The sequence below is a fragment of the Mytilus trossulus genome, chromosome 14 (assembly GCF_036588685.1).
Source record: "Mytilus trossulus isolate FHL-02 chromosome 14, PNRI_Mtr1.1.1.hap1, whole genome shotgun sequence".
NCBI lineage: Eukaryota > Metazoa > Mollusca > Bivalvia > Mytilida > Mytilidae > Mytilus > Mytilus trossulus.
In genome coordinates, this window is record NC_086386.1 from 80,473,910 (window position 1) to 80,757,636 (window position 283,727).

At 32.0% G+C, this 283,727-nt stretch overlaps 6 protein-coding genes and 1 long non-coding RNA gene across 13 annotated transcripts; 2 read left to right on the forward strand and 5 right to left on the reverse strand.

The window, feature by feature from the left end:
• Positions 1 to 19,536: 19,536 nt before the first annotated feature.
• On the reverse strand, positions 19,537 to 24,328 carry LOC134697111 (uncharacterized). Its single transcript, XR_010103070.1, has 3 exons — positions 24,191 to 24,328; positions 23,233 to 23,350; positions 19,537 to 19,620 (listed from the first exon to the last, which is right to left on the reverse strand). It is a non-coding gene; the product is annotated as an uncharacterized LOC134697111 (long non-coding RNA).
• A 16,831-nt stretch (positions 24,329 to 41,159) lies between these two features.
• On the forward strand, positions 41,160 to 54,207 carry LOC134697260 (protein Shroom4-like). The gene is made up of 2 exons (XM_063559424.1): positions 41,160 to 41,462; positions 54,055 to 54,207. Exons 1-2 carry the CDS (start codon positions 41,295 to 41,297, stop codon positions 54,205 to 54,207), a joined length of 321 nt encoding a protein of 106 aa, XP_063415494.1. The 5' UTR covers positions 41,160 to 41,294.
• Positions 54,208 to 65,575: 11,368 nt separating this feature from the next.
• On the forward strand, positions 65,576 to 172,636 carry LOC134697259 (serine/arginine repetitive matrix protein 2-like). 7 transcript variants are annotated; one of them, XM_063559417.1, is made up of 11 exons: positions 65,576 to 66,078; positions 98,260 to 98,436; positions 134,609 to 138,377; positions 139,137 to 139,180; positions 141,351 to 141,419; positions 160,421 to 161,206; positions 165,011 to 166,327; positions 168,599 to 168,740; positions 169,349 to 169,450; positions 170,008 to 170,181; positions 170,770 to 172,636. In XM_063559417.1, the coding sequence occupies exons 1-11, from the start codon at positions 65,591 to 65,593 to the stop codon at positions 171,025 to 171,027; spliced, it is 7,326 nt and encodes a 2,441-aa protein (XP_063415487.1). In that variant the 5' UTR covers positions 65,576 to 65,590; the 3' UTR covers positions 171,028 to 172,636. The 7 variants fall into 7 exon arrangements, with proteins under 7 accessions (XP_063415487.1, XP_063415488.1, XP_063415489.1 ...); XM_063559419.1 differs by lacking the exon at positions 65,576 to 66,078 and adding an exon at positions 69,080 to 69,138; XM_063559421.1 differs by lacking the exon at positions 65,576 to 66,078 and adding an exon at positions 69,111 to 69,215.
• A 10,414-nt stretch (positions 172,637 to 183,050) lies between these two features.
• Positions 183,051 to 203,907, reverse strand: LOC134698117 (acid-sensing ion channel 2-like). The gene is made up of 9 exons (XM_063560406.1): positions 203,627 to 203,907; positions 202,355 to 202,916; positions 198,101 to 198,199; positions 194,408 to 194,588; positions 193,517 to 193,585; positions 188,864 to 189,014; positions 187,662 to 187,753; positions 186,097 to 186,167; positions 183,051 to 183,128 (listed from the first exon to the last, which is right to left on the reverse strand). Exons 1-9 carry the CDS (start codon positions 203,905 to 203,907, stop codon positions 183,051 to 183,053), a joined length of 1,584 nt encoding a protein of 527 aa, XP_063416476.1.
• Positions 203,908 to 209,295: 5,388 nt separating this feature from the next.
• LOC134698118 (acid-sensing ion channel 1A-like) lies at positions 209,296 to 227,129 on the reverse strand. Its single transcript, XM_063560407.1, has 8 exons — positions 226,855 to 227,129; positions 225,040 to 225,601; positions 218,622 to 218,720; positions 216,367 to 216,547; positions 215,143 to 215,199; positions 213,883 to 214,033; positions 211,766 to 211,857; positions 209,296 to 209,755 (listed from the first exon to the last, which is right to left on the reverse strand). The coding sequence occupies exons 1-8, from the start codon at positions 227,127 to 227,129 to the stop codon at positions 209,586 to 209,588; spliced, it is 1,587 nt and encodes a 528-aa protein (XP_063416477.1). The 3' UTR covers positions 209,296 to 209,585.
• An 11,751-nt stretch (positions 227,130 to 238,880) lies between these two features.
• Positions 238,881 to 254,870, reverse strand: LOC134698119 (acid-sensing ion channel 1A-like). Its single transcript, XM_063560409.1, has 8 exons — positions 254,579 to 254,870; positions 249,504 to 250,044; positions 247,734 to 247,832; positions 247,121 to 247,301; positions 246,059 to 246,115; positions 242,809 to 242,965; positions 241,505 to 241,596; positions 238,881 to 239,026 (listed from the first exon to the last, which is right to left on the reverse strand). Exons 1-8 carry the CDS (start codon positions 254,704 to 254,706, stop codon positions 238,881 to 238,883), a joined length of 1,401 nt encoding a protein of 466 aa, XP_063416479.1. The 5' UTR covers positions 254,707 to 254,870.
• Positions 254,871 to 261,777: 6,907 nt separating this feature from the next.
• Positions 261,778 to 264,682, reverse strand: LOC134698120 (tripartite motif-containing protein 46-like). The gene is made up of 2 exons (XM_063560410.1): positions 264,597 to 264,682; positions 261,778 to 262,550 (listed from the first exon to the last, which is right to left on the reverse strand). The coding sequence occupies exons 1-2, from the start codon at positions 264,607 to 264,609 to the stop codon at positions 261,778 to 261,780; spliced, it is 786 nt and encodes a 261-aa protein (XP_063416480.1). The 5' UTR covers positions 264,610 to 264,682.
• Between the last annotated feature and the right edge of the window lie 19,045 nt (positions 264,683 to 283,727).

A 283,727-nucleotide genomic window follows, 5' to 3' on the forward strand; every position in this document is an offset into this window, starting at 1 on the left:
GATGTAAATCACAGATTCATAGGTAAATCACAGATTCAAGATGTAAATCACAGATTCATAGGTAAATCACAGATTCATAGGTAAATCACAGATTCATAGGTAAATCATAGATTCATAGGTTAATCACAAATTCAATAGTTTAATAATAAAAATTGAACAAAACACACACCATAACCTCCCACTATTTAGTAGAGGATGATAACAATTTATTTAACTATGAAAATACCAAAAGTTTGAAAAGCAAAAAATATCTATAATATACATAAAATTATGAAAGAGCATGAAAAACCAAAGGGTCTAATTTGAACGACAAAACCTACAATAGAAAAAATGACACTTCCTATATAACTAGTTAAATTTCGAACTTCCGAATCATTTTCTCGTCAGGAACGCTCAAAGAAAAACATTTGAAAGCCACGGATTATAAGACCGAAATCGCGTTTAAACTTTATAAACAAAACTTTTTTTTAAAGGTACCCAAAACTGCCAAATTCAGTTAGTTGTCTGAAGGAATTTGAGTACTATATATAGAGAGTATGATATACATTATCAGAATTCTAAATTATATCAATTACCATGTGGTAAACATTGAATTATTTAATGCCTAAAAAGGCGCAAACAAGGGTCGACCGTGCAAGTGCTGTATAACCAGTCAAGGTCGTTATAAACAGTGACATCCCATTAGTCCGACAGCCCATTACTCCGAGAGCCCATTATTCCGACAGCCCATTACTCCGACAGCCCACTATTCCGACAGCCTATTACTCCGACAGCCCATTATTCCGACAATGCATCTGTCTTGTGTTTTTGGGAAAATTTTCTGTAAAAAGACCAACTCTGTTCTCTTTAATATTTGGGGTTGTCCGTTTTGATTCCAATCATTCTTTCCATGCGGTCTCATATATTGGAGTTGAAACACATGCTTGTTTCAACTGCTCAGTCCTTACCCTCGACGCAGGCGACACAGACGACGACATCATACCATTATACGATCCCTAAAAAAAGGTTTTGCGGTCGTATTAAGACAAATATGACGGACAAGAACATTTCGGCAACTTCTTCTTAAATAGTCATGAGGAAAAGTGATATCGGCGGGGTCAGTGACTGTATATAAATTGTCTAATTGTAAACCTTAGTACATTATGTTTTTTATGGCAAACTTGACACTTATTTTTCATTTAAAGATTGTGTTCAAGAAGAAAAATATTTAGATATCATTCATTTTAAGATGTTAATTAAGAATCCGTGCTCACCCATTACATTGAGAATTGAAAATGTCACATACTAAAAAAATCGTATTGTACAAATGATAAAGTTGAGGATGAGCGTCATTTTTCAATTGAATGCTCACTTCATTCCCCATCCAAATTTTCTTAAGCTATAAGTATTTATCTAATTTTCTATTTTATATGTACTAAAAATATTCCATTTTTCTATAATTTCGATTAAAATTTGACAAAATCTGAGTTCACCTGGTCGAATGCCCCAAATAAACATTCCCTGATTGGATGAAGTACTGTGGCGTCGATGTAAGCACACGCTAAAATTTTCGTTCGAACATTTGTGTTAACATCTTGAACTTCGACCCTGGATTCACAAGACCCGAGCGTAACCCTCCTCGTAAAAATCCGGTGACCACAATACGCATGGATCTGTCATTGAAATAAAGAAATATCCGATTATACATGTTAAACACGTGCTCAAGACCCATGCTTTTTGTGATTTGATTACTATATAAGGTGACAATCGGTAAAACTCGGCTTCAAAACAAGACATTTAATGAGCAGCCATATTTGTAAAATCATAACAAACAGAGAGAAAAAAAATTGACGATTATATGATATATTTGCGAAAATAATGATAAAATCGTGCACAGAGAACTAAGTTTATGATGTATACATTCATTGGTTCAAGAATTGGACAAACATTATTTTTCACCACTCACTCGTTTCATATGACTTTAACTTAATTAAGTGAAATGTGTATATAATGCTTATTAAGTTCAATTTCTGGCAGCTTCACTTTTACAGTTCTTTATTTATGTACCTTTATAACATAAATGCTAGCGGGGGCATCATCATGACTGTATGACATTTTATTTTTTAATACTTTATGATGTATTAAAATGAGTGGTTGAATAATTATTGTTGCAAACTCCATTAGAAATTTGATTTGAGATCATTTTATACGACCGCAAAAAATTGGAAACGTTTTTGGTTGTATATTCACGGTGGGTATGGTTGTCCTGCGAGAGAACGTACTGTGCTGGTGATTCGGTCCTGACGGGTGCTGGTGATCAATGAAAAAAATGTAAACAAAGACGAAAATGATGATTTTTGACGTTTTCACTCATAAAAAATGGAAGAAAACAGTTGAGATTTTTCAATTTCGTTTCTTATGGGTTCATATATAAACCATTAAAAAATTGACCCTCTAAACTGTTTCAGTAAGCGAAAAATGCTCATTTTCAGAAAATCTCGAACTGAAAAAAATAAAACAAAAATGCTCATTGAGTCCGCTTTCTATACCGCAATCCCCACGACAAAACAATTTTGTGAAAAAAACATTGCAATTTATTAAAATATTGATATAAGTACCTAATTTGCTTCTTCGAACCCCCACCCGGCTTGTTTTTGTAGGAGCCTGTGTTGTCTAAAAATGGTCGATTACAGACAGCCGAGTACGCATTTTCTAGGCGTGTTATTGTTGATTGTTATAGTCCTGAAAACGGATAGATGGAAACAAAAATGTTTGATATATCTGGCTTTAGATTCAGTTTTTTTAAATATCAATTAAGGCTACATTATAATATATTAATTCTATGAATTCACAATATAAAAAAATGCAGGAAAAAAAATGAATGAAGTGAAATATCTTAGTAAGGAGTCATTACTACAGAGATGTGTGTTTGACACACAAAACTTAAAAGGTTAGTGATATTTCCAATTATAGAATAAAAGTGTATTTTAGTTGGGTATTTTTTCCATTTACTAATTTTCAATTATAATCAAGGCACATTTTATTTTTATTCATGAAAAATATTTAAATATAGAAAAGAAGGACACATTGTTCACTTCCTCCCCCGTAATTCTTTATCAACAATATTTATTTTGAAATGAAAAAGCTAGGAAATCTTAATTTTGTTAGTGTTCTCTAGGTCATCTCGTCTTCATTCTCTGACATATTCTAGCCAGCCCTTTCATAAAATAGTGATTTTTTTAGTGTTCTATCGAACTTTCGAAGAAAAAAAATACCTGATAACCGTTTAGACAAAAAAAAATATGTTGGAAAAATCTAACAGCAAGTGATTCTTAACAGCTATAAGATACATTTTTCTTTTACAATACAACTTTTAAATCTTACGGGAAACTATTCCAAGCTTTCACTGTAACCTCGCTCTAACTTATCCCCATCCCTCCCCAACCTAAACCCCCACCCCCCAAAAAACACCAAACAAACAAACCCGCAATACTATTGTCATTCTTATAGTCAGCACTCAATTGTTCACATACAAATGTATTTTAAGCTGCTAAAGACATGATTCAAACGCTCAGAAAGTCCTTTGTTCTATATTTTTGCTCTCCATTTTTATGTAAAACCTTTTACATTTTTATTTTATGGGTTATTGTTAAAGGTCGTACGATGACGTATGGTTGTTAACACATACTTCCTTTGGTTTCTAATGGAAATTTGTTCATTGACAACAAACATACCACATCATCTACTTTATATAAGTATTGTATAAACTACAACGTATTTTGGCGATCTTGCAAAATGATACGGTAATCCCGAAAATCGTAAACATATTTTCTTATCTTAAAAGGGGGCAAGAAGGGTTCCATTAACAGGCCAATAAATAAGATTACAGTTAATTTAAAAAAAAATTAGAAAAATAGGGGTATCTTTTCTCTCATAATAACAGTAAACAGATTCACAACAATGTCAATTTCAAGAAAGCAGACAACAGCTAATCAGTCAATAACAGTACAGCATCAATGATCTTAAATATATGTCAGTTTTAACTAAAATATAAAAGCACAGAACCAGGACCGTTTTTCTTATCACCAGCACAGCGTCAGGACAATTCCGTTTAACGAACTTGCACGACTTTTGCAATATAATATTGTTGTAATATACTTTGCATGGTACTTATGACACATCAGAGAAAAATTAAGCAACAAAACAGTCGTTTTATTGCCGTTCTGATACAATGTAAACAAACCCACCAGCACAGAATCAGGACCCACCAGCACCCGTCAGGACCAAATCACCAGCACAGTACGTTCTCTCGCAGGACAACCATACCCACCGTGATATTGGTATTACATTGGCGTCATTGTCTTTGTCCGAAGACATTTGGTTTTCGCACTCTAACTTAATTAAAAGTAAATAGAAATATATGAAATTTAGACACAAGGTTTATGACCATGAAAGGAAGACTGGGATTGATTTTGGGTGTTTTGGTCTCAACAGTTTAGGAATAAGTTCCAAAATTTTTGCTCTTTTACTTAAATATTAGTAAACAGAAATCTATGATATTTTAACATATGGTCTATGGCCATAGCAAGAAATATCTAATTGTGCAATAGCAAGGAATTATCAATTGCACAGTACTGCCAATAGCCAGAAATATTCAATTTCACAGTATTGTCCCGTTTTCAAATTGGTCTACATTGAGATCCTAAGGATCAAAAATTGAACTTTGTTTCATTTCAACAAAAATTGAATATATGGGTTCTTCAATATGCTGAATCTAACCATGTATTTAGATATTTTTAATATTTGGGCCTGGTTATCAAATTGATCCACATGGAGGTCTAAAGATTAAACATTATTTGATTTCATCAAAAATTGAATTCTTAGGGTTCTATGATATGCTGAATTTAACCATGTATTTAGATTTTGGATATTGTACCAAAATAGGCAAATGTCCAATTAAAAATGTTTGAGTTGAAGTTCTTAGACCACATCCATTCTGTGTCAGAAACCTATGTTGTGTCAACTATTTAATCACAATTCAAATTCAGAGCTGTATCAAGCTTAAATGTTGTGTCCATACTTGCCGTATCAAGCTTAAATGTTGTGTCCATACTTGCCGTATCAAGCTTAAATGTTGTGTCCATACTTGCCCCAACTGTTCAGGGTTCAACCTCTGCGGTCGTATAAAGCTGCTCCCTGTGGAGCATCTGGTTTGAATAAGAGAAAGTGGAGGTGAAAAAAATGGGGGACAGGGTTTGGGGAATTTTTCTCTTTTCAGATTTCAGAAATTAAAAAAGAAAATTACTTCAAGTGTGTTTTTTTTAAGGATTAATATTCAACAGCTTGGTGAATTGCACATAAGATTTTTTTTTATTTTAAGTGCATAAGACCACATTCATTCTGTGTCAGAAACCTAAGCAGTGTCAACTATTTAACCACAATCCAAATTCAGAGCTGTATCCAGCTTGAATGTTGTGTCCATACTAGCCCCAACCTTTCAGGGTTCGACCTCTGCATTCGTATAAAGCTGTGCCCTGCAGAGTATCAGTTCCATTCATTTGTTATTTCTTAATTTTTGTGAATTAACATTGTTACAGTTAATATTAATTACTACACTTTCATACCACAACACATATTGTATTGGTACATGTATCACTTATATTTCTATCTATATAAAAAAAAACTAGAGGCTCTCAAGAGCCTGTATCGCTCACCTGATTCTACTTGGGTTTTTGAAATCATATAAAAAAATATAAAATTTGGCTAAAAGTGACAACACAACCTCATTTATAAGGAAAGGAACATGTTTAATTTCATTCAAAATTCCCCAACTGGCGGCCATCTTGGATGACAGATCGGCTACAAAGTAACAACACTTGATCAGCACCTCATAAGGAACATTCATGCCATGTTTGGTTTTATTTTATTCAGTGGTTCTCTAAAAGAAGTCATGTGTATGCATTTCCCATGGGGTCCTATGTTAAACTAAGTCCCCTGCTGGCGGCCATCTTGGATGATGGATCGGCTACAAAGTAACAACACTTGGTCAGCATCTCATAAGGAACATTCATGCCATGTTTGGTTTCATTCCATTCAGTGGTTCTCTAAAAGAAGTCATTTGTATGCATTTCCCATAGAGTCCTATGTTAAACTAAGTCCCCTGCTGGCGGCCATCTTGGATGATGGATCGGCTACAAAGTAACAACACATGGTCAGCTCCTCATAAGGAACATTCATGCCATGTTTGGTTTTATTCCATTCAGTGGTTCTCTAAAAGAAGTCATTTGTATGCATTTCCCATAGGGTCCTATGTTAAACTAAGTCCCCCGCTGGCGGCCATCTTGGATGATGGATCGGCTACAAAGTAACAACACTTGGTCAGCACCCCATAAGGAACACTCATGCTATGGTTGGTTTTATTCCATTGAGTGGTTCTCTAAAAGAAGTCATTAGTATGCATTTCCCGTAGGGTCCTATGTTAAACTAAGTCCCCGGCTGGCGGCCATCTTGGATGATGGATCAGCATCAAAGTAACAGCACTTGGTCAGCACCCCATAAGGAACATTCATGCTATGTTTGGTTTCATTCCATTCAGTGGTTCTCTAGAAGAAGTCATGTGTATGCATTTCCCATAGGGTCCTATGTTAAACTAAGTCCCCCGCTGGCGGCCATCTTGGATGATGGATCAGCTACAAAGTAACAACACTTGGTCAGCACCTCATAAGGAACATTCATGCAATGTTTGGTTTCATTCCATTCAGTGGTTCTCTAACAGAAGTCATTTGTATGCATTTCCCATAGGGTCCTATGTTAAACTAAGTCCCCCGCTGGCGGCCATCTTGGATGATGGATCGGCTACAAAGTAACAACACTTGGTCAGCACCTCATAAGGAACATTCATGCCAAGTTTGGTTCCATTCCATTCAGTGGTTCTCTAGAAGAAGTTCAAAATGTAAATTGTTAACGACGTCGACGACGACGCCGGACGACGGACGACGGACGCCAAGTGGTGAGAAAAGCTCACTTGGCCCTTCGGGCCAGGTGAGCTGAAAAGGAGAAAGGAATAATTTTGCAATAACTTTTGAATGCTATAGTTTTTTTTAGGTATTTAGACATATTAAGAATTATTAAGTAGATGTTGATGACATCTGCTTGACAAGCTTCAAATTCTATCAGATTACTTTTGGAGCATGCTCACAAAGGTTTTTTTTGTGAAATCATTTTCATATTGGTCAAAATGTGTCTTTGCTTGACCAGCTTTGGAGGAGATATAATTAAAGAATTGATATAAATCAGCACAGAGGTTTACTTACTATCTCATTTAGCCCCAATAATCATGTCAGGCATAAGCCATTGTCACTACTTAAAAACCAATAAATGTATTCTAATCTGAGGAACCAACTCGACATTTAAAAAAAATAATTTACAAATGATACTGACGATCCACCACAAAGTAATATAAATATAACTTTACCAATAGTAAGCAAATACATATAAAAAAGATGTGGTATGATTGCCAATGAGACAATTCTCCAAAAGAGACCAAATCGACACACAAATTAACAACTACATGTCACTGTACGGCCATAAACAATGAGCAAAGCCCATACCGCCTAATCAGCTATCAAAGGCCCCGAAATGACAACAACCACTGAGTTACAGGCTTCTTATATCATGTTCTCAAATCTAGATATCATCTCCCATTTAGAAAAAAAAACATGTGAAAAAATGAACCTATTATGTGTTGCTCTCCCAGTTACAAAATATATCCAAAACCTAAGATGTAGAACATGTTCTATCATAAGACAGTCAAACATCCAAACATCCACACTCATCTGTGTCCACACTTGTTTCAATTGTAAAATAAATTTCACAGCTTTGTGAGAGGGATTGAACTTTTAGAGAAGAATTTAGCGTCATGATATTAACAACAGAATTTGATTTTGAAAACCATAAGACATGTCACAATTTGTAAAAGTAAACCATTTTAGGTCAAAGTCTTGCCTTCAACACAGAGCCTTGGCTCACACTATAAAGACCCCCATAATGGCTAGTGTAAAACCATTCAAACAGGAAAACCAACGGTCCAATCTATATAAAAAACGATAAATGTGAAACACAAATGAACCACAATAAAACAAACAACGAACAATGAACATCAGGTGCCTGACTATAGACCAATGCAAACAAATGCAGCAGGTTGAAATGTTTAAATTATATATATAGGCGCTTCAAAATACAGGTCAATTTAGATTTTATCACAATAACTGTTCAAGAGTTGCAGCTTGCCTTTGAAGGTGGTATTTCTTTGATTTCTTGCTGATAGTAATAGTCCCATTTGACCCAATCCTTTGCATTTGTACACAAATTGTGACTTGGATATATATAGAATTGTCTCATTGGCACTCATACCACATCTTATTATTCATATAAAATTGAGAAAGGAAATGGTGAATATGTCAAAGCGACAACCACCCGACCATAGAGCAGACAACAGCCTATTTACTACAACTTCTACCCCTAAAATATTTAGACTAAAACAATCCAAAAAATACATTTATAATTCTTATAATCCAGACAGCTTGTCAAGACTCAGGGTTTAATGAGTTACCTATACAAGGTCTAAATTAGTGTTGTCAACGGTTAACCGGTTAACCGGTTAACCGGTCGAACGACCGAATACCGAATACCAAAAACGCTAACCGGTTAACCGGAGTTTTTTCAATTTTGTTAGATTTGATATAAATTTATCTTGAAATCATCAAATAGTTATGTTTTATTTAAAAATTGTCATTGTGGTAATTAATTTGACAGATGAATTGTCCAGGTTATTGATTGCTATTGTTAATCCTAAAAACATAAAATTAATTAGAGCTCGGTCAAGATCTTAAAGAAACATGATTAGTATACATGTTTTTTCAACAGTAACTTAAAATTAGTAATGCGATTGAATTTTACTAATTGCTTCATTATTTCGTTGTTGATCTAATATTCAATTTGTGTACACCTTCATCTAAATGTGCAACCTATGTAGTGCAAGACTTAGTCTTAACTTAAACGAACTACTAACTCAATATGCCGAATCCAAATAAAGTTTTACTTACTCAAAACTTGTGAAATGCAAACCAATGTGAATGTGCTCAATGTATACGTGATAGCACGAGTAACATGCTTAAAGAAACAAGCAAACAAAGCATAGAAACAGGTCGTACGGTGACCTATTGTTGTTAATTTCTGTGTCATTTTGATCTCTTGTGGATTATTGTCTCATTGGCAATCATAGTACCACATATTCTTTTTATAATCATTTATTTCAAATTGAAACACTCCACATTATTTTCGGAGACAAGAAGAGAAAAGGAAAGAATAATCGGTTTAAGAAATATTCAATTCTACGAGATCAAGAAGTTTTTTTTTATTTTTCAATCTTTAGTTGGTACAAACTCTCCGTGTTGAAGGCCGTACTTTAGCCTATAATGGTTTACTTTTTAAATTATTATTTGGATGGAGAGTTGTCTCATTGGCACTCACACCACATCTTCCTATATCTATCTATAATAGTTGATACCGTGTAATTGATAATAAAAAGTCAAACTTCGCCAAAAATCATAACAGGCAAGCTTTAAATGATATCAAAGAACAAACTTCCATTCTAAAAGCGTAAATTTATGACTTGGATGAAAGGTTGTCAAATTGACACTCATACCACAACTTATATCTTTGTGTAGGGTACTATTGATAAGGCTTTCAAAAACCAACTTAATCTACCGGTTAACCGGTTAATCGGTCGAACGATTATCCGAGTAACCGGTTATGCAAAAGTGTACGATTTGACAACACTAGTCTAAATATAACTAAAACACATGTATAATTTTGCTGACAGCCTGTCGAATGTGATAGACAGTGTTTTTAATTTTTATCTCAAATAATTTCCAGCAGTATGCACATTTTACAAATATTAAACATATACAATGTAATAAATAACAATGTATCAAAAGTGTATTAGTTTATATTTCTGAATTTTTACCCTTCATAGATAGCCAAGGCCGTCCAGGAAAAATCATAACTCATTATTTACCAGTATATGTATGAATGGAAACCTGTATCCATTGCTAATGCTGAAGCCTATCTCAGGACCATACCGTTAATTAGGAAATCAGCAAACTATGTTGAAAGACAGCTAGAAAGTGAAGTGCTTGAAACAAAAACAATATAGCTTAACACAAAATTTGACTTCCGGATTGGTCAACTTCGTCATGCCTTATGAATATTTATGAAAATGAACCATTACAATATACCCCACTTTACTATATAAACCACATGAAAAGTCAATTATGAAATCAGTAAACATGAATACAAATCAGCATATAAAGCATATATACATGAAGGAAATCAGAAAAATTATAATTGATGAAATGCTAAGACTTGTATGCTATGATATTTAAAAATAAGCTTTTACCAAATAATGACAAAATCTCTATCATTACAATTCTGCTGGCCAGGAACAGCCAGCTAACACAATTGAACTTAGTCAAATTAACTTCCTTAAAAAATGAATTAGTTTTCTCATTTGAATTGTTTTACATTGTCCTATTGGGGCCCATTATAGCTGACTATGCGGTATGGGCTATGCTGTATGATGACCTATAGTGGTTAATGTCTGTCATTTTGGTCTTTTATGGATAGTTGTCTCATTGGCAATCATACCACATCTTTTTTATATATTGTATAGTTGGAAAAAATTGGAAACCTGTGTCAAAAACCCATTACTGTAAAGCATGTCTCTAGAAGTATATTCTAGACCGTGGAAAAGATGCATAATTATTTAAAACAAAGACAACTGATCATATGAAAAAATATAAATTAAAGCAAAACATATATTACATATATATATATATTTAAAATATGAAAAAATTAAAATATGAAAAAATAAAATTAATGTGACACTACCATTGATGGATAGAAAGCAAAGGTTATCAAAATATGTTAAGAAGATCCAAAAAAATTATCATTTTTCTTTCGCCATTTGTCTTTTTCACTTCGTTTTCAAAGAATTAATTAAACCTAGTCGGGTGAAAATAATGAATGTATGATTTAAACTATGAACTTGTCATTACAAAACTAAATTCAAAGAACAAAACATTTCATTATCCAAAATTGACACCAAAAAACGTCTAATTTTACATTATAATGTTATATATACGGCCTCTGATTATATGGGTTACTTATGTATTGAACGTATCGAGTTAAAAGGATATGTTAATAAAGTTGCAAAGTTTTCAAAATAAAATAATGTAGAAATAGAAATGTTATTGTTTACACACGGTGAAGATGTTATATATTCCTTGTACTGTTACTTGTGTTATCAGATTGAGCTTAAAAACATCTGATCCTGGATTCCAGATTATTACTATTTTGACCCCTCTACCATGGTATATTGAACCCCATAGACAGACTGTAGACCTCTCATGTCAAAAATTCTAGCTGTTCCAACTTCTTTACCTAGTAATAATATTTCAAAAAAGTACCGTAGTTTGTAAGTATTCAACATGCTAGAAAAAATATTTTGAATATTTTACTTTTCCATGGTATTTTGACCCCCCCCCTTTTTGGGGTATATTGAACCCCTTCTATAGACCTTTCATTTCAAAATACAGCTATTCTAACTCTTTAACAAAGTAATAATACTCCAAATTAGTAGTTTGTATTTATTTAACATGATGGAAAATATATCATGAAAATGTTACTTTGCCTTGGTATTTTGACACCCCTATCATGGTAATATTAAACCCTCATGTAATTTTTTTTACCTATTCTAACTCCTGTACGTAGTAATAATATTTCAATAAGTAGTTTGTTTGTATTTAACATTGCTGGTAAAGATGTTTTGAAAATTTTACTTTACCATGGTATTTTATGTTGTGTAAACCAATTCACAAATAAAAAACTTTCAAAAGATTTCAAGTAAGGATTATTAAGCAATGATAAGAAAAATATTTATTCCAAATAAAGGGCCCATGGAGAGCAAAGTAACTTATTACAATGATTTTTATAATTATAATTGTGATCGAGTTGTTTTTCATAATGAAAGATTAAAATCTATATACTTGTTATTTTTCAATCGTCATTACCTTGTTAGCAAGCAGATACCCAGAAACACTTTTGATTGAGAGATTGTAGTTTGCTTTACGCCGAATTCAGAGGCGGATTTAAAGGGGGCCCCCCTTTTTGGGAAAAAATTTGGTTGCTTATATAGGGAATCACTGATGCGTGACTGAGGTGGGCCCCCACTTATGAAAATTCCTGGATCCGCCACTGGAATTAGCACAGAAAGGCTATATCGTGGCAAGAAACACTTTTCAAGAAGCCGGCGATTTGGATAGTTTTTTCCTACAATTATTTATTTAATTCAAAATGCAAATTATTTGTTTTTTCCGATTTTTAAATTTCCAAAGCAAATTATATATTGATCCAAAATGTTAGTGTTTACCATAAATAATTTTGAAAATGTAAGAAATTAAAAAAGGCCATTTTGTGCAGATTCAAATTTCAAAACAGCAATATTCTCATAACAGCTTCTTTCAATCTTATTGACTGTGCAAATATCAAATATGTATCATTTCAGAATTACATTGTAAAATACACACCATATGCAGAACACAGAAAAAAACCAAAGAACAGTTAAAACAAACAGAAGATCAAACCAAACACTACTGCAAGCTTATACACCATTAAGAACATGCACAGCAACTGATGTTAAATGTTAGTTAAGACGCAGCGCTCAAAGAACAATGCATTTCTGAAATGATGAGTTGATATTTGCTTTGTCTACATCAAAACATTCAAGATAAAGATTAAGGTTCTGCTCATAAACTTTAAATGCATTTAACAAAGATGGACTTCACCAGCAAATGAACCTGCATGTACTTTTCTAAAAATCCATTTTCACTAACAATGACAAAAAGTTAAAAAAATATTTTTCAAAATATCTGTCCATCATTGGATCAATTGCTAGAGGATAGTAAAGCCCTTTAACAGTTTCAACAATCATTTTCAGCTACAGTTAGTGTCAAATTGGTTAAAATTTAACTGATTGGTCAAAATATCCTTAATGTGATTCATCAGGTCTCAAATCATTATTGTTACCGTCATTTTTGGTCACTCTTATGTAAATTAATTTACCACTGGCAGATTCAGGGAATGGATGAAGGAACGTACGCACCCCTTCGCTAATATATATTGCATAAAATCATGGAAAAGAAATATTGCCTCACTTCATTTAGCAACATTATTTCAGTGTTATGAAATTAAGCCAACCTTTCAAAAATTCTGGATCATCCCCTGTTAACATCTTAAAAAGGTAGACATTCAACCCTCAGTCAGCCCTGGGGTTAATCTGAGCAACCACCATTAGCATATTCATCCAGATATTTTTCAAACTATCAGAATAATGGCTTTGAATATTAACTGGTAGTATAAAAAAAAACTTTAAATAAATAGCAGTGGCGTATAAAGAACCTTTTCTAGGGAAGGGGAGGGCTACTCCAGTCAGGCTTCAGTGATTCCCTATGTTATAAAAAAAACAACCCAAATGTATTATAAGAACTTATTTCAGAAATTAATGTGGGAATTTTCAAATTTACAGACCTAAAAAAAAAAATATTTATAAATTACTGGATTATATTTTGATCTTTATATAATGTAAATATATATTCGGACTAAAGATATGAAATTAAAATAATCTGAACCCACTATATTTCTTTCCATATAATATCTAAATTTACACACAAGAATAAACTGATTATTATAAAATACTGGAACAAGAATGTGTCCATAATACATGGGTGCCCCAATCGCACTATCATTTTCTATGTTCAGTAGCCAAATAATAAATAAATAGTAGGTTTATCTTAATATGCCTAGGAGAAAAGAAAACATCTGTATAATAAGATGGGAGACAACTCATGTTGTTTGTACAATATTGATATAATTAGTTTATATAAAAACATTTTATACTATTGCAGCATTCAATAAATAGCCAAATAATCACAAAATTTATCCAATGTGGAAAATGTTTGAAAATTAGTTACATTAAGAGAAAAATACATCTATGTATACAAGTACCTTATTATAACAGGGGAGACAACTCGTGTTGTTTGTACAAAATTGATATAATTAGTTTATATAAAAAACATTATATACTATTGCAGCATTTAATAAATTTTATCCAATGTGGAAAATGTTTGAAAATTAGTTAAATTTAGTTTGTCATGCATGTGATGATAGATAAAATAAAAAATAATCATATAAGAATTGCACATACTACTCAGAATATTCAATTTAAACCAACAACCCAAGTAAGATTTAAATCATATTGCAATTGCTAACTAATTTTGTTTCCAATATAAACTTATTTATGGCCAATATAAATAGTCCTAAATAACTGCCCATTAACCCCTACTTCTCTATTCAGAATTTGATTACATATAGTTTTAAATGTTATCTATGAAAATCTTATAATAAAATTCTCGTTATATTTTCATCATTTTTTAAACAAAAAAGGTGTCAATGTTAAATGTATGAAAAATCAAGAGAGAATTATTTTCCACCAAAACAAAGCACTCTGACCCTTCATTTTTTTCTAATCTTTTAGTTTTTCTTATTTATATCTTATCAATTTATAACAGTTTTTAAAAATGCTTGTTATTTTAGTTTAAACATATTTATTTAAAGTGGATTGGGAAACAAGTAATTGTAACTTATATTAACCCCTTTCCACTTTGAGGGTGCAAGTGCTGCCTTGTAGCCGTATTAGCCTGCTCTTTTTTGAAATATAAAAGGGTGTCTTTTACATGCAAGAGATATGGCTCTCCTCTTAACATGGGTCAGCCATTTATCTTCCCCTTCTGATGGACTATCATCGTTTCCTAAAGACCATACTCGCAAATGGTGTCAAGGGAGAGACGAAATTTCAATCCAGAAACAGAGTAGTTAACCTCCTTAAGAAACTTATCATTATTTCTTCTTTTTGACTAAAAACATTAAAACAAAACATTTATTTCTATTTAAAAGATAGAAATGGAGTTGAATTGATTTTGAATTTGCTATAATTCATTTTTAAAATGCAAGTCGCTCATTTTAAAATGCAACTAAAATATATTGAATTAAAGGTGGTGTTTGTATCCTATTTTATTTTTATACACATTTAATTTGTTCACATGAGATATAATATTTCAATTTAATATTAATAAATAACAAACAAATATAATTCCACAACCAAAAAATCAACAATAACTTAACTTTGACAACTATAACAGCTAGTATTGCTACCATATTGTGGTTAACTAATTCCTAGAATAATTACAGGCAACTTGTCTTCTATGTTTTGGATAGATAATGTGTATACATTCATCTATAAAATAAATGAAATCCAAAATATAAATTGCAAAATTTCAATCAAAATAAGACCAATCCCTCCACAGGAACAGTACCCTAAAACTTTGAGAGAAAACCTCAGGAGAAAACCCACTACACTAATGTATCTTTTCCCTCCCTCTCCTTATCCTTCTTCTCCTTTTCTAATATTCTTTCTATCCCACTCTATATCCTTTCTGTCCCACTTAATATTCTTTCTATCTCACTCTAATATTGTTTCTCTCCATCTCTATATTCTTGGTCCCTTTATTTTTTTTCCATCTCACTCCATATTCTTTTTGTCCCACTCTAATATTGTTTCTCTCCATCTCTATATCTTTTCTGTCCCACTCTCTATTCTTTGTCCCTCTATATTCTTTCTATCTCCATTTAATATTGTTTCTCCTCATCTCTATATCCTTTCTGTCCCCCTCTATATTCTTTGTCCCTCTATATTCTTTCTATCTCCATTTAATATTGTTTCTCTCCCTCTCTATATCCTTTCTGTCCCCCTCTATATTCTCTGTCCCTCTATATTCTTTCTATCTCCATTTAATATTGTTTCTCCTCATCTCTATATCCTTTCTGTCCCCCTCTATATTCTTTGTCCCTCTATATTCTTTCTATCTCCATTTAATATTGTTTCTCTCCCTCTCTATATCCTTTCTGTTCCCCTCTCTAAATTCCATCTTTCTCTTCCTTAACTACCTATTTAAGAAGTACCAACTGTTAGCTTTCCCTAGCTTAGTGTTGGTACTTAGAAAGGAAAGTACATTCTATATTCAGATACTGCCAGTGGAGGAATGGATAATTTTTCCGATCAACTATGTTTTTTTGTGTCCATCAATAATTTCAATATAAAGATGTTGCCACTAATTTGTTTGAACAGAAAATTGCACAAGAGAATCTTATCCATATTATGACAAAATTGATAGGCTGGTAGACTTCTGTTACATCAAGGTGACAAGCTGGCAAACTTCTGTTACTTCAGGGTGACAAGCTGGTAGACTTCTGTAACTTCTAGGTGACAGACTGGCAGACTTCTGTAACTTCTATGTGACAGGCTGGCAGACTTCTGTAACCTCTAGGTGACAGGCTGTCAGACTTCTGTAACTTCTAGGTGACAGGCTGGCAGACTTCTGTTACATCAAGGTGACAGGCTGGCAGACTTTTGTAACTCTAGATGACAGGCTGACAGACTTCTGTAACTTCTAGGTGACAAGCTGGCAGACTTCTGTAACTTTTAGGTGACAGGCTGGCAGACTTCTGTAACTTCTAGGTGACAGGCTGGCAGACTTCTGTAACTTGTAGGTGACAGGCTGGCAGACTTCTGTTACATCAAAGTGACAGGCTGCCAGACTTCTGTTACATCAAAGTGACAGGCTGGCAGACTTCTGTTACATCAAAGTGACAGGCTGGCAGACTTCTGTTACACCAAAGTGACAGGCTGGCAGACTTCTGTAACTTGTAGGTGACAGGCTGGCAGACTTCTGTTACATCAAAGTGACAGGCTGCCAGACTTCTGTTACATCAAATTGACAGGCTGCCAGACTTCTGTTACATCAAAGTGACAGACTGGCAGACTTCTGTTACATCAAAGTGACAGGCTGGCAGACTTCTGTAACTTGTAGGTGACAGGCTGGCAGACTTCTGTTACATCAAAGTGACAGGCTGGCAGACTTCTGTAACTTGTAGGTGACAGGCTGGCAGACTTTTGTTACATCAAAGTGACAGGCTGCCAGACTTCTGTTACATCAAAGTGACAGGCTGGCAGATTTCTGTTACATCAAAGTGACAGGCTGGCAGACTTCTGTTAAATCAAAGTGACAGGCTGGCAGACTTCTGTTACATCAAAGTGACAGGCTGGCAGACTTCTGTTACATCAAAGTGACAGGCTGGCAGACTTCTGTTACATCAAAGTGACAGGCTGCCAGACTTCTGTTACATCAAAGTGACAGGCTGCCAGACTTCTGTTACATCAAAGTGACAGGCTGCCAGACTTCTGTTACATCAAAGTGATAGGCTGCCAGACTTCTGTTACATCAAAGTGACAGGCTGCCAGACTTCTGTTACATCAAAGTGACAGGCTGGCAGATTTCTGTTACAAAGTGACAGGCTGGCAGACTTCTGTTAAATCAAAGTGACAGGCTGGCAGATTTCTGTTACATCAAAGTGACAGGCTTGCAGACTTCTGTTACATCAAAGTGACAGGCTGCCAGACTTCTGTTACATCAAAGTGACAGGCTGGCAGACTTCTGTTACATCAAAGTGACAGGCTGCCAGACTTCTGTTACATCAAAGTGACAGGCTGCCAGACTTCTGTTACATCAAAGTGACAGGCTGCCAGACTTCTGTTACATCAAGATGACAGGCTGGCAGACTTCTGTTACATCAAGGTGACAGGCTGGTGAAATAAATACAAATTCAATTCATTAGTTGTCTGTGTCGGCCCTGTAAAAAATCCAAATAATATTTATTATATTTCTGTGTGAGACTGTCTATCCATCAAGTCCTCAAAGAAGCCCTTCATAAGCTCTTAGGTAGATTGCTTATACTGCTGCAGGATACGTAGTGGAACTATTATACTACCCCGTCCGTGACACCAAAAACGGAGCCACTCTTCAAAGTGTATGACTTACAAGACAATTCTCTTGGTCCATTCTGAAATAAATACAAATTCAATGTATTAGTTGTCTGTTTTGGCCCTGTAAAAAATACAAAATTGATGTATTAGTGCAACACGTTGGACAGAGTTTTACTGCCTGGTCGGAAGAAGACCAAAGTGACCATATTTCTATTCCCCAGTCACCCTTGGGGAAATTGAGGGGGAGAGGGAGTAGGGGTATTGCTGATATAAACTTTTGATACCAACTGCATACAACTTGCAATAAATGTAGGTTGAAAGCATTCAAAGTGCAATTTTTCAAATAATTGATTTCCAACATAACAGCATGTCTTTTAAACTAGTTCAGTAATTTTGAAATTTTCCAATATAAACTCATAAAAATTCCTCTCATCTTCTGATTGTAAAGAAACTTCTGCATGTCCAAGTTTGGTAAAAATCAAGGTTGGTTAACGAAAGTTTAAAAATAAAATTTCAAAAATTTTAACCACAGAGTGAATATTTGTGGACACCGCCAACACTGACATAATGTAGGATCGATATGTTTTGCTTTTTTGACAAAAGTAGAAGGCATGACAAAAATCACATCTCTATACATGAAAGTTAAAGGTTAAGGTACACAGATATATTTTTTCTGAGACTTAAAATCCCTTGTGGATGATGAATAAATTACAGGCTGGCAGACTTCTGGTTTTTCAAGGTAACAGGCTGGCAGACTTCTGTAACTTGTAGGTGACAGGCTGGCATACTTCTGTAACTTCTAGGTGACAGGCTGGCAGACTTCTGTAACTTGTAGGTGACAGGCTGGCAGACTTCTGTAACTTCTAGGTGACAGGCTGGCAGACTTCTGTAACTTCTAGGTGACAGGCTGCCAGACTTCTGTAACTTCTAGGTGACAGGCTGGCAGACTTCTGTAACTTCTAGGTGACAGGCTGGCAGACTTCTGTAACTTCTAGGTGACAGGCTGCCAGACTTCTGTTACATCAAGGTGACAGGCTGCCAGACTTCTGTTACATCAAGGTGACAGGCTGCCAGACTTCTGTTACATCAAGGTGACAGGCTGGCAGACTTCTGTAACTTCTAGGTGACAGGCTGGCAGACTTCTGTAACTTCTAGGTGACAGGCTGGCAGACTTTTGTTACATCAAAGTGACAGGCTGCCAGACTTCTGTTACATCAAAGTGACAGGCTGGCAGATTTCTGTTACATCAAAGTGACAGGCTGGCAGACTTCTGTTAAATCAAAGTGACAGGCTGGCAGACTTCTGTTACATCAAAGTGACAGGCTGGCAGACTTCTGTTACATCAAAGTGACAGGCTGCCAGACTTCTGTTACATCAAAGTGACAGGCTAGCAGACTTCTGTTACATCAAAGTGACAGGCTGCCAGACTTCTGTTACATCAAAGTGACAGGCTGCCAGACTTCTGTTACATCAAAGTGACAGGCTGCCAGACTTCTGTTACATCAAAGTGACAGGCTGCCAGACTTCTGTTACATCAAAGTGACAGGCTGCCAGACTTCTGTTACATCAAAGTGACAGGCTGCCAGACTTCTGTTACATCAAAGTGACAGGCTGGCAGACTTCTGTAACTTCTAGGTGACAGGCTACAAAATACAAAATTGAATATTTGCGGACACCGCCAACGATGACTGAATGTAGGATCGCTTTGTCTTGCTTTTTTGACAAAAGTCGAAGGCATGACAAAAATCACATCTCTATATACATGAAGTTCAAGGTTAAGGTAAATAGATATATTTTTTTGAGAATTAGGTTCCTGTGTGGATGATGAATAAATTACAGGGAATTCAACCTCACTGTAATTACTATCATATTGTTACATAATCATTTGTTATCATTATACTCTGGTTTGTTGTTATCATATTACAATGTACATTGATATTGGTATTACAGTTATATATAGATTCTACCACTGCATTGAGTGTAATACGTTATTTATCCACTCGAGACAGTTAAATTTTCAAATTTAAAACGCGACGCTCGCTTGCCAGAGCGTTTTAAATATTTAAAATTTAACTGTTGAGAGTGGATTAATATCGTACTACACGAGATTTGGTAGTGGAATCTGTTTCTCTAATGATTTTCTAACATTATGCAGGCAAACTTATTCCTTCTTTACAAATAATCTGCAAAAAGATGTGTTCTTTCTATGTGACATCATTAGGCATGGTTGCCTTTTTTCATGCCTTCACAATAGGAAATTCAGAGGAAAGAAAGATAATTCGAAGTCATTATTGGATTTTGACCAATGAAGTACTGAGATCAAACGAACCACAAGTTGATTTTTTTTTTTATACAATGGGTGCAGAAAGGGATAAATTGACAAAAATTAGAGAAAGATATACATACAATCTTAATTCATTTGTATATCATTCTATTCTACTATTCTTATGCTATGCTAGTGCATGGTGGACATGCACTTCTGTAATAATTATTTTTCTAATAGATTGGATTGAAGTAGCTATTTTATATTTTCCTGCATTTGTTGCAAAACATTCTTGAAAAATTCTTCTGCATGTTTTAACACAAATTCTCTGTTTTCTTAATTTGTTATTGATATATATATATTTCTCACGACAAAATTAACATCTGCATATAATTTATATATATTCTAAAAATTTGTTTCAGGAATTTTTATTGATGAAATTGGTATATAGCAAGCAATAAGGTACTTTATTTTGCACTCAATAATATCCGTGTAATTATACAAAACATCTGTTATCAGTCAAAATTAAAAGTCACATGGTAAGAAATGTCTGTGGCAACATAACACTGGAATTCCCTTATGATCATCAGCTGAAAAAATTGAGAGTTGTCTTTCTTGGTCACATTTAATCAAGTTAAAAAAAGAAAATTCAAAATGGTTTGAATAGAAAACTAGGAGATGTTTTTTTTTCATCTAGAGTTTCTCTGTTACTTACTTTGCAGTTTTTGAAGTTTAATTTTCATCATGTCCACTCATGCAGTTCTAATTTAAGCCTGTTCAATCTAAATTTTCAACACAATTTATTCAATATATAAAAATAACACTTTGGGGATTGAAATTAAGGATGATTTGTGTAAATTTGATCAGCACGATTGAGATACCTTACATTCTATTAATCATTTCAATTAAAAATAGAGTTAGAAAAGGAGTACTTCAATCACCATATTTTGACAAATATTCAGAACATAAGTGAAATTTCTCAACATACTATAATACACTAGAGCAGTGTGCCAATACAACACCAATACATAACTTACTTCCCCTCACCCAGCCCATCCATCCAAGTCCCTGGACTTCCCTCTCTCTCTCTGTCATCTTTTATCAAGCCCAAATTTTGCGAGCTGCGGTTTTCTCCCCCTTCTCAATCAAACCTCCCTCGATATCAGTCCCTGACTTTCCCCAACACCTCCCTTCTTTCCCCAAGTCCCAGGATAAGAAGAAATCTGCTGTATTGTAGGACAAGGGGACAAAGAAAGAGAATAAATGAAAGATATAACATCAGCAAGCCAGCATAGCTTTACATGTTATGTTGTCAATGCAGTGCTAATGGTTGTGTATGGTTGCTGTGATTGCATGCTGAGTGTGTCAGGTTAAATAATGTTATACTGACTTGCCATTGTTAATCTCTATATTTTTGTAAAACTTTTTAGAATGAGCAAGTTTTGTATTCATGTTGTATTCACATTATAACATGGAATTCAATTTACATTCAGTAATTAATAGGCCAAACATAATTGCTTAATATGAAAAAGAAATTGTTCCTTCAACCAGTAAAAAAAAAAATCTAAATTCTAAAATATAATTGTTGGGTGAAGTAGAATTTTTAATTGACAGAAGGTAAGAAGATCTTCGACAATTAATGGTACATTGTACTTAATATTTACGGTATGCATTTTTTTTAAAAGTATTTGAAGACTTTTTGCTACTTTTTGAACTACTGTTATTTCAAACACAGAAAATTGGGAACATTTAAAAAAAAAAATGAAGATTGTTTTCATTTCTGTTTTTTATCTAAACTGAAATGTCTATAAATTTGTTTGCTGTCTTTATATTTTAATTGACAGGAGAGGAAGAATAAATAATCATTTAAAGCAATTAACATTTCTAATAATTTGTCTTAATGTTAAAACTATATATATATGCTTATTTTAAGAATCACAAGTTTAAATTTTGGACTGCATAGTTTACCATCCACAGAAAGATATTTTAAAACCACTTTTTTTTTTTTAAATTGTAAAAGGGGGATAAACCTTTGAAGAAATGTTGGGTTATTTTAAGCTTTGAAAAAAAAATGTACATGCAGTTAAATTGAATCTTTTAAAGTGTTCAGTTAGTTAATAGTTTAGAATAGGAATGAGTGGCCATTGATATCTTTATATTATTATTTTAACCTAAAGTGGAGAGAATATTTTATTTCTTCGTTCTAACCATTAATTTTTCTTATTTGTTGAGAACTAATGATAAATAAATATTTTTAACTGAAGCAAGTTTAAAAAGTCATTTAACAGGTAATGGATTTAAGATACAATTGACCTTTAACCTGTGCTTGCTCTAATGAAGAGTAATGTGGCATTCTGAAATAAGGCCAATCTAATATTTGACCCTGCATATAAGTATTTTTATAATCATTCTACAAAAGATGCAACATTGACCTTGACTTTTGACTTTGACCTGGAAAATCCAATTTGACCATATTAAGCATAAGTTTTATCATTCATTGTTATGTTGACCTTTACCTTAATCGACCTTAAAACTTCAATCTTTAATCTGTTTAAACAAGTTAATAGACAACTTTTGAGTTTGTCCATCACTGTAAAAAAAACTCATCAATTATGCGTGCCTCTATGACGTCATATACCAGATAGAGGGGATTGCCTGTATCCCTGCACTAATAAATTACATCAAGCGTCTTAGCAACCATCATTGTGCAGGATAAACTAGAAATAATATTAGTTCGGTAGGAACTTGATCACTATTCCCTAATGACAGCAGTGCTGATTGTCAATTATAAGAATTCAATTTGCCAAATAATTCGTGCAAAATAGCATCATTGTTTTCCAACCAATTGCTCCAACATTGGAACAGAAGTGAGGATGCCCCTAAACACACGAAATATGTTCACTAAAACCAAAGTTTATGATGGAAATGCATCAAACTCAAAAGTTGTCCATTGGACTTTAAAAAGATGATTGTAAAATATAATACAACTTACCATGGAGAAACTTTCTTTGAAGTCTTTATTTACCTTCAGCTACATGTAGTACTACCACATAATTTTCTGTGTTATGTTGATATTTACTGTGTATTCTCTTTGAATTCACTAGTTGAGCCTGAAAAACATTTAAAAAACATTTAAAAAACATTAGAGGATATAATTTTGATCATGCAATCAAACTAGGTTAAGATGTGATATGTCTTTAAAATATCCCAAAACTTTTGCACTATAAATTTAGTCTTTGTATAAGCATCATATATATTATATTCTTGTCACTGTATGAGCATCATATACATTCTTGACAAGAATATATATGATGCTCATACAAAGACTCAGAGGAAAACAATTGTAAATAGATCTAAATGAAACAATTGTAAATAGATCTAAATGAAACAATCGTATCTGCAATTTAAATGCAGATCATCCAACTAATGCAAAAATTCATGAGAAAGTCTGAATATAAAAAAAAGTGAATATAATTTAATAGTTGTGAACTATCATTACAAATGTACTTTAATGCATATCCCCCCCCCCCCCAACCCCATCTTTACCCTTCAAAAGAACTATCCCAGAAGTTGTTGATTGAATATAATCTGTCTATTTCCAAAATATTCATGTGAATTTATAAAGACATGTGCTAATTTTCTAATTTACTATGGGATTTGCTCACTGTTAAAGTCGGTATGCTGACCTATTGATGTTACTTTTTGTGTCATTTGATCTCTTGTTGTGAATTGTCTCAATAGCACATCTTTTTTTTATATACACAACCTCTAGCAATAAAATAAAGAATATATATCTTCAAAGAAGTGAATTTTCTTTTTTTTCTTTTCAAGAATAAAATATGCCTCCATGAAGAAAATGATTACAGAAGAAACAGTTATCTGAAAATGTTAAGAAATAAATGAAATATTTTCTTCATAATCATAATATCAATGTTACATCCTGTTTTTACCATTTTTCTAGAAGTATATGAAGTCCCAGGATATAAGTCTCAAAGGTTCTTCAAACATGATGTAGCAAATCATTGTAAGTTGCCTCTCTAAAAAGCAATACACTAGCTATCATATCCATACAGCTTGTCAGGAGTCTTTCAAAAACAGCAGTGCATCTGCTAGCAGTATTTATATATAAGTTCTTTCAGTGGTTGATCTACTAATAGAAATGATTTAAGATATAATGCATACATAGAATAAAAAGCTGCGCTTTAGCACATGATACACCCGTTGCTCTAAAAGACAGGCGTATAAGTTATTGTCCCAAAATTGGAAAATCCCCCCTTTTTTAAGCATAAAAATTCACAACACGGAAATGTAAAATCTGAAATTTATAAAAATTGAAAGGGAGCTTACATCAATAGATATAAACAATTCACCAAAGTTTCATGGACATTGGTGAAAGCCTTTTTGAGTTATTGTCCGAAGTGTGGACAACGGTATACCATAATACATCCCGTCTAAAAGACGACGGGTGTATAAAACCTACAATCAAATCTACAATATTAAAATAACAGGGTCCTATTTGTTTGCCGACACAGGGTAAAAACCACAAATCAAAGAATTCAACTTTAAATATAACTAATATGGCACAATGATGTTGATTTAAAGTTACACCATAACCGGCCCTTTTGTTTTTCATATAATTGAAAATACCAATAAATTACAAGTTCAAGTCAAATCTGATACGGAAACCAATAGTATTTGTCACCTGCTACCTATTACTTATATGTATGTTCCATATCTGTAAAGCACACCACTGAACGTCGAATGTAATCTAAACGGGTCATTATCACACCAAAACTTTGTCTCTATACAGGGTTGACACTACTAAATTCAATCATTGTCACAATGTATCTGGTTGTAGTATTCAATCAGTTTAAGGCTAAACAAAAATAAGGGAAAAAAATCAATCAAATATTCCTCTCAATACTATCTTTTGATTGTAAGAAGCTTCCGTCCAAGTTGTCCAAGTTTGGTAAAAATCACGGATAGTTATGAATTTAATAAATGTTTGAAAAAAATAACTGCAGACTGTATGTAATATTAACCAGAAGAAAAACTTAAGTCCATTTATAAGTAAAATATGGATAAACAGTTGCAAAATTTGAACAAAATTTCCTTATATACTAGCTAGCTTTTGATTATAAACAGTCAATGTCCAAGTTTAGTACAAATCCAGAATAGTAAAAAAAAGTTATTAAAACTTTTTATGAAAAATTTAACCACAGACTGAATGTATGGTATCCTGGCAGAAAAACAAGTTCCATTTATAAATAAAATACAGAAAAAAATGGGTTTTTTTTCACAAAATTTACTTCTGGATACTCTCTAATCATCATAAACAAGCTTCTGTCCAAGTTTGGTACAAATCCAGGATAGTTTAAGAAAGATATTAAAAATTCAAAAACTTTAACCACATTATTATTAAGTGAATATTTGTGGATGCCGCTGACAACGGAATGTAGAATCGCTATGTCTTGCTTTTTCTACTAAAATCAAAGGCTCGACAAAAATCCAGACTTATAATAAGGGGTGGTACAATTTCCAATTTGTTAGCAGATATGAAAAAACTGATTTAAAGAATTCAACTTTGTAAATAACTTGTATAGGACATTATGATGTTGATTGAATATAAAAGCACTCCAGGCCCTTTTGTTTTCCAAATAATCAATAAGTTACAGGGCAAAAGGTTCAAACAAAGATTTTGAAAGCAGAGAAAACCTTGCCTCTTTAATATGATCCACATGGCTTTATTATATGACAATACCAATACATGTCTTACTGAACAGCTGCACCATGAGGGCATGATACGCCCTTCTTGTGTGAGAAGTTTTATGCAATAATCATATTAAATAGTTTCTAAGAAATGGCGCCACATGTGAAAAAAACTAATTTCTACAAAAAACTCAATAACTCTAAAATAAAATTTTGAATCATCACCAAAAAATATACAGATATTCAGATTTATATAATTAAGAAGTGTGTATAGGTTGCATTTCTGTAAATATTGACAATGCAATTTCCCATAGGAACTCCTTTTACGGCTAAAACTGTACCACTTTTACTATGAAGTTTTGAAAAAAATCTTATCCTACAATTGAAAGTTTATTTGCACTACAATTTTTTTATAGGGCTGTGCGGCATATTTTTTAATGTTTATATGCCCTGAACTTCTAGTTTTAACTAACACTTATTTTCTTAACTACTCCTACCTCAAATGAAAGGTTACCACAGATTTAAATGTAAACAATATGCACATGTTTATTTACTGGTAACATTCCCAAGTTATGTGGTTGTGAGATGGAACACAAGAGAGTATAATCAGGGGCGGATCCAGAATTTCTATTAGGGGGGGGGGTGTAAAGTCAAATGTTCGACGAGCTGAGCGAGGCAATTTTTTTTTCAAGGTACTATAATTATCGAACTTATTGAAATAGTCTTCTAGAGAGTGTGCAATGTAGATATATTTTTACAAGCAATACGTTGCGAGAAAGATTTTGTGGTAAAATTACCTAGAAATTATTTAAGTTTCAAGCTTTAAGGGAGCTACCATCTGATTTTTATGGGGGGGGGGGGGGGGATGAAATTTAAAAAAAAATAGGCAGGACAGGAGTTTTGAGTAAAAAAAAAAGGCAGGATGAGACACTTGCAAAAAATAAAAGTCAGGACGACAATTTAGGTAAAAATAGTCAGGATAAACTAAAAAAAAAAAAGGCAGGACCGAACAGAGTGAAAAATAAAAAGGCAGGACAGAGATTACAGTTAAAAAAAAATGCAGGACAAAATTTTTCATCCTAGCCCCCCCATAAAAATCAAATGGTAGCTCCCTAACAGCATAAATCCACGCGTCATTCTACAATTACCATATAATAAACAAACAATCTGTGAGCTTCTATTCATTGACCCTATTGCTCACCTGACCAATATTAGATTTTGAAAACAAAAGTTTCTACTCTTGCCAGCGATTTTTCATATTTTCGGAGGCCGTGGCAATTTAAACCTTTTATATACATTTTTTACTGCAAACAACTAAAATCAGAATGAGATCCTTACGAAGATATCTTTATTTTCATGAGATTCTATGTAATACGGGAGTACGAGTTTGGGCCTTGACCGTTTATGCATTCTTTGGCAAACTTTACAGGTTGCAAGTGAGAAACATATATTGATACAGAGGTATTAAATAATGATACAAATTAATAAACTAACCTTTTGCATGAACCAGTATTTCTATCTTTCATTAAGAAAGAATCTAACATGGACTGTTTTCTTGGCCGTGCAATGATGAAATAACCAACCAACTACAGTCACAGTTGTAATACTTTAACTGCTAAAATCCTATGATATTTATATTTCATTTGATTTATTATATGTTTGTGTTATAGTAGTCTCAGCATTGAAGTATACAATATTGATAGAACTTAAATAAATCGTAGGTAAGTTTTGTAAGATTTGTAATCATGCTTATCCTGTTAAACTGACTGTTTTATTTACTTTGAATGTTAAAAAGATGGAATGGTCTCGTGTGATTCATAAAAAGTTGAAGACAACCCATGCTTTGCAAATTTTATAGGGGGGGGGGGCGCCAGCCCGCCAAGCCCCCGCCTAAATCCGCCCCTGGGGAATGGTTACTGCTCACCGATGATACCCCCGTCGCAAGTGGATAATATTAATAGTGTAAAAATATGCAAGTGTTCGGTAAACAGGAAGTTGTCGAGTGATGAATCTGAAAACGCATCACACAGTATAGCTGACTTATATAAATCCTGAAACCAAATTTCAGAAATCCTTGTATTGTAGTTCCTGAGAAAAATGTGACGAAAATTTTCAACTTGGCTATCATGGGTAAAATCATACAAGTGTTCAGAAAATAGGAAGTCGATGAATGATGAATCTGAAAATGCATCACACGGTATGGCTGACATATATATAAATGTTGATACCAAATTACAGAAAGGATGGATGTGTAGTTCCTGAGAAAAGTGTGACGAAAGTTTCATGGGACAGACTGACAGACAGAGGTAAAACAGTATACCCCCCTTTTTTGAAAGCGGGGGTATAAATATGGACCAAATCAAGTACACCTTTTAGGGAGCGCTTGACTTTAGTGACTCCGCATGAGGTATTTTGGAATTTACAGGTTGGTTAGATATTTGTGTAAAAAATAAGCACTAGCACATCATAAAAAAGCAAGTGAGTAATCTATGTTTCAAATTTTATAACAAAAATCTCTGTATTAAAGGCTTGTGGATATTTTTTTCTATAAAAATCCTGGTATAATTTTTCCATAAAGTACTCATTTTCTATTAAATGAAATGAATCAGTGAATCAATAATAATGCTTTGCATTAAGTTTCCCCTTGGTGTATGTACAAAATGGCCTATTTCTATTATTCATTATATCTATAGCTTTGATACAATTGAAGTTTGAAAAATTCGTACAAAAATGGCTACAGAAATGGTAAATTAAGGTTCACGTGGACCCTATGGCTAAAATGGCCGTGTTTTCACCTCAAAATTTGCTCTGAGTACAGGTAAACCTGTGCATCTGGACAAGTTTTAAGGCATAGCATGCCCTAGATAAATAGAATTCAAATGCATTGTATGATTTAGAAAATTCATAAATTAACTGGATTTTGCCGTGCACTTTTTTTCGTTTCTGCAGAAGATGATAAAATAAACAAACACTTGAGTTTACCTTGATATGGTCCACTCAGGCACACAGTTTAAATAACCAATTATTGTCAGGTATCTATGAGGGTCTGGATGGGGGGGTCTGTTATTCTGTAAACATTTAATTTTCACCCCTTTTTTCTCTAATCTTTAAAAAATTAACCCCTTTTTTCTTTAATCTTCCAAAAATTAACCCTTTTATTCTCTAATCTTCTATTTTTTGGCCCGTTATTCTCTAATCTTCATTTTTTAAGGGCGTTATTCTTTAATCATTTAACCCCATCCAAACCCTCATCTATTGTCCATCTAATGTCCATGTCAATTAAAAAAGCTCACTTTAATTTTTACCTGAGGGGAAGTTCTCAAACCTGTTTCCCAACTTAAGTTTATTTTGGCACCTTCTGGAAAAATGAAAAAAAGTGCACTGCAAAATCCTGGTAAGTTTTTATTTTTCTAAAACATAAAACATACTTAAAATTCATTTATCTAGGGCATGCTATGCCTGAATTTTTTTACAGATGCGCAGGTTTGTCTGTACTCTAGAGTAAATTTTGAGGTGAAAATACGGCCATTTTAGCCATAGGGTCCACATGAACCTTAATAAAACCTCGCTAACAAAAAGTGGATTTTTTTTATGCATTATATTTTTCATATACTTTGATATTTCGTTGGAAAGCTCTTCATGGAGATATAGAATTATACTTATAAAATACCTAAATTTTCCACTGGTGTTTGTGTCCACAGCTCAACTCTTTAAATTTGTTTAGCACACCTTGCCTAAGGGTGCCGCGTTTTGTTATATATAAGTAGATCACATGACCAGAGAACAGAGGTCCGGACTTAATTTTTAACTTCGCTATAAATTGAAGATTTTTATTTCCCTGGTTAATTTGAATAAAAAAAAAGAAGAAAAGAAAATATAGTTACAATGTATAATCAATGTGTATAAATTATTAATCATTAAAAAACACAAACGTTTTCTCCAATCGCCAATGACCTTGAACTTTGTTGGCTATTTTGTGGATTCGTCCGAATCAGTTATGAGGGTGGCAAGGGGGGTCCCAATAACAGCAAAACAGCAAATTGATTTGACTTATAACAGATAACTAGGAATTAGAATAGACAATAACAGATAACAGTGAATGAAATATTAAAATAAGTCGGGTCCTTGACAAATCCAGTATTTCTTATTACGGGTACAAGTGTGGACACAGATGAGTGTGGATAGTATGTTTGGATGTTTAACAGTGTCTTATGACAAAAAGAGTTCTATGTTTTTCCTATATGGTGTTAAAAACTGTGTTGCACGGTGACAACCGATCTGAGCATTAGGAGTGTTATTTATTTGATATTTTTTTATGTTCAATACAGACATGGGGAGACAGTAATTACATTAGTTACCAAATGATTATGATAGAATATGTTCTACATCTTTGGTTTTGGATACATTTTGTAGCTAGCTGGGAGAGCAACACATAATAGGTGAATTTTTTTCACGTGTTTTTTTTTCTAAATGGGAGATGAGAACATGATATAAGGAGCCTGTGACTCAGTGGTTGTCGTTTATTTATGTGTTACATATTAGTTTTTTGTTTATTTTTATAATATAAATAAGGCCATAAGTTTTCTCGATTGAATTGTTTTGTTTTATCAGAGACATATATACACAAAATACTTAAAACTAACAATGGTTATGTAAGAGAGAAAAGTACATGTGCTTATCCTGACTGTAAAATGGATAAAAAAGCAAATAAATATCTTGTGTTCAACTTCATTAGTCTTATTTATGTTAACAAAATTTACATAGTTTTTACAAGAAACCATACATGTAGATGTATAACAATATGATGTAGTATGATTGCTAATGAGACAAGGATTTACATGTATGACTATCATTAGAAGGCCACTCTATTCACAAATTCCTTCCTCTTCATGGAAAGTAACATATGTAATTGTTTACATAAAATGACAAAATGTGTAGGAAAAGAAGCAAGAAATGTTCACTCCACTTCTGTACACTAGTCGCTTACATTGGTCACCATCTATGTTTGTTTCAGTCCTTTAAAAAAATGTCAATGGTGCTTATTTATATTTATCTGTTGTGCTGTGTTGTTTCAGTTTTACATGTCCTCCTTCTGTGATCACTATTTCACCTCTCCTGTTTTGAAAAAATGTTTATGCTAATATTTTCTGCAATAAGTTGAAAAGGCACAGATGCTATGACTAAACAGAAATGTGAGGTATATGTGTCAATGAGACAACAACCCAACGACAACAATATTCTTTGCACATTTATGAATGTTTAAAAATTCTTGTGAAGGTCAAAAGCACATAACGTGTACTTATATTATATCCATGACCTGGTACATGTATGTACCTATTGATGCATTCCGTCCTAACTGACACAAGTTGTGGGAAGAGACCAAGCAGTTGATATGCTTATAAAAATCTGATATTAAAATGAATTCCTGTATAACAAATTCAGGGAATGAGACTTTTATTTAAAACATGAGATATTTGTGGTTAAGGTTTAAACAGAAGCAGCAGATGTCAAGGGGCAAATCAAAAAGTACAAGGTCGTGTAACACAGAGGAAAAAAATAACAAATGAAATGAAAATAACTGCACAGAAAATTACCTTGAACAAATATAAACCCACAAAAGATCAGATAAAACTTGTGCACAATTTTAAATCTTTCTAATTTCAAACTCAAGATTCACTGTGTATATATGTCTCTGGAAAGAGTAAAGATAAGAATGTTGAAATACTCCTGGCTCCAGTGGTTTATGAAACAAAACATTAAAATTCTACAGTTGAGCAGGAACATATATATTAACGTAAGATATATATACTGTTCCCAGAGTTGAGCAGAGCATTTTACTGTACATATTGTTTTTAATCAAAGTCTGTGACATTAAGTCTTTAAAAAAATACAAATAATGACGGATTCATATTCTGCAATATTTCATGGCGACAACACTATAATGTACGTTCATTGAGGAAATTTACGCAAATGTTCCATAAATAATTTTATTTTAGGTCAATCGACAATTAAACATTATAATTAAATTAAAACAGATATAAATTCAGTTTCTCACGAGACAAAATTCGGCCACAAAATTCTACTGGCTACATAATTTGTATATATGACCAGAGACATATAATGTCTCTGATATGACAAAATTGCCTCATTTCCTTTTTTGACATGTTAAAAGACTCTTTTTGTTTTCCTGATTGAATATACACTATAGTATTGCCGAGTGCTTCTGTTAAAATAAAGTTCTGGTCATGGTTAAAATAGTATGTCAGAATTTGTTAATCTTTAAAAAACAATTGCCAAGTAATAATCCATTTAGAACTATTGCAAAGATATATGCCGTACCGAAAATTTTCTTGTAATAACAATTGAGCATTACCAGATTTGAAATTTTAATTATGAAATGCATATCATATAACAATATTTTTATCAATAAATGCTGAAAGATAAATATAACATTCAAGTATTTTTTATTAGAAAAGAAATTATAATGAATATGATCTGATATAATTTCTTGATTATCTATCGAGGTTATTCATCCCCGACTTGATTGCGGTCACCTTGATTGCATGTTCTAAATTTTATCGACGAGAATCTCATTCTGGGCCGCGATCTTTAACGGGATTTCACGGAGTTGTCAATCTCTCTGTATATATGTCTCTGGTTTTATATTGTCATTTCTGGGCCTTTTATAGCTGATTAGGCAGTATTGGCTTTGCTCATTGTTTATGGCCGTACAGTGACATGTAGTTGTAAATTTCTGTGTCGATTTGGTCTCTTGTGGAGAATTGTATCATTGGCAATCATACCACATCTTTTTTTTATACGTATTTGCTTACTATTGGTATGGTTCTATTTATATTACTTTGTGGTGGATCGTCAGTATCATTAGTATTTTTTTTGTTAAAATGTAGAATTTATTCCTCAGATTAGAATAAATTTATTGGTTTTAAGTAATGACAATGGCTTATGTCTGACATGCTTATTGGGGCTAAATGGGATAGGAAGTAAACCTATGTGCTGATTTATATCAATTCTTTATATCTCCTGGTCGAAGCCGTGACAAATTTTGAACAATATGAAAATTATTTCACCAAAAGAACTTTTGTCAGCATGCTTCAAAGACTCATAACTGCTCCAAAAGTAATCTGATAGAAGTTGAAGCATGTCAAGCAGATATCATCACCATCTACTTAATAAGTCTTAATATGTCTAAATACCTAAAAAGCTATTTAGTATTCAAAAGGTATTGCAAAATTATTCCTTTTTATTTTTTGTTTTGTTATATGGATACAAATATAGGTGATACATGTACCAATACAAAATTTGTTGTGGTATGAAAGTGTAGTAATTAGCATTTACTGTAACAGTGTTAATTCACACAAATTAAGAAATATCAAATGAATGGAACAGATACTCCGCTGGGTGCTGCTTTATACGACTGCAGAGGTCGAAACCTGAACGGTTGGGGCTAGTATGGACACAACATTCAAGCTGGATACAGCTCTGAATTTGGATTGTGGTTAAATAGTTGACACAACATAGGTTTCTGACACAGAATGAATGTGGTCTAAGAACCTGAACTTAAAATTTTTAAATTGGACGTCTACCTATTTTGGTCCAATATCCAAAATCTAAATACATGGTTAAATTCAGCATATCATAGAACCCTAAGAATTCAATTTTTGATGAAATCAAATAATGTTTAATTTTAGACCCTTTAGACCTCCATGTGGACCAATTTGATAACCGGGTCCAAATATTAAAAATCTAAATACACGGTTAGATTCAGCATATTGAAGAACCCCATATATTCAATTTTTGTTGAAATGAAACAAAGTTCAATTTTTTACCCTTTGGATCTTAATAAGGTAGACCAATTTGAAAACGGGACAATACTGAGCAATTGGATATTTCTGGCTATTGGCAATACTGTGCAATTGAAAATTTCTTGCTATTGCGCAATAATGTGCAATTAGATATTTCTTGCTATTGTGCAATACTGTGCAATTAAAAATTTCTTGCTATTGCACAATACTGTGCAATTTGCGATTTCTTGCTATTGTGCAATACTGTGCAATTGAACATTTCTTGCTATTGAACAATACTGAGCAATTGAAGATTTCTTGCTATTTCAGAATACTGTTCAATTGAAAATTTCTTGCTATTGCACAATACTTAGTATAATAATTTTTGACCCCGATTTGGACCAACTTGAAAACTGGGCCCATAATCAAAAATCTGAGTACATGTTAAGACTCGCCATATCAAAGAACCCCAATAATTCAATTTTTGTTAAAATCAAGCTAATTTTAATTTTGGACCCTTTGGACCTTAATGTAGACCAATTTGAAAACAGGACCAAAAATCAAGAATCTGAACACGGTTAGAAGAAACACAATTATTCATTTTTTTGATGAGATCAAACAAAGTTTAATTTTGGCCCCTTATTCCTTGGGACCAAAACTCCCAAAATCAATCAAAACCTTCCTTTTGTGGTCATAAACCTTTATAGATTTCTATTAACTTATACTAAAGTTATTGTTCAAAAACAAAGAAAAATGCTTATTTGGGACCTGTTTTTGACCCCTAAATCCTACACTGTTGGGACTAAAATTACCAAAGTCTATCCTAACCCTCCTTATGTGGCCATAGACCTTATGTTTAAATATCATAGATTTCTGTTTACTAATACTTAAGTTATAGAGCAAAAACCAAGAACAATGCTAATTTTGTCCCTTATTCCTAAACTGTTGAGACCAAAATACCCAAAATCAATCCCAGCCTTTCATGGTCATAAACCTTGTGTCAAAATTTCATATATTTTAAAGTATATACAAGTCATATGATTTTTTTTTCTGAGGCAAGTGCATGTGTAGATAGCTGATTACTAAATGATTATGGTTGTAAAAAAAATAGTGACAGTGATTTTAACCTGAAGTCAAAAACTACAATTTCGACATAATGTGGCGTATTTGAGTTTTTATCCAAAAATGTTAAAGAATAACACTTTAAACCAAAACCAAACTTTATGTTTGGCATAAACCTTAAAAACTGAATATTTATTTTGATACAAATTTATTCAGTTTAGTAAACTGCGTCAGTCAGTGTAATTAGAATATTGATAATGTTGAAGTTCATAACTATACATACTTCATTAGCATTTGAACATTTATACTTTATAAGACATATTAAAAGATGGAGATAATAATTAGACAATATACGTATAGTGTCTTGAAATATGAAATTTATTTGTATGAGGCTTAGAAACGGGAAAATGCGAGGTTCTACCGAGCATTTTCCCGTTTCGTGCCGAATACAAATAAATTTCATATTTCAAGACACTATACGTATATTGTTTTTATACTGAAATCGAAAAAAAAAATGAAAAATGAAAAAAACATGTAACAAAAATTGTTAAAAAAAAGTGTTTGGAATTTCCCTCTTGAGGTACCATTTTGGGGTATTTCCCTATGAGCGTAGTCCAGGTGGTAAAACATTGGCGTATTAAGGAATTAGAAAGGGAAAATGAACTTAATTAATAACATTTGATAAACATGATATATAAATAACCAATTTGAAGACATAAAACTTTAAATTGAAAAAAGTTTGACCATTGTTACTTTACGTTGTTATGGTCGTGACGTGATGTTGTTGATGAAATACAATAAGGAGGCGGGGCTTATAGGTCAGTTGGGGTCATTGACGTATAAAGCTAACGTTTATACGTATAGCTTTATCTGTACAGTAAACTAGCTGATTGCAGTATAATTATATTTATTTGTTAGGATCGGATTGCCATGTGGTCCCGTGGTAGCATGCTCGCCTCGAGTGCAGGAGGTCGTGGTCCTTTCCCGTCAAGGTCAAAGAAAAACATTAATTTTCTTTGATTGTTTCTCCGTTGCGCTCTCGCTTTAAATGAATAATAGAGCACTGACTAGTCGCCTCGAAGTCAAAATAATGATGAGCATCGTAATTCGTCTAATAGTTTGTTTCCTCGATATATGGAAAAGATGTACCAAAGCGGTATACAGAATCTTTCAATTACAGAAGCCGATGAGTTTAAAAGGGTATTGCTGCAAAATTGTTGTGTGTTTGCTGACCCTGATGGAGAAACTGGACATATATATATTGTTGGGAATGCATTAAATCATACCGGAGAAACATATACCAATCAAAGAACTGTAGGACCATTCTTTGGATAAATCATTGGGACCGCTGAACATTTTTTTATGAATAAAACATTGGAACTGCCTGACAATTCTGAGAAAAAAATATTGGAAACACCAGACAATTCTTCAAAATAAAACATTGGAAACACTTGGAAATTATTTATATAAAACATTGAATACAAAGTTCGTCACAGCTAATGTTGGTGATTTGAGTGTAAAGTTAGGAACTGCTGTTATAACTTTATTATGCATATTGAAGTAATATACAACATTGACTTGAGTTAAACTATATTGTGTTTTTTTTTTTATATATATGTAACTCTAGTGAGTAGCCTAGTTTTGTTTAATACGACATTGAAATAGGAATTTCAATTGCTAGTTGGGGGGATTGTAGCGATTTTAGTTTGACTGTATAATTTATTATTATGTAAGATGTCTTTCTTTTATATTCGTTTGGGTCAAATTACATTTCTACAGGGCAATGCCCAGTATTTTTATTCATTTGAACGGTTTCTTTATCATTTAAATTCACCGCCCGGTATCTTAAGAACCGCCCGGTACCCCATCTTTGGAACCGTCGGGGTACCGTCCGGTAACCCCATCTTTAAAACTGTCAGGGTACCGCACGGTAGCCAATCTTTAGAACCGTTGAGGTACCGCCCGGTACCCCATCTTTGGAACCGTCGAGGTACCGCCTGTAAATATGTTTATAAGGGGATGCGAGAGAGATCAGTGAGTAATAAAAAGAGGAGAATATATATAGAGTGGAGATTGTAAGCTAGAAGTGTTGGAGTAATATTGTGTTAGTGAATTGGGATTATTGTTCAACTGTTTTATTATGTCAAACTGATATACATTTAACAGATTACATAGTGATTTGATTTGAAACTTTGTGTAGTGGTTTGTTTTCTTTGTGCCATTTGAATATGGATTTTACGTAATTTACGCTACCAAAATAACACTTCGACAAACACGAATCCATACAAAAACGACAACTCTACAATACGTTCTATTGTTTAAAATTGAGAATAGAAATGGGGAATGTGTCAAAGAGACAACAACCCGACCATAGAAAAAAACCACAACAGCAGAAGGTCACCAACATGTCTTCAATGCAGCGAGAAATTCCCGCACCCCGAGGCGTCCTTCAGCTGGCCCCTAAACAAATATATACTATTTCGGTGATAATGAACGCCATACTAATTTCCAAATTGTACACAAGAAACTAAAATTAAAAAAATACATGACTAACAAAGGCCAAAGGCTCCCGACTTGGGACAGGCGCAAAAATGCGGCGAGGTTAAACTATTGTTTGTCTGTTTATCTTTTTCATTTTAGCCAGTCGTTGTCAGTTTATTTTCGATATATGAGTTTGACTGTCCCTCTGGTACATGTATCTTTCGTCCCTCTTTTACAGGATATTTTATATTCACAGCAGTAACAAACTTGGATTTTATCACCTGTGTTTTTTTTTTTAGCTATGCCGGCCATGTTAGTTTGCCGAGCAGGTACCGGGCATGATTTTTAAACTATAACCTGAATCAAGATTGTGGCCAAGTTCGATGAGAGTTAGCTCAGTAGTTTCAAACATAGGAAAAGATTCTTGTAAGATGTTATTCAGAAACTCAAAACATTCGTAATTTCGTTTTAAAAGTCGTCTGAAATATTGGCTATAGATGTTAATTTATTTGTAGATCTTCTAGCGCTCTTCTGGATTTGCCATCTTCAGGAACCGTATCAAACCCGAATATTTGAAATCAAGAAAGAATTCATAAACAGTCTACAAACTATATTTCAAATAGGATAGCACATCCTCATTTTTACGGAAATGTTGTTAACCGTGCCCGGAAATTTAGAAATGATCCATGTAAACTTGTCGCTTCTTTAAAATAAACTTATTCTAAAAGGTTACCTATTTAACACTGTAATAAGATCATTGAATATTGTTTTTATTGGTATAAATATTGATTTTGTTATCAGTAAATTAAAAGCTTACTAAATATTACTAGTATGTTATATACATATACATATTCATGGATCTATAATCTGTCGATACCTGTAACTTGGCATTGCACAAGGTCACGTATTTCTCTGGCTGTTTATGACGTCTTTACACTAAATCCATTGGATGTTTGATGTGTACGGACTGATAGTAAGTCTTAGATGCATGATTTTTTTTATTAGTTGTTAGTGGCTTTGAACTAGCTGTCAGATAACTGATAACTCTCAGATCTGTTCAATGTGTCTTTTTGTGTCGGGATGTATAAGTACCCGGCCACGTCAACTTGTATTTTTATCCATCTGATGAGGTTAGGGGAGGGTTGGGATCCTGCTAACATGTTTAACCCCGCCACATTATTTATGTGCCTGTCCAAAGTCAGGGGCCTGTAAATTCAGTGGTTGTCGTTTGTTTATGTGTTACATATTTGTTTTTCGTTCATTTTTTTTTACATAAATAAGGCAGTTAGTTTTCTCGTTTGAATTGTTTTACATTGTCTTATCGAGGCCTTTTATAGCTCACTATGCGGTATGGGCTTTGCTCATTGTTGAAGGCCGTACGGTGGCCTATAGTTGTTAATGTCTGTGTCATTTTGGTCTTTTGTGGATAGTTGTCTCATTGGCAATCATACCGCATCTTCTTTTTTATATACACATAAAAAGGAGGTACACTAATTTCTGGAGCCGACTTTCACATTACATTGAACAGCAGACTGATACTATAAGCCCATGCAGGGTATACCATCCACTTCAGAAGATGAAGCCTTTGAAGGCGAAGCGATGGTGCATGTAACCCACATTGCAGGCACTTGTCTCGGATTTTTTTCCCCTATATACCTTGTTATATTAAGGAATTTAGGGGGAAAAAATCTGAGACAAGTGCCTTTGATGTAACCTATTGATTTAAGAATTCAAGAAACAGCCAAACAAGAAATCTTAAAGTGACATGCATGCAAACGGGAGACCTAAAGTTTAACCGAATTGGTAAAATATGGAGTACAATTGCATGATACAAATAACACCTATAAAAAAACACCTGTTATGTATTCTTAGTCCAATACATTGCCAATTTATTATTAGGATTTTTTTCATGTTATGGTGTCCCTGAGAAGGAGGGGATACTTCTTTTTCTTTTTTCAGTGTCCTCTTTCATTTTTGTTTTTATTTTTAAAAAGTGTTGAGTCACTTGAGTGGGCTAGCAACAGAACCACTGGGCATACAAAACACCGACACCGGCAATAATCGGAAGCAGGGGCGGATCCATCCATTTTAAATAGGGTGGGTTCCAACCCAGGACAAAAAGGGGGGTTTCCAACTATATGTCCCCATTCAAATGCATCATTGATCGTCCGAAAAAGGGGGCGTCCCAACCTCCGGCACCCCATTGTATCCGCCACTGGAAAGTAACGTGATTCAAACCATGAACAGCCACCAATTTCATCGAACGAATTGTGCACAGGAAGAGTAACAAAGATTCATGCAGGAACTTAAGAAAAAAAGATGTAAGCAGTATCCTTTAACTTTGCTATATAGATAATGTTCTCTCCAAATTATTCCATATTTGGTGACCATGACGTTGCACGCATCTATCCACTGATCTTCAGATAGAGGATACAACAGACACAGTTAAGTCTGCATCTTGACTTGCACCTATAAAGTGACAATGAAGGTCGGTTGAAATCAAAACTTTACTACAGAAGAGATGATTTTAGCTCCCAATTGTGAACTTTCCATTTCTATGTAGCAACATTTTACTACAGAAGAGATGATTTTAGCTCCCCAATTGTGAACTTTCCATTTCTATGTAGCAACATTTTACTACAGAAGAGATGATTTTAGCTCCCCAATTGTGAACTTTCCATTTCTATGTAGCAACATTTTACTACAGAAGAGATGATTTTAGCTCCCAATTGTGAACTTTCCATTTCTATGTAGCAACATTTTACCGAGTAGATGTCTCCCATATTCACAGGCTTGTATTTTCTATATCATGACTTCCTCTGCTGCCTTCATAAGAAAGCTATCAACTTGACTATGAGTTTCAAACGGTAAAGTTGAAATCATCCCTTCGTTAATTTTACGGATGCCATCACACAGGTTATAGAGTCAATTGTAACATAATGAGGAAATTGAGACGAGTTGGTTGACCGTTTTGAAATATCCGTTACACAGATGAAAGCCGATATATTCCTTATGTCGTAACTACAATCCCGTCCCATTTTTACGGATGGGTCATACCAAATTAGACTTATTACGTCCGGGTTTGTGCATACTAACATGAGCTACACTACGGGTGTTACGTGTTATGCAGCATATGCATACACGTACAGGGCACCTGAGATCACACCAGATTTTGATGGGTTTCGTGTTGCTTAGTCCAGTTTTCTATGTTGTGTTTTGTGCATGTTCTAATTTTTGTCTGGTGGTATTTTTTCTTACCTTTTCAAAGCCATGGCTTTGTCGTGTTGTTTTCGATCTCGATTAGTTTAAATGTTCTCTTGAAGTATCATCTTTTGCGTTCGTTTTTGTAACAACTAAAACAACTAACTTTTTAAATGAGAGAGAAATAAAATAATATTGAAAAGAAGAATAATTATACATTTGAAAGCTATTTCAAGTAGGGGCCAACTTGATTTGATATTTTGTGCGGTGTAGTAGAGGGATGCGGAGAGCTGAGTTTTTGCTTTATCGCCAGGCGTCTGCTTGTGCTTTTGTCAGTTAATGGCCAAACAAATTGAGTGTACTAAAAAAATAAGAAAAATTAAAGGACTAAAAAACGGAAGCTTAGGTCGACTAGTATGTAAAATCAATCGTAACCAAAAAAATGCTGAACTGCTTATTAAAGTTCACATTTTTTTAAAGATACAGTTGTAGGGGTTTTATAACTTTTAAATCTTTATAAATTTCTGAACAAATCTGTGCTTTTAAAGACTTTAAACTGAAACCCCCCAAAAAAACAAATACTATGTCGACAAAAAAGACAAGAGAGTGCGTTAAATCCCGAGGTACATCATCAGTGTTCTTACCTGTTCATTTCGTTCCGAATGGTTACAGGTGAACTGGCACGCGATATCAGACGAACGTCCGGTGAAAATGTTTACAGTTTCTAACCGTTAGACAGTTAGAGATGATATATTCACGTTATTTTTAATTTTTTGGAAAAGTTTAGAATTATAGTGCCATGTCATCTGCGGACGATGAGTCCGAAAGCGGAGATGAGTTTACATTGTGGGACATCAGAAATAATTTGGATACAGAACCTTTTGAAGTTATTCTAAAAGGGGGGAGTCCGTGGGGATTCACCATAACAGGAGGGGCCGAGGTCAGGTCCCCGATACAGATATCAGAGGTGAGACTATTTAGGTTCTTTTCCTACTTTTTCAAACTTTAATGAAGAATCAAATGAATTTAATGTCCAGACCGATAAAAGTTTATATTGACATTTGAAGATAGAAGGGGGTCTATACGAGATACATAGACTATACAGGTAAGAATCTTGATTGTATAGTAATTGTTCAGGTAATAATTACACTTCAAAAGACCTATGATGTAATGTTACTTCAATCTGGCCACAGGGAAATAGCTGACAAGAAAATTAGAGCTTAATTTAAAGTAATGTGTGTTATTTCATTACTAAGTATTTTAAATCTTAGCTAATTATTTTTTGTAAATTTCTTTTTGAACAATCAGCAGTTTTTCTTGAGGCCTGTCCTCCTAATTTACTTTCCACCATAAAATATAAGGAAAGTAAAGAATAGCAAAATGTTAATACATTCAGACCATAACTTTAATTATAAAAAATGGGACCACTGGCTACCTTTATATTGTGCATTAAAAAGATTATAAAACACATATATATATATTATATAGTAATATTTTAAATTTGATTTAATCAAATATTGAGTCTTTATATACTGTAGATTCAGAAAATATTGCGTGCATTTATTATTGGTTGTCATTTGAGAGTGAAATGCGATTTTAACTTTTACAATTTTGAGAAAAATTCTGTTTAATTCAAATAAAATATTTCAAAATGCGAGTTTAAATTATTGTGTTCAAAAGATTCTTGCATTTTTCGCAATAATAAAAACCTAATGTAATGATCTCTGAATTTACAGTACTTTTTTTTGTTGGAATTAGATAATTAATTTTTGTTTTCGCCATGTTCACAGTATCTATTTCTAACATTGCATCTTAGCAGCAGATCTAGAAATTTTAATAAGGGGGGGGGGGGGGTGCACGCTACTCCCTAAATTGGCCTATGCATGTGCCTCTGACAGTTTTATGTATATAAAGCTAATATGCTTTATTGATCAGAAACCTCAAATATGTGGAGATACCTTGAAAACATCATTTCATACTTAGGGACCACATCAAAAGATCGATGTAGGATAAAAAACTTAAATCAAATAGTTTGGGGGTGGGGGTCAACATTGCTGCAAGTTTTGTTAATTCAAAATCGATTTAACATATATCCCTATTGGTCAATCAATTTTTCCCAAATAAAGTTAAGAAGGGGGGGGGGGGGGGGGTCAGTGAAAAAACTATGTGAATTAAGTTTTTTATCCTTCATTGAACTTTTGATGTCGTCCCTAAAGGGGTGACAAGTTGCTCTGGCTAAAAATTTCCCTTATATATTTGTATTGTTACTTTTACCAGAGACATAATTTAATTTTTTTGAGATAAAGTAGATTTTTATGAAATAACATACCAGTACCTGCTGTTTTATTCAGCTTTAACTTCAACTTGTCTGCAACTTGCAAGGTTCAGTTCTTAGTAGCTATTATAGTCTATAAATCATAGAAAAATAAAACTCAGGTGTTTTCTTTTCAAGAAATGAACGAAGGTAACAAATGTACAAATGTATACATCTGTAAACAAAATTTGGTCAACTTTCAATGATCAATATTTGCATATTGCCTTTTTTTTATTAAGTTTTAGGAATATTTCCAATACTACAAAAACTGTACCACGAAAAAAGACAAAAATAGGGTAAATCAGTAGAATAAATTTTTGTACAAATTTATTTTTGGAATTGCACAAAACTAGGTCTCCATCCAACACTCTGTATGAGATATTAGTCTTTATTATTGGAGTTATTGCCCTTTAAAGACCATTTTTATATTTAATGCGTTTCCCTTGGTTTGTGACCTGGATTTGTTTTTTACCTTTTGATTTATGAGTTTTGAACATCCGTATACTACTGTTGCCTTTATTTCTACTGTTTCCCAAACTATTTAATAATAATTATTTCTTTAAAGTTTGGAATCAGAATATGTTTGAGGATTAACCCTTAACCTGTTCAGCTTAAATGGTTGCACTCTAAACAGAATATATATATTTCTTTTTTAATGATAAAAATTATGTAAAAATTGAAAAGAGAATTAAGTACAGTAAAACATAAAAAAAAAAAACGGATTTAGATAATATTTAATAATATATTTTATAGAATATATGCATTCATTGCACACTTGTTTGATATGGTCCGTTGCTGTCAGTAGGAGTGCATGCAAAAATTCTATCACAATTCAGTTAATTAAATCTGAATCAAACATTTTTGTAGAAGGTAAAATTGCTCGATCATGCTAATCATTGTAATGAATGTTTATTTTGTAACACTTCAAGTATCATAGGAAATGACATCCTATTTATAGAAATATTTAATATTACTTTGAATAATTATTTAAGAATAAAATATTAAAGAGTGTTGATTTTGTATGAATTTTAATCTTTTCAAGTCAACTGAAATGAAGGGATGTACTTCAATGGCGCACATAATTACTTGGGTTGAAATAAGTTCAGATAATAGTCTTTTTGAGTTTTTTTTTAATTTAAAATTTATTCTTAAACTTCTAAAAGGATTGGCCATTTTATAAGCAAAGACTAATTCAGTATATCTGACTAAATTTAAATGTCATAAATGGTAATAGTAAATATTTTAAATTAAATTTTACATGAAAAAAAATAGTTCTTTTAAATTTCTGGGAAGATTGACCATTTTACAAGCTAATTGTTTCAGTCTATTTCTGAAGTATTTTGACTTTTACCACAATGCTAGAAATTTTTAGCTTGAGGTACATTATTTATACAATGTACTCTTAATTTTCATGTGTGAAATTTCGTCTATAATGTTTATTGTAATAATTTAAGGTTCGTGACCAAGATATGTGTGAAAACAACTGTTATAAATCTGTCCTAGATAGTTCATTTATCTTTTGTATAATAGTTCGTCTTTTGTGTATGGTGACAAATTTTAGCGGAAATGTTTTCATACTTCAAGCTGTTTTCTCAAGGTTGATTTATTTTGTTTAATTTTGGCTTATTTCTTTATAAAAAAGTTGTCATATAGATACCTCAAGGCTTGTCATTGAAATTTGGTACTCATAGTCTTAATTCATATATATATGAATATACTTGGCTGAAATACAAAGTGTTCATGAGTTTTATCCAGCTTAAAAACATATTTAACACCAACAAACAAATGGTTAAGGGAATCTGAACAGGAATGGTAGTACCATTATATAATTTATTTTGTTTCTTGGTGTTGGTGATCATCATTGTCAAAAGGGGTACATTTAAATAAATCAATGAAAATAATTTAAATATGTTACTAAGGAGTTTAAGGATTTAATGTACCCTTGTGTTGATTCAATGCTAAACAATGCTAAACAAGCCTTAGAAGAAAATGTGAACCGGTAGCAATAAACAGAAGCTGATTAAAGGAACTTTTAGTGATAAATACATGGTCTGATCCAGCTGTTTTAAAAAGGGGGGTCCCCAACACAGGATAGAAGGGGGGGGGGGTCGACTATATGTCCCCATTCAAATGCATTGATCGGCTAAAAAAGGGGTGGTTTCAACCCCTGGATCCGCCAATGATATACATGTACATAAACATTTAACAGACCCCCCCTTTTTTTGCTCCAAATCTTGGATCGACACCTAATAAATTCTACTTAACTGAGAGATCTAAAGGTAATACAAGGCAATTAATCAATGCCTAAATCCTTAAATGTCCAGTAGGCAATTTTTAATTTCAAGTCTGGATTATCCCGTCCCATACAGGGGGTGAAAGATTCTGAGCACTGGAATGTTCACTATGATATACCCCTCCTGTTTTATGGACCAATCTTATATTGTATTGTCATCTTTGACCAAACAAGAGAAACAATGTTTATTATCCATAAATTAGCACTTTTACCAGTAGGTGTTTTGGCATTAAGAATTTAAATGATAAATAGCTATAAATCAACTGAATTCTTTAACATACATTTAGGGGAATTATTGCTTTTATTTAGATGTTAATTTATGTGCAGTGTCAAATTATATGCATATATTTAAATTGTAATACCAGACCATTGTACATCCTCAGTACCAGACTTGTATAGTCTTAGAATAGTCTAAAAACTGGACCATTGTAGACCCTCTTTCTACCTTTTAATGCCTTTAAACATTTATGTAAATGCTTAAAAAATTATATATTAAATTTCACTGCAGTTAAGAGATTTTTCTATTGTTTGAAAATGTCACTAAAAGAAGGATAATTGTTGGTTAACTGGGCTATAAAAATAATTCTTTGTTAACATAGAAAAATAACTGAATTTTAAAATAGGACTTAAAACTTCCTTAAGATAGTTTGAGGTGTTATTAACTCCGCACTGCTAACTGCTGATTTAGACTCAACACATAATACGGAAAATTATAAAAGCTTTTGAAATTTAATTATAATGCAGTACTACTGGTAAACATATCTATTCTCCCCCCATGTATTTTTTTAAAAAGATAAACGCATGTTATAATGATAGCTTGTCAAAGAAATCATAATTGTGAAATTTAATATAATTAATGTCAGAAATTTGAGAAGTCACTGATAAATAAGTAAATTTAAATAAATGTTGACATGCAGGAGACTTTAAGTTTTAGGGGTTGATCCGTTTGAGGATCTGAGCCGTTTGAGGGGCTGAGCAGGTTGGGGTGATGAGCAGTTCATGGGCTGAAAAGGTTAGAGGGTGTTCAAGATGTTTTCGGATGCAGCATGCTTCATAGCTGTACCAGTTTTTGGGGTTGAGAAGTTTGATCGAGGGAATAAACAGTTAAGGGTGTTTTTGTTAAAAGTATTTTTTTATGAAGTTGAATTCCAATCAACTTGAAACTTAGTACACATGTTCCTTATGATATGATCCTTCTAATTTTAATGCCAAATTAGACATTTTTTCCTATTTTCACGGTCCACTGAACATAGAAAATGATCGTTTGGATGGGGCATCGATCATGTTCTTTAAACACATTCTTGTTAATAATGACTTAATATTTCCTTCGTGATGTTTTGGTGGGGTACATTTTATAATTCTTCAGTCTTACTGAGTTCTATGTGTTTTTTTTATGGACTGCTGTTTGACTTTTTTTTCAATTATCTTTTATTCTTCAACTTTGACTGTCTTAGAACTGTTCTTTGGTTGGGTTGTTGTCTCTTTGACACATTCTCCATTTCCATTCTCTTTTTATATATCTTGAAGTTTGTTATTCTTTTGATATCTTTCGACTTTTTTATAAGTGTGTTTGGACATATCTTCTGATAACATTAAAAGCACAAGATTCGCACCTAAATTCCCAGATAAACAGAAGTTGTCTCATGAAATCCATGAAATTTGTACAAAATCTTAAGAATGAAACCGACTTATTTTTATTGTAGCAAATTACAATGGGTGATGCTAATGGAACAGGAATGATAGAAATATTTATCTAGGGTTCCTTTTATATGTTCATGGGCTTAAATAGGCTAATTAATGCTAAATTTGTGATGTTTTCATGTACTTGTATGTATTTTTCAGATATGTATCACTGCTTATATTAACTTTTGACTTCTATGTAAATATATACTACAAAAAGCCTTTGTCAGCACATTTAAGCTTAAATGACGTCTAGGTAATCTATAAATAGACTAGCACAATATGATATTGAAATGATACATACAAACTTGAAAATGACTAAGGTTGCATCATGTGCAAGAAATCTAACCAAATGTCAACATCTTATGTCAAACTTGCATACGTGACAGGATACAAATACATGATAATATATGCTCCAGTTGTGTAATATATGTGTAAACTGACAGAAATTTGAAAAAAATGATTGAACAAGCTTGTTTTTAAATATGATCATAGACACTGGACTAAATTGATTGAAATGTGTCACAAATATAAAAGTAAAACAAGACTTTGTTAATTTATGCGTCATTGTCATTTTGTTTAGTTCTTTTGTTACCTATTCTGATATCTGACTGGGATTTCTCTTTAACTGAGTTTTACTGTGCATTTTTTGCCGCGTGTGTTTTTTCTGCATTACCAAAGGGGATGGTATGGGATCTCAAAAACATGTTCAAACCTGCTGCCTTTTTGTGCCAGTCAGGAGCCTCTGCCGCCTTTGTTAGTTTTGTATGATATTTCATTTAAGTTTCTTTGATATATTTCGGATTTGAGTATAAAGTCTATTATCACTGAACTAGTACACATTTTAGTTTATTTGGGGACAGCTGAAAAAACGCCTCTGGGTGAGGGATTTTATCGCTATATTGAAGACCCATTGCATGGTGGCCTTTTACTGTTTTCTGCTCTTTGGTGGGGTTGTTGTCTCTTTGACACATTCCCCATTTCTATTCTCAATTTTATTTCATTAAAACTTCTTTATATACCCCCTTCATCTAGACTGAAATTGTATCCTGAAAACCCTTCCAGAGCACTGAGAGGTAATAACCACCTATTGATTGTGAGTACTTACCCTTCCAGAGCACTTAGAGATAATAACCGTCTATTGATTGTGAGTACTAACCCTTCCAGAGCACTTAGAGATAATAACCGTCTATTGATTGTGAGTACTAACCCTTCCAGAGCACTTAGAGATAATAACCGTCTATTGATTGTGAGTACTTACCCTTCCAGAGCACTTAGAGATTATAATCGTCTATTGATTGTGAGTACTTACCCTTCCAGAGCACTTAGAGACAATAACCACCTATTGATTGTGAGTAATTACCCTTCCAGAGCACTTAGAGATAATAACCACCTATTGATTGTGAGTACTTACCCTTCCAGAGCACTTAGAGATAATAACCACCTATTGATTGTGAGTAATTACCCTTCCAGAGCACTTAGAGATAATAACCGCCTATTGATTGTGAGTACTTACCCTTCCAGAGCAATTAGAGATAATAACGGCCTATTGATTGTGAGTACTTACCCTTCCAGAGCACTTAGAGATAATAACAGCCTATTGATTGTGAGTACTTACCCTTCCAGAGTACTTAGAGATAATAACAGCCTATTGATTGTGAGTACTTACCCTTCCAGAGCACTTAGAGATAAAAACCGTCTATTGATTGTGAGTACTTACCCTTCCAGAGCACTTAGAGATAATAACGGCCTATTGATTGTGAGTACTTACCCTTCCAGAGCACTTAGAGATAATAACGGCCTATTGATTGTGAGTACTTACCCTTCCAGAGCACTTGGAGATAATAACGGCCTATTGATTGTGAGTACTTACCCTTCCAGAGCACTTAGAGATAATAACGGCCTATTGATTGTGAGTACTTACCCTTCCAGAGCACTTAGAGATAATAACAGCCTATTGATTTTGAGTACTTACCCTTCCAGAGTACTTAGAGATAATAACAGCCTATTGATTGTGAGTACTTACCCTTCCAAAGCACTTAGAGATAAAAACCGTCTATTGATTGTGAGTACTTACCCTTCCAGAGCACTTAGAGATAATAACGGCCTATTGATTGTGAGTACTTACCCTTCCAGAGCACTTAGAGATAATAACGGCCTATTGATTGTGAGTACTTACCCTTCCAGAGCACTTAGAGATAATAACGGCCTATTGATTGTGAGTACTTATCCTTCCAGAACACTTAGAGATAATAACAGCCTATTGATTGGGTTCTAATGTTAAATTGAGGTTGTGTTGGGGTTTTGCTGCAGGTGTTTGTCTATTGGTTGTTTTTTTAGCTCACCTGGCCCGAATGAGCTTTTCCGATCACTTGGTGTCCGTCGTCCTTTGTTGTCCGTCGTCTGTCGTCGTTGTTAACTTTTACAAAAATCTTCTCCTCTCAAACTATTGGGCCAAATTTACCCAAACTTGGCCACAATCATCATTGGGGTATCTAGTTTAAAAATGTGTCCAATGACCTGGTCAACCAACCAAGGTGGCCGCCACAGCTAAAAATAGAACATAGGGGTAAAATGCAGTTTTTGGCCTATAACTCAAAAACCAAAGCATTTTGAGCAAATCTGACATGGGGGGGGGGGGGGGGGGGGAGGAGGGGGGGGGGGGGTAAATTGTTCATCAAGTCAAGATCTATCTGCCCTGAAATTTTCAGATGAATCAGACAACTGGTTGTTGGGTTGCTGCCCCTGAATTGATAATTTTAAGGAAATTTTGCTGTTTTGGGTTATTATTTTGAATATTATTATAGATAGCGATAAACTGTAAACAACAATATTGTTCAGCAAAGTAAGAATTACAAATAAGTCAACCTGACCGAAATGGTCAGTTGACCCCTTAAGGATTTATTGCCCTTTATAGTCAATTATTAACCATTTTTCGTAAATCTTAGTAATCTTTTACAAAAATCTTCTCCTCTGAAACAACTGGGACAAATTTATCAAAACTCGGCCACAATCATCTTTGGGGTATCTAGTTTAAAAAATGTGTGGCGTGACCCGGCCAACCAACCAAGGTGGCCACTTCCTCTAAACATAGAACATAGGGGTAAAATGCAGTTTTTGGCCTATAACTCAAAAACCAAAGCATTTTGAGCAAATCTGACATGGGGGTTAATTTCTTCATCAGGTCAAGATCTATCTGCCCTGAAATTTTCAGATGAAATGGACAACTGGTTGTTGGGTTGCTGCCCCTGAATTGATAATTTTAAGGGAATTTCGCTGTTTTTGGTTATTATCTTGAATATTATTATAGATGGAGATAAACTGTAAACAGTAATAATGTTCAGCAAAGTAAGATTTACAAATAAGTCAACATGACCGAAATTGTCAGTTGACCCCTTTAGGAGTTATTGCCCTTTACAGTCAAGTTTTAACCATTTTTTCGCAAATTATAGTAATCTTTTACAAAAATCTTCTCTTCTGAAACTACTGGGCCAAGTTAATTATAGATAGAGATAATTGTAAGCAGCTAGAATGTTCAGTAAAGTAAGATCCGCAAACACATCACCATCACCAAAACACAATTTTGTCATTCACATAGACCAAGGTGAGCGACACAGGCTCTTTAGATCCTCTAGTTTATTTTATTTCCCAGGGCATAATGTTTCTGGCCCTCAGACCAGAAGTTGGATGCCGTTTTTCTTGCTGTATTGAAAACCCATTGGTGACCTTTGGCTGTTGTCTTCTCTTTTAATTTGTCTGATTGTTGTCTCTTTTGACACATTCCCCAATTTCCATTCTCAATTTTATTGATCTTGTCATTGCAACCCTCTGACACCATGCAGCATAATTTTATGAAACTTTGTAGATAATGAAGGACACACTATGTAGATGTGCATTTCGACAGCATATTGAGGGAGGAGGGTTGAACAAACCCTTCGAAACCCCGCTGGCTACAGGTTTCTTGAGTCTTAGTGCACTTACTGTTTGTGCAAACAAAATTTTGATCCAGCATTCTACCCAAGACCATGCTTTAGTGCAGAACTTTTACTTTGAAATTTGTTTACTTAATGATATGTAGTTCATATGTTTTTCAAAATTTTCATTACTGCTCAAATTTTGGTTTGATTTTAACTATTGCCAAATTCAATAAAACTTAAAACTTGGTATTTAATTTGAATTGGATTTATAGAGCCTCATTCAGCACTTTGATTTAACTTTCTAAATAACATCATATTATCTGCTATGTTTGGCTTTCAATATATATATAGAGTTGAGGATTAAGAATTGTATGTACATTTGTACATTTACACTGGTTTTATATCCACAGGAAATGAGTAACGTGATTTAAGAGGGTGTGGATGGGGCTCAGGTTAACAAAATAGCGAATAAATGGTAAAAATATTATGCTTAGATAAAAATGGAAAAACAAAATAAAGAATAAAGAATAATGAGTATTTTAAGAATAGAGAATAATGGGCAAAAAAGTATAGAAAAAAAAAATGCAGAAAAATTTAAGAATATAGAAATTAATGGATGACCCCCCATCCAGATGCTCATGAGTAACATGATTTAAACTTTAGCTGACATATCTTTGCTTTGAATTGCCAATTACATAATTGAATTTTATATGAAAGAAAATATAAAATTTAAACTTTTGTTATGATTTTGAAGTATACACAAGACTGTGCCTTTTAAAATTGATGACAATTTTATTAAATGAAATTATTGATTTGAAATGAGAAAATCATAAAAGATTTTTATTTACTTAAATGAGATTTAAAATTTAAAATATATTAAATTTAAATTTTGTCAGTGACAAATGCTTGTTACATAATTCTTTAAGTATGCTATCAATATCAAAGCAAAGTTTAATAAAATATACAACCCTATGAAGTACCATTCACTCTACATGTTCTAGACACTTACAATGTATAATATTAAGTCAAGAAAAAAATGAATTTACTGTCATTCTAAGAATCAATAGTTTGAAAATGAGGACATTATTGTACTGAATTCTGTCCCATGGCGAGATATGACATTTTTGAGTTTATTTATTCTCTATGTAATTGTCACATCATCATATTTCATGTCTGTGTACACAATACAAATTGTTCAATATCATATAGAGAAAAAACAGATAATAAAAAGAAATCTACATTTTGTTTGCTAAACTTGATCTAAGAGCTATAGAAGGATAAAATTTAGAATGGAAACAGGAAATGTGTCTCAGTGGCAACAATGTGATCATAGAGCAATGCCCGATCACCATCTTCAAAGCAGGAAGAAAGTTCTGCATTGGATGTGCTGCTTCTCCTAGCCCCTTTACAATAATTTATACTATTACACTCTGGAAATAGACACCTTGAACTAAACTCCAAAATATACAAATGATATAATGAAGAAGATGTGGTATGATTGCCAATGAGAAAACTCTCCACGAGGGACACAGAAATTAACAACTAAAATTAGGTCACCAAACGACCTTCAATAATGAGCAAAGCCTATACTGCATAGTCAGCTATAAAATGCCCAAAAATGACAATATATTAACAATTTAATCGAGAAAACTAACAGCCTAATTTATGTACAAAAAATTAAAGAAAAAAACAAATTTATAACATATAAATAAAAGACAACCGCTGAATTACAGGCTCCTGATTAGGGACAGCGGCACATACATAGAGAATGTGGCACTGGTTAAACTTGTAAGGGAATCAACATGAACCAATGTTTAAAAAAAAACCCACAAGACTAACAATTTAGGCTAGACTGTTCCTGACTAAATAGGACAGGCACAAAAAGTGGCTAGTTTTAGATGTTTTGGGAATCTCTATTGCAATCCTTCAGATCTATACTTCTAGTTCTAGCCATGCATAATCACAACAGTAAAACTCACTTTAAAAAAAAAGTCAGAATCAGATGTTAAAATAGGTAACACAGAAGTATAAATAAGACGAAGAAAAAGGAGTCTGAAGAAGTACGATTTCATAAATTACAATAAAGCATGAGGTGTAATCCTTTCTTCTTAAAGATGTAACCCATGTTTACAATTTCTGCTTTGTTTGTTCTACAAGCTAACCACATAACCAAGGATTTGTATAGTGAGCACTAAACAAATCCCTGTCTTAACTTATTACAAACGTATTAAATATAAAGCAATAGAAATCAAAATGCTCCCTCAGGCCCTATTTTTGAAATGTGCAATACTATTGTGTGACTTCTTTAACATTTAAAACTTTTTAATCCCATATATTGCAAACTACATTTGGGTTTAACAAGTCCATGTACTAATAATAACATGTAAAGCTACATAGAAATATTTTGTACATGTGCAGAAAAACCACAAAACACAGATTTTCATGCTTCAACACTCAGTAGATGTTATGTAAACGTCACTGATTTGTATCATACGGTAACCAAGAGACATTTTTATCCACCAAATTTGTTAGGGCGAGGTTGCATATGTACGAACAATAATGAACAAATTCAATACCAGAGTATTATCTAGAAAAGGCTATGTCATGATAAAAATATAAAACAATTCCATAAAAAAACAACAGCTTAATTTTAGCATATGATAACCAAAGAGACAACCTTCCAACAGAAACCTAAGGTCAATGTTAAAGACCAGCAATGAACATTATCAATGATAAAAATGTGTATCAATTCGATGAAAGAATCCAACAGCCAAATTTAAAGACTCAGATTTTGAAGAAAAAAGAAGAAACTGATCAATTTTACGAGTTAGATGTTAATTTGCCAGCTGCATAATACAACTAATATACCTCCATCACAGGGGCAGCCCACCCCTATTAATCAGCCACTGGAAGAATTATGTAATTTTAAAACAATTAATGAAGATGTATATCTATAACATTTAGTTACTGATTAAATCCACTTCTGATAATATATATTCTATATTCAGCACTTGACAGGCATAAAAAAGAATTACAATTTTCTTACTTCTGGTTTTTATCTTAAACATTAAAATTATACTGTCTGACTCATTACCTATAACTATCCTGTTTAGACAGCAATTAACAATTTTATATCCCTATATTTCACACTTTCAAAATGATTTACCAGAGATAGAACACTTTTATTACAAATTACAGTTATACTTTATTATATTTTATGCATTTTTAAAATTTATATAATGCATTTCACTTTTACTCTGATACAATCTTACTTAACTTACTAGTACTGTTTGAAGATTCACTTTTGCATTAAAATTAAATGATGTTTTAAACAGTAATATTGTTTCCGTTGCAGATAGCTGAGAATGGAAAGGCAGAGAATTGTAAACAGATTCAAACAGGAGATTTTTTACTAGGTGTTAACGGTATAAAATGTGTGGCTCAGAATGAAGCGGTGGAACTGATTAAAGGAGCATTCAGGACTCTTACCCTAACAATTTGGAGGTAAGTGTTAAGAGTAAATAGTCAACCTTCAAACATGTGGCTCTATTAAGGAAAAAAATAAATGATTGCTTAAGAATGGGCACATGGAATGGAAGTACTTAAAGCTTTCAGCATTTGTTTCCTTACAGTTTGAAGGTTACTGAATGACCAAATTGTGTCACGGAATATTCGTTTCACAGATGATATCGGATATGATCTTAATGACATAACTATGATATTTTGACCCTCTTTTGCCACAAATATTCTCTGTAAGCAATAATTAATAGCTTCCTCAACCATTATTATATTTTAGCTTTACCACAACCAAATAGCTCAATAATGCTGACAGTGACATTAAACAACAATCAATCAATCAATCAATAAAAAGCAGTTGAAGGAGAAATATTTAATGATTAACAGACACTTACAATTATGATTCACATCAAATAATGGGTCATTCCAGTTAATTTCTGACAGGTGGGGATGGATGGGGAGATATTTTTTATATACGTATCAGAAAAAACATCATGAAAAACTACCTATCAGATCTAAAAATTAAGACCTATCAGATTTAGAGTTTCTGATTTAATTGGGTGGATGGGCTTTCATGGGGAAACATGACCTATCAGAATTTTTTACTGCAAGGATTGAACCCATCAGAATTTTAAATACAATTCCAGATAATGCATGATACGTAACTGTCTACATTCAAAAGCACCCCAAAGATCTGACATAGGCATTTTTGTTACCCCTAAGATGTAATTATTTTTAATTATTTACTGCTGCAAGACCCTCAGAAGTTTTTTGCATATAAGTGTACGTGTCAGATGAAAAAACTCAAAATTTCACCCCTAAGATGGTATACATACATTTTACTCCCCTCAGAAAGGACCAGATATTAACTGGAATGGGCCAATGTGTAGGAGCAGATTTAGGACTCACCTAAAAAAAGATATTTGAATAATTTTACCTAAAAAACCCATTAACTCTCGCTCCACTCTACGAAATTGAAGTTTGTCCCCCCTCCTAACACTTAACCTAAATTCCTGGATCTGCCCTTGATGTACTTAAGAATTGATTAATTAAAGTAAGTAATTAACACTAAATACTGCAGTTTTAAAGATGTAGGTGTCTTTAGAGACCCTCTGTAATTAACAAATGCATCTACTGTTACATTGGAAAATACATAAAAACTTTTCAGTAGTAAAACATTATAGACAATAAGGTATTGGAGATAACTCTATTTGACTTGTAAAATTATTAAAAGGAAATACAAAACTTTTTGTTAATTTGAAAACAATTTAAATAATTCAAAGATATTTTACATATTTGATTGTTGTATGCTATCTATCTTTTATTAAAATGTTTCATGTCTGTTTAACTTTATAAAAGGGTATGTTGCAGTTATATGTTTCCAATAAAACTTGTGTATATTAAGAGCTGCATATTAGTTAAAAATCATTTGAATAGCAACACTCCAACCTATCTAAATTTACCACAGTAACACTCACTCACTCACTAAGTGTTATTGCAATATTATACACAAGTAAAAGATATTTCTAGTGCATGCAAAAGTTTCTAATTAGTTTAATTAATATGCAATGTTTTGGATTCAGTGAATAGATATAGGAAGATGTGGTGTGAGTGCCAACGAGACAACTCTCTATCCAAATCACAATTTAAAAAGTAAACCATCATAGGTTAAAGTACGGCCTTCAACACAGAGCCTTGGCTCACACCGAACAACAAGCTATAAAGGGCCCCAAAATAATCTTTAATGTTTTTTTGCTTAAATCATTACTAACCCTTAGATAAAGTTTTATACTGAATATTTATTCCTTTAAACAAATAAAACAATAATTATGCCTCACTCTGCCAGCATTCCTTTTTAACCTCAATTTTTATAAAATGTAAAGGGAGGCAACTCTAATTTACCTGTTGAAAAGAGATCTGATGAGAATTGTAAAATAACAACCTATCCATCATAGATCAATATTTTCATGGGACGGTGGTGTTTATATGTAATCGCAAGAATTATTAAACCCAGACACTATTGGATCCCTAACACGATTTCAATACATCGCGATATAATTGAAAATGAATTAGGTTTTTCTTTATGTATACTATGTCTCAGTGACGGCTAACAACTGCAATTTTCTCCAAAGTCAAGTTTGATACTATTGAAAAGATCAATTGAAAAGTATTATTTGAATATGAATAAAAATAATATTTAAAAAGATTCACGTCTGTGTGACGGGATACCAGCGTCGTATCCACATTTAAAAATCAAGCAATCAAAGGTTTATTGATATTAAATGGATATGTTATGAATGTAAGAAAATGGAAGTTTAATTTTTGAGGCGAGACAATGGATTTTTTTAAGGATGTAGATCCATGGGACGTCTTAAAAGCAAGAATCGCTTTAAGGTAAGAAAAGCCGTTATATTTTATTTACCGGTAATGATGTGAAATGTAAAATCTCATTATTTTGTTTTGTTAAGAGAAATCTGTTGTAGTTTTTGATGATTTTTCAATGACTGATGCAGAAATGCATTTCCTGTGCATTGAAAAGAGGAAAAAAGGGGGATGAGTTTGTGTTAGATACTTTGTTAAACTAATTATTGAAGGTTGGTTATGCCTTTTGATATGTTGGATATTAAAACCCTGGTTGATGATGATTTTTCCTATCCATTAATGTTTTTTCAAACATTTTATTGCTTTACTTCATGATGTGTTTTTCTCAACTGGTCAAAAGACGATTAGAAATTATTGTTGGTCTGTCAATTATCTGTTCTATATGAAAAACTTGTTGTATGAAGGTGCATGTATGGGGGAAAAAAAATCAATTCACTTTCGTACTAATTGTCTAGTGTAATTTACAGAATGGTTTGATATAAACTAATGTGAACTAATTTGTTTTCCAGGGTACCAATTTTTGTGGATTGTGGAAAATTTGCATATTCATGGTTATTTAATTTTGTGCATGTTTTGGCAATGTCTGCATTATTTATAAGTTTCTTTAGAAAATTTGTACTTCATTGAATATTTAAAGGAGTAGGTCTGGTAAGGCCTGATTTCGGCCTCAATCTTCAAGTTCATCTAATGAAAAATTTTAGACACTTTTTAAACACTTAAGTGTCCATTTCAATTGATTCAATTAGTTTATGGGAAAGATTTGAACTTATAGCGTCATTGAAAACGCTCTCATTCAGGCTTAAATATGAAAAATCTATCAAATATGCCAATAATCGTCACTTTTCAGGTGTTTTTTGTCAAAAATGAAAGTGGCCGCATTCGTATTCATCTTAAACCTTTATATATATTATGAATTATCATCAAATACAATTTACATTTCAATATCATGGATGAACACGAATGTGGCCACTTTCATTTAAGACAGAAACTGTCTTAAATTTAACTAAAATTATCAAATTGTGAAGATTTCAGTAATTTAGCACAACTTAATGATGCTAGTACTCGATATATGTGCATTGTATTGTAAAAAACAGCCCATATTTATGTAGCAGAAGCATTTTACTTTTAAATAAATATCTAACGGATTACATATTCACAATTTTTTAAAACTGCTATATTTTGGGTACAAAAAGGGGTCTTACGGAACCTGCTCCTTTGTGGTTCCCGGCTTTACCCATGAATTCCACCAAATTAGTATTCAAGGAATATAAATGAATCCACAGTAAATCACAGTTTGTGCATATGAGGATCTTGTTTATAAAAAAAAATAAGAAGACCTTCAAAAATAAAATCATTTAATGTTACATTTGAACCATAAGTCATTGTGATCAGTGGCAGACTAGCCATTTGAAAAAGGGGGAGGGGGGGTCCCAACCCAGGACAAAGAGAGGGTTCCAACTATATGTCCCCATTCAAATGCATTGATCGGCCAAAAAAACACCTGGAATCCCCCCTGGTTCAGCCAATGGTGATGGACCCATAAGTGCTCAAATAAAAGAATAAAAGAGGTAATTCTATGATCCTTATATTCCTTTGGAGAATTTGAGGAGACTTTTGGTAATTTTATGTCCTAATGTCACTAAGAGACATTCAGTTAAGGATCACCTACAGGATTTTCTTGCTGTGTTAAAGATCCATTTGTGGCCTTCTGCTGTTGTCTGCTCTTTGGTGGGGTTGTTGTCTTTTTGACATTTTCCGCATTTTACTTGAATTATATTAACCGAAGCAGGTTGTTTGACATTCTAAGACTTTTTATTTTAAAAAAAAGATGACCTTTGAAATATATACAAAAATATAGACCAATGAAATCTGCTTCATAAACATCTGTAACCTATCTTCTTTCAACCCTTCTATGTGTACAAGCTGTTATAAAATATCTTCCATAAAAAAATGCCATTGAAAAATACAACTACAAAAATCCATACTAATATATATATATATAGTACTTCAAAAAAAATATTATGGCAACATTTATTTGTATTCTTATAAAGAGTAGATCATATATTCACCTCTTTATAAATTACCAAGTGGGCTTATGGCAGACAAGCATCACTCTTTCTGTGTATGTACTCATGTTTAATTTAAATTTCTGACTAATAAAGTTATGTATTTAAAATTAAGAGTGAAAATGGGGAATATGTCAAAGTGATTACAAACCTACCAAAGATCAGAAAACTGCCCAATGTGTGACCAATGGGTCTTAGGCTAAGTTGGAACATCCAGCACCTGGAGGCATTTTTCCAGTGGATTTTTGAATATATATATATACATATTGTACCAATTTCAAGAATGTTAACATTTGTTTTTAGAATAACATTTTTGAGGTCTTATCATGACTGAGAAAGGTAATTGTTATAATATTTAAAATTCAAGGTAAAAAATTATTTCCTTCATTGATTTACAAATTTACAAATTAATATTGAAAATCCTTGATCTCCCCCTCCTGAATAAAATCATGGTTCACACTTTACTGGAGTTCCACTCCTTCATGTTCTATAAATAGATTTCTGGGATGTCTACTTATGAGAGAAATCTTCAGTGAAGGATGATGAATTATTCTGTCAGATATAAAAGTAAGGTTATTAATTTTAACAATAAGTCATTCCAATCAATATACCTTATATTACCTGAGACACAGCTGATCATCTATATTGATTGAGTTTTTTAGAAGGTATAGAATATATGTGGCAGATGGGTTTTCTCCAATATTTGTTATTTAAACTTATTTTAATATCAAAACAGATCATATTTTGAAGTCCGCCCTCAGGTGTAGGATTTTCCCCCTGTGTTGGAGACCCATTGGTGGCCCTTGTTTGGTTTTTTTACTATTTGGTCTGGCGGTTGTCTTTTTGACACATTCCAAATTCTAGAATCCAAATTTCTTTTCAATTTACAAAAAAAAATATGAGAATGATCTCCCTTTGAACACTACAGCAATCACCATTAGTCTTAAATTATTTTGATATGTTGATATGGAAACAGGTTATCATAAAATTGTCTTTAATCATTGTTTATTTTTTCAATTTACCAAAAAAAAAAAAAAAAAATTAGAATTATCTCCCTTTGAACACTGTAGCAACTACCATTGTAAACTCTATATTTTAGTAATTTTTGTTTTGTTATTTTCAACTGGTAAAAAAAAGACCAAGTATTTTATCAGTGTCAGTATATAATCCAATGACAGCGCCTTTTCTAAATACTGTCATTAAATTTTAACTTGATATTGACAAAATGACTGGGGATCCGCCACCATTATTGTCCTGTGGGTAGTATGTAGTTGGGTTAAAACCCGTGGCTTTGCCATTATGTTTTTGACGTGTGTTAGATGATATATTGGGTTATGATGACCTGCGATTTAACACCCGTCAATTTTTCGTAAATTAAGTTACATTTAATTTTTCACTGGCTTAAGTTGTCAAGGAAAATGTACAATTGAATAAAATAAACATAGGGATTTTTTTAATGGTTTGAAATAATATAAAATTGTAAAGAAGAAAAAAAGGTTAACTGTTGGTTTGAATGTTAAATGCATTTGAAAACATAGTGTTGAAATCATTGACCTGAAGATATGAAAGCTTTGCAAAGCTGTTATTCATTCATAAGTAGCCATTATCAGTTAGTGAATCTTACCTGTAGTATTTTAATCCCATAATTCTTGTATTCTAAACCACAGTTTATGCTGCTGGCATACATATAGCTACATCTTGTCTATGCATACACACACAATGATCTAGAGTCCAAATTTCATATCAAAACTAACTCCAAATTTATCATCATGCACAATGGTATTTGACACTTTTTATCTTTCTGGACTGAGATACATGTATGTATGGTAAGCTTACATTGAGGAGATATACCACATATATTGATGCTGTGCCACTGACTACAAATATCTTGATGGTGACCATGTGCATTTCCTTTTTGTCTTCTCAGAGGAGACAGATTTGAATGTTTAATGAAATCTGTAATGTACTGACAAATATTGCATGTTTTATTCATTTTTACTTTGATCCTAATTTAACTCTGCTGCCTTATATTTTTTGTATCTAAGACAGGACAAATGTTGATACATAGAGAATAAGGTACAGATGTCACACAAAAGAGTAGTCAACATGTTTTTTTCATATCAATCTGTATCAATACAGCACTGAAATACACACAACATTGTTCATGCAATTGAAAAACTTCTGCAACGCTGCATGCATAGAAAGAGTAGTATATAAAATTTACTTAAATTCATAAATGAAAGTTATATTTTGTGAATCTGGTGAATACTTAAGGTCAAGGAACAGTAAATGGGCTATGTCGCAGATTTTGCTAAAAATTTGCATACAACCTTGGCTCGTTGAACTACAACTAAAAATCGATAAAACAATACATTTATCTCTTTTATTATCTGAAAAGTTGCAGATTGATTTCTTTTAACATGGGTGAATATGTGTATAGAAAGCACATACAATCGGCGAAAAACCTTCTAAAATTTGTCTTAAAATCGCCAAATCTCTAATTCCTCTCCATAGATTTTTAAAAAAAAACAATATATTGTCGAAACATAAATTTCTGTTTTAATGATATAAAATAATCATAGGGTCACCGACTTCGTATTTTGTCTAATAATCAAATCGTTACCTTCTTAGTAGTGAAAAACGTCAAAAATCAACGTTTTACGGCCTGCAACACGATAACGTTACGATTATTTCGACGTTTTATTGGATTTTTTCACAAATAACGCAACTTTAAATGAAGTATACCGTAAAAACGAAGTCGGTGACCCTATCTTTATTTTGCATCATTATAACGAAAATTTATGTATCAACAACATATAGTTTTTCAAGAAAAATCTATGGAGTAGAATTAGAGATTTGGCGATTTTAAGACAAATTTTAGAAGGGTTTTCGCCGATTTTATGTGCTTTCTATACAAATGTTCACCCATTTTGTAAGAATTCAATCAGTAATATTTCAAATGATAATTGAGATAAATGCAATATTTTTTCAATTTTCAGTTGAAGTTCATTGAGCCAAGGTTGTATGCCAAATTCTACTGAAATCTGTGACATAGCCCATTTACTGTAACTTGACCTTAAGTGCAAAATGTAGTTGTCTTTTTGGCAATCATACCAAATCTACTTAATTTGTATATTTTAAAATTTTAAACAACATATTTTATTTCTATTATTGTTAATGCACATGCAGTTACAAACATGCAATCACCAGGACATATAAATTGCTATGTTTTATATAATATCTCAAATTCTCAATTACTTATTGCATGTCTAGATTGTTTTCAACTTATGCTAGATAATTATAATGATTACATATTTTTATATTTTAAATGCATTGGTATTTGTGTGGGTTGTTTTACCTTGAAAAAAGTTTAACATAAGGAAACTATTTGGCCCAATTTTACTCACATTAGTTTCAGTTCTGAGATGTTTTTAAAAAGATTCTAGTTAAAATGGCTTAGGTGAATGTACAAAAATGTCAACATTGTACCCTTTAAGTTATATGGTTACACAGTGGCAGATTCAAAGGGGGCTGCAGGTTGGAATTTCAAGTGGTTGGAACCCCCCTTTTTTAGACTTCAATGTATTTGAATGGGGACAATTTGTTTTTATAAACTGAAGTTAAGGCTAGCATTTAAAGTCAATATCCACTTTTATTCAATAATAAATATTCTTTTGCAAATAAATTGACACATATTGACCAACAAACCTCCTACACCACAAAGTCCTCATTATCTAAAGCTATATATATATAGTGTACATACCCAATACCTGCTGATTTCAGCATTAACTTACCCACATGATAAGGCCATTACCCAATTTTGACACATAATTATAGATTAATGGTAGAAACAGTCTTGTCTTATCGTCATGTCTTCGTTGTCCAACAACTTTATATGACCCTATGCAAAAAAAGTCTTCTGCATTCTCTATAAAGCTATATAATGTATATACCCAGTACATGCTGATTTCAGCATAACGTAAAGTTACCCACATGACAAGGCCATTACCCGACATTGACACATAATTATAAATTAATACTTAATAATGGACTGATATTACGTGTATTGATAGAATTCTCAAACAAATCAGTAAAATGTTTGCAAACTAAATCCATCGTAAGTGGAAAATGATAACTTGTCATTCTAGGGGGACCGCTAAAGTAAATTAACCTTAGTTCACGGCATTGTCACCGGTCGCTCATAAATTCCACCCGACGATTGATATTAAATGAAATGTGAGGACTTTAAAATAACATATATCAAAAGTTTTAAGTTAATTTGGGTCCAAATTAAGATTGCTACCATTGATGAATGACAATAAAGCTACTGTGAGATTAAAGACGTGTATACAAGTATGTTAAGAATGTTTAAATCAAACTTTGTATGTGGTAACATAATGTATGGTAAAGTATGGTACAGCACTCCATAATGTATGGTACATCACTCAAGTGAAATGTGGGGAATATTTCAATAAACAAACTTGTAGTGGTTTCTTCTCCCGATTATTACTTGTTGCTGAATGCATTCCAAATGTGTTGAATATTTCAATAAACAAACTTGCAGTTGTTTCTTTCTCTCATAATAACTTATATACATTATGTACTAATTTTTCAAATGTGTTGAATATTTTAGTAAACAAACTTGTAGATGTTTTTTCTCCCTTAATAACTTGTTACTGAATGTACATGCATATTTACTAAATTTTAAGTTTGTTGAATATTTGGGTGTGTGTGTATGTATTTGGACTCACAACTCGACTTTAACAGTCACAATTCGAACAGAACGTTGACCTTAACAGTGCTTAGTTATTTGTTTTCAAGGGGGGTCGTCCGAACCCCCCTGCCTACAGGTATGAAAGTTGTGAATGCATATTGAAGATTTAATATTATAGCACATGATGTTGTTTTCAACATTGTGTTAACCAGTTTTGTTTCTTGTCTTGGTAAGCTTAGTTGCAAAGGCAAAGCATAGTTTTGTTATAGTCAAGTGGTTTGAGGGATGACTTTATAATTATTAAAGTGTGTTTAAGTATCTTAGAATTAGCAAATTATGGGTATAACTTAGTGGTCTAGGCTGTACGAAATAAAAATTAAAACATGAGTTGTTCCCCTTAAAAGTACTTGTTAGTATGAAATATATCAGAAAGTTTTATTTTTCTGATCTTCAACTGTTTGAAAGATGAAAACACATAAATTTTAAACATGAAAAGGATTTTTTTTTCTTGAAATTTGTATATCTTTTATTTCTCAGTTTTAATGTTTATTGATGTGCGTGAAAATGATATATTGTGCAGTTGTAACAAATAAATCAAACTTGTTCTATTATTTCAGGTTTTTCGGTCATTGATTTTAACTAAGATACTGCATAGCAGAGTCCAAAATTTTACAATCAATGTATTCATGTACTTTGTATCTGCATATCTTAAATCAAATTTTATATGTTTCATTTTGTGGATTTGAATAAATTCTAGAGTTTACATACAAAATGAACATTGTATCTTTAAGATCAGCATGAATTGCAGAATTCTTGTATCCAATTGTTCCAGTATAGCTAAGCTTTTTTACGCCTTTCTGAACGGTATTATACAAGTGCTTCTTTCAGTGTTATGACCTAATTAAGCCAGTTAGAATGATTTTTTTTAAATTTTTTTTGTCAATTCATAACATTTTTGCAATGTTTTTTCATCATGCGAAAAAATAAGAGATTATGGTTTTTGACAATACTGTGTCATTCCCGAGAAAAAATAAATAAAATTCAAATTCAAGGGAAGGAAGTTTTGTTTTAAACCATAATCTTTGACTATAACGATGGTTTTTGAATTGAAAGTATAAAAGCAGTGGTGTTTTAAAGGATAAACTTGGCCAACTTGTTAAATTGTCAAAAGTTAAATGTTTCCAATATGTAAACTAGTGATTAGAATGTATTAAAATACACAAATAAGTGTATATAATCTTCCTGGGGGCTAATTTCAGGTAATCACTTTTGTTCAAAGACAATATTTAGTTCTTTGCTCAATAATAAGATTATAACAAATTTGAGAAGAAGTAGCACAAAAGTAGTGATCATTTAAAACTTCTAATAGTCTCTTATGCTTTGTTATTTTGCCCAGTCAACCATTCGAGGGTAGAGTTTTTAAAAATAATTAAAATTTAGAAATATTACTTATAATAATATAATTACCACATTTTTTAATCTTTTATTGGCAGTCAGTACTTAAGTTTAAGTTTATTAACTTGTTCAGTCTGCAGATCTGCAGGAAAGCTTCTTCAGACGTCTAGGTTCGCCATTCTACCGTTTCTTTACAGGATTAAAAAGTCGTTTTTTGTACTAGAACCTGTTTTCTGTCGTAATATAATAATTTAAGAAGATTACGATATTAGTTCATGAAGTTTTTAATATTTGAATAGAATAATTGAAATGATAGACAAGACCAACACAATCTTTTGTTCAATGGACGTCTTTAATGTTTTATTTTCGTCAAAAATAAATGTTTTCAATTACATTTTGGATGTAATTTATTGTTAATGTGCCGTGATAAAATGTTTTATAATCAAAGGATACATAATTTCTGTGCGATTTGACTTGAAAATTTATAACTTTATTGGATTAATTGTTTGTATTCTGGTGTATTTAATGTTTTGACTCAACACAGAAAAGTGTGGCGATAAAAATACTACAGAAATGCATAGTTACTAAGATTGTAAGGGGAACATTTTCACTTCATTTGTGACAAATTTACTGGATTTTAAATGAATACTGTGATAATGTTTTCAAACATTTTTGATGAATAGCGAGTAGTTATAAATTCAAAGGGAACGAAACATGTAATTTCACTGGATAATTATATTTAGAGGTCAATTATTTACTTATTTGTGTGTATTTTACTAAGGGGTCTATATGTATGGAGTGGTTTATTATCTGTTATTATGAGTAAACCACCTATTCCACAAACTGCTAGGAACAGGAGCCCAAGTCCTGCTATTGGACATAACTACGGGACTACATATTTAGATTCTCAAGAGGGGACTGCAAAATACAGGAGAAATAGACCAGCTCCAATTATAATTAGAAAATCATCTAGTCAGAGCAACATATCACAACAGTCTCCAACAAGATGTGAAAGTCCAAGAATAGGCTATGGGTCTCCTAGACGAAGCTCTAGTCAATCAGGAATTCACCAGAGACATAGTAAAAGGAGTCCAAGTCCAGTTATGTCACCACGTAGTCCCACGACCAGGAGTCCAAGTCCAGCTATGTTGCCACAAAGTCCAAGGGCCAGGAGTCCAAGTCCTGCATTGCTGAGTCCAAGAAGTTCTAGTCCCAGTGTTACACAACAGGTCCAGCGTAGTAGGAGTTCCACTCCATCGCTTCTTGAAAAGTTGTTACGGAAAACAAAGGAGACTTGGGGAGATGGGTAGGTAGATGTTGGTCTGGTATTTGTACAGTTTTATGTAGATTTTATTGCTTCAGAGCTGCACAGGTAATCATTGGATGTTCAAAGCCATAGTTTCTAAGTCTAAAATATTCTACCTATAGTATAATTTACATTTTTATAATGAAGAAGTAATGATATTGTTATGATGTTTCTATGTGACTGTTTTCTATATAGTTGTGCAATATACATGTTATACCAAGAAATGGTAAAATTTAGTTTTTCTTACAACAAAAAACTTGACCTTAAAAAAAATCAAGCAAGGCATTGAGCAATCGATTTCCAAGGTCATTGTGGGACATTGGACCAAAACAATTAAAAGTTGGTTTGGTCCACTTAAATGATATGCATGACTGGACCAACTGACTAGTAAAACTTTTAATTTATAGTCCAAATCATATGTGTAAATGTCCTGTAAAAACGTGACTGGTCCAGTTGAAGAATGGCTTACTGGACCAAACGTCCTGTTGATTTCTTAAAACTTTGGAAACCACTGAAATTTAAGCAATCCGATAATTAAAACAAAGAATATCAGAATAGATGAAATATACGTTTATAAAACTTCAAATTTCATACCCCTAGCCAGGGGGGTTCGGGGGGTTCATCCGAACCCGGGATGAACCCCCCATGAAAACAAATAAGCACTGTTAAAGTCAATGTTCTGTTCGAATTGTGACTGTTAAAGTTGAGTTTGTGAGTCCAACGAACCCCTCTTTGGAAATTCCTGGCTACGGGCCGGAATTTTATATAGGAATCAAAATGGGCTAATTAATATGTCTTTAAGTAAATTCTCTGAATATATTCTGTATAAGTTGCATACAAAATGCATTATTTGGTGATTGGTGTTTGGAACTTTGGACATGTTATGTTTTATAATATCATGAAATGTAGATTTTTAAAATCATTTGAGATTAAAACCAAATATAATTACAAATTTCCTTTCAAAGTCTTTAAATTGCAGCTTGAGCTTATTCAATAAAGATTTTCAATAATAATTTAATAACAAAAAAGTGTATTGAAATTTCATAAAAGAAACATTAAGAAATGGATTGAGGCATTTCAATTTATTGTCAATAACTAATAATTAAAGGTGAGAAAAATCAAATTGCTGTGTCACATCTAACCTTGACATAACCTTGGAACTAAACCTGGTTTTGATTTAAAGTGTTCTCCTGTATGGAGGTTACAATGGTACTGACATAACGGCAGCGTTGCTGGGCTGGCCCTGTCAATTCTTTTGCAATGAGTCTTTGTTATATGTATTATGTGGTATATTTTAAAAGAGATATTTGATAACACAAGGCATATTTAAATCTTTATTTGTTTTTTACATATTTCTTCTATAGATAGCATTTTTTAAAACTTTTTTTTTAGATCTATTGAATATTAGTAATATCAATTTCCAATAAAAGGTCAAAAACTTAAATTGGATTTTAAATCAATTAATATTGCATTAAATGTATGTTTGATGACAATAAATAAATACCAAGTGACACATACAGAATATGAGGTAAGACCCTATTAATTTTTTGATTTTTTAATGTAAATTTTTCTCAAATTTTAGATCTTTAGAATATCAAAAATATCCATTTCCCAAAAAAGTTTAAAAACTTTATGTGGATTTAAGTTATATTAATTTGGCATTATGTATGTTGATGACAAAAAATATATTTAAGTGACAAATACATAATATGAGGTAAAAGGGGGTGGAAAGGCAGATTCAGGGGGACTGGGGACTCGTTGGAAAAATTGGATGATTATATAGGGCATCACTGAAGCATGAATAAAGCAGCCCCCTCCCTTAGGTCAGTCAGCGAACCCCCCTTATGAAAAGTTTTGGAACCCGTCTCACTGAGGTGTAACCCTATTAATTTGTTGACTTTTTATGTAAATCTTCTTACCAAACATTCTTCAGCGTTCATTGACTGGGGATACTCCCTAGCTGTTAGAAACTACAATTAAGAAATTATACATTTATAATGAGAGACCAGAGAGATGTATGTTTTGAATTATCTGTCTATATAAGTTATGAATATTATATGAAATTTGTTTGATGTGAACTTGTCTTAAGGGTAGGTTATATTCTCTATAAATTATGTTTATGTCAAGTGTTATGGTATAATGTATGGAGGAAAGTGGTGTTTTCACAATGTAAAGTTTGAACTTTGTCAGATAAATTTTAATTTATGGGAGGCTATATCATAAAGGCCTTGTGCATTTATAAGTAGAGAATTTGTAAACACATGTATTTGTTCTGCCTTAGAGAATTTCCCCTGGAAACTTTGTTGTAAACATATCACAAAATATATTCCTGTTGGAACAAATTTTCATTACCATTTATTCCGCTAAATATGGTTATGTTTGTTCCAATAGGAATCATATTCCCAATTTTTTTTTTCCATTTATAACTTAAATTGAAGAGAAACTTTTATTTCATGACAAAATGACTGATAAATTGTATTGGTATGCTTTTGCAAAAGACTTCAAATCTTTGTATTTGTGAGTATGTGTGTGTGTAAATGATTTTGCATCTTCTAAGTTCTTTCAACATTGAATAACTTGTTAAAATGCCACAAAAAAAATGCAACCCAGCCAGACTACTACCAGGTAACTCTACTCAGTGGCGGATCAAAGGGTTGGTGAAATAAAGGGGGGTTCCCCTACTTTTTTTTTATAATCAATCCATTTGGATGTGCCCCCCTTTTATCCTAGGTTTGGAACCCTCCCATAAAATTATAAAAATAGGTACAAAATATGTGAGTTATAAATACAATATTTTTTTTTATCTCCCTCCAACACGTTATAGTAGTCTCAGATTAAATTTAATAAGTGTTATAAATGCTTATATTCACTTATGTTATTATCTTTCGAAAGCAAATAACCTCCTTAAAAAGAACAATGTTCATAGAGAAAAGATGTTATTTTAAGAAACAAACTTTAAAATTCAGGTAAAAAAGTTTTACCTGAAAGATGACTTTTCTGTGCACCAATATTGATGATGTCATCATTTATGGCCATGCCTACAGGTGATCATAATAACAGGTGAGATATCATGTGCCATGTGTACCTGTGATTTGATTTGATTTGTGGTTTTAACTGAGGAAATATATACTCCTGAGGTAAGCTTGATGTAGGGGATACATGTAATGGGGAGGGGTAAATATGATTGTCCCTCCTCGAGTGACATCATCCAGGAAGTGAAAATGATAGGAGGTCCATGCAGTGATTTTGTTTACATTTATCTATCAGTGTTATGTCAGAGGTGCTTTTTGTTCCTATAAATTTCCCCATATATCTATTAAATGGCATTCCTATAAACTTTTGTTTTGGTTTGAAAATAATTTTTATGGTATAGCCAATCCAGGAATGTTGACAAATCAATCTATAGGATAATAACAAGGAAAGTTTCATGTCAGTGCTGTTTGTTCAAATGTGGATCACAGATTGCACCAGACAGTCTGTTACTCAAATTTGAAATAAAATCAATAGTCTCTAATTTGGAAAAATCTCCCTAGACTGGCAACAATTTAACATGATGACAAGAAAAGTGGATGATGAAAAGTTGTTGTCCCCAACCCCCATTCCCCTTAAAAATGATTTAATAAATATTCCAACTTTCCAGTTGTTTATTTATAATTATTTTAAGGATGAAATGCTCAGTTAATTGTCCTGGCCTTTTGTGGTTGATTATTTAGGGAATCACTAGTAGCTAGCATTACTTGAACAGCCCCCACTTCGGTAGTTAGTGTGCCCCCCATCTCTCTATGAAAATACTGGATCTGCCATACATGTAGGTTGTTGGCGTATGTCCCCACAAATGTAATTGTCTTTGATTGCCACTCATACTTTTTCAATTTTTCAGTAATTTGTTTAATTAAAACTTGCATTGGTATCTTGATGTCCGTCTTTTGTTACATCATTGAGTAACAAAAATTGGATTTTTTAGGTTTCGTTAATGCTGTAATGTGTAGGTGGAGTTAACGAAAATTTAAAACATTCGTCTATTTTGATTTTTACTCAGAGGGCATACATGGAAGTGTTACACTTTCACAATGCTTATAGCGTAGGCAGAGTTTACAAACATTTCAAACAGTCTTCTATTTATGTTTTTTCTCCACATGAAAGTGTTATGTTTTTTTCCAATGCTATAATGCTTAGGCGGGAGTTTACAAAGATTCGAAACATTATTCTATTATGATTTTTACTCAGAGGGCATACATGGAAGTGTTATGTTGTTTCGAATGCTTATAATATTGCGTAGGCGGGAGTTTACAAAGATTTCAAACATTCTTCTCTTTAGATTTTTAGTCCATAATATGCACATAGTAATTAAAAGTAATTACCTATAGATGTTCAGTGTCATATTTCTAGTTTGAACATGACAAAAGACATTGATTGAGTAGGTGTGAAATATAAGGGAACCAACATTATATATTTTGTTCCAATATACATAAATTATGGTGTAAGATAACAAACAAGATATTGATATATTGGTTTAGATGATAATTAATTTTAGTGAACATTGACTATTGGCATTATGTGGTGAACATATGTTTTAACATGAATATCCCATTATTTGTAATATTGATTTTGAAGATCATGATTTATTCACCTTAGGCTAGCATTGAATATTTAAAATTTTATTTTCTGTTATTTCACTTTTTTATTTTTTTAAAACCTCAATGTGGTGATCTTTGACATAGCATTTTTTGGTCTTTAAGTTTTTGATTTCATCACACATTCGTTGATATTTTATAAGGAAATGGGCACACTCCACGTTGTCCCTTTTTGACTAGAAACATTGAATTTAAGATACTACTTGCATTGGGAGAAACTGTTGTTTGCAATGCCTGCATGCTGTAAAGATATACTCCTAGTTAAGTGAAATCATCTCTTTCTCACATTTATTTGAAATGACACATTAAACAATCTAGATATCTGCATAAGAAATATCAAAAGAGACTCGAAAAAACTTTCAGCTAAGATATCTAATTTTGTAACATAACTTTTGTAAGTCGATCTGTATGATCGAACCCGTTTGATATTCATATACAAGCTGTGAAAATGTCTATATCTATTGATTAAAGTGGGTATAAGGGCTCTTGTTTCTAAAAAATTTTTCAGCAGTTTGAAAAATTAATGACGTACTTGCACAATATTGAATTGCTATGTAAAATGTAGAGTCAGCTGTTTTTGTAAGCTTATGAATACACAAAAGATGTTGGTTTTATGTCAATGAGACCATTACGTTACATACAGGGTATTGACAAAAAAGAAGCACAATGCCTGAAAAGTTGTATTCAACACTTGTAATACGGTACATTCAACTAGAATCTGATTTCCAAAAGGTCTGTGATTTTCACTGGTCACTAAGGGTAATATCAACCAAAAAAAAATGACAACCACAATATAGAGGGACCTGATGAGTCATTTTGTTCTACCTGATCCGCGCATTTTTCGTTCTTCATGATCTGTTTTTCTACAGACTTTATTTTCTTCATATTTTTATGATCCGAGATCATGAAAATTTATTTTCTGTGAATCGTGATTGACAAAAAAATCAACTCGTGAATTGTGATGAGACCCCCCCCCCCATCAGGCCCCACAATATAGCCAATATAGTGCTGATAGTGTGGTTTGAAAACTTATGTTATGATATGACCATATTGCACAAAACATTAAATGCATGTTCAGTGGAAAATTCAGTTAAGTGACGATCCATGGGGCTGGGGGTTCTGGGGTTGGACCAATGATAATATATAGTGAAATTTCAGTATGAGCCTTCTAAGGTCACATTCTATATTATATTTCTTAAAATGTTTGCTGAAAGTTTTGTAAGGACTTTTATTCATACAATAAATCTAAGATCAAAAGTTTTTGACACCAAATCTGTGAATATCACACCAAACCTTGAACCTAAAGATATGAAAAGCAAAATTTATATTTACAAATATTATTGACATTTATGGGGGTATGAGAATTAAAAATGTCAGTAAATTTCATAGTCAGCGGACATTTAACATTTGTAAAATTCATGTCAAAAAGTTAGATAAAAGTATTGATATTTAAATATACTGGTACAATCCACCTGCTGATTTGGTCAAATAAGAAGTACTTCCTCTGTGAATTAATAACAACTTTGTCAATCTTTCAAACTTAGTGTTTATCAGTACTCTTAATAAAGTAAATGCCATATAAATTTACTGTGTTGGCTTACATGTTTCTGGAATATTTTTACCTCCTTCAAATAGTTGTGCTTGGTCTTAGTAGTTCAAAGGGCCTTGGTGACCAAGTGAACTAATTTAAGTTTCTACTGTAATTACTGGTAAGTCAACACTGAGGTTGTGAGTTCTAACCCTGCTTGTGGGAGAGCAGTTTATTCCAATCTGAATTGACTAGGATTGTCAGTTTTCCTATTAAGGTTCCTTGGTTTTTCCAGGCACTCCATTTCCCCCAAAAAACTGGTATCCACGAAATAGCCCAAACCAGTGAGTGCTTACAAGGGGTGTTTTAAAACACACCAAAAATCAAATCATTTCTAAGTAGTTCATCTATATAAATCGTGAATAGCCTGTCAATTATGGGGTTGTTATGATGCTCAAACCAGCTTGTGTAGATTCACTTTTCTTTTCATCATAATCTGCTAGGATTGCCCTTTTTTCTTTTGATGGTACCTAAATATGGTTCACTCCTGAGGCACCATGACTTTCTCCGCCAATAAAAAATGTAATGATAAGAGGTGAAGATGCTCTGGAAATGAAAGGAAATTATGATTGCATTCTATCATGACTTAAATGGCAACATATTTATGCATATGTGAAAGGCAAGAACAAACGGTTTTACTCTGCCCAGATCTAACTGAAGTTAGGAGTCTGTAATTCTGTGGTTGTCGTTTGCTGCTGTGTAACCTATATTACCAGTATGCAGTATTGTCTTTGCTCACTGTTGAATGCTGTACATTGCAAATAGTTTGTTCAATCCTGTGTTATTTACTCTTTTGTGGAGAGTCGTCTCATTGACACTTATACCACATATTTTTACATGGTGCATAGTTGTGTGTCCTGGGCAGACAGATGGAGAAAAGGTCTTATATTGGATGAACAAGAGCATTTGCAAGGATTTTGAATGAGCAGTCTCAAAACATCAAGCTATATATTGAATTAAACGGCTCCAAATTCCCAACTGTAAATTAATGAGAAGTCTTAAAGCATCAAATGCTCTCCTTACAATATACTGAAAGTGGCTAATCAAACACACAGTCCAGATGAACAATGCTGTCAAGCCATGTTGTGAACAATATAGTCAATGAAATGGTTAACCATTTAGTCTCTGTTGAACCTTGAACATTCCTATTATAGTTAAGATAGTGGCCATTCCTATGTCAAAGATAGTGGCCATTCTAATGTCCGAGTAGTGGTCATATCCTACGTCCATGATAAAACTGATATAAAACATTGTTGATCATGCGTTTGGGTTTGTGATAATAACATTTGACCTCACATATTTGTACAGATTATTTCATGTCTGTGCTGGACACTAGGGGATGAACTAACGGAAATAAGATAAAACATTTCATTGACCTTAACATTCCATTCCGTCTCTTTCTTTTGTATGTGATTACACCAGTGATCAGTTTTCTTTTGAGACCAATGATCATGTTATGGCTAGATATAATATTTTAACCCCATGCCTTACCCTTGCAGAAATAAATCCTGACATTTTTTTTAATCAGGATATCTCAAGATTATCCTGGGATATCCTGAAAATATCCTGTAAAGCATTTAGCCCTTTTTCTAGGGAAAAAAATTATGGGAGAATTTCAGGAAATGTCAGGACTTTCAAATCAAGCAGCTTTAAACTAGGGGAATTCTCAGGATATCTCAAGACTTTAAAAAATAAATATAATATAGACCAGGATATGTCAGGACTTTTCCTTCAACATTCATCCAACTTTCAGATACTTTACAAATTCTTTCTGAATGCAAAAAAAAATTAAAGTCCCGGATGATTCCTGGTATTGAGACTTAAGAAATAACATAATCTATATCACAAATTCAACTAAATAAGAAAGAAAATCTTTGGGATTAAAATTATCTGTTGTTTGTTAAAAAAAAGTAAATATTCACATGAAAATAGTGTTTTAGCAGAGAATAGTTATTAGTGGGAAGAAACTAAAACTATTTTGTCAAACATTTTTGAAATACACAAGTTATTAATGGCATAGTGCAAAGATTATTGGTGTTAATTAAAGATATTAAACATATTTTGACAGTTAACTTATTTACACAGTTACTGCTATTCTTCCTGTTCATGGAAGCATAACGAGGACAGTATTCCAAAGTAATAGATTTTTGCAATAAAAACAGCAGGGTGTTCGAGAAACTCCAAAGCTTGTCTATCATAACAGCCAATTTACTTCAGAGTAATCATTGGTCTATTAGCCTATATAAAGCAGGTTAAGATTATAATTTAAATGACACATCAATAATAAATCATATTCCGAACTATTTTGGAAGTGTTGAAAAACACATAATTTAGTCATTGCCGTATATATGCAAAGTGTTTGGTTTTATTTACAATACCGGTGGTACATTTTATTGTTTTAAAACTGGTAACACTGCGTGTGGGAGTGTCACTGCCGTTACTGGTTTGCTGCAAGAAGTTTTTTTTTTTACTCTTCCTTTCCCTAAAGATGTAAATTCTGATTTTCTCCAAGTTCACATATGTGCCTTTCTATTAATTGTCGTCCGGCATATAAATAACTTAGAAAAATATCAGATCAATGATAGATAGGCCCAACGACAGACGTTTCTCAACGATGTACAATGTAAACAAACCTTGACCTCGTGGTTTTAATCGTACTGAACAGTTCGGCCCTAAAAATACCTTCCAAGTGAGTCCACTTGTTTATTCACATGCACCATGTGCCGTTTAAACTAAAGATTATTTTTTTATTATACTTAATAAAACTGCATATTAATAAATATTTGTTTGCGACACCCTTGATTTATTTTCATACTTCCGTTACGGCACAGATCAACTTCTGGCCAATATTATCTGGGGCGAGATTGTCACAGTCTCAACGTCAGCGTAAGTGCACTCTTGGGTAATACGTCACCAAAATGGAGATTACGCTGATGGAAACACGGAAAAGACATTTCCAGGCAGAAAGATTTCAGATAAGTGCATTACAAATTTAATTTAACATGACAGACATGTATATATTATTATAAAATATAATTTGTTGAGGAACTATGATTTTTTTATGGTTTCTTTGAGCAAAGCAACATCAGAAAGTCTTGAAAGCATATTTGAAAATTTATTTTTAATTATATAAACAAAATGAATAATTGTTTCCACATGATTATTGGTAGTTACCTAAAATGTATAGTTTTTGAATTGTTTGAATTGTTCTTTTGTGAAAATAATAAGTAGCCAGTTTTTTTAATCTTCAGGGGATAAAAAGGGGGAGGGTTCTGAAATGAATTTGATTCCTTAACAGCTTCCGATGTAGTGTATAAACAGGCAACAACATTTCAATTGAATATTATTGCTTTAAAACATCTAGAACAATTGATTCTTTGTGGATTTTTTTTTATACTTTTAGGGGATTGAATGATTAAATATCAAAATGAAGCTGCCAGTTTTGATAGTAAAACAGATTCAGTGGAGATTTTAGTTACATTTATTCAGCGATTCTACTTGGAAGAACAGAGACAACAAAATATTACAGAAAGAAGCAGAAACTTTACATGTATCCTTTTATATTATTATATCTGACGCATAGTTACTTTAGTTTTAATATTGGGTGGGTACAGGTGCAGATCCAGCCATTTTAAAAAAGGGGTGGGGTTCAAACTATGTACTATAAACCCTTTCATATGCATTGATCTTGCTAAAATAGGTTCCAACCCCCCAGAATCCTCTCCTTGATCCTCCACTGGCGTACCATTTTTATGCCCCACCTACGATAGTAGAGGGGCATTATGTTTTCTGGTCTGTGGCACCGTTCGTTCGTCCGTCTGTGCATCCGTTCGTTCAGGTTAAAGTTTTTGATCAAGGTAGTTTTTGATGAAGCTGAAGTCCAATCAACTTGAAACTTAGTACACATGTTACTTATTATATGATCTTTCTAAGACTTTTGACTTCAATTTCACGGTCCACTGAACATAGAAAATGAAAGTGGAAGTTTCAGGTTAAAGTTTTGGGTCAAGGTAGTTTTTGATGAAATTGAATTCCAATCAACTTGAAACTTAGTACATATATGTTCCCTATAGTATAATCTTTCTAATTTTAATGCCAAATTAGATTATTACCCAATTTCACGGTCCATGGAACATGCAAAAGGATAGCGCGAGTGGGGCATACATGTACTTTGGACACATTCTTGTTATTGGTAATTTAAGATAACAATATGGGCATTAAGCAATAAATATGACCAACAAGTTTGCTTATTAGTACTAGAATCTAATTTTATAGTAATCATTAAATACAAGGCATTTTTTTTAATCTGAACTTCAACAGCCTTTGAGATAAGCTATTTAACATGGCCAATACAAATACTCATTTGTACTTATTTTTCATACAACTACAATTCTTGCTTTAAATAAATAAATTGATATTTACTACATGTAACGTAATTCAAACAGTCAATTGGGGTTGATATCTTGCATTAAATAGGATAGTGACCGCCATTGACAGTAAAACCTCGTTCGACTCACTAAACAAGCCCCTGTGTACCAAAGCAAACATCTAACTTATCAGTGGCATAATCAGGGGAGGGTTCTAATTTTTTTTGGATAATCAAATGCATTTGGATAGGGACATATAGCTGGATTCCCCTTTATCATAGGTTTTGAACCCCCATTTTTGAAATGGCTGGATCTGTCCTTGATTAGAATAAGTAAATATGGATTTAAAATAATTTAAGAAAATATTTGCAATAGAAAAAATGTGCATTTAAAAATGATACCAGGGCAAACACCTACCTTATCAGTTGTGTATTCAGTGGAGGGTTCTGGTGGGTTTTTTTTGTGGACAATCTATACATTTGAATAGGGACATATAGTTGAACCCCCTTTTATTATCCAGGGTTGGGAACACCCCTTTTTGAAATGGCTGGATCTGCCCTTGTTTAAAATAAGGAATATGGATTTAAACTAATTTAAGAAAATATTTGCAATAGAAGAAAAATGTGCATTAAAAAAGGATTTACTCAAATTTTGTAATTTCTTATAAATAGAATTCATGAAAGACATTTATTGGTCCTGAAGTAAGGACATTCTAAGGATATTCACAGGATATTCTAAGGATATACCAGGACCAACTAAATGCAAGCAAATCTAATCCTGACAAACTAAGGACATTGTCAGGATATTCACAGGATATACCAGGATTATCCCAGGGCTTACTCAATGCAAGCAAATCTGTAAATCCTGACATCAGGATAATTTCCTGAGACCAGGACCTGAGGAATCCTGAGCACAGGATTATCACAGGATTTTCTACTAGGATATTTATGGTCTGGACTGTCTCTGGATATCCCTGGAATATCCTTGTTCCAATACCGTCCCATGTTTAACCCTATCTCAGGATCAGGATATCTCAAGATTGCCCTGTGATTTTTCTCAAGATTATCCTGAGATATCCTGGGGATATCTTGTGATATCCTGTACCATTTTCGCAAGGGTAAGGTGCTTACTATTAGATTTACTTTTGTTTCTTATAATCAAACTAGGAATTATTAAGTAACAAAACATAAATGTTAAAGGAACTTATAAATGTTTTTATCCAATTGCAGAAATCTCCAATGATTGCAAAACTTTTTTTGTTTAATGTTCCTACATTGGTTAAATCATTGTACATGGAAATATTCATGGTCAAAAATAATTTAAAAGATTCAGTTTATTTATTTCATAACACTTGTTTTATTTTAATCAAAATTTATATAAGATGCAGTTGATTATAGTTTAATAACACTTTAAATTTTATACATAAACATTTAAATAAGATTATCATGCAGTTTATTAATTTCATAACACTTTTTTTTATTTTTGTTTTTATTGAAATTTATGTAAGATGGGGTTGATTAATTTCATAACAAAATTTTAATTTTTAATATTTCAATTTTTATATTTTAAATTATGAAAATAAGATGATTTAGACCTGTCAATCACATTTAATTACATTACACCTAGATACACTCAGTCTGTTTAGTCATCTGCAGGAAAATGTTTGATTAAATTATTATATAATATCAAATGTACATATTTAAATTTCATGTCACAAATATTTCAAAAATTAAATTTTTAATTTGTATGCACATTGATTTATTTCTAAATATATGCATGTAATTATGTTTGACGCATTCCTCCACTTTGCATGTACTGATCTGTACTGTGCAAATTTTCAGAGTTATTTCCCTTTATTAATACAAATTTGAACTTTACATGAAGGTGTTCCTGAAATGGAAATTGTCAAAAATTATGTACACATTATATGTTTATACTATTTGTACATTGTACCAAATTGTAATTGTCTTATATATGTAGGACTCAAATCTATGGCGGGTTCCAAATCTATGGCAGATTCCTAATCTATGGCAAATGTGACGTTACAAACGCCAAACAACTCAAATCTATGGCAGATTTTTGTTTACTCCAAATCTATGGCAGATCTTGGGGAGAGGGTACCGTATAACGTCACAATTGAATATAACGCCATATTACATCTTCGCCGCCGCTAACGATGGCGGAACCCATAGATATGAACACCATTTAAGATGAAGATATTTTCCTGACAAAAATTTGCGGGTGGTTTAAAGGAAGATGTGACCTATTATCCCAAAGATGAACCAAATGTGCTGTACTTGGCTGAATCCCGCGATGAATTATGGCGCTGCTATTTTCAGTACCACATATTTTATAAAAAGGCTATTTGGGGTCTTTATAGCTTGCTGTTCGATGTGTTGAAGGCCTTACCTTTACCTATACTGGTTTACTTTTATAAATTGTAACTTGGATGGAGAGTTCTCCCATTGGCACTCATACCACATCTTCCTATGTCTAGTTAGTAGTAGTTTACTGTCTTCGGCTGGCAAAGTTTATAAAATGATATATAAAATTCCCGGATACAAATTTAATTTAAATCGTCATCAAATAAAAAAGATGTATTAACGATATCGCTGAAATAAATATTATTTGAAAATTCAACCTGTTAATTTTCAGTTGTTACTTTTAAAAAATAAATAAAAAAGAGGCCTTCTTGTTTGTTAGAGGTCTTATATATTGGTTAAATGAATTGGTTAAACAGGTACCATGCACAGATTAAAAAATGTTTATTTTTTACAAAGCATATGAAGTCTTTATTAAGGCATATGAATTTATCAGTTATGTATTTTTTTAGTTGACCATTATGGAATGTTTATTTCACAAATGTTTATAAACATGTTCCCGTTGCCGTATTTTTCCACTTGCCTAAGACAAGTCATTGGTCGAAAATGTACTGCATTGTTTTCCATTTGCACAAAACGTGCCATAGATTTGGAAACAACAAATGGAAGTTTTTAACGACCTTGACTGGCTATACAGCCCTTGCACGGTCGGTAATTTGGAAACAACATAAATCCGCCATAGATTAGGAAATTACAAAACTTGCCATAGATTTGTGATGGCATGACGTCACATTTACCACAGATTAGGAATCTGCCATAGATTTGGAACCCACCATGGATTTGAGTCCTACATATATATTTGATACATTTTGTTCAGTTTTAACCTATCGATATTTAATGGAAAATAGTAATTTTCTTTATCTTGTCAGGGGCGGATCCAGCCTTTTTTAAAAGGGGGAATCCAACTTTTATGTCCCCATTCAATGCATTGATCTTTAAACAAAGGGGGGAGGTTTCAGCACCCCTGAACCCTCCCCCTGCATCCGCCACAGTAAATGTTTTCTACATTTATGATATTTAGAATGTTTGATGATCCCATGCACCACAACCACCAACAAATAAGTAGAAAAAAAAAAATACTGTGTTAAATTTTTTTATATATAAACATTAATATAATGGTAAAATTTACTTAATTTTATATTTAAATTATACCATAGATTGTAATACCCATCTATGAGTATACTAATATAAAAAAAAGCATTTCTAAATAATCAATTAAGGAAAAGTCATTAAGTGTCATTGTTTTGTTTATAAAAAGTCGTTATATACATGTATATTGATAGCAGTAAGATTAAATTGCTTGTAATATCCTGAATACTGTCAGATGAAACTTTTGCTTCTTTGTTTCTATGACAACCAGGTATATCTATGTCATGTCTGGAATTTGTTCTTTAATTACCTTGGGTTCTTATTCTTCCAGACTATCATGATTTTGTCATATGATACCATAAGATTGTTGACAAAAAACGGTAAATGTTTGACATGGGGCATCTTTTACCCAAAATAAATAGTTTGGTTGTTTAAATCAAGCTGTTGCTATTTTAAGATGTAATGAATATGTATTGAACAAATTTCAGTTAATTACGCAAGTGTCAACTGAATCTGACATTACTTAGAAAGATGTCCAAATTACAACTTTCAATTTATTTGGTATGAATGAAATCGTGTTAGCTAAACACCAAAAATTTTTGAAATAGAATGAAAAGTTCAGTAAACTAACAGGTCATTTGACCCGCAGATTAATTTTCAGAAAAATGTGACCGAAATTTTGTATAGTACTTTTAAAATTATTTTGCCATTTACTTTTTGAAGCTAAGTTTTAATTTATAATTTCCATTTCCTGCACCCACAGAGTCAGATTTTGATAAATTGTGATACAGACCCTGATAATATGCTAACCATGACAAATAGGTTGTGATTGCAAATGAATGCACCTTTCTGTTATAGCTCCCATATTTATACTATTTGTATTTTTATTTCATAAAAAATTTGATACCTTTTTTAACAATTTGACAGTTTTTTTTGTTTTTTTTACATTTCATCAACTACCCTAGTCCAATATCATAATGTGCTCCAATGAAAAAATTAAAAAACTTAAAGACCATCCAAAAGCATATATTTTAATAACAAATGCAATGTGACATTTCTGAATTTTGTCTATTGTCACTGAATGTTCAGCAAGCAAGAGTCAATCTAGTCAACAATTAATTTGCTGGGCAATATTTATGTGGAGCAGGATCTGCTTACCCTTCTAGAGCACCAGAGATCACCCCAATTTTTGGTGGGGTTCATGTTGCTCAAAGTAGTTAGTTTTTTTATGTTGTGTTGTTTGTACTATTATTATTTTGTTTGTCTTTTTCTTTTTTGACCAAGGTGTTGTAAGTTTATTTTCAATCTATGAGTTTGAATGTCACTTTGGTATATTTAGCCCCTGTTTTGTAAGGAATTTGTTTTGGAAGATAATTTTGTTTTTAATCGAACCTGTAGGTGAATTATTTTTCCATATTCTAATAATGTGTCCAGATATTTTGTTTATATATATATATTTAATAATTTTATCGTAATTATCAGCCTTTTCACAACCATTGACATTTCCTATAAAACATACTCAAAGTATACAGTTATCTTTTGGTAAATAATTTTATACAATATTGTCCCCTTAGGTCATTAAATAGCAAGTTTTCTTGGCAAGATGCGAATGTGTTTTGATTAATAGTGGATAAACGTTTCTAGGTTACGCGAGGACAATAATGATAAGAGGATTGTGCAATTTTCTGCAGGTAGAACCAGGTATTTGCACGCATTCAAACTCACGATTTCTTTTTCAAAATTCTAAAATGTGTTGTTGACTTGATGAGTAATTTATCATGATCTTATTTGGGTTCAAAAAGCCCCACATTATATAACTTATTGAAAAGAAGTATTTTGTGTTTTGTTAAATATGGCCATTACCTACGTTGATGCAATAAATTATTTTTGAATTGATTTATAAAGGGACAATGCAGCTTTTATTTGAAATATAATTTTTTTTTACAAGTCATTTTTGGGGACTTCCATCAAAGATCATACAACGATATTACGTATTATGCACGTCAGAGCTGCATTTTTTTATAACGGATTTTCACTGCATATGTGACATCACAGTTTTTGGTAGAATTCTGAGTACAGAAGTTTTCCTCAATCCAACAGGTATTATTATACATTCATTCAAATGAAGAATTTTAACTTTGGGTTATCTCCCTTTATTTTAAATATAAGAATGTATCTATTGTTGGTGTATTAAAAAGTCTAGGACCGCAGATCTTAAAAAATAAAAGATTAAAAGGGGGAGGGATGTTATTCCTGAAAATATGATATATACGGCAAACCAGAGCATTTGGAAGGGAAATTGAAAGATGATTTTATGCACTCAAAACAGAAGATATATGTTCATATCAAAGGGGTGTACCGTGACCCTCTATGCCCCCATCTTGAATCCCTCATTGATGGTATACCTTATTTTAGTTAAGAATCAAGTCCTTAAGCTAGTTAACACCTAGGAAATCCGAAATCAATCATATTGGATACACACCTTTTTAACCTGTCATTTTTTCCTGACATTGATTGATTGATTTATACCAATAAACATATTGATCTTTTTAAAAATCTGATGAAATAGGTATGTCCTATTATATATATATTAATTGTTTAATTATGCTGAAAATTTAATCATTACTTCAATGTTACACAACGTTGAGTAGTAAAGTTAGGTATTGTTTTGGTTTTGCAAACTTTTAATTTTTATTGAAATGAAATTTTTTTTTGAGGGGTAAAATTAATTGAACATAATAAATTTTGAAATTGACAAATGTTTTATGTTAGGAACTGATTCAAGATTTGCACTGATTGACTGAATTCAATAACTGTTTATCTTTTGTTAATAAGAAGATGTGGTATGAGGCAGCCAATGAGACAACTCTCCATCCAAGTCACAATATATATAAGTGAACCATTACTGGTTAAAGAATGGTCTTCAACACTGAGCCTTGGCTCACACTGGCAAGCTATATTAAGGGCCCCATAAATTACTGGTGTAAAACTATTCAAAGAGGAAAACCAACAGTCTAATCTATATAAAAAATGAGAAAAGAAAAACATTTATGAACCACATCAACAAATGACAACTGTTTTACATCATGTTCCTGACTTAAGAAACATAGAAAGACAGATAACTGTTAAGTTAGATTTCAAGAAATGGTGCATAAAACCTGATAATTCCTACAAATTTGACTGCTACTTTTTAATTTTTGTGACACCTATCTTGTGATTTTTGCAGTTATAACAACATGACAAACAAAATTGTTGAATTTATTGTATTATCTATCTACACTAACACATTGATTCCAAATATGTAGTGGGGCATCTTAAATATAGATAAAAACAACACAGAATTTCAAACCTCCATTTGTTTTATTAGGAAAATTGTCCAATCATGAGTTGACAATATTCCACAGTATATTAGTGCATTACTCTGTAGTATTTGAAGGCTATAGCAAAATTTTAGTTTAACCTTAAAATAAAACTTCTGTTTGAAGTATTTTATGATGTAGAATACTAACTGCATAAAAGAATTATATAAATATCGGTAAAATATTTTAAAATAGATTTTATAATCTTGCAAACTGCTTAAAATTCATCGAAATGCAAACTATTTCTAGTATTTATTAACTATTGATTTAGATATTTCAAGTGATTTTCTATATATATTGACATTTAAAAGACTATTTACTGAGTGTAAAGACATTTTCACAAGCGTCCCTTGACTAAGAAGTTAATTTGACACGAAAAATATCCAAGAATTTGTTTACCTTTTAATTTAAAGTTTAAAAATAAATCTAGAATTTCTTTCAAATAAATAAAGTTAAGGTCAAGAATCAAAGACTTTGGGTGTCAACATGTAATTAGAGGCTACTGTTTATAGATATGTATCTTAATTCAATGTGTCACATGGTTTAAAGTGCAGGCAACCTTGTGCCAGGGCGGGACATGAACTTTTTATTGTTTTATTTTTGTGGCTTTATTCTTTTTTGGTATAAGGTTGTATTTTAATTTGCATATATGAGTTGTTTTTTCATGAATTATTTTGCATCGGTTATAAAATTTTGGGAGTAAATTAATCAGTTTTAAATTTTCATTATTATTAACTTGCAATAATGCAGATTTTTGTTTTATATCATTACTGTTTTGTATATGATGTTATGAGTTGTGTGAGTAATATCTTTAAGAGATTAATGAGAAAATTGATGGTAATATTGGACAAATTTAAGATTCAATGTAGATTGGTTCAAATTCAACTTTTGTATTTTATTGCTTTTATAAACGTTAAGTAGGAAGCTAAATTTGTTTTACAAAAAATTCATTGTTTTACAAATATTGCTATCAAGGTTATCTATTTTTTTTTAAAGCAATGGAATAAGGTACTACGGGTCAGTTACGAAGAAAAGGATTTAAAGACAAATCAAAAGAGTAAAGTTGATAATCAAATAAAATGTAATTGTTAGGGAGATACACTTTAAGGTCATCTATCAGATAAGTTGTCAGAACAAGCCAAAATATCTTCTGCTTTGCCTAAATGTTTTTATGTCTTTTCCCTTTTGAAACCCCACTTAGACTTCTTTCAGATATCTAAGACTGTGCCATACCTAGAACCATGCAGTGGTTTATTGTGTATTTGATTCTAGGAGGTTTGCTGTAATATGTCTATGCCAGGACAAGAACAAGTAGTTTACTTATAGTTGACTACAACTATGTCAGGTCTAAAACCAGTTGTTAACTACATATTTGAATAGAACTATGTCTTGCATGCATGTAACCAGTGTTTAACCAGTAGTTAACACATAACCAGTGTTTAACCAGTAGTTAACACATAGCCAGTGTTTAACCAGTAGTTAACACATAGCCAGTGTTTAACCAGTAGTTAACACATAGCCAGTGTTTAACCAGTAGTTAACACATAGCCAGTGTTTAACCAGTAGTTAACACATAGCCAGTGTTTAACCAGTAGTTAACACATGATCAGTGTTTAACCAGTAGTTAACACAATGATGTACATTTGACTATGACTACACTTTGTACATTTGACTAAGACTACACTTTGTAATGCCAAGAACCAGTGGTTTACTGTATCTTTGACTTAAAGGCTATGTATAAATGCCAACAAATAGGATTTTTCTGAAGTGTACATTTAACAATTTCAATATCATGCCAAGAACCAACAGTTTACTGTATTTATTTCTCTAATGTTATAGACAACATGTCAAAAACTAGTTGTGTTCAAGCAGGAACGTATATATTAATAGATATACTGTTCCCAGGTTCAAGCTATTGCTACCATGTCTTTTAAGAACTTAGTGGTAAAATATATATTTGACTATTACATCTATGTATTTGACTAAAGCTTATGATCACTTCCATGTCAAAATCCAGTGGTACATCCTATAGATGACCTTTGGTCTACAGTTATCCTGTTAATGACCTGAGATAATTCCTGACATCTATGATGACAAATGACCAGTGGACAAAGTACTTGATGAATAATTTATGTCTGAGATGTTCACACATACTTCATCATCATTATTACATCTTTACCAGGGACATTTGTATATATGTAAACTTTTAGGCCAAAACAATAATATATGTGTTTCCTCTAACCCATTGGCGGATCCTGGGAGGGGGGTCTTTTTTTTTACCTATCAATGCATTTGAATGGGGACATATAATTGGAATTCCCCCCTTTGTCCTGGGTTGGGAACACCCCCCTTTTTAAAATGGCTGGATACGCCCCAGTGTAACAGATTCCCTTGTAGTAACCAGCTAAAAATATTTGGAAATAAAATGATATTGCTGACCTACCTACCTTATTTTTCCTAGCATGTTAGAGGAAACACTTGTTTTATTGTTTTTTTGGCCTTTAACATACATCATTACATCTTTATATACCTTGGACATTTGTGTATGTAAACTTTTACATACATTATGTTTGTATTGATATTGTTATACATGTCATCACATGATCAGTCAGCTGGGAAACTTACATCCTTTGAAATGTTCTTATATAAATAGCTTAATGTTTTACATGACAAGATCTTGAATTTTCTACAAACTTAGTGCTTATATCTTCTTGTTGCAAGTCTTTATATTAGTTTGTGGGGAATTTTTAACATCTTACAGACCAACTTGTTGCCCAAAAATGGTGCTGCAGCTCCTTTTCATTTAATAATATATCCAAAGTCAACTCTAAATATATGGATGTCAATATCCACCATTACTATGGTTCTTATTGAATTAATTAGATATTTTAAGATTCAATAGTTTATGATTTGCATACAGACAACACATTATCTTGAAAGCTTGCAGGATAAGGGAAAAGGGGGGGGGGGGTAATTTTGTTTTGATACACATGATTACAAAGATGCTTATACAAACATTTTTTGCAAGGTCTTGTATATATATAGATACTGACCACTGATGATAAATAGAAAATCATAAAATGAAACATAGGTTAATTTTCTAGTTAAGTTGAAATCTGATTAATATCATGATAATTATTATCAGTGGCCATTGAATTACGCACACCCTTAGCCAGTAGGATTCGAGGGGTTCATAAAAATGTGTTAATTCAAAAGTAGTTGGATCAAAATGTCTTGTCTCACTTGCACAGTAAGGGACGACATCAAAACTTCAATGTAGGATAAAAAACTTAATTCATATAGTTTTTTTTAACTGATCCCCTTACCCTCCCCCATTTAACTTAATTTGGAAAAATTAAAATTTGATTTTTTGAAGTCGTCCTTAATCCAGTCATAAAAGTGCAGCACATACAGTAGGTAAATTACACCTATAAAATACCTGTTGGTGATCAATAACTTATATCAGATACACCATAACAATACTAATCAAAGAAAAGATTGATAAGAAATGAAGAACATTTTGTCTTTTATAGTTGCTTTACTATAGTCTAGAATAAAACACACCTTTAGATAGACAGCTCATTAACTTACATTGTAGCATACCTGAGATAGACTGCTCATTAACTTACATTGCAGCATAATACCTGAGATTGAAAGCTCATTATTACTTGCATTACAGCACATCTGAATACAGAATGGTTTACCAATAATTTACTAGAGAATCAACAATTGATTTTGAAGTGGCTGTAAAGAATAGTCTGAAGAGATTACTTGTTCAATGATAAAATACAAAAACTGTTAGATTGACTGGTTAATTGTTTTTTAATTGGAGGTAAATTGATCATAGTTTGCTCTGTAAAGCACTTTTGATCAACAGGAATTGGTTTTCAGTTGAGCTACATGATAACACACCTGTGTATAATTTATTGGGTACCTGGTCTCATGTCTGTAGAACACAGCACACCTGAGATTTACGCCTTAATTAAGATCTATATCTCTGTTACTTATCTTTTGAGTAAGGCATCAGTATTATTCACCTGTGAAATGAACAAAGTAGTATTTGGATAAAGATCTATTTAACTGCAAATTACCCCAATTAATTTGATTAAGATAAGCAAGGATTTAACATTTCCCGTCAAAATAAAGTGCTAGGTTGCCATTGTATACAGACGGATCTTGAAGTCTTTGTGGTAGATTCGTTACTGTAAATGTTTAAATACGTCTTTGTTTGTATTGGTAATTCCGTAAATCTCCACGATGAAGGATTTTAAACTACTGAACTGTTTGTCTTCAAAGTCAAGGTAATTTCTTTGGTCATTGTTGTTTGTGTTGATGTTGACATGGCTAATACTAAATTCTGAACAGTTTACATAATTTTTTGGTAACTCGTTATTATTTTGCAATTCATGTACCGTATGTTGCATGGATAATTGTATTATGAAATGGATTATGGAATGACCATTCAAATAATTTTCTCAACAATTGTGGATATAGTATAAAACTCTGCGATTTGTATAGAATGCAATGATAATTGATAACATGTCATAAAGGTACAGTGAGTGTTTTGTGTTTGACTGTGTTATTAAGTGTTTGATTAATATAGGAAAAAAGTAACCATGGGAAATATTGGTGTTTTTAAGTGTTTGATTAATACATGAAAAAATATCATGGGAAACATCAACATTTTTCAAGTGTTTACGAAAATGTTGTCAGACAAAAAGGCATCCTTTCATGACAATATTTACCCTAAACGTGATAACAAATTGTTGGAACTCAAATTGCACTTATTGGTAACCTAAATTGAAAGATTTTTTAAATTTTTTTTATATTTATATCGCAATAGTTTTTCTGTGATTTCAAATAGTCATTTGTCTGACATTGGTCAGTAGTTGGACATCTTAAGTAGGTCAACAATTTTCCGTTTAAACTTTTCAAGCTATTATTACTAGCTGCTAAACTTGCTACGGTAATTTGCAACTGAACTTGTACTAATCGGTACTGGCATGAAAATACAGATTTTTTTTGTTATTAAAATTTGCTGTTACCAAAGCTCATGAGATTCTTTTCACGGATTTGGCTATACTTTTTGGACCTTTTTGATTATAGCTCTTCATCTTTTAGAATAAGCTTTCAAATTCAAATATTTTGGCTATATGCATCACTGAAGAGACGTGTAATTTGTTGAAATGCGCATCTGGTGCAGGAAAATTGGTACCGTTAATGTTATTTAGAAAGATAACATTTGTATTTTTTTTAAAAGACGGGCAAATTTGCTTGAAAACTTGAGATTGCTCATAAAATTTTTGAAAATTGTACAAATGTGTATTGAAAGTGTTTCTACCAAAAGATATTCCACAAAAACTTGCTTAAAATAATCTGACAGCCACAATACTTCCCAATTTGCAGTACAGAACTTTTTTTATAATACTCTTTCGCAAAGTGACTTTAAAAAAATGACAACAGACACAGTGATTTCGGTCACATATGTCCCTATATTTGACAGTGTACACATATGTGTCCCTATATTTGACAGTGTACACATACCAGTGTTGTATTTTGTAGTAACATAGGATTTGATGAACTTTTGATATTTGGTTGTTTGTCCAGTTTGTTCCTTATGTGTGTATGAATATTCTTGTTGATTGGTGCCAAGTATGGGTCTGTTTTGTTTACACCGATCTGTCAAAGGTGACAGGTTTGTTTCATCATGTCAACTTGAGGTTTGTTATGGAAAATATATAGAAACTGTACAATGTTAATTTAGTCTTGGTGTTTTTGTATGAAATGTAAAAAGTGCTCAATTGAAAAATGTATTTCAAAATGAAATAAAAAAAACAGTTGAAAATTCACTACCTCCCTCCCCCTAGAAATTCCTGACAACTGGCCTCTAATCTACCATTTAATAATAGACTAGTGTTTGTTGAGGACCAGTATTTTAGTACACCTGAGTCATATATATTTCCTTGTAATTGCTTAGGTTATGGAAGTGACATGAAAAGCAATTTTCTTCAGTTTAGTTAACTCATTTCTGATAACTTTACTGCTGCTTTTGAGTTATGTAAAATAAAAGTTGATATAAACTTTTAAATAAGCATTAAAAGGACCTAGTTTAGTATTATACTCAATGTTAGAATGCGTTTGGATTGCTATGAGAAAATTAAATTAAATCTCCTTGTTGATAGGGGGTATTGTCTGATGGTCGGATACTATTGTTTATGTTTGTTTATTTGTACATACTATCTACTTCTAGAGGTCAGAGATCAAACACTGTCCTGGATGGTAAATTAAACATGTATTGTTTCAGAAATCTATGATCATTTACCAATAGAACTGTTTTATTGTTAGCATGACATGAACAATTGTCCTATGTTGGAATGTTCAACTAGTATGTACTTTTAAGTCCAGACATTTAAACTACTTAGAAGCCTTGTAAAGATTATATTCAGGATTCATTCAGTGGTGGATCCAGGGGGTTCTAGGGTTTGTCATCCTCCCTTTTTTTTGGGATGATCAATGTATTTGAATGGGGACATAAAGTTGGAACACCATCAACATAAAATTCTCCAAAATAACAAAAAATGTATAGATATATGGTAAGGTAAACATCTGACTTGGTTACTCAAACTTAAGATATGTATAATAAACTTTGTCAAAGTAAAGCTTAGTTAGAAACCTCATTACATCATCATAAAAAAACATAAGGAAGATATACCACATTGCCTAGTAAATTGTAAGTTTGTAACATTGTTAGGTCAATATACAATGATAGGCAGGTATTTCTTAGCTTGCACATTGTGACTCACTTTGGTGAATGTTTCCTTGTATTCTGTGATCTATCATGGCTAAGTGTCTAATTATTTCAAACTTTTTACCTTTTATAGGAAAGAATTTCAAGATCATCTTTAAACTGTCATTGTGATTTGTATGGAATGTTATTTTAATAGAAAATGAATTCAGGGGATTTGTGTTAAGTTTAATGTAAAAAATGAATAAAGTATTGATAAAGAAAAGTGACATACCCTGAAGGCAGTACATATAGGTGAGATTAGGAAATATTTGTGGAAGTGCAGAATTAATTTGGTCTAAGTAGGTTATTTTCTTAGGCTAGACATAGTACATTAACAGTATTATAAACAATTGTTCCTTTTGTGCATTGTTCGCATCAATGTATTTAATTGGTGATTTAGGATCTGCAATGCAAATGTATTGCTTAAAGCTTATGTTTCGACAATACTCAGTTTATGAACTTTATGTGACTCAAGTTAAATTTTACATGTAAAAGAAAACTTGCAACAACATTTTGAGGTACAACTTAGTTCAGATTTTGCAGTCCACAACAAACTCCACCTTCCCTTCCAGAGCTCCTGTAGGTGAAGAAGTTAAATACTTCAGTGGCAGATCCAGATATTTTTAACAAGTGGGGACCCAGACTGCCTAAGAGCAATGAAGAGGGGGCCTGCTCCAAATATATTTCAAAGATTACCTAAATAACCAACCATATTCTACATACAAACAGGGAAGCCAGGACACCAAGCATATTTATATAGATCGATCATAATTTAATGATATATTTTAAGATCTTATTTATTCCCAGCACTTTGGCCAAGACAAAATAGTTTCTCATAATTAAACAAACATATGTTTGATGTAAAAACGTGCATTTCCTATGGTAATAAAACCTGACATTTTATTATGTATTAATACTAATTGTGTACATCTTACTCATTAGGTTACGATAAGGTCAGATGATCTTAACCACAGTAAATCATTAATAGTTTTATATTTTGTGGTATCAAATAGACCGTTCTCAGGCTATGTAAGTTTCCCTGAGACCGTTCTCAGGCTATGTAAGTTTCCCTGAGACCGTTCTCAGGCTATGTAAGTTTCCCTGAGACCGTTCTCAGGCTATGTAAGTTTCCCTGAGACCGTTCTCAGGCTATGTAAGTTTCCCTGAGACCGTTCTCAGGCTATGTAAGTTTCCCTGAGACCGTTCTCAGGCTATGTAAGTTTCCCTGAGACCGTTCTCAGGCTATGTAAGTTTCCCTGAGACCGTTCTCAGGCTATGTAAGTTTCCCTGAGACCGTTCTCAGGCTATGTAAGTTTCCCTGAGACCGTTCTCAGGCTATGTAAGTTTCCCTGAGATTATTCTCAGGCTATGTAAGTTTCCCTGAGACTGTTCTCAGGCTATGTAAGTTTCCCTGAGACCATTCTCAGGCTATGTAAGTTTCCCTGAGACTGTTCTCAGGCTATGTAAGTTTCCCTGAGACCGTTCTCAGGCTATGTAAGTTTCCCTGAGACCATTCTCAGGCTATGTTACAGTTTCCCTGAATGTGTGATTAGTCCCTAATGGGAGTCAAAGTTGTTGAAAATACATGTACCTGGTAATATGGTAGTAGTATAATGTATAAACTTTTACACAAGAAATGTTGATAATTGTTGTCATGCATGTTCAATTTCTCGCTAAATTGAAGACCTGTTGGTGACCTTCTGCTGTTGTTTTTTCTATGGTCAGGTTGTTGTCTATTTGACACATTCCCCATTTCCATTCTCAATTTTATCATAAATAAGATAAGATATTTATATATATAATTTCGTAAAAACAAAAATGTATATGGTCTTTATTCACATATTTCTGAATAGCTGGATTTCAAAATTTATTGAAAGTAAGATATGCAAACATAATTTTGTTTGATAAATATATTGGAAATTTAAGACAATCTTTGTTAGACAGGCAAGAATTTAAAAATTGATTTGACTGTTTAACATTTTGATTCTTCTAAACTTACCTCCCTTTTGAACTAAAAGTTTTTATAAGAGTTATCTTTCTTGGAAGCTGCTGCTTAACAGGGTCAAAGTTGCCTATTCATATATTATCTGTTTGTGAGTAATTGTTGCTTTTTAAATTGCATTAAAATAATTTCATTATTTTTTTGTATATAAAATGAAATTCTGAATTTGCATGCCGGCATTATCAAGGATTAATTTTTGAATGATTAATTTGAATTATTCCCCTTCAATGAGGACATACCTGATACAGATTTTTTTTGATGAGAAAAGTAGCTCTTGCCAACTCAGTCATTATAATGAACTTGTTTTTTAATTTATACGAAAACCGTTGCAATGCATTGATTTGCATAAAAAGACCATGGTTTGTTACTGATGACTAACAGAGATTCATGTCTTTAGATCACCTGATTTAAGATGGATCTGACTAAATACATTGTTATGTAACCTATATGTTAACTATGACACTTTTACATTTTACAAGATTCTTCTTTTTTGAAGGTCAGACATTTTGGCAGTAACAAAATTTTATTGCATCATCTGAAATGCGGTTAAAAAAATGATTGATTTTTGGTTAGGAGGTGAATTTGTTATTCCAGTTTCAATTAAGTGCTATTTTAGCGCAACAAGCATTTGACATTGTGCCTAAATTAAAGTTGGTCTCCGCAGATTTTTTTTTAGTAATACTATTTTGCTTACATTGACCCTACACTACAGCCAATAGAGAATCAGGTTGTTATTAGAAAAGACATAAAAATGCATTCATATGCATCTTTGCAAGGAGGTCTGATTTGGATTTAACTTGACCTGGATCATCGAAGCAAAAATATATATATATATATATGCTGTAGCAGAACTTAAAGAAAATATCAATGGAAAATGGGTCCTCTTCTATTCCATGTTAAAAGAGTCTATTGTAAGGGTTTTGGTTACACCATCTGCATTCATTGTAATATCTGGGTTAATGATACACATCTCTTTCTTTTCCCATATACATAATCCTGACCTTTTTTCTAAGATTAAAGCACATTACAAGGTGACTCATAGTTATTGCTCTTTCTTATATAAACTGCTTAGGATACTAACTTTATACCTTAATAAAAGAATTATAGAGATTATATATTTTCTTTTGAATATGAATTAGGAAAATTAATCGCATATTAAATCAAATGAGTCAGTATGAAATTGTGTTCTACTTGTATTGTTAGTACATGTATTTAAATTTACTGAATTTCTCATGTACATTTTACTTAAAATGTGTAAGTCAGAATTGAAGTTTTTTTATTTCCTCTTATGTACACAGTATTAAAAAGGCGGTGTCACCACCAAGGCAATAAAATGTTAGGTAGATTTCTAAAAAAAAAATTGCAATCACTTAATATATAGGGACCTCTCCCTCCCCCTAATTTGCCTCTGGTATTTATAGATTTAATCTGGCTGCAACTGTGCAATTTTCATCTTTCCTTGAATATACAATTAGCTAAGTTGAAAGGTATAAAATGGTGTATACAGGTAAAGAACAAAAAGGAGGGGACATGGTTTGAGGAATTCAGATTGAAGTTTGACGATTAAAGTCAAGGGCTCCAACTAAACCCCTCAGAGACAATGTCAGCTATGGCCTCTACTTCCTATCTCCATTATTTTTCCATGGGGACTTTAAAGGAGTGCATATTTTTTTCAAATATCGAAATGAGGAATGCCAAATATTGCAACTGTGTGACAACTTGATAAGTTGATAAAAATCCAGCGTAACTTGTCCCATTATGTCTTGGTCGATTCTATTCAAATGTTTTGACAAATTTAGACATGCTCTTTGGAATCAAACAAAAGTATCGAAAGTGTGATATATCTGCTTTTTGTATCACAAGTAGTTTAGTATTTGCCATTTTATTGCATTTCTAATGACCTGTTTACACAAAAACAACAAAAACGTTTTGTAAAACACCCTCTCCATTACTATCGACACAATCTATTTCTTCAGCCCTGTTAAGTCTATACAATAATTCGTCAAAAACCTGACTGGCTTACATTCTGCAGTTAGATGTATTTCGTTGATACGATTTACATGTTAAACAAATGTTTACATACATTTTTGATTGGGGGTCTGAAAATTAATAAAGGGGGCTTTAATTATAACCAAATACCAATTTCAAAATCCAATAAAAGAATTTCAAAGGAAAGTTTTGACACTTTTACTTGAAAGTTATTTGTTAAGCGAGATTAAAGCCTGATTTCTATAGTCATGTGGGTTCGTATAAATAATCTCTATTGTTGTGTGTTTCAAACCTTACAGACACGCGTTATAATTATCAATGGATAGATTTTGGTGACGGACATTTGATTCTTTACAATTTTGTTTGAGGAAGATACTAGGTTCAATGTTACATTCTCTATAAAGGTTTATATTTAGAAGAAAAACATTTGTAACAGTAGCCGGGACAACACAATGGGTCAGTTGGATTTCCAGTTCGTCACTTTAAATACCACGTTTACCTTGAAAGCGAAGTGAAATATTGGTCAGTTCTCTTCTTAGGATTGTTTTGTGACAGAAGTGCTGGACTGTACCAATTTTAGATATAAAACTGAAGTTTTTAAAAGGTGCAGTGTAGTTGTTTCCTGTTTCTGGGTTTCAGGCAAATAATCATGATTAACAGGATCAGAAAAAACATCAAAGAAGCACAGTCAAAGAAATTTCAAATGCTTGGATTAAACAATCTATTCTTCTAACGTGATTACGTAAACAGATAATGGTACAAAGGATAAATTATTTATAACAATTTCATAATTGGATTCAGTTAGATGGAATTAGACGATTTCTGTGTTGAAAAAAAATGAACTAAACATCGAGCAAGTTTTTGCACAAGATAATTATATTTACACGAAAAATGAAAAAAAATGGTAATTAGCGAAAGGAGGATGGTTACTTACACCTGTAGATGTCAAATTTGATAACTGACACACGTTTATATCGATTAATGATTAAGTAATGATTAATTGATGCCAAAAAAAATTGTGATGCAAAGTTAAGAAACTGCAACATGGTCACGATACTTGTGATTAAAATGCCAGATACAAACTCATGGTTAATGAAACCTAATTAGCCTGGTGAAAACAGTGAATTTATTTATTAACTGTTGTGTGGATTTAAATTTAAAAACTGAAATTTGACTGAAAATGTGAACTCTGTTTTAAATTGTTATGATGGCATCTTCACAGAGGCAAACTTATTCGCCCAGACGTTCTGTGAGTTTTAATTATGCTGATTATTGGAATTCAATCAGGAAAGAAAACACCTGTATTCACACCTGTCCGAACAGGTAAGGGTCAGAAAAAAAGTTGTCTAAATAAAAAAGGTACAAAAAATAATATTTGCAGATGTTGTGATCTTGCGTATTTTTCAAAACTCAATATTGCCTATACAGAAAACTACAATTGTATACTTGTTATAATTGCATGTACGGTCTCAGTTCCTGAAAAACAGTGGTCTAAAGGTTTTGAAAAGAACAGGCACAATATTGGTAGTCTGCAGTAAATTTTCTTCAGGGATTTTTATTTTTTGTAAGAACTCTGCATGTATAGTTTTAATCAGATCAATATTTAGTGTAAAAAGGGGGAGGGTGTGAGAAAACAGGACTACGTTTGAATAATACAATGCATTCCATACTAAAACCATTGATTTGACCATGAATCAGTTTGCTATGAGTGGCTGATTTTAAAATGAAGAATAGTTTGGGCCCCTTGTCTTTCTGAAAGTGGTTTTTGTGTTGTTCTCATTTAAGTTATAATACACATTTCTACAACTAATTTCTATACGATTTTCATTCAGCATTTAAGTTCCGGGGCTGGCCAATCAATGCATTTGTATAGGGACATATATAGTTGGACCCCCCCCCCCCCCTTGTCCTGGTTGGGAACCCCCCCTTTTAAAATGGCTGGATCCGCCCCTGTGAATTGTTGCATTTTCAAGGAGGTATTTATTATAATGTACATAATGGAATAAATAGTCACAAAAAACTGTATATATATGTACAATGTATATGAAATTTTAAGAAAAGATATGGCAGTTTTGATAATGGATAAAAACATCTGAAAAATGTAGCAGCCATGACAGTATGCATGAAATAGGTTTTTATGTTGGGTATAAAAGTATAGTCATCCACAGCATTATACAATTTAGTTCATTGGAAAAAAAATGATAACATTAAGAAATATTGAGGGAAAAGGTCATATCAACTAGTGAGACAATTGCACTGGTGAATCCAGGGGTGGTTCTAGGGGTCCAGGAACCCCCTTTTTATTTTTGGACAATCAATGCATTTGAATAGGGAGATTTATAATAGTTGGAACCTCACCTTTGTTGTTGGTTGGAACCCCCCTTCTTAAATATGGCTTGATCCACCCCTAAATTGTTAGAATAAGTTGCTTTTTGTTTTGTAAAAATAGAGAGAAAAATTATATGAAATAAACTCATCATAGATACCAGGACTAAATTTTGTATATACGATATATGAATTGATCTCTATTGATAAGATGGATCTGATTTGATGAGGGAGGATAGGAGGGATACTCAGCCGGATCATGAAATCCTGGCCTTAAAAATACGAAATCCTGAGGTCCCAAAATAAAATAAAAAAGAATTCCCAGATCCAGAAAGGGTCAATCACGAAATTCTGAGCTTAAAAACACCGATTCCGGAGTCCCATTAAAGGTCCTATCCCCCCTCTTTGATGGTGTCATGAGTATAAATCGATTAAAAAATGAGTTATGTAAATCAAAATGAAATTATGTTGTATTCCCGTTGTTGTTGTTGAGAAAGCTGTATTAGCACAAGTTCATATCAATATATAATTGTAACACATATCTGAGATGATCTACTCTCCACTTTAATGCTACTTCAAATGTTTACAGTGTCAAGGGGAGATAACTTAACAATTACTTAATATCTGTCTGTGGTCTTGAGCAAAGAAATGTATTCTACTTGCCGGTCTGTATACAACTTAAGGTTAATTCAATGTAAATAAACTTTGATTACGACCTCGTTCCACGCTCGGTAGGTGGTCAAAACATCTTTGTCAATATTTTGTCATTGTAATTTAACATAAGAAACAAATAACAAAATCGTTGGATTTATTCTTTGATTAGCGCACTCTCAAAGTGTTTTCCACCACACAGTGCGACCTCTGGTATAATGGGGCTGTTCTTTATATTGTTTGACATTATTTAATTAGGACAAGGCTGCTTGATCTGTGATGAGATTAAACACGGTTTTAATGCAAGAAAGTTGTATAATATTAAATGTTATTAAAGCAAACTTCATTAGATTAAAGTGAATTTTTCACCTCACTGCATTGGTATGCTCTGTATTGTGTGCTCCCATACATTTAACTGAAAACTTTTTACAAACGATTACGATCTTGAGGATTGTAGATTTGACGATTGGGTTTTTGAACAGTTTCTTTAAGTCTTTATCTTCAAAAGGTTTATTGAGTTTTTACAATTCCACAAAACTGTTGTAGAAATTTTGCTTGATTAATTTGTGTCGGTTGATGTCAGTTTATTAACCTATTGACTGGCATCAAATATAGAAACTGAGAAAAAATAAAATGATTGTTGTATTAAAAAGGGTTTGCCCAAAAGCTTTACTTTAAGGTATTGCTAAATGTATTGTATAATTATGCTTTTATCTCAATTTGGTCTAGCAGCATAAATAAGGTTTTTGTGGTGCACAAAGGTCTTAGGTTAAAATTTCTATTGTATAGTTTATTGAATAATCCTTTTATCTCAGTTTTGCCTAGCAGTATATAAAAGATTTTCGAAGTGCAAAGGTTAAAATTGCACAAAATTACAAGTCAAGATTAACGTCATCTAAGCTTGCGGCAGTGACAGTGTATAAAACATGCATTGTTACATAATAGAGAGTCTTTAATACAGTATATTTGTGTCTTCAAATTTGTAAACAAATCGTAATTTATTTTTTAGGGGAACGTCAAAGCTAGAGTCCAGTGTTAAAGTACTGCGATCCTCATCGTTCCTACAGAAAGCCAGAGAGGCCCAGGAAAGAGAGAGAAGTAGACTGGGGATACAAGATGATAGTATTGTCCAGAAACAGTCCTCTTCAAGTATGAAACAAAGACCAAGAAGGATAGAAAGCTTCCAGTAAGTCATTTACCTTACATGCAAAAGTTTGTTTTTGAAATTCATAGGCAAGCTTCTTCTTGAAGGTCATAGGCAAGCTTCTTCTTGAAGTTCAAGAAGAAGTTCATAGGCAAACTTCTTCTTGAAGTTCATAGGCAAGCTTCTTCTTGAAGTTCATAGGCAAGCTTCTTCTTGAAGGTCATAGGCAAGCTTCTTCTTGAAGGTCATAGGCAAGCTTCTTCTTGCAGGTCATATGCAACAGTTTGTAAAGGTCACAACAATCAACCAAAATTTTAATACCATTCAGAAACCAAAAAACATATTTTGTTTAGCCTAGCTGATTTGGTGTATTCAATTTACACTATGATATTATGGCTTAGTCTATTGTGGCTTTCTGGTGGAGAACTGAGCAATAATAGTGCTGTTCCTATTCTTTTGGTTTTTTCATGTTCGTGCAGGGATTTTGTATCATGAATGACTATACCTTATCACATATCTGTAACAAAAACATTCTCTATTTCATATATATGCAAAAGCTGCAGATTTGCTCTAGTCGTATTAGGCGCCTTGAGCTTTAATGAGAGTCTCTAGATGATACAAGGGATGACACGGAAAAGGACATGTTATAATCTATAAATATCCTCTCTTATACATACAACTAGTATAGATGTTTGTTTAGGGGCCAGCTGAAGGACTCTTCTGGGTGTGGGAGTTTCTTGTTGCATTGAAGACCTATTGGTGACCTTCTACTGTTGTCTATTCTATGGTTGGGTTGTTGTCTCTTTGACACATTCCCCATTTCCATTCTCAATTTTATTAAACAATTGAAAGACGTAGATATTATTTATAAATAGAGATATGAGTTTGTTTATTTTAATAATAATTTGTTCAAGGTTTTTATAACCAGACAAAGTACAAAATTTTAATATATCTTATGACAATATTTTCTGCACTTTTATAAACAAATAAACAAAAACATGAGATGCACATTTAGCCAGTAGACACATGTTAACCTATGATTAGGCTAAAAACATTATCTGTGTCTTATAATTATAGAGTTCAAAGAAACTTAAATCATAGAGACCACCCTATATACTAGATAGCTATCATAAAATATCTACAGTATATAATTTTTTGGTTTGTCCTGCAGAAAACTAACCTAATAAGCCTGAAAAGTAACCGATTGTCACAACTTTTTGTATCAAGATGTATGAACAATTTCTGCACTTTAAAAAACATAAACAAAAACAAAAGATTAACATTTTTGCCAATAGACACATGTTAACCCTATGATTAGGCTAAAACATTATCTATGTCTTGTAATTATAGAGTTCAAAGAAACTTAAAAATCATACAGAGACCACCCTATATACCAGTTAGTTATCGTACAAAATCTATATGATTTTGAGGTTTGTCCTGCAGGAAATTACCTAATATAAGCCCAAAAGTAACCGATTGTTACAATTGTTTGTGTCAATACGTATGAATAGAAGAAGTAATATCCTTTAACTTTATATATGTGTTTGAACTTCCGTAAATTCAATAGTTGAAAAAAAAATTCAAATAGATTATTTATAGCGGTAAAAAAATCAAATAGTTCATTTATAGCTTCAAAGTGATAATGATATTCTATAGTGTTGATGATTGTCTGTGTATAAAGTTACTTTGGTGCACTTTGTTTAATTATGTATAAAACTGATAATATCTATCAGTGGATGGGTTAAGTCAGACCAGTTAGGGACTGGTGTCACTATTGAAGTTTTCTTGTATAGTTATTTTGGTCAAAGTTTATGATTGGTTTTTTTTAATTACAATTACGGTCAATCTGATAAAAAAAAACTTTGGCTGTCTTTAGTAGAATAGAGTTTCACTCTATTTGACTTTTAAACTTGGAAAGACTTCAGTCTCGGATCCAGAACTTGACCTAAGGGGGGGCCTGCTGACTGACCTTGGGTGGGGGGGGGGCTGACTGACCTTCAGTGATTCCCTATATAATCAACCAATTTTTTTCCAAGAAAGGGGGGTCTGGGCCCCCTCCTGGATCTGCCTATGTACAGCAACTGTCCAATCAATGAGAGTGTATTATAATTCTTTTACCCTACTTTTGATGCAATAACTTTGATAATCACATCTGATGACTTGGACCAATCAAATTTGATAATGTCAACAACCCAGCTTTAGACAGTTTTGATTGTTTCCAAAATTTGGCAGAGGAAAATATGCTGTTTTATGAAATTGCTACATGTACATATATGCATGGTTGAGCGATTTGGAGAGCATTAAAGAAAAAAAGGGGCAGTTATACAGAATTCAACGAATGTGCAAATTGATAAAAATTTCTTCCAATATATAGTAATAGGCCTACTAGTGGTCAGTAGTTGATCAATAAGATTTTTCAGCTAACACTTAAGTATTTGAAAGTGCGTGAAAATCCTTTAAAAAAATGGATTTTTGTTTTCACACATACTTGTAATACAACTATCCATCAGTATTTATCACTGAATTTTATATCTATACCAGTAAGAAATAAATTTCGTTTAATTCATACAAAATTTAATAGGTTTAAATCTATGATTTTTCTAAGCTAATGGAAAACACTTGATGCCTTTGACCCAGAACGTAATTTGTGTTTATCTATTTACAATTTGATAGTACCGGAATTCTTCACATCTCATTTTAAACTGACAAAACAATATTGTACTTTAAAGTTAGAAAACGTAATTTACTCTAGTAAACAAAATAACTGCAAAGTCATCATGGCATGTGTAAACCTCAATTTGGCATCTTTTGTTATAAGAAAAACAGCTAATTAGGATCAAAAGTGCATTGTTATATGTCACGGATTTTTTTACGATATTTCATTTTTTTTATTACATGACATGTTGTATTTTGTTTTTAGTTACCACAGAGTTATCTACTGACCTTGGAACTTGGCGAGACAATTCGCTATTTCTATATTTAGTCGTATTGTGAAGACTTTTCATGCTACAATAAATCATAAAGGAATATAATTGGTATTGTTAAAGAGTTAAAAAGCTGTGATTAAAATATGACAGGAATTTCATTAACTTTGGACGTAATAGTTTTTTTTCATTCTTTACCTATTGTTAGTATGAATTGGTTAACTACAACCAGTTGAACAGTTTTGACAGCTAAGTTGCTATCTTGTAAAAGAGATAAATGGTAGCTTTCTTAACTACAGGAAGAGGGTGAAAGGGTGAAAAAATTGAAATAACTCAAAGAATTTAAGGTTGAAATGTGATATGGAATTTGGAAAAATTAAAAGAGAGCTATAGAGCATAGAATATTACTAATGTTAACTTATGGTCAACCCATGTTAGAAAATTAATTAGGTAGAGATACAAGATTTATAACCTAAAACAAAAACAAAATTGGGATTGACCTTGAATTTAATCATTTACAAATAAAACTTAATTCTTTACACTTTATATGTATTTTCCAGTTTGTTCATATAGAAAATAACTTGCATTGATACAAAAAAAATGATGGAAATTTTAAGCCCTTGAGTTTTAGGATGGAGTCTGACGAAAAAAATAAGATTTTAGAAAAAAATGTATCAACATCGGTCAAATTTTTCATAAAATTTATATTGCATCGGAGTAGGGTTATAGAAGTTTATCTCAACACTGATATAGAATTCCCCAATTTTATAATTCCCACCTAGACTAATATTTTGACTCTTTGCAAAGATTATACACAAAAAAGTGCTTTCTTTTACAAAATTGAGCCTTTTTATTATAAAATTCAGTCATTAAAATTGTCCTTTGTATCAAAATTAGTACCCTATCTTTCTTTTAATCTACAATTTTATAAGAAAAGTTGGATTTAACTTTTAGATTATCAGGTCGGTAAACTTCGTATTACAGTATTCCCTTTCAATTATTGAATTAAAGCATTCGTTGGGTCATACAGTACTTAACAATTTGAAATACTTATATTGTTTGATTTCAAAAAGACAATAGGATATACATTTCCAAGTCTATCAACGACAATGAACACTACCTGTTTGTACCTTAGATATGATTACGTTTGTCCCGGGTATTATATTGGTAAAAAATATTATGTGGATCACACATGACTGGACCTCTTTTGTTTTGACAGAATAATGGCCGACAATTATATTTGCGAAACTATTTATGTTATTTTGAGGGAGATTTTCAATATTTAGAACTACAAAACATAATTGATATTATAAAGAAATGAATTCAAATTTGTTAACGAGGATATATTTTCCACTCCTAAGTAAAAGTACTATCAATGTGATGTTATGAATTTTTAAACAATGGGAAATAATGCTTCACAGATTAAAAGCAAGGAAGCTAATATTAACTCTAATGATGATTCAAAACCAGAAGATGAGATGTGAGTTTATGTTTTATGAAGTTTTACTCATTTTGCTACTGTAGCGAGATTGAAATTATATAAGAATATTAAAAATGTTGACATTTTTTACCACTTCAGCTTAGGTACCTAACTGTAAGGAAGGTTACTTAAAAAAGTACAAAAACAATTTAGATTTGTGATTCTGATCTACTTAACATTCAGTGACAAATATTTCAAACAATTTTCCAGAACAAATAGAAAAAAAATCTACTAGTTGGAGGCAGGCTCCCTCAGGTATCATTGTTGCCTTTAAGAAGGAAATTTTAGGGTTTTTTTTAGACTATAATGGTTAAAGGGAAAATGTTGCATGGGAATGTGCAGAACAGTTGATTTAGAAATCATGTTAATTTTGGTAGACATAATATTTGAAGAGCAGTCATTATAATAACTACAGAATGTTGACTTCAAAACTGTACTGTCTTGTCATGCATGATAAAGCGTTAGATATTTTTGCATTGTGTTTTTAAATTATTAAAATATTCAATAGATCATTTTGAGCTTAAATAATATTTTGGCATTGTCTTTAATTATTAGAAATATTTAATTGATATGAATTAAATGAATTAGGAAACAGCTATGAATAGAAAAAGGCAATGACAACAGTTACTAGTACAAAATTTATCCTTTATTGCTTAAGGATTTGAATTTATATTCCAAACATCAATAATTTTATCTAAAATCATCATGTAAATTACAGGTAAAATGTAGTACATGTAGTTTCAAACAAAATTCTAAATGCTAAACATTTTCTTCTTTGGATACTTACAAGAGTCTCACACTGTTGTCTTACTAAAAATAGCTATCATGACATTTGTGAGGGAAAAAAATAAACATAAATAAAAACAGACAATGATTTATGGAACCATATTTAGCCAAATATGTCTTTTATTGCATATAGGGGCATAAATAGACATCATATTAGCATACAGCATAAATTAACTGAGTCTAGCATACTTATTTGTAGATGGGATTTGTTTTAATCGCCCTCAAAAGAATATTTGGAAAGCCTTTTGTTTTACTCCCATTGTCGAATGTTTTGATTCTCAGGTGCAGATCCATCCATTTTTTATGGGGGGGAGTGTTCCCAACCCAGGATAAAGGAGGTTCCAACTATATGTGCCAACCCCCCCCCCCCCCCCCCTTTGATCTGCCACTGATTCTGTCAATGTGTCTACCCATCTGCCCACTGCAAAGATCGACAATTATTGTAGTCTATGAAATTTTAATGAAAGGGGGACAATAGCATACATGTTTTATAGAGCTACAGGTATTTTAAACAATAAATGCATGAAAACAACAATATCATTTTAAAGGCTTCAAATTGATATAATTTGTCTTATTTTCTCATTTTGTTCAAAGGGTATTTATCTTGCTCTAGAATTATCTTTACTAAAGCAACCAACAATTATGAATCTGTAATAAAAAAAGCATAAATATTTGATAACCATTTCTGTATTGTGTTCTTCAATTGAAGTTTTATACCCATGCATTAGGGCAGGGCAGTTTGAAAGTTTGCAACTGTAAAGCATGATTTCTGCTGATGTCAGCAACTATCAAGATGCAGTTTTAAGTTTGCAAGGACTAAATTCTTTGACTTGAAATATCATATGAATTAGAAGACACCATACTATTTTTGGAGGTATGTAATTGATTAAACAATCCTCATTAGTCTCAGGCATCCTCTTAAAGACCTGCAATGTTGATACAATATGATAATGAACCCTTCTATAGGATATACTGAGCCAACTTTTAACTTGTTCACATTAAGGTAACAGTACACAGAAACACATTTGACCCTACAGGGGCATTTAAAGACATTTCACTCTACAGGGGCACTTCTTTCTGATTTCCAACAGAAAGATATTTCACCCTACAGGGGCACTTGAACTTTCTGATTTCCAACAGAAAGACGTTTCACCCTACAGGGGCACTTCTTTCTGATTTTCAACAGAAAGACATTTCACCCTACAGGGGCACTTCTTTCTGATTTCCAACAGAAAAACATTTCACCCTACAGGGGCACTTCTTTCTGATTTTCAACAGAAAGACATTTCACCCTACAGGCGCACTTCTTTCCGATTTCCAACAGACCTTTTTTGCTGTTACTCCTAAATGCTGTGTTCTCTGTGGAGAAGCAGCAAGTCTGCTTATTTTCAAGTTTTGGTTCAACCTGTACTGGAAGTACATGTATAGATCTAGTTAAAGACCTATGGAGTTGTTGCTGTATTGTCTGAAATCAATGATTGATTGGTAATGTTCCAGCATTGTGTGTTCCAGCAAGCCTTAGTGCCTGAAGATAACAGAATAAAGTCATGAAATATATGCACTTGATGCACTGAAAAAAGCTAGTCAATGATTTATACTTTGGATTGCAAGTAACAATTGAAATTTTCCAAATATAAAACTTGTCTTATAGTCAGAAAACATTCTGCAACTATTTCTATGTAATGTGAATTATTTTGCTGACATATATAGTCTATATTTTTTAAAGATCAGTTCAAATAAAAAGTTATATTGAAAAGAGATACAATTTGGTTAGTTTCATTGTGAACAATGGTAAAATTCCAATCTCAAAACTTCATAAAATATTTATTCTAACAAAGTAAATACAATTGATACAATTTTTTATTACTTTGATATTATACTGTTTTATCCAATTAAAAGTGTAACCCTCTCCAAATATATAATTAAAAGATGTTTTGTCCTTGTTTGGTAAAATTTCAACTTTCTATTTTGTATGAATAGAACTCTGATCTAAAGTGTCAACACAGTTAAAAAAAATACAAATCTTGAGTTTGATTTCTGGGGTCCACTTTTGATAATAATGTTTACCGAACTTTTAATTGATGTACGATTGCTTTCTACCGGGTAGTACTGGGACATTCTAGTAAATAAAGTATGCCTATGTTAAAACTAAAATAACAGAAAAAGATTGAAAGGCTCAAGACTACTTTGTTAAGCTAATCTGAATGTAAAATATTGTACGGACAGTCTGGAGACGAGGTTTTGTTTGATGATTTTATCGTTTAATGTTGAAAAAGGCTTAGGCCTTTCAGAATCAGAACTATTCATTATGTGTGCATATGAAGTTCATTTAAGGATACATTTTGTTACTAGAATGTCTATTTACAATCAGCTCAGTACATTTCCTATCTTTTGATGGGCTAACTTATCTCCTATTTACAAGGGTTATTTCCCCTTAAAAGCTTCTGTCAGTAGATGGATTTAAAAAGGCTTTTCATGTTTAATTTATAAACTAACTAGGAATAAATAAATAGTTTTTATTTGTTGGGATATAGTTGATAAAGATAATTTTATAATGGCACATTATTTCAGAAGTATTTTTGCATTTCCTTGGTTTGTATTGTAAACTAGGCTTTGGTAATATCTAAAGCATCATGTACTGGTCACAGCTACTGAAAACAAAATCTCATTCATTTGGATATTAGAGTTGTCTAAAAAGATTGTTCAAACAACAATTTGTAATGTTACCATGATCTCAAAACTAGAAAAAAGAAAAGAAAAAAACAATTTCAATGCAATGATTTCTTGAAACAGCAATTAGCATTGAGTTTTTTTCAATGAGATAAACCAAGATTAGAGAGCGCAATGTTAATTCTTTCACAAGTTTTATACAAGTTTTTCAACCTAAATGCAACGATTACTTGAAGCAGCAATTAACATTGAGTTTCTGTCATTGAAATAAACTAAGATTAGAGAGCGCAATGTTAAGTCTTTTACAAGTTTTGGACTATGATATGGGAATAGGAGAGAAAAAGACTCTTCACTACATTCATTATATTCGACCTATAGATAATAATGTTTGTAATTTCTAGTAGATAATTATAGGGTAATTAAGTAATAAGTTCTTCCTGTTTTATTGACTTTCACCTGATATGTACCTATCTAACCTTAAACCACAATCATGATGTAACAAGCTAGGTAATTACTTTATGTCTTTCAAATTGACCAATCAGATTTGTTGTTACAACAGGTATCTTCAAGACATTTTTACCTGTATTAAGTCATTTGTGTAAGATGTATTGTAGAAATTCTTATGTCAACTGTTTGAATGTGTGTTGTATGGATTGGAATTAAATATTGATGACGATTTCTAACTTTTATGATCAAGGATTTAACACGTTGATATAAACACAGAAATATAAATAGGTAGGAAATAAAGTTTTTATATTATTTATTATTTAAGATAAATATTTTGACAGATTGAGAAGGATTTTATTTATTTATATTTTTTCAGGTCAAATGTACAAAAATTACTTTTAATGTGCATATTTCTACCTCCATGAGGCGGTTCCTTTAAGTTAGCTTCCTAATTTCATTGCAATACACTGAATTATATTGGCACATCCATATTTCTTATACCTACAACCACCAAGCAATATTATAAGAAAATTTGTTCATTATAGTTACATTAACAACAAGTTTTTCTGTTGTTTGTTTTTGGTTAAAAAAAATATGTTTACGTCCTTAAGCATTTACAAAATCTTAAAACATACATATAGTAAATTTTGACTTTTTTTTTCTTTATAAAATATATAGATTTTATGTCTTTTATACAAGAAAAGTATTAAAAAATGCAGATATGTTTTAATGTCATACTGACCTGGAATGGAAATTAAAAAAAATAACAAAATTATAGTGTGGTGAAAATACCAGATCAATAATCCTTAGATAATAAATCAGGTTCATTTCAATGTTAGACCAAAGAAAATATTGACTCAAGGTCAGGACTATATACTGTGTATACTTTCATTTCAATGTTACAAGATCTAAATCTGTCATAATACCAATGGACAACATTGACTTTAAAGGATTTTATAATCCAATTGCGTAAATCTATTCTGCTATGGAGAAATTATATAATTGTTCAACAGAGAGGTGTTAAATTTGACACACTGATTACTCAAGTTGAGGAATTTGTCTTCTCCCATATTGTGTGTACATGTACCTCATTATAAACATTCATTCCCGTATGAATGGTTTTACACTAGTAACTGTATGGGCCCTTTATAGCTTGCTGTTCCGTGTGAGCCTCTAAGGCTCTGTGTTGTCAAGACTGCATATGTACCTTGACCTATAATGGTCTACTTTTATAAATTGTGACTTGGATGGAGAGTTGTCTCATTGGCACTTACCACATCATTCTATATCTATGATAAAAGGCTGTTTATTCTGAATTCAGAAATAAGTGCATATGCATTTACCTTGCGAATCCTTGAAATTTGTATACTGAAATTTTGTCTCTTGTTTTTTTTTTCGTTATTTTGTCAGGACTGTATGGTCATTTTGTTTTTTTTCATTATATGACATGTATGAGTTTGAATGTTCTTTTTGTATCTTTGGCCTATCATAACCATTGAAACAAATCTTATGAAGGAAAATTACTGCTGAAGATATGCAGTGGCATACCCAAGGGGGGTTCTGGTGGGTTTGAATCCCACATTTTTTTTAATAGGGACATAATTGGCTGGAAACCCCCCTTTTTATCCTAGGTTGGGAACCCTTTCTTTTAAAAATGGCTGTATCCACCTACATGTATGTTATGATGTAAGATGTTATTATTTCCAAAATGATAACTGAGGCATTTTTCCTTTCAATAAAATCATCTGATAACTATTGAATTAGCGCAGTATTTAAGAATGAATAAAAAAGGTCAAGGAAAGAATTGTTATAAGTGTTTAGACCTTTTTAACTGATTTACATTTCACAACTTTCATGATAGAGAATGTATTTAAACAGAGACCACATAAAACAGAAGTATATCTTCCTGTTATAGATTAAACTCAATCAAGCTTATCTTTGAAAATACATTAGTTTATAGAATCTTTATAATACAGACTGCATTCCCAGACATATGAGTGATCTAAAAACTCCAAATACAAATATCATGACAAAAACCACAAATACAGTTCATTTTCTTCCTACATGTGATTGAAAGTTCAACAAAACCTGTTTACATAATACGACTAAAGTTTATCGTTAGGCTAATTTAAATGAAACTTTAAAATTCTTAACAAATGACATTTATTTCCAACTGATAAAATAGTAAATTTTCTCCTTTGAGTTTTAATATGTTGTAAAAATTACCTTTAAGTTTTTAATTTCTAATTTTCCAGCTTTAAACTTTTAGAAAAGTTGAAATTATATTATTTTAAATTTGTGCAAAATATTTTTATTACTCGGAAAAATTAAACATAAAAAGTAGACAAATGGACACTAATGTATTTAATATTTTGATGGACGAATAAATGTAAAATTTTCAGATTTTAAACCTTGATAAACTGTAGTTTCTCTACATTTCTTTCATATCGCTACAAATTAATGGCTTATTTTTCAAATATTATTAATTGATTGAATAACATTCTTTAATCAAGATTTTTTTTTATCAGATTTAATGGTCGATAAACTGAAAATTTAGTGATTAAAAGATGAGTCTTGAATCATGATCAAAAGATCATTTTCTATAATGGACCATTAAATCTTGGGGATTGACCAGTTTGAGATTTTTTTTCCTTTTTTTTTTTAACTTCTAAGAATAATGCGTGTCAGAAATGGTTTCTGTATTTAAAATAAAAAATGGGTTGTTAAAATGCTGCAAGACTCTTTTTTTTTCAATGCAAAATCAAGAAAATTTCACATCCTTCAAGGAACATCTGTTCATGTATATTGATGCCATTAATGTTTGTGCCTTTTTTTGGTACATGCAGTAGTTCATATAATGTCCAAAGTAATGTACAGTAAAAGATACACTTGCTTAGCAGTTTTACATGCAGTAGTTCATATAATGTCCAAAGTAATGTACAGTAAGAGTTACACTTGCTTAGCAGTTTACATGCAGTAGTTCATATAATGTACAAAGTAATATACAGTAAGAGTTACACTTGCTTAGCAGTTTACATGCAGTAGTTCATATAATGTACAAAGTAATATACAGTAAGAGTTACACTTGCTTAGCAGTTTACATGCAGTAGTTCATATAATGTACAAAGTAATGAACAGTAAGAGTTACACTTGCTTAGCAGTTTACATGCAGTAGTTCATATAATCATGATAATGTACAAAGTAATATACAGTAAGAGTTACACTTGCTTAGCAGTTTACATGCAGTAGTTCATATAATGTACAAAGTAATGTACAGTAAGAGTTACACTTGCTTAGCAGTTTACATGCAGTAGTTCATATAATGTACAAAGTAATGTACAGTAAGAGTTACACTTGCTTAGCAGTTTACATGCAGTAGTTCATATAATGTACAAAGTAATATACAGTAAGAGTTACACTTGCTTAGCAGTTTACATGCAGTAGTTCATATAATGTACAAAGTAATATACAGTAAGAGTTACACTTGCTTATCAGTTTACATGCAGTAGTTCATATAATGTCCAAAGTAATATACAGTAAGAGTTACACTTGCTTAGCAGTTTACATGCAGTAGTTCATATAATGTACAAAGTAATATACAGTAAGAGTTACACTTGCTTAGCAGTTTACATGAAGTAGTTCATATAATGTACAAAGTAATGAACAGTAAGAGTTACACTTGCTTAGCAGTTTACATGCAGTAGTTCATATAATGTACAAAGTAATGAACAGTAAGAGTTACACTTGCTTAGCAGTTTACATGCAGTAGTTCATATAATCATGATAATGTACAAAGTAATATACAGTAAGAGTTACACTTGCTTAGCAGTTTACATGCAGTAGTTCATATAATGTCCAAAGTAATATACAGTAAGAGTTACACTTGCTTAGCAGTTTACATGCAGTAGTTCATATAATGTACAAAGTAATGTACAGTAAGAGTTACACTTGCTTAGCAGTTTACATGCAGTAGTTCATATAATGTACAAAGTAATATACAGTAAGAGTTACACTTGCTTAGCAGTTTACATGCAGTAGTTCATATAATGTACAAAGTAATATACAGTAAGAGTTACACTTGCTTAGCAGTTTACATGCAGTAGTTCATATAATGTCCAAAGTAATATACAGTAAGAGTTACACTTGCTTAGCAGTTTACATGCAGTAGTTCATATAATGTACAAAGTAATATACAGTAAGAGTTACACTTGCTTAGCAGTTTACATGCAGTAGTTCATATAATGTACAAAGTAATGAACAGTAAGAGTTACACTTGCTTAGCAGTTTACATGCAGTAGTTCATATAATGTACAAAGTAATGAACAGTAAGAGTTACACTTGCTTAGCAGTTTACATGCAGTAGTTCATATAATCATGATAATGTACAAAGTAATATACAGTAAGAGTTACACTTGCTTAGCAGTTTACATGCAGTAGTTCATATAATGTACAAAGTAATATACAGTAAGAGTTACACTTGCTTAGCAGTTTACATCCAGTAGTTCATATAATGTCCAAAGTAATATACAGTAAGAGTTACACTTGCTTAGCAGTTTACATGCAGTAGTTCATATAATGTACAAAGTAATGTACAGTAAGAGTTACACTTGCTTAGCAGTTTACATGACATATCTTGGTAATTTTACACCTTGTAATTAACCTGAAGAAATAAAGTCTACAAATACCTATCATTAATTTGAATTCCATCTTTTCATAATTGATAACCATCAGAAAAAATATTGTCAGATTAAAGTGAAAAATTGGTGTAGTGAATATCAACAAATGCCCTGGGCCAATCTGATACAGGGCCAAGGTGACAAAAAGATCTGTGTGTCAGGACCTGGTCCCTTTGTTTTGTCACATGTTGATGTAAGGGGCACAAATTACCTCTGGTTAGACATAAATTATCTTATCAAAATTAAATACTTTATATTTGTACTGATTCTGACAGTGAAAAATTCACATTGATTACAAAGGGGACACAAACATTAGGGCAGATACTAACTTATGGACTATCTTCATAGTAACGGACTGACACATGATGTCTTGTAGTGAAACCTATATTCTTAGCAGTGTGGATAATTTTTAAACAAATAAAAGTTCAATGTTAAACCAGCATAAGGAATTTTATTGGCAAACTGTCTTTCCCATTTCTCAGTTTGTAGAACATGTACATGTTTTGATATAAATGTAGTGTTAATTGATATGATAAAACCTATATTCTGATACTATATCTGTCCAACGAATTCAAAATATAGTGTTAAAGCCCATTTTGCACATTATCATTCCATATTTTAGTAATTGCCTTAACAATCTATATGAAATATGTTAAATATGATATCCAGTAAATAAAGTAAGATAATCCCTTTCTAATGTTACCCTATATGTATCAAAGTTATTAAGTACCTATCTCACACCTTGCCAGCCAATATCTCATATATTTATACTTATACCTTTATTATTGGACAAACAAATGTGTGACCTTAGTGCATACCAGTGTAATTAATTCGAACAACAAACCAAAAGTGGTTTGTGTGTCAAAAAGTTTCATTAATTTTAATGCAGCATGAAAGGTATTTAATAAACTATCAAAATTTCACACCTTATGAAAAATGACCTCACAATTATTTTGTCAAGCGAGATGATAATAGGTATCATCCTTTATGAATGAAATATGGGAAAGTTATTCTCCACATGTTATTAACCAAATATATCGTGTCAGCTAACCTAGAATTTGTCAATTGATTCTAAAATGAGGATAGAATGTACAGATAATTGTGTGAACTTTCAAATACTTAAGATTTTTCATTTTTGCACCTTTTATATAAGATTTGGTAAAAGTCTGAATAAAATTGAGAATGGAAATGGGGAATGTGTCAAAGAGACAACAACCCGACCATAGAAAAAACAACAGCAGAAGGTCTCCAACAGGTCTTCAATGTAGCGAAAAATTCCATGCATGAATGCATTTTTCTGCTTCTTATTAAAGTGGCTGGTCCATATTGTTTTATCTCTGTCTGGCATTCTGTGATTTTAGTCTTCTGTAATTAAAATGTTGTCCAAACTTATTTTAGCTTGGTCTGATAGTATTGATTTGATTTTAGGTAAAAAACAGTGCTTAATTTGGAATGACTTTAAGGAGAGTTGTGGCCCTTGGATTGTTGTTTTGAAATAGTTTGATGGTTTTGCCAATGCTGTAACAATTCTGTAAATTTTGTTTACATGTATGAGAAACATAATATAAGATGAGTAAAATAAGGGGTCCATGGGTTTTTTTCAAACTTGTAAAAACAACACATAAAATAAGATTGATGTAAATCCATGTAAAGATAAGAATGTGGTATGAAGACAACTCTTATCCTTAGACCAAATGACGTAGAAGTAAGCAACTTTAAGTCGCCTTTAGGCATTCAACAATGAGCATAACCCATGCCATATACGTTTTATAACTAACCAGAGTCTGGTCTTATGACCATGATGACTGTACATCTATTTGCAGTTTAAGAGATGTGGTTCATAAAAACCATTAATATGGATTGTCTACGTCAGAGAATAGATGTTTTTTAACAACACAAAAACACATCATTTCTTCAGGTCGGAAAATATCAAATAATCCGTTGGAACAAATAGAAACATAAAATCAAATCTATGTAAACAAATAGATACCAAATAAAGTTCAACTAGGATTAAGACGTTTCGAGACAAAACAATTTCTTAATAGATCAATGGAATTTCGTTAAATAATTTATTTGGGTTTTACTTCAAATTTATTTTGAAGTTTGGACGTTTAAATTGCAGGATTAACCTGGCTGATTATAAATGTGACAAACTTATTTTTGAATGATTAAATGATAAGTATTTAATAGTGACATTTCCTACACACAGGAATGTAACGAGTGGCATCTCTTTGTAGACTTCCTCTGTTGACATCAATGGCGGATGTTCACGTTATTTACAGGGAAAACATGAAATCATTAACTGATTACCATAAACGTCCAAATTGTACATCCTGTCATGTTTATAAACCACAGGAATTATACCACATGAAGGATGTTTGGTTTCGGATTGAAGTTTTTTGTTCCTTGGCACTTGGCAGTACTAGTCGCTTCCCTTTGTTTGACCAATTGAAAAGGATGTGTCCGATTCTCACTGTAGAATTTGTTTGTTCCTTGACAGTAATGTCTCTTTGTTTGACTAAGTTTAAAGGATGTTTTGTCATAATTACTATTTATATGACCTAGCATGTCTCTCTGTTACAAGAACACTTACAAGGGAAAAACACTAACATAGCTTCATGGACCTGAGACATTTTATATATAACTGTAAAGAGATCATTGTCTGTTTGTAAGAACCTCTTGAAACCCCTGGCTTCATGTGTGAAGATTGTAATACTCTGGGAGGACTTATGTACTGAATAGTTCACTGGGTATAAGCAACCACTGACCAAACAATCTCTCAAAAGACCACTGGGTATATAAGAAATCACTGATTGGACATCTGGAAGGACGGAAATTATCATATATACAGATGACATGTCTACGATCACTGTCCCAATTATTCCAATCAGGTTCAATGAATAACCAATGAATAGCAAACCAGCCAGTTATAAAATTTAATTACTTATAAATTCATTTAAATAAAATCATCGTTGGTGTAAATAATTATATGTTTGACAAATTTTGACAGCAGTTTAAATTTACCGCATGGTTTAAGGGCTTATTAAAATGGGTAAACACAAATTGTTGTTAAAATTAAAACTGATTGGCAATTTGAGTGTGAAAATTAAAAACAATGGTGGTTTATATTGGTGACTTATACCACAAAATCGGTAACAGAAGATCTTGCATGTCTGTAAATGATCTATGTATAGAATCTGATTATCGGCTCAGATAACTGCTCTAATATCAAATGTTAAAAGTTCACCCACAAATTTGTTTTATTTGATATTTCTGCGGTAGGCAATCAGAAAATGAAAATATATGTAAGTTATCTTTTAAAAATATTTTCACATTTTGTGTTTAAAGAAATAAGTAACCAAGCTTTAAGAGATTTATTGATTATTTTTAAGTCTGTTTCTTCTTAGGTATTACTGTATTTTGTTTCATATTTTATAATTCATAATGTAATATATTCGATATTTCTGCGATATAGGCAATCTGAATATGAAAATAAGTTATCTTTTAAATGTGATTTTTTTAAGAAATATTAGTAGCTGAGTTTCAAAGATTGCAAGATCAATTGTTTTTTTGGGTCTGTGAAATTTTCTTAGGTTCTACTGTATATTTGTTTCATATTTCGTAATTCATAATTCATAATGTAATATATAGTTATGTTTGAAAAATATTTAAATGACTAGATAATAGATTTAAATTACAATTATAAAAATTGCTGTTTATGAATGCAATAGTTTTAGTTAAAGACATAAATCTTTATATAATCTAAGTTCCAGATCACTTGTGTGTTTTTATGAATCATATTCAGAGTATGTAAGTTAAGAATCATGTGAACAAGAAAATCATGTCATAATTTCTTTTTAATTGTCTCCCCTTAATGACCTTAAAACCAAAGGAGACATGCAAATATGTATGAATAATTACAAAAAATTGGTCTATATGTACATGCAAAATTGAGCATCCATCATTTCACACCAGACAATGAAATATTTGGGACATCTTACACAAAATTTGATGGTTATATTTTCTTGTATAATCATGAAATTTTCTTTAAAAAAAATAACCACTATGACTTTGCTTAATTTTTATAATGTCTTTTAGTTTTAGAACAAATGCCTCTTTAAAAAAATAATGTGTTTTTTAAATTAGGGACTTTTATTTGATGTCCCTTCCCGAAGTTAATGACAAAAACATAGTTATGTTGGTTTGTTAAACAAACTATATATAAACTTTAAGAGTGTTAGGACACATTGTTTTAAGCTATTTAGAGGATTAAGGATTTTTGTCAGGTGAGCCAATCAGATTCTATATTATACTTCTTGTTAGATTTTGTAAATGCATTATTATCTGGTAAGAAATTTGTTGGAACATTTGTTTAGGTTTTATATGATGAATTCATCAACCCTCTTGTGTGAACTTTTTATAAATTAATATCTTGTTTAAGGCAATTCCACCTACTTTTTCTGGAGACGGAATGAACTTTGTTCTTTTTCTTTTCTGGTCCAAAATAATTGTACAAAACCTGGTTTTTGTCCTTTCTTTTCCATTTATATGTGTGCCAAATCGAGTGTGTCTTGTCTAACTGTCTTTTCTGGTCCATCATAGATACATTTATCTCACTGAGGCCTGTGTCTTATTTTCTTTTCTGGTCCATCAATACATGTATTTCAATTACTATATAGCTGTAAACGCCACTCAATTTACTGTTCTGTAGTCAGGTGATGACCCCTGAATATGAATTGAGTTTGCCTAGTAAAGTAATAACTTTTCTTAGAGGGTAAGCGATGTCTGGGACCTCCACACCAGACACCGACCCCGGACCTGTCCACACCAGACACCTGGACTGTTTTAGATTTATCTGTTGAGTTGGTCTATTCTCTCTTATGTTATATCAACAAGTTTTGAGTAGTGAATGTTTTTGTATGTAGTAATAAAGTTACTTCTTATAAAGACAACAAACAAATCACAAAACAGACAGCTGTTTGGCCTACAGGTAAATACGACAGGTTAAAACCAGGTAGATTAGTAACTGTATACCTGTCTTAATTAGACTGCAGGTTCAGTAGAATATTTGTGGAATTTAGTTGATGTGTTGGATGTCATTTAGATCCATTAGTGATCAGGATTTTAGACTGATTTATTAGGTTACCAGTTATTGTCAAACAAACCTTGCTGCCTAGTAAACCAAGAATAGTCAAACTTGGACGAGTTTTATACAAGTTAGAAAAAGAAAAGTGAAGTGGATTTAAATACTGATAGCTAACTGTTACTTTTGTTATATACTAGAATATGTTTTTCAAGAGCCTTGAAGTATTTTCTGGACTTTAGTTTTGAGAGATTTTAACATATATAACATAAGTAATCGGTAAGTTGTAGAAGGTAAAAGAATTAAACAAGTACATTGAAGTAACTTAAGTTTCTTGTAATCGAAGTCCATTTTAATTTTGACAATTTTTAGATAAACATGTCAGTAAATTAGAATTTTTTAAAAGGTTGAAAATAAGAATTCAAATATTTATGTAAAGTTTTGCGATTTAATCTAACGGACCTTGATGAAATCCACGGCCATTATTTCTTTTCTTCTTCAATTTACACAGTACATCCCTTGTATTAGTTGTAAGCCAGTTAGATTTATTTACTTAACATATATTTATTAAGTTAATTTATTTATTTAATAAATTACCAAAGCATACAAAAAAATTAATTTTGACTCTATGGATAACCTGGTCTTTTGTTAGGTCAAATAGAATATGTAAGTTTATATGTGTATCAAATTGTGGTTTGTGGTCATTTAAGTTTCATATGAGATTTTATCTACAGATATTTTATGTCACAATACTCTTGGTAACAGGTCAGTTAACCTACAAGATTTATTTTGTACACAGTTTTCTCAATGTGACTTTTATCATCAATTTTTTTGTAGCCCTGCATGGACAAAAAGGTTATTGTTCTAAATGTTTTCTTTTCCTGTTTTTGATTAATTGATTAAAATTTTATATTAAATCTCTTTTGACTCCAAATTCTTTTAAAACAACATTTATAAATTGAATTGTCAAAATTGTGAAATTTAAGGTCATAAAAATTGATCGGAATCTAAAGAATGCAAAACAGACACAGCTTGGCTCTATGTTTTATTTTCTTGTACCCTTTGAATAGGTCATACTTCTGACATAAAAATGCCCTTCAAAGAGAATTATAAATTGGATGTCGAATAAATGCATTTTATTAACAAGCACATTTAAGGATTAGGTCATTTATTATGTGCCAATAGCCATGGCTTATTTCATGTTCTTTGTATTAATAGCCAGTGCTGCTTGTTATCTGAGAGACATTATAAGAGGTGTAATAAAAGAATTACCCTTAAGAAGTTATGGAGAGTTAACTGTTAATCTGGTCTGACCACAAAGTGTACAATATACTCAGCCAATACACAAAATTTTCTTTATGACTTAGACTTAAAGATTAGTGCTCTATCCTATCTTAAATGTTGAAATTTACAAAATTTATTTCTGGCTTAAAGATGGATTAACTTTTACAATGACTATTTGTGTTGTATTTTGTTTTGTGTAATTGAAGTATAGAAGTATAAGATATTGATAGGATAGAGAAAGTCAATGCAGGGGTTGGGAAAGTCAAACTGGTGTGTGTCCCAGTGTCATATGTACTCCAATTATTAAATGTTGTATTGGTCATGTTGGTTGAGAAAAAGAAACTATTTAGGACACATACAAGTTTCTAATTCTTATTATTGGTCTAAGTGTCAACAGTTGTGCAATCGATGCTATCTGAAAAATCATATTCTGTAAAATATTTTTAAAGTTTTGTGTCTCTGAAAAAAAATTTAAGTTGAGGAAAAGAAAATTTAAGATAATGTAAGTTTTTTGAATGAATTTTTACACAGTTTAAAATACAGTTAGCTATAAATAATTAAAGGCATCATATATTATTGTACCATTAAGCAATCTTATAAAACCAATTAAAGTGGTCTTCTGTGTATCACTTTTTACTTACTGAGCCTAAAAGATCTCATGTTATTTTTGATAATACTCAGCTACTATATACTCATTCATATATGAAAATTTGAGACATTATGAATTTACAAATGCACAAATGTTGCAACACATTGCAATGACTAGAATGCATTAATTGGAAATTAAATTCAGGTGCAGTTAGCAATAAAACGCTAATCACCTCTTGATGCAAGATAGTATTTCTAACTATAAAGGACCGTTTAACTTTGAGAAGACAATTGCTAAACAGATTAACATTTTTGAAGATTGTTAATAGTACAGTTTATTGCATGTGATATATTGTAACTCTGATATTGAATGATTTTTTACGCTGCATCGTTTTCTAAATGGGACCATTAATGTTTGTTGGTCATGCATACAAACAAAAAAAGTTTGAAAATGTATGTTGTAATTGGTTTATACAGGTGCTTTATATAGAAATTATGTTTATTGTGAGATCAAAGGTTTGTGTCTTTTTTTAACCTTTTAAAGTGCTTGTATTTTGAGAATCAATGGACTGTGTCTTTTTTCTAACTTTTAAAGATATTTTTATGAAAAGGTCCAATGTATTATGAGAAAACACTGTATTTAAAACTTGTCCATTAAAGAGTTTAGCTTGAATTGTTCCTGGCATTTGGACATTTTATCTGAGTTTGAATGATTTGAGAACCACATTTTATCATAATTGCTGAGTCAGCAGCTTGCATATATATACATATATGATATAAGAATGTTTAGGTCACAGTTTGATTATATTCATGACTCTTATTGTTCTGAAAGGTCAATCATCAATTATTTAATAATAACATTCACTTAATTATGTAAATTTTATTTAGACATCATAATTAGTTATTCATTACTTATTTTCATTGATTCAATTTACCTGTCTGTTCGCTGAATCGCACCTTTATTGATTGGTCAACGAATCGTCCACCGTTGAAGGTCACACATGGATGTAAATCTACCCCCTTTAATATGTACTTTACAAAATGATGGGAGGTCAGAGGTTATACACATTCTTCTGTTGTGTGATAGGTGACAATTGGGTAAAAATTCCTTGAATGGAAGAGTGGTATTTTGGCAGGTGCTTGGCTAATTGACCTCTTGATTTTAAACACTGATGGACTATGGCTTAATTATAGTGTCCTGCCACTGTTAGAACAGTTTGTTTTTTTAAATGATCCAATATATTATTTTTGATTTTGAAGCAAATTGTTTAATGATTTTGAAGGGAATAGTTTAATGGTTTTAAACTGTTATTCATTGATTGGTGGAAACGATCTATTTGATATGAAAAAAATGTGACATTTTAACAAAACAGACATGAAAGATATGTTTTGGTGTTATTTGGTTGCAGAACCTATCAGGTAAGTTGTTTTGCTTGATAATGTTCTGTTAGAAGATGTTGTTATTTTTGTTGATTTTGACATTTTTGAAATCAGAATATAAACTTTTAAGTAAAGATTTAGAAAAAAATAGAAAGCAAAAATTTATTTTTCAAACATTTGACTGCTATGATAAATGGTATGTATTTGAAATCGGACTATAGACTTTAATAATGATTGGGGGAAAAAAGAAAAAAAAGTTTTCCAATACATTTGCCTGCTATGATAAAATGGCATATTTCACTTATCAATGTTTGCAAAGTTTGGCACATTTACATGGTTATGTAGTGAGCTTAACTTTGTCAGTGTTCTCAGATGGAGAACACATAATACATGTATGGCAGTATGATCTGTATCCCGTCAATGTTTGTAAAGTTTGACACATACATGGTTACAGTGGGCTTAACTCTGTCAGTGTTCTCAGAGTCAGAACACAATACATGCATGGCAGTATGATCTGTTACCCAGATAGACTGTATCCCGTCAATGTTTGTAAAGTTTGACACATACATGGTTACAGTGGGCTTAACTCTGTCGGTGTTCTCAGAGTCAGAACACAATACATGCATGGCAGTATGATCTGTTACCCAGATAGACTGTATCCCGTCAATGTTTGTAAAGTTTGACACATACATGGTTACAGTGGGCTTAACTCTGTCGGTGTTCTCAGAGTCAGAACACAATACATGCATGGCAGTATGATCTGTTACCCAGATAGACTGTATCCCGTCAATGTTTGTAAAGTTTGACACATACATGGTTACAGTGGGCTTAACTCTGTCGGTGTTCTCAGAGTCAGAACACAATACATGTATGGCAGTAAGATCTGTTACCCAGATAGACTGTATCCCGTCAATGTTTGTAAAGTTTGACACATACATGGTTACAGTGGGCTTAACTCTGTCGGTGTTCTCAGAGTCAGAACACAATACATGTATGGCAGTAAGATCTGTTACCCAGATAGACTGTATCCCGTCAATGTTTGTAAAGTTTGACACATACTTGGTTACAGTGGGCTTAACTCTGTCGGTGTTCTCAGAGTCAGAACACAATACATGCATGGCAGTATGATCTGTTACCCAGATAGACTGTATCCCGTCAATGTTTGTAAAGTTTGACACATACATGGTTACAGTGGGCTTAACTCTGTCGGTGTTCTCAGAGTCAGAACACAATACATGCACGGCAGTATGATCTGTTACCCAGATAGACTGTATCCCGTCAATGTTTGTAAAGTTTGACACATACATGGTTACAGTGGGCTTAACTCTGTCGGTGTTCTCAGAGTCAGAACACAATACATGCACGGCAGTATGATCTGTTACCCAGATAGACTGTATCCCGTCAATGTTTGTAGAGTTTGACACATACATGGTTACAGTGAGCTGAACTCTGTCGGTGTTCTCAGAGTCAGAACACAATACATGCATGGCAGTATGATCTGTTACCCAGATATACTGTATCCCGTCAATGTTTGTAAAGTTTGACACATACTTGGTTACAGTGGGCTTAACTCTGTCGGTGTTCTCAGAGTCAGAACACAATACATGCATGGCAGTATGATCTGTTACCCAGATAGACTGGATCCCGTCAATGTTTGTAGAGTTTGACACATACATGGTTACAGTGGGCTTAACTCTGTCGGTGTTCTCAGAGTCAGAACACAATACATGCATGTCAGTATGATCTGTTACCCAGATAGACTGGATCCCGTCAATGTTTGTAAAGTTTGACACATACATGGTTACAGTGGGCTTAACTCTGTCGGTGTTCTCAGAGTCAGAACACAATACATGCATGGCAGTATGATCTGTTACCCAGATAGACTGTATCCCGTCAATGTTTGTAAAGTTTGACACATACATGGTTACAGTGAGCTGAACTCTGTCGGTGTTCTCAGAGTCAGAACACAATACATGCACGGCAGTATGATCTGTTACCCAGATATACTGTATCCCGTCAATGTTTGTAAAGTTTGACACATACATGGTTACAGTGGGCTTAACTCTGTCGGTGTTCTCAGAGTCAGAACACAATACATGCATGTCAGTATGATCTGTTACCCAGATAGACTGGATCCTGTCAATGTTTGTAAAGTTTGACACATACTTGGTTACAGTGGGCTTAACTCTGTCGGTGTTCTCAGAGTCAGAACACAATACATGCATGTCAGTATGATCTGTTACCCAGATAGACTGGATCCCGTCAATGTTTGTAAAGTTTGACACATACATGGTTACAGCGGGCTTAACTCTGTCGGTGTTCTCAGAGTCAGAACACAATACATGCATGGCAGTATGATCTGTTACCCAGATAGACTGGATCCCGTCAATGTTTGTAAAGTTTGACACATACATGGTTACAGTGGGCTTAACTCTGTCGGTGTTCTCAGAGTCAGAACACAATACATGCATGGCAGTATGATCTGTTACCCAGATATACTGTATCCCGTCAATGTTTGTAAAGTTTGACACATACATGGTTACAGTGGGCTTAACTCTGTCGGTGTTCTCAGAGTCAGAACACAATACATGCATATGGCAGTATGATCTGTTACCCAGATAGACTGGATCCCGTCAATGTTTGTAAAGTTTGACACATACATGGTTACAGTGGGCTTAACTCTGTCGGTGTTCTCAGAGTCAGAACACAATACATGTATGGCAGTATGATCTGTTACCCAGATAGACTGGATCCCGTCAATGTTTGTAAAGTTTGACACATACATGGTTACAGTGGGCTTAACTCTGTCGGTGTTCTCAGAGTCAGAACACAATACATGCATGGCAGTATGATCTGTTACCCAGATAGACTGGATCCCGTCAATGTTTGTAAAGTTTGACACATACATGGTTACAGTGGGCTTAACTCTGTCGGTGTTCTCAGAGTCAGAACACAATACATGCATGGCAGTATGATCTGTTACCCAGATATACTGTATCCCGTCAATGTTTGTAAAGTTTGACACATACATGGTTACAGTGGGCTTAACTCTGTCGGTGTTCTCAGAGTCAGAACACAATACATGCATGGCAGTATGATCTGTTACCCAGATAGACTGTATCCCGTCAATGTTTGTAAAGTTTGACACATACATGGTTACAGCGGGCTTAACTCTGTCGGTGTTCTCAGAGTCAGAACACAATACATGCATGGCAGTATGATCTGTTACCCAGATAGACTGGATCCCGTCAATGTTTGTAAAGTTTGACACATACATGGTTACAGTGGGCTTAACTCTGTCGGTGTTCTCAGAGTCAGAACACAATACATGCATGGCAGTATGATCTGTTACCCAGATATACTGTATCCCGTCAATGTTTGTAAAGTTTGACACATACATGGTTACAGTGGGCTTAACTCTGTCGGTGTTCTCAGAGTCAGAACACAATACATGCATGGCAGTATGATCTGTTACCCAGATATACTGTATCCCGTCAATGTTTGTAAAGTTTGACACATACATGGTTACAGTGGGCTTAACTCTGTCGGTGTTCTCAGAGTCAGAACACAATACATGCATGGCAGTATGATCTGTTACCCAGATATACTGTATCCCGTCAATGTTTGTAAAGTTTGACACATACATGGTTACAGTGAGCTGAACTCTGTCGGTGTTCTCAGAGTCAGAACACAATACATGCATGGCAGTATGATCTGTTACCCAGATTAGACTGTATCCCATCAATGTTTGTAAAGTTTGACACATACATGGTTACAGTGGGCTGAACTCTGTCGGTGTTCTCAGAGTCAGAACACAATACATGCATGGCAGTATGATCTGTTACCCAGATATACTGTATCCCGTCAATGTTTGTAAAGTTTGACACATACATGGTTACAGTGGGCTTAACTCTGTCGGTGTTCTCAGAGTCAGAACACAATACATGCATGGCAGTATGATCTGTTACCCAGATAGACTGGATCCCGTCAATGTTTGTAAAGTTTGACACATACTTGGTTACAGTGGGCTTAACTCTGTCGGTGTTCTCAGAGTCAGAACACAATACATGCACGGCAGTATGATCTGTTACCCAGATAGACTGTATCCCGTCAATGTTTGTAAAGTTTGACACATACATGGTTACAGTGGGCTTAACTCTGTCGGTGTTCTCAGAGTCAGAACACAATACATGCATGGCAGTATGATCTGTTACCCAGATAGACTGTATCCCGTCAATGTTTGTAAAGTTTGACACATACATGGTTACAGTGAGCTTAACTCTGTCGGTGTTCTCAGAGTCAGAACACAATACATGTATGGCAGTATGATCTGTTTCCCAGATAGACTGTATCCCGTCAATGTTTGTAAAGTTTGACACATACATGGTTACAGTGGGCTTAACTCTGTCGGTGTTCTCAGAGTCAGAACACAATACATGCATGGCAGTATGATCTGTTACCCAGATAGACTGTATCCCGTCAATGTTTGTAAAGTTTGACACATACATGGTTACAGTGGGCTTAACTCTGTCGGTGTTCTCAGAGTTAGAACACAATACATGCATGGCAGTATGATCTGTTACCCAGATAGACTGGATCCCGTCAATGTTTGTAAAGTTTGACACATACATGGTTACAGTGGGCTTAACTCTGTCGGTGTTCTCAGAGTCAGAACACAATACATGCACGGCAGTATGATCTGTTACCCAGATAGACTGTATCCCGTCAATGTTTGTAGAGTTTGACACATACATGGTTACAGTGGGCTTAACTCTGTCGGTGTTCTCAGAGTCAGAACACAATACATGCATGGCAGTATGATCTGTTACCCAGATAGACTGTATCCCGTCAATGTTTGTAGAGTTTGACACATACATGGTTACAGTGGGCTTAACTCTGTCGGTGTTCTCAGAGTCAGAACACAATACATTCATGGCAGTATGATCTGTTACCCAGATATACTGTATCCCGTCAATGTTTGTAAAGTTTGACACATACATGGTTACAGTGGGCTTATCTCTGTCGGTGTTCTCAGAGTCAGAACACAATACATGCATGGCAGTATGATCTGTTACCCAGATAGACTGGATCCCGTCAATGTTTGTAAAGTTTGACACATACATGGTTACAGTGGGCTTAACTCTGTCGGTGTTCTCAGAGTCAGAACACAATACATGCATGGCAGTATGATCTGTTACCCAGATAGACTGGATCCCGTCAATGTTTGTAGAGTTTGACACATACATGGTTACAGTGGGCTTAACTCTGTCGGTGTTCTCAGAGTTAGAACACAATACATGCATGGCAGTATGATCTGTTACCCAGATATACTGTATCCCGTCAATGTTTGTAAAGTTTGACACATACATGGTTACAGTGGGCTTAACTCTGTCGGTGTTCTCAGAGTCAGAACACAATACATGCATGGCAGTATGATCTGTTACCCAGATAGACTGTATCCCGTCAATGTTTGTAAAGTTTGACACATACATGGTTACAGTGAGCTTAACTCTGTCGGTGTTCTCAGAGTTAGAACACAATACATGCATGGCAGTATGATCTGTTACCCAGATAGACTGGATCCCGTCAATGTTTGTAAAGTTTGACACATACATGGTTACAGTGGGCTTAACTCTGTCGGTGTTCTCAGAGTCAGAACACAATACATGCATGGCAGTATGATCTGTTACCCAGATAGACTGTATCCCGTCAATGTTTGTAAAGTTTGACACATACATGGTTACAGTGGGCTTAACTCTGTCGGTGTTCTCAGAGTCAGAACACAATACATGCATGGCAGTATGATCTGTTACCCAGATAGACTGTATCCCGTCAATGTTTGTAAAGTTTGACACATACATGGTTACAGTGGGCTTAACTCTGTCGGTGTTCTCAGAGTCAGAACACAATACATGCATGGCAGTATGATCTGTTACCCAGATAGACTGGATCCCGTCAATGTTTGTAAAGTTTGACACATACATGGTTACAGTGGGCTTAACTCTGTCGGTGTTCTCAGAGTCAGAACACAATACATGCACGGCAGTATGATCTGTTACCCAGATAGACTGTATCCCGTCAATGTTTGTAGAGTTTGACACATACATGGTTACAGTGGGCTTAACTCTGTCGGTGTTCTCAGAGTCAGAACACAATACATGCATGGCAGTATGATCTGTTACCCAGATAGACTGGATCCCGTCAATGTTTGTAAAGTTTGACACATACATGGTTACAGTGGGCTTAACTCTGTCGGTGTTCTCAGAGTCAGAACACAATACATGCATGGCAGTATGATCTGTTACCCAGATAGACTGTATCCCGTCAATGTTTGTAAAGTTTGACACATACATGGTTACAGTGGGCTTAACTCTGTCGGTGTTCTCAGAGTCAGAACACAATACATGCATGGCAGTATGATCTGTTACCCAGATAGACTGGATCCCGTCAATGTTTGTAAAGTTTGACACATACATGGTTACAGTGGGCTTAACTCTGTCGGTGTTCTCAGAGTCAGAACACAATACATGCATGGCAGTATGATCTGTTACCCAGATATACTGTATCCCGTCAATGTTTGTAAAGTTTGACACATACATGGTTACAGTGGGCTTAACTCTGTCGGTGTTCTCAGAGTCAGAACACAATACATGCATGGCAGTATGATCTGTTACCCAGATAGACTGGATCCCGTCAATGTTTGTAAAGTTTGACACATACATGGTTACAGTGGGCTTAACTCTGTCGGTGTTCTCAGAGTCAGAACACAATACATGCATGGCAGTATGATCTGTTACCCAGATATACTGTATCCCGTCAATGTTTGTAAAGTTTGACACATACATGGTTACAGTGGGCTTAACTCTGTCGGTGTTCTCAGAGTTAGAACACAATACATGCATGGCAGTATGATCTGTTACCCAGATAGACTGTATCCCGTCAATGTTTGTAGAGTTTGACACATACATGGTTACAGTGGGCTTAACTCTGTCGGTGTTCTCAGAGTCAGAACACAATACATGCATGGCAGTATGATCTGTTACCCAGATAGACTGGATCCCGTCAATGTTTGTAAAGTTTGACACATACATGGTTACAGTGGGCTTAACTCTGTCGGTGTTCTCAGAGTCAGAACACAATACATGCATGGCAGTATGATCTGTTACCCAGATATACTGTATCCCGTCAATGTTTGTAGAGTTTGACACATACATGGTTACAGTGGGCTTAACTCTGTCGGTGTTCTCAGAGTTAGAACACAATACATGCATGGCAGTATGATCTGTTACCCAGATAGACTGTATCCCGTCAATGTTTGTAAAGTTTGACACATACATGGTTACAGTGGGCTTAACTCTGTCGGTGTTCTCAGAGTCAGAACACAATACATGCATGGCAGTATGATCTGTTACCCAGATAGACTGGATCCCGTCAATGTTTGTAGAGTTTGACACATACATGGTTACAGTGGGCTTAACTCTGTCGGTGTTCTCAGAGTCAGAACACAATACATGCATGTCAGTATGATCTGTTACCCAGATAGACTGTATCCCGTCAATGTTTGTAAAGTTTGACACATACATGGTTACAGTGGGCTTAACTCTGTCGGTGTTCTCAGAGTCGGAACACAATACATGCACGGCAGTATGATCTGTTACCCAGATAAACTGGATCCTAAGATAACCAATCACGGCAGGTGTACAGTTTAAAATCTTAGGTTGCAGAGCTGGTTACAACCAAAATCAAACACACCATCAAAACACAAGATAAATGTTTTCAAAACAAGCATAGTCATTGTTTGTAAATTGTTTAAAATTTTATCTTCAGATTATTTGTGTAATTTAATTTAAGATTATTGGAAGACATTTTGGAAAGATCAATTAGACAAAATTTTGATTTTACTAAGATACACACCTTCTAACAAAAGCTGTGCAGTTTGTTTCTCATAGAAGATTAAACTTGACGATATTATGGTGCAACAAATATTTAATCTGTAAAACTTTTTGTTTTTTTGACACCCGCTAGTTGCATAATCTAAAACTTATGTTTCAGGCCTATATAAGAAGTTGTATTATTCGGTATTGTAATTATTTCAAAGGAATTGGAGCAATTTTATCTAGTGTTTATAAATATGTTATCACTTTACCGAAATCAATATATTAAAAATTCTATAATTCTTTGTTTGTTTAGAATGTATCTGAATATTAATCTTTATTTTGCTCAGACGATTGAGCTTGCCCCAGAAATTTAGTGTTTAAATCTATTATATTTGGCTATTCCATATTTATACTTTTTGATCTTATAATATTTTATAACATGCTTTTAAATCGTAAAAATTGTTCAAGAGGTCAAAAGAGTTATTTATTTAATTTTCTATTCAACGATTGGTTTAGATGGTTTAATAGAAGGTCGGAATCGGCATAAAAAGTTAAGCTGCCAATTTCACCGAACATAAAATAATGAACATTTAATAGCGTTCACCTTTATGATGCGAGAGTGTTCAGTCAAAAATGATATTAATTTGGATTATTGCCTTTGTTGGCGAGTGATAATTTGTTCAGATTGAGAGCTGATATGGAATATTTGGCGGAGATTTGACTATAGGTGACATCTCTATAAATATTTATTCAGCATATGGTTATGTATTATTGACGATAAATCTATGTATTGATGGTGTCAGATCTGCAAGCTGTTGTTCTCAGGTAAAACTCGTTACATGTGAGACCAAAGAAATACTCAGGTCAGCAAAATATTATTGCTTTTTTTTCTTATACATCAGTAACTTAATTATTGGGATTTTTTTCTTATATCGCTCAGGAATTTGTCATTCATTTTCTTCTTAGATTAGGGTACAGCAAGATCAGCATAAATTAATAAGGTCATGGCGTATATTGCAAAACTTTTAAGTTTCATAAAAAAACTGATCAAAACTTTTTTTGCCATTAATACATAGCAGTACTAATATATTTATTATTGTTTCCTAAATTGTATTTAAATCTTAAAGATACATTGTATCTTGTCCATTTCAAATTTTATTGACCGACATACCTAATTCAAAATTGATCTGCTTTATAGATGTATGGTCCTATTGTTTGTCTTTTTCATCTTTTTTTGCCATGGCATTGTCATTTTAATTTTGACTTAAGAACTAGAAAATATCTTGGATTCTTTCGCCAATCTTTTTTTTTTACCAAAAAAGGGGGAATTATAATAACAAGTTGCTTTAAAGAATTCCTGGATGATTGCAATCTGTTTCTTTCTTAAATGTTTTCTGACTTTATTTTGTATACATATATAATTCAAATACTGTCTAATACGTCTACTTCAAAAATCCATTAAAATCGAGACTTTTTAGAGACTTTTAAACATTCCTTAAATTTACATTTATTTCATTATACATGTAATAAATAAAAATCTAAAATAGTTTGTTTGTTGATATTTCACAGAATTTTTAATTGCCTCTGAACAAAACTGAGAATATTAAACGTACTGTTATTAAATTTGGCATGTAGCTGAAAGTTAAATATTTCTCTACGGACCTTCTGTTGATTATTTTTAGCCAGCATATTATTTATAATTGCCAAGTTGTAAGAACTACAAAAGCAAAACAAATACCTTTTTAATAAATGCCCTTAACAATAAGCTTGAAGGAAAATACAGTGTTAACTTGGTGCAATAGGATTATAGCCTTAAGACTCAACAATTAATTAAAAACTAATAAACTCTTCTTATAATATGGTTTATTCTTATAAATGCCATTTAGAAATTGGGGGAGGGGAGTTCATTGAGTACTAGGAAAAATCACGAGGCTGTATTCGTTTAACATGAAATGACAGTTATTATCGGAAAATATTATATTTTAATAATTCATAACAACAGAAATGATATTATGTGCTTTTTAATTTAAGTTCAAAGTTGATTCATAGTTAAAATTCAATATGCAGTAATTATTACTCCTACAATTTTTGTTCGTTTGTACATTAAATTCAAGGTCTTTTGTCATTGAATGATATATTTGGTGGTTGTTTGGTAATTAATTCTTTATTTCTGGAGTGATATGCATAAATAAAAGAATTAGGGTGTTTTCTACATTAGCGACTGCATTTAGCTTTTATTCATTGCATTTATTTTGATGTGCATATATATATGCAATTCTTTTTCAAAGACAACTTGTGAGTTTTTTCCTTTCGTTTACATCATTTAGTCTATGGTGAATTAGTCTCATTGGCAATCATATGATGAGGGAAGTTTTTTAAGACCTTGACTGGCTATACACCCCTAAATTTGCATGGTCGGTTGACAATAATACCACAGCATTTTATATTTACTAAAGTATATTGAAATTCTCTTGAACTGGTACATAGTAAAAATTAATCAGAGGTACCAGATTTATACTCAAGTATGCAGACCTGCATTTAATCGACATAAAGGAGACATGCCTATTTTCTCTTTGTTGTTATAGTTAACAACAAAAAGGATGATTATTATTCATGTTAAGATTTTGTAAGCTTAACAAAAAAAAGATCTGTTTATAAATATAAAACAAGACATGGTTATGTAACCATTGAGGCTTAAAACATCTTCGCAATTGTTTGAGGCCTGTTTTGGGGATAATTTTGAAAACGTAGAAAAATGGTCATTGTATTTCAGTGAAGCAACGATCTGAAAAAGAGCATGTAGGGCATTTCATGACCCTCATTAATTAATGTTCAGGAGTCGGTTTCGCCAAAATACTTACGATTAAGATTGATTTTAAGTCATGAACAATTCAGTATACAAACGATAAATCTTAGTCGTAACTTTTTTGTGAAACCTAATCCAGGTGCCTCACGGTACCATAATGACAGCTCTTTATCGACATATATATTTTTTTATGACACAAAACTATATAAAGACTATAGGAAATGTAATATGGGACCAAAGATTTGAGCGTTGTTTAAACATAGAAATCTCGAGAGGATATACATTAAGTCGTAATAGTCCATTATCCAAATGGATGTTTTTACTTGGGTTTATCATTGTATGCCTAAGAATGTCCACAAAAAATGCAAACACTGTGTCAAGATTTAGAAAATATTTCAAATTGAGTAATATCAAGTGGAAATGTGATTATCTAGTGTCATTATATATAGGTCTTTGATTTAATCAGGTTTAAGTTGATTTCAAAATATTTAGTTGTATATATCTTAAAAGGTACTTTGACATAATGGTGACTTTGAAATGGATAGGTGTTACTTCACACAGGTGTTCTTGAGACGATATACTGTGTAACCTTGTATAAAGATGTTTCTTCAAGTGTATGTGAAGTAATCTTATATCTGAGCAACGATTCAATACACTAAATCTATTGGATGGAGTTAGATGTATAGTTAATGTGTCATTGGTAATCATACTTCGTGCTACATGCATCTCCTTATTTTTATATTTTCTTAGATACTGTGGATTCATTATTTTTCTTTGGATACCTATTTTTGTGGATTTAGAGGGTACACGGGAACCATGAATTTAAATGTTCAATGAATTACAAATTTTCCATAGACTTGTATGCTGATCGACTATAGCAAAACCATGAAATTAAATATCTATGAAAGTGTAAGTTTTCTTTATCCATGAAAATTGGTAGTCACGTAAATAAAAGAATTAACAGTACACTAAATCAAATAGATGGAGTTTGGTGAATTATTAGTTAATGTCTCATCAGTATAAATCATGCATCTCTTTATTTTTACATTTTCTTAGATATAAATTGTATTTGAATATAATAATGCAGAACAAAATGTCATAATCTTGTTTTTGACATGTTTCAATTCAATTAGTTCAGACAATGTCAGATGAGGCAAGTCATATGATGTGAACTGATGCTCAATTATCAAGTTGCTGTATCTATTGTACAGGTGGGATTGTTTTCATGTATGTTCTATGTAAACACCTGAGGGTATCCGAAAGTATAAGACATAAATTAGGTGTTAATAAGTTCAGTCAGTCAGACATTTGTTTGTTTGAATTATTTGTGACACCTGAATTAATTGGGTAACAGATGGATAGAAATATTTCATTCAAATTATGACATTATTGGATGAATTTTGGTTGATTTATTGAACTTTTCGATCCAGAGAGAGCAAAATTTTGATTCCAACAAATACTTGTTAATCTTTGGGGGATCTGTTCTTTTGTATAACAGTTGACTTTTGATATCAGGAACATAGATAAGTCTATTCATATTTGATATAACAAGATTACTGTTTGACTCCTTTAAGGAACAATAAATTAGCAAACATTGAAACACCTGTATAAGTTATATAGAAAAGAAATGTGCATAGCTATAAAATCTCCTTTGTCAGGGTTTTATATGGACCAGAATAAACACATTTCTGAAAGATAACACTTGTGCTGCTATGTATTTGGTACAGAACTTTTTCTTGAATATGATATATTATAACATCTCAATATATTAACTTCTGCCAGCAACCATGAATAAAGATGAAATAAAACTTTCAGCCAGTTAAAAAAAAATAGTTGAATTTATTTTAAATTTTACATCACAGTAATAAATAGAATAAATTCTCCTTTAAAGTCCCTGACATAAAGTATACTGTTTACATCCAAGGACATTTTACTGTTACAGCTAGCAATTATATACCTTGAAAAAAAAAATCAAATCATTTATAGATTTTATTGTTTGTCAATCTTTGTTAAAGTATTTGCAACGTTTTTGACAAAGTACATACAAAAATACCAGGGACATTTGGTCTCCTTGTCTGATACCTTTATTAATAAATTTGTATATATCTGTCACAACCTACGTAGATATTGTACATGTCTACCGTGTAACATTATGTAATACTTGTTTTGGTGTTTTTTTCACTGTCACTTTATCTTTGATATAGATCTAATGATAGGAGCTTTAAGATTTCTGAATTAAACACGTTTGAAGTGAGCAATTGAAAGGTTAGTTTGAATAGTCTTTTCAAGGTTTTTATAAATTTAATGTTGCTTTCGTTGCATAAAATGATTTTTAGATTAAACCTGACACTCCTAAATAAATTTAAACTTGGTGTGGTTCGATCATAATTATTTCTCTTCTCTTGTTTTTATATAGATAATTCTGTTGGTTTTTTTCGTTTGAATTGTTTAATGATAGTCATTTTAAGGTTCTTTTTAGCTTGCTGTTTGGTCTGTGAACCATCAGGGTCTGTGTTGAAGGCCGTACTTTGACCTATATAATTGACTGGATGGAGAGTTTTCTTATTCAGGCACTCATATCACATCTTTTATTCAATCTATAATGTCAATAAATTTGTAGTTGCAGTTAACAGTGTATCATTTGCCTATTGTTAAGGTAATTCAAGTTTCAGTTTCTGTCTTAGCTTAGAGAATAGAGATTACAGATTGCAATGTTAAATTCTGATTTGCATACAAAGGTGCATATATTTTGCCATAGGTTATGTTTGATGAAGTTTTTTTGGAGAATGTAGTATTTTTTGTGTAAATTGTAGTTGATGCCTAAAGCTTGTTGTAAAATGCATATGTCATGTGAGTGCAGAATGATGTATTCTGTACAATTGTTAGTACAAAATTCAGATATTATTTACATATTTATATTAAATTAAATGTTATTATCCATTTTTCATATATTATTCATCAAAGGGAGTTACTAGTATTTTATTCAAATGTCAACAAGTTATGAAATTGTAATTTCTATCTATATCTATATCATATTTGCAGATATAATTATTTACTTAGCTGCTGTATTATACAGTATTTACCCGGCACCTTAAGGATTATAATGCTGATTTAAATTAATACCCCCATGCAATTCTGGTAATATCAATTGACAGAAATTTGATAAAAAGTTCATTACTAAAAATGTTTTAGTTCTGTTAACCTTGACGTTGAAATAACCTAAGTGCTCTCAACTTTTTCATTTATAAAGGTTCAAATATTAAAATACATGTGTATACCCAAATTATTAAAATCATGCATTGGAAAAGTTCATAGTTGTAATTTAAAAGTACTTTCACTTTAAGCCGTTTATGGCAGTAATTATGTCTCGTTCCATGTTTTATCTGTGGTTTTGCCGTAAGATAAACATGAAAGAGGACAAAGGAAGACTTTTCATTAAACGTGCACCTGTAATATTTTACTTATTAAAAAGACGTATTAAATCAGGTTCTTTTAAGAACTTTTGTTCAATATTTACACTTTATTAAATGACAAATTACAATTTTTTCGGTCTGGTAATTTCGACATGGTTATTTTGAATTAAATGCATGTCAGATCAAGTATGCGAGCCATAATAAAGTGATCCATAATTATTAATTAGACAATTAATGACAAAATGACATGCTTTTGCATGTTGATTGGATGCGATTCAAACAAATTAAAACTTTACATGGGTTCTTTTCAAGGACATGGTGTAAGGGTACTGTTGTAACAAGATTACGTAATATAAAATGACAGCATACCTTTGATTCTATAGAAAATATGTACTTTGTTATGAGTTGCCTGGGAAACACACAGAATACATCCGTGAAACGCTGCATCTTAACATACAAATAAGTTGTTGTTTAACGATTTTTAAGTGGACGAGTGTTTTATATGCATGTGTAGGGGAAGAACACTTCTTAAGTTGTTAAAACTCATGAACTTGACTCAATAGCTATTGAAAATTGATCAAAGCTTTCATATTATGAAAATAAACCAAACTGATATAAATTTTCATTGCTACATAATAATCTTATAGTGCAAGGAAAGCAATAGGTTATTTCATAGACATATGAAATGCACTTGATTTATATAGAAGACAATTATTTGTTATAAGATATATAAAAAAACATGTTGACATTTTATTAAATAGCAATACACTTTGAATTAAATTTGGTCTTTTCTTTTTCAGTGGTTCAAGACCTAGGCGTTATGATAAACCTCCTTCAGTAAGTTCATCAACAGAAGGTAGTATACAGTCGTATCAAACCCCAGCAAGTAGAGAATTGAGAGAGGGCGCCACTGTACAGTCATATCAAGCCCCAGCAAGTAGAGAATTGAGAGAGGGCGCCACTGTACAGTCATATCAAACCCAAGAAAGTCGAGAATTGAGAGAGGGATCCGCTGTACAGAATGAAAACAGGGATAATCAGCTACCAATGGAACAAGCAACAACCCCCACAACAAAGCAGGTGAAAGAATGGCCAACGATGGCGGATTTGTCACAAAAACAAATATTACCTAACAAATATGATGGTAACCAAGGTTACTTCAACCCTCATCTGTCTCCATCTAAATCTTCTCCGAGTCTCGACAAGGAGGAACCACATCATCCGAAAACTGGAAATTACACGTCACCTTTAATGAATAAATCTAGTCCGAATATCCATGACGACGTTAAAAAATCAACACCATCATCATCATCGACATCCTCATCGTATTTAGCAAATCAAAAATGGTTTTCACCGAATGCCTACCAAAAACAGTCACCTAGACAATATCATAGTAGTAGTAACTTTTATCAATCGTCACCGCAATTCACAAAACATAATCCAAATGACTATCAAAACTTACAAGATATACAGCAAAGCATTAACCAACCTAATGTGATGTCATATACTCTTCCTCCACCTGTAGAAAAGGAGGAGAGTGACCCAGAACTTCAAGGACTGACGAAAGGGGATAATCGTCCCTTGTGTTCCCCGCCTGCTCCACCAACCAGAGATATATCAAGTTTAAAATATGTGCCATTAAGTAACCAAAGTCATGCTAAATATCCATCATGGCCAGTAACACAACCGAGTGCTGATATAGAAAGTGGCGAGCCTATAAATGCTCCACATAGTTTGCTAAATGAACACAATCCAAATCAAAATAATGTTAGAGCGTTAAAGGACAGGAATAGTCCAAATTCTGAACGAAAAGCAAGTGACAGAAATGCAAGTGACCCTGGGTTCAAAAAACCTATTCCTTTTGCTGTCTTTCTCAAGAGACCAGATGAAAGACACCAGCAATATGGAAGTCATGTTAAAAGTGATAGAAAAGACACTGATTCTAAAATGAACGACTTTTTTGAGAGTCTACCAGGATATCAGCAACCAATCTTTGACCAGGACGGTCATCGATTTGGGGATGAAAAATACAATGTGTCCCCCCCAGAACGTGAGAGTGACGGGAGATATCCATCACAAAGGGTTTCAAATAAAACTACTGATAACAGATACACCCCTCAATACAGGGGCTACCAGGATTCTTCAAGGATAGCAAGAGACTCTGGATCAAATCCATTACTTAGTCCAGATAAGGACTCTAAACAACCGTCATTCAGTGACTCGAGATATTCGGATAAATCTTTGTTACAAGTAACACCAGACAACAAATTTACGGACAGTAGTACAAGTCCTATGCAAAGTCCTAAGGATTCCAAACTTCCGCATGGATCTAAGGATAATTATCCGGACAATGTTCAAACTAGCATATATGATCCCCAAAATAATAGTTATCTTGTGAAGAAAACTATGGTGTGTTATACAACAGGAACGCAGACGGAATTCAATTCACCAAAAAAGAAGTCGCCTTTATCACCAGGATATAATATGCATTTTCCATTTGATAAATCAAACCAAGCAATTCAGACTTCTCCTGAAAACACGAACAAGGATGACGATTTTGTTCACATGCGAAAACGTTCTCGAGATAAACATGAGGAAAGTTACGAATCTCGACCTAGACCAAAGAGCACTAGTGAAAAGGATAAAATTTTACTAAATAGTATAAATTCAGAACTTGATTCAACAGATCAGCATTCTGCACCATTCATGAGAAAACTAGCTCGTGATTTATTGGCTAATCAGACACAGGAACATAAAAGACGATCGACAAGTTCTAGTGGTGGTAGTGGATTACGTAGTCCAAGCTCAGACTATTCTCATTATTTTGGTGAACTTAGAGAATCAGGATCTTATAGTAGTGTTATAATTCATGATGATTTGTCTGAAGCTGAAAGTGCCACATCTTCTAAACCTGATGGGACATATGATATTGAAAAACATCATTTACATCAGTTTGAAAAGTTGAAAAGTCCGAGACGTAGTCTTGATCCGTCAATGTTTTCACAGAAATTTAGTAGTACCCGTGGATTACAAAACTCTCGGTACGGATCGGAAGCACAATTGGTGAATCAGAGTCACAAAGATCATACGTCAAGTATGATTAATCTACCCAGATCAGCTAGAGAAGATTCACGACCTAAATTTTCTAGGCCAAGTACCGATTCATCCACGCCATCACATAAGACAGGAAGTTCTACTGATACCTTTTCATCAACTAGTACCCATTATAGTTATGACGCTTCTCCTGGGCCGTATGTTCCTGGAATACCAGGACCAGCACATCATTCAACTAGAAGGGAATCGAATGATTCAGTCTTTTTTGAAGAAAAGTCTCCATTTGAGAAAAAGGGAGATAATTTCAAAGATTTCAAATCTCAAAATGACAATGACAAAAAATCAAAAAGTACTGCTTGGGTAGGTAGAACACAGTCTATGAAAAAGGCTTATGGGGTATATGATGAAACACATAGCTTGATTCATAAGAGACAAGAAAGTGAAGTCTCGTCAAGTTCTAGTGAAAATCATCAATTTATTCATAGTCGGTCACAGTCTGATTCAAACTATTTGCCGATGAATGAAATAAGAGCAAAACAAAATAGTGATAAAATGCTTGGTGCAATTAACGAAGAAAGTTTAACATCTGAAGCAAGATGGCAAGATGCTCTTAGGAAATCAAAGTCAAAAGAAATTTCATCTGAACAAAATTATAGTGAACTTGATGTTAAAAGGCATGTGAACGAAAAATTACGTGAGTATCAAAATAAAACTGAATTGGAAAGAACAAACTTAAAAAGAACATCATCAGAACAGTTTAGGCCAATGAAAGAAAGAATGGCAAATAATAAGACACATTCAGAATCTAAACTTGATGAACCTAAACAACAGTTATTACCTAACAAAGATCTGGATATGCGTCAGTCTAAAGTACCAAACCCTAGAGAGAAACTTTCACAATCACCATCTCAGTCACAGACGGATTTACGCAGTCCTTCAAGTTCTGATTCCTCTAGGAGAAGCAGTGATCGACTGCCTTCTCCTTCTAATTCTCGTTTAGATTTACGATCTGACTCCAACAGTGGTAGCGATAAGAAATCACCTTCTCCATCCTCATCACGTAATGATTTAGTTGGTTCTAGAGATGATCTGAAACGGGCTCAGAAAAATGCTCTCCAAAACTTTATGCTTAATAAAACAGGTAGATTACCGTCAGATGAAGAAGAAAAAGTCCAACAACTTCAAAATAATGGAAATGTACAATCCCAACCTGATCGTCCAACTAGGTTGTCTGTCACCGAATCTTTTCGTAAGAAATATGCAGAGGGTGATAAGTTAAGAAGGTCGAGGTCAATATCGTCAACCGACAGTGGGAATTACACAGAGATGAGACCACCTTTGCGTCCACAGCCAACTGAATGGTCAAGAGTGAGATCCCAGACAGCAAGACGACCACAGTCTATTGGTTCTGATTCTGGTTCTAGTTTGGTGGATCCCTATGCTGTAACACCAGTGATTTCGTCTTCCTTTGACCACCAACGAAGTGATTCATTAGAATCACCAAGGGTAGAACAGGTAGGGTTTATATCAAAGGAAATAGTACTTGTATATATATTTAATACAATGAGAAGATTTGTAGTTAAAAGAAGCCAATAACAAGCATACCTCACTGGGTATGGATATAGATGTAAGATGATGTGTTATGTGTTACCAATGAGACAACTGCCAAAAGTCACAATTCTTAAAAGTAAATCATTATAGGTCAAAGTAAGATCTTCAACACAAAGCATTGGCTGAAAAATAGGAACAAAAGTAAGAACAAAACAAATGAAAAAATTAAAAGGTTTTGAAGCACTTATCTGAACAGAACATAAACAACAATAAATTACATGATTAATATTAATGGCGAGAAGAAGTGTGCAGTTGTAAATAAAACATATTCTGGTAAAATCTTATAGGAATATGGATACTAACATTTTATTTTGATTCAATATTTTTAAAGAATATAAAATAACATAAACACACAACATGCAGACAAGATATATAATAGCACAGGCATATTGAAAATACATGCAAAGCAAATACTAAAAAATACATATCTATTAAACATGCCAAAACTGAGGCACAACTAAAACTAAGCACAAATAGAGATATAGCACACATGCAAGTCTAGATTTATAAGTTGCTCTTATTAATGTTTTTCTATCTTCTGAGTGAAAATTTTACCATGATTAGAGACTGTATGAAATTTTACTATATTTTTATCAACTTGTGAAATTTAAAATATCTGACCAAAGAGAGATAACTCTATATTTGAATGTGGTATATTTACAGATGAGTAAAGATTCGCAGTCCAGTGGAGATACAACACCACAGAGGTAGGTCAAACAGAATTAGATAGTTTATTTTCAGTCTAGAGTTAGAAAGTGAGAAATTGCAAGAAAATTATTTGCAGAAGATTTTGAAGTTTTTTCTCAGGTTTCTTAGTTTTTTAAATATTTTGTTTTGGAACTAGTTGGACATACCTACATAAGTGTGATTTTTCCGATTTTCTTCCCTTATATCAATTTGGAAAATTGATTTTCATATATGAGGGAGGGGAGGAGGGGTCCTGATTCCAAAATCCTGGGCTTAAAAAAACAAAATCCCAAAATCCTGAGCTTAAAAAACATAATCCAGAGGTCCCGAAATTCGAATAAAGAATTCCTGGATCCCGAAAGGTAAATCCTGAAATCCTGAGCTTAAAAACACCCGATCCCGGAGTCCCGATAAAGGTCCTATCTTCCCTAATATATTGCATAACATGGAGGTTCTACAAAGTGAAAATTCTCTCAAGGCCATCCTGGCTTCCAATGTCGGGCAATGCATTGCACTTCTGAGTGAGTTCCAAATAGATTTGCTGACCTCAAATTTTTACTAATTGACAAATTTGATTTTTGCTGGACATTGCTTTGATTGATAAACATATAACTGCTTCAGTTTTACTGCTACAAAAGTTATATTTGTATGCTGCTCAGACTTTTATCTTCTCCAGAAATTGAAAAAAAATAGTTTAAAGTAGTATATTTTAGATTAATTTATATTCTTTTACATCGATCTTCTTAAAATTGACATCTTTGGAAGTTCTGTTACATTGTAAATATTTCATTATCAAACTACATTTAGATTTTTTACAGATAAATGGGGTAAATGTAATATCTGTGTGAAATATAATACCTTTTTTGTGTATAATTCACTTTAACATGTTTAAGAAAGTAGTTAAGCAAGCAGATATGGTTAAAAGTTAATTCAGTCAAATCAGTGAATGTCCTTCCAAATGCTAACATAAAAATAAAGAAAATATATAATACTTCAAAATTAACTTGTTGTTTGAGGTCAAAACTTGACTTTATAGATGACACATTGGTTTAGAGTTAATTCTATCAAATCAGTGAATGTCCTTCCAAATGCTTACAGAAAACATAGAAAATATATAATACTTCAAAATTAATGTGTTAGGTCAAAACTTGACTTTATGGATGTGCACACACTAGTTTAAAGTTGATTCAGACAAATCAGTGAATGTCCTTCCAAACACTAACAGAAAACATAGAAAATATATAATACCTCAAAGATAAATTTGTTGTTATAGGTCAAAACTTGACTTTATAAATGTGCACACACAATCCCGTAAAGATTATTATCAAGTTTTAATCTCTTCCATAAATTTGATGAACACTTGAACTGACCATAAGTGACACATATCCTTCTAATAAACACTCCAAAAATTTGTAACTTTTACGTGTCATTTTGTGAAATTTATTAAAAGCGTGCATTTATGCAAGTTGATAAAGTATTTAAAGTAATCATGTTTATAGAAGGTTCTCTTGTTTCTTGATGTAAGTATTAGCATGATAGGATAGAAAAAAATTCATATGAATATGTTATTTGTTTTATACAAGTGTCTACGTACTTGAGTCGAGATGGGCGATAAGTTGTCCTGCCATCACCTTTGTTAAAAGGTTAAGTTGTTTTTAAACATTTAGATGGCGTTGACATGCAGATATCACTTATAGAAAGACCTTAAAATTCTTTGTGTTTGCTGCGGCCTTGTCTGATTTGATTTCATGTTTTTACTTTATTCTGCATACTAGATTATAGATAATTTGTTATTTGTTAAACATAAAAGTTTATAGTTCACCTGTACTTACGATATCTGCAAAAATTTGTATCGCAAGAAAAGGGTTTCAACTGTTTTCGACCAGTTAGTCAAATGCATTTTGTCAAAATATACTTTTCACTTTTTTGGTCTTTTGGAATATTTTGTTTGTGCTGTATTTAGACCCTTCGACCATGAAATTGGTTTTACATGCACACATATAAAAATTGCAGTTTTTATCCAAAGCAATCAAAGGTTTGAACTTTGTTTTCAATCTAGACTTGCATATATATAATTATATTTTAGATGAAAAACTTGGTTATTGAGTGTTTATATTGTATAATTATATATTTTCTAAAATGCTTACCTATAAATTTGCTGCATTTTTATGATTAAATTGTCTAATTTAGACATTCTAGACATTCTATAAGACCAAGGAAACATGTCCCGATAATAATTCAGTCACCACGTTATTCCGGGTACGTACACCAAATGTTTGTAATATTTTTCCTTAACATAAGACCTGTGGTGGACTAACTGTATTTTTGTTACATTAATGAATAGTAATCAGTTGTTTATTTTGCTTTCTAAACTTCTTGTAGGTGGTTGTTAATTTAAAAAAATATATATATACTCAAAGGGAGATAACTTAAATTTTAATTCTGACTTGTTTGGTTTTGTGGCATAATTAATATGATATTATATTAGGATTTCTGTTTTTGTTACATCAATGAATAGTTATCAGTAGTTTATTTTGCTTTATAAACTTCTAAAATGTGGGTGATTATTTTTTGAAAATTAGTCATAAAGGGGAGATAACTCATATTTTAATTCTTGGTTGTTTGGGTTTTGTTGCATGTGTAACATGATGATATGATATTAGGATTCTATTTTTTGTTACATTAATGAATAGTAATCAGAAATATTTATGTTGCTTTCTAAACTTTTAGTAGTTGATTACTAATTTGAAAAAAAAACTAATAGAAGGGAGATAACTCTGATTTTAATCCTGGTTTGTTTGGTTGTGTTGCATGTACAATATGATGAAAGGATTTCTGTTTATCCTATACTTATTGTTCCCTGTGGTACTTGATATTTATTTGGATATATATTATAATTGTAGAGAAAATGAAATTCAATTGTGCATTTTTTGAAATAGAAAAGTGAAGCATCTGTTACACATAGTTGATCTTTTAGGCACTGTACTTTTACAAATCATTAAAAGGGCTTTGATCTATACTGAAGTTTTCACAAGTATTTGTAAATTATATAATATTTATTTTTATTTCATCCTAAAATTAAGTTTTGTAACCATAAATTTAACTATTCTTTGTATGAAATGATTAAATTTGTATTTAAAAAAAACTTCTAGATTTAATGAGTTGCATCCTCATAAAAATGAACAATTCTACTTTGACTTTTGGTCTTAAGGTCATTGAACTGACCATTTCAAGGATATTGACCACAAACTTTATACATGTGTGTTGATTTAAATGATATCTTTATTATCATAGAATCAAAAATGTTAACTTTTAAATTGAATATCAGTGTTATAATTTATTCTCTGTCTGACATTCCATTAACTTATTAAGATAAATGTCCTTATAAGATGATATAGGTATCAGTAGTTAAACATTCTTAGGCTTTAGACATGCTCATGTTCAGGTAAGCTGTTTGTCTGAAATATTGTTTCAATGATAAAATCTGTGTTTTAATGTTGTGGTTTTGGATAGTTTAATTACACAAAACTTTATCAGAGTCCCCTGCCTTCTAAAACCAGTAAACCTGTGTAAAGTGAAGCTATTTTTTAAATCTGTATGGTGGAGCCAAACACTTGTACTTGTTTTATGTTCAAAGGTTTACAATGATGCTAAATGGCTACTGGAAATAAGTAGCAGAAACTTTAAACTTTGAAAAACCTCCCATTAATAATCTTGTCAGTGTGTTCAACTGTATTCTTAAGTTTTTTATGTCCATTTATGGGCACCATCTTTTCTGGTCTGTGCATATGTTCATCGGTCCATCCATTGGGCAGTTTGTCTGTCCCACTTCAGACTAAAGTTTTTGGTCGAGGTAGTTTTTGATGAAGTTGATGTCCAATCAACTTGAAACTTAGTACACATGTTTAAATGCCAAATTAGAGATTTCCCCCAATTTTCCCCCATTTTTACGGTCCACTGAACATAGAAAATGATAGTGCTGATGGAGCATCCGTGTACTGGGGACACATGCTTTTTTGGCATATATGAAAATAATGTTTTGTTTCTTTGGGTCTCTGACAGAATTCATTCATGTCATGTAATGCAAATTAGAAACTATATTTTAATGTAATTAATATCACAAGATTAACATTGGCATTTAAAATTAAAACTCACATTATAATTTTCTTTTTTTATAAATACATGTAGTATTATATTTTACGATGTACTGGAATCATATTTGCATAATTGCAGGTTAACAAGATTCACAATTATAAATGCACATATTAAATTCGGATTGGCAATATTAATAGCATGAAAAATATGTAAAACATTAATTAATTCAAATTAAAATAACACTTAACATGTTAAATTCTAATTAAGCCTGTTGAAGTAAGGCCAAAAGTAATTAGCACCGGCATCTTTATGTGTATAGAGCAGACTTCTTTTAACAAAATATAAAAAATAAGGTGAATAATTTATGCTTGATGTTTTGAAGTATACAAAAAGTAGTAGCTGTTGAATTCTAATGTGCATATACAGACAAGACTTTTTTTAAATTTTTAATGAAAAATAAAAAAAGGGGAATTATTAATTCTCAGATGTTAAAAGAATGTTCATTTTAAAATTTAATGAAGCATGGAAAGCCATAATTAATATTAGTTGCACCTTATGTACATAGTCCAGAATTTTTGTTTTACGAAAAATAAAAAATGGTGAATAATTTGTGCTCGAATGTTAAAAGAATGTGTATTTAGTGTAGTCATCCTGTTGTATATGAATATGACATAGTATATAGATGGAATGTAGATAACAGGTGTACATCTTCACCTGGTAATTAATTCAGGTGTAAAATGTGAGGTCTTGTAAAGGGCTGAAACAAAGGAATGTTAAAAACAAAAAGGTAAAACTTAGATCCTTTGTTCAAACTAGCTGCATTTCTCTATTTCTGACCAAGGAGGTGTATAAGTTTAGATCCTTGTCCTGAGTGACTTATCATTTGCAATTCTTAATTAAGATATATACCTGTGATGTTTTCTAATAAACCTTAATTTGTATGTAATTTTTAGATTACACATATTTATTTATAGTGGATTGGGAAACAAGTTTTGCAACTTATATTAATCCCTTCCCACTTTGTGGATGGGGGGTGCTGCCTGGAAGCAACATTAGCCTGCTATTTTTTGGAAAACTACAAGGGTGTTTTTAACGTGCATAATATATGTCTCTCTTGTGACACAGATCAGCCATTTATCGTCCCCTTCCGAAGGACTATCAGCGTTTCCTCAAGACCATACTTGCAATGGTGTCAAGTGAGAGCCCAAAAATTTGCTCGCTGAAATTTTGAGCCTGGAACGGGAATCAAACCAGGAACCTTTGTGTTAGTAGTCGGATGCACTAAATACTACACCACGACTCTCAGCAATTGTATGCAATTGTTACTGACAATTTATTTCAACTGAAGAAGAAATATTTTTCATGAACCCTTTTATTCAGTGGAACTCTGCACACAAGCTTACAGGAATATTAGTATTTTGTTGTACATATAAGTAACTGTCACCCACAAAATCAACAAGAAGTTACTACCAAAAGTACTAACAAGTCCACAGTTTTACACCATATTACTGGCTTAATTCAGGCATTTCAGATGCAATAGTTATTCCTTATAATACACAAATCAAAATCTGTATTGCAATGGCAATTAAACTGGAGACTGAAAGACAGCAAAAACAACTGTTTTTATGGTAATACAGATCATATTGAATATGCCATAGTGGTAACAAGTTGATTAAAACATTATCTTTGGCACTGTGCAGCATATGGTAATTTTTAATGAAATACTTTTGGCGAAATCTTGAAATACCCTTCATGACAAATCCCATTGCAATTTCTGCTTTATTCTTAATCTATTTTAATTAGTTGTATATAAAGATATATATCATCAATTAAGTATAGATATTAAAAGATTGTTGATGGCTGATTTTATCACTTTGAGGTTTAACTATTGTTCTTAACTGAGAATGTCCAAAACATGTCAAAGTAAAGCTGTCATTATAATTATACAGTAGTTAACCTATATTATATATTTATGGCCTGTGAAATCTATAAAGGGACTGAATAGAATCGAATTGTTTAAATTCTTCATCATGAACATTAAAGAATGTCAGATTTAACTATTTAAATTTCTAACAGTATGTTTTAAAGGTACATTGCAGCTTATAATTTACATGTTTCAACATTCAATATCGGTGGCGGATTCAGAAATTTTCATAAGTGGGGGTCCACTGACTACCTTAGAGGGGGCCTGCTCCAGTCGTGATGCAGTGATTCCCTACATAAGTAACCAATTTAACCCGGGCCCCCTGATAGGATTGTTGTCATCTATCATTTCACGCTTTTAAAATGTGAAAACCGTAAACTTTCTGTGAATGCCTCAATTTCCCAATTAAATCAGGATCGAGCCTGTGATTCAGTGATTGTGGTTTAGTTTGTCAAACTGTCAATCATATTTGTTTTTCATTTATTGTTTAGTAAACAAATCAGGTTTTTGAGTGCTCTCATTTGATTTGTTTTATATTTGTCAATGTGGGCCCTTTTATTAGCTAGCTATGTGGCATTGGGCTTTGCTCATTGTTGAAAGCAGAATGGTGACCAATAGTTGTTAATTTCTATGTCATTTTAATAGTATATGGTGGAGAGTTGTAATATTGGCTATTAGTATGGCGTTCATTATCACTGAACTAGTATATATTTGTTTAGGGGCCAGCTGAAGGACACCTCCGGGTGCGGGAATTTCTCGTTACATTGAAGACCTGTTGGTGACCTTCAGCTGTTGTTTTTTTCTTTGGTCGGGTTGTTGTCTCTTTGATACATTCCCCATTTCCATTCTCAATTTTATTACAACTGATTCTTATGTTGAGTTGTGGTGTTAAATTGATGTAAAATTTTATTTTGAAGATATATTATATTGCTGAATATTGTGGGCTTTGCTCAATCTTGAAGGTTGTATGGTAACCTATAGTTGTTAATTTGTTTGTCATTTTGACTTTTGTTGAGATTTGTCTCATTGGCTATCATATACCACATCTTCTTTTTCATCTTTATATGATAATTGGTGTTTTTTGGTGAATGAAAAATGTGCAGTTGACATCATAGTATAGCTTCTATGTATTGATTGCTCAAACTAGCAAACAGTTTTGGCCTCGTTATACCATATAATGTTATGAATTATTATAAAATTTGTATTATTTTCTGCAACATATGGTTAGATCCCATTAAAGATTATAATTTATACATGATATTACTGAAAATGAAAATCGGCCCATAAAAATCAATAGATTATTTCTGTAATATCAACTAACTAAATATGTTGTATCACTTTCCCTATAAATACCACAATGGATTGTGAGGGGCTTAAAGAAAAAGAGATTTTTACTTATCCATTAAATAAAGTTTGATCTATTTGTATATTCTATTGTTACATATACAATCATAACTTCTATGTAACATTCTTTTATGATACCTGGGGACATTATATATTGGGTCCATAATACGATATTGGTTTGCACATTTTAAAAGATCCTTGATCATACCTCAACCTTTTCGTTATTGGATTATTTTCAAATTTATCAATAGTGGGTGTTGCACATAAAAATAAATGGAATGCAAGAAAAAAAATAACTTTTGATCCTGGTAGCATTATTGTGATTTGATATTATCCATAAATATATATGTGCCCTAAGGGAGCCTCTAAAGTTGTCATTAACTATGTGAGGTAAGGTGCCATGTTCAGCCAGGTATGATGTTGATGTTTGGTCAAAGTTAGTATTCATTCATCAATCTAGTCCTCTTAATTAAGACTGTACGTCTCCGTTACTTTCGTCATGATGAAGTCCATCCTTGTCCGGGGAAGAGATTTTACGAGTAAACAGTAAACAATGATCGATTAAAATGCACTTATGGTGAATTGTTGTGGATTTTGTGTTTTCGTTGGTTTGAGTATGTCCCGGATAGGGAGGGATTAACAATGGAATTTCCTGTTTATATAGTAGATGGGGATAATTATTTGGATCGGAGGAATTTACCGTTGAATACAGTCGTTCCCAAAGGTCACGATGGATGGAGGTCAGTATATCAGAGGATATCAGATAAACATGAATTGTTGTATCAATATTATTTGTCCCACATATGGTAATACAAACAAAATTGATAATTTACATATGTTTGCTAAATATATTTTGTTTTTATATAACAAACTTTCTTTTGTTGATAAATGAATAACAATTTTACGTATGAATAACAATTTTAAATTCTACAATCAGCTGTTGTTTGACATAATATTTAGCTTTGATTTGCCAAATATTGTTGTATATTTCTAAAGTATATGAGAAAATTTTGAATTAAAAAACAATATTTTGATCACACTTTTGCTTTGTATGATTATGGAGCACTTTTCAAAATAGAGTATATCCCGAACTAAAAACATGATTTAATCAAAATAAAATTGGGGAGGGGGAGGGGGATTATTCCATTTTATTCAACATCTGATTCAACATCAGTTATAATACAGTATAATATCTGAACACTCGATTGAAACCTGTCATAAGTCCATATTATAATTTATCCCCATGAATACATGAACCGGTACTAGTGTTACCATCTTCTGTGTTTCTATCTGTTTGTCTGCGTGTTTTCGGTTTTATTTGTAGCAATTCTCTGATGTAGTATATCAAGGATATTTCCCAAATATTATACGACACTGGCCAATTTTGAATCTTCAACTATGTAATTTCTTAACATTTATAAATATTTTGTATTTGAATGTTATACATGGGTCACTTCTGGTCACTCACATGTCCAATACTTATTTCAGGAACTTATGTAAGAACTTCCCAGAAAGGTGAGAAAGTTCAAAGTTGACACATTTATGTGTTGTACATCTTGTCAAAGTTTATACTTTTTGTGTATTACTTTCCCCAGAAGCTAGATATGTTAAATAAAATTATATAAAAAATACTGTTAAACATGACATGAGTGACAGGCTAAAAACCAGGGTAAATTTACTGATGTTTTGTAGTTTTCAAAGTTCAAAATGGACTAAGGATTTCAATTTAACTTTTAGGATTCTCTTGTTAGTGATTCTTTAATTTTAATTTCAATCAAGTATTTGTATGGTAAAATATTACTATACAAATTCTTGTTTCAATCAACAACAACAAAATCTGACTTAAAATGTACAAATTATATGTTCTTTTTAGACATAGTTTTCCAAAAATTAGTTCTTCTAAAAATTTTTGCTGTCTTCACAGTGAAATTCACTGTAGATCATATGTTATGATAAACAGTAAATTGATAGATTTACATTTACGTTTTATAAACAGTAAAAATGTAATTATCAAAACCATGACTTTAATAAATAAATAAATAAGGAAAATCATACTCATGAGTATGACAATAAAAATGTAACTGTTTCAAGATTAAGATTATTAGAATTAAAAAATAAACAATAAAATACCAGTCCAGTTCAGTGAGGATTTGTCAAGTGTCAGAGGGTTAGGTGGTAATCAGTAGTAATCCTAAACCACTCAAAAGTCATTGAATTTCAATGGTCACACATTTAACACTTGATTAACTGATTAAATGGAATTTTAATCTTGATTTAATTTGGTGGAAATTAAAGTCAGCTAAATTTTGAAGACTTAATAGTGTATGAGATAGTAAATTACTCATGCTTAAATGAAGGATAATTTATTCATTATAAAGTTCAAGATTGGAAAAGTTGTTTTAAAGTTGATGAACGAATTGCATTCTCAATCAGCACCAATGATGTGATTGCATTGCAATGTTTACAGCCAGCTGCTATCTGGTTCCTCAGTCTGGTACATGAATTCTAAATTGGGATATTCCATATGCATGCAAGTTATTTTGACAAGTTGGAAACAATTAACTCTCTGTCTACAAAATGTTCAGAAACTTAATGGCTTGAAAAATAAATGCATATTTTTGGCAGCAAAAATGTGAGTTGCAAATTAGCTGCAGAAGGCCAAAAGGTTAACTTATAGATCAGTTCTGTCAGGTGCAGTAGAGAAAAACAGATGAAAGGATATTTATGTTAAAACCAAGTAAAAGGAAATAGCATCTTCACAAGCAAGTATCCTGTTAACCTCATCTTTAGAATCATTGGCAGCTTTGATCGCTTCATGCATTATTGTGTTACTGTCTACTGGAGAAGCATTATTATGAAGATTCAGCAAAACTTTGCAGTGTGTGAATTTTAGCTAGGTGAAAGAATGATACTAAGGCAAGCGTGATAGGTGGAAAGTGGTGTCTAAGAGGCTCTCAAACTGCTTATGTGAAATTTGTTGACTTACAAGTGTATAGTTCCTGTAAAGATCTATCTTTAGCTTCAATTGTTTAAGATTGTGAACATCTGAAACTTTATTGTGGTCAGTTTGTCCTGTCTAGAGGAGTGCAGTAGCCAGGCCCTGTCTCTCCTTAAAGTGATTTCTGCGTGTGTTGTAGTAGGACCTATATCTGAGGACCACATACTTTTAATTTATGAATGACAATTACAAATGTACGTTGTGGGAAAGAAAGACTTACAATTCACATAACTAGAACTTCAGTACAAAGAAAAAAGCAGCATATTATTTAGTTGATCATCTTGGTGATATTGCACAATTCTATTTAATTGTTAAATAATGGATTTACTGTCTTATGTTCCTCATAATGGAATGAGATCCAGGTATGTTGATATAGCATGGTAGTATTATACATGTATATGTTAAAAAGATTCTTATTTTTAAAAGTTTCTAAGGTTTGATGTGGTTGATGTGGTTAAGTAGAAGCTCAATGGTGTCTTACATCTTGATGCTACATGCTGGTTCATTATTCATCCCAAAGTTTCAGTTTTTACTGTTAACACTTTTTATGCAAATGAGTTCACTTCAAGTTTTTGGTAGGGTTCATGCTACTCAATGTAGTTTCTGTGTAATTTTGTTGTTATTTTCCCCCCTTTTTGGCCATGATGTCGGAGTTTAATTGGCCCCTTGATGCATCTTCTGGCAGTCTCATTAGATTTGGCATGGCCTTGATCTTGCCTAGTTCAGACACAGTCCTAGATCAGCCCCACAGTCTAGAATGTTAAAGTTGTGTCCATATAATACCCTAATATGCATTGTATGATTTGTTAGGCGTAAACATGAGATAAGATTGATATAAGGACATGTTTCGACTAATAAGACAGTTTTCTTATTATACATTGATGACTTTTAGTCATGGTTATTTCAATACAACTAGGTTTGTTAGGCTCATTTATAAAATCTCTGAAATCTAGAGGATAAAAGTGACATCGTATTACAGTATTTTGAACAATACACAAGGAAAATGATATAATTCTAAACTATTTACCTAGTATTTGTATTGTATACAATATATTATCATAAAATAAATTTTGTTGATGGAATTTATGAGATAAATAGGTAATAGGACAAGGGAATAGATCTGGAGGGCAAATACTGTCAATATTTCTACAACTCAGCTTTAAAAACCTCACACCTAGTGACCGTGTATGTTATGGTCAGTGGAAAAGGAAAAATAAACCAATTCCTCAGTTCTTTATATGTTTACAAGTTATAATCATTGTAAAAAAGCTTTTCCATTGCTAATTTTGGTACTTATTGAGAATCACTAACTTCTTTTATACATTTGTACCATCTTGAAACAGATGTCACAAAGAGAAGTTCTTAATCAAATTTTTCGAATGAAGTTGGAAGGTGGTGGGTTAGATCTAGTCTGTTGTTACTGCTCAATGTTGCTGTTGATTCCTGATAGGTTTATTTTGTGTTATCCAATTCTAAGGTCAGATAATTTCATTGGTGGCTTTTTTATATGAACTGTTAGAGATACCCCTTTCTTTACTGGCCGAACATTCAATTAATTACATACCCCTATTAATGATTTATTTATCAAACTGGCATATTGTCATGAGTTTTGGATGACTAGATCTATGTGCTCAGGATTATTGGACCACTTTTAATGTCTGGAGAACAAATCTGGAAGTCTGTATACAACTCTCCTATTCTCCAATCTCTGTCATACCAGAATTGTGTAGGACAGCATATAACCCCTCTGGCAAGGCTTTCCTGATTGAGCAGGTCTTTTGACTTTGATGGATATTAATTTCATCATTTGACTCCATCTTGTTTCCCTGGGCCACAGTAACAATTATGGATGAACATAAATGTAACATTAAATATGGTGCCAGGATTTCTATTTTTTATGGAAATATGATATTTTAATCAATATTAAATTGGATTATTTACCTTGATTCAATTCTCAGGTAAAATTTTGTCATCAGCAGCTGACAGAAATATTTCAGGAATTTTAAAATCAATGATTATCAATAATGGTAAATTGGGTTCACCAGAGGGTTTCCGAATGAAATCTTCTCTTGGAGTTATCTTTGGAGTTGGTCTTTGCTATGGCAAACAGATTCTAAGCAGCAGAGTGACGTTTTAATGTTTTTGAAAAAAAAGAGTGAGATATTTGTATTATATCTGAATTAAAAAAGAAGAAGATGTGGTATTAATTGTCAATAAGACAACTCTCCTCAAGAGACCAAATGGCACAGAAATAAACAATTAGACTAGTTTGCTAGTTTGAAATAGATTTTAAATAGTATATGACGTATAATTTGGTTATATTTACAAATGCTAATACACATGTACCATTGAATATCAAGTATTAATAATTTATAATAATTCCATATTCATCATTAGTAAATTAAGGAAACAGATAATAGATGGTCACTTGTGGTCAGTGTCTGGTCATCATCAGAAGTATATATATATATAACCTGATTCACATAAGGTATAAGGAAACATTTGTGGTCAGTTAAGAAGGAGGAAATCCACAAGGTGACAGTTTTACCTGGGGACAGGTGACGCATCAAAGATCAGCTGGTGATAAAACAAAATTACAGATACAGAAGTGAAAAATTATTATTTATAAGTCATAAAGATTACAAGATTTTGTTCAATTATGATATGATTTAATGGGAAGTAACGAAAATGTAAGTTATGGTTTAATCTAGGTTTTGGCAAGCTTTCTATGGGGATCCTGTTCATTTTGAAATTGTAAAATTAACTTTTGGCCTGTTTATCTGGTAACATATGATATAGACATTAATTGGCTTTGATGATCTGCAGCAGTTTCAGAATCATATCATTCTCCCCAACCCCACTCCTTAAAAAAATCCCTTGTAAAAAACAGAAGATATTAATTTTTCTACAATTTTGACGTCAAACAGGCAGTAAGATCCATCAATTTTATGCTTATTTTATATTTTTGGACAATGATATATAGATATATATGTCAATGGTTACATGTACATGTATTTCTAACAGTACATGTATTGCACTGAGTGATCAATTTCTGACAGATGGACAGTTTGTAAACAATTGGAGTGATCTATGTACATGTGAAAATAAAATTGTACTATTTTTGGGGAACGGGACAGCACATAACTACTTGTGTACTTATTATTTCTTCTTGGAAACCCATCAAGTTGATGATGAGTAAGTTTTGTTACTTAGTAGCAAACAAGATATGATGGGACTGGTTGTCATTTTAGCAGTATATTTAACATTGCCATAAAGCAGGACATTTTTCTAGTCACAAAATCAGGTTCAGTCCACCAATTTTTCTTTAAAGGTCCTGTACTAAGTCAGGAATATGGTAGTGTTATCTAATACATGTAGTTCCTTTCTATGCATGTTGTGTTGCATTCAGCCATTGTTGTTTGTGGAATTATGTCTGGTGTGCTTCAGGTGTCTTTCTGTAATTAGGAGAAAATGGGAGTCAATTTAAGCCCATGACAATTAATGTCAACTTTTGCTTGTGAATTTATTTAACTCTCAAGGTATAAGTAGTTATACAATAGCTAAATTCTTAATTGGGATATCTGAGAAAACTTGACTTAGATTTTACACAGTGACAATTATCTTCTTTCCATTCTTGACATGTAAAAAAAACCAACAACAGACCAATGAAAATCAATATGGATGTTAACTGTATACTGTATATTTATAGATTGATTTACTTTGATGTTAAGTATAAATATGTTTTTGATATCATTTCCTTTTAGGTGAATATAAAATCAGAAATAAACCTGATTTGTTATGACATCACTTTTACAACTAGGATGAGATGTTATGTTTTACCCACTGTTTGTTATGTACACGATCCATATTGGACTGTTCAATGGAAATGAGGCTGTTTAACCAGCTGAATTCAGTATGTTAGTGGAGTCTCATTTAGTTGCTGTATATCAATTGTTGTTTTGCTTTTATTGTTTTATACATACCATACATTATAATGCTGTTTATTTTTCCTGTTTGAATTGGTTTATTTTTTGTCATGGAGTACCTTTCATAACTTGCTTATAATGCAGTCTAGGTTTTGCTCATTGTTGAGGGCTTACTATTGAATACATTTACATATTTGATCTTCAGTGGATGGTTGTTCCATTGGCAATCATTCCACATCTTCCTATATTCATATTTTTGAAATTGATCAATCTTGAACCTCATATTTTTGAATTTAGTCAATCTTGATCTTCCTCATTGATATAGCAATGCAAAAATTTATGATTAATAAGTCATTTATTTATGGTTTTAATTTTTCTGTCCCTTTGCCAGACACTAATGGACTTTTAATATAAATCTTTGTAAAGCATTCTTGATCTTCTACTATATGCTACATTTTTGAGGTTGAACCAGATATCGGATACATTTTTCCATATTTTCTTATAATATATATATATACCTTGACCTAAACTGTCATTGATAATTGAGAATTATTAAAATAAAACAGAGGGTTAAATATTTACCTGATGATTAATAGAAGAATACACTATATACCTACCTGAGTCATGCTAATGAATATTTAATGATTTTTACCTATATTGATTAGTTTACACATTATGTTTTGTTCAATGGAAATAATGGAGTGAAATTAATGATTTTTGAAATTGATATATTTTGAATGTGGTCTAGCAAATTTGTATCTGTATTTGAATGATATTTAGGGTCTAATTGACCATTGCTTTTTCAATGAATATGTATTTTTGGTTTTTACTATGATGAAGGATATTCCAGTACCTGTGTTTTCTGTTGGAAGGTTTGTTTTTATTTAAATATTACAATAATGTATTCAGTAGAGAGCCAATGAGACTGTCTGATGTTTTTCACAAAACTTTAGGGCTGCATGCAGTGTGTTGCTTATGAAATAGAATAATTGCTCTTAACTTATGCTATTTTTGCTGTGTAAATGTTAAGTTAAAATTTCAATTGTGAACCTCTTCATCATAGAAACATATAAGATATCAGAGATTCTCTCTAATGAAACGTATTGCACTGTTATATCTGTAGATTATTCTTGTTGCACTATTTGACATTTCAATCCATGTTTCTTTTGTCTTGTTGCTGTGCCTAGGTTTTAACTGACCATAGGTTTAATATTGTGGTTCCCAGATTAAGGTTGGAACAACATTATACTACTGAACTGTTTGGTCATGGTGTAAACAGGTACAACTTTGACATTAAGTCCTTAGTTTTGAGTTCATTGGGACAGTATGGGTACAAAATTAAGCTTCTCTGGTACATATAGGTACAATAATAAGCTACTTGGACGTAATGGTACGATAATTGAGCTTCTGGAGTGTCTTATTTACAAATATTGCTAAAAGGTCTTTACCCTAGAGATCTCCACGGTGCTGAGGTCTGCAGGTTTACGTATTGAAATAATCGTAGGTGCAAATTAAAATCCTCGGATCACGAAATAAAAAGTAACTAAGTGCAAAAAACAAAAGTAAATACTATATATTAGACTGTGATATAATAGTACTTTGATTAGGCCAAATAAAAAAGATGTGTGTTTCTTAGTACCCTTCTTTTTTAAGCTAAAAAATATCCTACCCTAAAGTTTTTCTTGTCATTTTTCAAAGTCAGAATGTCTCTCTTTTAGACTCAATGTAAAAATATGGTAAAATAAAAAGAAAAAAAACCTAGCCACCTGTCATATGTTTTTCAAAAATGTAATAGGAAACAAACATATTATTTTGGCCTTAAATTGGATTCCTTGAGTGTGGGCAGTCAAATAAAGCCTTTATAATCCTCTCAATTAGTTCAATATAATTACCTTTCATTCATTTATAATAACTTCAAAGGAACATAATAACCTTACTACCTATTGTTGTAATGTAAGTTCTAATGTATACAATAAATATTACTAAACAACTTTTTGAGATGTCTCCTAGTTTAAAAAGATGACACATGTATGAGAACTTGGGCCCTGTCCAAAAGTATTGATATCAGTGATCTGGTTCTTAAACAGGGAACATTTAAAGATATTTGTACCATGAGGTGGATTGTAGTTTATGTTGTCTTATGAAATCATAGCTATACCACAGTTACAATTACAAACTTGTGTTTGATAGAACGATTTAATTGATATAAGACTTTGGAATAGTTTAAAACTGTTTTTATTTGAATTATTTACATGATGTTGGACATGGCTTATCAAAGGACTTATCATTTAGGGTGAGTTAAGATTTTTATTACTTTAAAAAGTTTATTTAATTTAAGTAACTGTTTCTCTTCTATTATTTGTCTGGTTTCACATGGAGGCCAAAATAGCTTAGAAAATTGTTCCACTATCAACTGTGATTAATCAATTATGGTCGGCATCTTCGATAGCCAAGGGTTACAATCCACTTTCCATCTCTTCATAAGATTGGAGTGGATCCTAACCCTTGGCTTGGGAAGATGTGAGGTTAGACGCTTATTATACTGACATTTATTCTTATTAAGTGCCATCTTTATAGGATAAATACATGTATTAAGAACCTTTCTTGCAGCAGACATACACTTATAATCTTGGTAATTGTTTTTTGTATTTATCCATGTTTGTGCCATAAGATATACCCTGTTGTTTGTCAACATGAGAATGTTTATCAAGTCTTTGAAGGTTGATACATGTAGCCTTTAGGGTACAAAATTGGAATACACAAAAAGTACATAATACTTGTACGTTACTACTTACAAGTTCCTTGATTTTATTTCCTTCATAAAAAATATTTAGAATTAATTTCTGAATTCCTCATCCAGTTAAATTCATATATTATCTTCAGTTTCTTATTTTCCTTCCTGCTATAAGGAAATTAGCTACATTTTTTCAAATTTCGTACTGTGTTTCTCAGGGAAATATATCGTGACAAGACAAATTAACCTCTTATCTTGATAAAAAGATATTATTTATCAAAGAGGAATTTCGTAGGAAGAACATCATCAGTTTTCCGCCCCTGTTGATATAGTAAAAAAAATTGAAAGGAGTAGTAATAATTCCCGGGTTTACCAGTTTTAACATAGGATTGAATTTTAGTAGCACAAGAAAAAATATGAGCTTGCAAAATTTTAAATTATTTTTGCATCTTTCCATAAATATTTTTGCATATTTTATAAGCTTGCAAAATTTTTGTGTTAAAAGTTTATGGCCCTTAGGTTGTCAAGATCATTTTGATGTTTGAACATGACAAAATTTATATTCACTAGAAGATTTTAAATAGATAATCCATCAAAATTCCAAAGCCTAATTACTTTGTATTAATGTTGAAATCCAAACCCTCCAGCCACTTTATGGCTTTTTAATACACAAATCCAAATTTAAAATCTGAACATTCACCTTAGATATTCAATAGGATTTTAATTTCATGTTTTGAAAATATGTATAAACCTAGCCTTAGTGATTTAAAACAAAACAAAAGAAAAAATACTAAAAAAATGTATAAAATTAAAAAATAACAAATTTATAAATGAATTATTTTATTTGTTCTAAAAAATAATGTTCATCTGTCAAAATCAGTTAATTGAATTAAATAAAATTGGTTGAAATTTAAAACTTGTAAAAGATATTACATAATATATAGGTTTTCTAAAAAATAAGGTGTAAAAATTAGAGGACTAAATATAGAATGTTAATTGTAAAACTCTTAATTATAACTAAGTCATGTAAAAAGGTAGGATAATTTAAACTGTTTATATCAGGTGTCATATTTATTTAAAGATTTCTCTTTGAAGTTCCAAAGAGTGATATAAACACAGACAAAAACAGATCTAAACAATGGCAATCTTTTGCCATGGGCCAGGTTTTTTACATTCCTTTCTGGATTTTTGATTTTATAAATTAATCTTTCCTCTGACCTTTGCCTGACCTGAAGTAACTTAAGCCACTGGCTCTGTCCTTATCCTTATGCCTTATTTAATTTTGAATATGCAGAAAAATATTAATGTGCTGGACTGAAAGATTGATTAGATTAAAAGATGATTTTTGAAGTGTCTGGAAAAACTACATGCATGTTCATTTCAAAAGATGAATGGACATAGTCTTTTTAATTTGAAGTAAAATGGACATTAAAGAATTTTGATATGTGAAGAATGCAAAAAATGGTTTCTGCAGATGCATAGTTTTAACTTGTGATTTTCTGCTGGTTTGTGTTGCTGGTCAGTTTTTCTGACCAATAATTGATAATATCCAGTGTATAGAAACAGGATGCTCTCTTGTACCAAGCTCATCAGTTCAATGATGCTGCAGTCATAAGGAAGAATATTTACTGTGATTTTCTGCTCATTTACTGTCCTGAGTTTATCTGACCAGTGAATGTTACAATTCTAGTACTTGTAATATTACACACTCTCCTGGACCAAGCTCGTCAGTTCATTGAAGCTGCAGTAACATGTAAATATTGACTGTGTTTTTCTGCTCAGTTTATCTGATCAGTGGTCAGTGATTGAAACCATTTCAGTACTTTTTATAGGATAATCACTTGGACCAATCTGTGTGTGATCATCATTTCATTGATGCTGCAATAATATGGAAAACTATTTACATACTAAATAACAATTTGGATTTAACTAAAGGGGAGATAACTCCGATTATCAACACCTTTGACCATTATCTAATCATCATCACTGAAACAAAAGTGTGACTCACTCTAGTAGTAAACGGTATTTATCAATTTCCCAGGAGCATTTACAGATACTAATGACCACAATTTATAAAATTGGTGGACAGACAAAGTCAATATTTATAGAAAGGAAATTTATTGTCTGAACTAGGAATCAGAATTTTGTGGTCATAACAGTGAGTATTGTGATTGTGGGGTAGAGAATTTTAGTGGTTAATAGAAATGGTGTCACTAGATTAGCAATGTTTATACAAGGATTAAGTTAACTATAGGTGACAATTTATCAGGTATTTTAGGGGGAGGGAATTAGTTTTATCTCGGGATTCTCCTTATGTAAGAATACCACAAATATTTAAAATTCCATTTTTTAAGTGACATACTTTTTTCTTTTTATAGATCATGCAGGATTTATCATGCTATTATAAGTTTATATAAACTTTTAGGATGAAATTTGAGAAACTATTGTTGATTGCTCAGTGTGGTGTACTTGTATACAATTTGTACTTGAGATATGACTTTCAAAAAATTGTCTCATTTCACAACAAACAGTTTGAAATGTATGTTTGTTGAATCTAATCTACAATTCATCTATGACAAACAAATTTAAAAAATCAAACTATGTATATAAATCAGTAGAAGTTTAACAGGTAAAAAATGTAAAATAAAGGACATAAATAAAAACAAATAAGGTTGAATTCTTATACAATGAAATCACCATGATATATTTGCTATTGTCTATGTATGTGTCAATGTCTATTTGATGGTGTGAAGTAGTTCATTATCTGGTACTTTTGTGACTTGTTAATGAGAGGTTTCTGAGTTTGATATGTAAGGTTGTTTATGGATAGAAATATATCTTGGTTCACTATTTTTTCTAGTCGATGACACTCTTACGAGGTGACATGTGATGTTTTTTAGGATTCTTGCTTTTTATTAAAAAAATATTAAGAATTTGAAATTGATGGTACATGCATCAGATAACAGTTATCTCTAAAATATGTATATCAGTTGCTTGAAGAAATGCAAGATTTTAAAAATCTTATGAATTTGATTTATGAGATTTTATTTGATGTGCATAAATAATATGTTATTTGCTTCTGGATTCTGTGTAACAGGAAAATCTAGGGTAAAATCAGTATGGTTGAAAAAAGAAAATATTTAAGTACAGACTTCCGCTCTTCTGAGCAAGACTATGAAAATGAAACTTGGGAAAAATATATTTGAACACTTATACTCTTCATTAACTTCAAGGCTATTTTTTATGTTTTGATTTAAATGTTCCTCTTTAGCAAGCTTTTAAAGAAATATTATATGGCTGTTATCTGCTCTTTGGTCGGGTTGTTGTCTCTGACAAATTATTCTCCATTTCCATTCTCAATTTTATTTAATTTTGGGATGTAACGGAAAACTGTCACATGTTTTAATTCTGTTTACTTATCAAAACAAAAGTTATGTAATATCTGTGACATAATATGTTGACCTTGTTTATTTAAAATTGTCACAGTGATTGACTAAATTACAACCCTAAATCATCAAACTTTCATTGTGGTTTGTTGTTTGTGTTTTAAACAAAAGCATGATTCAAAACTTTCATGAAAATGGAAAATATTTAATAATGGAAGTATGAGGAAAAAGAAGATACAACTCATGTTGGGGTTTGTTCTTTTTGTGATTTATTTATTCATGACAAGAACTTTCCTGATAATGGTAAATATTTTATATTTTGGAAGACAGGAAAAAGTAGATAAAACTCTCCTTGATTTGATGACAATATGACTCAGCATTACAGCTCAAATAAGGAGAAATAATCAGGAAAATTTAATCTGTAGGGGATGCAAATATTGAGTCATCTCAGACAGCTAAATATTGCTAATTTAACACTTGTTGGTTTTTCTATTAGTATTGAGGACTTGTTAAAGAGCTGTGAATCTCACAGATTGAGTCACTTATTTAGACTGTTTACCATGGATTTATATTCTGTAAGAAAAAGGAGATATCAATTTATCCTTATATTAGTTTGTGGAATAATAATATTTTGTTTTCCGTTATTGTTCGTGAAGAAAGCAATTTGAGAGAAATTGCCTTTATTTGTTTTGAAAAATGTTGAGGTGCAGACGTTTATTTTTCTGTAAACTGACAGAAAACATTTTCTTTTCGACAAAAATATTTATTTATGACTTGATTCTATTTTGAAGTTTGTTTTGTTTTGAAAAGAACGATTGAGATTGTATTTTAATTTTTCTTTTTTTCTTTTCAGCCCACGAATGGGTTCTTCAAACATTTACCAGAACTTGATGCCGGAGCATCCTGGTTACAGAAAACCACCTCCACCACCGCCTCCATCGGAAGAAGATAAACCTCCAGAATTACCTCCCAGGAATTATCGTCAAAACATTTCACAGTCAGACTCGCAGCTAAGGCAACAACGGTATAACCTACCGCCAGCAGAAGAATCTCATGAACAATATGCAGAACAATTACGCAAATTCTCTCGTCGATATTCAGAACAACAGTCAGCAGCATCAATGGTGTATCTCTCCTCTAAAACTCAGACTCATATTACACAGTCTTTTCCAAAACCAGAGGTCAAGTCTTTAGAGGCAACGTCACCGATAACATCTCATTCACCACCATCTTCAATCTCTGCGGAAAGTCCGAAAATGTCAACTTCCCAGTTTGTTCCGCAACAACAGCAGCCATCTTATTCAACAATTTTTACGCAGCCAACATCGCAAACCAAAAATGTGTCGCCCTCGTCATCTCACCATCAAAGTCCATCATCTTCAAGTTTTGACATCAGTAATGAGAAATTGAATGACAGTCGACACCTTCAGCCAAGTCCAAGACAGAGTCCGCCACCAATGTCAAGGAATAGACAGCCTAGTCCACAACAACAGAGTCCTCCACCATCTGTACTGAGACAGATCAGTTCACCTGACCCACCACCTCCACCAACACCAATGAAGGAGGGGGAAGAATTTAACCAGGAGTTACCTCCCCCTCCTCCAGAAATATTGGACAGTTCGGAGACCAAACCTGATGGGTAAGTCTTTAATTATAAACTAAATTCAGACATTTAATACTTGGTCGTCTATCCGTTGACAGTTGAATTATTGAAATGCAAATCTGTTGAATGCTTTTTTACAAATTATTGCAAAGATGTTATAAATGCAAAAAATGCAACAGAATTAAGTTTTTAAATTAAACCTTGTTCTTATACAGTAATGATTTTCCTTCATAAAATTTTTGTGATCACATCAATATTAAACTTGGCATTTCTGCCAGTGGTGATGGATTTGCATTAAAAAAGGCATGCATTAATTCAGGAATTTACAGTATTGTTATATATATTGAATATATTTTTATATATTGAATATATATAATCATTTATGGAATTTAAAACCCTAATCTGTTCAAACCATGAAATATAAACTCTAATGGAAAATACATGCAGTTTAAGTTTTGTAGTACAAAGGGAAATAACTCAATCTAGAATTGTAACAGATGTGGTGTGTAATTAAACAAACCACCTCAATTAATGTTTATACAAGATAAGATTGTTTACTTATCTTACATTTAAGGCTAATTTTAGGTTTCTGACATTTGATTACAAAAGTTTTAATTAATGCCTGCTGTTTATTTTGGGAAAAAATGATAGTGAATTCTTCTGTTCAAATAGCCCCTTTAGAAGACAGATGGTTCCAATGTTATTTCAAAATACAATTCTCTTTCAAGTAAAAAAGACAATTTTTTTTGATTCACATTAATTTAAAAAAAAAATTCACTTCATGGTGTAAATAAAGTTTTTGTGATATATTTTTTTTTTTTTTTAATTCAATTCTTTCAATGACTTTTGTTTAATATTTTTTTTTTTTTTTTTTTTTTTTTTTTATAAATTTGAAAATGTTGATATACACAAATCTAACAGGGTGTAATTTAATTATAGTTTTTAACAGTTTACATGTCTATGCATTCATAATATAGCAGTAATTGTCTGTGATATGGGTGAAGGCCAGGGCACCTGATTGTACTTTGATAAGAGGCTTAATTAACTAAGACACATATAATGATACACATCCCCCTTTTATCTACATAATGAGATGTAATTAGGGGCAGATGGTTTATACTACACAACAATTATAGCTTCAATAATTTACACCTGTTTTATGACATTCAGTCAAATGGTACTTTTCAAATTTTTCCAAAAAAGAAATGATGAAAATTATAAATGGTTAGCAGGTTCATGTCATAAATGTTATTTTTCTCTGCAATAATTAAGCGGAACAAAGGAAATCTGCAGGATGGTTAGAATGGAAAATGTCGGATGGATGTTTTGGCATTCAAAACAGATGCAATTTTCTTTGGAATTTATGCACATTGCTTCTGTAAGAAACAAAAATAATAATATCCCCAACAGATGCTTGCATTGCAATCTATGAAATGGACATTGCCTGTCACTCTAGTAAAATGAAACTTACATCACAACAGGTGCTGGAAATATTATTTATGTTTCTATAAAATGGACATTGACTCTCAACAGAGAAAATAAATAGTATATAGATAAGGCTTAGAGAGAAAATTACTAAATCTTTTATAATGGTTGGAGTGCATGATAACATCAAAGAAATGTTTGACATAATGAGTTGAGCCAATGTTCTGGTGTAGTTTTATTTTGACCTGGATTTTACTGATACCAGAAATTTTACTAAAGTTCATCTCATATTAGTTAAAACATCTGGTTTTTAGTGAAGAATTTGAGATTTTGTTTCAAGTGGCTTGAGTTACTTAGTACAGTGCTTTTTATTATTTTGTTGGTAACTTTTTGGAAATTTAAAAAAAGTGTCTTGTGCTGAAAGAAAGTGATAATTTTAGCAAATTTTTAAGTGGAGATAAGAAATGGTGACTTCGTTTCTTCGGATTTATAAAAAGTGTCATGCCATGAAAGAAAGTGATAAAGTTAGCATATTTTTAAGTTCAGATTAGAAGGTGTTTATGTATGACTAAGAGACTGTAAGCTGATGCTTTCGTACTACAGATTCATGGTGATAAATGTTACGTCAACAGAATTTAGCATTAAAAGGTCATTTATAGAATTTTGAGGCATACAAATGTGGAATTTATTACTGGATTTAGAGGTTACAAGAGCTTCATCATTAAATTCCGATAAATTTGAACTCTGATCTTGATTTTATAGTTTTGTATGTTAGTATTTGTTGAAATTTTCATTGTGGAGGACAGATAAATCGAATGACCTATATGTTTTTATGATTCAGGGATTTCTCTCGACTAGGACAACAACAAAAATGTTTACTTAAGTTATTGGTAAAGGTGTTACATACATTTACCCTAACATATGTGACTCATATTTATTAATAATCTGTGTTCGGCACATTTGATCAATGTAACATCAGGGTCTTTCAGGTAAACGGAAAAGGATTATTGTGCATAAAAACTGCATCAATAAATATCGAATTAATTCTTAAACAGGTGAAGGAAGTTTTGATCAGTCTGTCATCACAGAGGTGTAACATTGTGAATAAGGTCCAGCAACGTAAATCATGTATATACGTCTTCAAATATGTAGTGTATTGGTCAAGACAAGATTTTAATGGAATTTTTACATATATTGGCCTGAGGGATTTAGATTTTGTCCTTGATAGGTATATACTGATTGGTCGACATGGATGACTGTATTATTGGGGTACAGTAATAATCAAATATCATCCCGCCAATTTGTTAGGAAGAAGGTGATCTATACAATTTTTCGTGTTCGGATTTCGATGTGAAATAGTTCGATAGTAAATTAACTTGATTTCCAATGGATTATAAAAAGGATTGATATATTGAATTCTGTTCTATAACCTGGCAATGGTTATGTATGCCAGGTATCAACGATGGGGTTTGAAGTAAGTTGTTTTTAAAATGGCTGTCCAATCGGAAGGCAAGATCTAAAATATGTATTTGAAAGATGTTTTAATCTTATATAGAATAAAATAATAATTTTTAATATTTTTTGTATTTTTACTGTATCATTATACTTTTGGAATTTTGAAGAGATTATGGGAACTGTTGAAAAAAAGAATTGCCTACCTTTTGATTTTTTTTTTATATTCTTCAAATTTGAGGACATTGCAATATTTATTGGGTGTTACATATAAGACAAGAAAATGAAATGCCAAAAAAGGGGGGATTATTTTTGATAAAAAATTAATGACTGAATTTCCATGTGTTACATGTTATGCATGTTTCAGATGTACATTTTGTTTTAGTTCAAATTTTATGCTGAGTACAATAAAATAAAAAAGAAAAGGGGGGATTTATTTTGGTAAAAAAGGATTGACTTAAATTGCATGTGTTACATGTTACAGCTGTAGGTTAAAATTTTAAATGCTGCATTTCATACATTTATTTTAAATCCTTTCTACAGGCTATATTATTGTATATCAAACATTGGTTTTTAGAATGACACATTCCACATTGATAACTGTATATATATATCATAAAACATCAAAGGTGTTATATACATACATTATTGTATTTTATAACCCAGACATGTTTTACTGAGTAGGAACATATGTATATAAGTAAAAGATGCTCAGACAATCTTTACCTTAATTAATAAGGAATAAACAAAAGACATACATGCTTAACTGTCCCGGGTTAGGGTGAAGGTTGGGTGCATACAAACTTCTATAGCTCATGAATTTGTTTTCTTTCCAATCATATGAGAAACCTGTGGGTTTTTTTGGTTCTGATAAATTATATATCATTTTAAATTTTAGGAAAAAGAAAGGAGGATTAAATGTTCGGTAAAATCAGATGATTTTATAAATCTTTTCTTTTTTAGATTTTCCGATGACTCTTACTTGGCACACAAAAGTAAAGGAGACACTCGCCAAATAGGAACATACAAAAGATCGTCAACGACAGGAGATGTCAGCAAACTGCCATCAGAAACAAACAATAATAAAGTGGAAATTCAAAAACCACCACGTAAAAGATTACTACAACAAGCATGGCAACCACAGACTACTAGTCAGTCAAACATTTCAGAACAAAGCAATGAACAAAGTTCTGTTCCACGCTTCTCTGCTTCAGAGAGTCAGGTAAACCCAAATGTTGTGAAATCAGTGGCAAAACCGTTAGAAAAGAACCACATACAACAAAGACCGCTGGGTAGTTCATATAGTGCAAGTGCTCTTCTTACTCCGCGACCATTTTCGTCTACGACAGGCACCTCCCAAAAAGAAACTCTCAGTCACTCTGCCGACAGGGAAGAGCGAACAACATCTGTACGAGATCAGATATTAGGTTATGAGAAAAAAGCTACACCAAGGAGACCTGATCGATTTAATTCTCCTAAACTGATACCTCGTTCTCCCAGTAATATAAACAGTTCTAGGTCACATGTAGATCAAACGAATGAATCGATTGGCGCTGATCCTACAAGGAGACCTAGTAATGAAAATGTACAGCAAAGTGAATTACAAAATAACTTAAGTAATAGTGTTCATGAAGGATCGTCAAGACTTTCTTTGGATAATGATCCTACAAAATATTCCTCTCCTCGACGGACTTCTTTTCCTCCGGAGAAACATAAAGCCAATTTCATAGGAAGATATGGTAACGATGGAGATCAGGAGAGGAAAAATCTTTCCCATTCAGACTTAAACGGGGATGTAAAATTACCTTTACGTTCCCAAGACAACCATCAAAGTGAATCGTTCATTTTGCCGAATAATGCAGGTGATAAAGGGCATTCATATCGCCATAGTAACCGAAGCAGTGATCATGACACTCATAATGTTAATAAATCCCACAAGTCTTTCACACCAAATCACGAACAACATCCTGCGGAGAGGAAAGGTTTGGTAGAAAAGGGTCATAATAGTGCTAGGGACCAAGAGTTACAAGTCTGTCACGTTCGACAAAGGTCACAGGAGGAGCTAGAATGTGATAAAAAAGTGTCTGAAATCGTCAAAAAGGACGAGTCTTTAAAAGAGGTGCTAAAAGTAGATAATAAAGGTCGAATGGACTTTATGAATGGACTGTTTCCATTGGACGAGCCAATTCGTCTCCCTCACTCACCCCATCATTCCCCTCAATCTTCAAGCGTCAACGAGGAGAAGAACGACAGAAGGATGGAGGAACAAAAGTCACCATTGTAAGTTTCTCATAGTCTGTCAACACTGCTTGAATTCAGTCTAATACTAATCCTTGCAAATATTAAAATGAATCCACAGTAAATTTCCATACAAAGTTTTAATGTAAAACATCATCACTCCAGATATACAATGATAAAGGGTAGATACTTTTGGCCTTAAATATTATATAAGACTTTGCAGGAAAAAAACTCTAAATGAGAAGATAGTTAAAACAAATAGTAGATAGATCATTGGAACCATAATTTTTTCATTAATACATGTACAAGATTGCTTTGAAATAAAGCTTATTTCGATGTTTGAAGAATTTTTTTTTTTTGGGGGGGGGGAGGAGATTGGGGTAACCCTGAGTGATAAAGAAATATATGATCATGTACCTCCTGAATGAAAATGCTGTCACACTAACAGTGTCTTGTCTTTGTCAAAAAGGATTTAATTTCGTCACAATCAGAATTACAAATCTTTGTGTATCTGACCATTTTGCAAGTCCTCAAATTAATTAAAGTGAAAATTTGACCACATTTAGAGGTAAAAGCATTTATAGGCAGTTTATATACTAATTTGATGATTGACAAGATTGTACCAACATATAAGTACACAATTAACCTCAATACTACAATGGAAATGTACCATATAAAAGGTGAAATTGGTCATCAGATAGATTAATGGTCAGATTTATAATATTTACATGTATTTATGGTTTTAGCACTAAATTAGGTGGACTTAAGCCATTACACATGACCAAACACATTGTAAACAATTGTCAACCATTGTAAACATGTTTATGGGAGGCAAACTAAGGCAAACAGAAAATTTCTCTTAAAACATAAAACTTTTTATATTAAAATTTGTCAAATATTCAAAATTTTTAAAGCCCTTACATTCAATTTTTTGTTTGTTTGCATTTAAACTGTAATTTTACAAATAAAAAGATTTTTTTATGTAAATAATATTTGGACATATTTGTGTATTGTAAATACCTGACAATAGGTACAAGGACAATACAAGAGGATTATCTACCCATTCAGTGACCATTAAATACCCCATCTCTTGTGTTTTATCTGTTCATCAAGCATTCCATACATTGTCTTTGTGTGTTCACTAGGGAAGGGATGCTAGTTCGTTTTTTTCTTTTTTGTTTTGTGATAAGTTCAGTTTGTGGTATGTATTCATTTTTTTTTATCTAAAATGTTTATTTTAATTCAATTTTGCAAAATATTCCTAGACATGTAAAACATGTAAAAGTTTGCAAAAGATATAAATATGTTATAATATTTGAATTTGAAAAGTTAGGACTTTACTACTGTTTAATGAATTTATTCTCATTACATTTCTGAATTTTAGAGTTGTTTGAAAATATTTAAAGATAAGTTTCTCATTTCCCCTTGTACTTTTCAAAATTACACAAACAGTACAAAAAGGGGAGATAATTGTTTATTTTTACACTCAGTATGATGTTTGTTTTGGCAGTAGTTGGTGATTGCATTGCAATGATCAATGATGATACTAGGGTATTGTTTATTTGTAAATAAGTCTGCCTTTAGACACAAGATTGGTTGGTCAGAATGACTTGGGATCTTATTGCTCTTAATGCAAGGACGTTGAGGGAGTGGTCATGGTGGTTATGACTTTTTGAGAGAATAGGTTGTTGGTCATGTTGGTCATAATTATAAGCAGTGATTCCAAACTTTTTATTGCAGCGAAGTCATTATTTTCACTTGGAATATGTTTTGCATTATAAACTTCTATCAATTGGTAAATGAAAACATAAAAGATTTGTACAAAAACTTTTTAAGATTTTTCATAATTCATTTCAATACCATTTTACATTTTAGTAATTTTCTTGAATCTCAATTTTAACAATTTGACAGGAACATCTGTTAAACTTTAAATTAGCAAACAATCAGAATTATTGCCATGATTTGATTTTGAATCAATGAACAAAACTCCAATTAACTACTATGAGAAGCTGCAGCATTCCAATAATAAGTTGTCAGAATTAAAAATGAGTGTTCTAAACTCAACGTAACATAATCACGTCACATTTTCACAATAATAAAACGTTATTTCTGACTTGATAGTTCTTGATATACGTGACTTCTAAACATGCTTAAGACTTACATTTTAATTATCACAAAAATTCCTGACAATTTTATGACTTGCATTTTAATCATCGTAGAAATTCCTGTTTTTTTTTACATGTACTATAAAATAAAATTCTTACTAGTTGATTTGATTAATTATGTCATTAATGAGTATTATATAACTTTCAGAGATACATCAGCTCTACCAGCCGATTATTTTAAGTCCTCGCCAAAAGCTAAGATTGAGATGGATATGAGAGGTAAAAGTGACGAGTTTAACCAGGAAATGTCGAAGGAGATTGGAGATCCCGATACACTCATCAAAACTAAGGTAATGCAGTGCTCTTTCACTTCATTCTTTATTTGGCCTTTAAAACTCTTTTTTAGCGTCACTGTCAAATGACTGTTGAGTGTTTAGTAGACAAAACATGCAAATTCTGGTTTTAATCCTGGCGTAGGTTTCACAAAAAACTTATGATAAAGATTGATCGTTAGTCATTTTTAGTCAAGTTTTTTGTGAAATCTTTTGCAAAACCGACTCCTGGTATCTAAGATGAGTTTTTTTTTCACCTTTAAAGATATATGGTGTGATAGCAAATGAAACAAATATCATCCAGAGTGCAAATGAATTCGATGTCAGCTACTAAAGATCACTGTACAGCCTTCAACAATGAGAAAAACCCATACACTAAAGTCCTCTGTTAACTGATTAGACAAAGTTTGAAACAATTCAAATATTCGTTCATTTAATGTAATGAAAATTTATAGTAATTGGCCCGAAAAGATGGACCCAGTTTATTATGATTTTTAATGTCACACCACTCACTTTACTTGTTTAGAATCTCAATGATGTTTCAACATTCTTTATTAAGTACACTTTTGACCATGTTAATTGATGCAATAAATACATGACATACATATATTCAATATCATTTACAGGAGGAACTTGTAAGAAGTATACAGAAGAAAGTAGAAAAGTTGAAAGAAGAAAAATCAGAATTACAGAAAGAAACAGATGAAATTGATGAAGTTGGTCAGAAGGTTTGTACTTTTTTATTCTTTTATTTTCATAATCTGTATTTGTTGTTTAAGTGACCCAATTTTCACAAAAAAATTGGTATTTTTATGAAAAAAATATTGATACTTTTTACTGAAAAAACAACTCATGCCTGTCTATACATGGTGATAGCAAAATATATGAAAATTACAGAAACTGTCTATACCAATATCATAATTGCATTGGCAAATCCTAAGGAATTTCTTAAACACATCAATTTATATTATTTTATAGAAGAAGGGGCTACATTGCATTCACATGTTTGTTCAACAATTATTTCCACATTTTACCAGTACTACTAAACAGAATGACTTTATATATTTGGTCAGTACCTTTGCAATGAGGACTAATATATGATCAGTTTCCAGATTTGAGAGACATCTGAAGTTTTTTAACATTTGAATTACTAGGGGTATATGCTTCATCAAGACAACACATGCAAATTCTTGGTTCATTTTCTTTCTTCTAGATTCCATTGTATTGACATAAATTGGTACTTTTTTTCATTAGACAAAACTAAACTACGTTTATATTTTTACAGTTAGTGGAAGTCGTACAACAGAAAGGTCGTACACAGCAAGAGAAAGATAAGTTTAGCTCGTACATCACAGACATGGAAAAGATCATCAAGTTACTCCTCAAACTTTCTGGTTTACTTGCGCGAGCAGAGAATGCTCTACAAAGTCTCCCTGATAATTCTAGTCCAAGTATAAAGGTGCGTTTTTATTTTCACAAGCAAATATTTGATTTCTTACTGTAAATTCAGAAATTTTTGCAATGTTTTTATTGTTGAAATGGAAAGTTTTGGCAAAAAATTTTGACATTATTTTTATGAAGCATTTTCATAATTAACAATAATTAATGATGCATTTGTTTCTTATTGTTCAATATTAGAATTACACAAACATTTATGGAGTATTAGTACTCACAAGAAGAATTCTGAACAAGTATTAGAAACTGTAAGGGGAGATAATTTCAAAATAAAAAATCCAGTTATTCCCCGTTTATTGTTTAGGTTGAAAACAAAATTATGAAATAAGGTTTGAAAAAAGTGTTTTAGTCATGAATAGGAAAGAGGGTTAATAAATAAAATAATTTTAAATGAAAAAAAAAGTTGATTCAATACTTTCATTATTATTAAAGCCCCAGCTGCTGTCATGTTTGGACACATATTGGAGAAACTGGCCAAAACATCATTACTATAATAATGTTGTATATGTTCCCCATTGATGTTTTTACTTTAAATAAAAGAAACAAAAAACATGTGAATTTAAATTCTGAATTTTTCCCTTTATATTTACAGAAGTTAGCAGTCGATAAAAGAGACAGATTACGCGATCAACACGAAGAAGCCAAATCTTTAAAAGAAGACATAGATAAACGCAGTGCTCAGGTTTCCATTTTTCTTCAGGACTGTTTGACAGAGGCAGAATATGAAGACTATAAATATTTCGTTCAAATGAAATCAAAACTGACAATAGAAATGCAGGAATTCGAAGACAAAATTACTCTGGGTCAAGAACAAATATTAGGTTTGAAACGGAACATTCCCGATAAATGATATGTTGTTACATAGTTGTGTATATTTATAGAGCAATATGTGATAATGTGTATGCTGTGTATTTGTGTATGAGTGTGTTTATCTGTGAGAGAAAGAGTGTATTCTGAACAAATTATTGAATGTCTGTAGTTTTTTGTTGATTATAAATTATTAAGATTTGTTTTCATACATTCTGATGATTTTAGTGCATTTTATACATTTATTTTTCTCATTCAGTTCAGAACATTTTATTTGAGTCAGAAGATGTTTTAATGTGCTTTAGTGTGTTATTTATTAAACAAACCATACATGTTTTTTTCAACCAAGAAAGTTTATTTGCAAAATACAAAGATATCGTAACATACATTATGAAAACATTATCTGTAAAAAATACATTTTTGTTCAAAATTGCATGCTTTATATGTTTCTTTCAATTTTTTCAATTTTTTTTTCATTTAAATTTCAGATATAAATTTAATTTTAATTAAAGTGCAAAAAAATCCATTTTTGTCATTCATATCATGGCAGATAGGGTGTCTGAAAATATTTAAATGTTTATTTTGCAAATGAAACATTATTTTCATTCATTTTATGGCAGATAAATTTTCAGCAAACATTTTTTTCACATTATTGTTGGTTTCGATACATTCTTTGAAACTAACAGTTTATATTATTTCAGTTTGAAATCCTGACAAGCAATTTTTATTTATAACAAGATGATCTCATCACAGTAAGCTAACCTTTAATTTGCAAGCCTTTTATTTGTTTTCACAAAATTTTAAGATTTTGTAAAAGAAGGAATGTTTTGATAATTGCAATTCTTCCTATGGTATGCTTAAAATTTTAAAAAGTGATACATTGGAAAATTCAATGTTTTAGAATGTGATATGTATGGTGAATTTTATGAAAGGAAAAAAGGTAAATGTGTCCAAATGATATCAATAATACATAATTCCAAATTTATATTTTCATATAAACAAAAAGAAAGTATATTTTTGTAAATAATGTACATAAAATCAAGTATATTCAATTGTATATGGACTATTTCACACCTCGGTACAGGGGACCTAACTCTAAACTTATAGTTTGTTTGATTTTCATTTATTTTGAAAAAATAAGCATTAGATGTGTTTATTTTTATATATATAAGATATTGTACTTGAAGATTTTAAAACTTTTACAATATCAAAAATGAAACAATTGTTTCACCTTGATACTGGAAATAAGAAGAATTCAAATATGTTTGGAATATTATTGAAAAAACAATTATTTAAATATTTAGTTTAGTGACTGTTATTTCTCTGAAGAATTCATTATTTTTTTCTCAAAAAGTTGACAGGGTTATTTTTAACTTTGGTTTGTTGTTTTACTCTAAGCAACAATTTCAATCATGACAATACATTAAATGTTTGAACCATAAATTGATTATGGTTTTGAACTGGGTCTTCATGCTGAATATGAAAATCAAACAAACTATGATTTTTATTTTGTTGTAATTTATTTATATGTTTTGGTGCCTTGTTGTAAGTTCAGCAAGAATATATGTCAAAAATGTATGTTTCAACACTCATCCAAGTCATAAACAAAAATGTTTTAAATGAAAAAAATAAAACATTTAATGTTATTTTAATCTGTTTTGTTTTCTCTCTTCTTCTTGTCAGTTGTCGTGTAGTAATATATAAAATTATGTTGATATGTCGAGTAGACAATTATCAAAAAGAGTTCATATGAAGAGGATTTATACAACTAATGTCACTATATGACCTTCAAAAATTAGCAAAACCCATGATGTATAGTCAAATATAAAAGTACCTAAGAAATAAAAAAAGCAACTGCCTTAATATTTATGACAAAATAATAAAAAAAGAATAAGAACAGATATGATACAGCAGTCAACTACATCCACTAAATTACAGGCTCCAGGTCTAGGGCAAGCACATATGAAACAATGTTTATTAGCACTCAACCCTCCCTTAAGCTAATACATTGTGTTACAGCACAACATAAGAACAAAATATAAATATCAGTAAGAGACAAAAGAAACAAAGTACAGATTTTAGGGTACTCTCATTACCTGAAAAATAGTTCAAAGCCAATAACAACTTATAAAATAATGATGTTCCTCCATAATAAAGGTAATTTCTCAGGTTAAATGGTAGCATCTGTATCTCTGATTTGTCAAGGTCATTAAGAAAATAATTGTGGATGATTTGTTTAGTCTGCACTTAGTTTAGTACACAATACATAAGGAACATAAACAAAAACATCACAGAGAAAATGATTTTGTTCTTTGCTAGATAATTGATGAAACAGACTATACTTAATAAAACTAGTGAGTGAATACATTGAGTTATTCCTCTTAGTATAAGAAAATGTCAAAGAAAACCTCTGGTTGTTCCCCTTGTATTCATTTGTTGTTTATAAACAAAAAAAATGAAATACTGTTTTTTCAGGCGTGCAAGAACAAACAATTGAATGTTTTGTTTTATTTTGCCTTTATTGTAGATGACTGTTTAAAAAAACAAATTTCATTGGTTTATTTTGATAATTACAAAATTAAGTAGAAAGGCTATATCATTGCTAATGAGACAACTCTCCACAAGAGACCAAAATGACCTTCAACAATGAGCAAAGTCCAAACTGCATAGTCAGCTAAAAAGGGCCCCGAAATGACAATGTACTTTTTGAATCGGCTTGCCAAATGATTACCCTTCAGTTCCAACTTTTATCAGGTTCACACCAAAGAGGTAGTTCTGTTGCTTTAGCTCACCTGGGCAAAGGGCTATGTGACCTTTTGTCATCATTCAATTTTTGTGTGTCATTTTTGTTTAATCTCTTCTTTAAATATTCTTCTCTTTTCCAAATTATTACCGATCAGTTCCATCTTTAATCAGATTCTACAGACTCTGTTTCTATGAACATCTGCATAGATGTAGTTGAGAGGAAAAATAAAGAACTGAAGAAGGCCATTGGCCGAAACGTCTTGAACAATTGGTTTATCTAAACAATTAAATAAAGTATGTTCCCTATTGGAATTTTGAAAACAAGGACTTAGTCTTTTATTAAAATTTTCAAACCAGTTCCAGTTTTCTTTATTCTGTTTTTGGTGTTTAATGGATTCTATACATTCATACACAGTACTGTTGATTGATAAACCCACAATTCCTTTGATACACTAGCTGACTTTCACAATTTGCATTTTATCATTTATCAACAAATTATACTTCAAATATGTAAACATAATTGGAAATATGTTTATTCCTTGGTGAGAATTTTCATAGAAAAAGATGCGAAAAATTGGTCCATTTGATAAGAATAGGAATTCGTTAAGGTTGATATGAAATATGAACTATACTTGAATAGTCATTTGAGGTATGGTGAATTTGAAAAAGCAGTTAGCTGGTCAGTTGAAAACAATAAAATTCTGGTATGGTGAAAGTGTAAAAGGAATACCCTATAGGTTAATTGGAAGAAGGAATTTCCTTTATGGTCAATTGGTTGGAAAAAAGAATTTCCTGTATGATCAATTGGTTGGAAATAGTAATCCCCTGTATGGTCAATTGGAAAAAGGAATTCCCTGTATGGTCAATTGGTTGGAAAAAAGAAAAATTCCCTGTATGATCAATTTGTTAAAGGAATTCCCTGTACGGTCAATTTGTAAAAGGAATTCCATGAACGGTCAATTTGTAAAAAGAATTCCCTGTATGGTCAATTGGAAACGTGAATTCCCTGTATGGTCAATTGGAAAAGGATGTCCCTGTACAGTCAATTGAAAAAAGGAATTTCCTGTATGGTCATTGGTTAGAAAAAAAATCCCTGTATTGTCAATTGGAAAAGGAAATTCACAGTATGATCAATCGTTTGGAAACAGGGATTCCCTTTATGGTCAATTAATTGGCAAAAAGAATTCCCTGTATTGTCAATTGGTTGGCAAAAGGAATTTCCTGTATTGTCAATTGGTTGGAAAAAGGAATTTCCTTTATGGTCAATTAATTGGCAAAAGGAATTCCCTGTATTGTCAATTGGTTGGCAAAAGGAATTCCCTGTATTGTCAATTGGTTGGAAAAAGGAATTTCCTGTATGGTCAAATGGTTGGAAAAAGGAATTCCCTGTATGGTCAATCGTTTGGAAAAAGGAATTCCCTTTATGGTCAATTAGTTGGAAAAAGGACTTCCCTGGTTGGAAAAAGAATTCCCTGTATGGTCAATTGGTTAGAAAAAGAAATTCCCTGTATGGTCAATTGGGTAAAAGGATATCCCTGTATGGTCAATTTGTTGGAGAAAGAATTCCCTGTATGGTCAATTGGTTGGAAAAAGAAATTCCCTGTATGGTCAATTGTAAAAAGGAATTCCCTGTATGGTCAATCATTTGGAAAAAAAGAATTCCCTTTATGGTCAATTGGTTGGAAAAAGGACTTCCCTGGTTGGAAAAAAGAATTCCCTGTATGGTCAATTGGTTAGAAAAAGAAATTCCCTGTATGGTCAATTGGATAAAAGGATATCCCTGTATGGTCAATTTGTTGGAAAAAGAATTCCCTGTATGGTCAATTGGTTGGAAAAAGAAATTCCCTGTATGGTCAAGTGGTTGGAAAAAGAAAAATTCCCTGTATGGTCAATTGGAAACGTGTATTCCTTGTATGGTCAATTGGAAACGTGTATTCCCTGTATGGTCAATTGGTCAGAAATAAAATCCCTGTATTGTCAATTTGAAAAGGAAATACTTGTATGGGCAATCGTTTGGAAAAAAGAATTCCCTTGGTCAATTGATCTGAAATTGGAGTTCCCTTTATGGTCAATTGGTTGGAAGTAGGAATTTCCTGTATGGTCAATTGGTTGGAAAAAGAAATTGCCTGTATGGTCAATTGGTTGGAAAACGGAATTCCCTGTATGGTCAATTGGTTGGAAAAATGAATTTCCTGTATGATCAATTGGTTGGAAATAGTAATCCCCTGTATGGTCAATTGGAAAAAAGAACTCCCTGTATGTTCAATTGGTTGGAAAAAAAGAAAAAAATCCCTCTACGGTCAATTTGTAAAAGGAATTCCATGTACGATCAATTTGTAAAAGGAATTCCATGTACGATCAATTTGTAAAAGGAATTCCATGTACGATCAATTTGTAAAAGGAATTCCATGTACGGTCAATTTGTAAAAGGAATTCCCCGTACGGTCAATTGGAAACGTGAATTCCCTGTATGGTCAATTGGAAAAAGAATGTCCCTGTACGGTCAATTGGAAAAAGGAATTTCCTGTATGGTCATTGGTTAGAAAAAAAATCCCTGTATTGACAATTGGAAAAGGAAATTCACAGTATGATCAATCGTTAGGAAACAGGGATTCCCTTTATGGTCAATTGATTGGGAAAAAATTAATCCCTGAATGGTCAATTTGAAAAAGGAGTTCCCTGTATGGTAAATTGGAAAAGGAATTTCCTCTATGGTCAATTGGTTGGAAAAAGGAATTCCCTGTATGGTCAATCGTTTGGAAAAAGGAATTCCCTTCATGGTCAATTAGTTGGAAAAAGAAATTCCCTGTATGAATAATTGTAAAAAGGAATTCCCTGTATGGTCAATCGTTTGAAAAAAAGAATTCCCTTTATGGTCAATTGGTTAGAAAAGGACTTCTCTGGTTGGTCAATTGGTTGGAAAAAAGAAAAATTCCCTGTAGGGTCAATTGGTTAGAAAAAGAAATTCCCTGTATGGTCAATTGAAAAAAGGATATCCCTGTATGGTCAATTTGTTGGAAAAGGAATTCCATGTACGGTCAATTTGTAAAAGGAATTCCCTGTACGGTCAATTGGAAACGTGAATTCCCTGTATGATCAATTGGAAAAAGAATGTCCCTGTACGGTCAATTGGAAAAAGGAATTTCCTGTATGGTCATTGGTTAGAAAAAAATCCCTGTATTGTCAATTGGAAAAGGAAATTCACAGTATGATCAATCGTTAGAAAACAGGGATTCCCTTTATGGTCAATTGATTGGAAATTTTTTTTTCCCTGAATGGTCAATTTGAAAAAGGAGTTCCCTGTATGGTCAATTGGAAAAGGAATTCCCTCTATGGTCAATTGGTTGGAAAACGGAATTCCCTGTATGGTCAATCGTTTGGAAAAAGGAATTCCCTTCATGGTCAATTAGTTGGAAAAAGAAATTCCCTGTATGATTAATTGTAAAAAGGAATTCCCTATATGGTCAATCGTTTGGAAAAAAAGAATTCCCTTTATGGTCAATTGGTTAGAAAAGGACTTCCCTGGTTGGTCAATTGGTTAGAAAAAAGAAAAATTCCCTGTATGGTCAATTGGTTAGAAAAAAAAATTCCCTGTATGGTCAATTGGAAAAAGGATATCCCTGTATGGTCAATTTGTGGGAAAAAGAATTCCCTGTATGATCAATTGGTTGGAAAAAGAAATTCCCTGTATGGTCAATTGGTTTGAAAAAGAAAAATTCCCTGTATGGTCAATTGGAACGTGTATTCCCTGTATGGTCAATTGGAAACGTGTATTCCTTGTATGGTCAATTGGAAACGTGTATTCCCTGTATGGTCAATAGGTTAGAAATAAAATCCCTGTATTGTCAATCGGAAAAGGAAATACCTGTATGGGCAATCGTTTGGAAAAAAGAATTCCCTTGGTCAATTGATTGGAAATAGGAGTTCCCTTTATGTTCAATTGGTTGAAAGTAGGAATTTCCTGTATGGTCAATTGGTTGGAAAAAGGAATTGCCTGTTTGGTCAATTGGTTGGAAAACGGAATTCCCTGTATGGTCAATTGGTTTGAAAAATGAATTTCCTGTATGATCAATTGGTTGGAAATAGTAATCCCCTGTATGGTCAATTGGAAAAAGGAATTCCCTGTATGGTCAATTGGTTTGAAAAAAGAAAAATTCCCTATACGGTCAATTTGTAAAAGGAATTCCCTTTACGGTCAATTTGTAAAAGGAATTCCATGTACGGTCAATTTGTAAAAGGAATTTTCTGTATGGTCAATTGGAAACGTGAATTCCCTGTATGGTCAATTGGAAAAAGGATGTCCCTGTACGGTCAATTGGAAAAAGGAACTTTCCTGTATGGTCATTGGCTAGAAAAAAAATCCCTATATTGTCAATTGGAAAAGGAAATTCACAGTATGATCAATCGATTGGAAACAGGGATTCCCTTTATGGTCAATTGATTGGCAAAAGGAATTCCCTGTATTGTCAATTGGTTGGCAAAAGGAATTCCCTGTATTGTCAATTGGTTGGAAAAAGGAATTTCCTGTATGGTCAAATGGTTGGAAAAAGGAATTCCCTGTATGGTCAATCGTTTGGAAAAAGGACTTCCCTTTATGGTCAATTAGTTGGAAAAAAGACTTCCCTGGTTGGAAAAAGAATTCCCTATATAATCAATTGGTTAGAAAAAGAAATTCCCTGTATGGTCAATTGGGTAAAAGGATATCCCTGTATGGTCAATCATTTGGAAAAAAAAGAATTCCCTTTATGGTCAATTGGTTGGAAAAAGGACTTCCCTGGTTGGAAAAAAGAATTCCCTGTATGGTCAATTGGTTAGAAAAAGAAATTCCCTGTATGGTCAATTGGATAAAAGGATATCCCTGTATGGTCAATTTGTTGGAAAAAGAATTCCCTGTATGGTCAATTGGTTGGAAAAAGAAATTCCCTGTATGGTCAATTGGTTGGAAAAAGAATAATTCCCTGTATGGTCAATTGGAAACGTGTATTCCTTGTATGGTCAATTGGAAACGTGTATTCCCTGTATGGTCAATTGGTCAGAAATAAAATCCCTGTATTGTCAATTTGAAAAGGAAATACTTGTATGGGCAATCGTTTGGAAAAAAGAATTCCCGTGGTCAATTGATCTGAAATTGGAGTTCCCTTTATGGTCAATTGGTTGGAAGTAGGAATTTCCTGTATGGTCAATTGGTTGGAAAAAGAAATTGCCTGTATGGTCAATTGGTTGGAAAACGGAATTCCCTGTATGGTCAATTGGTTGGAAAAATGAATTTCCTGTATGATCAATTGGTTGGAAATAGTAATCCCCTGTATGGTCAATTGGAAAAAAGAACTCCCTGTATGTTCAATTGGTTGGAAAAAAGAAAAAAATACCTGTACGGTCAATTTGTAAAAGGAATTCCCTGTACGGTCAATTTGTAAAAGGAATTCCATGTACGGTCAATTTGTAAAAGGAATTCCCTGTACGGTCAATTGGAAACGTGAATTCCCTGTATGGTCAATTGGAAAAAGGAACTTTCCTGTATGGTCATTGGCTAGAAAAAAAATCCCTATATTGCCAATTGGAAAAGGAAATTCACAGTATGATCAATCGATTGGAAACAGGGATTCCCTTTATGGTCAATTGATTGGCAAAAGGAATTCCCTGTATTGTCAATTGGTTGGCAAAAGGAATTCCCTGTATTGTCAATTGGTTGGAAAAAGGAATTTCCTGTATGGTCAAATGGTTGGAAAAAGGAATTCCCTGTATGGTCAATCGTTTGGAAAAAGGACTTCCCTTTATGGTCAATTAGTTGGAAAAAGGACTTCCCTGGTTGGAAAAAGAATTCCCTATATAATCAATTGGTTAGAAAAAGAAATTCCCTGTATGGTCAATTGGGTAAAAGGATATCCATGTATGGTCAATTTGTTGGAAAAAGAATTCCCTGTATGGTCAATTGGTTGGAAAAAGAAATTCCCTGTATGGTCAATTGTAAAAAGGAATTCCCTGTATGGTCAATCATTTGGAAAAAAAAGAATTCCCTTTATGGTCAATTGGTTGGAAAAAGGACTTCCCTGGTTGGAAAAAAGAATTCCCTGTATGGTCAATTGGTTAGAAAAAGAAATTCCCTGTATGGTCAATTGGATAAAAGGATATCCCTGTATGGTCAATTTGTTGGAAAAAGAATTCCCTGTATGGTCAATTGGTTGGAAAAAGAAATTCCCTGTATGGTCAATTGGTTGGAAAAAGAATAATTCCCTGTATGGTCAATTGGAAACGTGTATTCCTTGTATGGTCAATTGGAAACGTGTATTCCCTGTATGGTCAATTAGTCAGAAATAAAATCCCTGTATTGTCAATTTGAAAAGGAAATACTTGTATGGGCAATCGTTTGGAAAAAAGAATTCCCGTGGTCAATTGATCTGAAATTGGAGTTCCCTTTATGGTCAATTGGTTGGAAGTAGGAATTTCCTGTATGGTCAATTGGTTGGAAAAAGAAATTGCCTGTATGGTCAATTGGTTGGAAAACGGAATTCCCTGTATGGTCAATTGGTTGGAAAAATGAATTTCCTGTATGATCAATTGGTTGGAAATAGTAATCCCCTGTATGGTCAATTGGAAAAAAGAACTCCCTGTATGTTCAATTGGTTGGAAAAAAGAAAAAAATCCTTGTACGGTCAATTTGTAAAAGGAATTCCCTGTACGGTCAATTTGTAAAAGGAATTCCATGTACGGTCAATCTGTAAAAGGAATTCCCTGTACGGTCAATTGGAAACGTGAATTCCCTGTATGGTCAATTGGAAAAAGAATGTCCCTGTACAGTCAATTGGAAAAAAGGAATTTCCTGTATGGTCATTGGTTAGAAAAAAATCCCTGTATTGTCAATTGGAAAAGGAAATTCACAGTATGACCAATCGTTAGGAAACAGGGATTCCCTTTATGGTCAAATGATTGGAAAAAAAATAATCCCTGAATGGTCAATTTGAAAAAGGAGTTCCCTGTATGGTCAATTGGAAAAGGAATTCCCTCTATGGTCAATTGGTTGGGAAAAGGAATTCCCTGTATGGTCAATTAGTTGGAAAAAGAAATTCCTTGTATGATCAATTGTAAAAAGGAATTCCCTGTATGGTCAATCGTTTGGAAAAAAAAATTCCCATTATGGTCAATTGGTTGGAAAAAGGACTTCCCTATATGGTCAATTGGTTGGAAAAAAGAATTCCCTGTTTGGTCAATTGGAAACGTGTATTCCCTGTATGGTTAATTGGTCAGAAATAAAATCCCTGTATTGTCAATTGGAAAAGAAAATTCCCTGTATGGGCAATCGTTTGGAAAAAAGAATTCCCTTGGTCAATTGATTGGAAATAGGAGTTCCCTTTATGTTCAATTGGTTGAAAGTAGGAATTTCCTGTATGGTCAATTGGTTGGCAAAAGGAATTGCCTGTATGGTCAATTGGTTGGAAAACGGAATTCCCTTTATAGTCATTGGTTAGAAAAAAAATCCCTGTATTGTCAATTGGAAAAGGAAATTCACAGTATGACCAATCGTTAGGAAACAGGGATTCCCTTTATGGTCAAATGATTGGAAAAAAAAATAATCCCTGAATGGTCAATTTGAAAAAGAATGTCCCTGTACAGTCAATTGGAAAAAGGAATTTCCTGTATGGTCATTGGTTAGAAAATAATCCCTGTATTGTCAGTTGGAAAAGGAAATTCACAGTATGACCAATCGTTAGGAAACAGGGATTCCCTTTATGGTCAAATGATTGGAAAAAAAAATAATCCCTGAATGGTCAATTTGAAAAAGGAGTTCCCTGTATGGTCAATTGGAAAAGGAATTCCCTCTATGGTCAATTGGTTGGAAAAAGGAATTCCCTGTATGGTCAATCGTTTGGAAAAAGGAATTCCCTTTATGGTCAATTAGTTGGAAAAAGAAATTCCTTGTATGATCAATTGTAAAAAGGAATTCCCTGTATGGTCAATCGTTTGGAAAAAAAAAATCCCATTATGGTCAATTGGTTGGAAAAAGGACTTCCCTGTATAGTCAATTGGTTGGAAAAAAGAATTCCCTGTTTGGTCAATTGGAAACGTGTATTCCCTGTATGGTTAATTGGTCAGAAATAAAATCCCTGTATTGTCAATTGGAAAAGAAAAGTCCCTGTATGGGCAATCGTTTGGAAAAAAGAATTCCATTGGTCAATTGATTGGAAATAGGAGTTCCCTTTATGGTCAATTGGTTGGAAGTAGGAAATTCCTGTATGGTCAATTGGTTGGAAAAAGGAATTGCCTGTATGGTCAATTGGTTGGAAAAGGGAATTCCCTGTTAGATCCATTGAAAAAAGGAATTCCCTGTATGATCAATTGGTAAAGGAAATTCCCTGTATGGTCAATTGTTTGGAAAAAGAAATTTTCTTTATGGTCAATTGGTTGGAAAAAGGAATTCCCTGTATGGTCAATTGGTTGGAAAAAAGAATTCCCAGTATGGTCAATTGGTTGGATAAATGAATTCTCTTTATGATCAATTGGAAAAAGGAACTCCCTGTATGGTCAATCGGTTGGAAAAAAGAATTACCTGTATGGTCAATCGGTTGGAAAAAAGAATTCCCTGTATGGTCAATTTGAAAAAGGAGTTCCCTGTATGGTCAATTGGAAAAGGAATTCCCTGTATGGTCAATTGGTTGGAAAGAGGAGTTCCCTGTATGTTCAATTGGTTGGAAAAAGGAATTCCCTGTATTAGCAATTGGAAAAGGAATTCCCTGTATGGTCAATTTGGAAAAAGGAATTCCCTGTATGATCAATTGGAAAAAGGAATTCCCTGTACTGTAATTTGAAAATATGATATCAAGAGTGTATGGTTTATTGGGAGCGACCTTTCAATATTTGTTGTAGTTATTGTTCAAAAGACTTGGTTTTTAGAAGTCACTTTTTCAGAAGCATCTTTCAATAAGTATTCCATGAAATTCGGTATATGGATGTGTACAAATCATACTACCAGAAAAAATAATTCTCCTTTGGATAAACTCAGTTTTATAGATAAAAGTCCTCCTGAAAAAAATCACAATAAGTTTTGTAAATTTACACTTGGAGTTAAGAATTGTGTTAGTAAATTATTGCCTCAAGATCTGAATTGGGAAGATTCCCCCTTTTTTCTTTCATTGCCACACAGTCACTTTTATATAAAGACTGATTTTTGAGTGAAAACTCATCTGATTTACTTAAAGAGTGTTACTCCCTTTCTAAATCACTTGATGATCAAGGTACATACTCATGGTACTCATATGTAAATCATATTAGGTCCGATAATAATATTAGCAAACTCAAAGATGTAACTAAAACCAAAAACGGAGACTAAGAATTTCTGTAAAAAAACCTATAAAAATGAACTTCAGCAAAGATATAAAGAAATATATGACAATAAAATATCATCTCTCGACCAAAAGAGCAAACTGCTATTGTTTAAGAATATAAAAACTTAATATAAACAAGAACTTTATTTGACATACCCTAATCTTTATACAAGAACACTAATATGCACAAATGAAACTGGAAGATATAAAAATATTCCACGCCCTCAAAGACTTTGTAATAAGTGCAAAGTTCTGGATAATGAATCCCATTTCTTTCTTATATGTAAAATAAATGATGATTTAAGACATGTCTTTTAAAATGATTTAAAACTCAATACAAATATAAAAAAGAAGATATGGTATGATTGCCAATGAGATAACTATCCACAAAAGACCAAAATGACACAGACATTAACAACTATAGGTAACCGTACGGCATTCAACAATGAGCAAACTCAGCTATAAAAGGCCCCGATAAGACAAACGAGAAAACTAATGGCCTTATTTAAAATGAACGAAAAACAAATATGTGACACTGACATAAACAAACGACAACCACTGAATTACAGGCTCCTGACTTGGGACAGGCACATACATAAATAATGTGGCGGGGTTAAACATGTTAGAGGGATCCCAACCCTCCCCCTAACCTGGGACAGTGGTACAACAGTACAACATAGGAACGAACTATAAAAATCAGTTGAAAACGGCTTAACTCATCAGATGGACAAAAATACAAAGACTTTTCTGATAATAAAATGAAATATATACTAAATCCAACCACTAGTCAGCAAGTAAAATCTTTTGGCGCCTTTATCAAACAGTCTGTGGAACTGAAGACAGGGGGCACTTGACGTCATTTGTTGTGTTTAATGTTTTGGTTTATTTTTATTTTTTATGTAAATTTTAATGTCGTCATTATATTGTTGTTATTACATGTAATTGTCATGCCTTTGGCCCTCTTATGGGTGTAATTTGTGCTTTAATAAAGTATATAAGTGTACACCAAAACGGTGCGATTGTTAAAAATTCAGCAAAAAGACCAGTAAACTATTGTTAACAGTTGTATTTTCGAAATCCCACATAATTTTTATACATATTCAGTACATATACCCTAAAGAGACAATTACATGTCGAACGTTCAGGAAAACCTTTTTCTCAAAAGACATAAAAGCATGCCGACCACTAACTTGTAACAATCATAAATTTGGACTTGGCTGTTTTGTAATTTAAGCATCATATATTGTACATTCACTGCACTGCACTCATGGTCATGAAACGCGTACAATTAATACACAATAATAGTCATATAACTTCATCGAAAACTACCTTGGCAAAAACTTAAACCTGATGCGGGACAGACCGAAAAACATAATGCTCCTAGGTTGGGCACGAAAACGGCTTAACTGAATATTGTTTTGAATTACCGTTTTTCTTCCGACACTATGGAGATAGATTTTTCTTGTCTGACGGGAATTCATTGCATGTACTATTTTCTATTCCACTGACCAAAATTGATTTTGGGAGATCATACGTTCCACAAAATAAAAGTATTATTCCACTACAATATTCATGAACATGTTAAATGTAAAGATTTTCAGTAAATTGTTTTTGTATTTCGATCAGTTCTTTTTATTGGGGATGGTTATTATTCAGAAAAAAATCTAGATTCACTGCGACCCAAGAGTCTAGATCGGGTTTACGAGTTTAAAACTGTCATTGTCCTGACTACAGTGGTACAGACAGATTCCTATGTAGAAAATGGTGGATTGAACCGTTTTATCGCTAGCATCTGATCTTCAAGGCATACGACTGCCATATGTTTTTTTTGCCGTTTTAATTACAAACCAGCGAGTTAAAATTAACAGGGTTCTTATATAAAATGGTTGTTCAAAATCTAATTATTCAATATTTTATTGACAATTCTTTTTATACATCATTGATACTTGAAGATGAATACAGTCTTAACTTTTTTATATTTAATCCTAAATTTTGAAAACTGCATTTTATTTTAGAAAAAAATAATGTATTTTGTACAAACCAGGTGCCAATCTGAAACTAATAAAATCTAACAATTTCAGCACGTGAAACACCAACCTAAAACTATTTGCTAGTAATTTTTAGTACTGAAAAGTATTTAATAACTTTTTTTATGATTCAAGCGATCACCAGAACCACGACTTTGGAAAATATTAATTTCCGGATTTTATAGTCATTTCCTGTCCGTGTACTGATCCAATTTTTATTTCATACGAAAACATATGACGCCGTTTTTTTTTGACATACAAAAATCGCAAAGTAATCGGAAACAGTAAAAAATCGTAGTAAGCCTTGACAAAAAACTATATACCTGAAATCAATCTACAGGACATGCTTTTTAAATTTGAGTAAACACCTGAATAAAAACTAAACAGTGAAAACCGTAAGCAGTAAAAACTGTTATTAGTACGAAAACACATTACACGATGATATATAGTTTAAAATCTACACATAAAGGATTTATGATTCTTAGAAGAACTGGGACCGAATCCTTACCCTGACACACACATGGTTAGAACATTAACTTTGACGATCTTTGATGTAAAATCGCGCGTTTGACGTCACACAGGAAGAAATTGTGTCAGCCAATGTATGACTGAGGGGATGCATAAGTACAGACTCGCGTCAAATGGATATCACATAAAAACCCTCGACTTAACAGTTAAAGTTAAAAAAATTAATAAGACAAATAAAAGAACACTATATCACGTTATATCTTTTAAAATGCTTATATCAATAATTCCAATACATAAAGTTACTGGCCACAAAGGTAATGTGTGTGTACCTTTTGTTAAGCCACTACATTCAATATGGAAAAAGGTATGTGTATCATTAGCTTATCAAATCAAATTCCTATATATATATCTTTACTCCTCATACAGTTATTTCTCTGTTATGTCTTCTCTGAATTAATTGTATGGTGTAAGCTCATGGTCAACAAGTTTCTCCTTCTTTCTAAAGGCAGAGCAACAACATTTCCTGACTATAACGATGACAGCCAGAATAACAAATTCTAACAATTCGGATACGGTCAACAAACTTGCACCGAGAAAAATCCCCATCTGTCCACCTAGGATCCCTGTAAAACAATGACAGCAATCAGCAACATATTAAATTGTTAAACAATCTTAATTTTACCACGTGTGTTTATATCTTTTATGTTGAAAAACAATATTTGCACTTTTTGCACACGAGTGATTCCTGCATTTTGTGTTACAAGAAATCAAATGACAGTCACCCGAAGCAGACGCAAGGAGATGTAGGAAAACAATAAAATTCGCTTTTTGTAAAGAGAATATTTTTCGGTCTCTTTAAAATTAGTTGCATAATGTTTGGTTATGCATCTATCCGCATGACAAATTACAACAGTTGATAAGCTTACTCACTAGAGTACAAACTGTTTGTTAATATTTTATCTAATAAAAAATCAACAAAATATAATATACACTTAGTTCAGCATTCTGTGTAATTGTTAACTTAGATGTATATTTGACTGGAACATCGGTGAAGAGTTGATCTTTGAACGCTTATATTACTCTTATTTGAGTTATTTCCAAATAATAGATTGATATCTTCGCAATCGGCAATCCTCGGGTGAAACCGCTATTCTCCTTCTATACGGAATCGGCCGAGTTGTGGCGAATAAGTATTTACGCTGAGATAAACCTCGGTTTTTGGTTGAGTTCGTGTTGCTCAGACTATGTAGTTGGGGTTGTGCTCAGTTGTTTGTCTTTTTAGCTATGACGTTGTAATCTTCTTTTGAGTTTTAATAAGGTATATGAGATCACTTATTTTAAAATGTTTTTATATTTTTGCTTGATATATTGTATTTAAATTGAAATAAAATACGGATTTTTTTTTTTTTGAAGATTTTTAAAAAATCCAGGACTGACTCATTTTGCAGAAGAAATGTCAACATTTTCACAAAATCCCCATTGCCATTGTTCTGTTCTGGTCTGTGTTGTGTTGTTTTTGTTTTTTATTTAGTAGGATTTTTTAATTAACCATATAAAACAATCTTCTATAAGTCAAATCCTGTAAGTCATTTCGACTTTCTTTTCAAAAGATGATACTACAGAAATAAGTTATTAAAATGATCAATCATTCTATTGAAAAAACATTGTAATAGTAAAAACCATGTGACCTTTATTTTGCATTGTCCGTTATGATTTTCTTATAGTAATACTTTATACATTTGGATTTAAGTAACATTTGATGTTCAGATCAGATACATTATCTAAAAGCTTCCTTGTCTTTATGCAGCCAATATCATAAATTGTAATAGTAAAAAGAAAGTGACTTAACGAAAAGGATCAGAAAGTTATCCGGTGTGATCAACTTAAAAGTATTACAATCTTCTTATCTTTCTATAGAAAGATGTTTTCCTAAAAATCAAGCATTAATACAAAAATTATTAACTATTGTATTAAATGATGGATCTATTTCACAGATTTAGAAATAATACCATGTTGTTAATGGACATATATAGAAAGTTGAAGTTGTAAATACCAAATAAGTACACATTGTTTCGCATAATTGATTTGACCACGTGACATTATATTTGTATGCTCACCCACTATATCTTCTGGATTGTACTCTGGGATAGACTCCACAAACAAATAACTTAGCGAATCGTAATATAATCTTGCCTCCAAGATTGTGTTCCTGCAAAGGTATTATATGAGACATTATAATCAGAACTATGTAAAAAAAAAAACCAACTAACACCAAAAAGTAAAATCTCAAGAACACTAAACTGAGGTAAATAAAAAAATATATAGTCCCCAATAAAAATGGCAAACTGAAAACCTCAAAAACCTCAAACATATCAAACGAATGAATAACAGCTGTTATATTCCTGACTTGGTACAGACATTTTCTTACTTATGTAGAAAATGATGGATTAAACCTGGTTTTTATAGCTAGTCAAACATCTCACTTGTATGACAGTCGCAACAACTTCCATTTTATCAATGACAACGATGTGTGAACAAAAAAAATACCAACATTATATGCTAAAATGTTAAAAATAGGGATACAGCAGTCAACATTGTGTTATAATCTTAATCACTGTAAAGCAAATCAAACAAATTCTTATGTGCACAGGGAATCATTTGTTCGAAGGATCAGTCTACATACTAGACCTTGACTAGAGTAAGCATCAGGTCACCCTAAGACCAATAGACAACTTGCATGTATCACATCCGAAAAAAAACCTTCAAACTATAGAGTCTTTATCAAATATGGATTGCCACAGTTTTACGTGAAGGTGTCATCAGCTATCCCTTTATCCTTTGATAACTTTATGTTCATAGTTTACTTTAGAAACTTGGACACTTTTTTTGTCAGAAAACACTGTCAAACTTCCCAACATATATGTAGTTTTGTATAAACTTTTAATGCATCTTATTTGTGATTTTTGCTTGTTTTGCATGTTTTTAACCTAGATTGCTATTTATTTTTTAATTTGTTGTTTTACAATGTTTCTTTTGAATGGACCTTTTATATTATGGTAGGCATTTTTATTTTATTTTTTATGTTAGTACTTGAATCTAACACAGTATATGTTTTATGTTTTTGTCTTTGATTTGTTTTTATTATTATGCTTAATGTACAGCGCCTTAGAGTAATTTTTATTTTTTATATAGGGCGCTCTATAAATTTTCATTATTATTATTATTAACATACTATCCACACTGATCTGTGTCCACACTTGTTTACTTTGATTTGTAAGAAGCTAAACACATCATGCGATGAACGCAACCAAAAACTTACTTGATGTCTGTGTATCCTATCTGCTGAAGTGGCGGGTAATAGACGTCTGCCGGGAACAATGCTGTCGAGATTGACTGATCAAAGGTCGTGAACTCGCATGATATCTGACATTCACATTGACCTTTCAGTTCTCCACTTGAATCAAACTCAACTGTAAACATATGTACAATAATTAAGTACATAAAGAATGCATAAAGAAAGAGAGACAAGACACAACATATGTTAATTTGATGGACCAATTTCGCTTTCCTCAATCTTTTTCTCTTTTGCTGTGATTTAGATCAAATACCGAAAACTAAAAATGATTTAAAGTCTTAAATTCAATTCGTCATTCATAATGTGAAGATAGCAAACATATGCCACTGCATGAGTAAGACATCTGACAGGTAGCCACACTGTGTAACTAATGCAAGTGTTATAGTACGTATAACTTTGGAATTAGAAAAAATTATATATATGATGTTAAACGGAAGTCAAAAACACGGTTACGTACAACTGTACGTCGAGATAATTACTTAACTTTTTACAAATGTATGTTTAAAACTGACTAAGTATTAACTTAAAAGAGGTATCATGCTAGTATATTGCTTAAATCGTTTTTCCTAAACGTGGATGAACGGATACCACAGTTTAGTATGCACGATACCTTTAATTGCAGGAATAAATAACTTAAGCTGTATTTGGCAAAACTCTTAGGAAGTTTTGGTCCTCAATGCTCTTCAACATCGTACTTTATTTGTCCTTTTCACGTTATTTTGATTTGAGCGTCACTGATGAGTCTTTTGTAGACGAAACACAAGACTGGCGGCATTACAAAATTTCAATCCTGGTATCTATGATGATATAAAAAAAAAAGCTTTGGTATGATTGCCAATGAGACAACTTTCAACAAAAGACCAAAATGACACAACCATTAACAATTATAGGTCACCGTACGGCCTTCAACAATGAGCAATGCCCATACTACATATAGTCAGCTATAAAAGGCCCCGATAAGACAATGTAAAACAATTCAAACGAGAAAACTAACGGCATTATTTATGTAAAAAAATGAGTTTAGTTAAGACAGGCTGTCGTAGTAAAACTTAAATATTTCGAATGACCTTCACTAGCAGTTGCACTGACATCGAGCCAGTGGTAAAACAGGTCCAACCTTCCTTTCCATATCCAGTAATGTCACAAATTACTGAGATTTTTACTGGAGATAAAAAACACGACGCTGAACATCACTGGGGTAAAGCTGATGACCGTAACTGCATTCACGGTCATCCCAAGATGTCGGACGAAAAATTAGGTCAGTATTTGTATTGTCTGTTATGGTGTTCTACATCATTTTTTTTACAAAGCATACATTGGTACGATGTAAATTCATAAAAGATTCACACGGAAGTCACAAATCTCTACCGAGGAACGTGTATAGAACGGGAAATTGGATTTGAAAAATTCGCTAAGATGACCGTAAATAATCTTTAAAATATTTTCAAGATGACCGTAACATATAATAAGGATGACCGTGATTGGTAAAATGATGACCGTAATTTCGAAAGGATGACCGTAATTTATAAAGGATGACCGTAACTTTTATAGTATAACCGTCATTTCTAAGAAACATCCGTATTTGTATTACCTTTTTTGTATCAAATAATTAATCGTGTTGGTGTAAGACGTATTTATAAGACAACATTATCATAAAGGTAGACAAAAATGTGAAGCATCCAACTAAAAGCCAAAGGATTTTTTTATTTCTGAGATTCCTATTAATTTTATATAATAAATACAGCTTTTTAAAAATGCCAAAAAGGCAATGGATGTACAGCCATTTATATTATATCGTTTCAACTACCATTGCAGATGTTGTTTTTTTTAATTTCAGATACGTACATGTGTTATCAATTTTCCACTTGCAAGTTCACCTCATCTAATGTAGACAGCATTTTAATACACACTATAGACAATCATGTTGGTCCACAAACATTTAGTTTTAGGAAGAAAGTTTTGGATGAAAACACTGGCCATACTGCATATCGGTCCGTACATTTCGGAGTTGAAGTCACAAAACTTAAAATGATGTTAAGAAAAGGTTATAAGTCAAATATAAATTTAGAAGAACATGTTTTTAAAATACTCCGACCAAACTAGTGCAGGTGAGCTCCAGCAAAATAGATCCTAAAATAGTCTTGTATAAATAGCGAATTTCAAAGGGGAGCCTTGTAAATTGTTTAAACAGAAAAAAAATATTTAGTATATCAAGACAAATCAAGATTTTATTCTGCTCCTCTGGAACCATACACATGGGTTCAATTACCGGATATTCATAATATTTAAGATTCATCTGAATGAATTGAAAAATATGGCCGTTTTTACACACACATATCTATTAAGAGAACAAACTGATGCATCTAGGAAAGTATTAAGGATTATGTATCCTTGTGTTGCTTCAATGCTAAACATATGGAAATTTTATAGAAAATCCACAGCCTTTATCCTTGTTCTATCATATTTGGCAATTTGATGACCGATAGATATAAGATTAATGCATGCAGTGCTAGTATTGATTTCCTTAAAACAAGTTTATTAATGTAGTTATTGGTTAGAATAAATAAAAATATGGACCAAGTCAAGTACACCTTTTAGGGTGCGCTCGACTTTAGTTACTCTGCACTCTGAGGTATTATGACATTTACAGATTGGGTAGAACTTTTTGTAAAAAATAAACACTAGCACATCATAGAAAAGCAAGTGAGTAATCTATGTTTCAAATTTTATAACAAAAATCTCTTTATTAAAGGCTGTGGATTTTCTATAAAAATCTTGGTTTATTTGCCACAAAGTACTCTTTTTCTATTAAATGCTAGGCAACAGTAAATAATAATGCTTTGCATCAAGTTTTCCCCTAGTATATGTTTAAAATGGACTGTATCTATTATTCATTATATCTGTAGTTTGATACAATTGATGTTTAAAAAAATCGTACAAAAATGGCTATAGAAGGGTACATAAATCTTAAAGCATGGCAGGACCTTTAGATATGTAAAAGTTATATAAAGTCTATGTTTGAGAAAAAAACTAACTAAACTGGTTTTTGAGTTGCATTTTTTTAAATATGCAAAAGATAGCAAAAACACCAGACATACGATATAAAAAAGAAGATGTGGTATGATTGCCAATGAGACAACTATCCACAAAAGACCAAAATGACACACGCAGTGACATTAACAATTATAGGTCACATTTGAGTTTCATTTGATACGGTCCACTCAGTTACATGTTGTAGTTAAAATCACCTATTGTTTGCAGGTGTCTATTGTCCATATATTAAATCAAAACTACTCACAACATCGATTATACTATTTACTATCATTTTCATATAAACTGAAAATACGCCAAATAGTTAAAAAGAACTAACCGAGCCCCTATTGCGATACACTCAACAAAAAACAATGCATACACATATGGATATTCCTTTCAATTGACGGTCATCCTTTTAAATTCAGTCATTCTTTATAAATTACGGTCATCCTTAACAATTTACGGTCATCTTTTAACCAATTACGGTCAGCCTTGTTATGAATCGCTTATCCTGTTACGGTCATCTCGATTACGATTTACGGTCATCTTAGCGAATTTTTCAAATCCAATTTCCCGTTCTATACACGTTCCTCGGTAGAGATTGTTGACTTCCGTGTGAATCTTTTATGAATTTACATCGTACCAATGTATGCTTTGTAAAAAAAAAATGATGTAGAAACACCATAACAGACAATACAAATACTGACCTAATTTTTCGTCCGACATCTTGGGATGACCGTGAATGCAGTTACGGTCATCAGCTTTACCCCAGTGAACATAGAGAAGGAGGAATAACCAACAATGCACATACTTTTGTTCGTATTGCCAAAAATTGAAAAAAATGCGCAATTTTCCAGAAAGGATAATTTATTATCTTACCTCCTATTCATTTATAGGAATATGATTGGTTAATAGCGACCTCGTGGAGACCGTGTATATTCCATATTAGGTTAGAAGGGAGGCGGGGCTTATTTCAATACACGGTAAGTAGTGGATTTACAACTAAGGCATTATTTGATTATTTAAAAAGTATTGACAGATCTGTTTAATATTGTTATATCAAGTTTGTTGATAATAGATATTTGTCGTTTACATTAGTTTTTTTTTAGTGCAGACCAATTGAAGAAGGTTCTTCAAATTGAACACTTGAACACTTTTTATACAGAAATAAGAAGATGTGTTATGATAGCAAATAAGACAACTTTAGTCTAAATTCAACAAATAAAGATAGTCGGTAAGATAAATTCGTTACATAGTGTTCTAGTGATCTAATATGATATATACAGGGTAAGTAAATTCCATATGGGGTTCGAGCTTCGCTCTCAACCCATATGGAATTTACTGTTCGAGCTTCGCTCTCAACCCATATGGAATTTACTGTTCGAGCTTCGCTCTCACCCCATATGGAATTAACTGACCCTGTATATATCATATTAGTTCACTAACACACTATGTAACTAATAATAATAATTGGCATCACACATAATTTGTGTATGTAAGCCCCCCCCCCCCAAAAAAAAAAAAAAACCTAACAAAAAACACCCAAAATATATAAAAAAAAAATCGTTATCTGATATGACCTACCTTCATGCTGATAATAGCAAGTTGCTGTTTGGGCTGGAGTGCAAAGTGTCTCATTTCCTGAATCATATAGAATTAGTGTTAAAAATCATACTAAACTTACACGATACCAATTGAATACCTTTGTGTTTTTTTATATCAACATTTTATACACTAGAAATTTTTTTGAAAGCTATATGCATAGAAAGGTTTTGGACGTGCAAAAATATAACTGTTAAGTTTCTTTATATCAGAAAAGATTTAATATTTGATATCGTAAGTCAATTTTATGTTATCATAAAATTTGGAAAGCTATAATAATGACCATGGTTGGAGCATCTGACAAATTGGAAATGCTTCTGAGTAACCCAAAATACTGTGAAAGCTTCAATTGGAAATTTTATAAACCGAAAAGCTCTTTAACAAATATGCAAACTTGTTTTAAAACATAATGCTTAATTCACTGACAAATCTTACAAATTCAACAAAACATAAATAATATTATGAAATAATAGATGAAAATATTTAAAATAAAGTTATGGAATAAATATTTCTAAAGTTTTCAATTGCAGTAGTTCTGTTTTAAGAGAAGCTGACGGAATCTTTTGAAAGATGATATGACATTCATTAGTCAAGACCATGTTCATTGGTTGTCGTTCTTGATGTGGTTCATAAGTGTTTCTCGTTTCTCTGTAGATAAGACTGGTGGATTTCTTGTTCATATAGTTTTACACTGGTCATTTTTGGCTCTTTATAGCTTGCTGTTTGGTATGAAACATGACTCCGTGTTGAAGATCGTACTTTGACCTATAATTGTTCACTTTTACAAATTTTGACTTGGACGGAGAGTTGTCTTATTTGCACACATACCACATCTTCTTATATTTATTTCTCACTACTTTAAACGTAACTTGCCTGGGTCAGTAACCGCTCTGCACCCACATTTCTCTACAATATAGTTCCTACGACACTCCAACAGACATCCGGCCCGACTGTAGTATGGGTAATATTTCAATGGATTTACATAATCAGCAGAGTTGACATCCACACAATACTGATCACCTCCAGCCTTGTACGGAGCAGGTAAGTATTTGTACTGTAAAATGTAAAATCACAAAAATATTGAACTCCGAGGAAAATTCAAAACGGAAAGTCCCCAACCAAATGACAAAACCAAAAGCTAAAACAAATCAAACGAATGGATAACAACTGTCAACAATTCTTGGTAAAGGTATTTTCTCAAGTAGAAAATGGAGGATTAAAGGTGGCTTTAAAGGTAGCTAAACCTCTAACTTGTATGCCAGTCGCATCAAACTCCATTATATTGACAACAATATGTGAACAAAAAAGACACAAATAGGGATACAAGAGCAACACGAACCCAACCAAAAACTTGAGGTGATTTCATGTGCTCTGGAAGGGTAAACAGATCTTGCTCTACATGTGGCACCATCATATAATCAGCAACATTAAACCTGTGTAACGTGAACCTTTAAGGGAAGGACAGAATACACACGAGCAAATTAATAACCAAAGTGTTCTACTAGTATTACATTTCAGATAAATCACAGTATACATCAAATGATTTTAATTAGGCACTTATTCTCGACTAGAGTTTAGTATCCATTTAACTTTTGAATGTTACTTATTTAAGAAATAAATACTCCAAAAAGAGTTATCACAAATTGTTACTACTTATAACAAAGCACACTGAACTGTCATACAGCTAATTCTAATCTCCTTAAGGTTCCCTCATCCTGGTCGGATACATTGGTGGGCCTTTGGCGGATCATTAGGTCTCCGACTGTATGTATAACAATGAAACTATACTACACCAGGTAATATATTTAAATGAGAAATACGAAGGGTGCCACATGTGGAGAAGGATATGAGCACCCTTCTAAAATACCTGAAATTACCTCTGGTTTTAGTAGGTTCGTGTTGCTCAGTTTTTAGTTTTTTATGTTGCGTTTTATTTACTGTTGTTTGTGTTTTGGTCTTTTTTTCATTGCATTGCCAGTTTATTTTCGACGTTTGAGTTTGGATATTCACTCACAAATACTTTCGTGAGTCTTTTCAATACAAACAAGATAAATTATTATGCATATGTTCACATGTTTCCTTCATATTTGACCAAACTGATGTAAACAAAAACGTTATCGATGTAAATAAGTTACGATAGGAAAGGATATATTCCTTTCTTTGTCAATAATTTTGGGGCAAGTCTCCTTTCGAATATGAAAATTCATTGACCTGATGTTTTAATCATTCCCGACGTTAAATTTATCGAATAAGCTTCTATTTGACTTTCTTTTTGATTTGAATTTTCAGTGCTGTTCGGTACTTTTTTTATATTACTTTTTTTTTGGTAATTTAAGCTATAAAGAATCAGCTGAAATCTACAGTGTATCGGTCTATCGTTCTTCAATGACAAAGTGGCGTTTTCATTAATCATTATGTAAATCAGACATTGTAATGACTTTGTCAATTTCAATGACATTTCCATTTCCTACAGGACGTGTCTTTGTGAATAGTAGGACAGGAGATTCAGGATGAGCAGGAAATGTATTGGTAATAACGTACCACTATAATGAATATTATATATCTTTTACATTATGTTTGAGTCGTAGCTCTTTGTTGATTTTATAAAGCGATTAGATGTAACAATGAAGATTTGCTTCGGTGTTGCCTATGAATCAAGAATTAACCAAAATGCGAAGGATAAAGATACAAACACCAAGACGTGAATTAAAAAATCATCAAAATCCATACCGAAGTGTTTACAATTTCAAACAGATAGGGATAACATAATTGTTAACAATTCAAAAGAAAATAAAAACCAACAGCCTGGTTCAAATTTAGAATATAAGAACGAAAACTAATTTAAGCATAAATCAATCAACAACAACACTTGAATGTTAAGCTCTTAGCTTGTGATAGAAACCTAACGAATGCAGTTAACACGTTTGCGGACACTCAACTGTACCTTAACTTGATATAGTGATGCAGTAGTACTATATAAGTTCAAACTGTAAAAAAAAATACCATTTGACAAAAATCAAAATTATAAAAATAATTGACAATTCAAAACAAAAGTCCCTAATCAAATTGCAAAATTAAAAGCTGAATCACATCAAATAAATTGATAACGACTGTCATATTTTTGACTTGGAACAGGCATTTTCTTATATATAAAATGGTAGATTGAACCTGGTTTTAAAGCTAGCTAAACCTCTCACTTGTATGACAGTCTCATTAAATTCCAGGACAAGGGTTTGAATAATCAGATCGAAAATAACAATATATACAACTGTTAATAAGATAACCAAAAAATAGTTCTAGTCCAGTCAAACTAAGATATTGCAACAGAAAATGTTTTATTTCTAATTTATAGCATTAAGCCCTTATGATACACAGAAAAAAGTCCCATAAAATCTAACTTGAGGAAAACTTAAAATCAACATTTTTAATTTCCTATGGAAATTAATATTGGACGGGAAAATAACTCTGCAAAAATGAATCTTTTTCGGTCAGTTTTTCATTGATTTTCTTGAAATTTATGTAAAGTATGATACCTTGATGGGGTTATACGTTTGTTTTTGACTAAATTATTTACATCTCCTGCTCATGAAATGTACAAAATCGAAGTGTTATGGGTAGTTTTATTTTTTTTGTCCATTTTTCATAAATGAAATTGAAAATTTACGGCTTTGTGACCTTTTTGAAAAATAATATATAATATTTTTTCAGCATCTTACTTATCTAAAGAAACTTGAAACCACGAAAACAAAATACATGCTGAATTATTTTTATTAAATTTGATATTACTCATGTTGAAAAATTCAATAAAAGGTAAACTAATGAAATACGAAAACAAAATACATGCTGAATTATTTTTATTAAATTTGATATTCCTCATGTTGAAAAATTCAATAAAAGGTCAACTAATGAAATACGAAATCTAGATTATAGCTTAATAAAATAAATGAAAACACCTTTAGGGTTGTTTGTTATACTCCAAAGAACGATAAAAAAAACCAAGAATCAATACATTCTGATGAGTAGAAGCGGTAATGTAATAATTTTGTATCAATTTTTATTGATATTTCTGCCATTTTTTGCAGAGTTATATCCCTTTTCAATGCAAATCTCCATAGGAATTTTAAATGGTGATTTTTTTAGTCTTCATCAAGTAAGATTTTATGGGACTTTTTCTGTGTATATTTGGGGTATAATACTAAATATTAAAACTTAAATATCTTCTGTTGCAATTACTTTAAGGATAGGGTCAAATTTACGGTAGATTGACTGGACTATACGTAACGATCTGAGATTAAATCCCAATTTCAACTAACAAATGGACCTAGTTTTCAAAATATTAATCAGTATATCTCCGACGGATTTAGTGTTCAGCAGATTAGGAAAGATTTAACGGTTTGTAATACCCAAAATATACGTATCGGCAAGATGTAGGAACGATATAGCAATTATACAATGGTTATGTATTGCACCTTTTATATAGCATTATCAATCATGTTGTACAATATGCTGAAATCCTCATAACTCCTTTGTTTTACTGGATAAAAGGATAATTAGTTCTACGTTTACCTTTGTCATTTTCATGGAGACATAAGTTGACATTCCTGGTGATAGAATAAAACCTTTGTTGTTTACGTCTGGTTCTTCTTCCGGGTCATGAAGGACTATCTAAAGAATTTGTACATGTTTAATAACATTTTCAAGGACAGAACCAATTTTATACATTTCTTTTATAAGACATATGTTATGCTTTGAATTAATATAATATCACAATGTGCCGTTTCAGAATCTAATGCGCCCTGGGTAATATTTGAAAAAGTGTACATCAAAACAATCTGATTGGTTAAAAATGTTATAAACAATGAAAATTTTACAAATGACGTAACGTTATTTTCATTTTGGTGTTCGAACAATGAAATTATCCATAATTTGTTTGATTCTGAAACGGCCAATTAGTACATACCATATTGTGAACTTTCTAATGTCGTTCTATGATACATAAAGTGAAAGGTATAGTTTATACTTCAAATACAAAATTATGAACTTATTTGTTGATCCATTGAAAGTTATTCCTTCAATGTAAATAATTGATGAAGTTCTAACGAGTATTTTATTACTTAATTGGACAGGTTTACATAATCTAAACGATGAATGTTTCTTTTAATCAATGATTGCTTTTATTTGGAAAATTATGTTTCAAGCTTGCCAAATTAAGGAAAGAAATTAAGATAATATATGTTAGTATTTATATGTATCTAGCAACCAAATTTACTTAGTAGTTTTTACTTGTAGTCTTCACTCAGTTAGATAATATCTAAAATTTAACTTTTGATTTAAAATTTGATAAAACGTTAACGAAAAATAAAATAACTCCGCGGAATATTCTTAACGAAAAGTCCCTAATCTAATTACAAAATTAAAAGATGAAACACATCAAACGAATGGATAACTACTGTCATGTTTCTGACTTGGTACAGGCATTTTCTCATTTAGAAAATGGTGGAATAAACCTGTTTTTATAGCTAGCCTAACCTCGCACTTGTATGACAGTACCATCACATTCTGTTATATTGACAACGATGTGCGAGGAAAAACAGAAACAATAGGTAAATAAAGGCAACAGTAGTATTTTTTTTACAACCACTGGGTCAATTTTTTTATTCGAGCGTCACTGATGAGTCTTATGTAAACGAAACGCGTGTCTGCCGTAAATACTAAATTTGAATTCTGGTATCTATGATGAGTTGATTTACAACCTCTGGGTTGATGCCAATGCTGATGGATGTTTACCCCGAGGATTTCACCAGTCAAGTAGTCATGCTTCTGTGTTGACTTCAGTTATCATTGATATGTTCATAATTATAAATTAACTGTAAACAAACAACTTTGCATTTTTGAAATACTAAGGCTTTTCTACCTCAGGAATAGATTACCGTAGCTGTATTTGACAAAACGTTTAGGAATTATTGGTACTAAATGCTCTTCAAGTTCGTACTTTATTTGGCATGTTTAACCTTTTTTTATTCGAGCGTCATGGATGACTCTTTTGTAGACGAAATGCTCGTTTGGCGTACATATTAAATTTGAAATTGTATCAATGATAAGTTTATATACTGCTGTTCGAAAGTCATAAATCGATTGAGAGAAAACAAATCCAGATTACAAACTAGAACGGAGGTAAACACACCAACTATAAAAGTAAAACAACGAAACCACAGAAACACAGGAGTGCAACAAAAACCAAAACGACAATGCAACACACACAGAAACAAACTAAAAGATAATAACTGCCATTTTCCGGACTTGGTACATGTACAGGAGATTTTAAGAAAAATGGTGGGTTGAACCAGGTTTTTGCGCGTTTTTATGGTAAAAATGTCAAAATAGGAGAACAGCAGTAAACATTGTTTTACAACATTAATATATAAAAACTAACATATATGTATGAAGAAGCACAAAAAGGTATATACTGGTAAGCAAAGCACCTATGCAAAAATGAAAGACAAGAATACAAAAATCTACATTAGCACATTAACATAATGACGCGATCACAGGTAATTTATATTAGATTTTTCTTATATATACCTAAATAAAATATAAAACTTTTTTTATTTAGGCTTATAGAAAAAGAACTAATTCTGAGACAAGGTCCTGTGGACGGGATGAATGAGTACAGAGCCACATTATTTGTACCAAAGAAACACAAAAGGCATGAAGACACAGTGCAATAGCAAAATTGAAGGACAAGAATACAAAACTTGTCAGAGAACAATAACTCTATGACGGGATGCATAAGTACAGAACTTAGCTTTTCAAATAAACTATCAATAAATCAATAAAACAAATATATTGAAGATAGAATGCTAATGTTATACCATAGAGCAATTTTACACCCTATTTATCTGCTGAATACAACAGATGCAATCAGACACACCCACCACTTGTATCAAACATTGAATTTTCCATAAGCTTCACTTATTGTTTGTCTCTCCTTTTCTGATTTAAAGTAGCACTTTTTTCTTGGTATACTAAAGATTTAAAAAGGCTACGTCGACATATATTCATTACGTAAGTCTATATATTTCTGAAATTGTTAATGACAGTGTAAAAACCACAAATATCATTGTGTATATTGTATGGATTTGAAGAATATTGTTTACCTGTCAAATATACGGTTTTGAGATTTCTTCCGGGATAAAACCTATAGTCCTCTGTTTAAAAATATTCCGTTATATGTCGTTATATGATAAGATATTTGAAGTACACCGATGGAGTTGTGATACCATAAATTCAAGTTAAAACTGTTTGGGAATGCCTCTGATTTGAAATAAATTGAGAGGAAATTGCCATATTCCTTCTTTCAGATAGATTGTCCAAATTGAAAACAATAGTCGTTTTCCGTTCGTGGAACATTAAACGTGCATATATTGTACTAGTTATAGACCATAAGTTTGTAAATTAGAACCATTAAAAATATTAAAATAAAAATTAAAAACTAAAAGAAAGGGCTGCACTTTAGCGCATGATACGCCCGTTGCTCTTTTAACTTGTCTTTTAAGGCTACCTCAAATTTAAATAAGTTTGTTGTCTTAATTTTTCATCCATACATTCTATCTTGTTCACAACACACTTTCTGAGTACCAAGTACCTTTTATATTTATTAAGGCATATACATTATATAAAAGTTATAGATGAGATAAAATAGACAAAGTTATCTAAAATTTATAAAAATGGAAAGGGAGATTTTGTCAATAGATATAAACAATTTATCAAAGTTGCATAAACTTTTGTGAAAGTGTTAGTTATTGTCCCAAAATTGGAAAAACCCCCTTTTTTAAGCATAATCATTCATAACACGGAAATGTAAAATCTGAAATTTATAAAAATTGAAAAGAGCTTTCATCTATAGATATAAACAATTCACCAAAGTTTCATGGACATTGGTGAAAGCCTTTTTGAGTTATTGTCCGAAGTGTTAAAATCCCCCTTTTTTTATGAATAAAGCCCCATAAATCCAAAACTTAAAATCTGAATTTTATAAAAATTGAAAGGGAGCTTACATCAATAGATATAAACAATTCACCAAAGTGCCATGGACATTGGTGAAAGCCTTTTTGAGTTATTGTCCGAAGTGTTGAAAATCTCCCCTTTTTTTTATGAATAAAGCCCCATAAATCCAAAACTTAAAATCTGAAATTAAAAAAAACGAAAGGGAGCTTACGTCAATAGATATATATACAATTCACTTAAGTTTCATGGAAATTGGTGAAAGTGTTTTTGAGTTCCGAAGTGTAGACGACGGACGGACGGACAGACGGGACGGACGGACAACGATATACCATAATACGTCCCGTCTAAAAGACGGGCGTATAAAAACACGAACCATTTTAGGAATTAATATGTCTTTACATGGAACAAGCAAATAATCATAACCGATTGGTGGACTTCGGCCGTTGTCTTCTCTTTGGTCGGGTTGTTGTCTGTCATATTCCCCTTTCCATTCTCAATTTGATTAGATCACAAACATATCATGAGAAGATCTACTAACAACAAAAAAACTACTTTCTTACATATACACGGACGAAATTAAAGGGCGTGGGAAAAACGGCCAAACTGAGTTCGCCGTTTCAGGATCTAATACATTTTGGGTAATGTTTTCGAAAGCGTACAACACTATGTTGTGTTTGGTTTAAACGTTCTTATTATGGAAATTCAACCCATGACTTGGCGTTATGTTGATTTTGGTGTACGAACAATGATATGACCCATATTCCTTTAGATTCTAAAAAGACCAATTTGCAATTAAAAATGAAAATGGCTTACTTTCACACCAGCAGCAAGATTGGTATTGTAGACATACTCGTCCTGTTTCACATCTATATAGAAGGTCAAGGCTGTTGTAGACCCAGTCATGCTACCCTTCACTATACCATTCTTAGCAACACTCTGGTAATTATTAAATGTGAAACATTTACCCCATTGTGTTATTTTAGGAATTAATATGTCTTTACATGGAACCAGATGCCGTTCGTTTACACAGTAATGGAAAATATCCACTAAATCGAATGATGCTTTGTTTAACCAGTCTTCTGGCACAGGATCGTTCAACTCAGCAAATGCCGGCGATGAGTAGTTAAGATGTGGTAAAACAACTCCAAGGCGACTGCTGTGTAACAAATGGGTTGTCATTACCGCACTGGCGTTGATAGAAGTTCTTTTAAGTGGCGACATGTTGCATATTGTAACGGCAGGATAATTCATGGCCTTCACGAATTTAATATTAATGTTGGTCAGTGTAGGATTGGTTCTGTAGTACACATACAGTGTGTATACCGTGTATATAAGAAGTGATCCCATACCTATCAAAGCAAATATCCATATCACCCTGCAAATCAAATTATAAAATGACTATTAAGTAATTCGGCAATAATGTTTTAATTGAGCGCAATCAATATATATATTTCAGATTACAAGGAGTAAGTATAAAACGATACAAAAATGTCCAAATCTATTGAAGATAATATAGGCCATAAACTCAACATAGATACAAAATGTACCAGGACTGAAATTTTGTATTTGCGCCAGACGCGCGTTTCGTCTACAAACGACCGATCAATGATGCTTGAATAAAAAAAAAGTTGAAATGGCCAAATAAAGTACGAAGATAACTATCATTGAGGACAAAAGTTTCTAAAAGTGTTACCTAATATGACAAAGGTAACCTATCCCTGAGTTAGAAATGTTTTGTAAACAATTAATCTATTTTTATGACCATATCAACGATAATTCAGGTCAGGAGTGCTGACTACTGGGCTGGTGATACCATCGGTTATAAAGTTTTAAGAAAATTTCAGAAATCTTTTCAGTTGTTACAATCCATGAGGAAAAAAGGAGTCTCGTTCGTAAGATAAAAAATTAAAGCAACACGTTATAAATTCCATTCACCCGAAGCGCTTTTCTTGATTTACATTCATTACGAACGTTCAAAGGCGAATATTTGCGAGTTATGGATGTATAAGAAAATAAACAGTCGAAGATCTATATATCCAAAATTGATAAAAATAATAGCCCACTCTACTATCTAAATAAACTTACCATCTAAGTTGATATTTACTCTCTTTCCTTGCATGTCGTAGACCATGCATAGTTGTAGTTTCTGTAAACTCCTTCCACAATGTCTGCATACTGATAATGCTCTCTGATGTCTTTAAAAAGTCTTTCTCTGGACATTTTATATCATCAAGTTTGGTTTCAGTTTGTAATTGTTTTAGATCTATTTTTTCCTTTTTATTCACTTCAACATTAGAAATTGGGTAGTTTCGGAAATCTGTAATTGTATTTTTCCCAAACGCAGGACGAACTTTCACGAATGGCATGTCTGCAGACTTTTAATAAAATGAATTATTTGATCCTTGATCGTTTTATACTGGAACTTGACTGATTGATTTTTACCTATTTTCATCAATTGTAATATCATATTATAAACTACATCATTCAAACTGTAGAAACATTAATATAAAATCATTATCTTATATATAATCACAAGGTACAAGTAACTTCATTCACATTGATTAACAAACGCGCGATTATCATGTACGCATCCTATAAAACCAAACTTTTTTTTACCTATAATTTAAAAAAAAACAATTAGAAGATAAAGTTATCAGAGGTACCATGATTATAATGTAAGAACTCAGACTTGCGTTTCGTTGACATAAGTCTCATCTGTGAAGCTCAGATGAAAATAGTTATAAGGCCAAACAAACACAAAGTTGAAGAGCATTGAGATCCCAAATTTCCAAAAAGTAATTTCAAATACACTTAAAGTAATCTTTTCCTAGGTTTATACAATCCATAGTTTTCGTAAATTAAAAGTTTTTTTAACAGGAAATTTAAAAACAAATACACTATAATTGATATTCATGTACACACCGAAGTGCTGACTACTTGGCTTGTGATACACTCGTGGACAAAACGTCCACCAGCAGTGGCATCGACCCAGTGGTGTAAATAGTTAATACGCCAGACAAGCGTTTCGTCTACATAAGACTTACCAGTGACACTTAGATCAAGCTAGTTATAAAGCCAAACAAATACAATGTTGAAGAGCATTCAGTACCCAAAATTCAAAAAAATTTTCCAAATACGGCTAAGGTAATCTATTCCTGGAATACGAAAATCCTTAGTTTTTCGAAAAATTCAAAGTTTTATGAACAGGAAATCTATAAAAATGACCATATAACTGATTTTCATGTCAACACCGAAGTGCTGACTACTGATACGCCAGACGCGCGTCTCTTCTGCATAACACTCATCAGTGACGTTCAGATCAAAATCAAAGCCTAACAAATACAAAGTTGAAGAGCATTGAGCACCAAAAATTGCGAATGTTAGATAAGGTTAGTTTTTATTTTGCTGAACCTTTTTGCATTTTGGCTCTTTAAACTTTTTGATACGAGCATTACTAATGATGTTCGACAGAATCATTCTATTTTTGACATTCTAACTTAATGTTTTACAGACAACAAATACAACATGGTCATAGTATTTTAATATAGCTTTACAATAACACTGGCTTTGCGTTTAAACTGCACTTCAAATGTTTTTCTTTTAACTGAGTTGAAACCTTGTTAAAATCAAAATAAATAAAAAAAATAGTAGACCCAAATGAATCAAATGAAAACCGTAAGTCAAATAAAAGCAGACGATAAAAAAGATCGACACGAAACTTCAAGTGACAATATAAAAAAAACAGAAAAATCAAATGAGAGCAACACGAACCCACCATATAAAACGGAATAATCTCATAACGTTTGAAAGGGTGAGTCGTCCCTACTCCTATTGCCCATACAACGTTATTTTGGTTACCAAGACCGTCATTGATGGGTTGATTGTTTGTTGTTTGTTTATTAACCAGTATTAAAAAACATCAGGACGAAAACTACTTACCGATAACATGTATAAAATACAATAGGTAGGCCCTGTTATTCTAATCGCCTGGGATAAAATGCTGAAATGTGGACTGCCACTGGAAAATTGAGGTATATTTCCTACCGAAAGGAACCTACGTACGCATCAAAGAGTTTGAAAGGTTCTTTGTGAGCTGGGAGCGTAGCTCTTCTTTTTTTTTTTTTTACCAGATATCGAATTTAACATCCGCTTTCTGATCGGAAGTGACAGGGTGTTTATACATCCCGAACAACCAAACACAAGCACCATCTTGAAAAAAGTTTCACTTCCAGTGGGAAGACGACCACACATTAGAATAAATATATTCCTCAGTCATTCTTGCAGTTCCACATTTTTGAATTCATTCCGCTTTACTAATATTCAATTTCTATTATCTATCTTCATTTGTTTTGAATTTGTATGTCCAATTTTTATTTTGAAACATTGTTAACTAGAGACTATACAACACAAATGACCACCAAACAATCAGGGTACAATCAGTTGTTCAGAAAATGTATCATATCCTGGTCCATATGTGGAAACTGTCGTGTTGCTTATGTAAGTAAAAAAGTCAGAATGTATGATAATTGTACTTTCATACAACGCCATATTCATTCAGAATAATCTTTAAAACAGACCATACACTGATGAGCTTTCATCTCTAGACGTACACTGAATTTACCAAATAAAATTTGGAAAACCTAATAATAATTAATATTTCATAATATGCATGTTATGATAACCACGTTTTATTGGGAATATCCACTTCAATCTGGAAGTAATTATAATGCCTTTGCAGTCTTAATTTGTAAACATATTGACGAAAAGCTGATTGTTTGTTTCTGCATGCATGCACATCTTAGTCTTCCATCAACAGTTGAAAAAAATAAAAACTCACGCAGTTCAAATTCATTACAACATATTAGTTGTTTTAAAAAAGTGTATGTATCGAAACGGTGAAGATATGTAAATTCTTTTTTGTGAAATGAAAAAAATATGTTAAATTTGCTGATACAAAGTATATAGAAAAAAAATACTAAGTTTGAAATATTTACAAATAAAGACAACAGTAGTATACCGCTATTCGAAATTCGTCAATCGATTGAAGACAAAAAATCTGGGTTGCAAACTAAAACTGAGGAAAACACAACAAATATTAGAGGAGACATACGACACAACGTAAACACTACATTAAAATTATAACTCACAGATAAATGAACTATAATATAACAATTGCCATTTTCCTGATTAATTACAAAAGACATTTAAAAATGGTGGGTTGATTCTGGTTTTGTGGCTAGCCAAAAACTCTCGCTTTTATGGCAACCTTAAATATAACACTAAACTGACACCATTACATGACATAATTTCATTACAAATAAATGCAAGAACATTCAGAACAAAGAATTACACAAATAAACAACACAATATATCACATTTCAACAATGAAACAACAGAAACACTGAAGTGAACAAAAGACAAACGACAATGCCACACACACAGAAACAAACTATACGATAACAATTGTCCTTTTCCTGACTTGGTAGAGGACATGTTTAAGAAAGAAAATAAATGGTAGATTAAACCTGTTTTTTTGGCTAGCCAAACTTCCCGGTTGATGACAGGCAGTGTTAGATATAACATTAAAATGAAAACATTACATGACAGGACTACAATACAAATAAATTGAAGGACTGAGAAATACACGAATAATAACTTACGAAAGGTACCAGGTTTGAAATTTAATTCGCCAGAAGCGTGTGTCGTCCACCCAAGAATAACCAGTGATGTCATCAATTCCTTTTATGCAAATTGTATAAAATAAATTGTCGACTGTCCCTACTTAGCATGGAGTAAAGTGTCGTTAACCCTATACCATGTATAACCTATCAAACAGTAAACAATCCCAATGAACGAAATAAAAACAAAATAGAATATTTAAATTACTTTATGCAGCTTCAATCAGTCTTTAATTCTGATTTTATTTTATATAATGCACTGCAATTTCATATGTATCAGATCTTACTGTGCTGTTTTAATTACGTAATAAATGTCAATCAATGGGTAAATAAATCCTATGGAATTATATATCGACTGGCAGATTAAATGTAGGAATCGCCTGCTTCCATATTTTGATCGTAGCATTTTGGTTAATAAACTAATATGATGGAATAATTTAGACTTACACAATTGATGATGAATTATTTATATCTGTACTTTCATGTAAATGTTTTTTTCTAGTCCTGTTTTCTTTTAAATATATTTGTTAAAATTTCAATTTAATGTAAGACGCCGATATACTATCTTTTCAATAATACCAAAATGATAGGACGCGCGTGTAGTCTACCTTAATGGCGCTATAATGAAATAGCTAGATGGACAGTTCTATTACAAAATTGAAAAACGTTACAAATGAAAAATATTAAAAGGAGTGCCGAATAGGATTCAAGTCATTTTGGGGATGAAGCATTTTTAAATGATTATACGTTATAGTATTGTAAATTTACAAACACTTGCAGTATCAAGGATACATCCTGTCAGCATATGATCATTGGTTACTTGGCTGGTGATATCATTAAGTAACAAATGACCACCAGTTCTAGAAGAATCGATCGCACATAGACGCGTGTTTCACCTAAGCAGTGGTAATAATCAGCTCGAATAAGAACAGTTGTTAGGCAAACTCGACTACTTATTTGAAGATTATCTAAACCCCAAAATGCTTAAACGTTTTTCAAACGGGAATCTCAATACCAGATTACGAGACGATTTTATTATTTTGAAAGAACCATTTTTTCTCACTTTAGTAGCAATATGCCAAATTCACCTGCATATGGCATGGGATATCCATCTCCCAAGTTATTTGGTATTCAAGAGCTTTCAGCTGCTACTCAGACTTTGTAAAACGTACTCAGTGTCTAAGCAGAATCCTAATGAACTAGGAATATATCAAGGAACGTCTCGTCATTTAAAAAAAAGTTCATCAGAAGGTACCGATACAAATTTTCCGTATCAACATAAGAAACCATACACGATGGTCTTGAAGTAAAGATTATAGGTTCTGACATTGTTTATAATCTTAATAACGTGTTATAGTATTCTTTTAATTTTCTTCTTGAATATTACTTTTCCTGATGTTTTTTGTGATATCTATTTAACGTGGCCCAGTACTTATACGTTCATTCAATGTGCTATTGTGCTATGTACATTTTTTTATTCTTGTCTTTCATTTTTGCCTATGTGTTTTTTCTATATGCCTTTTAGTGTTTCTTTGTTACACATTTATTTTCATATTGATTAAGATTATAATACAATGTTAACTGTTGTACCTCTATTTTGACATTTATTCTTATTATGTCTGTTTTGTTCACACATCGTTGACAGATTTTGTTTGCGACACGTGATAGGTTTAGCTACCTATAAAGCCAGGTTTAATCCACCATTTCTACATAAAAACATGCCTGTACAAAGTCAGGATTATGACAGTTTTTACCCATTCGATTGGTGTGATTGAGTCTTAGATTTAACCATTTGAATACGGAAAAGTGAAATGACAGAAAATACCGAAGTCCGAGAAAATTTGGAAAAGTCCGTTTTGAATTCTCCTCGGAGTTCGGTGTGTTTGTGATTTTATCTTTAATGCATGAGGAAGTAAACCTGCGTGGTATGAACATTTTATTTACATTTAATTTACAAATGATTTCCATATTAATGAAGTTTCACATCAGCACAATCAGTAATATATGACAGATAATTACATTGATATAAAAGAAATAACTTGAAAATTTACATGTTCTGCTTTGTTTTTTTAAGAAATATATTACTTCATGTTTCAGTATTGATATTGAAATAAGTCTCTTATGAACATGTTAAAAATGTGAATAGTTTCTCGATGTATGCAATCAAATTAGACTTGCTGGTAAAGTAACTTGCTCTCAACATTCTTGTTTTTTTTACCATCAAACTGAACACGACAAAATTGTTCAAATGTATAAAAACGCAGTCTCTAACTTAGCATCAAGGGATATTTCAATAGCTTTTTGGTTTATAAAAACCTATTCTTTGTTCCATTTCATCTATGACTTTAAACGTTTAATGCATTGATTTAGTAATATTGTGACAAATCCTGTTCATTTTGTTCATTCTTTTTTCTAAATGCACAGCGGTAACACTTTTTCATAACCATAGCTACAGACAGTATGACAAATTCAATTAGCTCTGATAATGTCAGCAAACTGGCTCCTAAAAATATTCCCATCTGTCCTCCCAGAATACCTGAAAATATATATTTTATATCTAAAACATGGTTTATAAACTAGATACATATAAAAAGAAGATGTGGTATGATTGCCAATGAGACAACTCTCCACAAGAGACCAGAATGACACAGAAATTAATAACTATAGCTCACCGTACGGCCTTCAACAATGAGCAAAGCCCATACCGCATAGTCAACTATAAAAGGCCACAAAATGACAGATTTAACTTTTCAAACGAGAAAACTAACGGTCTTATTTATATAATAAAATGAACGAAAAACATAGTAAAATTGATAAGTTGATGTAATTCACACTTCAAATATTTCGGAAAATGAGACTTGTCATTCTTAAAATATTTTTTTTATTTCCTCTCTTAGTACCAGTTTAATTAGATTTTATTTGACATTTCCCCCTTTAATCTTCTTTTTTATTTGTAAAGAGTGTAAGATCCTTAGACGCTTTGTAGAATTATTAAAGGGAGCTTAAATGTTTGAATGATATTCTATGTATTTAAGGATTGTATGTGTATTTGTTTTTTCTTTATTATAGACATAAGTGCTGTTAATGAACTTTCTGTTTTTGTTTGGTAGAAAGCTTTGGAATTGTGTGTATAAGTGTTCACATTAGCTGACGAGAAACCATCGAGGTTTTTAAACTTTTATAATCCATGCTTTGCCTTTCATAGTTAGAAACAAGTTTTATATGTTTTTTAGTTCAATTTATTTAATCTGTTTAACTGTATAAACCAATTTAATATCAATGTTAATTAAATAGTTTAGTAAAAAAATATTTATCAGTTTTCTGAATGAAATTGGTAAAATGAGATTTTTATTTGTTTATAAAATTTGATATCGAGAAATCCTACGTATACCACAGAAAACTGTCATTACTTTACTTCAAATAATTTGTTTAATGTGAATGAATCGACTCTAAAAATTTATAAAAATATAATTGATAATAAACGTTAATCGGACATTGAACGGGAATGAGAAAAGAACCGATATTACTGTTTAATCCTGCTTAATCCCCTTTTTCACAAACGATGTGAACAAAAGTTATAAAAACAAACAAAGGATAAATACTGATAGAATAGTAAACAAGAAAAGCGGATATTTTCGAAGAGACAACAACCCGTCCAAAGTTCAGAAAAAGGGGTCAAGGATAATTTATTCATCTGTTACATTGTGGAAACCCTTTTCTAAAATTTATAGTTGAGCGTTCATAATCAAAGTTGTCTGTCACATGTATACATTTAGTGCGTATATAAATGAGGATCATCGAATGAATCAACATCAAGACAGGTGCGCATGCTTTTTTTTTTTTATTGTTATTCCCTTTTATAGTATTATATATATCATATATGCAAGGTCTAATTTTTTTTCGGTAGACGTGCTTTCGTCTATTAAAAAACACCATCACTAAAACTGGAAGTAAAAAAGGTCCAAAAGAAAAAGATAAAGGTAACCCCAACCACTTTAATTTTCCATCGATTTTCGATTTTTGAGGATAACAAATTCGATAGAATATTGTAATATGCAAGTGCTATTAAAACATTATATTTTTTTTGGTCGTATTTTTCATTTCTGATGATTTTTTATTGTCCGTTTGGTACATAATCTGCCTATTTTTTTCAATTTGATATTTCCTGCATACTGCATCAACATGAATTGCAAAAGAAAAAATCCTCAAATAAATAAGAGTACTGATAAAAGTAACCCTGGTTTGCAGATTTTCAAATATTGTAAATCGTTAAGAAGAGAAAAATCAAGGTACCAAACTGATAAAAATATAACAGAGCTGTCTCTGTTGTGTCGATTTAAAAAAATCTTTTACACAACCAGGTTTAATCCACAATTTCTACATTTGAAAATACCTGTTCCAAGTCATTAATATGGTAGTTCTTGTACATACGTTTTTTATGTGTTTTGATTTTGAAAATTGTACCAAATCACGAGTTCCTTTAAAATTGTACCAAATCACTAAAATATTGATATTATATAAAATTAACAATTCAAAATACACTGACCTACAATGTCTTCTGTGTTGTATTCTGGGATAGATTCCACGAGCAAATAGCTTAACGAATCATAATAGAGTCTTACTTCCAAAATGTTATTTCTGCAAGTAAAAGTAATATACTAAACTATTTCAATTATAACAATAAAAGCAGTCACCATCAAAATCTGCAATTAAGACATTGTAATGTAAGTAAATGCGTTTGAAAGATGGTTGTTTATCAAGTAAATACAAAGTCAGAGAGATATAGACATTATTTAATGAATGACTTTAATTTTTTTTCTCTGTCTATTAAGAAATAATATAAAAAATGAAGTGTACACTGAATAACCCGCTTGGCAGGTTATTTTAAAGTTTGCAAAACATTTTGTATGTTATTTTGAATAGACAGAAAAAATATTACTCTCATTCCTTATATTTAATTCCTAATTACACCTTATGTAAGAATAGCCAGTGTTTTTTTTCATCAATTTACTGTTATCAAATGAATATCGTTCATTTTTAACGCCACCGGGGTATTTGCTAAAAGGATATGCCTATTTTACCCTTCCTGTCGTGGTATTTGCCAAAAAATACTCTATCCGACTTGACGCTTGTAACGTCACGATCATCAATGCGTTTCAGTACATTAACATTCAATGTTATTAAACAGATATATTATGTTCCTTAGGGGTATTTGCGAAAAATACCAGTCTTACGGCTCGTGAAATTTAACATATTTTTTGCAAATACCCCTCCTTAACATGATATATCTGTTCAAAATTCCATTTCTTGGCGGATGTTTTTAAAATTTGCACTACATTTTGTATGTTATTTCGAATAGAGAGAAAAAAATATTACACTCATTCCTTATATTTAATCCAAAAATGTTTTTTTAACAACGGTGAATAATGAAAAAACGTTGACGTCGTCATGGTGACATGACAAAATTATGTCTATGGGCTGATAAACAAAACACCGCCAGCCAATCTGAAGACATCCATAATTAAACTATTGGTAAATATAAGAAATTATAAGCTACAATTTTGTTTAAATATATTAATTGAATATAAAATAACCATCTCTCACTTATTTAGTCACTATTTAAAGTATTAGGGAAACTTTTAATTGTGAATCAAGCTTCTTATTGAACATGTTGAAATGAAATTATCAGGAGAATTTCAACTTATAGGAGTATAACTAAAACAAGAATGTTGAGTTGATTTGGTCAACTATGACTATATATATACAAATATATAATGCATATGGAAAAGCTATCGCTGAATAAATGTACAGATGACAATACAGTATACTTTTTATGATTTGAAAAAAACAGAGAGTTTTCGTTAAAAAGATAATCTTTTGCACATGCTGTATAACAAACCTTAGGGAACGACAATTCAACTTTCAGAGGAGAGGGCATGGTTTTCTTATCTCTATCTCGATAGGAAAAAATAAAAAAATGGTGTAACAAGAAGATGAAAAAAAATAATGTGGTCAATCAAATGAAAAACATTCGGACTCAGACAAAAATATCAACATAGCCCCTTTTTTAAGATAAATGTTTGCTCAATTAGCCGTTTAAGTATAATTAATTTGTTTTCTTACATTTGAAGTATCATACCCCTATTTTTGACATTTTTACTCTTTGAGTATGTTTGTTTTGTTCATACATCGTTGACAATGTCATGGAATTTGATGCGACTGTCATACAAGTGAGAGGTTTAGCTAGCTATAAAACCAGGTTCAATCCACCATTTTCTACATTAGAAAATGCCTGTACCAAGTCAGGAATATGACTGTTGTTATCCATTCGTTTGATGTGTTTGGACTTTTGATTTTGCCTTTTGATTTTGGAATTTTCTTTTTTGAATTTTCCTCGGAGTTCGGTATTTTTGTGTTTTTACTTTTTAACGTTATCAATTAAATATGAACATCACTTCTAACAGGTTTACTTCACGTTTGAAGAAAAGGTACTTTAGGAAATTTGCTTGAATCCAAATATCAAAAATAAGATAATTGAGAATAAAGATTCAAAAAAAAAAAGCAAACAAATACAACTAAATAAATACTAAACCCTAAAAATAATATAAAGAAAAAAAACCGACTAAATAGCCTAAGTCAATATATGTACAACAGTTGGCATACTTTATATCTGTATAGCCCATTGATTGGAGTATTGGAAAGTAAACATCAGCAGGAGACGTTGAAGTCGATATCGACTGGTCAAATGTGGTGAACTCACAGGAAATCTGACATTTGCATTGTTCCTTTAGCTCTGCGTTTGAATCAAATTCAACTGAAAATCGTATCAAAATCTATTAGGATTTTTATTTACGACTTAACTTACAATTTTCTATACACCTCATGTTTCTTTTTGGTTACGTTACTACAAATGCACTGAGTGTATAAGTATAGGTAGAATATATGGTTAGCTTGCATGTTCGCTGAACCGTGAAGTCGTTGTTAGGTAAGGTATTCTAACCTCCTTTCAAAGTAGTCTTGTCCTACAATCAGATATATTGTTTATCTATCGGACTATAGTCTACTCTTAAAAGAAGTATAGTTTACCTACGTAATAAGGACTTCACGGATCATGCAAGCTTACCGAAGATTCTACCTATACCTACACACCCAGTGCATTCTGCTGTTATGATAATCAATACAAATTATTTAGTTGAAATAGCATTATCAAATTTGATATACCTATAATAAATGTGAAGAAAAATTTGAAGAAAAATAACGATAATCCATTTCAAATTGTTAGTTAAATTAGCAGTTCCATTAGTCAAAGGGAGGCAAGAAAAATATATCAAGTCATCTAAAAACAAACACAACTTGAAATGATTGGGAATACATGATTGGGCTTTTTGCATTTTTTTATTAATCGAATTGAATTGTATGTTATATCGTAATCTATACCTTATACTGGTATGGCGTTATTATTTCATTTTCAGCTTATTTTAAATGCTCATTTGGTATATTTATTCTATATTTTATATGCACAACTTCTATATTATTTGAAATGAACAGTGAACAGTATTGTAAATACAAAGAGGCAATTCCTGCAGTTTTGATTTATCATGCTTTGGACATAACAAGTAATATATGCAATAAAGATGATAATCAGAACCACTAAAACCGTCTAATATAGAAATCCAAACTTTGAAGTTATGTCTTAAATATATATGAATATCATACAAAATGAAGACAAGGTGTAAGCTATAACTGCATATGTATATGTAAAAGCTCAAAAACTGAAAAAACCCAATCATTATCGACAATAAATGCTTTCAATGAATTAGTGTTTGTTTTACTTTTATCTTTAATTACTTGTATGATATCTTTTTTATATTATTCTTGTAATCACTAAGTTACATTGTTATATTTTATTAGAACTATGTTTACCTTCATTCTGGTAATAACATGTGGCAGCCTGGATTGGTGAGCACAAAGTTTCATTTCCTACAGGAAAAAAATTAAAAAGATAATATGTCATTGGAAACAAAAACTTTCTCATTAATTACATATTGTAGTTTTTTTTAATACCTAATTGATTCTAACATTTATTTTATTCTAAAAAGTAAAAAAAAAAAATACTGAACTTCAATTCGGAAAGTCCAAAGTCACATAGCAAAATCAAATTACAAAAGTATCAAAAACGAATGGACAAGAACTGTCATATTCCGGACTTGGTACAGGCATTTGCAAATGTAGAAAATGGTGGATTAAACCTGCTTCTATAGCACTAACCCTCTCACTTTAATGACAGTCTCATCAAATTCTGTTATATTTACATTGATGCCTTAAATAAACAGACACAATAAATAAAATAGTCCAAATATGGGTACATAAGTCATCATCGTATAACAATTTTAAAAGGAACAATTTAACAGAACCCAAAATCATCTACTGTCTACGAACACATTCATTGATTTGAGTGTCTGACGTCAGAAAATTTTATACGTCACACCTTCTAAAAGGTCGATACATAACTAAACATACATGTATTCTGTCATAGACATCTCTTGTGCTGAAACATCCCATACTTATATTACTTTAGTGTACAGGATCATTTCTATTGGACTGTTTATCACATCTTAGCATATCTGTTCGAGGTGCAACAATTGATTTTATTGTCTGATAGAATATGGTTAATTCATTACTTGAATATAGCTTTTGTGATCTCTTATTACTCCACAACATTCTTTGTGTTTGTAAGTCATGTGTCTGTTATCTAGTAGCTGTTGAACATTGATGTTTGCGTAAGGGCTTTTTATATCATACTTTATAGTATAGTTTTAAAACATTGTTTAAAGCCGTACAAGATCTATATTATCTTTTTTGTTAGTAATGGAGTATTATCCTACATGCAATCATGCCAAACCTTCCATTTTATATTGCAGTGTTATAAACGCAATGTGACACAAACCATATAAAACGAGGATTATTGAAAATCTCAACCTGTTTCTTGAAGATATCGAACACCATATTTTCTATTTTAGTAGTACATATATATACTAACAACTATTAATTATACAACCACTTCTGAGTACATGTTAGATAGAATCACGCATACGGGATACATGTACATATGTGGTGGGGTTAATCGAGTTATATGATGACGTTTACCTGGATCTGTTACTGCCCTACAACCACATTGATTAACTATGAAATCTCTTCTGCACTCTAACTGACATCCTGTTCTGCTATAGAATTGTTGATATTTTAATGTATTTTGAAATCCAGGCGCTTTTGTATCGAGGCAAAACTGGTCACCTCCAGCTTTATACGGTGCAGGCAAATATTTATACTAAAAGTAAAAATTGAAATAATTGAAATATCATGATAACCGGTGGTGCATGATAGGATTATTCACCGGACGGTACAATTAGTCGAGATTATTTACTGGCCCCACCGACTTGGACTACAATATTCGAATTAGTTCTGATCACGTGTTTTATATTGGCCAATATTTTTTTTTCAATGATACTCTGAGGTATGATAAGAAATGTTATATGAACAACTTGACTGCCGGATTGGAAATGGTCTTGATCCTCTTCAAGTTACAATAACACTGTTATGTATCAAATTGCATTGCATTCAAAATATTTTTTTCAACAAATTGATTATTTTGTTCAAACTTCAAAACTAAGTTGTGCCAGGTTACTTCGGATCTTTGTAACATAACTAAGATAACAGTCGTTCCATCTGTTTTAAATCAGAATACATAAAATTTGACTTTCTGGTACATGAAAAAGGGAAGATGTGGTATGATTTTATATTCACAAATATCCACAAGAGACAGAAAGGGGGACATACATCTGACATGTAAAAACCCAACAACTGTTAAACACATAGTATTTGTGGTAACATGCTCACTACATGCATGGGGTAACATTTTATTGTATCAACACAACTCGAGAAACATACCCCGCAATATCAATTTTATGAATGTAAGGAACATAATGTCAGATATAATTTAATAAAACACTTATGAATATAATAATCAAAACGTCGATCTAAAAAGGTTCAATATACGAAGAGAATCTATAATCGGTTATTTTGACGCTTTCATAATTATTGTTCGAATTTGTTTATATTTAATATCTTTAATACAACATGTACAAAGCTAGAAATTGTGTTATTCAGATATAGAAATTGTAAATTGAAATATTTTTATTGTTATTAAGTTATGACAATAGATGTCAAATTAGAAATTGTAAGTAACTGAGTGCATATCGAATGTAATCAAGAATGTAATTCACAAAACACATTATTTTCAATAATTGATAATTCTGTTGATTATCGAAGACAATTTAAATGTCTTATTCAATTAATTTGCTCAAGGAAACCATATTTACATATTGTCATCGACATAGTTGTTTAAATGTTTACAAAGTGATATTTGTTTCTTTATAAAACCATACTTTGACTGAATTATTTGAACTCCTACATAACAATTTCGTTCAAGTGTTCTAGACCGAGTTTTGAGTCATTGATGAAAGTAAAAACTAAAGTCAATATTTTGTTTCAAAGGTCACCTGTATACCACCTATTAGAACAATTGAACGAATTTGATGACATTAATCAAAGGCCAACCTGTAGTTTCATGGTTGGAACTAGGTTTTCTTTTCTTAAATATAACCGAACACCTATTTGGAAGACGGATCTGAGTGGCTGGTTGTCAATGGTGGTATCACGTCAGCAAATCTAAAATTCAGTAGGGATTCTGTACAGTTCCTTACAAATTACATTTGAAAGACGACGAATTAGTTGAGTTCACAAAAGTCTAAAAATACGTCCGGTAGCCAAATTAAAAACAAAACAACAAATAATTAAAGCACTTAAGATTGAAATTGAAATTGCCTTTCATACAAGTGATAGGTTTAACCATTTTCTTAATAAGAAAATGCCTGAACCAAGTAGGAATTGGACAGTTGTTACTCATACGGTTGATGTGTCATTTGTTAGGTTAGGATTTTTCTGTCTTGGAATTATTGAGTCTATAGTCTGTAGTAAGTGTCAATCTCTCTTTATTTTCGATCAATCTGGTAATTAAACTTGATATAACTTGACTAGATTTTTAACAGTGACCTGTATAATTAGAGTGCCTATCAGAGGAAAACGTCACAGTCAATATAACAAGATATACATATGCATTAAAAATGTTAAAATGATAAAAAAAAATTGATTAAAGTACAAATGTGCTCGTTGCATTTGAGCTTTCTACAAACTGACCTATAATTACTAAAATTATTTTGTTTGCTAGCAAGAAAAGCATCAATAACATAGGACCTAGTGTTGTAAGGAAACCGGAAGTTAAAGACACCAACGATATTTTGGAAATACATCACTGAAAAAAATATATATCATTTTTACTATACCTTCGTCATTTTCATGGAGACATAGGTCGACATTCCTGGTGATGATATAAAACCTTTGTTGTTGACGTCTGGTTCTTCTTCAGGATCATGTAGGATTATCTTTAAAACATTGAGAGGTATGTAACGGACAGTAAACTATGTTTTAAACATTTAATTTGACAATGTTTGTTTCAATTGTGATTTATTACCATGATTTATCCAAACCACACACGCACATATATACTAATAAAAAAGCTGAAAATGTTCAGATAACTTAAGTCGTATCAATAAAGTCTTTAAATGCATAGTAAGCATGAATATCTTGTTATTCAATAAGAGGTTGTTTGTTAATACCATTTTTTTAAATGCCTGTACCAAGTCAGGAATATGACAGTTCTTGTCCATTCGTTTTTGATGTGTTTTGTCATTTGATTTTGCCATGGTATTATGGACTTTCCGATTAGATTTTCCTCTTGGGTTCAGTATTTGTGTGATTTTTTCTTTTTTTTTTCTTTTTTAAGGATGTGATATGAGTACACCTTTTATAATTACTAGACTTTTTCTAAAATGATAAATTCAAACATAGTCTTTACTTTTCATCACAAGGATATTTCGTAAAATCTGTACATAAAGTATAGTTTGCATTTCTGTTAATATAGACATAACGAGTTATCATACGAATAAGTAAACTAACAAACATACCGACCTCAGAGGAAATTAAAAACGGAAAGACCTTAACCAAATGTCAAAATCATCCTGACTTGGTACAGGCATTTACCTATGTAGAAACTGCTTTTGCTCACTTTCACAATGAAGTCATATAAAATTGATGTTATATTTGTTATTCTCATCGGATTTTGTCTAATGCTTAGTCCGTTTCTGTGTGTGTTACATTTTAATATTGTGTCGTTGTTCTCCTCTTATATCTAATGCGTTTCCCTCAGTTTTAGTTTGTTTCCCAAATTTTGTTTTTTGTCCATAGATTTATGAGTTTTGAACAGCGGTATACTACTGTCGCCTTTATTAATATAATAGATAACTTTACGTTCACTAGAAGTACTTTGTTTTAAAAAAGTCAAAACATTGGGTTGTACGTCATACTTTCAACATTGATATGCAACGAAAATCTCTGATTTCTTAAACTTACAAATATGTATGTACTCAAACTATTTATTTCCCCTCTCTTTTATACGTTGTAATATAAAACAAGATGTGGTATGAATGCTTATGAGACAACTCAATACAAAACACCAAACCACACAAAAATTAATAATTATATGTCACTGGATGGCCTTCAACAATGCGCGACAATCATACCGCATAGTCAGTTATAAAAGACAAAAAAAAAACAATTGTGAAACCATTCAAACTGAAAGAAATAATTGAATAATTTACGTACAAAAAAAAAGAACGAAACACAAATATGTTACACAGCAAACGAACGAAAACCACTGAATAACAGGCTCCTGACGTGAGTCTTCATAAGAATACATTTTGACCGCTATTCAACATTTCATTATACAGGTAAAGTTCCTCTAGAAATGACACATAGATATCATATCTTTGAACCAGTAGGAAATTTAACAAAATATATATGGATATGAAGTATGTCATCAAACTACGCTCTGGTTGTAAGGTAAACTTTCAATTTGCAACCTGTCGCATTTTGCTTTTGTCTTAAACAAAAATGTCAAGACAAAGAATTTCAGCATTTTGTTCTTCAGTTTTCCATAATATGCAGGACAATTATTTTCAAGAACATAAAATCAACAACAAAACGTAATTCATATTTCGCTATGAAGCATTGCTACTTACTGATGGATGGTATAATGATTTTCATAAAATATTATTGTTATTTGAGAATTGTTTTTTAATATTTTTTAAAGTGTTGGGACTAAAATAATTCTAAATTTGCATTTGAAAATACCATTCTTAATGCTCTGTTCGTTTTTTTTGTAATTAACAAAACATCTCTGCTTTTTTCTAATGCATATGGGACACAATTTTAACATTTCATAAAACATTGATTATATAACTAATGAAAACGTGAGTATGCAATCAAAGAGTATCTATATTTTGTGCAAATATATTCAACAAATTAAAGTACATTCACTAATTTACATAACTTGCAAACTACAATGCCCCAGGAAGCTTTAAAAGTTTTATGCAAACATAATAAGAATGTGAACAAACAATAGAAAATTCTCTGTGGTTTAACAATGGAATTAATAACTGCTCTGTAAACTACTAATTTAGTTTAATGAGTATTTAATTGCATGTTAGGGAGTCCTTGCGGATGTAGATGCCAGAAAATGACAAAAACAGATCGTTAAGAAAAAAAAAGGGATGACAAATGTCAACTTGATTAAAATTTGCGAATCAGTAGATATGGTGTTTGGTGACTACATTGATCGAATTTATCCCGTTCTAATTGAGACAAAGAGAAAACTTATTCCGATTCATATTTTGACTTGTACCAAGAATTGACTGAGAACTAAACTTTAGACAGAAGTTGACCACAATTTTTTCATTGTATATTGAAGCATCCTTCTAGCATCATCTGCATATGTAGTATGTATCTCTAAGTTGTTGGTATACTATTTTACAGCTATATCTTTCTATCATGATGTCATTTGTTGAGGATTGTTGTTTACAAAGAGCAATGCAATCCAATAAAGATCGATTGTTCTAATTGTATGTTTTATAAATAGGAACCCTCCTTTCCGTAAAATCAATGTCAGACTGATCCACTGCTCCGAACTGCTCAGTAATTGTTTATACAAGCCAGCATCAGTATGAACAAAGAACTAATAGCTATAGTTAATTGATCTTAAGATGGCTTGGCCATCTAAAATTCAATTTTTTAGTCGATTAGATAATTAGTCAAAATGAGATTTTTATCATTCTGTTTTCAAAATATAAGAAAAGAATGTGTGTCATTGAACTTTTTTTCACGTCAAAGTGTTGTGCAAAATTGGTCAGATTGTGTATAAATTATGCATGGAAGTCCAATTGTATGTCATAAAAAGATAATCACACCATAGAATGTTAAGAGTTCAGTATTTTTTTGGATTTTACTTTATACAATATTAGAGGAAAACTTGATAAAATGATAGAATATACAAAATGGGGTCACCGTTCTTGTGTTTTTGATACAAATTAAAAAAGGTTAATTCAAAACACTTTCTATGGTAAAATTACTTTTCTGAGTTTTTATCTCCACTACTTTTTGAGTTACCTCCCCTTATTGGGCAAAGTTGAAGAAAGAAAAAATGAATCAAACAATAATATTGTGTTTTATAATAGTACTTCTATTCGTGGGGTACCAATTTTCGTGTTTTCATGGATTGCTTTATCCCTGAATTTAAGTGTCCATTGAAATATTGAAATTGTTGTAAAAATCACGACAAAAATGGGAAAATGCCAATGTAGGTTTGGATACATCAATACGGGCATTGTTCAATTTAATCTAGAAAATACATCGATTACAAACAAAAAAACCATCTGACCTTTATCTAAAATTTCATAGCAGATTTTACCGTTTTAATGCATAAAGCACCCTGAATTGTCAGACTTTATACAAATAAATTCTGACCAAGTTATAGTTTTTTTCAATGAAAGTCGGATTAACGGTGTTGATATGGCGGATAATATATATTTAAGTGCTCAAAATTCTCATACGAAAAAAAACCGTGTGGGTTGTTTTTGTCAATTTCTAATTTAAAGCATTAAATTCTCCAATTAAAATTATATTTGAAGCATTCTTTTATGTAACCTTTTTCTTTAAATGACATGTGTTTGGCTCTTTAAGGTTAATTATTGTCACCACTTCTGTTTTCAGATATGCAACATTAACTAGAGGCTCTAAAGAGCCTGTGTCGCTCACCTTGGTCTATGTGCATATTAAACAAAGGACACAAATGGATTCATGACAAAATTGTATTTTGGTGATGGTGATGTGTTTGAAGTTCTTACTTTACTGAACGATTTTGCTTCTTACAATTATATCTATCATGAACTTTGCCCATTAGTAACAGAGAACTATATTTGGTAAAAATTTACATAAATTTACCAAATTAATGAAAATTGTTAAAAATTGACTATAAAGGGCAATAACTCCTTAAGGGGTCAATTGACCATTTAGGTCATGTTGACTTATTTGTAGATCTTACTTTGCTGAACATTATTGCTGTTTACAGTTTATCGCTATCTATAATAGTATTCAAGATAACCAAAAACGGCAAAATTTCTTTAAAAATTACCAAATGGAGGGCAGCAACCCAACAACCAGTTGTCCAATTCATCTGAAAAATTCAGGGCAGATAGATATTGACTTGATTAACAATTTAACTTCTTGTCAGATTTGCTCTAGATGCTTTGGTTTCATAGTTATAAGCAAAAAACTGCATTTTACCCCTATGTTCTATTTTTAGCCGTGGCGGCCATCTTGGTTGGTTGACCAGGTCACGCCACACATTTTTTGAACTAGATACCCCAAAGATGATTGTGGCTAAGTTTGGATTAATTTGGCCAAGTAGTTTCAAAGGAGAAGATTTTTGTAAAAGATAACTTTAATTTACGAAAAATGGTTAAAAATTGACTATAAAGGGCAATAACTCCTAAACGGGTCAACTGACCATTTTGGTTATGTTGACTTATTTGTAGATCTTACTTTGCTGAACATTATTGCTGTTTACAGTTTATCTCTATCTAAAATAATATTCAAGATAATAACCAAAAACAGCAAAATTTCCTCAAAATTACCAATTCAGGGGCAGCAATCCAACAACCGATTGACTGATTCATCTGAAAATTTTAGGGCAGATAGATCTTGACCTGATAAACATTTTTATCCCCATGTCAGATTTCCTCAAAATGCTTTGGTTTTTGAGTTATAAGCCAAAAACTGCATTTTACTCCTTTGTTCTATTTTTAGCCGTGGCGGCCATCTTGGTTGGTTGACAAGGTCACGCCACACATTTTTTAAACTAGATACCCCAAAAATGATTGTGGCCAAGTTTGGATTAATTTGGCCAAGTAGTTTCAGAGGAGAAGATTTTTGTAAAAGATTACTTTAATTAACGAAAAATGGTTAAAAATTGACTATAAAGGGCAATAACTCCTAAACGGGTCAACTGACCATTTTGGTCATGTTGACTTATTTGTAGATCTTACTTTGCTGAACATTATTGCTGTTTACAGTTTATCTCTAACTATAATAATATTCAAGATAATAACCAAAAACAGCAAAATTTCTTCAAAATTACCAATTCAGGGGCAGCAACCCAACAACCGATTGACCGATTCATCTGAAAATTTCAGGGCAGATAGATCTTGACCTGATAAACATTTTTACACCTGTCAGATTTGCTCTAAATGCTTTGGTTTTTGAGTTATAAGCCAAAAACTGCATTTTACCCCTATGTTCTATTTTTAGCCGTGGCGGCCATCTTGGTTGGTTGACCGGGTCACGCCACACATTTTTTAAACTAGATACCCCAATGATGATTGTGGCCAAGTTTGGTTTGATTTGGCCCAGTAGTTTCAGAGGAGAAGATTTTTGTAAAAGTTAACGACGACGGACGACGACGACGACGGACGACGACGGACGACGGACGACGACGGACGACGGACGCCAAGTGATGAGAAAAGCTCACTTGGCCCTTCGGGCCAGGTGAGCTAAAAATGTTAACTTTGCAATATCCTTCACTCGAGACAATTTGTACGCATATATCATATCTGAAGGCAATTATTTTATTAAATAGTTGAAGAATGTTGATATTGATGCAAGACGAAAATGTAAGCGAAAAGGAACACCTGATTTTGCAATGTAACTCAAATCAATTTCAAACAATAGTTTATTATTTTCAAAACGCGTTTTCTTGAATTGACATGTTGATGGTCCAATAAACGCCTTTGATAATCGTTGATCTGTTGATATCAAGGTTAACAAATGTCATCACTTCTGAGTTGACGTATGCAACATTTAAAGTTTTTACTTTGTAATATCCTTCAACCGAGACAATTTGTAAGCATAGCTTATATCCGAAAACAATTATTTTATCAAATATTCATTGAATGCTATCATAATTAATAGTAATGGCAAAATTTATGAAAGACGAACAAGTAAGTGAAAAGAAACACCTTACTTTGCAACGATCCATAAATCAATATAGATAACAAAAGTTTATTATTTAAGAGAACGTCATTTATGATGGCTTCAAATTCTTTACCCGATCTTTCTCTTAAAATAACTAAATTCCAAAACCATATTCCTTTTGGTCAAACCACACAAATTGGTACCCCCGAACAAAATTAATTTCACAATTTAACTAGAGACAAACATCTAAGTGTTAGTTTCAGTTACTTAAGCATTTTATCGACAAAATACAATTTAAAAACCAAAAAGACTTGTGATTTGAACATGCATCATAACTACCTTGACACCAGCCGCCATATTAGTATTGAAAACATACTCGTTCTGCTTGACATCAATGTAGAAGGTCAGGGCCGTCGCTGATCCAGTCATGCTACCCTTCACTCGTCCTTCTTGTGGTAAGTTTTCATTTGCATTATAGGTAAAACACTTTCCCCATTGGGTTACTTTGGCCTTAAGGATGTTTTTACAGGCAATGACGTGTCGTTCATTCACACAATACATAAACATATCATCTAGGTCAAAAGAGACATTGTCTAACCAATCTTCCGACAAGGAATCGTTCAATTCAGCGTTAGCAGGATTTGTGTAGTCTAGAGGTGGTAGTACAACTCCAAGACGACTACTGTGTAGTAAATGGGACATCATTACCGCACTTGCATTGACTGCAGACAGTTTGTATGGAGACATATTGCAGATTGTCACTGCTGGATAGAACATTTCTCTGACAAATTTCAGATTGATATTAGTCAATGTTGGATTGGTTCTGTAGTAAGCAAACAGTGTGTAAACCGTATAAACCAGAAGAGATCCCATCCCAAATAAGGCAATTATCCATATCACCCTAAGATAAAAAAAATATTTACATTGATATTACAATTTTACATTTATAGAAGACCCTATGTGAATGTCTGACATATTCAACTAAATATCTATTTGCTAAAGTTGGTACCCAACACCTTCACTAAAATTAATTTGGCTCGTCTAATTTTCATAAAATTTTGGCAAAGTATATACTTTGACCCTTTGACAAAATATAAAAATATCAAAAGATTTAACCAACCAGTAAAATTATGCTAGTTATATACCAGTTTGACAAACACTAATTTTGATCATTGAGAAGCCTAATATTCCCTTAACAACACAACGTAATTAAAACGTTTGGATGATTTTACAGAGTTATCTCCCTGTAGTATAATGTACCACCTTCAAAGGATTGATTATCTGATTATATTCTGCTCATTCGGTAAATTTAATGAAAGAAGATAGGACGAAAGTAAATACACCGTAATATTAGTTTTTAGTCCATGCTTTATCAATATAGAAGATGAACGATTACTAGTAGTAAATAGATGATCATTTATTTTTAAATGGTTTTCAGGTAGCAGATACATCTAAGATTATAACTTATTAAAAAAAGTAATTTAAAAAAGGATCTCCTCTTTCTTTAAGTATGTTGTTAATTTGCTTCTCTTCACTGTTTTCTCAATTTCACTTTTAATCGTATTGCAATATATGAATGTGTGTATACAAAATGCAATTGTAAATCAATTAATTATTAAATTTGTTAATAGATAGGCAATGAAATAACAAATGTAAATGGTCTATATTATATTTTGCTTTCGTCAACTGCGACTGTTTCGTTACAGATTTAATTTTTCAAAGTTGACTCATCAATGGCGTATTTTCAGAAACTTATAAATTTATATTTTCGGCAATGTTTTTTTTTTGTGTATCAATTTAAAAATAGTTTGACATAATTAAAAGATTCAAAATTAGGAACTGAATATCCCAAATGATCTCTTTCGTACGACATCAACCTTATTTAACAATTATAAACTCATCATATATACCAGGAGTATTTATTTTTTATCTACCAGACGTGATTTCGTATACAGAACTCTCACCAGTGAAGCTCGAATAAAAAAAGTAGAAAGTTGGAAGTTGAACAGTATTTAAAACCTATAGATCCAAAGATTTTGCCAAAAACAGCTATTATTTTTTTACCTTTGGTAAAGAATTCGTATAATTTTCTTTAAAAAAATCAAACAGTAAATTTATTATAACGTTCTTGAAGTATTATCCTAATCTACTTACCATCTTAGCTGATATTTGTTTTCTCTCCTTGCATGCTTTAGACCATGCATAGTCGTGTTCTCCCGAAACTCTTTCCATAATGACTCAACATTAACCGAGTTAGTACTCGATTTTAAAATCTCCTTTTCTTGACAGTTTAATTTGTTTATGATGTTTTCATTTCCTAAAGGTGTACATGTGAGATCGTTTTTCAATTCTTCTTTTTGTGAGATGTTGCTATTTCTAAAATCCTTTGATGTTTTATCGCGCGCTGGTCGAACTTTCACGAACGGCATAACTGCAGAGTTTCTTAAAATGATATGAGTTTACTTTATCGACTAACAACTTTATATCGGCTGATGTTTATTACCGATTGATTTTATGTGTGTTTTATTTGAATGGAAGTAATAAGTTAAATTTGTACTGTATTTCTTTAAATAATTGTTTTATGAATTAAAGCGTTTTCTTAAATACAACATAATTAACTTGCTTTAATGAATAATTATAACCATTAAGTTCTTTTACAACGACAATAGCAAAAAATGTAAATATAATTCTTGGAATCAAATTCGAATTCTGCAAATAAAAAAATATGCACCAAAGTCATGCTTCTCTATCTATGATGTTTGTTTTCAATTCACCGAGTTTCACAACATGGCGCTCAATTGATAATGTTCAGGAATAATTTGTTAATTAACTCACAACATGTTACTGTACTTTTATATTGGAAGGTAAGAGGTGAAAATTGTTGATATGTTGGAGGCATGATTTATTCACGTTAACTTGGCAAACTATGTATTTATATACATTTATTGTATCGAGCTCGAGTGAGTAACATTATTTCTCCCGTTTTTTTTTAAATTAAATTGGAGAAGATGTAACTGGTGATTCGATTGCAAAATTGAACAACGCAAATCATTTAAAAAAAACGAGTGCAAACTTTGAAGATTCGGAAAGGTTGTTAGTCAAAGATCAAACAATGAAATCTTCGTGATAAACTACGAAAATTCTCCATCATCACCAGAATGCCCTATCAAGTTATCATTTTGGTCGTTATTTATGCGCCACAGAAAAGAAGATTTGTGCTGGTCAAATTTCAACACTTTTTAAATGTGCGAGGATAAAATTGAGAATGGAAATGGGGAATGTGTCAAAGAGACAACAACCCGACCAAATAAAAAAACAACCTCAGAAGGTCACCAACAGGTCTTCAATGTAGCGAGAAATTCCCGCACCCGGAGGCGTCCTTCAGCTGGCCCCTTAACAAATATATACTAGTTCAGTGATAATGAACGCCATACTAATTTCCAAATTGTACACAAGAAACTAAAATTTAAATAATACAAGACTAACAAAGGCCAGAGGCTCCTGACTTGGGACAGGCGCAAAATGCGGCGGGGTTAAACATGTTTGTGAGATCTCAACCCTCCCCCTATAACTCTAACCAATGTAGAAAAGTAAAAAGCATAACAATACGCTCATTAAAATTCAGTTCAAGAGAAGTCCGAGTCTGATGTCAGAAGATGTAACCAAAGAAAATAAACAAAATGACAATAATACATTAATAACAACAGACTACTAGCAGTTAACTGACATGCCAGCTCCAGACTTCAATTAAACTGACTGAAAGATTATGATTTCATCATATGAACATCAGGCAGAATCCTTCCCGTAAGGAATAAATACATGACCTCGTTCATCTAAATAGAAACGTTAAATCTGGAATCTCTTCACAGCTCTGTACTTGTTCAAGAGCTCTCTAAAGGGTCAGTTGTCAGCCTGTGCAAGTGGTTAATTTCTTTTCCTACCCAGAATACCACCGTTTTTGTATTTTACACCCGTCAAATCGTTCGACACAATTTGCAGAAAATTAGATAGCATATTTATTGTATATGCGTCCAAAAATGCTTAAATGATTTGTCACTGTTCATTAAACACTTTTATATTTTAAAGTTATTACTATTTTATCTGAATAGACATGTTTTATTGATGATAAGGAAGCAATTTTAACAGTAATGATGTGCATGAATAAAGTCTACCAATTTAATACTTCTATGCATGTATACATAGTATAACATGTAGTTTACTTTTTCTTACAAAATTGGTACCCCCTGTAAGGCAGTGACAAATTCCATGTTTCGTTGGGGGAAACCTTAAACAGGATTAAAATAAACATTAGAAATAGGAGGAACTCATAACCTTACATCGTTTAATTTAGCAGTTATGTTTTGAAGGCAATTGCATAAAAGTAGTTAGAATATGGTGATGAATGTGGTCTTGAATGCGTCTTTATTTCTTAAACATTTAATTGTTAAATTATTTTTGAGTTACTTTATATTTGAAGTGCCTTGGAATATATACCCCATACACTGTATCTAGAATCACGCAGTTCACAGCATCATCAAATCTAGAAAAGTTTTAAAACTACTAGAATCTTGCAACACATTTTCATCAGTGAAGCTGGATTTCAAATATTGGGGAAACAAAGGTTCAACGGAAATGATATCTTAATCCAAAATAAATTAAATATCGACATGAAAAGGGATACTGTCATCATAGATTGGTTACATTCACTTCACTGTTTACGCATCAAAAATGTCTTTTTTTTAAAGTTATGATTGAAATCAATTAATACTCTGTAAATTAAAAATAAATCAAACTAATAAAAAAAGAGATACTATTCAATTTCAATATGGGTTCGTATCCGATTTTTTGTGATAGCAGGAAATCTATTGAAAAAAAACATAAGAAAATTACCTCTCTTCTTTTGATCATAAGATATTTTTCTTAATAACAATTGTGCATTGTAAACAAATCATTTGTTAAACTGTGAGATAAGAAGTATACATCCTAATACACGATGTTTTATGTTCAGTTTTTATAGAGACAATTGCTTTAGAAGTCTGTGAATCTGTCGTACAAATAAATGCCAATCCTTGCTGAATATTAGTTACAAACAAAAATCTTGTCACACTTTTTGGAGTGTTTCAAAAAGTCTTTCGCATAAAAGATTTTTCCAAAATAAATTTATTTTTCACATTACAAGTTTTTGAGAACACCGGTCTGTACTTGTCAAATGGAAATCGAATATAGAAATATTATCTTTTTATAAATATAACGTTAACAAAGTTTGGCTTGGCGGGTTAAAGCCAAAGACATAAATATTCTTATAAAAGTAGTCTCATTCGTAAAATATTTTTTACCATTTTTAAAAATGGTCGTCTTGATTTTTGTACATACAATTGCTGCCTCTTCGATCTTTTTTACAATCAATGTTTACAAAGGGATATGGTCCGTTTTCTCAGTAACTTAATTTTAAAATAGACAATCTTTGCTGCATATTAAGCGACTCCTTTTGAATATTTTCCCTTACTTTCTCTAATCTAGATACACACAAAAGAATATTCATCAGGTTCCAGAGAGGTACTCAGCTAATAAACAATAAATGCAAGTTGGTATTCCAGGAATCTATTCGCATAAGGAGGATTATTTTAAAACACGGTTAGTTGTTGTATTACGTCCATTTATAAACGATTTGATGAAAACTTTAAAGGTTTCAAAAGACGAAAAAAATAACAATAAACGATGGCAATGGATTAAAAAAAACAAACTTAAAGCTAACACGTTGTTATTCTTGATGTTGTTGGTTGTAATTATAGTGTTGCTGTCTAATTGTGATCACATTTTATTTTCTAAGATCATGTGCATGCTATTTGAATGCGAATAATATTATATAAAAAAAAAGTTACGAAATAAAGTTATGGTATAAAAATAAAATAAAAGTCTAATGCACAGACTAAAACGCCGCATACTTTTAATCATTTTTCTATCGGCCATCAAGGTCAAGGTGACCATATGTCTTTATTCTTGTCACTATTGAGGTAATCAAATGTGCTGTTAGGATGTTTTCTTCGTTTCAGAAATAATCTGAATATGTCAATCCGTTTTTAGTATATAAATACATTACTAGGTATTTTTTTTAACGTCACATTCTTATAACCTAAAAAAAATTCAAATCAACGAACGGTTTTAATAAGGTACCAACCTGTCTTTTTGTAGGCGAGAGAATTTTATGCTTTTTATTTATTTATCTAAGCAAACATAGTGTATTGGTTTTGTCAGATTCAAGTTTTAAAAAGATTGACCACTGTGAACTGAGCTCGGAATATGGCAGTTGTTATCTAATAGTTCATTTTAATGTATGTAGCATTTTCATCGCTTTTATACTTTAGTGTTTCTGTTGGTTTCGTTGTTTTCGTCTTATAATTGATGTCTTTCCCTCGGTTTTAGTTTGTATTTCGAATTTGTTTTATTACAATCCGTTTAAGACTTTTGATTAGCAATTATACACTTTCGCCTTTATTTTAGAGAAGAAACACAATGTAATATTATATCAAACTGACTGTTAACAGGTTTACAGTTCGCGAGGTTAGGCTTGTACGCGTCTTAAGACTCAAACGTGTATCTTAATTTTGATGATGTTTCAAAATGAGGACGATGGATTGGTTATTTTCCCCTTTTGCGATTTTAACAATAGAGGGGAGATATGACCTTTATCGGGACTCCGGGATCGAGTGTTATTAAGCTCGGGATTTCGGGATTGACCCTTTCGGGATCCGGGATTCTTGCTTCGAATTTTGGGATGTTGGGATTTACGTTTATTTAAATTCAGATCCTCGGGATTTCGTGATTTTAAGCCCTGGATGTCGAGATCAGGACCCCTCCTAACCCCCCTCACAATAGATTACACCACAGAAACAAGCCAATCCCAGATAATAGACTTGAAAAAGTTATTGAACACCTTTCATACACTTGCATTGTTTGATTATCTCGTGTTACTCCTACTTGTTATTTACATAAAGATGACTAATTTTGTTTTCTTTTTATAATCAGGAATCGTTATACAAATAGAATACTTTTAAAAAGTAGGTTAACCGTATCTCTCATAAAAATCAAAGAACAATATGAGCAATATCCGAAGGTCATGTCTACGGATGAAAAGAAAATCAACTGTTTAAAATCGAATATCTATGATCATACAAATACATCTGAAGATGCATGAAATTCAAACACCGGACGTTGAGCAAGGAGTAATCATTCAATCTTTTGTTTCAAAATTGCATACAATTACATGCTGTCCTTACTGATATTTACACGAATCAAGTAAGCGACAACCTTCAAGTACATAATTTTCACAAGTACAATATTTAATTACTACTAACATCTTTAGATCAAAGAAGATTGATTCACTAGAAAATGCTGAAAATATAACTTCGATATCGTTTTTGCATTTTAATTTCCAACATTTTTACCAATTAAGTAATTTGGTTTTTCCAGATCAGTTTGATAATCATTTTCCATTTTGACATTACATTAATAGTACGGAAAGGTGAATCTTAACACAGTTGTCTTATACTTCCTGGAAACCTTAATCACACATCCGTATTATATGTTCTATATATTAATTGACTCACGGCCAGGTTTTTTCGTTTTCTAAACATTGACTCTTAAAGGAGGGACGAATGATACCAAAGGGACAGTCAAACTCATAAATCGAAAATAAACAGACAAAACCATGGCTTAACAAGAAAAAGATAGACAGACAAATAGTAGTACACAAGACACAAAAGAGGGACGAAAGATACCAGAGGGACAGTCAACATAGAAAACTATAGACTTAACAACCCAATAAAAAACTAGGGGTGATATCAGGTTCTCCGGAAGAGTAACAATTGTTTTTCTTCTTCAACTTCATTCTTTTTTTGGCCTTTTTGACTTTTTTGGATTCACGCGTCACTGATGAGTCTTTTGTAGACGAAACGCGAGTTTGGCGTATATACAAAATTTAGTCCTGGTATCTATAAGGAGTTTATTTAATTTCACTGGCTGTAGACAATGTAGAAAATGCAAAGATCTCTGACAATATCAGTTAGCTGGCTTTAAAAAATATCAAGAAAAATAATTACCTAAGGAAATACATGAAAAATTATGATTAAACATTTGACAATTGATTTTGATGCAATAACCGATCGGTCTGTGGTTGTCCTTTGTCGTTTAGATTTTGCCTTTAATATTCATGTTGGGATAACGCAAAATCTCTAAATATTCAGCAAAGGAATTCTATATTTCTGATTTTTGATTTATTTCTATTGATTAGAGACCCAAATAATAGCAATGCTTATATAAGGTAAAAGTCCGAGTCAGCTTTTTCCCCGCCTTTTTTTTTTTACATATCTCGAAAAGGAGCTCAATGTCCTATCAATATTTTTAAGCCTATTTAGTTGCTTAACTAATGTTCTTCTGACTTAAAGAAATCAATTTTAAATTCTTGATTTTTTGAATTTTACAAAACCCCCAAAAAATGTTTATCCTTACACTCGTACAAAGAGCTTTTTAAACATCTAGCAAAGTCTTTGTCAACGCTTGTCTTTACTCGGTAGTGTAGTTAGACGTTTGCCTTATTTTGAAGGCCTAAGTTCGTTTTTGATATGTACAACAACAATAATAGAGTTCGTTTGCTCTGGTGTGTTTTATGTTGGCATATCTACATTGTATCACAGATCAAATTTATTCGTTCATTGTGTGTTTCTGTGTGTCACTTCGTTTTTTAATTGAGTTAAGTCATTCCAATTGATATTTTATAGTATGTCCTTTGATGTTGTTATGATATACTACTGTTTCAGAAAAGGGAGAAGGTTTGGTACCATTAAAACGTTTGGTTTTCCCGTTTGTATGGTTTGAAACTAGTCATGTTTGTATGGTTTGAAACTAGTCATTTGTCGGGCCCATCATAGCGTGTTGTTCGGTTTGAGCCTATGCTCCGTGTTGAAGCCCATACATTGTATATAATGGTTTACATTAATTTTATAAATTGTTATTTGGATGGAGAGTTGTCTCATTGGCACTCATACCTCATTTTCCTATATCTATATAAGATAATATTTGTTATAAAATTGATGTATTCATTATTATTTGTTAAATACCAATTTTCTTGGATTTCGTTGGTTTAGGTAGACCACGAATCAATAGTACAACTAATTTAAAACTGATGTATGATTATTTGTAGTTTTTTAGAAATCCACGAAATAAAAGAACCATAAAAATGCAAGCTTTTTCAATCCACGTAAATTAGTCAGAATATAAATAAATCAATCCACAGAAGTTAGCTATTATTTAAATAAAAAAGCTCAACATGAATATATAAAATTGATCTTAAATAATTTGAAAAGAATTGCAATTTATATTTTTAAATAAAACATTTTTAACAATTTAAATAAATTTGTCAAAAGTGGTTGAGATGTGGTGTTTTGTATACAATTGTATCGCTTCTTAAGAAATGATATAAAAAAAAATAACTATTCCTGAGTTCGTGGTAGTTTTAGTTAAATAGTTATCAAAGGTACCAGGATTAATATTTAGTACGCCAGACGCGCGTTTCGTCTACATAAGACTCATCAGTGTTGCTCATATCAAAATAGTTATAGAATACCATCAGCACTCTAATTAAATTAACGGTACCAATTTTCTTGCACCAGATGCGCATTTCGACAATACATGTCTCTTCAGTGATGCTCGTGGCCAAAATATTTTAAAATCCAAAGCTTATATAAAAGATGAAGAGCTAATAACCTTAGATTGAAGAAAAAATAGACAATAACTGATTAGGGACTTCAAGTATCAGCCGTATTTGTAGGAGACGTAGGAGCGAACTATTATTTCTGTCTTTAATCGAATCGAATCGATACAACTGATATCTAAAGACACCAAACAATTCGATTGTGTATGTTTCACATTTACACATCCAACATTTGAACTTAAAGATTGGCGCCGCAGAAAATGGAGTTAAAACTTATATTCATTTTTACCTATAACTAGAAAACGGGTTGCGTATCGGAGACTGGAATTATTTACAGACAGAGCTATACGTATTGGAATGCGAGCATGCCAATACACATTCTGAGGTAAAAAAAAGCTTTTTTTTTAAAGACTATCTATAAACATGTTTATACACCTTTGGTTTTCCCGTTTGAATGGTTTTACACTAGTAATTTTGGGGCCCTTTATAGCTTGTTGTTCGGTGTGAGCCAAAGCTCCGTGTTGAAGGCCTTACTTTAATCTATAATGGTTTACTTTTTAAATTGTTATTTGGATGGAGAGTTGTCTCATTGGCACTCACACCACATCTTCCTATATCTATTAGTTTCGGAGTGATTGAGCGTACCTGTTGATATATATCGCTTCGGACACACCAAATCTGTAGAAATAAAAAAAAAACGTATAATAGGCCCATAACATATAACTAATATATGTATTTGGAATATGAACAGGATCTTTGTACTGGTCATTCATATTTTTTTTGTGTCTCTTTCCTTAGACAATCCAACACGTTACCGTCCGAGTTGATTTTTTTTATTTTATCGTCTCATTATGTATCATATGTATTGTTGTACTATATTGAAACTCTTTCCATAGTCACTCAACACAACCCGTTGAACCGAGTGTCTGTTTGCTTCGAATATTTCTTTTGAGGGTTTAGCTTCCATAAAACCCAGTTTACCCAACATTTCTTTCGGCGATTGTCTGTACGCTGTTAAAGGTATGACTATTGTATTTTATTCGTGCCGTTCACGGAATGTTTTTGTGTTTGTCATTTTATATGGTCTTTCTTAGTTGAATTTACTCTGGAGTACGGTATTTTAGCTATAAGTTTTTGCTGGACATTTAAATTGGTCTGTAGGATTTTTTTTTGGAAGATGGGTCAAGATCCCTAATGCGACAATTAAAAAATAGTCCGCCATACAATCGTGGATGGTGTGATTTTAGAAATGGACATTAATGAACAATAAGAACTGTTTTATAGAGCTGATGTAATGAGAAAATAAATATGTAGATTTGATCTTAAATACATTATTAGAAAGGATAAATCTTTTATTGAATTTTATGATCAGAATTTTGGGATCATTTCATGAGGAGAGTGACATTTTAAACCATCTTCCGGGGCCCAGCAATTTACGAAAAAAGTAATCTCATTTGCCCCCAAATTTAACCAGACATTTAAACATGTATCTGCTTCGATATGAGCCACCATACATATTGGAGTAAACGATATGGACTGAGCAATTAAGGAAATGTTACATTTAGCGCATATGGAAAATTAATTACAGCTATTGACCCAGATGTACTTTGTTGTCATTTTCTCAGGTGTTTTTTAGTTGAAATAAAACATAAAATCCTTATAAGATTTAACATGTGCCTGGACAAACTTTTACGAACGACATACTTGTAGATATCAAATATAATAATTTAACTGGTCGTCAACCTTGAATTGTACATTTATTGAATTTTATCACTCATTGATTTTTCTATCTTTTCCCTTATATACAAGCAATTAGTTTTAACTTGAATTTCACATCCGTTCACTTTATTAGAATAATTATTTTATATAAAACATGTTCAAATATAAAACAATCAACACGCAATTATGGTTTTTATAATTATGAATGACAAAAGCATGAAACACAAGAAAAAGTAAACGTTTTTCTGAGAATCAAGCTATTAAAATAACCAAATGTAATTTAGAAAACTCGACTCTAAGACGAATTATAACTTTGCAAGAACATTTTTTTTTCAGAGAAAACAAAAAAATAAAAGAAGATGTTCCTTTGATTTATTTTAGTTTGCTTGAATAGATATTTAATTATTTTGGAAATGATAACAAAGCAGGATATTGTTTATTTTTTTATATTCCATATTTTTCGAATTATAGTTAAAGCAATGACAAAATGAATCTTACTCCATTTCCTATGTCTATTTTCAAAACACATGAAAACTCGTTATGTTTCTTTATGTTATATATAGATTTGATGAATGTATTCAACTACTACACAATAGTACAGAAAGACAATTATACGGCAATTATCAACTCTCTTTAAATATGTAAAAAAGAAATGTGAGACAAACCCATTTCCTTTTTTTTTTTTTTATAAATACTCGATTATAAAAAAATCTTAAATATGTTTTTAGTCTCAAATAAATTTAAATAAAACCAGAAACTATCGGCACTATTTTTCCTCAATTGAAATACCTATTTTTAGCTATACCAAAGTCAATCAATAATAGGTGACTTGTTTATATGCACTGTATACTTCCTTGGTACATATAACGTGACTCTGTACTTAAACATCCCGTCATTGTGCTCATTTTGTATGGTAAAGCAAAGGAGCCAGGCTTATAATTAAATACACCAGACGCGCCTTTCAGCCACAGAAGACTCATTAGAGACGCTCAGATCAAAATAGTTCTAAAGCCAAACGGGTACACGGTACACTTGTGTATTCTAGTCTTTCATTTGTGCCTATAGTTTTTGTCTGTATGTCTTTTTGTGCATATTATTTTTACAGTGATTTAGATTATAACACAATGCTAACTGCTGATCCCTATGTTTGACAATTTTATTTATTATAAAATTGAGAATGGAAATTTGGAATGTGTCAAAGAGACAACAACCCGACCAAAGAGCAGACAACAGCCGATGATCTTCAATGCTGAGAGAAACTTGTTTTATTTTAGTTCACACATCGTTGTTTATATAGTGGAATGTGATGCGACTATCATACAAGTAAGAGGTTTAACTATCTATGACACTAGGTTCAATCTACTATTTCCGACATGAAAAAATGTCTGTATCAAGGTCAGGAATATGACAGTTGTTATCCTTTCGTTTGTTGTGTATAAGCTTTTGATTTTGTCATTTGATAAGATTCGTTTCGTTTTGAATTTTCTCGGATTTTTTTTATATTTTTTAACTTGTTATAGAAGTTTCCGATATTTTCATAAAAAATGAGACTGATAACCGAATTTTAATTTGGTTTGATCAAGATAACGGTTTTCACCTGTGGAGCAGAACAATTTGCCTTCCATTCCGAAACACCTCAGATCATCCCGTATATTTGGTGTGTTTTTTGTTAATTAGTCTTTTAGTTTTTTTAATATTGCTTTGAAAACTTCTGTTTGTTAATCCGTAGTTTTTCATTTTTTTCTATGGTGCTGTTTGCTTTTACTAGACTTTCAATTACTGATTTATCGTTTTGTATCTCCTGCTTCCAATGAACAGACGTGTGAACATGTAGTGTTGTTCTACTTATTTTTTAGTCATTATTGGAATATTTAAATATATGTTTTGTATTTTTTTTATGAAAGGTCGGGCCAGAAAAAAAACCCCAAACGACTCTAAAGGACGACGGTATAGTGAATGACAAAAACTTACTTGCATCAACATGAAAAAGTCAACCGTGTTTTTGATCATTTCTTTTGGTTTTACTTTTTGTTTAGGAATTTTCTTTGCATGTCGGTATTTATGTTACTTGAAATGTTGTGCCCAAAAAATATGAATTTTTCTTTTTTTCTCTTTAGAACAATGTTTTTTATTCGTTGGTTGTAATTCAATTTTTGATTTGCCTTTTTTCATTCTTAAATTTTTTTCTACAGTTGTACAAAATGCCCACACGGTTTTTTAATCGTTGATCAATGGATTTCAGATGGTAAAAGTGTTTCAAACCTTATCCTAATCGAAGAGCATTTAATGAAGTTCGCTACTTAGTTTGAAAATAAGAAGCTTTTTATAACACTCATATATATTGATAGAGCGAAGAACAAAGTACAGGGTAATGTGCTTGTCTTCGAGATCTAGCCATTGCATTTTTGGCGGGAAAATATTCCCTCTTGACTCTTTTTAGCTTTATCATTGACAAGTTGAAGTCTCAAAAAATATTAAGAAATTATTAAGATTCTGAAGACTTTTACAAATGGCTTAAAATTATAAATGTAAAAAACTTATAAAAAGAAAAATGGGGGTTGATGGGCAAAATGTTTTAAGGCATTTAAGTCAATAAAATCAGAGGATTCCGAAAATATGACAAAAAATCCAAAACATGTTAAGTCAACTTCCTTTAAGCAACAAACGAATAATACGTTTTATTCCAGGATTTATACAAATCTTTAAAGTACAGAAATATTTATATACATATTGTTAAAATTATTATTTCAGTTTAGCGACTATCAATTATTTTTCCTTTGATATATTTGACAGAGTTCTTTAACCCAATGACAAAACACATTAATATCAGTTCAGCTACTTCTGCCAAAGTTAACAAACTAGCACCTAAAAATAAAGCCATCATACCACCAAGTATTCCTAAAAAAGAAAGGGAACAAAATGTAAAGTACGTTATACTAGAATAATAAATTGCGAAATCCTCCGCTTATACATATTATTCGAGGAACCCGCGAATTTCCTGCTGGGGTCAATCTTATCTTAGATATAAATAGGAAGTAATAAATTCGACTTGATTTGAATCAAAAGTTAAAAATGACATGGTACAGTTTATTGTGAATGCTTCTAATGAGCATTAACTAAGGTTTTGAAAAAGGCAAACAGACAAATAATAGTACACACGACACAACATAGAAAAATAAAGACTAAGCAATACGAACCCCACAAAAAGCTTGGGGTGATATCATGTGCTCCGGCAGGGTAAGCAGATTATGCTTCACATGTGGCGACCGTCGTGTAGCTCATATTATTACAAACCCGGTAAATAGTCTAATTCGATAGGTCACATTCATGAAAAGGAAAGGGGATAGTAGTTACGACGTAAGGAACATATAAGATATCCTCTGTGAATCGGTTATTCCATTACTGTCAAACATCAGGAGCCTGTAATTCAGTGGTTGTCTTTTGTTTATGTGTCACATGTTTTTTTTTTCGTTCATTTTTGTTACATAAATATGGCCGTCAGTTTTCTCGTTTAAATTGTTTTACATTGTCTTATCCGGGCCTTTTATAACTTACTTTGCGGTATGGGCTGTGCTCATTGTTGAAGGCCGTACGGTGACCTAAAGTTGTTAATTTTTGTGTCATTTTGGTCTTTTGTGGATAGTTGTCTCATTGGCATTCATACCACATCTTCTTTCTATATATGATGGCGTCTGTAAAATTTACGATTGGATGATTTTAACTTCACAATTTGGTTTAATAGCTTCATTGTTAGCAGCAACCCTCCATCAAGGAAACCATGATAGGAATACAAGCACAGTAATATCATTTATACACATGGACACAAGTATTGTAACACCTTGATTTTTCAAAACTTGAAAAATCAGCCTCTTATTTTGGTAGGAATATGATAAAATATTTGTAAAAAAATTGAACCGTAGTAAATGATAACATTGGCATTACTACGAACAAAAAAAGTATGAAAAAAAATATGTTTTATTTTACCAAAATTTTATAACAAAATGAGGTTGTTTTTGTAACAAAAAATGCATTTTACAACTTTTACTGTAGTCGAACTTTACAATGTCAGACATTTTGAAATGAGTACGTATAACCGCATCTTAACGTCTTTTGATTCCTGCCATAAGTCGACTAATTTGTTGCTAAGGTTGCACGATGCTAATTTCCAACCTTGGCGAGCTCTGCACAATATTAGATACGGGCAACTGCGTGTCTTTTCGTAAGCAAAGATCGCCAAAATGATATTATCGCATGATTACTAGTACCGATGAGACGATCTCGAACAGTTCTTGTTTAAAGGCTCCTGCATGGTCATCACTCTCTTTTAAGGATTGATTGTTTGCAACGGGTTTCCATCTGACCAACCTTCATTATGCTTGATTTTCCCTAGCAGATGTTAAAGGGGGTCTTTTTGATCTCGAAAGGTCTTTAACATCGATTGGTACCTGATTTTTATTCTGAAAACAACTTATAGTGGAATGGTAATGACCAACTATACGTGCAATTGTCCTAGCGACATACCTGCTTCTTTTATGCTGAATATCTGCCATTTTGCTGCAGTTATCATGGTTATGAGTTGTGGATGACCAATTACACGGTGTCAATCACATGACTTTATAAACTTGGTTATTTAAAGTGTTGTAAACAATGAGAATAAATCATCTGTTTTATTGCTTACAAGTTCAGTAGCTGCATGTGCAGACGATATTTATTGATAAAACTCGGGTGATATTTAAATAATGTTTAACAAGTTCTATTTCAACAAATCATATCAAATGAAAATAAAGGGTGTTTTTTAATTTGAATTTCAATTTGGTGTTGCAATACTTTTATCCATGTCGTCGATGGGCTTCCAAAATGTCGAATATGACTTTTTTGTTTAAAAATTCTTTTTGACACCAGTGGTCTGGGCGGGAGCAAATCTTTGATATTACAAAATAGCATACAGTTAGACCAATGAAAACGTTTGAAATAAGACATATTACAAAATTGGCAATGTCAGTTTGCTTCCAAAATGTTGTATGAAAACTTGAAAATCTTTGTATAATGGCTTTGGGAATAAAATAATTGTATATTTATTTATTTCTGTGAGAATAATTTAAGTTCTCGGATAATCCAGAAATGTCAACGTTTTTATTTCACTGCTATTTACAAAAATGTTCAAGTTCACATACGACATATTGGAAGCATGTATTTTGTCAAAATTTTTAAAGCCTGTTGTGAGATATTTTTTTCTTGAAAGATTTGTAATTTACAACATTTTGGAAGCCCAGCGACGATGTGTATATAAGCTTAGATACAATATAAACATATAATACCGCAGTTAAAATGTTATATAAGACCAAGGTTTTGATAATAATGAAAATAATAACCTACCAATAAAATCAATCCTTGAATATTCTGGAATCGATTCCGCTAAGGTGTAGCTCAAAGAGTCAAAGAAAAGTCTTACCTCAAGGCAGTTCTTTCTGTAAAGAATTAAATGTAAAATGAATGAAAATCTTCATATGACACACACACACACACAGAACCTATTAGAAACATGTATATATATTTATATAGTATACATGTTCATAATTTTATAGATTTGTCTTTGTGTTTTTACTGTGATGATATTTCGGTAGCCATACATGTATCACAAGCCAAGCAGCCAAAACAAAAACCAAACTGGTACTGAAATGCATATGTTTAAATCAGAAGTCAGCACTTCAGTGATGACATGCATTTCAATTATATGGTCATACTTTTTTAAATGTCCTATTTACAAATAGAATTTAAAAAAAAACTAAAGATTTACTTATCCCAGACATAGATTACCGTAGCCGTATTAAGCATTTTCTTTAGAATTTTAAGTCCTCGATGCCCTTCAACTTTGTACTTGTTTGGCTTGATAACTGTTTGCGTCTGGCGTATTAAATTTTAAGCCTGAAACCTTTTAATCACTAAGCGAATAAATTGTTGATTCGTAAACACTTTGCTTTTGCTTCAGGTTTTAAACACGTGGCTTTGAAATAGAGAACCAATGACCGGTCGTCTCTGAATCCGATCTAGAATAACGAGACTATGTTTATTAAAATGTGTCCATGTGGAATATTGACTTGCACGTTAAATATGTGGTTCAGCTAGTCGAACTAATATCAATTATGACATTAGTTTTCTAATGTTCAAAATGTTTAAATAAAGCATATTAATTGAGTCTACCAACTTTATATGTTTTCGTCCTGTTTTGCAACAATTGCCGCTAGGCAATGAGCATTATTGCCGACGGTTGTACAACTGTTTATAAGATGTACAGTATTTGCTGGAATTTAGCCGTTTAGAATAAAATTGTGTTGTTTAAAAGCAAGCAAAAACTAAATTGTAATCCCTTTAATCATACGCTATCTCATAACATTTATTAACCTGTGATAAACAAAAGGTTTCTCTTAGACATTACTAGAGATAAAAAAAATGATATCAATAGCCATTGGAAAAGACGACATATTATGTGAACTGTACATAGCTCTTGTCAATTTTAGAATTAAAGATCTTTCGCAAGATCAATGAATTGTCTCCATGAAATCCACACTGTACATATCCCTACAGCAATAGCTGATTTCTCCAATTATGCATATACTTTCATTTTTTGGCATCGTCATATGTACAAGTTGAATATAAAACGGCTCGATTATAGTACTCACCCAGTAAAATTTTTATCCTGATATATTGGTTTTAAATATGGTAAGTATATCTTGGCGGGACTTATAGCAGATGATATGCTGTACTGATATTCTACAAACTCACATGATTGCTGACAGTTGCATTGTTTTGTTGTTTTGTAGTGAATATCAAAATCGACTGCAAAATATATATAAAGAATATTTCTAACACATTGAAAAATATAAGTGTAAGGCCAGAAAACATTAAACAAAAACAAGACTTTTCTGTTTCGTTGGATCTTGTTCTCTATATCTTGGTTAATCACGATTGCATATACAATACTGATCATAATTAATTGACGACCTTTCATTCTAGCTTTTCATATTTGTCCATGAACTTGACAGAGCAACCAATGTCTTTAAGACTATATATATGATATCGCTATATTCGCTTATCTATTGAATATTCATTATTTTTTTTCCTTTTGACTGTTTCTTTTGCTTTTGTAATATCTATTTAGTGAATACGTCGTGGAAGTTCTAACAACAACTTATTACTCTACGATTTAGGGTTGCATTCGTTACTGTTTTTGGTTAAACATAAATAATATATCAAGGCAAACTTAGTATACCACTGCTAAAAAGTCATAAAAGAAGGACAAAAGATATCAGAGGGACATTCAAACTCATAGATCGAAAATAAACTGACTACGTCATGGCTACAAAAGAAAAAGACAAACAGACAAAGAGTAATTACGACACAACAAAGAAAACTAAAGACTAAGCAACACAAACCTAAACAAAAACTGGGGTGATAACAGGTGCTCCGGACGAGTAAACATATCCTGCTTCACATGTGGCATCTGTCGTGTTGCTCATGTTATTAAATACCCGTTAAATAGTCTAATTCGGTAGGTCACATTTGTGGAAACAGAACAACATTGTTGGTACGACGTTAAGAACATATCATCTGTGAAACGGTTGTTCCGTAATGATCAACCAAATCGTTATAGCGTATTTGATATTTACGAAATGATAATTTCAACTACACAATTTTGAACTCTTGGTTTAAAAACTACCTTGTAAGCACCAACCCGTTATCAAGGAAATCATGATATGAATACAAGCAGGAGAATATCGTATCAATAGGGAGATATATACTCCGTATGCTGATGCTACTGGAATTTTGCTACATAAAAAATGGAAAGTTCACAATTGGGAAGCTGAAATCATCTCTTTTGCCGTAAAGTTTTGATTTCAACCGACCCTCATTGTCATTTTTTAGAAGTGAGTCAAGATATGAGGCAGACTTCACTGTATCTGTTGTATCCTTTATCACTAGTTCGATGGAATAAATGCGTTCAACAAAGTCACAAAATTTTGAATTATTTAGGGAGAGAAAAGATAAAGCGTAAATTAAAGTTAAAGGATATTGCTAACTTCTTTTTTCTTCCTTAAATTTTGTAGAAGTCAACATCGTAAGAATAGAGGAACAAATCGGCTAAATGAGGGGCACAGTTGGTTCCCATAGGAATGTTGATCGTTTTGTGTCGTCCTCCAAACGTAATAAATATGTTGTCAATCAAGGAATCAAGCATCTTGATAATGTCAGTTTAAAAGATGTTTTTAATTGAATAAGAGTGATTGTTTACAGAGTAGGATTTACCCCTACATAAGAAAAGATTGTTTTATTTACGTTGGCCATTCTTTTTTATGAAACAACTCAATACCAATGCTTTTATTTTTATCTTTTAGTTTGTAAAAGGGAATATTTGTGGAAATTGTAGAAAAGACAAATTGTTGAATACTAATGCAAGATGAAACCGTCTTAGATTGTATGTACTCAATAAGATTTTTTGTATTTTTTTAGTATCCACTTCTGATTAACGCCACCTCTAGAAAAGGCAGTTTTACAATAACTTTGAAGCTCGGCGTTGATTGTTACTTTAAGATGAAGGATATTGCTCATGTTGACGACACCAAGACCTTTGTTTGCAAAGGCATTTTTTTCTTTTTTTTTCTCTTTTCCAACGCGAACTTGTTTGAAAAGTCTGTAATAAAATCAACGGTACCAATTTTGTTGCACCAGATGCGCATTTCGACAATACATGTCTCTTCAGTGATGCTCGTGGCCAAAATATTTGAAATCAAAAGCTTATATAAAAGTTGAAGAGCTATAATCCAAAAGGTCCGAAAAGTATAGCCAAATTCGTGAAAGGAATCAGAGCTTTGCATGAGGGAGATACATTCCTTAATTTATAATAATTTCTAACATTTTATAACAGCAAATTTTAATAAAACAAAAAATCCGTATTTTCATGCCAGTATCGAAGTACTGGCTACTGGGCTGGTGATACCCTCGGGGACTAATAGTCCACCACAGAGGCATCGACCCAGTGGTAACGTGCAATATTCGAAATATTAGCTGTAAGTTTGTATTGGTTTTAATGAAGGTTTGTAACATTAGCTTCCAAACATAAATTGAACAGAGAATGAAGTTTTGAAAGAAGTAACGAATAAAACGTCGTGCGAATGTGATTAATACTTTTGTATAAATGACAAAAAGTTATTGATAGGGACATCATGGAGTAAGTGATGCATAATGAAGATGACTATGACTGAATCTACGTCGAGGAGTAGAGTTGAAAATATTCATCTCATTCACCAAGCTACACAACGAATAAGATAGCATACCTATACCATATATTTTGTCATTTGAACCATAATTATGGTATAACAGTTCCCTATTGTCGATTCCAGTAGTCCTCTTTTTGTCTACAGAGGGGCATTGCAAGATGAGGATTGTTAGTCCTGTGGTATTTTCTTTTCGATTTTTGATGTGGACTTGCATTGAAACGATTGAATGATATGACTGTGTGAAATGCAGGTAAAGAATGTCGCTTGCATTTTGGTTTCATAAACCGATTAAGATAAAGCAATTCTGCATTGCAAACAAAAACGGAGGAAAACACATCAACTGTTTGAGCAAATCAACAGATTGACAGAAACACAATGCAGCAACAAAAACAAACGCCAACATATATGGAAACGCGTTTTTGATTTATGTTTAACTATAAAGTTAAAATCCATGTATATGTTATTTGCATTTTCCTAATTCGTTCGATTTGTAAAGTGCTTATTTGATTCATCCATTTTACATATTTAGTATAATTTTTTATATATATAATACCGTGCATAGAGCTGAATATACTAAGAAACAAGGTCCTATAAAGTCGAAAACACAAAAAAAGTTAGAAAATATGCACAACTGACACTACTGGATTGTACTTACGACTTGCTTGACTATAACAGCCAATTGACGTTGGAGTTGTACAAACTGATTCGCTTCCTTCAACAAAAGTATAATAAGGAAGAAAATAAAAAAGAGGCTAAATATTCACGTAAATGTCGAAACAATATCTGTTTAATAAGAATATTCTTTTTAATGTTTGAATGAGTATTTTCAAAAAACTTAAAAGATATTTATAAAATGCAGTATTAAGCAGTGTTATTTTTCCCATTTTTTTTTCCAATATTAGATAGTTATGCTGTTCGGCCCACATGTTGACTGATGTATCCAAATGTTTTACTAACAGTATACTGTCTGTTTGTTTTGTTTACAAGTGAGGTTTGGCTAGCTATCAAACCTGGTTTTATCTATCTTTTCAACATAACGAAATATGTCAGAAATATATATTAAACCTTCCAAGTCAGGATTTTGACAGTTATTCGCTTGATTTCTTTGAGTTTTTGACTTTAAGGAAGTACTTTCCGGTCTGAAATTTACTTGGAGTTTGGCATTTTTGTTTTTTTATCTTTGTAGGAGACATGCGTACGTTTGTTTAAGAGTGCAGACATAACACCTTTTAAAATAACTTTAATATGCAATACGTTTGCTTCCTTCTGTGTTCCTTCTCATGCGCTTTCTTCTTATGTACTGGATGTTCAACACATGGTTTATGTCTACCATATACATGGAACTTTGTAACGTATTTACTTTGCAGGTATATTTATGCCAGACAACGAGAAAATGTACATCAGTAAATGATCAGTAAATAAGTTAATAATATGAAAATCTAAATGTTGTGACAAACGCATTTCATTAACGCTTTCTTGAGGTCGTTCAAAATACGTATCTACTTTGCCAACATATTTGCGCGTATTTGCATTAGTTTTTAAACATGATGAAAGAGGTAAAACTACAGTATTACAACAATGTAACAAGCGTGACCATGACACTTTGTAGATATATTTAAAATTTCTAATTTTGAAGTAATCAAATGCCTTTGGATCAGATACGTGATACAAGTTAACATTTTCAAAATAATAGAAGTTGAATTTAAAAATACTGCACCTGGATCAAAGACACTTTTACACGCACATATTTGTATAATAAAATTCCTTCTACATTCCATTAGACATGCACTATAGCTGTATTTGGGATAAAACTGCAGAGGACTGACAAAGTCTGGTGTATTAGTGATGATACAATGCTGGTTATCACTTATGCTATAAGGTGACGGTAAATATTCATACTGAAAGAAACCGAAAAGATTACAAGATAAACCAGCTTTTTTAAAATATTTGTTTTTCGAAGGTAACTCAATACCATTGTCGTGAGCACAGCGACCAACTTGAAAACAGATATGAGGAAATTGGGCTTTACAAATTTACAGCAAATATTTTGTGAATAAAGGTAAAATAAAATATTGAAACAGGTTTTATAAAAAGCAACACACCGTTCATTCGGTTAACTATTCGGCGGTTAACAGAGGATTCAAGATGTTACATATTAATGTCTGTCATCTAAAATTCTTTGCAATGGGAAAGTTTGTTTTTCTAAATGCGAACAGGTGTGTAGATATCAGGAAAATCGTTTGATGTGTTTTTTTCTTCAATTTCAAGCTCGATTAATACAAAAAATGTCTTAATGTTTTTATCAGGTCATTTGGTATTCCTTTTCTTACCTTTGTCATGCTCATTGATACGTAAGATGAAAATCCTTCTGCTATGTTAAAACCTTTATTTAGAACATCCGGTTCCTCACCAGGCTCGTGCAGTACTATCTAAAATATAAGATATATTGATTTGCCGTTTCAGAATCTAATGCATCCTGGGTAATATTTTCAAACGTGTACACTAAAACTTCCTGATTGGTAAAAAATGTCATAGTTAAGCAATGAAATGACGTTATTTTAATTTTTGGGTACGAACAATGAAATTAACCACAAAGCTTTAGATTCTGAAACGGCCAATTGTATGATATGTAAAGTCCATGTTTCTGTGCTCATGCATGTGAGAATTCATCTGAATTCAAAACATATCAAGTCAACAAGTATTATGAGGATGGGGAGATGTGTTTAAAAGAAGAAAACAAGTTTTCCAGAAGAGTTTCCCTCACGTTGTCAGTTTGTCTGTTTGTCAACGATTTATAAGTTTAAATATCATTTTTCTCATAGCTGAAGTGTGGAGTATCTAGGCATGCAATGGTGATACAGCTTATTTATTTTGATTATGAATTCAACATGAACCGAAAGGACAAACGGTACATTTACCTGGGAGGTTATAACTTTGCTATCATCATATTTTCTTTTTCGCAAAGTCGAAATGTCACAAATCGGTAAAAGATGCATTTTCGACTGAATTTTAACATTCAGACTGATATGACTAGAAAACGATTTCATAGATAGATATAGGAAGATGTGGTGTGAGTGCCAATGAGACAACTCTCCATCCAAACAATAATTCAAAAATTAAACCATTATAGGTTAAAGTACGGCCTTCATAGAGTTCTTTTATATCACATTCGGTTTGATTACGTATAACGATAATTAAAAACATTTTATATCCAAATATCAGAAATATTTTTTTATAAATTATATAAATATACTGCAAAAATGTATTTTTTTCCTCTAAAATCCTGAATCTTGCACTAGCCCAGTAGTCAGCACTTTATGTGCCGACATGAATTGTCATTGATATAGTTTTATTTATAAATATACGGTTTACAAAATACTGATTTTTTTAACTACTAAGGATTTTCTACTCCAAGCATAGATTACCGTAGCTGTATTTTGCAAAACTCTTAAGAATTTTGGTCCTCAATGCTCTTTAACTTCGTACTTTATTTGACCTTTTTAACTTTTTTGGATTCGAGCGTCAATGATGATTGCTATACAAACAGAGAGCATTCTTATGTTCCGAAGATGTTAAAAAAATACGCTTGTGCTTATATTTTGAAACAAAACAAATAAGGATAGACATATAAAAAAGAAACACACGAAATTTTGAGTAAACATCCAAACATAAAAATATTTGAATCTAATTTTCCTCAAAGTTGCAACTGAAGGTATATTTTTCATTACATATTTGGGTTGCGTAGGGTTGCGTAGGCGAAAATAGCTAGAATTGCAAACTTGTCTAGAATTCAACGTTGGGTGAAAACTGTATATTAAGCATATAGTGCCTACCAAGCTGAACAAAACCGTATACTGTAATTTAAATTTCAAATTTTAAATTGCAACGAGCAACTGTGAAACTTTGGACAGAGTTCTATTTTTATCGTCATATTCTAATCAGGTTTTTTTTTGGCGAATTGGCGATAACGATAAAATTTCAAAATATTCATGCGCCGATATTTGATCTGTATGACAGCAATATCAAAGACAGCAAAGATAAAATTTCGCAAACAGTTTGGTTTAAGAAATCGTAAATACAATTTCTATACGAATACTTACTCTAATCCCAACTCCTTGGTCTGAATGGTGCTGGTTTAATTTCATATTAAAAGTCAATGCTGTTTGTGTGCCAGTGGTTTGGACATACATTTGTCCTTCATTTTGAGAATATTCATAACTGTTGAATGTATAACAAAGTCCTAATTGTGTCGTCTTTCTGACAATATAGTCTTCACATAGTATCACTTTTCTGTTCTGAGAGCAAAATGTAAAAAAATCTGATAAAGAATAATTGTTCAAATGGTCTGTATCATCTTTATAGTAGTCCGATGAATTCAAAAAATACGAATTATTATTTTCAATAACTGGATGTTCATCGAGATGTTGATGATCGTCCAAGTCATTCACATCATCTACTTGTATGTCTTGTAGTTGGTTTTCAGATATATTGCATATCGTTACAGCAGGAAATGGAACACTTGTAACCATGACTATCTTATTGGAAGTCTTTGTTGAATAATTCATGCTTTTCCTGTGTAACCGGAACACATTTACACAGATAAAACTCACCACTACAAGGATACTTACTGTCCATACCAACCTATAAATAAAAATAAATAGCAAACTTATCATTGGAATTCCTAGTTTAGATTCGTTGAGTTTTTCCGTATTCGTTCATGATGCATGCAAAACATACAGGTTGCAATTCTGTAAATATAGGCAATGCAAGTTCATAAAGTAACTACCTTTGCGGCTTAATATATGTGCCACTCTTACTATGAAGTCTTGTGAAAAATTATATCCCAGAACGGAAAATTGATATGCACTACTTTTTTTTTCAAAGTTCAAGATATTTGGCTGTGCGGAATATTTTCAACATTTATATGGCTTGAACTTCTAAGAGTTTAAACTTATTTTAAAATACTATACTACCCCTCTATTGGACTTCATCCGAGTTGAATTTTATGTGCTTTCCTGTTTTATATACTGGAAACATTTATATAAGTAATGTCTCTATGAGATGAATAACAGAGAACATAACTGGGAACCAGCTATGCGCAAACAAACTAACATATCTATGAATATTATATACCGTTATATCCCTAAAAGAGGCGTGGCTTGTGAAACAGCTAAATTTACAAAATTTAACCTTCAATAGAAGCATTGTGCATGCCGACGTTTTGCAGTTATACACTATAGCTTAAAAACATACAAATTGCAAATAATAATAACTACTTTCTATGTTATCTAAATGTTTATATTTATTGTCAACAAGTATTCAATACTTTCAAAACCCCTGTTGGGTAAATGAGGAAACGAAATATAGTCACTTGGTCTTCTCCCAACCGGCAGTTAAGCGCTTGCTAAAATGTGGCGTCAGTTGGCTGTGCGGGATGTATCAAGTTCGCAGTCACGTCCGGTCAGAATGGGGACGTTAAATCCGATGCCTCGTGAAAAGAAAGTGCCACGCTCTTTGCACGTTAAGAAACCTTGCAACAACTCTTTGATGGGTCCGTAGGTGGCCTGTTGCAAGGATAAATTTCTGTTCCTACCCAATATAGCCTCCTCTTCCAGTGGCAGTTCAAATTTCCCAGACTATAATCCCAAATGGCCTCTATTATGACAAGACTTATCTATTGTATTCATTGTTTACTTGTTCTCGTCCTATACATGCATGAAATATTTGCCACTGGACGTTGAGCAAAAAAACAACAAATCAATCAATCAATACTTTAAAAAGATACCAACTACAACCAGTGAACTACAGGCTCATTAGATATATTACAGACCGGCGTATATATATAAAAAAAAGTTGTGTAATATTTGCCTATGAAACGGCTATCATCTTTGTGTGAGAAAAAACACTGCATATGAACAAACTGGACCAGCCAATTGGGTAAATGATAGAATACAAATTATCAGACCGATTGAAAAGTAACATCTAAGATAAAAGACAAAAGTTATTGAGTTAAGAGTACTAGTTTAGGGACAAGAACAACAAATAGATAATTGATGGTCTCGCGGAGAGTATTCCATATCCTTACAAATCAAAACACGCCAAATCCCATCAATGTATCTTGCCGGCCTCACAATTGTTTTCATTCTTATATTCTTGATTTTAATCTGGATTAACCAGTATGTCAACGAACTTATTATATTGTCCTGATAAAACTGAATTTATCCTCTTCTAGTGTGTCTAGTTGTTAATCCAAATTTAAAATTTCATATTACCAAGTCGACAAAATGTTATTCTTAACAATACAGACTTCAACAGATGTATTGAATAAATCAATATTGAAAAGCTGCAAGAATATAATTCCGAAACATAAAAAATAAATTAAAAATTATTCATTTGTCAAAGAGAGTCAAGCGGACAGTGGGGTTATATGTATGTTGACTCTTAAAATATTGAATTAAGTCTGATCTTCAATGTAAATTCTAAGACAAAGTAAACTGATTTTAGAATACAATACAAAACTTTATTACGAAGTTGTATAAAAAAAGGCTATACCGTTATTCGGAATACATAAATCGATTGAGAAGAAAACATATCCGGGTTTCAAACTAAATCATCAAATAAAGGCAAAAACATCAAATATAAGAGGAGAACCACGACACAACAGAAACATAACACTAAAATAATGTAACAATGCCATTTTCCTTTTCTGGTACAGGACATTTTAATAACAAATGGTGGGCTAAACCTGGTTTTGTGGCTTGCCAAAACCTCACACGTTAATTACAATGTAAAATATAACATTTAAATGACATAATTAAATAACAGGACTACAAAACACAACAATCGGAGAACAAACTGGATAGAGAAACACACACAAATATTAGTTATTAATGAAGGCAGCAATAGTATACCGCTGTTAAAAACTCGTAAATCTATGGACAAAAGTGGGGTAACAAACTAAAACTGAGGGAAACGCATTAAATATAAGAAGAGAACAACGACACAACATTTAAATGTATAACACAGAAACGGACTAAGCATTAGACAAATTCCGATGAGAATAACAAATATAACATCAAAACCAAATACATGAATTTGGGTTAGAAAAGTTCCGTGACACGTCTTATAGTAATGTGAATTCACACTCAAATATAAAAGAAAATAAACGACACAACGGAAACACAACGTTAAAATAAAACACACATAGAAACGAACGATTTTTCGTTCCCTCTTGTTAGTTTTCTGTTTTTAGATGATGATGTTCCTTTGGCACCATCTTACGGTGTTTATATTTCACAGCTCGTTTGCTATGCCCGTGTCTGTTGTGACATTTTTGATTTTAACAGTCGCAATCTATGTATTACTGGTAAATTATTAAACCAGGGGTATCGTTACCATAAATTACTTAAAACCTTTACGAAATGTTCCATAGATATAATGATTTGATTTGAAGTTTGATTGTACCTGTAGAAATCTTATTTCAAACAGATAGCACATCCTCATCTTTACGGAAATGTTGTTAACCGTGCCCGGAAATTTAGAAATGATCCTTGTAAATTATCGATCCTTTAAAGAAACTTATTCTTAAAGGTTATCAATTCAACACTGTAATAAGATAATTGAATACTGTTTTTATTGGTATGAAATATTGATTTTGTTATCAGTAAATACACATTCATGTTAAAAATATTAGATTACTTCATCTGTCTATTTAATGTTTAATCATGTTTGGAAATTTGTACATTTTGTATTAACAATTAATTTATATTACAAGCAGTAATGAAATACTTCTTTGTTAAAAGAAAAAGTAAGATTTACTGTTTTATCTGCCGCCAATAGAATATTATTATATGTAATGGAATGCGAATCAAAATTTGAACACCGATACTCAAATTATTTTGAACTCATATATGCATACTGTGTTTGTATATTTGAAATACAATTGATCTGTCTATAAAACTTTATAATTTTTTTTCAGTAAACATTTAAACTGGTATTTGTCCTTTCAAAGTATACAAATACCCCCCTGCCTCCCCCCAAAAAACCACAAACAAATAACAACTCATGTGTTTGAGCTATTTTATCAGGGACTTTTCGTTTGCATTTTCATTTGAATTAGATTTGTTAAGTTTGTTGTTTTCATAATTGTGTATCTCTATTGTCTGAAAAATTTATATAGAACTATTGTAAATATGTATCAATTTTATTATTGTAATGTATACAAACATTTCCTTGGAATTCTGTATCGCATATATAAAAATTGACTTCAAATCATCGTGAAGATAAAATAATTGTCAAATTAAAAAAACCCGAAAATCTTTATAACAGAAATGATGATAGTTAAACAAGTAGGGTAGTTAATCTGAATAGCAAAGGGTAAAAGAAGTATACGTCTGTTCGAATAAATAATTTGATCAAGTTGAAACAAATCCGGGGATCAAATTTAAAACGGAGGAACACACATAAACTATTAAGAATTATTATTTGCCTGTTTCTTTTTAGCCATGACGTTTTCAGTTTGATTTCGATCTTTAAGTTTGAATTTGCCACGGATATCTTTCAACCCTCTTTCATATGAGGAAAACAATGGAACAAGATTAACACTGAACTATAACAAAAGTAAACGTCAATATACATATACACGGACTGTAGATAACAACGGCAATACTCCTGACCTGGTACAGTTATCATAGTTACCAGGATTATAATTCGACACGTCAGACGCGCGTTTTGTCTATACAAGACTCATCAGAGACGCTCTGATTAAAGACAATTAAATACAAAGTTGAAGAGCAGTGCGGACTAAAATTTCAAAAACTTGTGCCAAATACGACCAAGGATAATCTTCCTTATATTCTTAGTATTTCGAAATAATCAAAGTTTTGTAAACAGTAAATTTATACAAATGACCATATGATTGATATTCATGTCAACACAGAAGTGCTGTCTACTGGGCTGGTGATACCCTCGGGAACGAAACGTCCACCAGCAGTGGTTGCAAGATAAACTGGTTGGTTGAAGTCATTTAAACAAAAGAAATTATGGCCAATTCAACGATGCCATGTATAAGTAAAAGAGCAAAAAACAACTTTACAGCTAAAAATACAAAAAATACAAAAAACAACTTTACAGCTAAAAATACAAAAAACACAAAAGCAAAATGTTTACTACCTACCATCGACATCTATATGTACTATTCCTTCTCACATAATGGATTCCATGGAGTGATGTATAATCTCGAAAATCTCTCCAAATAAAACCTATACGATGGTTTCCACGAATCACTTCTTGTCTATCTTCCATTTATAAACTCAATAACTGTTAAGCAATGTTATACTAAATGATTGTTTCTATTTCTGTTACGTTTTATAAACAAATATAACAGTGCAACCAACATTTATAAGTTTAAAAATTTCGATCAAGTAAATATTTGCGTTTTAACTAGATATTTTTGAATTCTGTCACACAATAGCCTAATCATTAGAAATCATTTGAAACGTGATCAATATTAATATGTATGATTTGATTACTTTTAGAATTCATTTGACTGGAATAGAAAGATGTTTATGAAGTTTTGCCGGAACTTTCAAAGAAACGTTAGTGGATGTTAATGGATCCCGTATTGGTTAATTATTGATAATAATTCATAGCCATTAAGTGATAGATATAATCTATAAGAAGCTATTAATCATATATCCTTGGCCAAATTTAAAGAAGATTTGAAAGGTAAAATGAAATAAATCTGTATATGAAAACTTAATGTTGAGTTGTATGTTTATGTAAATTCAATCAAACAATGAAAATAATGTGTTCGATTTTTTAAAAAGATATTTAAAAATTATGATTTTCAATGGTTGTAACCAAATTGTCCTCCAACTTTTTCCCGACTGTGCTTAGCCGTGTTCTCTACCGACCGAATTAGACTTATGTTAAGCTTTATTCTTTAAGACTGGTACTATCAAACAAAAACAAAAAGAACAGAAAATTGAACCAGTCAAGAATAGGAAGTAATGGACTAACATTCAAAAGTTATATGTAAATTTTAGATGCAAATGTATAATATGTAATTCTTGAAACGCCTCTCGATGGAAAGATACGCGTCTGTTTCGAAAACTAAAGCAAATCATTCCAAATGGCTACTTTTTGATTCATAGTTTAATAGATATTCATGATATTGATCTAACTTAACGTGGTATGGGTGTCTTCAGCCATCTTGGATTGTAAAAATTAGAGAACCTAAGGTCCAGATTTTCTATAAAGTTAGCTAATTTGATGCAGGAACACAGACATTAAATGTGAATTTTCATTTTAAAGAACCAATTTATAAGAATTTAACTTATAAATATTAATATTTTTACAAGGGACGATTATTTTTGGTTGTTTTTAAACGTTTTTAAATTGGCATTTTAAGGGGAGGTAACTCTAAAACAAACAGTGCATTTTCTGAAGGAATCTACATGGAATTTTCCTATTTTGTATTTTAGCCGGAAAAAACGTACGGTAACCCTATCTTTGTTTTTTATATTTTTATATTTTCAAAGCATTGACTAAAAGCTATCTTTTCCTAATTTATTTTACAATTCTATCAATTTTTTTAGTTTCTAATCACAAAATGGATTTTTTCCCCCTGTATAATCCATACAAAATGTGTCATTTTGTCACAACCTGTAGCTTGAGAAAATGCACGGTGACCCTATCATTTTTATTATATTTTTGAACATATATCAATAGATACTACGTTTTGGCAAAGTATGAACAAAGTCCATCATTTTTATTTTAGACTCGCATACCACCTTAAATGAATGCCGCTTCGTTTGCATCGCCGGAATTTATATGTATTTAATTAGTTATCAAAAGTACCAGGATTATAATTAAGTATGCCAGACGCGCGTTTCGTCTACACAAGACTCATCAGTGACGCTCAAATCGAATTATCTATAAAGCCAAACAAGTACAAAGTTAAAGAGCATTGAGGATCCAAAATTCCAAAAAGTTGTGCCAAATACGGCTAAGGTAATATATGGCTGGAATAAGAAAATCCTTAGTTTTTCAAAACATTCAAATTTGTAAACAGGAAATTTATAAAAATGACCACATGATTAATATTCATGTCAACACCGAAATGTTGACTACTGGGCTGGTGATACTTAGTTTACTGGGCTGGTGAAACCTTAGTTTATCGGATTGATCAGATCAAGGATCTAACATACCAAATCTAAAGTTCATTCTTCTTAACGAAAATATCATTCATAAAACAAATATGTAAATATGCAAATATTTGATTATAGACGTTAACATCAAACGAACTGTATATCTAAGTAAAGTCTGAGCGCTGATAGTAAGAGTATAACTGAGGGTATAACTGATATTTTTTTATATGGTTTCCGTATGATTAATCTTAATAATTCCTACCCTGAATTAAGATAAATTCCTTATTTAAGTTATTATCTAAATTAATCCCAATTTGTTCGTTTGACCCTGATTTTTGTGTTATCTGCGTCAACACATATACGTATAGCGCGCCTAAGCAGACTAAAAACTAGAGGCTCTAAAGGGCATGTGTCGCTCACATTGGTCTATGTGAATATTCAACAAAGGACACAGATGGATTCATGACAAAATTGTGTTTTTGGTGATGGTGATGTCTTTGTAGATCTTACTTTACTGAACATTCTTGCTGTGTACAATTATACCTATATATAATGATTGGTTTCAGTGGAAAATGTTAGTAAAAAATTACAAATTTTATGAAAATGTTTAAAATTGACTATAAAGGGCAATAACTCCTTAGGGGGTCAATCGACAATTTTGGTCATATTGACTTATTTTTAGGTCTTACTTTTCTGTAAATTATTGTGTTTACAGTTTATCTCTATCTATAATAATATTCAAGATAATAACAAAAAACAGCAAAATTTCCTTAAAATAACAAATTCAGGGGCAGCAACCTAAAAACCAGTCCACTTCATCTGAAAATTTTAGAGCAGAGAGATCTTGACCTGATAAACAATATCAACCCCTATCAGATTTGCCCTAAATGCTTTGGTTTTTGAGTTATAAGCCAAAAACTGCATTTTACCCCTATGTTCTATTTTTAGCCATGGCGGCCATCTTGGTCGGTTGGCCGGGTCACCGGACACAATTTTTAATCTAAAAACCCCAATGAGGATTGTGGCCAAGTTTGGTTTAATTTGGACCAGTAGTTTGAGAGGAGAAGATTTTTGTAAAAGATAACTAAGATTTACGAAAAATGGTTAAAAATTGACTATAACGAGCAATAACTTCTAAAGGGGTCCACTGATCATTTTGGTCCTGTTGACTTATTTGTAAATTGTACTTTGCTGAACATTTTTGCACTTTACAGTTTATCTCTATCTATAATAAGATTCAAGATAACAACAAAAAACAGCAAAATTTCCTTAAAATTACCAATTCAGGGGCAGCAACCAAACAACCAGTTGTCCAATTCATCTGAAAATTTCAGGACAGATAGATCTTGAACGAACTGATACACAATTTTACTCCATATCAGATTTGCTCTAAATGCTTTGGTTTTTGAGTTATAAGCCAAAAACTGTGTTTTACCCATATGTTCTATTTTTAGCCATGGCGGCTATCTTAGTTGGATGGCCGGGTCACCGGACACAATTTTTAAACTAGATACCCCAATGATGATTGTGGCCTAGTTTGATTTTATTTGGCCCAGTAGTTTCAGAGGAGAAGATTTTTTTAAAAGTTAACGACGACGGACGCCGGACGCCGGACGCCAAGTGATGACAAAAGATCACCTGGCCCTTTGGGCCAGGTGAGCTAAAAAGAAGATTATTTGAAAAAAGAACACTGTTTAGAGGTTCCTATTTGGAGCGTTATCTATGCATGTAGCCCTATCAAACTCTTCCATATTTGGTCCATGTACCGATATAGCATATATGCTCGTCTTTATTCGCACGCATAATTTACATTTTTTCGGTGGCGTCAAGTCTTGTTGATTAGTGTGAAGTTTTATACTGTTCAAACACTTTTGGAGTTCACATTATTCTTTTGGTGAAATATTGCAATAAGCAATGCTTCAGTTTGTAGTGACATGTATAACTCTCACTTTAAAATACAATACAATGTCGAGTATTGCACATGTGAATGAAACAGCATCCAATCGTCTAGAAGCATTTTAGTTACTAATCGTACCCTCCTACAATGAGGTTTCTTACATCGTATGAATAGCACTACATTGTCCTAAGTCTACACTATGTTTGAGTTTTATATAACAGAGGCGACCAAATATACGACACCAACGTTATGTTATTAAATTTGAAATTGAATAAGACATCATATAGAAAAACCCAATTCATTTTTTAAACATTTAATTAGGTTAGGTTACCTTGCAACTATTATCATAACTTTTTCTTTCTTTTTATTTTAGTCCTATGGACCTTATTTGACTGAAGAAGAGTTGTGCAGCATACATGCACGTAAAACAATAAATGATGAATTACCAAAGCACCTGGTCCACAAGGCTTTCACAAGATTTTGATATTCTGACTTTTTTTACTGTGTACCTAGACCCTAGAATGGTCCAATTTGAATAGAGATCGGTATCAAATACAATCATACTTAACTTATTCTTACAAGCTATTTGTCATCTGCTCGAATTTTTAAATGATGAATGGATGTTGATTGAATCTATGTTCTCCATAATTTTAATTATCATTGTCTTTTTTCTTTGAACAGTAGCAAAACTTTATGTTTATATGTGGTCACCTGCAAGTTGATATAAATGCATGCTTTTAATTCATTCGTGAATAATATTGAGCAAAAACAAATATTTTGATACAATCAGCTTTGTACATGTTGTATATCTTTTTTATGTGTCTAAACTTTTTTGATGCATATTAGTGTGCATTGCATCTATTCATTTAAGTATATGCAATTTTGTATATTACGTATGATTCTATAAAATTGTATTTAACTGTTGATAAGACCATTATTCTTATATGATGTGTTTAATAGTGAGTACGTTTATATGATTGGGCGATAGGGCTTCCTTGAGTGACTGTTGAATTTGTTTATTTTTTGATAGACGAGGTTGACGTAACTAATTTTTGTTACCAATGTAAACAAGATGCATATGGCGACGATAATAACTCAAACCGGGTCGACGTTAAAATATATTTTTTTCATTACGCGTGTATCGTTAAATTAAAACACAATACATTCATATGAAAGATAGAAAGATATTTTTTAGTTCATTTTTTTATCAGAGAGGAAATTTCATGGAGTACAAGTTTTAGCTTTAACAAAAAAGCCAATTTTAATGCGTCAGGCAAATTCATTGACACAATTATACAATTTGCGTGAGAACAATTAGTCAAATACTATTCTTTCTTTCCAACTTTTAAGAATAAAAATGATTTAACGCATTTTTAAGGAATTCATTGGTTCATAAACTGTACCAAGTCACTCACAAACATATCACTAAAGTTCGAATGACTCTTTTTTTGTTTATGAGTAAGTTGGATCAGTTTAAACATCAATAAATTACCTTAAAAGCGTTAAACCTAGCCTGTAAAAAAGAGCTCAAGCTCAAGGAAGATACTAAGTTGGCAATACATAATTTTTAGGAAAGCAGAGATAACTTTGTAATTATGAAAAAAAATCAATTTTTTTTATAAATATTACACTAAACATGACACAGAAACTAATTATCAAATAATTATGAACCACGTAGAAAACAGTATATCCTTGTGCTACGGTATGGTGAAGTAAAATTAAGTCACTCGTAATTTACCTAGATTTGATGATATTTTTACGTTCTGAAATAAGTTAATAATATTCTACAACCGTCAAAGCAGAACAACTCAAATTTTATCAGTTCTATGTTAACGATTTTTTTTTTTTAGTTTTTAGGAAAATTATACACAGGGAAAGATGAATATAACAAATAGTTGAAATCAGATACGGAATTGCGGAAGAGTAACTTATAGATCATAAGGTCATGTCTAAAACATTTTCTGGTAACTAGGTCAAATTCAAACACGTGAACTCATCATACGTACAATTTTGATGTTCAATTATATTTTAAAGCATTGGCAATTCTCGAAACAGATTCAATATTTTTAAAATGAACACAGGTTTTTCTTTTCAAATCAAACGTCAGTTCATACGATAGCAGGTCAGATTTAGCCATGTAAGAGTCATAGATATACCAAAAACCTATCTGACAAAATGAAACACATAATTCAAATACCTCTAATCAATAGGCTGATATGGAGAGAAATATGCATACTATGTTCATTTTCAGATTGAGTCTAATACCGCAGTCCCACCAGGCCATGATCGCACTACGATCTGGGTAAAAAATGCAAATTTTAACCATCGTAGTGCGATCGTGAAGAACGCAGTAAGTCGTAGTACGGTCGTGGTGTGGTCTCTGTGATCGTGATGAGCGTGGCTAACTTTGAATATATTTAAAACAATCGTGTTGCGGTCGTGGCGAAATTAGGTCGTAGTAACAGCGTAGTGAGAGCACAATAAGGTCGTGGTAAGATCGCAAAGGTCGCTGTACCAATCCAGACTGCGCTACGAAATCACAGTTTCGTTAACACGACGTCACTACGACCTTCACGTTCTTATCGCGATCCAACCACGCTTCAACTACGACTAAACCACGTTTTTGCCACGCTGTTCAAGACCATAGTACGATTTTAGCTCGCCCATGCCGACATCGTCACGCTCTTCTTATGACATTACTACGTTCATGCACTTGAGCAGTTATAAAGAATTGACCCCGTTAATTTTTACTTCTCATAATCAGTAAGTATCCTGTATACTAACCACACCATATATGCACATTTACATTCCTTATAGATTTGTTATTGGGCTTTTAAATTTTAATCTGCTAAGATCAAACGGTGTATTATACATTTGAGTACTAAAAAGGGTAACAAATTATCCAGGTGAACAGTTGACATCAAAACCACAGCTGTTTTTTTACACATATTTGTATTTGAAGGCGACTGGTTAATATTAACATTTTAAAGTTTAGGTTTTACGTCAAGAAGCTTTCGAAATGCTTAGATTCACTATTTTTCATAAGAAATTTATTGCATATATATGACAAATGCATGGCTTGAACAGAGATTCTATCTGACGTAAATTATATATTAAGGTGCGTGATCAGTATTCAAATTTATAAGGCAAGCAGTGAATTAATAAATGTACATGTAGTATTCTTCGCCGTTTATTTTACAAAAATTTAAACTTTATCACAACCATGTTTCTAATTAAAAAATAAAAGCGACTCTATCAGTAATTTTTATCTAACCAAACAATGTTATTATCACTTCGACACATGGAATTCTTTCCGAGCCATACATATTATTGATAAAGAAAGTCGCTACAGCCTTCGCCATCTTCATTATTAGATTTTTCATTGTTCTCAGCATTTTCATCATCACTACTTTCACTTTCAGTTGTTTCTAAGTCGCTTTCGAATAAATTGTCTACATCTTCTTCCTCAAAATCCAGTTCACCAAACTGTTTCTCTAAGCGAGATTTTTGTATTTTACCGTGTGTAAAAGTTGGAACATATACAGATGCGTCGCATTTGGCTTCGATCTCTTCCGATTCCATAGTTGTCTGGTATTTCAAAAGAGCTTGAGCAACTTCTGCATATTGCGAACGACCACCTTTCTTCGGTAAATTATCTATTTTATCTGCTATGTCAGATGGATCTACTACAGCAATAACTTCATTCACCGTTGTGGCGTTTTGACATTTCTTTTCCTCACACTCACGTATTTTCTTCTCTTTGATTTTATTTATTTCAGAAATCATTTTAGATGCCTGCGAATGTATTCCATCTATAGCTTTTTGGAACCGCCTCTCTGTTTCATCTAATATCTTTGCCTTGATTTTAAAGCAGTCAAACTTTTCACAGGATTCTTTCAGATCGTCGAGATCTACTTCTTTGATAAACTTCTTGATTGATTTAATATCATGACCCTCGTGATCTTCGGTATCGACACAATCATCGCAAATCAACTCTGTGCATTGCCCACATACAAATGTACACTCCTCATCAGAATGTGTTGAGCAACATATTTTAGAATTTCTAATTGATGCGTTAGGTAATACAGCTGCCATTGCCTCTGCAAAAGTAATTAAAATACGTAAATTGAATATATAGGTAGAGTTAAGATATTAATATAATCTTACTCCGATAAGTTGTTTAAACTAAAACTAGAATAATCTGTTGCAATAAACAATTCATACCAATATTATAGTTCTTTCAATATATTACAGGAAAGAATAAGTACATTTTACAAGATACTCAATTGCTATATGCATATTCTACGCAAACTCCAATGCTAAGAATCTTAAGTTAATGTTGTACTTATATGATTTGTTTTAATCTGTGTTTAATATCTTAATCGTATTACTAATTACAAGCGTACAAGGACGACGGGTTTTGAATGACAGTTTCGCGTATTTTTGTTTAATTTCAAATGCACCAGTCTGTAGTAATGAGCAAAGCCAATACTGCATAGTCAGCTATAAAAGACCCCGAAATGACAAAATGTAAATTAATTCAAATGAGAAAACTAATGACAAAATTGTGTACAAAAAAATTAACGAAAAAAATGATATGCAACACAAACGACAACCAGTAATCTGAATTACAGGCTCCTTACTTATGCAAGGCACATATACATACAGAATGTTGCGGGGTTATACATGTTAGTGGATTGCAACCCTCCCTTTACCTGACATACTGAGGTAACATTAAAAGATAACACCGAACTGTACAATTCAGTTGAAAAATGTTTAAGTCAGAAGATGGATGCAAATAAAAATATTTCTAACAAAACCACACTGCCGATAGTCCTTTGGTGTATTAACCTTACACAATATGTTTTATCAATATTTATTTTTCGTGATGATTGGTTACGTTTTGAATAAAGAAACCACACATTAAAAATGAACAACTTTTCGTTGCATGGTAAATGACATATTTACCTAATAATTTTATCATTGGGGTCTTTATTGGAAATCTGAAACTATGCGTGCAAAATTTAACGATAATGGCTCTTTTAAATAAAGGATATGCCTTAAAATACACCATCATTACAATATAACATGTAAAATCTGATCAGCTATAAAAAATATAATATTTATTGAAAAGACAACCAGGTTATGATTCCCGAAAGTATTTGTTATGACAACTTTTGATTAATGCTAGAGGCATAACGTGAAAACAAAATACAAATTCCATGGAAGACTTAAAACTGAAAGTCTTCAATCAAATGGTTAAATCAAAAGCTGAAATACATAAAACGAATGGATAACAATTGTCATATTTCAGACTTGGTACAGTCATTTTCAGAAATTGAAAATGTTGGATATATAACGGGTTTAGCTAGCTAAACCTAACAATCGCATAACGTTTGATGTGTTGAATTTATTGAAAAAAAAAGAAACCCATAACATGTTTTGTATTCTTACATTAGCATGTTTCTTTTTTGTATTGTTTTTGTATTATATCTTTTAGAATCAGAGTGAACCTGACTTCGATTCTAACATACAATAAGATAAATGTATGAAATTCAATTCTTCCATTATCCTTCTCAAAATGCCATATTAACAATACCGGACAGTCAAATCCAATCTTTTATTATAATATACATTTTCACAATAAACAAATATATATAAAGAAGGTAGTTGAAGGCCGTACTATGACTAATAAGGGTATCCTTTTTTCTCATCGTGATTTAGTTTGAGAATTGTTTCATTGGTACTCATACCGATTCTTCGTTTTTCCAATTACAAGCACGTTTCTTATAATGATGTATCCCCTTTACATGTACAGACATATGATTTCACGTCATCCTATATCTTTTATAATTATGTTTTATTTTAATTAAAATATGAATGTGAAAGTGATTAGAATTGCACGGTAGACAAGTATCAATCATGTAGTTTTCGATCAATTCATGTTTTCATAGGTACAAAGGAATACATATAAAGCAACATATAGGATAACAGTAAATGGATCTAGCTGGGTTTTGATTGCACGAGATACTTAATGTACAGATCAAAAATTGGGTTTGGAATAATGAAGGTTTAAATATTCTGTATTTTAGTATGTTTTTCTGCTTACACAAATTTAAAGACGTAAATAAATAAGTCTGACTTACTTCCTATGCACATGAAAAATGTAATTTCGTTTTCGTATATTACTATCCCAGTACTCGTTCAATAAAATAAGAACGTATGAACTGACCTTGACTAAATATTGAAATATAACAGGTAATTCTTCGAAAAGTATACCTACTGAAAATACACGAATATAAACTTTAACTGATCACTGTAAATGATAATAGAGCTTTACATAAGAAAATGTGATTTAATGATAAAAAGACAAATTATATCGACTTTTTTCTAATGTCTTATATAAAATTTTAAAACATAAAGTTAAAATGAAACCTTACTATTACGTCGCACAAACATGATCATAAACAATTTCGATACAGTTTATAAAAGCCTTATGCATAATAGTCGTTTATTATTGGAATCCAGTTTTCTTTTCAGTTGACCTTGAAAATAACGCTACCAAATATATTCGTATTACGTATCCAATGATTATTTAACGTTGATTGATTGTCAACCATTTACAAATAATCCTATTTTCCCTGTTTCAGCATAATGCAAACTAAAATTGGTGATGCGACATGTAAAGTGCATTGACTATGACTTAATTTGGCTTTGTATGACGAGAATTTGAATTATTGGTTTTGACATTTCGTTTTGACTAATATATTCATTATTTTCGATCTGCTTTCTATCATCAAAGATCTCAACTTGAGTCAATTTCTATATTTTCTATATTTTGTGATTATATCATTTTTAAAATTATGACTGGTGTTGATATTTTGGATACAGGAACTTAACAAACTAGTTGCTGCGTAGAAAATGCAGTACGACACGACCTTCGCTAGTCTTAGATTATTTACAAATAGCAAAATTGAATTCAAAATTGCTTTCTCATTGCATATTAAGTAAAATCCCAAAAATACTGAACTCCGCGTAAAATTACAATAGAAAAGTCCCTTTTCATATGACAAAATCAAAAACCCGGACACATCAAACGAATGGATAACAACTGCCATATTCCTGACTTTGAAATCTGTATTGTTTTAATTAGAAATTGGTGGATTAAACCGGATTTCATAGCTAGCTAAACCTCTCATTTGATTGACAGTCGCATGAAATATTCATAAAACAAACACTTTGTGATTACCCTTGATGGAGTTGATTTATACGGAGTATTTTGCACTTATAATTATTACTTATATGACAAATAAAGATTATTATAATAATTAGTCATATATATAAGACTTCGTAGATTCAATTTAAACAATTTTAAAAGGGGATGTTTTAATTGTTTTTATTCAAATAATAACTTGAATGCACTATACTGCTTTATCAGGCATTCATACTGATATTGTTAGTTGTGTGGAAGATTTATTTTATTCTTTTTTTTTTTGACACTAATGGTAGTAACTTAAGAATCATCTGAAAGATGTATTATAATCAATCATTGAAATGCCTACACAAATTACCAAGCGTATAATTGTTTACGACACCAGGCATTTGACTCGCACTAGAAAGATTCATTGGTGAAGTTCGAATTAAACAAGCTACAAAAATAAAGAAAAAAAACCCAATGAAAGACATTCAGTCAATATACAGTCTTACACAATGAAAAGGGATTTACAAAATGTCTAGCTGGATGTCGTTTAGATTCTCGATCAGTTTACATTGTAATTGACATAAAACAAGAGCTTAATTTATAGGAAATCGATTATCCACATTAAAATATTGCATTAATTAATGATGAAAATTCAAAACATTGATTATATTTCATATATAATCTAAAAACAATTACTCATTTCTGCATTTAACCTTAGATTTATATGTATCAATTAAATTGATGTGTTCAGCACGTTCCAACTGTAAATCAACGTCAAATCAAATTTTCCGTAAAATGCATCGAATAAGATGAGATCTCTTCATATCCTTATTCCCACTCAATGAATTGTTATGCATTCGTCAGTGAACGGTCAGGCAAAATAACGTTAATAATTTAGTACTGTTCATGTTATTTGTGCAATATGATTTTTAAAATCATGCTTTAAAAAGAGATAACACCAATACAACGTACTAGGTCTTGCTTTATTAAGAATTGAGACAATTATATTACTTTTCATCTAACTTTCAGTTTAAACAAGAATGTCAGCGTAATGATGAAAGGAATATTTAAAATTATATCACACTTTACGGTATTCCATTGAAAGAAATGATTCAGTAACTACGAGCTTACCTTGTAATAAACAATTTCGAAAATGACAAATGATCTAAAACTAAAATGGTAATTGGAAAAGAGATGATTCGAAGAAAACTATACTACCAAAATATAAGTTTTCTATATTTAAATGCGACCTTGATTAAACATTTAAATCTATATGCAATCATAACATTTTTCAAGTGCATGATTCGGCTTGCCACCAATCATAATAAAAAAGTAGCATGGTAGAAAATCCGACTAGTTTGTTGGAATATTATAAAAAATAAATTATACTTTTGCATACATTTATTTCTTTTCAACATGATATTTTGTAAATGTAATTCTGCAGCGTAAAAATGTTAACGTCATAATCCCGAATCTTTATTTCTACTTCCGTTATAAATAAAAAGCTAAACGACACAACACATGTTTTCTTAATGTCTTTTATAATACAAGAAAAATATTCTAGCGAGAAATGTTAATGAAATAAAGTACAATGACGAAGTAGAAACTAAATGTAGTATAATTGATACGTATATGTGCAGAAAGGGAAGGGAAAAAACCCGTACAATTGGAATTACAATCTCCCATACAGACAGAGTTAGGAGGAAAGGACGATAACTCTGTCTGTATGGGAGATTGTTGGAATTATAGAAATAATCGTTTAGCCATTTATATTAAGTATTCAAATGTTCTATGTATTAATAGCGTGAGTCTTTTTATAAAACATTTTCTATAAAACTTTTGATTTTATGTTTTCCCTTTATTACACTGCTTAGTCGCTCAGTGATTCGCCGAAAAGGTTCTTCCTGTAGATAACGTTCGAAAATCGAAAAAAAAAATCATGAAATGTCAAACTTATATTTAAGATTTGTTTGAATTTTTTTACTTTCTATAATGGATATTTTGCTTTAAAAAACACTTACCTCGAAACTTTTGTATTCTTTCATTTCCAAACAATATCAACTTTTGTTTATGTTTTCATTTTACAAATTACTAGCTTAAGTTTTGAAGTTTTATAAGAATGATTCTTCGGCATTTTATCAGCGTATATCTATAACAGAACACAATTTGCGCATCAAAAGCACTCAGAGCATAGGATATCGCTTAGTAATGAATTCAACTCTAAGAGAAAAGATCGTGCTGAGGTTCGTGTCTTTAAACTGCTCATGTAAACAACGGTTTATTTTTTAAACGAAAAAGTGATCGCGTTTGAAGCTTATTAGTCGACAAGTTGCAAATATTTAATTTTCAAATGCGGCACATTTTAACACCTTTGAAATATAATTCAATGCATATAAGAAATATGTTCGATTGGAAAAAATGTAAAAAAAAAATTCTCACCATCTTATTATATATTTTTTTTCTTCTCACCTTCTCATATCGTCCTGAACATGTATGAAATATATCTGCAAGTGGACGTTGAGGAAAAATTAATCAATCAATCACCTTATTATATAGTTTGACTAATTTACATGTTAACAATGAGACATGATTTTAAACTAGAAAAGTATCAGTTCTGTATATTTTGACGCTACCTTCATTTACCGTTTTAATTCATATTTGTTTTCGATCTTTCTCAGGGGTATTTTTTTGGTGGAGTAGAAAATCTTTTTATCTAAATTTGTATAAAGAACACAAAATAAAAACTGTTAGTTTTGTTGACATCAATTCGTAAATTATGTCATCAATTTCCCAGCATTTAATCTTTCTTCTTAATTGTAAAGTTGACGTTTATTTCAAAATGATTTAGCTGCAAATGATCTAACTTCGTTACAAAATGGAATAATTATATGTTTCTTCTTCCATATTAAATGTAATAGAACAAAAGAGCGACAAGATGTTGCGCATGTTAAATACATGTATATTTATGAATAGACTAGCGAATCGACTAATAAGCCTGCACTTCAGGTAGTTGTTATGAACTTCAAGGTGAAACTCCGGGTTTTCATATGACTTTGAAAGTACAGAGACGTTCAAGAAATTTATTGTGACACAAACTAACTGACTTGTGTATATATGAAGAAGAGATATCGTTGATAAGTTAAATACACTTTTTCTAGTACACTGAAGATAGATATATTACTAATCTATGGACGTCACCACAGTGTTTGTTTGTTTGAACAATCAATAATTCATCAACATATAAAAAATATAAAGAAACAAACAAAAGAGGGCATTTTAGTTTTTAATTTTTGTAACTGATGAATGAATACAAAAATTTGGTATGATGTCCGTAACTGTTTTAAAAAATATCCGTACTTAATTTACCGTTTATGATTTAAACACCAGCCAAATCAATTGTAACACAGGTATTTATTAACAATTTTATCTGTAATGGTGCATGTTATATTGAGAACAGTAATATAGTAACATATTTACAATAATGTCCGTAACTGTATAGCAGTCAAAATTGTTATTACTATAAAAACATACAAATATGTAACAAAGAAACACAAAAAGGCAAAATATAAAATACATTAGCAAAAATGAAAGACACGGATACACAAATTCACCATAGCACAATAACTCAATGACGGAATGTAAAAGTACAGAGCCAGGTCAAATGTAATAAAGACATACAATAAGGAAAATAGACAGCACATCAGGAAAAATTAAAAACAAGAATACAATTTTTCTTAAAATTTATCAAAAACACAATGACGAGATGTATAAGTACAGAGCCACTTAAAATTGTTATCACTAAAATAGACCACTGTAAAAGTAATATTCATAAAGACAAATGAAAAAAAACATGGCCTTATAGCGCAAAATTGAAATTTTTATATTATTTGACTTTGAAAGAAACCATGAGAATATGTTTAATGAAAATATTAAATTTCCATTTAAAAACAAAACAAATTTTCCAAACATGAGATAACGTAAAATAATTGACAGAAGAAATCTAACCTACAAAAACCAAATTAATTTCAAATCACGATGTGAAAAAACACACATTGTACAATAACATGGAGATAGTACAATACCAAAAGAAAAAAACCTAGAAAATGTATGTTAATAAGTCATTTTTGGAATGAAAAAAAAAAACCTGCAAAACTAGACAACAATTTTTAAGTCCCTATATAAACAATACATTTATAATATATATATTATTTTATACAACGTGCCAGATAAATTATTTCCCTGATTTTGTTCTTAATTTACATACTTTTTTGGACTAAAAGTATGTAAGAAAATGTATGCAGAATTAGAATGAGTTGTAGGTTAAAAAGAGTTTATATATCATCATAAGACGCTGTATATATTGTAAGCACATCCGAAGCATTGACATAATATAAAACATTAAACTTATGTTTGAGCTCATCTAGACTCATTATTTCAGTCACTGTCACATATTAGTTCGGCTGAATTAACATTACAAAATAATGGTATATGAAAACTTATCAAATTGTTAAATAATGCAAACGGTGAAACACATTTGTGAAGTTTGAGTCTTTAAGAGATATATCTTCCTAAGGTAAATAAGTCTTTAGGGCGTTGGCTTTATAATTATTTAACAATTGCAACGAAAAAGATCAAATATAAGCGGATTTTTCTGTTAATTTATATGGATACTTATTATCAGTATAAAAACTAAAAAGACATTGAAGACCTATTGGTGACGTTCTGATGTTTTCTGTTCTATGGTCGGGTTGTTGTCTTTTTGACACATTCCACATTTCTATTATCAATTTTATTGTAATGGTGATAAATATAATAAAGGATAACGCCGATGCTCTAGTCTTACAAATTGAGTTTGAGGTGAAACCTAACTATGGTTCTATATTTCAGTATGTTTAAATATTTAAATACTAGTAGCAAGGAGAATAAAATAAGAATAAAAGTAATACATTTTTCATATAAAAGCATAAATTTCTATTAGTCTATATTTTACCTACATACTGTATTTACATTTTGAAAAAGACTTTATAAATTATAATTGTAGATGGTCAGGTTTAAAATGATGACAACAATTTGGATTGTCAAGATTAAAGATTTTTAAAGTTTCTGGATAAATATTTCCTTTCAATTACAAATTAATTGTTTGTACAGAGTTTTCTTTGAATTTAATATCATATTGATGTTCTTTTTTTGTGTTTTTTTGGTGATTTTTTAGTACAAGAAAAGTGAAAATTTAAAAGCACTCCATTTCCAAGGTTGATTTTTATCTAACGTGCTTTGTCCTTAACTTCGGCAAAGAAAACTCAAACGAAACTGCCAATTTATATATAAAAAAAATATTATCACTGCCGACTCCATCGGATTATTTTTTGTTTCTTTTTTATTGCTGAAGTTTTTAATTTTTTTTTTATCAGAATTACTTCCGTTTTCTAGATCACTTCTTGCACTTTCATTATCGCTACTTTCACTTTCACCATAACTACTTCTACTTTTATTATCACTACTTTAACCTTCATCATCACTTCTTTCACTTTTACTTTAATCATCGCTACTATCACTATCATCATCGCTACTATCACTATCATCATCGCTACTTTCATTTTCACTACTATCGTCATCGCTATCAATTAAATCCTGTAAATCTACTTTTCCGAAGTTAAGTTTACCAAACAATTTCTTTAAGCGGGATTTTTGTATTGTATCACGTTTTAAAGTTGGAACATATACAGATGCGCTACAGTTGGTTTCCAAATATTCGGATCCCTTAATTTTGTGACATTTTAATAAACACTGAGCAAGTTCTGCATATCGTGTACGACCGCCTCTCTTCGGTAGATTATTTATTATGTCTATCATATTTGTCGGGTCAGCCACAGCAATAACTTTATGTAGGGTAGCAGCGTTTATTTCTCGTCTTTTCTCGCATTTACCTTATTTCTTATTTTTATTTTAATGATTTCGAATATCATTTGAGATGACTGTGCATGTACTTCATCTATGGCTTTTTGGAACCGCTTCTCTGTTTTATCTAATAATAATGCCTTTTTTTCACATGATTCCTTAAAGTTGTCTAGATCTGCATCTTTGATAAATTTCTTGATGGATTTAATACCATGATCCTCATGATTTTTTGTAGCATGTAGCTCCGTGTTGAAGGCCGTAGATTGATCTATAATCATCGTTTACTTTTATAAATGTTTTTGGATGGAGAGTTGTCTCATTGGCACTCACACCACTTCTTCCTATATCTATGTAAATAGAAACAAACTGTTTTTTTTTAAAAAGTGTTTATTCATTGAATCATTTAAATGTATTGATAAACAGGTGAGTTTCTTCTTGTACATGCATTTAGTCATCCTTAATTTCTTGATATTTTGTTTATCAGTTTATCATACACGTTTCGTTTTGTATTTCATTTGAAATACGAATACATAATACATATACTTTAGCGGATAGTTCAACAATGTTATGCAGCTCTATTCTTACAGTATAAAATTAAAACATAAATGTTCATCCCTTTAAAATCGAAAATAGTACATTTATATTGAAAAAAGAAGATGTGGTATGATTGCCAATGAGACAACTTTCGACAAGAGACCTAAATGACACAGACATTAACAACTATAGGTTATCGTACGGCTTTCAATAATGAGCAAAGCCCATACTGTATAGTCCGGCAATAAAAGTCCCCGAAATGACAATATAAAACAAATCAAACGAAAATTGTTTCTTATAAACTACGACATTTCTCACAAGTATTAATTTAGTAAGTAGTACCACACATGCAAAAGAAATAATCTTCGCCGATGTAACATTACAATTATTACAACAATATGCCTTCACTGTATTCATTCAGGTGCACAAGTGATACGATTAAAGTTATTTTGTTTTTATCTTTGGGGGACAATTTCCTCCGTTTATTGTACGCTTATAGCTACTGTGTGTATGTTTTATAGCATGAAAATAATAAAAAAGGAATGTCAGTGCAACCCCTCCTTAATTATTGTAACGGATCAGTATTATGAGATACTTATTATGTATATTAAGCAATTCCTTTCAATATTTCTTCCATGGTATAAATGACTACGACATTGTAAGGATTATAACCTGCCGTCAGTATGAAAGAAATTAAAAGTGGTTCATATATTCATCCGTATAAAAGCGGCACATGTATTTTATTTTATCCTCATATGACCCTTATATTTCTCATCATGCCGGGTATAAGATAATTGAGTTTCTGCATGCATAAAGAACTTAGAATATTACTTAAAACAAAATATCAGTATAATATTTCGACCCCACTATCTAAAGTTAACAAAACATTTATTAATTCTTTTGACCAAAGGTTTGTAAACTATACAAATCATTGTTTTTACGTTCGTAGTAACATAGTAAATTCCATTGTCGGTCACCTGTGTCACCTGTGTCAATTCACGTGCACACTGACTACATTGTTGTTGTATTTAAATCTTTCGGCCAATGAAATGAGACGTAACAAGTTGTTTGTTTGTGAAACGCCAGAATGTTATCAATGAACTATCAAATGCTAAAGTTGACTGCATTTGAGTATACATGTATATCGAAACATTCATGTGATATTATAGTCATGTCAAATCCTTTCTCTTATGCTTAAAAATATATATTTGACTTCTGCATATTGAAGCAATACATGTTAATCTTTTTGATGTGATACATTCAGTATCCTACTTTGTACGCATTTAGAAAAAAAAACTAAAATGGAGAACTGTTTGTTTAGGTCAGAGTTTTCCCTTAAATCTTGGAACGAGGATAACACTTTGACAGTTAGGATACACATTTTATATGATACTGATAAAGGATATTTTGTAAAACTTCTAAATACTTTTCCCTTACCTGAGATTTATATTTTTTGTTGTACAATTAATAATATATATATATATAAAAGAAGATATAAACATTACCCATCCAAATTAAAATGTATAACAAGGAAACAATAATATTAATTGTCGATTATTAATGTTTACCATGATGTATTTAAGTAATTACATTAAAGTGTACCCCCTTCCCACAAGGGAAATGTTTCGGAAATGATTCTTCCTACTTGCTTTCTTTTTTCTTTGATCGACATGCACAACTCGATTTATTACAAGAATAAAATGTCTGATGTGTACCTATATATAGCATTAGTGGGTATAGTTTACTCAACCTTTCACAACACAATATGATACTGATCTCACAAAAAATAAATCATAATTAACTAATATGTTATTCAAGGACAACCGGTGTATGGTCCAATATAATATACGAAATAAAACAAAAAACATAAATAATACGCCAATATACAACTTATTGAATCGACCACTGATGAAGCCGGACTCAGGGATCTTTTCCCCAAACACGGCAGAAACACCGGGCCTAACATTCATGCTCATGGGTGAGCTCGGATGGGCTATTTAAATACAAGCAGTTCTTTCATCAGCTCCGTTACTAAACAAAATTATACCATCTACTCAAATTCCAACTGTGAAACGGAGAACTCAATTTATATATTAACAAGTGACACTTGTGGCATTCAGTATGTGGGAGAAACAATGGACAACTTTAATATTCGGCTTAATAACCATCGTTCATCGTACAAAACCAACAAAAACTGTCCTCTCACAAGACATCTTCGTTCAACGAAACATCATTTTGAAAATGTCACTTTCCAAATTATAGAAGTCAACACCGAGTGGGACACCACGGCGAGAAGGAGAAGAGAAAACTTTTGGATCCACCAACTCCACACTTTAGAACCTGATGGTCTCAACGAAAAAGACGAGAAAAGATACAGGAAAGATAAAGAATAATTTAAAAACAAAGCATCGTCCTTTTTATCCCGTAATATCGGCCAATGGACGTTGCTAATTTCCACTTCCAATTATGTATTTTTAAGGCAGCTAAATCCAAGAGCAACATATACATGGAGCTGCAAATTTTTTTAATTTTTAAGGCAGCTCAATCCTAATTCAACATAGACATTGAGCTGCAAAATTTTCTTATTTTCAAGGCAGCTAAGTTCAACATATACATTGAGCTGCAAAAGTTTCTTATCATCTACATCCGATTTCACCTAGATAGATGCACGCTTGATAAAGCTAGTTGGTCTAGCGAAATATTGCGTTTATTTTCATCATTTTGTAAATATTTTAAACATTCTTATATTTACATACTAAATAGTGTGTTAAAATTACATTGTTAGGCAATCTATAATTTTATTTGTGTAATTTAATTAATCTCTGTACTGATTAATCCACACTCCCATAGATTTGTATGTCATGTGCTGCTATTTATAGGCACTTATATCTATTACAGATTACAGAAATGTTTTATTCTTCTTAAAAAAAATCTTTAATGTACTAAATTCCGAAGGAGGATTTATCCAGGTTACAGACTATTAATTTAAAATTGTATAGTTTACTTTGAACAGTATTTTATTCAAATAAATTAAATTGGATTGGACTGCATACATAAATGGAGAACTGTATGCCTTATTTCAAAACTGTAATTCTAACATGACGTCCTTCAAACGCTTTGAGTACACACCCGTGGTAAAAATGAATATATTGTTTGAGCTGTTCCGATCGTACTCCCACGTCATATGCTTTTTTATGCCTGTGCTACCCGACGTCAAAGAATTATGACGTTATAATGTAAGAATTGTACTGGAAAATACACGCTTGTGAAACCAAAAATCATCACAAACAAGGACACGTAAGCGAACGATCATTAAATGTGTTATATAAGCCATTTTTTTGTATATTTATAAGACAGATAAGTACAGTTGTCATTCAGATTCATCCAGACTTATCTAAATAGTTTATTGTAGACAGGTTAAGCCTGTCACTTATTCAGTTTGCTACGTTCTTTTACGTCAATTTAATCGTTTGTTTACCTATGGACACGGCAAATAATTCTTTCATCTAGAGCGCTTCGATCCAAAATAATTGCCGTATTTGTCCTATCAGAATCGAAATAATTCATTGGGGCTTGAATATATCGTAATTTTATAACGGGTTGTCCCTTTATGCCGGTATTTTGTCCCTTGTTATTTCTCAAGGTAAAATGTTTGTCATAAAGGGCCAACCCGTGGAAAATCACGATATATATTTACGCCCCAAGGAATTATTTCTTAAATAATGTTCATATTTTTCCACCTCCTCCTCCTTATTCCCCTCCTCCTCATTTTTAGTGTTGCTGTCAACAAAAAGTCAGATGATTTCATTTTATGTAGTAATTTTATTTTAGTTTCAAAAACAAAATACATATGACATGGATTCATTATAGTCGTAAAAAGTAGAAAAGGCAAACTTGCTATATTGTACCTATACTTCCTCCTTCTTTTTGTATCGGCCCACTGCTAATAAGGAACACATCCTCACAGTATGTAAAACCCAATCCCTATATCACAAGGACACAACCTCTACATACAAAATATAGGGCTAATATAAACTATGATATCTAATTATGTCAGCTCAGCTGAATGTTTTTTGTTACTTATTATTCACCACAGTTGCGTGTAATTAAACGGGAGTCATATTTCTAAGGAGCTAGATATTGCTTGCCGAGCTGATACTTAAATGTAATGTCAGCCAATTAAAAAGGAAATGCTTGTCTACACAAAAGTGTATCAGTTATACTCTTAATGGAAAACACGGTCACCTACTCCCTCAATGGTCATCTGTAGATATGTCTGTATACTGTATATCTATAAAAATTAATGGTAACAATTGAAAACCAATTATTCATAGAACACTTGATGGTTATTCCACTCAATTTAATTGAGTTAAGAAAATTTTGACCAAAAAAAAAATGTCCGGGCTTAAATGATCAGATGATAGCTTGTTTTACACTTATTTTATAAATAAAGGAAAATAATAAGCTACTTCTAGTTAAATAAAATTTTCTTCCGGTGTCAAATAATAGCTTACTTTGCTTACTCTGATTCTAAAAATATATAGTTTATATATACTTTTGCTTATAAAAAGCGATATAAATTGCAACTTCCGGTTTTATAAAGTGTCACTTCTGGTTTCCATTTTCAAGGTTATATGTCTACCTACCTAATGCAAAATATCCCAAGGCTTTGTCATATTTAACCTTGACATTGACCCGATTTTCACTTTTGGGGATCAAGGAGCTACATTCAAGACTAGGTCTCTATAACTTAGGGTTAACCAGTTAAAATTAAATGTTTCCATTTTAAAAGACAAAAGAGAAATAATTCTCATATGGAGTTCCCGTACCGCTTCAGTCAAAATCATTCTTCGAACGTGCAATTTACTGAAATTATTTTGCCGTGATAATTTCCAGTTGCGAAGTACATGCGCACAAAAGAAATACAGTGTTTGGGGAGGTAGCTCTTACAATAAAAAAGTGTTCGGCTAAACATGATCAGTTTCAAAATCTGAATAACTGTTTGATATCAGATACAAAAAATCAAAACACCGGAAGAAAAATATGTGGGGAAAGAAGAAATCAAAACCTCAGGAAGAAAACCAATAGGTTTTTACCTCAGAAAATTGGAAAGGCCTAGTTAGCCACGAATGTATTTAAATAACCACAGTAAGCTGGTGTGTATTTCCATATTCGTAAAGTTTATTTATATATTATCCTCTAATCCGTATATATATACATCTTACAAAACGTACAGGTCATATACATGTTATTAAATGTACATCAAGATTATAGCTGTGTCAGGCCTAATAATCTACAATTTGCATAACTCTGACATAATAAGTCTTAATTTATTTTTTAAAGGAACTCCGAATCAGTTATCTATGCTTATCATGTTACAACATGTTTGTGAAAGCATTCATTAAAAAAAATAAATAATACACCTAATCCTTAACAAATTAAAATTACATGTACTTCCACAATTTCCTTGACAAAAACGGATGTTCACATTTATATGGCGTACAAATGTAAACAAATATTCAACAAATTTAAAACAGATACGTTTTAGATGTATTCTGAAGTTTATTTAAATTTTATTTCTTCTACTCTATTTTTCATACTATCATCTAGAAGTCACTCATCAAATGACTTCTTAAAGACAAAAATATACATAGTAAGAGTAATTTTGGGAATAATTGTAAACACGGCTTCCCTTGTAATCATATGTATTATACACAAAACAATGTTACCATCAGGAATACCACATATTATCTTATATACGGTTATCATTGTTCACCTCATATGGATGTTTATGACTGAACTGTTCGTATGTTATTCTATTTGTTGTAGAACTGTTGGAAATATGATGTATTTAGTACTGATTGGTGCTAACTATAGATTATTAGATATCGTTTTTGATTTGTACCTAGTGTTGTACAGTATTATGTTGTCCGATTGGAAAATGACTGAATTGTCAATAACAATTATATCATATTTCTGTGTTGATATTTTTCTGAATTTTGCTTTATACGCTATCACTCTAAGAAAAATCAAACAAATAGACGAACTTAACTCCATGAATTTCGTTGAATTGACAACAACAACGTTATATCCGTGGACTTTCATTTTTAGTTTGTGTTGTGGCTATGACTTGTTTGAGGAATCATTTGAAAGAATGGTTACACATACATTTGCGTAATATGCATAACATAAATCTGGATTGTTATGACATGGAATATCGTACATATATGTTTTACGAATGTGCATCTAAACACCGAAAATTTTGGGCAAAAATAAATAATTGAGATATATTCCAGGTTTATCTGGATTTATGCACATGTTGCCAAATCATCGACATTTAATGAAGGCAAAATTATTTTGAACATGTTCTGGAGTTTAGAAAGCTAAATGTTAATTAATATATAATTACAGCAAAAGAGCTCCCGTTTGTAGATAGCAGAAAACTAATTTTTCTACATCCTGAACATGTCTGCTTCCGTCCCGCATTAGGAGGATGATAACTTGTAACAAGGCCAAATAATATGTAAAATAATATACGCAGTAATTTCACTTATGATCAATTTGTGTTTATATATGTTATGTTTAACGTTGATCACGATTTTTAAAACAGTGAAAAACCAGTAAAATCTTTAATATGCATTTCCAGTTTTATTCAGACTTAACATCTTCAGTGTTGTTGCTGTTTCAAAAAGGGGACTTTACACCCGATGAATATTGGCAAACTAAAATATATATCATTCGTGTAATTTTGGGATGTATTTTCAACATAGCAACACTGATTGTCATCTGTGTTCTCAACAAAACTAATTTTGTTAATTCAAGTTCTGCCGTTGTATTGTTTACTCTTCTGGTCATTCACCTTGTATGGATGTATACAACTACATTTAGTGTCTGTGTAGCATCTGGTTGGCGAACGTTTGGATTCATAATATATCTGTCGAACGCTAACTATAAGTTGTTAGATGTGCTTTTTGATCTATACATTATACTATACAGTCTTGTTCTAGTAGACTGGAAAATGACCGACTTTGCTATTACAGTTACTGTGATATTTTGTACAGACATAGTATACAACTTGGTTTTATATATTTTAGCCATTCGAATTGTCTATAAAGATGAACAAGTACCGATAATTAGAATCATTGCTAGTTCATGTAGTCCGTTAGCTTTGTATTTAATTAGTTTCTGCATGTTTGTTGAAAGAAAAGAGTATGATGAAATATAACAACAATTTACTGCAAAATTGTTACATTTATTGAACTTTATTGTGTAATGTATTGTAGAGTTATAAGGAGGAAAGATAAAAGACGACACTCCATAAATTATATGGATATACTCACAAATTGGTTGATCCATATAATGTGTCTATGTCAAAATTATTTAAAGACATTTGATTGTGGTTGAACATTTTTGTCGTTTGTCTGCTAAGTATCGAAAGTGACCTACTGTTATTCCCGAATATGACTGTTATACCGAGAATAAATTTACATTGCTGCACGACGTGTCTCGGTGTTTTGTACATCATTTATTTTATGTTTCTGTTATGGTTTTTGTTAGATAATATATTATGTCTTATTGTGTGTAGTTCACATAATTATAAAAAATGCCTTTCCATACCAGTCAAATATGAAATTGTTTGGACGATTATTGTAAAATAAATTTAAAACGTTCGAAATTGAATACCATTCATGTAATTTTCATATCATCCGGTGTTTTTCGTTGATGGAATATGTTCGTTGTTGGTCTGCGATTTGCATGTTGTGTCGATTATTATATCATTTGTTTGTGCGTTTCTCTGTTCTGTCGTGTGTTTTTGCTGTCTTTCTTTCACATACTGTTTTAGTGATACTTTTAGAATTGTCATAAAGTTAAAGGTTGCATGCAATTAAACCAGGTTCAACCAACCATTGATTCATAAAATGTCCAGTACAAAATAAGGTTTATAATAGTTGTTATCAAATAGTTCGTTCCTGTGTGTGTTGGCGTTTGCTTTTGTTGCACTTCGATGTTCCTATTGTTTCTTTGTTTCCCTCTTAAAATTGGTGTTTGTCGATTTGTTTTGGTTTGTTGGCACGATTTTTTTTAGTTATATGTTTGACTATTGAACAACGGCATACTACTGTTGTTTTGATTGACGATTTTGCTTTAGCGAGCTGGAATACTCAACATTCTTTATTTCAATTTCTATGACATTGAATATTAAATTTCCGGTTGAAAAAGGCAAATTGAAGATACTCATCAATGCATCTTAAACATGTATTTTCTACACACGGGTCGTTAAAGTCATTCATAAGTGTTGAAGAGCTCTGAAGATTGTTGATTCGTTTAAATCCTTAAAAGACACTACCATTTTTCAAAGATCAAAATAAAGTCATATTTCATTATTTAAACAAAATTCTAACAGTTTAAATTTGTACTTAAATTATGTAATGCCCTTCCCTTCAATTTGGGTCATTCGTAGAATGTTATGAGGGCTCTATCAATGGATATTTAGTAGTCAGGTCCTTACGAGATGAAACACATAAAATATATATCTTGAACCAGTTGGTAAACAAAACAAAACATTTATGAATATTGAGTTTCTCCCAAAAGAGATATTTTGTGAAACAGATGTATTTATAAAGTGCTACCTACACAATGTTTTAACTAGTTGAAACTGATATGGTGTACATTCAAATAGTAAAAGCTAAAAGTCAGATATTCCAAATATTAGTATGTCATGTGTGGCGTCGATGCGGAAATACATGAATTGCCGGTTTAGTTCATATCCAATTTCTCATTGTGTTAGCCGAAAGTGCATTTTATTAAAACGTCAACAGACATTACCGAATTTTTAAGCGTAGTAGCATTCTTGAGCAGACACATCTCAAGCTATCACGTGACCCGCATATGCAATGATTTTTTTTATTAGCATCTTTTCTTAATAACTCATTGCCTGCTCTCTCACAAAATGTATCGTTTGAATACCATTTGTTGGATGAATTTGAAGAATTGAAATCAACAACCAACACGCCCTGAAAAATCCTAAAAATACAGCTGCTAATACTTATGTTTGGGAAATCTTACAGTAGTTAAATACTAATTAAATATTTGTCCGGTCAATGTATATGCGTTGATCTGTTTTACATCGGTAGTAACAATGTTATATCAAAAAACGTTTAGGACAGGAATTTTGTCACGATTTCGACCCAGTTAGTCATGCTTTGTGATGTCACTATCGCTAACGATTACTTAAGTTATCAAGACATCAGCGAAAAAAAAATCAAAAAGTTGGCTGATTCAGTGTATTACGCTCATCCAACGTTCATTATTTGAATTATGGTTGTTGAAAATTGACATGGTTTGATTTAGCTTTTGACAAGGTTTAGGCAAGTGTTATTTATTTTGTCATACTGGTTTTTATACAGTTGATATGAATGAGATAACTGTAGGTTTCAATACGAGTTAGAATTGGATATCGATTGATATTAAACAATACCTATCTTTACAAGTTGTTTAACCTAATTCGTCAACAGTAAGCACTCCCATAGATTTAAAGAAAAAATCCGCGAATCTTATATTTATTATATACCAGAATCATTCACATGATATCAATATAAATTATTTAATTATAAAAAAGAAGATGTGGTATGATTGCCAATGAGACAACTATCTACAAGAGACCAAAATGACACAGACATAAACAACTATAAGTCACAGTACGGCCTTCAACAATGAGAAAAGCTCATACCGAATAGTCAGCTATAAAAGGCCCCGATATGACTTACTTCCATAGATCTTATGAATGATATTAATATGCTCATTTGCATAAATCAGGTAAACATTTTATATTTTGTAGATAGCTTTGAGTGTTCTTAATCTATTGTTATATACTAAAGCATCATCGTGATGTTTGGTTTATCAAGCATATACATGTTATTCTCCTGAAAGAACACGCACACGCAAAATTCCCACAAAACAAAACAAAAATAGCAAGACTCTGGACATCGAAGGAAATTTAATTCAAATAACAATCATGTTACTTATTCCTTTAACACCTAAGCAGTGAAAAGACCATGCAATTTACCCCTAAAGTTACAATTGTTTGTATTTGTGTTACAAAATAATATACTATACATAACGTACACTTACATTTAATCAAAGGAAATCCGGTTCAGTTAACTACGTTACAACAATTTTTATCGATGATTAAATATTGTATATATATATGTAAAATGTATAGAAAAAATAGTATTAAGGAACATTGTTTTCGACATATATCTCGTGTTTTATTCGCTTATTTTATCAGAATTTGAAATGACACACTTTTCCATAACGATCGTTGTTATATTTATCTCTGACATATTGTGTAATATTATTTTAATATTTGTAAAATATTAACGGTTTATATGAAATTTGAAAGCGGAGATGAGGATGTAAACAAACTTTTCCTGATAACATTTTTTCTTTTCTTGTTCGAAATATACCCCGTTATATTCATTCATAGCTATGTTTGAAGATTAACGACACTGCATAACTTAGATATTTGACATAGGAAAGTTAAGATTTATTTGTTTGTAAATGTTCCTTGTAGTTTATAGACCACAAGTGGACCAGAGATACTTTGAAAATTAACATAAGGAGCAGTCAAATGGTAAATTCGTTTATTCAATGTCTTGTATGTTGGGTATTGGCCAGAAAGACTTAGACACGTTGACCTCCGTATTTCTAACATACTGCAGGAATTAATGGTAAATGTGGGATTGATTTTCCTTCCATTTTTATCAACATATATGAAAATAGATATGTTAATGTTCCATATAAGACAAAAACAGTACTGGTAGAGCTGTCGCCTCCATATCCTAATTGACAGCTAAACCTCTTCGTCTACAGCAATATTATTCATTTTCTAATGAATCACAATAATAAATAGACCAATTTGAAAAAATTATAAATTTAAGAACTAGTATAACATGCTTCTTTCGCTTTGTAATCAACACCCGGATACAATTCTCAGTGTAACTATATGTAGCCCAGATTAAGAGATATAAGTAATAAGGATTGTTACAGTATACCTCCCATGTAAATCAACATTGATCGTAACCTATTTGCAAAAACTGTGCCGATTTTAATGTTTTCAAATTGCAGTGGGAAAAAGACTTCAAATTCTTAATGTATTGCCTTTAAAAGAATTATTGCATAAGAGCTCGGAGAAATCATCAAAGTTTAACAAACGTACGTGTATGCTTTTGGCGCATTTAAACATGTAGTCAAACAAATAAAAACGCTAAGGGTAAAGGTTTTTCTATTACGTGAAACATCGAAATTCGAATTATATTGCATTCAAATGGAGGTTGGAGGTAGAAATTGTTTTTTTTTCTATTCTATTGCATTAATCGTACATTCACATATTTCTAGAGGTCAACATGGTGGGTCCTGATCTACAGAATGTCAAAAGTGGATTTCACAGTAGCTTACGAGAAAAATTGTAAATGAGAAATGGAAAATGTTGGGTTTGTTAATTTAAAGAATTAAACATTTATTTCTAAGGGTTATTTAAGAAATGATATATGCAAGGTACTGATTTATTAGATTGTTTAAGCTTTATCTAGCAGGTAGAAAAAATAGAACAGCCACTTACACGGAATACGCACCGACCATTCAG

What these genes read in the sequence shown, in the direction of transcription:
- LOC134697260 (XM_063559424.1), top strand. Translation starts at nt 41,295, where the DNA reads ATGTCATCTGCGGACGATGAGTCCGAAAGCGGAGATGAGTTTACATTG. An exon ending in CCCCGATACAGATATCAGAG is followed by an intron (nt 41,463 to 54,054) that starts GTGAGACTATTT and finishes TTTCCGTTGCAG; the next exon opens with ATAGCTGAGAATGGAAAGGC.
- LOC134697259 (XM_063559417.1), top strand. Translation starts at nt 65,591, where the DNA reads ATGAGTAAACCACCTATTCCACAAACTGCTAGGAACAGGAGCCCAAGT. An exon ending in GGAGATACAACACCACAGAG is followed by an intron (nt 139,181 to 141,350) that starts GTAGGTCAAACA and finishes TGTCTAATTTAG; the next exon opens with ACATTCTAGACATTCTATAA. An exon ending in GAGGAACAAAAGTCACCATT is followed by an intron (nt 166,328 to 168,598) that starts GTAAGTTTCTCA and finishes TATAACTTTCAG; the next exon opens with AGATACATCAGCTCTACCAG.
- LOC134698117 (XM_063560406.1), bottom strand. Translation starts at nt 203,907, where the DNA reads ATGCCATTCGTGAAAGTTCGTCCTGCGTTTGGGAAAAATACAATTACA. An exon ending in TCTCCATGAAAATGACAAAG is followed by an intron (nt 194,589 to 198,100) that starts GTAAACGTAGAA and finishes TACATTTTACAG; the next exon opens with TACAAATACTTACCTGCTCC. An exon ending in CAGAGCGGTTACTGACCCAG is followed by an intron (nt 193,586 to 194,407) that starts GCAAGTTACGTT and finishes TAACACTAATTC; the next exon opens with TATATGATTCAGGAAATGAG.
- LOC134698118 (XM_063560407.1), bottom strand. Translation starts at nt 227,129, where the DNA reads ATGCCGTTCGTGAAAGTTCGACCAGCGCGCGATAAAACATCAAAGGAT. An exon ending in TAGGGCAGTAACAGATCCAG is followed by an intron (nt 215,200 to 216,366) that starts GTAAACGTCATC and finishes TTTTTCCTGTAG; the next exon opens with GAAATGAAACTTTGTGCTCA. An exon ending in ATGGGCTATACAGATATAAA is followed by an intron (nt 211,858 to 213,882) that starts GTATGCCAACTG and finishes TTTTACTTGCAG; the next exon opens with AAATAACATTTTGGAAGTAA.
- LOC134698119 (XM_063560409.1), bottom strand. Translation starts at nt 254,706, where the DNA reads ATGGAAGATAGACAAGAAGTGATTCGTGGAAACCATCGTATAGGTTTT. An exon ending in ACCAAGGAGTTGGGATTAGA is followed by an intron (nt 247,833 to 249,503) that starts GTAAGTATTCGT and finishes CTTATATTTTAG; the next exon opens with ATAGTACTGCACGAGCCTGG. An exon ending in TATCAATGAGCATGACAAAG is followed by an intron (nt 247,302 to 247,733) that starts GTAAGAAAAGGA and finishes GGTTTCTTTCAG; the next exon opens with TATGAATATTTACCGTCACC.